Raw genomic sequence first — 245,391 nt, 5'->3', positions numbered from 1 at the left:
TGAACATGATGGTGAGGTCTAATTGGTCATATGAGATTTTGATGATGGAGATCTACAATTAATAAGCTTTAATCATTGAGATTTGTTGAAATAAAATCTTTACTTGATAGTGAATCAAATGAGAAAATCTTGGGATGAAATTTGGTGGGTGGGCATTTTTTACTATCTTGAATCTTGAATCTGATGAAAGAGATAGATATTTAATCAAAAATGTAGATTGAAATACTTGGTTAAGATTAAGGTTTTAGCTTATGGATTATCAATTAATGAGAAGGCTTGCAATAGAACTTTGCTTTTTTTTAGGGGTGCGGGAGGGGGAGAAAATTATGAAATTTAAGACTAAAATTGGACAGCTGGGTTATTTTGAAAATTTTGGAGTTAATGAGAGGGGTTTGGTCGCTTGGGTTATAATTTCTTTTGTTATTTAATCATAAACATCAAATTAGAATCTTTGTTGATTGGGTGGTTAAACAAAGAAAAATTAAGTTGAAATTTGGTTTGTATAGTGATTGTGCACGATCTGTAAGCTCCTAGCTGGAAGATGACCTGGACCTTAGTCGTGTAGCGAGCTGGACTAAGCTGCAAGACAGAGGATCAAAGAACTCGGGGTAGCTAACCCAGCGAGGTCACTCCGATGCTTAAGTCAGTTCTCGTTGTGCGAGCTAAAAGTTTGTATGCTAGTAAGCTAGTGAGCAAATAATCGCGCATAGTCGAGTCTTGGGGGTTGGTGGCCTTATATAGTTGGGATGTCGTAGGCCTCTTGAAATGTCCTCAGAATCTTCAGCCCATGATGTTGGGATCCGTTCCGCTTTGGTAGGAGAGTAATGCATCAATTAATGAGATTTATCGTTTCCCTCCGATTCGAGCGAGGAGAAGATAAGGCCTACGGTTACGCGACGTGATCCCAAGTAGTTCAGAGTCCGCTGAGAAGCTTCTAGAATCGATTACGTGGCACCTCGGTGTATGCGGGTACCAAAGTGATTTTGGCTCCAAGGTGACCGAGCACCCGAGCTCCCTGATCTGTCGACATGGCACTTTACGCTGAGTTGTCATCCTGGTCGCAGGTCGCGCCCACGTGTCCTTCACTTACTAGGTCGGGCCATATCACCCCTCATCAATTGCCCTCCACACCCTGTGCCGGGGGTCCTGACCCAGTGCGGGGAGTTCATGACGAACGTAGGTGAATTTGGCACGATTTCCAGATGGTACGGAGGGTGACTCTTTGGTCGGACCTGTGCGGTTGCATGGCTCAACCAGGAAATGACCCAGATCGCGTACCGGGTACGCGTAGACGTCACGCCCTTTATAAACTCTGTGGACGTCAAAATGCGCACTCAATTGGTTTCGACCTTGGGTGGCGTGCAGCTGATTTTAATGGGAGTCGTTGGATCATGCAGATCTCAACCGTTGAACCCCGGTTGCGGTGGCTATAAATAGGGGCCAAAGGGGCCCATTTTTCTCATCGTAAACTGTGTGCTCGAGTTTGTTGAGGTCGCGCTCAAGTCTCCCAAACCGGTGTTAATTGTTCTTGCGTTTGGGGTCGTCTCGCTTCCTTCGATCTTCTTGGTGTGTTCGTCTTTCTCTGCTTTTGTTTCCTGATGTCTATTTTTTTTCTCTAGTTCGGTATGTCTAGCTTTAGTGTAGAAAGCCTTCTTGATGGGAAGAGTCCACCGAGGCCGAGGTGGGCACCTCAGCCTATGTTGAGGAGTTCGGTCTTGCCGGGGCAAATGCTTTGGTTGAGGGTCCGAACTTTACTTCGGATAGGGCGGACGCGTAGCCGGAAGCCAGATCATTTCGACCCTTCCACTGTGATGCTGAACGACTGCAGTCTTTAGCTTCCTACTATTGGTTCCCCGATAACCATGTGTATAGCATCCCCTTGGGTCAATACCCCTAGGATCACGAACCAGATGAGATCGCTGTTTACGAGGAGCAGCTCATAGCAGGACTCCATTTTCCAGTTCACCCTTTTATTGTTGACGTCCTTCAATTTTTCAATGTTACCATAGGCCATCTTCACCCAAACTCCATTCGGTCCATCGTCGGCATCATCTCTCTGTTCCACGTGTACAATAAGCCCTTAACTCTTGAGGTGTTTAACTCGCTGTGTGCCATTAAGAAGAACTCGGCATGCGTCTTTAAAGATGAGAAGCGCAGCTATTATATTTATCCCCGACTTGGGTACAAAGTCTTGCATGGCTTCCCCAATAAAGTATCGGCCTGGAAAAAGTGGTACTTCATAGCCGGGGCGGGGGTGGCCGTTCTCGACGAAGTGGAGGACGATCATTACTGACCCCGGAGTCCAACTAAATAGTGAAACTTCGGCGATGATCGGATCTTGGGTCGATCTCAACTTGCAACTGAAGGATTTCTTGTCCGAAGAGAAGCTTGTAAAAGTCGGGTTGAGTCCTCCGAGTAGGTCGTCACCTCGGTACACACACATATTTTCTTCTTTGTAGTTCGTCTTTAAATTTGCGGCTAACTTGTTCGTTACCTGTTGTAGGAGTCATGGTTGACATCCTTGCTATGGAGCTCTTCGGTAGCATGAAGAGGGGGAAGAAGAGGAAGGCCTCCAAGAAGGCCCGTCTTCATGAGGTCACCACCACCTCTAGCATCGACAATGCCGCCCCCGAGCATCCTCTGGTTGTCGAGCACCCTCCGGTTATCAACTTGGTCAAGGAAGACCAAGGTAGGGCTTCTCTGTCTCACCTACCCAAGGAGGCCCCAGTGTCCGAGCCCCAACCCACTTAGGCGGCCCCCCCTTCGAGAGATGACACTTCCCAGGCAGCTCGGAGCATTTTGACTCTGAAGTTCAATCTCCTCAAGAGCAAGGATGCAGTCTTCACCGAGGAGGTCGGGCATTGGGTCGATCTGTCGGTGGCTCAACTCAGGGCCAAACCTGTGACTCACTGCATGGTGGTACATACCTAATCTTTGGATTGTACTCTCTATTGCTCTTTCTCGGTACTTAGATTTTGTTTCTTCCTTGACAGGTGAACTCCGCAATCCATGCTCTTGCTTATCAATCTAAGGTGTAGTTGAAGCGGGCTCTCCAGGATGAAGAAACCTCCCAAAGTGTTCAACGCGAGTTGGACTTAGCTCGCGGCGAGATTCATAAGTTGGAGAAGGATGTGCGAGCTCAAAAGGAGCGGATCATACTATTGAGGGAGGAGAAGGAAAAGCTCAAGAAGGAAAGGGAGGCTCTCCAGAGGGAAAAGGAGAACCTCGAGGAGCTCGTGAAGGAGCGCACGGGGATCTTCGATGATGCAATCAAGGACACTAAGGTTTAGGCCATCGAGGAGTACAAATCTTTGGAGGAGCAGTGCAAACGGCTGATTGAGACCAACACAGCTGCCTATCGCAAGGGCTTCAAGCTCAGCAGGTGGTGGATGCGGCGTGAGTTCCCCAAGCTCAACCTCAACGCTAGCACCACGTCTAGAGTCACCGAGGAGATGGCCGGGGATGCTGCCATGGACCCAGTCTCCGAGGAGGAGAGTGACGACGACCTCCTCAGAGAGGAGACAGTGGAGGAGGGAGATGGAGATGGTGCTGCCGAGGACCACATAGAGACCGACCCACCTTCCAGAGCTACTATTGGGGACGAGGAGCCCCATGTCGACTGATGTCTATCTGCCTCTTTTCTCTGACCCCCAGTACATACTTAATGTCCCGAGCCTCCTAGCTCGGTTGAGTAGTTGTAGTCTCTTTTTTTTTATGTACTTCGAACTTTCTTTTATTAATACAATGCAGTAGTTTCAAAATTCCTTGTTGTGCAAAATTTTCTAAGTATAGATTACTCCCGAAGTGCCGAGTTGACGAGCTAGGCCCCAGTAGGAATAACCCGATCTCACTGTACGCCGAAGTGAACAAACACTGTAGGGTATACGCCCGACCTGTTTGCGCATGGGCTACTTTATTTACCCATGCCGAAGCGACTGGATTTTTTGTTGCCCATGCCGAAGAGGCAACTAGGTCATAGCACACCTATGCCAAAGAGGCGACTTGGACTTATCTGCCTATGCCGAAGAGGTGACTGGGTCTTATAATGTGTCGATGTCTTTTGTTAGCTCGACACCGTATCCCTTAGGCTCTGGGAGTGACTTACGGTCCTCTCTCCAGCTCGACGTTCTTTTGACCAGCTCGGTGGTCTTGTGAACTTCGTAAATTTTTTGGTTACGTTGGAGTTGGAGTCGCGAGGTCATAGATAATATCTCCTTATCGACTACCTTCCACTACTCCGAGGCGAAGTTGCGTTTTCTTTGTCTAACTCGCCTGACTAAAGTATCCACATTTAACTTGTGAATAATTACACTAGAGTCGATGCCGGGCATTTCTGTCGCGGACCAGGCAAAAACATCTAAATTATTAAGTAGGAAACTTAGTAGTTGTGTTCGAAGCGGTTCACTTATCAGGGCACTGATCTGGGAGTCTTCGTCGGCTCGGTCTTGGAAACCAGTATGTGAATTGTCTCCTTCGTCAGGGCAACTCACTCCTTGGTGTAGTCTGCTGGTTGTTCTAGCTCAACATCTTTCGCTAGTTCTGCCTTTCCTTTTAGTGCAGCCACGTAGCAATTGCGAGACTCGAGCTGATCGCCTCGTACAACCCCTACTCCATAATCTATCGGGAACTTCATCGCTGGGTAGTATGTTGATACTATTGCATGCAAGACGTGTTGGATGGGCCGACCCACGATCGCGTTGTAGGGGGACAGAGTTGCGACCACTAGAAAGGTATGCTCGAATCGCACTATGTTCAGCCACGTTTCTGACTCTACTGGTACCGTGACCAGACCAAGGGGTCAAACTTCTTCGCTGCTGAATCCCACCAAGGGTGTGTCTGCAGGCTCCAAGTCGCTTTGCTTTAGCTACAACCTGTCGAAAGTTCCTTTAAATAGGATGTCAGCCGAACTACTTGAGTCCACCAGAATCTGTTTCACTTCAAAGTCATTAATGACGAGCTTCACCACAAGAGCATCATCATGAGGGTACTGTATCCCACGCGTGTCATCCTTGGTAAAATAGATAGGCTCCTTTATCTGAGGTCGTTTCAGTGGGTTTTCTGCTTCGTGCTTCAGTTCTCTGACTGAGGTCTTCCCTACAGATGTAGTACACCCTGCTATAATGGATCCGCCGGGGATCATGTTGATCACCCCATAGAACGGTCTTTCTTCTGGTAGCTGCCAAGGTGTCTGCTCGTTCTATCTGCTTGACTCTGGAGCGTCTCCCCTCCAGTCTTCCTGTCGGTCTCCTTGTCCTTTCTCTTTGCGTAAGATGTAGTTCTTCAGGTATCCACGGTGAATGAGTTCTTTGATCTTGTCACGGAGGTTCCGACAGTTCTCTGTGTTGTGACCATGGTCCCGATGAAAGTGATAGTAGATGTTCGGGTTCCTGGTTGTTGGGTTTCTCCGTAGCCTGGGTGGCCATTTGATGAAGGAGTTCTTTATTGCCATCAGGATCTCTCCACGCTTTGCGTTGAGGGGAGTATAGTTGGTTCTCTCTACAGGGGGGTCCTGGATCGCCGACCCGACCTGTAGCTTCGGGAGGGGGACTTACTCCTTGAGCGAGGTGACTTGCTCTTCTTCCTTTTGTGTTTGCCGACCTGTAGCTTGTACCTTCTTCTTCTCTCTTCCTCTTCTTGCCTTGTTGGCTTTCCGGTTTCTGGTTGAGCTCTTCTTCGATGCTTATGAGTTTCTCGGTTAACGCGAGAAACTTTGTAATAGTCTTCGGCCGATTCACTCTGACGTACCACCTAAACTCCTTTCCGAGCTGCGGTGAGGTATACTATCTAGTCGAGCTCCAATATCTGTAAGCATGTTTCATTGAAACGCTTGATGTAGCCCTGGATCGAATCGCCTTTCCTCTGCACTAGATTTAGAAGGCTCTCTTGTGACTTCGGGCACTTCTTACTACTGATGAAGTGGGCTGTGAACATATCCACAAACTGTCCCCAACTTTTGATGGATCCCAGTGCGAGGTTCTTGTACCATGCTCGGGCTAGTCCCTTGAAAGTGGTGGAGAAATCCACACACGTACATGCTTCGTCTACCCCGACGAGATGCATTTGAGACTAGAATGCGTCTACATGGTCGCTGGGGTCGTAGGACCCATCATACTTATCCAATGAAGGTTCCTTGAAGTCTTTCGGTATTGGGACAACTAGTAGCTCAGGTGACAAGGAAGATGGCCGGCTCAACAAAGCTAGAGCTGCTCGTGTAGCCACCGAGCTTACCTCTTCCCTTTCCTTGCTCTGCTCCAACGGTTGGCTATTCTTCGCTAGCGGGTCATTCCTGGCCGAGGAACGACGAGTCTTGCGACGCCGCCGCCGCTGCTTCTTTATTGGCTCGGCATTGGTGCTGCTAACTTCTATATGGTTAAGCACTTTCATTCTGGTTTGCTCTCGCTCCGGAACACTGTTGCGAGGTGGATCAGGGTTCCTTGTTGTTGTTTCTTCTTGGTCTTGAGACCAGCGTTGGATGTTGTGGGGTGCCGAAGGGTCTTGTCTTGAGCCTGCAACTCGGGCCCCAAGCTAGTGATCATCGCGTCGTGATCCGTTGTTCTTCGACTGTGAAAGTTGCTGCTGACTATTCCTCTCGGGCTGGCTGACTTTGGGCCTATCCTTCGAGTTCCCCCTTTGAGAGACTGTGGGAGTGTGCTGCCCGTCTGTCCTGCCCCGAGGTGGGGTCTAACCCTTGGGAGGGACCGATACCTGCGAGGTTTTCTCACCCCGATGGGGAGACCGGCGGACATTCTAGTGGGCCCTGTGCTGATTTTGGTTCTGGTTCTGTGCTTGATACTGACCTATTCGCTGTGGTGGAAACTGTTGCTGGTATTGCTGGTAGAAATAGTACTGTTGGAATTTCTGGAGTTGATGAATCTGTTGCATCTGGATCTGCATAGTCCTAACACTCTAAACGAGATCATCGAACTGAGAATGCCCGACCCCAGGAGGGATCACAGAAGGCTCCAAAAAGGTGGTGCTCACCTAGTGTAACGGGACATTTATCTGTTGAGTTGTCAGTGGAACTAATGGAGAGGGGATCCTCGAAGCAGTCAGGGGGATGGTGAACTACCCGATGGTCACTAAGAGGCCTTGAGGGAGTGACATTTGGTGATCTTACCCTTCAGTGATGTTCATGCCAATGCCCTTACCGGTGTTGCTAGAAGATGCCATTGAGAAAGAATGCAGTGGTTGATGAGATGTAGTACTTGACCTTTCAATTATTTCCCACAGACGACACCAATTGATTGTGCATGATCTGTAAGCTCCTAGCTGGAAGATGACCTGGTCCGTAGTCGTGTAGCGAGCTGGACCAAGCTGCAAGACAGAGTATTAGAGAACCCGGGGTAGCTAACCCGACGAGGTCGCTCCGATGCTTAAGTCAGTTCTGGTTGTGTGAGCTAAAAGTTTGTATGCTAGTGAGCGAATAATTGCGCATACCTGTCTTGGGGGTTGGTGCCCTTATATACCTGGCATGGATTAAGATGAAGAGTCGCATGGAATGTTCAAATTTGAGAAAGAATGTGTTGATCTTATTTGTCTAGTTTTATTCATCCAAGATTATCAAAATGGAATCTTGGCATTTTTATGGTTAATCGTCGTAGATTTAAGGTGCAATTTGGGGGTTTATTTTATTTTAGTATCCTTGAGGCAATGGATGTGTCAAATTTGGTTTTGTGAAGTCAAGGTTCGAACATTACATAGATCGGGACCTTGAAAAGAAAATTGGTATGATGAGCGATGGATCTTTGGAATTTGGTTATGAAATTCAATGAATGTGCAACTAATTTTTAATTTCCTAAGTTTAAGCACTGTGTTTGATCAAGCTACTAAAACCTATGTAGTGTTAGATGTTGATCTCAATGTTATTGTTAATTAGAGGTTAAGTTTATTGGTGTAGTTTAGTCAGGTGTTCAACATGTGAGTTGTATCGAAAAGAGGGAAATTTAGGCTTTGGTAAGTCTTAGGTTGATCTGGTTATGTTTTCAAGTTTTAGGGTCTCAAAATAAGGTATAAAGAGATAGGGTGAAGGAACTGAGAAAAAATTGGGTGCTTATGTTAACGATAGGGCAATTTTATGATTCATGTTCACTAATGTTGCATATTACATGAATAGTCTAAAGTATATGTCAAAATCATGTATTCCTAAGTGTGCTGAGAATTTAAGATATGTTGATCTTGGTACAAGATATTTAAACAGTTCTTGGTTAGAGGGTCATCAATAAGGCTTAATGATTCAAATAGACTAGCACATATTATATTTGCCTTTGAGGTAATGAATCTCAAGTCACTTGTGTGAAGATACTAAAACAAATAATTACAAGTTTATTGAACATGGCCTATTAATAGGACAATTACATGGAGTTTTGCCAATAATTGATTCTATCATCACATTTGTATAGATAACCTTTTGACTTAAGGCATCATAGATACCTTGTGTATAAGCCTCAATAGTTTGGTAGCATGGAACATGAGGTTACATGGAGTTTTGCCAAAAATTGATTCTATCATCACAGTTGTGTAGATAACCCTTAGACCTAAGGCATCATATATAGATACCTTGTGCATGAGCCTCTATAGTTTGACAACATGGGATATTGATGCTTATATATGTTGGCTATGATGACTTATACATGAAAGTTTGTGAATGCACAACATGGGATTTATTACTCTCCACGAGGGGAGAAAATGTCCTATATTGGATTTAATGTAACCCGGAAGTCCTTAGCTAAGGCAACATGGTTTATGGAAAGAGTTACAAGTGTCACAATATGAGTCATCATCAATCCAATGGCATATATGATTAAGCTATATAGGGTTTGACATGATAGTCACCATGACCCTTTACTCTTTCAAGACAAGGTATGCTAGAAGGAGTCTAGTACATGGTAACTATAGATCAAAAAGTTCAAATTTATCGAATTCATGCTATTAGGTTAGTCATGGCATACTACTAGCTGTCACTCATGACTTGTGGAACCTTGTGAATGACAACCTATTATTCACATTCAAGAGAGAACTAAAAGGGTTTTTAATTCAATTTAGTTGGAAGGATTTCCATCTAGGGTGTTGAAGTAGTTTGGCATCATTTGCTACTACCTAATAGTGTTGAACCTAAGAAGTTATACACATTAAGGGGAAAAATGCAAAGAAAGTATGGAGGGTGAGATCACTAAGAAAAGTCTTAAAGCAAGGACCAAATTATATGAATACCCTTTATATGTGCAAGGGTATTATGACCTGATGGGCCAGGTCAACTAAACCTGCACCCTACTAAGTCTGACTCTAACCTGACCATGTAAGCGTGAATCAAATTGAATCTACCATTTAATTTGATCCATTACCATCCCTATGTGAGATTAACCACTCTCACTAGGGTTTCAATTTGGATTTTGGCTAGGCCTCAATCAAAAATGTCATGAGGCTATTTCACTTCAATTTTGCCCCATTAGTACCCTACAAATTAAAGAAAATGCAGACCTTCTCATTCTCCTGCAACGTGTACTATTTTATGTCATTCCCTTGTACAATCTTGTACTTTTCTCCATTATGGCCATTTTTGGTTTATTTATTGCCGACAACAAATTTTGGCCACAAAATGCAAAAACCCATACATCTAACAATGAGCTCAGCTTTGTATACTTTGCTTACCTATTGCTGGCGTAATATATATGTATGACCCATCCCTATGTGGACTGATGTAATATACTAGGATTTACTCTTTGATGTGTTCATACTTCGTAATAACTAAGTTGGACAAGAAAACCCTACCCAAGCTGGTTCTCCCTTTTATTTTTTTGTCTCCTTCGCCACCACCCTATCCTCAAACCGACGTACAAGTGCACAAATACCTGTCAAAGAAAAAAGAATGATCAAATAAAAACGAGAAAATTACTTAACCCCCTCCCCCCATGTTTGTTGACAAATACTTGAACCTCTCCTGTACTTTCATCACTGTAAAGAACTTTTCTTCACGTTTCAAACGAGGATAAATCTCTTAAATTGTTCTTATTGTTTACGAAATTGATAAACTGTATTCTTACTATTTATATATTGTTTTAAGTTACTCTTAAGTTTTTTGACAATTGTCAAAATCCTCCCCTACCTTAGTTGATTGTTGGGCCCCATTTACAACGTGACACCACGTGATTGATAATATTGTAAATAATTCCTAAAACACCCTTTTAATTTCAGTTTGGGCTCGTTAGCTCGGTGAGCACTGGACGGTTTCTTATAGTAGGGCTCGTCACTGACGTCCTCTTACAGTATCTGGTCTGGCTACTCGGAGTTTGCAGCAACAAGATGACTGGTTCCTTCTCTGCTCAAACGATGACAGTGCCTCTTAGAACAGCTTCCAGGCAAGTGAATAATAAGATCGATTTGTGCCTTTAATCGATCTCTCATTAAGGGAAGCATAAGAAGGAAATTTGAACAATAAGAGCGATTTGTGTGAGACTTAACAGAAGGGTAAAAATGTAAAATCATCATTTCCGTCCCGATTTAACGACGATGACAATTGTTAAAAAACTTAAAGGTAGTTTAAGACAATATGTAAATAGTAAGGATACAATTTGTTAATTTCGTGAACAGTAAGAGTAGTTTAAGAGATTATGCAAATGCACTCTTCTATTAGTCATCTGGATCCAGAAACTGTGAAACATCTGAAATTGCAAAGCCCATAACATCTTTAGTCCAGTTTCAAGCTTTTGCGGTGTGGTGTTGGAGGCTATTAATCTGACTCACAGAGATTGCATCTTTCAAAGATGGAAATTGAGAATGATTATAGTCAGTAATCTCCTGATTGTCTAAGCCTGGGAACATTGTCCTATGGAGATTTTCTTCTGTGTTCAAGACGCTCTCCACCTTACTAAAAACCTGGAGAGATCACTTTCAGTAAAGTTAGCAGAGATTTTAATAGAATAGCTCGCAGCGCAGCAAGGTCTATGGGAGAAAATGCTGTTTTGTTGGGTGAAGCTCCAGCTTGGTTAGGTGAATTATTGAGAGAAGATATTCTAGGATTGGCAGATTTTATCTCCTGATCTGTTACTCTGTTGTGTCTCTGCGTTTAGTAGTTTGTTCTGGTTTTCTTTGTTTGGGTATTCTGTGTCCAATTGTTCTTTATCTAATTGTTCCGGTGTCTTCTCTGCTTGGTTTCCTTGGTGGATGTTTGCTTGTTATTGTTGTTTGTTTTCTTTCTGTCGTTAGCCTTGCTTGTTTCTGCTGTTTGTAAAGGTATCCCTACTTTTCCCTTCCTTTTCCTACCTATTCCTTCTGACCAAACATAAGATTAATGAAATACTTAAAAGAAAAAAAAAATCAACTTGGCCTTTGTTGTTCACTTAATGAAGTGAACAATGAAACGTTAACCCATTATTAACAAAGGATGTACTTGGATGTTTACTTAAAAATGTGAAGGGAGGTTTTTGTAGAATTGGGATTTGCTCCTCACACCGACCTAACAGCCACATCCCATCGTGTATTGGGAACATTTCCTATGAATAATAACATACAAGCATAGGGGATGTTCCTGATGTGTGGCTGGGACATGCTGTGAGGTCGGTATGAGGAGCGCTCTATAAGGAGAAGATCTGGACTTGTTTTTGTGGGGTCAAAGCATCGGGGAGGATAAGTTTTTGTCAGGAAACACAAGGGAGGTTCAAATAGACCTGTTCAGGGGCTGGGCCGGGTTAGGCTTTGCCTCTATATTAACAGATTATATTCAGGCCCAAGCCCGAGCCCGGCCCTCAAATAAAGCCCAAATCCCAGGCCCAAACCCGAGCCCGGTTTGAAATTTGGAAAAAAAAAATTTTTTTCCTTTTTAATTCAATTAAAAGCTGTTTTATTTATATTAAAAGACCTCATCACCTCAAAACCTAAAAAATAATGAAAAATCTCATTATTACTTGAAAAAAAGAAGAAAAATAAAGAAAAATATTATATATATATATATATGCTTTTTTATTATATCAAATATATTTTTATTAATATAATACATTATGAAGTTGGGCTCGGGCTTGGGCTGAGCTTTTTTGAAAAAGCCCGAGCCCGGCCCGAAAAAAAGTCAGGTCCAATATTTTAAGCCCAAGCCCATGGGCCTGAAATCTTGTCCAAGCCTAACAAAACAAGGGAAAAGCAAAACAAAACAAAACAAGTTACTGGAAAGTTAAGACAAAAAGCCTTGGTTTTAGAAAAACTATTCTCGATAGAATTCAGCTTCGGTTAGGGCAAAGCCCGTTCAAACAGCCTTTACAGCCTTGCATTGAGAATATCTCCCTGCTTATGTGCTTTATTTCATGAGAAGAAATTCCCAATGTAAGGTTGCAAAAGGTGGTTGGAACGGTGTTGACACAGGCTTGCCTTGACCGAAACAATCTTTCTCGAAACTGCTTGAAATTAATTTCACTTCCTTGTCTATTGATGGTTTTCTCATCCAAGGTTCCAAAAACAAAATACTTGTCTATTTATTGATAAGCCTGTATTGTTTCCCCTCTCCAAGAGAAAAAAATAGAGATGGGAACTACAACTAGAGCTTGGGTTGTTGTTGCAAGCGACCGAGCGGTTCAGGTGTTGAAAGATCAAAGCAAAGAATTATAGATCGAAGGAGGAGAGGGAGTTTAAGATGGGAAAGAGAAACAAAGCCGAAGTCCTCCCTACATAGAAGGGTGATGGTATGGTAGAGAATGGAAAGAGAAGAAGTGGTTTTGGGCCTTTTGATTGTTTCACTAGATTGGGGGAAAGATATGTTCACGGGCCGGGTCTGGTGGGCTTGCCTTGCCCAGCCCAGTTTCGGCCCTTTCTGAGGCCTCTACGCTCCCGTTGTAGGTATTTAACCTAGTTATGTTTTGGTTGGGCTTAGGCTTTTTAAATAAGCCCAGTCCAACCCCAAATGCAGACCAAATATATTATAAATAATAACAAATATACATTAGTAACGGGTATTAGATAATAACTTGTATTTTGTGTGTGTGTTTTGTTTGAACTTTGGTGTACAATTTAACTTGGGTATGTGTAAAATGTGTGGTTGGGTAGGAATAAATTAAAAATGTATATATATATATATATATATATATATATATATATATATATATATATAGAATTAGAAGATAGAACTAAAATATTGAATTATGTATACTGGGCTTTGGGCTTTATATTAGGCCAGGCTCAAGCTCAAGAATAGGTCCAATAACTGGATCGAACTCAGACTCGGGCCTAGACGATTTGTATTAGTAATAAGTAGTAAAGCTTGGATCAAGCCCAACCTGTGTGAACAAGACTATTGGGGAATAAAGAAAAAGAAGAGGATCTCCCCGATTTATTTTAGGATAAATTATAAACAACCACCCTATAAAGGGGTGCTAACACTTGACCCTCGAACTTTGTTTTGTGACAAAAAGCTCCCAAACTTCTAGATTTCAGCATCTTACCTCTAATCCACTAATGGGGTTGACGGTTGTAGAAACCCCAACCTCATTTTTACACACTTTTCTTAAATCCAGGCCTCCATCAATCAACTTGTGGTGTTTTAGCGACGTCAACTTTCAATGGCATTTTAGTCATTAATTTATTCTCAATCTTTATGTCTTCCACACCTCCTTGAGGAAAACCCAGTCATTCCAGACCCCTGAACTGGATCTTGGTTCAATGACTTGATCCAGAAAAAAACTCCCTATTGGACGAGAAAAACCCACCCATCCTTTTGAAAGGAAGCCAAGTTGGAAGAAACCCTAAGATTATGTTTGGTTTGAAGGGAAAGGTAAGAAAAACCTATACAAAATTTGTAAAAGTTTCCTATTTTTCCCCTTTTTTTCCTACGAACCAAATACAGCATAAAAGATTTGAAATAGAAGGGCTGTATACATAGTCGGCCTAGGCTATGGCAAGATATTCCTAAGCTCCATTTTCTTTTGAGGGCTGTGTACATACTTGTTTTCAATTAATATTCCAGGTTTTCCTAACCTCCATTTTCTAAAGGGTTAGCCGCTTAGGAATTTTCATTACGTATCATATTTCGTTTATGCCAAACATATATCTTTTGGGATTTGACCCATTTTGGGGTAGACAGGCCTAAGACCTTTGAAAAAATAAATAAAAAGAGTGTGGTAACACCACTCTCTTCTTAGTGGCGATACTTTAAACCTTGGGCTTAGGTGGCAACTCTAACATCATATATTTTAAGATAAAAAAAAAGAGAGCAAATGGAGGATAACACCCATTATCTCTCTTTTGGGAGGTTTCTGGAAGGGTGCATGTAAAGCCCACAAGCCATACCACAGAGAACCTACAGCTTCACAAGTTTGATCTTAATTGAATCTCCCAATTGGAAGGGTGCCATGCCAACATCTTGACTACTGGATCATTGGCTATTTTGTTTATTGGCTGATGTGAAAAGATGGATGCTATCTTTATCTTCGTACCGGTGGAGAGGAAAAAGGCCTGAACAGGTTAAGCGTTTAGGACCCAAAGGGGACCATAAAAATTAAAGTTTTGTTCGCTTTTCGGTAAGTTATTTATCTAGGTAAATGTATTTATCTGGGTAAGTGCTTTTCAGGAAAAGCTTACCCGGTTAATTGCATTTACCCATGTTCTTTTATTTTCCATGTAAATAAGGCAATGACCATTTTAACCATAAAAATCTATTACTAAAAGGGGCATTTTTGTCCCATTCAAGTATTGGCAATTTTCCCCCCCAGGTGGAAAGTTATTTATCTACCTAGGAGATACCCAGAAAAATAAACTTTCCCTGGTCCCCACATAAATCTGAAAAAAAAGAACATAGGATTCTTTGTCATTGGGAATCAAAATCCTATTGACCAACTTTCCCCCCTCTCAAAATCCAGAAAAAAGAACGCCCCCTAAAAGCCATCATATGAGTGGGTATGATACACCATGGAGAGAATCTTCCTCTCTAGTAGGTTTGGAGTTTTTTTTTTTTTTTTTACACAAAAAGGTTCAGGTTATTACATATCAATAGGAGAAAATCTTCCTTTCTTTGAGGTTTGGAATTTTCGAGGGGTCAGCCTGGCACAGCCCATGTAGGCCCATGTTGTGCCGTGGGCTGGGCTAGTCCTCAAGCGGAGCCTTGGGCCACATACTGGATCAATCCATGAGAGGTATATTTAAAAAAACAACATTGAAAAAAATAATCAAAATTTAAAGTAAAATAACAAAATAGACAAAATACCCCTCCTCTTGAATTTAGAATCTCCATTGAAATGGCAGAAAGTGGAATTAAAAGAATACCATTAAGTACATTCAATTACCTCTCATTAAGTCTCACATTTAAGTCATTGAATAAATCATATTCTCTCTCATTCAGTCCAACATTTATACTTTCATTTATCATCATTAAATTCCACTAATAAATCCATACACAATAATTATTAATAGAATGAAATTTTATATTTTTAAAATAAACATAAAAATGAAATCATATTTTTCATCTAGGTGGTGGGTAAGTAGTTCAACTATTTGGGTTAAACGGAGAATTTTATGATGTTATAAATAAATAATACAAATTTAGAAATATAAAAAATACTTTTGTTTATCATCATTAAGTTCCGCTAATAAATCCACACACAATAATTATTAATAGAATAAAATTTTATATTTTTAAAATAAACCTAGAAATGAAATCATTTAGGTCGTGGGTAAGTATGTCAACCATTTAGATCAAATGGATAATCTCATGATATCATAAATAAATAATAAAAATTTAGAAATATAAAAAACACAAAAACTATAGAAAAAAAATGAAGTTTCGAAAAAAAATGGACACATTTCTATTATTATATATTTGTCACATTAAAAAATAACTATGATAAAATAGAATAGTACAAAAAATATTTTTTTGTAACTTGGACCATTTAGTTCAAATAGGTTAACCCATGATTTATAATTAAAAATATTTTTTTAAAATAGAATAGTACAAAAATATATGAAATAATTTTGGGCACATCTATAATATTATATAATAATAATATAAACAAAAATAAGTATGGCAAATAATAATTATTTTACCAATGATATAAATGAAATGCAAAATTTAAAACCAGTTTGAAAATGAAAGCATTTACATACATAGATGGTAAGTAGGTCAATGATCTAACATTCTGGGTCAAATAGGTCAATCTATGATGTCATAACTAAGTAATGAATTTTAAATACATACATACATAAACTCAAAGAAAAATATAAGCTTTGTATAAATTATATTGATACAGTCCTATTGTTATATATTCACCATATTAAACAAATATAAATGTGAAAATAAGAATTAATTTTGTCGATGATGAAAATGGAATACATGATTTAAAATCAACCGAAAAAGCAAAATTGTTTTTTCATCCAAGTGATGGGTTAGCGGTTAAACTATCCATGTCAAATGGATGTTATTATTAAATAATAAAATACATAAAATTCTAGAAATTGTATAAATTTATTGATAATTTTGGGTACATTCTACAATATCATATATTCATCATATAAAAAATTGTGATTAGTGCAAATTATTTTCATTAATGATAGAAATGAGATAAAACTTAAGATAAAAAATAAAGAGCATTAATGTTTAACACATGACCCAAAATGTTCAATTGTCCAAGTGTCCATCCATGTAATTAATCAATCAAACACCCATGAAATTTAAAGTGTCTATTTGAACCTACAATTTTGCAGATTTGATCCTACATAGGGGTAGCAATTGGGCAGGTTGGGTTGGGTTTGGGTTAAGCTTCAACTCAACCCATCTGACACACTAATCCGATAATGACCCAGTTAAGAAATTTTAATGGGTTGGGTTCAACCCAGAAACCACCTTAACCCAACCCAACCCATCCAAGCCATTAATCCTACATACATAAATTATATAAAAATATAATATAATTATAGAAAATATAACAAAAATTATAAAAATAAAATAAAAACAAAAATTACAAGAAAATATAATGAAAGTTATAAATAAGCATAGAAAATAAAAAGTAACAAAAATTATAAAAAATATAGCAAAGATTATAAACAAATGTAGAAAATAAAAATAACAAAAATTACAAGAAAATATTATAAAAATTATAAACAAACATATAAAATAAAAAACAAAAATTGCAAAACTGTAAAATGATGAAGTTGAAGAAGAGCATGAGCAAGAAATGAATCTATAGGGGTTATTATTCTTGGCCAGCCCGAAAACCCAGTCTAGCCCAACCACAAATTTCAAGGCTCGGGCCCAAGTTTTTGTGTGCAAGCCTGACCTAGGCTTGAGCCTACAGTCCAAAAAAATAGGTCGGGTTTGGCCCCAATTCGTAAGCTTATCTTGTAATATAAAATAATATATGTTTTTAAATATACAATATATATGATATGCATATTTTGATATATTATAATATATGTATTAGATTTTATATGCCATATATACACAAGTATATTTTATTTTATATTAAATTTTTATTATTTTATATAAAAGTTTTAAGTTTTATTTAACATATAAATACGCATTTATGGATTAACATGGCCCTGTTTCAATAAGTACTTAAAAGAAGTATTGGGACCACACAATAAGTAGAAAATAAGCCCTTATTCCTATTTGGCAAATAAGTCAGAAATAAATGCTTATTTCGAAAAGAAGCACTTAAAAAAGTAACTTGGGAGTGGCTTTTTTAAGCACTTGTTCAACACATTTTTATTCACAATTTTTGGGACGGTCCAGAGCCTAAACTATTTTGATAATACCTAAACTACCCCCACAATGGAGAAAACCCTTCTTATTCTCCATTTGCACAAACCGAGTAAAGCAGTTGTGACATCTAGCAGAGGGGTGACTGGTGATCACTGAAACGGAAAAAAACTGACCGGTGATCAGGTCATTTTCGGCTTTCAAACCTCTTTCATCCTAAACTCCATTCTTTGTTTTTTTAAAGAATTTAACACCTGGAACATCCTGTTCATTTTTTTCTCAGATCTGATTTTTAGGACCAAAAACCCACCAGAGACTCATCAGCGACCACTGGTAAGGCATCCTAACCCTATCACTTCGATTGTTTTGGGGTTATTTACCTTTTTTTGAATATTTTGCTGAAAATCGATTTTTTTTTTATTTGAAAAGATAAAAAAACAAAAATGATGCAATGGTTGTATGTGTGCTTGGTTGTGTAATTGTTTGTATGAATAACTACTATTTTTTTATCGTTTTTGTTGAATATTATACAAATAATCGGTACTTGCTGAATTTTTGTTGTTATTTATTTGCATATTCCGAATTTTGCTTCATTTTTTAAAATCAATACCAATAATTAGTGATATCCTATTTTTATATAATTCTTATTGAATATTTGTGATGCTCTTTTTTTTTTTTTTTGCTTTTTGCATAATGCATATATGTAATTTGGAATAATCATTATTATTATCATCATCATTGTTGTTGCTATTGTTATTATTATTAATTTTTGTATCAATGCCATGTATGAGCCCATGTGGCACTCCACGTGTGTTGTACAATGTATAAATCTATTTTTGTTTTGTTATTTACTAGAAAATTTTCAATAATTATTGGAGTTTAAACTATTGTTATTTAGCTTTTTAAATTTAATTTATTGTATATTTTTGCTATAAATTATTAATAATTGTTGGAGATTAAACTATTGTTCACGGGTTGGTTTGGTTCAGTTGTAGGTTGTTTGGCCAACCAAATTGACCTGGTCAGGTTGGGGGTTGGTCACTCAAGTTATATTGATTTTGGTCAATTTTCAGTTTGGTTGATTGGTTCAAAATATTTAAGCTTAAAAAATTACAATAGCATTATTAAAAAAATAAATTTATGATATAAACTATTTTAGCCCAAGAAATATTGGAATTTTCTCACTTTTTTGTATTAAAAAAGTATGTTTAAAATATAAAATATTAATATATATCTATGGGCGGGTTGTTCAATTTTAGTCAGTTTACAAATGACTAAAGCGAAACTAATCCAATCTAATCAGATTGAGAAATTGTTGAACCAAAGCAGACTGGAAATACTAGAAATTGGATTGGTTAGTTTCATTAGTTTGATTCTGAATTGGAATAGGGCAAGGCGAGAACGAGGAGCCTTTTCCCATCCCCGTCCCCATGGAAATCCCCATCCCCATCCCTATCCCCATCCCCGCTAATAGGGACAAAGTTATCCCCACCCCCGTCTCCACCAAGATCTCCACTCCTCGTGTTATAAGGTCAAGCATTATGTTTTTGTCTTTTATTTTATTTAAAAAATAAAGATAAAATAATTAGAATTTACAATCCTATTAGAAAAGATTCAATCATATTTTTAAAAATATTAATGTATAGATGTATGTGTACATATATACATATATAAATGTATGCATATATATACATATATATTAGTGGTGATCCCATGGGGTGGGGATCGGGATCCACGCTGGATAGGGAGTGTTCTCCCTGTCCCCGCACCATCCCCACCAATGGGGATGAAAATTTCCCCATCTCCGTCCCCATGGGGGAAAACCATCCCCATCCCTGCCCCATTTGGAGCAGATCACTTGAACTTGGTACACATATTGTTGCGATTTATAATGCTTTGGCTTTGTTTGTTTGGAATGCAAATCTGAACCAGATACAAATTTTGCATTGGGCTCAGCATTCTGTCCATTTCTTTGTGACTATGATGCCATATCTGTCTATTGCAAAATTTGTACTTTTTGTCTTATTTCTACATATTTTTGGTGCAATTCTTTGCATCTTAGGCTCAGTTTGGAAGGAGTACAAATGCAAATATGTAGAGTGCAAAACCTTATATTTTGTATTATTTTATATATATTTTGCTGTATATATTTGTATTTGTACTCTTTCCAAACTGAGCCTTGAAAATTAATGTAGAATTTGCATTACTTTCGTCCTACCTAAATTCTGTCATATAAAATGGGGATAACATAGTTTTGCTATTCATCCCAAACAAATAACCTTCTTAACTTCATTCCTAGCTTCATTTTTTTTTCCTAGCTTCATTTTTTTTCACATACAAAAGGAACAACATTTTATTTCTCCCAAACAAACAAGACAATGTTAAGTAGAAGCAAAAGTAAACCAAAATTTGCATTTTCCCACATTTACACTAGTGCAAATGAAATTCAAATTGCAAATAAACCGAGCCTTGGGGAATTGAAAGGGATGAATACAATTTGTTTTGACTTTTCAAAATGTGTATCCTAGTTCACAAAACTTGTCCATTTGAGGTGGCATTTTATGTATGAATCCTCATCGTCTTAATGGTGAGACATTTTCTGTCTTAGTTATATGGGCTTAAGTACGTAGTCTTACATAATTTTTTTTTATGGAAATTCCTAATGTAATAAAAAGTTTCACATGTAATTTTATAATATTAAAATTGAAAAAAGAGTGTTCAGATCTTCTACCCATGGGTGATGGGACACTACAGCTGTATATTGGGAATCTTGAACCACTTTAGACATAGTTTGGGAAGAGTACAAATACAAATATGTACAGTACAAATACATTTAAAATAATACATAATGTAAGGTTTTGCATTCTACAAATTTGTATTTGTACTATTTCCAAACAGAGCTTTAATGACACTCTTGATTTGGCATTGATGAAAGTGCCAAACATCCACAAAAATTGTATTGTTCTTTGCATCATTCAAAACAAATGAGCTGAGTGCAAATTGGGCATGGAAATCTTGAACCACTTTGCACTCACATGAACCGGACATTAATGTTTTGTAGCATACATTTTTTTTTTGTATTTGTACTCCTTCCAAACGTAGCCTTAGGAATTTTCATAAAAAAGTATGTAAGATAGAGTACATCCTTAAGCCCATTTAGTTAAGACAGACATACAACCAGCCCCTAGGAGAAGTGAAGCATTGGCCAATATTTGAAGCTTTCCATTGCTTTGCATCCTAGGGTTCATGAAATCTGCTGCAAGTAGATCAACAAGTGCCATGTAAATCAGGATCCCAGCTGCGGCAGAGTCAAATATCCCTTCAACAATGAGAGCAGTGGTGCTGTTCTCGTTATAAACATTTGTTATTCCTATATCATTTGCAATCCCAACTGGGGTGGTGATGAGGGAGAAAAGAAGTTATCATGATCGCAGTGGCTCGATTCTTAAATTTTGCCTGTATCAGTTCAGTCATAGAACAAGAAAAGTTTTATTAGTGTCTCACAATAATTTAGTAATATATACCCCAGAATCATTCTATATAAATCTATACATTGAATTCATTAATTCAAAGCCTGACCCACCCCCGATTCTCCAAATGCTAATTGAAAGACTAACTGAGGATTTAATACTCAAACTGATGCATCTACCAAGGGAAAGACTAACTGAAGTAATCAACTTCCGTTAATTTGATACCTGAGTAATGCATCCACCAAGCCCCATGCCCTCAAAGAACTGATGGAAAGTCAGAGCTGCAACCAAAGGTCTTATTGTTGAAAGGTCTTCCGAAGTCCCCAAGGAAATCCCAATGATCACAGAGTGTACCACAATTCCCAACTCCAAAACCTATCCATAACCAAGAAAATGGAGAACCCATGTTACAAAAAGTAAGTTGACAGGGAGAAAATGAAACAAAGGAACATCTCAGACGAAAGGAACAGAAAGAAAGAAGAAGAAAAGAATATGATAAAAACAAATCAAAACTCAAGCTTACCTGTGAGATGGGTCGATGTTTCAGAAACTCTGAGGAGGTAGAATCTGAGCCATGGGCATGACCATGTGTGGCATGGGTGTGAACATGGACGTGACCCCACATGCTCACCTGTCCTTTCTTCATATCCATTCAAGGGGTGAGACTTGTTAAAGTGAGACCTCTTATAATAACCAGTGGCTGAAGTGTCTATCATCTTTGCAACAAAGCCAGTGAATGGAAGCTCCCATGCCTTGCCTTCAAGCCACGGCGAGGTTAACAGGTCAAAGGCATCAAGATGTAAATGAGTAAACCCAGTTGCTAGAATAACGTCTGCTGCAAATGCCTTGATCATAAAGAAGATATTCCTCTCTGGATGCAAAACCGGAATGGCTTTCCCCAGTACTGGAATAGACACTCCAATTGTACTAGCAGCCAGAATGGGTTCTACTGCTGCGATTTTGTACCGGAATGCCTTGCCTTCAAGCCACGGCGAGGTTAACAGCTCAAAGGCATCAGGATGTAAATGAGTAAACCCAGTTTCTAGAACAACGCCTACTGCAAACGCCTTGATCATAAAGAAGATATTCCTCTCTGGATGCAAAACCGGAATGGTTTTCCCCAGTACTGGAATACACACCCCAATTGCACTAGCAGTCAGAATGGATGCTACTGCTGCAATTTTGTACTGTGCGTATTTGGATTTGTACTCTTTTCAAACTGAGCCTAATAAGGGCTTTACCTTTTGTCATGTCCGGTGTCTTCTTCAGGGTCGCATGTACACTCACTACTGAAGGCTAAGATAAGATGGGAAGGAGGAACAGTAGGAGTAGGGTGAAGACTGAAAAACTTGGATGAAAAGGGTCGCCGGAGCTTATTCAGGGTGAGATGAGAAAAGAGAGATAAGAAGATGCTGGTGGCTAGTGGCACCAATCTGAGAAGTGACCCACTTATATAGAGAGAGAGGGCGAATTAGTTTCTCTGGTGTGAAAAAATGAAAATGTTTGGAAGGAGTGCAAATACAAATTTGTAGAGTAGAGCCTAATGGATTAGCCGGTTAGGAATTGATGAGTAGAGTTAGCCAAATATTGTAGAAACATGAGTATGGTGTGGGTTAGGGTTATTACTTGTAGCTGTTTCTGTTTGGCTGTTTCTGTTTTGGGAGCATCTACACATGACACCTTAGCTAATTTCCGTTTTCATTTGTATTTTCAACTAAAAATATTGAGTATAAATACTATTTTAGCCACACTTCTTATGAGATTTCATTCATAGCAGGCTCTTAATCTCTTTTTCTTTTCTTACAAACAGCCAAAGTGTTTCTGTTGGACTTTTTACTACTTTCCTTTTTCTTTTGGATAAATTTCCAAAACCTCCCCTAAAATTTTGGACCGCTGCTGAAACTTCCCCTGAAATTTGTTAATGGCAATTACCTCTCCTGAATTTTCTGACACAGTTACTATTGAGGTTAGTTTCTATAAAAAATAATATCAATTTTATGAAAAATAAAAAAAAAAGTTTAAAGTTGTAATTTTACCTTCGAGTGATTGATACTAACGCTGGTTGGGGTACAATTTTATTTGCATTAGTATAAATGCCAGGGAGTACAAATGAAAAAAAATGCAAATTCTAGTTTAATTTTGTTTTGGGTTTACTATAATCAAATAAAATAAGGTAAATTTAAAATAAAAATAAATCAAAATTTGCACCCAAATCATTTACACTACTATAGGTTTTCATTGCAACCAAACACAGCTTAAGGGAAATTTTGGAAAATAAATCAATTTTGAAAAAAAAATGGATATAAAGAGAAAAAATGGAAATAAATGTGCTGTTCAAAAATAATTGTATGATTGATTATTTTTATACCTCTTTTTAGAGGATTATAAGAGAGGGGATTTACTTGGAATGTGTCAAAGGTTACAACAATTTTCCCTTTTCCCTTTTATTCGGTGATGATGCATCGCATGACATAATGTCGACATTTTGTGATTATTGTTGGGGTAGGCCCTACCCCTTGATATGCATATCTTTGACATAATTGGCCTAAGTTTTAAAGGGAACCCAAAGGGGTAAAGCTAATTTCAATCTGAAATCAAAATGCAGACCTAAAACCCACCTAACCAATGACCTCATAGTTGAATTGTAGTCGGCTGGTATCTGCAAGTACTATATGGTATGATCCGTCAAAGAACTTTTGCTCCTATTATATCATTAGAAAAGAAAAAGGAAATGGTCTGATTCATGGTGTGGTGGATGACAAGTGGTGAATTAGACCCTTTCCACTTTTATATTAGAAGCAAAACTCAGCTCATGGCTGGAGCCTCGTGATCCTCATCTGTACCTTGAGAGTTTTAAAATACAAAGTTGCATCTATATATATATATATATAAGAAGCTCAAAGGTTGATTCCATAATCCAAAAGCACTAAATGATTCTCCTTCCATTTTTTTCCATTATGACCATTTTCTGTTTTATGCATTGGCCACAACATAAAGTGCAATTTTGGCTTTAAAAGTTAAAACACAGAGTTGCATCTCTTTCCCCAAAAAAGGGTAAATTGATAAAACTTCCCATGAAGTTTTTGATTATTGTTGAAATTTCTCTTGAAGTTTGGTCATTGCAATTATCTCCTTTAAACCTTTTAATACAATTGTAATTAGATCCCCATTTGTTAGAATCATCTAAAAAGAGGCACAAAAGTGTCCAATATACCCATGCAATTATCAATGTAGTTGTTGATAAATTTTTCAGTATTTCGTGTTCTTTAGGTCAGGCCTCCCAACAATGTAGTTGGATTTTGATTTTTACTTTTGAGAAATTTAAAAAATTCTTACTTTTGTTTGCCAGAATACTTCTCAGCATTCTAAGGATTTTCCATTTATTCGGGGTAATTTGTAACCTTGTTTTTTTCTCATATATCTTGTTAGGTTTATGTATTATAAATAGGTTTCCAAATTAAACAAAATTTTCTGTTTTGGTTTGTCAACAATGTAGTTGGGTTTTGATTTTTAATTTTTAGCAACAAGTGAGAAAATTAAATAATTCTTACTTTTTGTTTGCCGGAATACTTCTTAACAGTCTCAAGATTTTCCCCATGGCAGTGGTAATTTCTAACATTCTTTTTTTCTCATATATCTTTTTAGGTTTAGGTTTTATAAATAGGTTTCTAAATTAAATAAAATTTTCTGTTTTGGTATATCAACAATGTAGTTGCAGATAAATTTTTCAATATTTCGGGTTTTTTAGCTCAGGTCTCCGAACAATGCAATTGGGTTTTGATTTTTACTTTTTAGCAGCAAGCGAGAAATTTCATAAATTCTTACTTTTTGTTTTGATTTTTCTCCTCTATAACTTGGGTTTCTTATGTTTCTTTTTATTTTTTTCTCTTGTGAAAATCTAAAAATTTTGAGATTTCAGAAACTTTTCTAGAACATGGGAGTGATTGGCCTCCCATGCAGAAAACCACTCCATAACCCACTGCAAGGCCTATTTAGGCATGCTTGGGGGGTAGAAATACGTAGAACCATTCCCTTATATAACAATACGTAGAACCTTCCCTTACAGAAAGGGAAGGTGTTAGGCACTCCTCTCCCTTAAACAATACGTAGAACCATTCCCTTATATAACAAAATCATTAATCAATTAAGACATAAAATTGCAGAAATTTAATCCCCACTTGCTAGAACATTCTACACTGTGAAGATGTCAAGTTTTGGGGACGTTTACCCCATTAACCCTTTTCAATCTCATTACTTTCATCAAGACGTTGCATAAATATCCTATTGGCGCCCTGCCATTACTGTCATTGACTATCCATAATGCAATGTCCTAGATCACATCATGCATCTTTACACACTCATCATCCCTATCGGCCCACTCTAACAAACAAGCCCGTTTTAGATATTGAATGATATCATATCCTTCATTAATTGCATCTCTCATTTCTGTAAATCCAGTTCTTATAAATTCTTCCCCAATCCAATATTCTATGACTTGTTTGGTGGGAATAGAAAAATCTTTGAGAAACAATATAGGAAGCAAATTCTAACATTGTCATTTGGCAAGGCATCATGGCTGAACTTCAAAATTGAAAACACTTCATCCTCCATACCTATAATTTTTTCCAGAGAGCTCCTCAACATTGTAATCACATGTTCCCATTCTTGCAGAGTTTTCTTCATAGTCATTGCCCAGCCAAGGGCAAGCCCCGACACTCCTTGACAACAACCTCAGCTCGCCGAGCTATGTGTGGATGACTCTTCAGGGTCTCCTCTCCCACCTTCTCTATAAATAGATTCCATGATCCACCAAAAAGCAAACATTCAACTCTGAATTTTTTTCTTGGCCTTCATGAGTCTACATACTCTTTCAGATCTAGTTGTGAATATCACCTTCGATGACCTATCTGTTGATCCTATGGGGTCAAGAATTCCAATGCGAACCAATTCGACTTTTTTCCATATATCATTAAAGAGGAGCAAGAACTTTTTCCCAATAAAAATCTTGTGGATATCAGCAGCTCTTGCAACCTGATTTGCGTTTTCTTTTTGTGTCAACCCCATAACATCACCGACTTCCTTATGAATCCTTTCCTCATTCACCGCCTTGGACACGGTAACCCAAACCACAACATCAAAATCATTGTGTTGAAATTCATTATTTATTTTTCTCAAAATAGTTGTCTTTCCAACTCCCCTTGTGCCATATAGCCCAATAATTCCAGCTTCATCATTTTCTCTAATGCAATCACAAATCATCCCAAATATCATGTCCAAGCCCACAGCCTTATCGCACTTGAGTCCCTCTCCCTTGGGAAGATCTAGAACATAAGCGACTTCACTGAAATTGTAGCCCCTATCTTTTAATCCAACCACGTCTTTTAGCATTAGATCTAGTGCTTGCTGATCCTGTAGTTGGCGGAGAAGTTCTTGGGACCATAATCTCCAAGGCAATTACAATCATTTTCTATCCATTCGGTACATTCTTTTAAAGCACTTTCCACTGGGCCTTCCAATGTTTCAACAGGTTTGCCGAAATACCGATTTATACCGAGACGAGGTGCACTCCCATTCAAATTTTAACACGTCATTCATGTATGAATCCCGATATTACATGTATGAATGCACTAAATGGCATAATTGTGTTCTTTTTCTTCATTTTGAAATAAGATAAAACCAAAATTAAAAAATAAATAAGACTTAACCGCTCAATTCGATGGTGTGGAGAAATAAAATAGGAAAAATCATGCAAGTAAAAATCCTTACCCTTTCTAAGTAGTGTTCACGGTTAGGTTACCGTGGGGCTTTTTTTTAACCGAACCGGTACCATTAGTTTTTGGAAAACTAGTAACCGAAACCGAACTGAAGCTAGTCGGTTGACCGGTTTGGTTAACCATTGATTCGTTTTGTCGATTTTTTTCAGCTTTTTAATTTTTACAATATACATTATAAAAATATATATAAATAAATAATAAAAATTTATAAATATATAAAAGACTATATTTTAAATAATACACAATATATCATATATTATAAATATATAATGCATAATTATTAATTTATAGTATATAAAATATATAGAAATATATGTATACCTATCGGTTCGGTTAACCACCAATTTTCTATATTGGTTAACCGATACCTTTCATTTTTTTAAAAACACCGAACCGACCGATTTGGTTAACCAATTTTTCGGTTCATTTTCGAACGGTTCTATGGTCGGTTCGGTATTTCAATTTTTTTGCTCACCCCCAAGGTTCAAAGTATCAAAAACGTAAGGCGTATTAGAAAGACATTTTTAAGAGACATGTCGTGCAAGTTTCAAAATATCGCAAAATATTGGTCCATATCGGCCAATAGGTATCGTTCCGACAATATCCTAATACGCAGAACATGTACAAATCATTTGTTCCAAAGTGTATCCCGATACGTCTCTTAATATTGTCTTTCTGATACACATTACATTTCCAAAACTTTGAACCTTTGTATAGGGATACACTTTGGATATGTATGGATGCGGACGAAAAATCAAGATATGCAAAAATATGGTAGAAAATTCAAATAAATCCTAAAAAATATATTACTAACTATATTTACAAATTTTATACGATTGTAAATAAGTCATTTAAATGTAAAAAACCATAATTTAATGGTTTATATAATGTGTGACATATCGAGACACAATTCGTAACTGTTGAAAAATGATGGAATAACTAAAATGTAAAATCTTACCATAAAAAAGAGAAATGGACGAATCGTCCATCGCCCAAATACCCTGACTTTATAGTTCAAATCCTACCCCTCCCTAATATTTTAATTCCAATTCTATCCCCTCTCCCCTCTTAAAATGACTGAAGTGAATGAATCGTCCATCGTCCAAATACCCTGATTTTATAGTTCAAATCCTACCCCTCCCTGATTTTTTATTTCCAATTCTTTCCCCTCTCCCCTCTTAAAATGACTAAAGCAAATGGGACTAATAGATTTTGGGCATCCTACCCCTCCTTGATTTCTTATTTCCAATCATATCCTCTATTATAATGACTGAAGCGAAGGGGACAAGTAGATTTTGGGGACAAGCGAAGGTGACTAAAGCATATGTTTCTCCCCTTCTCACCCCTGCAACAATGCAAATACCAGGTGTCCTCTTTGGCAGACACGCTCTAATTGGCATTTGAAAACAGAAAGTTTCTCTTCTGCATTTCACGAATCATTTTTGTCCTAAAAGGCAAACATGAGAAAGGTAGCAGAGCATGTTTCGGCATTGACAGTTGTCACGTATGGAACTCTTGGTGTTTATTTTCTTCGATTTCGAAGTTAATCAGACTTATTGTGCTAAGGCGAAGAAGATTGAACCGGAATGCATGTTGGAATACTTCTCAGCGGTGTCAATATTTTCCCCATCTCAGTGGTAATTTCTAACCTTTGTTTTTTCTCATATATCTTTTTAGGTTTAGGTTTTATAAATAGGTTTCCAAATTCAATAAAATTTTCTGTTTTGGTTTATCAACACTATAGTTGTTGATAAATTTTTCAGTATTTCGGGTTTTTTAGCTCAGGCCTTCCAACAATGTAGTTGGGTTTTGATTTTTTACTTTTGAGAATTTTAAAAAATTCTTACTTTTTGTTTGCTAGAATACTTAGCAGTCTCAGGATTTTCCCCATGTCAGGGGTAATTTCTAACCTTGTTTTTTCTCATATATCCTTTTAGGTTTAGGTTTTATAAATAAGTTTCCAAATAAAATAAAATTTTATGCTTTGGTTTATCAATATTGTAGTTGGGTTTTGATTTTTACTTTTTAGCAACAAGTGAGAAATTTAAAAAATTCTTACTTTTTGTTTGTTGGAATACTTCTCAGTAGTCTTAGGATTTTCCCCATCTAAGTGGTAATTTCTAACCTTTGTTTTTTCTCATATATCTTTTTAGGTTTTGGTTTTAAAAATGGGTTTCTAAATTAAATAAAATTTTCTGTTTTGGTTTATCAACAATGTAGTTGCTAATAAAATTTTCAGTATTTCGGGTTTTTTAGCTCATGTCTCCCAACAATGTAGTTGGGTTTTGATTTTTACTTTTTAGCAGCAAGTGAGAAATTTCAAAAATTCTTACTTTTTGTTTTGATTTTTCTCCTCTATAACTTCGGTTTCTTATGTTTATTTTTCTTTTTCTCTTGTGAAAATCTGAAAATTTTGAGATTTCATAAACTTTTCCTGAACATCAAGACACTTTGTAGAACTTTGACTGAAATAACAAGTATAGTTATAAGTCATTCTCATATATCTTTTATGTTTTTAACGAATGTAATTGCATTATTCAATCGATTTCAATTAGGTTTTATAAATAAATTTCTCGTTTTTGTGTTTTTTGTTCCTATTTTATGTGATCAAATTAAAGAAATTTTTCTGTTTTGGTTTATGAGCAATAGATTACTGAATCATGAACCATGAATGAAATTTTTATTGTTTTGGTTTAACAATAGATTTTTATTGATCAGGTATAGGTTTTTTAGTTCATCAACCCCAAAGCATATTCAAAGAGGGTTAATATCAATATCGGTTTGTGTTCTATTTCTTGATTTTGTATTGTTTCTTTCATAAGTTGCATTATAACTAGCATTATTAATGATATGCCAACCAAATGGCAAATTATAGAAATGCTTCAACTCATAATGTATGCCAAGTCAATATGATGTTCCTAATTTTTATTTAAATTAAATAATTAGTTTAAATGGAAATTATATTATAATGTTTTTAAATCTAAACAAATTCTCTCAAAAAGAAAATTGAACAAAAAAAATCTATAAAAGAGAAAGAATATGTAATTGCTTACTCATTATTGAAGTATATCCCGCATGCATTTTATATGTAAATTTATTTCAAATTTTTGTAACTTTTAAGCATTTTTTACATGAAATTAATAATAAGAAATTTAAAACTAATTATTTCAGTATTAAACTACCAAGACGAGCATCTCAGTTTATTTTCACAAACAAGCTGATTACCACTCTTTCTAGACCTAACAAAAACAAATAATCAAAGATTGCTTACACCATTATCAACACACCTTGAAATAACCAAGAAATTAAGTCCAATCCCAAGCTATTCAGTTCTGCATAGTTCCATCTGCACATCCTAAACCAGAAGTGACACCATTATAACTATCAGCTCAGCTCAGCTTAGAGAGAGAGAGAGAGACTTGTATTTGGAGAAATGGATGAAGCTGTGGAGAGAAAGAAGGGCAGATCCAATACCCAATACTCAAAATCCAGTCCCTATGACCCAATTCCATAAAAAAAGGCTGAATTCAAAAATCACTCTTCCCCCCGTCTTTTGCAAATATATAAGCTTTTCCTAACATAAGGCTGATATACATTATATATACCCAACTTGCACCTGAAACATATCTTGTTTATATATCCCTTTGCTTAGCCAATGCATCTGTCATTGAATTGGCTATTCTTGCTAACCAATTAAAATTGCAATGCAAATTCCTTTATAGCCTTTATCTCCCTGATGATGCTTCAATATTGTGATTTCACTAAGCTATCACTTCTAGACTTGTTCATAGGCCGGGTAGCCTGATGGCCCGACCCGCATCCCGGTCGGGCTTGGTCATGTAATTAGGCCTGCGGGCCTGACCTCGGGCCTAACACAGTAAGCTCGACTGTGTTTCGAGCCGGGCTTGGGATTTGTCAAAAAAGCCTGGCCCGAATCAACATTATATATTTTATAAATTATATAATATGTATTTTATATATTATATAAAATATATAAATAGTATAATATTTATTAAAATATATATTTATAATTTAATATATACTTTTTTTATTATTTTCTTTATAATCTATCTATCTATCTATCTATCTATCACTTCAGTAGTAGTAATAGTATGGGCTAAATTTCAGGCTCGAGCCCAGGCCTAGGCTTTGGGCTTTTTATGAGGATCAGGCTCAGGCCCAAGTTGTAGGCCCAATGGTCGGGCCGGGCTTGGGCTCGAGCCTTAGAAAAATTTGTTAATACAAAGTGAAAGCCCAGCCTGGCCAGCCCATGAACAGATCTAATCACATCCTAGCCAGCCCAAGCAGCAAGACAACATCAGTTCAACTAATAGATGATAGATCTATGAACAAATTGAAACAAAAAATGACACAAAATAACTTATAACAACTGGAGTGTTTAATGATTTTATCACTTTTTACCAGTTAATGATGAAATCAATTTAAAATGCCATGTAATTGAGAAAACAATCCATGTGGATACAGTGATGAATATAGAAACAATAAATCTTTAAACTTGTTTTCTCTCAGGGGAGAGGAACTTGCAAGAAAAACTTTTAAGGAGTTGGAAGAAAAATTGCAGGCCTTTGAAGAAAAAGTAGAATAATTTGTATCCTTACATAGCTTGGTGTATTGTAAGCAGCGTTGATGCTCAAAAGAGACTAAGGTCATCTTAAGGTGAAAGGAATGGACTTGAAGAGGGTGGTTAGGTGGTCTTTGAGAAGAATGGAGTCTTGGGGTTAGAAAGTATCAATGCTAACTCATTGAATCCAAAGGTGCAGAACATCCCTAATGCAGTAAGATGTTTCATAAGTCAGATAAACCACTGAACTGCTAAGGTGTCAAAAGCAATGACCATAATTATAATTTTGGGACCCCTCTTTTTTAATAAAAAAATATACTTAAAGACATCCCCAAAAACCAATTTTTGAAAAAAAAACTAAAAAAATAAACACGGATGGTTTTTACTACTGATATGCCTTTGCCAATACATAAGGGCATATTGATACTTTGAACCATGGTCAAAAGCTTTTGCTAGATTGAAAGTGGGATTACTTGGAACTGGGCCCATTAAGATGATTTAGAAAACAAAGAAAGTTCAAGAATCAAAGAGGTTTGTGTTCAAAACTCCACAAAAGTTGAATAAACGGGTAATCTGTTGAGAGGTTGATAGTCATGTTGTTGGTTTGTGTATGTTATTTAGTATAAGTTGGAGGGCTGACTTTTAAGTATGTTGTCTTCATAGGTTATTTCTGTGTTCTATTTTGGGTGTTTCGTTCTTTGTTGAGGATTTGGAAAGCTTTTTTTAGAGAAGAAAACATGGTTTTGAGGTTTTTTCTTTTCTTTTGCATGTAGGTGATATCTCATCAATGTTTTGGTTGGTCTTGATGATGGGCCCTAAGACATGATGCAAAAGTTTGATGACCATATTCCTTCTCAAACATTTGACAGTATTCAGATTATCAATCTAAATGGTTAAGATTATGTTTGTTTTTTGCAGTTTGTGAATTTTACAGAGATCGTGTCAAAAAAATCCCCTATGGTATGAAACAAATTTGGAGCTTGGTCTCCAAGGGTAATTTTATCAGCATTCATCTTTTAACTTAGTAATTATGGATTCCACTTAGAGCAAATACCTAGAGCAACTTGGATGCCTTCAAAATTGTAAAATTATTTCACACCTAGCACTACCTAGCTTGGTTGGAATGTAATAATTTCATATTGCTAGGAATACTTCAAACTTTCTATCAAATAAATCAACTTGAAGATTTTAGCATGGTGCTAACTATATAGATCATATTAGCTTGATTATAATTAAGGAAATTACTCAATAGTGGTCCCAACTATTTGTGGTCTCGAGAGGAGACCACACCAAACAATGACCTCTAATTAGTTTCCTTGATTTCATATTCCTTTTGGAAAATTTAAACTCTTATTTCAGATTTGGGGACTTGATGCGAAACCTGAATCCATAATTTAGTTTCATAATTTGACTTATCTTTATGAGATTTTAGCTTGTATTCAAATGGTTTAGTGGTTGAAAAAATTAAAATAAGGAAGACAATACAAACAATAAATTACCATAGCTTCTTTCAAGTCTATATATTCAATTTGCATCCATTTAGAACCAGCGATGATATTATTTGCTTAAAAGATAATATAAAGTCAATAAAAAAGGAGCAGATTCAAGGGATTAGGATTTATATACTGAGTCTAGTATTGAACTTGGTATTTTTATTCTTGGATAATTTGATAGTAGCATACATAATCATCTCTTTAGGCTAGAAGATCCAATTTGACTCACCTTACATACTATATAAAATTCGATGTTGGAATTGTTGTACTTTCAATTTAAAGTTGTGCATGTATATACCCAAAATTGAATTCAATTAAAGGTTATAAGAGTGAGCAAACCACACTCACTATGTTTCTCCTCAGTGTAGACATTTTCTGACTTCATTCTTTTTCTTGCAAATTGTATATAATTTTGGAATTATATAGTCTTGTTTCTTTTAAGTTTCATGGGACAGGTTTTTAAAAACTTTTCTAATACAAATTAACATATTTCTATGCGACTTACTATGAGAAATATCATTTCTATGCCTAATTTTATTATGTGTTTTCTTGTTATTTCATTTATGAGATCAATGCTCATTTTCAATTTACAAGTTTAGTTTTTTTGTTTCAGCAAACTCTAATACCTTTTCAAATGTTAGTATTTCTATTATAATTGTTTATTCTATTTGATTTATGATTTTATTTATACTTGATTATAGTGCTAAGAAAGGGCATAGACAATATAAACTCAAAAAAGGGGGAACAAAAATGGAAAAAAGGTCTCTTTTTTTTTGTGTAAATACTATACCATTTGACTATTGTTTTTTCTAATAATTTATATAAATCTATAAATATAGATGAAAAAACAGCGAAACACCGTGAACAATAATGTAAATATTATGTCAATCTAAGTGTGGAAAGGAAACGGGAAATATATCTAAGAAAGAGAGAAGCAAAGAGAAAGAAAGACTTGGCAATTGAACAATCAACAACGGTATTTTATAAAACATATAGTGACAAATGCAAATATCCATCAATAAAAACCATCTATTGCAACGGATTGTGACCATCAATAAAGATATTTGTCGGTATATGTACTTTCTTTTGTAATGACTATCAAGTTACATGCTTTATTAAAGTTAGGAACAAACACGACTAGCACATTTAAGATGGTTTTTGTTTGTTTAGGAGGGACTAAGCGAGGCTTCTTAGAAAGATGTTAAAAGATTATTGGGTTTGATGGATGCCACATGAAGATTGGTGCAATTGAAGGCATTATTTTATCAAATGTTGTGCTAGATGGAAATAATGAATTATTCCCCCTTTCTTATGGAATAGTGGAGGGTGAAAGAAAAGAAAATTGGATTTAGTTTTTAACAAAATTGAAAAAATCTATGGATATCGATGACCCTCAAAGGTGGACATTCATGTCAGATAGACAAAAATTATGTATCATATCCTAGTGCATTGCATGGTCATTCAATCACTTGTGCATTGTTTAGTTCAACAATTTTAATCTTAATGATTTACAAACTTATTGGTGACTCTTGATAGGGCATGGTAGATGTGCTTCTATTTTCATGCCAAGGGCAAACATAGATTTCTCTATGGAACCTTTACAACAATTTCAAGAAAGTCATTAAAAGAAAAGCTTTGGAAGTCTTTCCTACTTAAATGAGAAGATGGGCTGATTAAATTTATCATAAACTGTTTATGGACACAAAGGTATCCATAACAATCATAAGTTGTAGTGTAAAAGTTGTGGTAGAAACCTATTCAAGGACCTCACCTAACAACTTAAGCTTTAATTCCAATTCGTTTTTGAGGTGATGTTGTTATTGTCATGTTTCTAATTAGGAATATGTTTTTCATGTATTCTTGGGTGTAAAACACCATACGGTCTTTTCATTCTTGAGTGGGAGTTATTTCATGTTCCTTTGAGAGTTTTTTGGTGTACTTGTTTTGTTCACATACTTGGTCCTCACTATACTAAATTTAATCTTAAAATCAAGTGTATCTTCCTTGGGTATGCTCCAAACTAGAAGGGAAATTGTCACTATAATCCAATGTCAAGAAGTTGGTATGTTACCATGGATGTTGCCTTTCTTGAATCCACTCATTTTTCTCTAATATTCTTTTTTATGAGTGGTGTTTTGGGGATGAGTGTCTTGTTCTTATGCATCTTCTTCCTACTTCATCTTCTCCACTATCAATTCTAGAGACTCTAACCCCTATTTCCTTGCCTAAATTTCATTTGATGCCCTACATTTTTTTTTTCAAATGTCAGTGCAAAATGGTTGATTTTAATGCTCTTCATGCACCAATAGGAAAACCCATGCTGCTTCCAGTCGATCCATCTGAAGCTTTAGATTCATCAGACATAGACCTAGTTTTGCCTCCTATTATTAATACTTTATATTCCTAGTGTTGATCCTGTCTCTATTGATGTTGATGATCTTTCCATTGCACTTTGCATAGGGAAGAGGAAGTTTATTACCTTTATAGCTCATTATATCTCACATTATCTCTCATATAATGTGTTTATACCCAAGAATGTTAGTGAGGCTTAAACTTGAGAGATAGTTAACTACTTGTTGATAAGGATACCATTGATTGTAAATGGGTTATTATAGTAAAATACAAGGCTAATATATAGCAGTATAGAAAAAGGTACAAGGTGATTCTAGTTGCAAAGAGGTATAAACCTATGGAGTTTATTATTTAGAAACTTTTGCCCTTGTGGCAAAGATGACATTAGTTCAGGTTCTTCTCTCTCTAATTGCTACTTACTCTTGGCCTCTATTTCAATTTGATGTGGGGAATGCTTTCTTAAATGAAGAATTACATGCAGAGGTGTATATTGACTTTCTAACCAAATTCTATAGTGGTGTTGATGCAAACAAAGTGAGTAAGCTGAAGAAATCTTTGTATGGATTGAAATAATCACTAAACACATGATTTGTTAGATCTAAGGGCCTTGATTTGTTTTGGATATATGCAAAGTCAAATCATACATTGTTTGTGAAAAGGAGAGGGACTATAGTGAAAGTTTTAATAGTATATGTTGATGATATTGTTGTCATAGTTAATGATCTAGAGGAGATGATGTGCTCAATAAGTCCTTGCTAGAAGAATTTGAAATCAAGGATAGGAAAATTAAGATACTTTTTGGGAATATGTGGCAAGGTCTAGACATGGTATCTTTGTCTAGGTGAAATATGTTTTAGATCCATTTCAAGAAATAGGAAAACTTGGGGTGAAACTTGTAGTGCACCCATTGACTTGAATCATAGAATTAACACATCAAATGGTGGACTAGTTAAGGATGTATGGCGGTATTAGAAATTTTTGGGTCGATTGTTATACCTCTGCATAATTCACCCAAATATTTCCTATAGTGTGGTTAGTAAGTATATACATGCACCACAAACTACTCAAGGGGAAGCTATTGACAGGATCTTTACTTGCCAATTTCTACTAAATTAAAATAACAAATGTCAAACACTCACAAAACCAAATATGGGTGTATAAACTCATCAACTATGTATTTTTACCACAAAAGAAAACCTTACAACACAAACAAGATAAAATCAAAATTAAGAATTTACTTTCAACCTATTTGCACTTATATGCATTTACACCTGTGCAAATGAAATTCACACTTAACTTTTTAAAGTTTAGATATCCATAGAAGGTGCCAATAATGTCCTAACTGACCATTGCATCTGTACATCAAGAACCTCCCCATGAATGAATGGCATGGGAGATGTTCCCAATGTGTGGCTGTAGTGGATTAGGAAGGAGTTGGGAGCATTTGTTGTTAGCATATCCCTACCCCATTTTAAAACCTTGGGTTACTCCCCAAATAGTGAAATTTTGGAGAGGCATGTCGAACTGGACTAGGTTGAGAAATAATCCAATGTTTTCATTAAGTTTTGATCTCTTACAATTGTCTTGGGTGCGCTTCCATTCAATTCATTAAATGTCAGCTACATACAACTTCCACATTTGAGGTATTAAACAGTTGGTTGCTCCTACTATTATGCTCCATTTTTCATTCTTTTCAAATGTAATAAAACATAGTTGAAAAAAATGTTCGACTACCCAGTTCGACAAAGAGGAGAAATGAAAAGGGACATCCATTGAAAAATAAAACCCTAGTCATTTCTTCTTTAACTAGGAGAGGGAATGATTTATAACGTCTATTTCTTCTTCATTTGCATAGAAATATGCAAAGCCATATCACATTCCTCAATTGCAGAGAAACATTCAAAGCCCTATCCCATTCTTCAGTTGCAGAAAAGTCATTTTCAATGAAAGGTAGGAATATGCATTGATGTTTAGGTTATTTACTAAATATGAGGTCAAGTCATTCTAGAGGCAATAATCAGAGAATGCAGTAAAAGAACTCCCATTTGGTTCTTTTAATTTTGAGACCATAAGATCCTTGGGTGTTTTGAAAGGTGAATCCATAAGGACTAATGTTACAAAAAGGGTCGAAAGAGACTCAACCATCAAAATAGCCTAGGAAGGATACTGCAATTACGATTGTTAAAACATCAAATGATAATTTGCAAGTAGCACTAAAAAGTTGAAAAAATCGAAGTATTTAGAATTCATCTAATTGCTCCCCGTAATAACGTGGTAAAAGAATTTGAAAGAGGTTAATGTAAGAGTTCAATTCATTATGTCTCACAATGTTGATTACATTAATTAAACTTAAGTAGTTTTGTATCTCTAGAGGCTTAAAAAAGCATTGCTTTCATCATCGATGCATGGCATTTATGTTTATTCTAGACCATATCATATAGAAGGGATGTTGTAGAAAAATAGCTTATTATCTTGTTCTTCTTCCTCCTTATGGTTAGAGTAGAATTTTTTGCATTTGCTATAGATCTTGATCTAAGCGTTTTTCTTGACTTCTTAGATGGTTGCAGCAAAGATGCAAGCTCCACTAACCACTTTGTTGTGGAGAAAAGGTTATTGGATGTGTAATGTCATGATTGTCGTCTACAAAACTACGTGTGGTTTTCTTCCTCTCCAATTCAATAAAATATCAAATTGAGAGAGCAATCAGTTTCTCTACAGCTGAAGAAGTGACTCGTTCCCTCCCTTATCTGAAGAAGAAATGGTTAGGTATTCTTCGGATTCTCCCTATTTCATTTTTCCTCTATGTCCAACATGGAATTGGGTAGTCAAATATTTTATAATTATTTTTTTTTTTTACATTTGAAAAAATGAGAAAAGGGCGGGGCAACCGACTTTAATTACCTTGCACATGTGAGATGTGGGGGTAGTGTGTGGTTGAGTGGAAGTAAGGATGCAAATAGATTGGATCAGATTTAAATTAGGGTATATTGAAATATGTTCTTATACTATAAAACCGTAGATTTGAAGATTTGATCAAACCCACCATCATTGATCCAAATCCGAATACATTAAGGATTTCGAATATCCGAATATGATTTTATTTAATTTTTAAAAATGGTGAGAGAGGGAGACCTATTCGAATTAGGGGTGCAACTTGGGCGGGCCATGATTGAACCCAAACCGACCCAACCTAGAATTTTACATGGGCTAGGCTTGGATTTTTGGTCCTCGGGCTGGGCTTGGGCCTAAGAAGTTGGGCTTTTTTATTTTTTGGGCCGAGGTCGGGCATAACGCTTAGGTAGCTTGAACCCGACCCAATTATACATATATGTGTATATATGTAGATGTTGATATTTACATATATATATACATACATATTTGTATAAATATTTTGTACATATATTTATATATATACATATATTTATGTATATATATTTGCATAAATACATTTAAATATGTATAATTTAAGAGTGGGTTCATTGACCAACCTGAATGCATCAAATTACAGGGCGGATTGGGAAAATCGGGCTTAACCTCGGGCTCAGGCCTTAAGTCCAAATTTTAGGGGCGGGCCTGGGTTGACCATAAACCCGGTCCCAACCCGCCCGACTTGTACCCCTAATCCGAATTCGATCTGATTTTCCACAAAATAGGGTCGGATTTCTAATCGGATCATGACCCGATCCATTTGCACATATGCACCCCTAAATGGACGAGCACCCCGTCTCACACCAAGACAAGTGCGGGAGGTCCGAGTTCGTTTTCATCGTAGGGATTCGTTTTCTCCCAAAACTTCAGTCATTGTTGCTCGCTACTCTCAGTGGCGAAGCAAAACCCGGGAAGACGAAGTCATCACCACCCTCATTTGCTTGACGATTCAAACCATGCAAGTCGTCTCAAATGCTCGCAGGATTTCCAGGGTTTTGAAAGCTCCCGTTTTTCTCCACTTGGAGCGATTTCTCATCTCTGATATTGAGAAGCTAGAAGATTGCTACGGTTCCTTTCAATGGCAGAAGCAGAGAAGCTTTTCAATTCAAACCTCCACGTTTTCAGGTTTTTTTAAATATCTTTGGATTTCTATTCTTTGTTTCGTTCTTTAAGTACTCATTTCAGTTGAACTAATTAGATCCTAATTTAAATAGAAATATATCTGAATGACTGAATCATGTTTATTTAATTATTTTAGTTCTTAATTATTATTTTTTATTGCCTTCTGTTTAATGAAATCTCGATGCATCAATACGTTTTCTGAGTACATTGAACCACAGGGACCATTCATGGCGTCCGCTTGCCGGTGGCCACCGATGTTCAACACCTAGGGCGGCACCCAATATGTTCTGTGATGGCAAGGGCTTCTTTTGCATCTGAAGCCGGTACCACAGATGGAGGGCCTTCAGGTTCTTCTTTCATTATTAGTGTTACTTCAAGCTCGTTATGGTGGTTTTTGACATTTAGACGTGTAAAATGCTAGTTAAGTGTGTTAAATTTTCAGAAGATATTGGTTTGCAGAGACTGTGAAGGAGATATATGATAAAATGCTTAAGTCTGTTGAAGCTGAAACGATGCCTCCGAATGCTTGGATGTGGTCACTAATTGAAAACTGTGCAAATAGGGAGGACATTAAACTTCTATTTCAGATGTTGGAGAATCTCCGAAGATTTGTAATGCTCGATTTTTGCTTTGTTTTCATTGATAAAATTGTTCTTTCCTTTTTGGGCCATTGGTTTCTTTATTTACTAGTTTTTATTATGCTTCACCATACCATGATTAATTCATGAATCATAGTACTTAAATACTTGTTTTTTTGGTTGCAGAGATTGTCAAACCTTCGCATCCATGCAAACTTTAATTGCAATCTTTGCTTAAGAGTTGCAGAGGCATGTGCTCGTGTAGGTTCCTTGGACTTTGGTATGACTTCGAAAACGCTTCTTCTGTTCAGAACTTTTAGTAGTTTGAAAATGCTTATTGGATTTGGAAATGAGAGTGTTATTGTTAGCATTTATTGACAATAATTTCCTCGGTTCCCAATTTGAATGTAGAAGATTCTGAAGCTGAGGATTATATAGGTCTTTGCTGGTAGATGCTAATGAGTTGTTTTGTTTAGATAATAATAAAGAAATCTTAATTACAATGATAACTCTGTTTATCAATGACATTGATAAAAAAAACTCAGTTTATCAATGACTTTATCATCTCAGAGTTAGAAGATTTTAATGTGTTCATTTCATTAATTTCAATAGAAGCATAAATACATAGATTGCTGTTACAAGTGAATTCAGCTCCCTTAACAAGTTGAAAGGGATCCCAATTACAAATCTGTCCAAAAGAGTTGTTCCCTATGCACCCGTTGTTTAGCCAGCATTTCAGCCATCTTATTTGCTTTTCTCTTTATCCATTTTAACATCGTCTCCAAACCCTTTGCTATGTTCTTAATCTCTCTTATAGTATGCTTGTGAATCCACACACCTGGGTTATTGTCATTCATCCGAGTTATTACCAGCTTTGAATCCCCCTCTACCTCCACATATTGATGTCCCCATTGTTTTGTAATCTTCATACCTTGAAGTAGGGCCAAAATTTGGGCTCTTAGAGAGCCCTCGTTCCCATTGATCCAGATAAGAGTGTCACCACCTTCCCCTTTGTATTCCTAAAGACACCTTCTATCCCTGACAATCCCAAGATACCCATGGAGCTTCTGTTGAAGTTTAGCTTCATTCCATTAATTGAAGGCGGCTTTGATTCCATCACTATATCTTTCACTGAGGAGGAATTTGCTACTTATTTCCAAGCTCTTAAATATCATCTAATGTAACCACTTGGAATGCTTCCATGGTTTTTGCCCAATGCGCAGCCTTTATGTTTATCTTTGTTTCTTCCACAATATCTTCCATGGATCTGCACCTTTCCTTGAAAGTTCTTACATTTCTTTCTTCCCAAATTATCCAAACTGTTGGTGCCCTAGCTGCCTTCCATAATATTTTCCCTCTCTTTTTTGATTGTCTCATAAACTCGGGATTAAACAGGTAGAAATGTCCTGTGGAGGATTTCAACTGCATCCAAGGAGAGCAGAAATGCACACCCAAACACAATTGACAAAAGGGCAAAAGTTTAGTAAGTGAGGAATGTTCTCACATTTGCCTTGCATAAAATGCACATGTGAGGATAGAGACACCTATTTGGCCTTCTTCGTTGGAGTACATTATAGGTGTTTATCTTTCCAAGGAAGATTTCCCAACAGAAGGCTTGAATTTCGGGTGGGATAATAGGTTTATTCAAATCTCTTTCACTGGAAAGCTTTCACCCGTAGAGTTAGAAAGGACAAGAGTATCGAAGAAAGAAAGTAAAAAACACAAGGAAAGGAGCCAATAGGAGAGGGAGTCCAAATTCTATTATCCTCCATCCTTGGGTCCAAGAAGACTCTCCCTAATTTGTTGAATAGGTCAATCAAGGATTCACACTCCCTATCTCTTAGACCCCTTCTGAAGTCAAACCCCAATTTATCCTAGAGTTTGAGGCACTCCAAAAGGACACAATAGGTTTCTTTTGAAAAATGGATAGAGAGTAAAGCAAAAGGAACTAGGTTTTCAAATGGGAGTTACCCAACCAAGTTTCTTCCTAGAAAAGAACTGTATTGTTGCATCCTACATCAAACCTGGTGTAATTTAAGAAAGTAGGACGTACCTCATGGATAGCTTTGCAAGGTGAGATTGAAGAAGCAAGATTTGAGACTTAGCATCCCAACCATTGTCCAATGAAAAGATTTGGCAGGACTGAGTGGGTTTCTGAGAATTTCATTCAACAGTCAGCACCAATTGTAATGGTTCACTTAAGATTGCAACCGGAGTCGCTGATGAATTTCAATCTGTCACAGAAGACTGCTGAAACTCATGAAGGTTCTTCCGTTGTTGAAGTTGTAACTTGTGATTTGGTTAGATTTTGGTTTGGGTGTGTTGAAATCACCAAATTTGATGAATGTTATTGCTTGTGAATTCTGCTTCTTGGTGAAAATCAAGTGCTGATTGGTTTGAGAACTGAACTCTCTTTTTTGGATCTTTCTGATAAACCCATTTGACTAAATCAGAACAGAACCAAGGCACACTGGCCAGAAGGCCCAAAACTAAAATTGGAATTGTGTATTTCCGGAAATTCAGTTGAGTTTCCAATTGTTTTCATGTTATAAACCAATTGCTCACAAAACTGCATCGTAGTTTGCATCATTAAATGCCAAATGAAAAGAGCACAAAAAAAAAAAATCAAAATCCGGTTCCATTTTGTATTCACTTGAACTGGACAAGACATCATTTACAGTGTGCAAAATTGTATTTGCACCGCAACCAAACACAGTCTAAATGTTAAAAGCCTACTGGATCAAATTAAAATACATAAGCATAACATATAAAACATATTTAAAGTGACAATGTATAAATAAAGTCAAACATGACATATAAAACATATTCAAGCATGTGGAACTTTCAATTTGTTTATTTCTCTTCCAATTGCATTACTTCAGGTGGCTAATGTAATGTTGAACATCTTGCATTCCTAATTCTATGAGCTGCCTTTGTACCAAGCCCCATGAGACAAGCCTAAACAAGTTGATTCTGGGGTCCTGAATTCTTGGCCCGTATATAACGAAATTGGTTTTGTAATTTTAGTTGTAGTTTGTTATCTTTTGGAATTAGGAATAAAATGCTGTTTGTTGAAGTGTGTCTTGTATTAAGAAGGATGAGAGAACGATATAAGCAAAGGTGTGGGGGGGGGGAGAGGTTCACTCACTTGCCTCGTGCACCTGAGGTGTATGCCTTAGAATCATAAATTCTTCCAGCATGCGCCTCAAGCTATTTTGAGGTGAGGTATGCCTCTAAGTGTACACATTCCACACCTTTTAAAGCACTGCTTTGTATATCACCCTTGTTTTTAAATATAGACACCATAGTGCTCTTTCTCTATTCATCTGTTTTTTTTAGATTTATGGTTTTATCTACATAAAATTAACATGTATCTATTGGTAAAGTTAGTTTCAAAGTCATAGGATCAAGTGTCATAATGTCTTCCTGGGAAATAGCTTTGGATATTCATACGGGACTTTAATGCAATAAGATTTACAACTGAGTCAAATAATCCTAGATAGGTCATCACAACTAGTACGAAAGCTTCCTTTACTACAAGTTATCTTCACTTGATCCAACTTCCAGGAAAACCCAACTTGCTCGAAGCTAGATAGATTTCTTTTCAATGAAGGCTGGGAGAATCATTGGAGAGGATTGGTGGATAAGGCTCTACCTAGGCTTACTTCCAACCACTGCTCTATAGAAGTAGTACAAGAAGAACCATTCAGATTTGAGAATATGTGGTTAACACATCCGAATTTCGTGAATAAGGTTAAGGAAAGGTGGAGTGAAGAGATGAGGGGGGTGAAATGGAAAGGGGGCAGATTTCACAAAAAAGTTAAAAAGATTGAGATCCAAAATAAAAGAGTGGAATAGGGATCAATTTGGAAGAGTGGAGGAAACAAAAGCTACCTTATTGACTCAGATTGAGATCCTAGATGCAAAATAGTCTCAAAGATTGATTAGTGGGCAGGACCGAGAAGCGAGATGGAAACTCAAATAGGAACTAGAAGAGGTCCTGTTGAGGGGAGGATATTTCGTGGAGACAAAAATCTAGGCATAAGTGGATGAAGGAAGGGGATGGAAACACCAAAGTTTTTCATGCTATGGCTAATGGGAGAAGAAAGAAAAGTTTGATAGTAAATCTCGAGGTCAATGGAGTTGACATAACCTCTCAAGAGGAGATTGCTAGTTGCTTTATGGCTCACTTCAAATCAATCTTTCAAAGACCTTCGAAGGTTCAAGCGAGAGTGGAGGATGAGGATTAGCCAATTTTGAATGAGATGGATAGGAGATGCTTAGTAAGAACTATTGAGGAAGAGGAGATTAGACAGACTGTCTTCTCTATGGATAAAGCTAAGGCTCCAAGACCAGATGGTTTTACAATGGCATTTTATCAAGACTGTTGGGATATACTCAAAGAAGATTTAATAGGGGTCATTAGAGAATTTGAGAACAAACATGTGGTGAGTCTTGGAGTCAATGCTACATTCCTAGCTCTTGTTCCCAAAAAGACTAATGCTAAACATCCCAAAGATTTTAGGTTGATTAGCCTGGTGACTAGTATCTATAAGATCTTGGCAAAAGTGCTCTCCAGGAGGATCAAAGAAGTTTTGTCTACTCTCATTAGTTAAGCACAAGGAGGTTTTGTGTAGGATAGACAAATTGTAGATCAAATCTTCATAGGAAATGAAAGTGTGGAGTAAATGCAAAGATCAGATAGAAAAGGCTTATGATCTATTGGACTGGATTTTTTGTTGGAGGTGTTAAGAAGGTAGGGATCTGGGGACAAATGGTGTAATTGGATAAGTGGTTGCCTAACTTCCTATCATTACTTAGTCTTAGTGAATGGAGTGGTCAAGGATTTCTTCCCAACCCAATAGAGGCCTAAGACAAGGTGATCCACTTTTTCCCTTCCTCTTCACGCTTGTTGCTGATGATATTATTATCTTTTGTGGCGGGAGTGACTTAAGAAAGGTGGAAAATCTTAAGAATCTAATAAGGGTCATTGAGTATGCATCTAATTTGAAGATAAGAAATCGGAAAAGGTAATGAGGGATTTCTTGGGGGAACTAGGAGAGGTGAAGAAGGATCATCTAATCAGATGGAAGATAGTCAATAAAAGTAAGCCCATTCCTCCTCGGGTTGGTAGTTTTTGCTGGGAAACTTTCTTGGAAAGGATCAACACAAGTGACCTAATTCTTGTTTATCCCCAAATCGGTGTTCTCTCTGTAAGGTTGATGGGGAAACTGGCTACCACCTTATGGTTACTTGCTTGTTTGCTAAATTTATTTGAGAGTGGGCTTTATCTCTTTTTGGGTGTAATTGGACTCCCCCCTTGAATGTGCAAAGTCTTTTCTCTTCGTCCTTCTTCAGTTGGGCCTAAGAAAAGAGGGAGGATTATGTGGAGATGCATTAGGGCTGCAGTTTGTTGGTCCTTATGGGAAGAAAGGAATTATTCTTAATATAAAAGATTTTTATTAAAAATAAAGAAAAAATGAGTTCCCCCCTTCCTCTTCATCATCCTCCTAAACCCCCCTTCTCTTAAGGAGGCTTATGCCTCTTGCGTTCTGAACTACGCCTCACGCCTCTAGGTAGTGGAACGCGTCGCGTCACGCCTCCACGTTTTAAAACATTGGAAAGGAACTACCGAGCTGAAAGACTTTAGTCCAATCAACTTGGTTGGAGGTGTTTACAAGATCCTAAACAAAATTATGGCCACCAAATTAAGAAAGGTGATGGATTCATTAATCTCTAAGTACCAAGGGGCATTTGTCCACAATAAGCACATTCATGATGTAGTTCTCATAGCTAATGAATTAATGGACTCAAGATTAAGAAATGGAGAAAGTGGGCTAATTTGCAAAGTTGACTTAGTGAAGGCTTATGACCATGTTAACTGGTCCTTCTGGGATTATTTATTGAAAAGAATGCAATTTGGCTCTAAATGGAGAAGTTGGATGAAGTTTGCTTTTCGACCCCAAGATTCTCGGTGCTTGTAAATGGGTAGGGATTCAAATGGATTGGATCGGATTCGAATCCGATTCGACACTGTTCATGTCGGATCCGATTGGATCTGATAGGACTTGATCTGAATTCGAATCCTATCGAATCTGATTTGATCTGACTTGTTTTCTTTAAAAATTAATAAATTATGAAAGGAAAAAATAAAATATACCAATTTAAATAAAGAAAAACAAAAAATACAAGTGTTTTTTAATTATTTTCATCATATATATACATGTTTTTTATTAGAGTTCGGCCTGCCTATTAGACTGGTAACAACCAAGGAAAAGAGAGAAGAGAGAAAGAGAGAAAGAAAGAAAGTCGAAGAGTAGAAGAGAGGACAAGGAGGAAAAGGTCTGGTTCGAATGAGAGAAAAGTCAACCCTCCCATTCGGCCAGATCTGTTTTATATTACTAAAAATATTGTGGAAAAGTCACATGTGCCCCTACTTAAGTTAGGGACATTAGATCTAACATAAACTTACACATCAGCACCTAACCATAAGCACAAAGACAGAAATACTCCTACATACTCGACACAAACACTCCCCCTCAAGCTAGAGAGTATATATCATATAATCTCAGCTTGTTACATATGTAGTCCACTCTACTCCGACTCAATCCTTTAGTAAACAAATCTGCCCACTGGTTCCCTGTGTTGACATATGCAGTGTCTATCACTCCACTCAGCACCTTCTCTCTAACAAAGTGACAGTCAACCTCTATGTGCTTGGTTCTCTCATGAAACACCGGATTAGAGGAAATATGAACTGCAACCTGATTGTCGTAGTAGAGCTTCATCGGAGTATCAACAGTGTATCCCATCTCCTGTAGAAGGTTTCTTAGCCACACTAATTCACAAGTAGTATGTGCCACAACTCTATATTCTGCCTCTGCATTGTTTCTTGTCACAATTGTTTGCTTCTTGCTTTTTCATGTCACCAGATTACCCCCAAGAAAAGTGCAATAGCTTGTGGTAGATCTCCTATCAGATACAGAACCGACCCAATCAGAATCAGTATATCCTTCTATTTCAAGTTTTCCACCAATTCTGTATATCAAAGCACGACCAGGAGCCCCCTTTAAATACCTCACAATCCTTAGAATTGCATCCCAATGTGAAACTAGAGGTTTCTGCATGAACTGACTTACCACACTAACTGCGAATGAAATGTCTGGCCGAGTGATGGTTAGGTAGTTCAGTTTACCTACCAGTCGCTGGTATCTACCAGGGTCTTCAAACACTTCACCCTTATCACTGCTCAGCTTAATGTTTGTTTCCATAGGTTTTTCAGCTGGTTTAGCACCTAACAAACCTATTTCTTCAAGCAAATCAAGAACATATTTCCTCTGACACAAGTTAATACCATGCTTAGACCTTGCTACTTCTATCCCCAAGAAATACTTCAATTTACCAAGGTCCTTTGTTTGAAAATGTTCCTGCAAAAAAGTCTTCAACCTGTCAATGCCCATTTTATCATTTTCGGTAATGGCAATAGCATCTACATACACCACCAATAGGATCTTCCCTATATGAGAGTCATGACTGAAGACTGAATGGTTAACTTGGCACTGTTTCATACCAAACTTCTTTACCACCTCACTAAATCTGCCAAACCATGCTCGAAGAGACTGTTTAATCCCATAAATGGCCTTCAGTAGTTGGCATACCTTGCCATCCTCCCCTTGAGCAACAAACCCCAGTGGTTGCTCCATATAGACCTCCTCGAGCAGATCACCATGCAATAAGGCATTCTTGATATCAAGCTGATAGAGGGGCCAATCATACATCGCAGCAAGAGAAACCACAACATGGACTGAACCAACCTTAGCAACCGGGGAGAAAGTCTCTGTGTACCATAGGTTTGGGAATACCCTTTGGCAACCAGTCTAGCTTTCAGTTGCTCTACACTACCATCAGGTAAATATTTAACTGTATAAACCCACTTACAACCAACAACCTGCTTACTAGGAGGAAGAGTGGTGAGTTCCCATGTATGATTATGGGCCAGAGCTGAGAGTTCATCTTCCATTGCACGACACCATCCTGGAGAGGCAAGGGCTTCCTGGACATCCTTAGGGATAACAACAAAGGATAACAAAGAGATAAACTGGCGATGGAAAGCGGAAAGGTGAGTCAGTGAAACATAATTAGAAATAGGATGAAGGGTACAACTGCGTTTACCTTTCCGCAAGGCAATGGGAAGATCAAGATCAGATACTGGGGTTGGGGCTGGTGTGGGAACAACTGCCGGATCTGTTGACGATGATGGAGCTGGAGGATGAGCCGGTACATGTGGGCGATGTGTATACATGTGATGGATAGGGGGTCGTTCAACAGGTGGTGGCACTAGAGGCAAGGACTTGGTCACAACTGGAACAAGAGGAACAAAATCCACAACTGGAAGAGGAAGGGGAGGAGGTGATGAAGAGGAAGAAACATCACTGGACCCCAAGAAAAATGGACTAGACTCAAAGAAGGTAACATTGACACACACAAAGGAACGTCAAGAGTTGGGATGGTAACGCTTATACCCCTTCTAAGTCCGGGAATAGCCAAGGAAGATGCACTTAATAGATCGTGCATCTAACTTGTCCTTTCTTGGCCCCAGATTATGAATGAAGCAAAAACACCCAAAAACCCGAGGAGAAAGAGGAAACGGAGACAAGGTAGGAAACAATGTGGTGAATGGTGAATGACCATCAAGGATAGACGTGGGCATCCGGTTAATCAAGAAGCAAGAAGTAAGCACTGCATCACTCCAAAAAGATTTGGGGACATTCATGTGATGCATGAGGGATCAAGCTGTTTTCAAAAGATGACGGTTCTTTCTCTCAGCTACCCTGTTATGTTGTGGGGTGTAGGTACATGAAGTCTAATGGATAATGCCATGTTGGTCTAGGTATTCTTGAAATGATGAAGAGAAATATTCATGGCCACTATCGGAACGAAAAATTTTAATGTGAACACCAAATTGGTTACGAATCTTAGTATAAAATTTTTGGAAAATGATAAACAATTCACTCATTTCTTTCATTAAATAGAGCCACGTCATCATTGAATAATCATCAACAAAAATGACAAAATATTTATATCCATTGTATGGCATTACTTTATAAGGACCCCAAACATCTGAATGAACCAAAGAAAAAGGACCTTTGGAGAAATTGGTCAGCAGTAGCGAGGTGTTCATCTCTAAAGGACAAATCAATTACAAGCTGATCTCCTCCATTCGAAGGCTCACTGAAGTTGAACTTTGATGGAAGTAGCATGAGTAATCCAGGATTATCCGGAATGGGGGGTGCTTTGAGAAATGAGAAGGGAAAGATTTTGTTGCTCTACTCAAGTCCCTTGAGAATTGGGGACTCCATCAGGGTAGAACTTTTAGCTGCTGTACAAGGGGTGCAATTTGCAAACCAGCTGGGGGTACAACACCCAACAATCGAGGGGGATTCCAAAGTGGTGGTGGATTGGTTGAAAAATCCTGAAGAGGCTATGTGGCGTTGCAAGAATGAAATGAAGAAATTTAATTGGTTGACAAGGAATATGTTGGTCACTGTATAGTGGGTGGGGAGATCATCAAATACTTTGTCAGATGTGTTAGTTAAGCAAGGGGTAAATAGGGAAGAATTGTTTTGGGCTCAGTTGTGATTCTTGCTTTTCTTTCCTAGTTTACTCGTAAGATTCAAGGAGGGGCTGCAGCTCGCGCCTCTCCCTGGGATGTTGTATGAACTCACTCTAAATCTGCTTTTGAATTAATAAATTTATTATCATTCATAAAAAAAAACCAAAGAAAAATGACTTGACATACGGTTATCAACTCTAGGACTAAAGGGAACACGATGATGTTTCCCCAACTGGCACGACTTACAATCCAAAACAGACAGATGACTCAATGAAGGAACCAAAGACTTCAAAACTTTCAGTGGAGGATGACCAAATCTACAGTGCCATTGGAGAGGAGAAGGAGACGATTGGAGTTCTATTGCCATACTTCTACCACCATCAAGATAATACAACCCACTTGCTTCATGCCCTCCACCAATCTTCATCCCTGTCTTGAGATCCTGAAAAACACACGAAGAGGGGTAAAAGGTAATGGAGCAATTAAGAGACTTGGTCAACTTACTAATTGACATAAGATTAAAAGGAAATTTAGGGACATTCAAAACTGAGGATAAGGATACAGGGTTCATGTTAACATTACCAACACCACAAATAGAAGATGTGGAACCATTAGCAAGGGTAACAGATTGTGATGTTGGGCAATGAGAGAGGGAAGAAAACACATATGGAGTTCCACTCATGTGATCAGAGGCTCCAGAATCAATAATCCAGGGATTGGGTGTGGATGCCAGACAAGCCATACCTGAGCGTGCAAGAGCGGCCTTGTTTTGCTGAGATGTGGCTTGAACAAACCTTTCATACTCATCACGGGGAACACTCATCATCTCCTTCCCAGTAACATCTGTGGATGTAGAAGGTATCTGATAAGCTGATTGACTCTCTTGTCTGAAGCTACTATCACTAGTCATGGCATGATTGGCCCAAGTTGAGGGTGGACCATGCAAGTCATAGCAATAATTAATGGTATGTCCATCCATACCACAGTGTGTACACCACCTCGGACCCGAACTACGTCATCTGCCACGGGCTCCCCCTGAATCTTGACCTCCAGTACGACCACCACCACGGTTATATGTAGGTCTACTACCACCACTCCGGCCATATGCTGGTCCACTGCTGCCACTACGGCCAGACTGAGCTTCCCGAGCTCCACCTCTAACACCACGGCCTCTGGATACTGCAAAGGCTGATCTATCGGAAACATTAGGGTTCTCGGTAGATCCAATGGAAATCTTTCCCTAATCGATGAAGAGAAGAGGGCTGATTCGTGTGGTGCAGTGGGTGCTTTGTGTGGTCTGATTTTTGGGTGATCAGGTAAGAGGTTCTATGCATTCTCTTGGTGTGAATTAAATGATAAGTCTGTTTCAGACGGTATGGTGGGATTTTATAAGAAAAGTAATAATATAACAAATTTATAAAAATACAACATAAACAATATATTTATAAATAAATAAATAACATATATATATATTTATAAATATATAACGCATCAGATCAGATCTTCTCGGATCGGATGGGGGGTGATCTGAATTCAATCCGAAGATCCGACCAGGGGTGATCCGAATTCGACTAAATAGGATTGGATCTCGGATCGGATCGGGTCATGGTCCAATCCATTTGCACCCCTATAAATGGGACAACTAGAGGAAATTTTAGCAGTTCTAGAGGTTTGAGGCAAGGGGACCATTTGTCTCCTCTTCTCTTTCTAATAGTCTTGGAATGTTTAAGCAAGTTGGTAGATAGAGATGTGGAGAGGGAGCTGCTCTTCCAATTCTGCAATATGCTGATGACATACTCTTCTTCTGTTGGGCTTCAGAGGAGCAAGTTCTGAATCTGAAGTACATTCTTTTCTGGTTTGACATTATATCAGGATTGAAAGTAAATCTAGCAAAACGTGAGATGATAGCAGTGGGAGAAGTCTCTAACACCCAAGGTCTGGCAGATTTGTAATTTTTTGGGTTGCAAGGTTGGTTAGCTGCCAGCAAATTATTTGTGGTTGCCATTGGGAGCCAAATGCAATTCTAAAACCATTTGGAACCTAATTATAGAAAGAATGGATCAGAAATTGGTCACTTGGAAAGCAAGGTATCTCTCCAAAGGTGGAAAGGTAACACTTGTCAAGAGTGCCCTAGCAAGTTTGCCAATGTACTTCATGACCCTTTTTCCTATCCCCTCGGAAGTGGTAGAGGTTTTAGAAAAAAAGATGAGAGATTTTTTGTGGGTGGGCTTGAAGGATTCACATAAATATCATCTTGTAAACTGGGGTCAGATTTGTAAACCCCTATGTCAAGTGGGGTTTGTGTTAAGGAGCTTAAAATCTTTCAACCTAGCTTTGCTTGGAAGTTGGCTTTGGAGGTTTGCTGCTGAACCTGACAACCTCTGGAGGAAAGTAATAGAAGAAAAATATGGGTTGGAGGAAAGTTGTTGGGGTAGTGGTCCACCCATGCCGACCTATGGATGCAGTCTGTGGAAAGGAACATGCAGAGCTTCAAACCTTTTTTCAGAAAGGGAGTTGGATTCAAAGTAGGGAATGGGAGAAGGATCAGGTTCTGGTTGGACTCCTGGACTGGGGAGAATTCCTTTAAGGAACTGTTTCCTACCCTGTTCAGTTTGGCAGAAAATAAAGAAGCCTAGGTAGCAGATACATTTGTGATAAGGGATAATGTTATTTGCTGGGCTCCAGCCTTAGAAGGGACTTCAATGTCTGGGAGATTGAGCAGGTGGGAAATCTCCTAGTTTTGCTTCAGACTCAGGTTTTGAATCTGCAATCCGAGGATTCTCTAGTGTGGAAGTGGAACATATGTGGGGAGTTTTCAGTTAAATCCTTCTACAGTGCCATAAGGGGTGATTTTGAAGCCCTGTTCCCAATCCGGGCCATTTGGGGGACAATGGCACCCTCAAAAGTGTCTCACCAAAGAGATGTTGGTGAGGAAAGGTTTTAACTGCAGTTATCTGAGGTGCAGCTTCTGAGGTGTAGACACAAAATCAGTCAACCATCTGTTTTTACATCGCAACTTTGCCTCAAAGATCTGGAACCACTTCTTAAGTAATCTGAGGTTAAGCTGGTGTATGCCAGCCTCAGTTAAAGCCTACATGGAGGCTTGGCAGATCCGAGGGATGACTAAGAAAGGAAAGATTTGCTGGTCTTCTATTCCATTGGCAATTATGTGGGCGGTATGGACAGAAAGGAACAGCAGGTTCTTTGATCTTAAAACCTCTACTGAAGCTGAAGTCATCAATACGACTTTAGGTTGTGTTAGAAGTTGGTTGTCTATACTTACCGACTTTAAAGAGGTTACTTCTGATTGTTATTTTTTGAGGATGACCTTTTTTTGAGGTCCTTCTTATTTGGTGTGCTACAACTTCTCTTTGTACAAAGGACCTTTTACATCAATACAATTTTACTTTGCCTTTGCTCAAAAAAAAATTGAAGGAGATTCTCAGGTGGTAGTAGGGTAGCTGTCAAACATGGAACCTGCCATTTGGGGCTATAGAGGCCTCAAAAAAGTGAAGTGGCTAACCAGTAATTTGAGAGTTGATGTTAAATGGGTAAGCAGGTCGGCAAATATTGTGGCTGATTCCTTGGCCAAGCAAGGGGTATCCAGGGAAGGTCTTTTTTGGGCTGCTTTGTAACTTGTTCTAGTAAGTCTGGAAAGCTGTATCTAACTATTCTGGAGAGGTTGTATCTCATGCTTTTCCTTGGGATGCTTGTACTCCTTATTCTTTGGTACTTGATAAAATTCATTCAATTATAAAAGAAAGTAATATTTCTTCATGGGAACCCCTTAAAAATTTTCTCCTCTTCCCTCCCCCCCCCCTTCAAATGACATTTGTAACCACCGTCTTGTTAACTATTTTGAAGGACCATTCTTGGGGATATTCCTTTTAGTATTGCTTTTCCTTGCATTTTCAGGCTCTTTGATAGTTTGATTCAAATGGGATTAGCTCAAGTGTCACTACAGGTTTCTGGTTTCCTCCACTTTCCTCACTATGGTTGGCGGCCCCTCTTGGATCTTTAATTTTGCTAGGCCTGACTCTGTTTCCTTGAGATATCCATTGTTGAGAAGTTTTTTTACATATTAACACTTTTTTGGGTCTGGGACAGAGGACCTGTTGTTGCAACTTGGGGCCCTTATAACTTGCCACATATTGGATATTACTGTGGATTGCTACACCCAAAAGTCAGCATGGTCTGATGGCTTTCATGTGTTGCATGGACTCTCCTAAGTGGATAAAGAGTGTCCATGTTGGACATGTGTTGGATTCAGACCCTTATGCATTCTTGATGGACACTTAAAGACAATATCTTCTTTTATGTACTTGCTAATACACAAGGATAAAATTCTGAACTTTCTTTATAAAGGTGCAACTTGGGAAGTGTCAGGTTGAGCATTTGCTATAAAAGTTGGAGCCTAGGCCCAATTTAGTATAAATTTTTCAAATTGGGTATCTTGCTTGCACCCCTATTTGTAGGTATATGATGTTGGGATTCAAAAAAGGGGCTATTTTAGTAGTTTATACTTTTACATAAATGTTTCTGCAAGTCCTTTCTTTTGTTTCTTGCCAAATAAGATTCTTGAAGATTTGTTGGGTTCTGAATCTTATGTCCATGTTGGTACTGCTTTCAACCATCTGATTTGTGCATGATTGTCAGAGAATTCTAAGAGTTTTAATAATGTTGTTCTCCACCATCCAAATATCTGTTAATCTTCTTAATTCTGGTAAGTTATTGGGACCTAGACTTTCTCCAGACTAAATCTTTTTTATCAGTAACAATGATAAAAATATCTTTATTTTTTCTTTTTTTTGAGAAAAAGCTACATATTCGTCGATATAAACAAAAATGTTACACTCTTACCAATTAATAAAATTTTAACAGTACCAAAAGTTATACATAACAATATGCAAAAGATGCTCAGAAAATTCAAAGAGTTCCATTGTCAAATGAAAATTAGGGAGGGCTAGAGCTATGGCTACAAAAGAAACTCTTCCCAAACCCCTCCTTATTTAGCCACTGAATTTTGATCCTTGGAAATCCACCTTAAGGAAGATGAGAAAGACGCAAGATTATCACAAACCTCATGAAGTGTGCCAATTTCCATAAAATTTTTCTTGTTGTTGATCAAAGAAAAAATGTGCTAGTTTCCATTGGCCAGAACTGGTTCTTTATGCCCATCTGATGTATCAACTGAATCTCCAAGAACTAAAAGTGAAGGAAGTTGCATGGTATTGATAATTCTTGACTCAATTAGCAAAGCGATAAACTTAGCTTTGACAGCATATGCTTGGTCAGTTAGACCACTGAAATACTATATGGTGATACCTTTGGTTTGGAGAAAACTACCAGAATTCCATCTGGAACTTGGTTCCTCATAGGACTTCAAAGAATAGAATAATCTAGCCATTTAGAATAGGCACATGTGGCAGCTTCATTGCTAATCACGCAGTCTGGAGTCCAAATATGTATGCCATTTGTATGGAATTTAACCGAATATGCATGTAAATCACCCATATAGTTGGGACATGGCTTAGATGATGATGATTTTCATGGTTAAGTTTGACTAGAAAATTATTCGAAGGTAACTAATCTTCAATATATATTTTTAGGTAAGAAGACGCTGTGGACACATAATGTCTATGGGTTGACTCCAAGTATTGGCTCTGCACATTATTTACTGGTAACTGTGATTTTCAGTTTTCATGTGTTGAATTTTTCTCTCTTTTCTACTGTTGCTTACAATGAGTGGTGTTATGAGACTGCAGCTGTATGCCAAGGAGCACAACAATGCTAAGCTCATGATGGATATCATGAAAAATCTTAAAAGGAACTCTTTGCCATTGCAACCTGGTACAGCAGACATTGTTTTTAGGTACCATGTCTACAATAGCTACTTAATGCTTTTCTTCTATCCTTCAAAAGCCTAGAATCATTTATTTTAGCAGATGGTAATAGCTATTTGATCTCAATATATCTTGCTATGCTGATTGTAGTGCATCTAGTAAACTTGTATTTAATGGGATATCTCCTCTCCCTGACAATAATATGGGCTTGACCCTTGTTTTGCAGCTTGTTGGCCAAAATGGTTTGGCACACTTCCTGAGAAAGGGATTTGTGCAGCACCTATAAGAAATTTTAAGAAATTGGAAGAAACCAAGGTTTGAAATATCGATATGATATGTATCGTATTAGTATCGACCATAACTGGCTCGGGATACAGTCATAGCTTTCAAGGCGTCTAGGCGATTCTAGGCGACACTGGGGCGCCTAATCGCCTAGGCAATAAAAGTTTTATAATAAAAAACTGAGTTTTGGCTAGTTTTCCTAGTTTTATATACCATTCAGCATGTATGTTAACTGAAAAAATAACAATTCTTTTTGTTAAGAACATTAAAGTTCCTCTAAAAATGTGACAAATCATCACAACTAAAAGATAAAAATCTTTTACATATATTAATTTCATTATTTTCAAAAATAATACTACCTATAATAAGTATTTAATAGAGCAAATTCATATTAAGTAGCAGCTAAAGAAGGTTATTAACTTTATATGATAAATATTCAAGATGGAAAGTAAAATAGAAAAAAAACAAGGATGGAGTTTCTGTTTTATTTAATTAGAGAGAGAATAAAAAAAAAGAACTTTATTATTCTATTCTTTCTTTCCTCTTTCTTTTCTTTTCTTTTCTTTGTTTGTTTGTTTGTTTTTCTCTCCTCAAAACCCTTTGATCTTTTAAATTTCAATAGTAAAACATTAAAACAAAGTATAATTGATATATATAGCATATAATAAAATGTATTAGCGCATACATTAATAAGATACAACAATATAAATGATTTTATGGAAGTCGTTTGCCTTGCCATTTTTGTCGCCTAGGCAGGCGCCTAGTTGCTAAAAGTCAAGGCATTTGGGCGAGGTGCCCAGTTAAGGGTGCCTAGTCGCTTAGGCGATGCCTTGACAACTATGGGATACAAGGGGCGTGGTACAAATCGATACATAGTGATACAAGGGGCGTGGTACAAATCGATACATAGTGATACAAGGGGCATGGTACAAAGGCGACTCATAGAATCAAGAATGCAATATATTTTACATCACATTAGCTACTTGAAGCAATGCAATTAAGGAAAAAAAAGAGATTGTGGGTTTTACACGCTTGAAAATGCTTTATATGTTTGCTTTTATTTTTAAATTTTCATTTGAATATGCTTTACATGTTATGTTTATGTATTTTAATTTTAGATAATAGGTTTTTTAAAACATTTATTTTAAAACTTAAGTTTATATTTTTTTATTAACATTATGTTTAATATTTTTTATTTTTTTTGCATTTTTTTAAATGTTTTGGCATTTTTTTGAATTTTCTGAATTTTTTGATTTTTTTAGTTTTTTTTTTGTAGTTTTGTGCTTTGCGCTTTTAAAGCACTGTACGACGTGCCCTTCTACTAAAAAATGAGGATAGAGTGATCGGAACCTAGGTTGCCTAGCGTCCAACACGCCCAAGTCCTAAATACACCCTTAAGCCACTAAGCTATCTTGCCATCTTGCTTCTTTTGATAATAAGTAAAATAAAATTACCTTTATTAACTTTAGTATCTACTTGCAATTCAAATAAACAATACATATTTATGTTTAACAGCTCCAAGTAAAAATTAAAAAGAATAATATTCAAAATTAGTATTTTATAAACTAATGGAATAAGTAATCTATCAAATCCACATTAGTATAAAAGATGATTTTAATCTCAAGAAATTTATACAATTAAATATTAATAATAGAATAATTATGTTAGTACTTCAAATTTATAAATTTGCACATGATATGTCTCGTAAAATTTATATATGTTAAATTATTAATTAATATTTTATTTTACATTAAATAACAAGATATTTGTTACTTGCAAAAATAAAAAATGTTTACAAAACATTCGAGAATGTAATATTAGATTGGGTCAATCAACTCTACTAATCTACATTTATATGAAAAATGATTTTTAATTTCAGAAAAATATAGAATAAAAATATTAATAATTGAATAATTATTTTTTGTAATTAAAAATTACGAATTTTCATATGATATCTATCTTAGAAGTTTTAATATATTTTATATATTTCAATTTGAGATTATATATTTTTTATAAATTATTAATTGATATTTTAATTTATATTTGAGAATTTAATATTTGGTTGACTTTTTTGTTTATGTAAAAAAGTAAAATAGAAAATAATTGATATAATAATTAAAATATAATAGGTGCATATGTTTTGTGTTTTGGATTCTTGATTGATGCATTATCAATAAAATTGTTTGATATCTATGCATCCTACTATATTAGTTGTAATATATTTGTTCATATACACAATTATAATATATATTTTTTATGTATTTATACATTATTTGTGGCTTTATTACCTTAAGTTTAGTGTTATTACTGTATTTATGGAATTTGTATGCATTTCCCTAGCGTATCCAAGTGTTTCCATATTTTTCATTTGTATCCATGCATTTCCATAGTGTATCCGTATCCATATCTGTATCTGAGTTGTTCAATATGATACCCAATATTGATACTTGGGTCCTTGGAAGAAACTACTAGAGAAATGGGAGAAGGGAAGAAGCAAGAAGATTGACTTTTATATATTGTTTTTCCAGAAATTATTAATGTTTGCCGTGAAAGAAAAAATGGAAGCAAGAAGATTGACTATGCATTTTTTTACAGATTAGTAACTGTTACCCATGAGCATGAGAGAGGTCCAAGGTTTGATCTGATTCAAGGCTGGATTTATAACAGTTTTTGAGGGAAATTGAAAAGTAAATGGCGGTATTAAGGGGTTAGGTCCAAGGTTTGGGTTTGAGGGGCTGGGGGGAGTGGGATAAGGGTTTGTTTGTAACAGTTTTGAGGGACACTGATAAGTAAATGACAGTAGTAAGGCATTGGGTCCCTAGGGGCAAGGTCTAGGGAAGCAGGATAAGGGTTTGTTTAGGGCTATATAGCTGTATGATGTGATTTGAAGGCTAGTCTATGCTAAAACTCATGCAATAGACAAATTTTTAGCAAGAGAAAAAAATTCAAAATGTCAACATTGGAAGGAAATTTCTTCAGATTGTTTTGGGGGAAGGTTTAAGTAAGCCAATCAAAATAGGGCATTGAATTTGGAGGTTTTGGTAAGGTTTGATAACAAAAGACAAGAATTCTTAGAATTAGAGACTTTCGAGAACTAGGGTTTTTAGTGGGAATTTTTGAGACTGTTTTAATTGGATGCAAAGGAACCTTAGATATGGGGAATGGCTGAATTATACAGTTTCACCAACTTTCAGTGGGAATATAGAGAAAGAAGTTTCTCCCTCTAGAAAAAGGTGTGTGAATGTTGAGAATTGACAGGAATTGAGAGGAGGCATACCTGGGGTCAAATCCAATCCTTAGTTCATGTTGAATAATGGTTTCTAATTGTCTTGTCCCAGTTCTTTGATGGAGAGAGGGGAGGGAGGGAGGGATGGGGAGACCCTTGGTGTGGGTTCTGCCAGGGCTGAGAGTTGATTTGTAATACTTATCGTTTTTGTTTCTAGTATTGTGGAGCCACTTTATTGCTTTGTATTCCTCTCCTGCTATCTAGTATTTGGGTAGCATTGACTCCAATCAGGTCTCTTTTAGATCCTCTCTCACAGCCCTTAGAAAGGTATCTCTTTCCTCTTTGATCTTTTCTCCCCCTTTTATTTTTACATTTTAGATTGGGCAATGGCTCTCGGATTAAGTTCTGGACTGATCTGTGGTTGGGTCAGCAACCCCTTTTGTTTTTCCTACCCTCTCTTCTTTAGACTTACCTGGGATAAACAAGCATCTGTCTCTTCTGTTATTCCCAGAGGAGATAATGGTCTCTCTTTCAATTTTAACTTCTATAGAGCCTTGACAGATTCCGAAACTCAAGATATCTTCTCTCTGCTGTCCTCCCTTTCTATTGTCTTCCCTTCCCCTTTGGTTCAGGATAAAAGAATATGGTGGCCTTCTGTGTATGGTCAGTTTTCCACCAAATCCTTCCACAGCGTACTGGTTTCCGGGGCAACTAACTCCGCTTCCCCCTATAGAATATGCTTCTTTGTATGGGAGGCTTTTTGTGGCAATATTGATACCTGTGATATTATCTTAAGAAAGAGAAAGGCTTTATGTTGCTTCTCATATCTGTGTTTTGTGCATGGAAGATGGGGAGTCATGTGGTCACCTTCTTATAAATTGTGAAGTAGCCAGAAGTCTGTGGCAATTCTTCTTGGACATCTTCTACAGAGGCAGTTTCCATTGGGCTCCTCCCAACTCAGTGTCTGACATTCTTTTGCAATGGCCTGGGTGTACCTTGAGTAAAAGTAGTGCTCTTTATGGGAAGGCTATTTTCCATGCGGTTTTCTGGTGCATTTGGGAGGAGTGCAACAAGCCCATTGGGGAGGCTGAAGCTGTTGAAGCCGAGATGCAGGCCTTGCTGGTGGGGATGAGGTGCATAAAATCCCTGAATATTTCTTCAGTGGTGGTGGAAGGAGACTCTGTTTTCGGTTAGGAGAAGAAGAGAAGAAGAAGATGAAGAAGGAGAAGAAGAGACGAAGGATGTGAGAGTCGAAGACAATCTTAGCTGGCTGCGCCAGTTCTATTATATTAAATAGTAGGGCGACTAAACAAAATAAAATAAAAGGAAAAGGACAAGAATGCCCCTCTGCGGCATATAATACAAATTACATTACTCCCCCGCAAGTTGGGGTGTAGATGTCAATCATCCCCAACTTGTCACAAAGATCATAATGTCGTAATGATCATAATCCTTTAGTAATAACATCTGCAAGTTGTTCATCAGAACTAATGTAGGGGGTGCACACTTGCCCCTTCTCAATTTTCTCTTTGATGAAATGCTTGTCAACCTCAATATGCTTGGTTCTATCATGGAGAACTGGGTTGGCTGCAATGTTGATGGCAGCTTTGTTGTCATAGTAGAGTGACATAGGATCATCAAAAGGAAATCCTAATTCACTCAATAGGTTCTTGATCCACAGTAATTCTGCAATTCCATGAGACATAGCCATGTATTCTGCCTCTGCACTTGACCTGGCCACCACATTCTGTTTTTTGCTTCTCCAAGTCACAAGGTTTCCACCAACAAAGGCACAATATCCACTAGTGGATCTTCTGTCATCCGCTGAGCTGACCCAGTCTGCATCTGTGTACACCTCTACTCTCATGTACCCATGCTTCTTAAAGAGTAAACCTATTCCTGGGAACTTCTTCAAGTACCTAAGAACTCTGTCTGCTGCCTCTAGGTGTGCCTCCTTGGGTGCATGTGTGAATTGACTGAGGACACCCACAACATATGCAATGTCAGGCCTGGTCATGGATAAGTAAAGAAGCTTTTCCACAAGTCTTTGGTATTGCCTTGGATCTTTCAAGGGCTCACCACTGCAATCACCAAGCTTATGATTTACATCTATAGGTGTGTCAGTAGGTTTAGCTCCTAACTTCCCTGTATCCTTTAGGAGATCTAAGGTGTACTTCCTTTGGGAATTGAAGATACATTGTTGAGAGCGAGGAACTTCAATACCAAGGAAGTAGCATAAATGCCCTAGATCCTTTACTTCAAACTTTGTAGCAAGGAATTTTTTTAATCTCTGAATCTCTGAGACCCAGTCTCCAGTCATGACAATATCATCTACGTAGATAATCAGGGTTGCTGTTTTCTCTTGTTCCCTCTTCACAAAAAGTGTGTGATCAGATTGGCACTACTTAAAGCTCATCTATTGAACTGCCTGGTGAAACCTGCTAAACCAAGCCCTTGGAGATTGCTTTTGATTTGAGTCGAACTCGAGCTCAAGGTTCTGGCTCGAACCGAGCTCGAGCTCAAGCCTAGTACTATTCGGCTCGGCTCGGCTCGGCTCGGCTCGAATCCACCCCTAGCAGATAGAAAAGCACGAAAAGAAGATGAGACATTCTCATAGGACAAGAAGTGAGATATAGGGTGGTGTGTGGTGCATGATCTGACACCCTTCATTTTTGCAATAGGAAAGTTCAAATCACAACCTGAAGTGTCAATATCAATAGGTTCAGGAATATCAATTGGAACAATAATACTTGGGTGAGGTGAAGGATCCAACCCCTGAGATTCTGATGGCATTGGTGGCATAGTTCATGATGGCTCTGTGGCAATTGAACACTATTGGCCTTGATTTTTGTAGTGCAATCTCTAGAAGACACGAAATGGAGGAGGATCGGGAATAGAAGACAACAAAACTTGAGTTTGACTCTGTTTCTCCTCAACTCCACTCTCCCTCTGAGGAGAAACGGGAAAATAGGGGAAATCTTCAAAGAAAGAGACATCCATAGAAACAAAGTATTTTTTTGACATAGGGTCAAAGCAACGATAGCCTTTCTCAAAAAGGGGATAACCAAGAAAAATACACAAAATAGCTTTGGGGTCAAGCTTACCACAAGTAGGAGAAAGATCATGAACAAAAAATTTACATCCAAAGACCCGCATAGGGATAGGAAACAGAGGAGCTTTAGGGAAGAGTAGCTGATGAGGGGACCCATATTCCAATACCCGAGATGGTGTTCTATTGATGACATGGGCAGCAGTCAGGACATCATCCACCCAAAATCTTTTGGGAACATTCATCTGTAACATTAATCCTCGAGCAACTTCAAGGAGATGTTGATTTTTCTCTTTGCGACCCTATTTTGTTGTGGGGTTTTGGCACATGAGCTCTTGTGTTGAGAGCCATAGGATGCAAAGAACTCTGTGATGTCTCCATGGAAGTATTCCTTAGCATTATCTGATTGAAATATTCGAATCTTGGATTGAAATTGAGTGTAAACCATACGCTGAAAGTCTTTTACAATTTTAGGTACTTCCTCCTGTGAATGCATAGGATAAACCCAAGTGTAGTGAGAGAAGTCATCAACAAGGGAAATAAAATACTTGTAACCATTCTCAGTTGGGATATTAACCGGTCCCCACACATCTGAATACAGAATGTGAAAAGGAAATTCTAATCTTTTTTTACGTAAAGGAATGAGGTTCTACAATGTTTACTCAGTTGACACACTTGACACTGGAAATCACTAATAGACACAGACTTAAACAAATATGGAAACAAAAACTTCAACGACTCAAAAGACACATGGCCCAAACGGTGGTGCCACAAAACAATCAGACTCTTACTCGACAGACTCAAAGACTCTGAAGCTATAAGACCAACTTTCTTCTCCAGCATGTAGAGACCATCCACCATGTTCCCTCTACCAATCATCCTCCCGGTAGCCAAATCCTAAAAAACACAAGAGTGTGGAAGAAAGGTTACTAAGCAATTCAAAGCATGAGTAGTATTATTGATGGATAACAAATTAATAGGTAACTTTGGAACATGTAGGACATTAGATAAGGGGAGGACAAAAGGCAAAGATATAGATCCTTGACCAGCAATGGAGGGGAAGAATCCATCTGCTAGCCTCACTTTATCTCTACCAGAGAGAAGAGAATATGTTTGAAATAAGGTTGACTTTACTAGTCATATGGTTGGATGCACCAGAATCAATAATCCATGGGGATTTCGGGTTATCAGTAGACACATGGAAAGCTGAGGCAGAATTACCTGAAGAGGAGGCAAAGGAAGTAGAAGGTGTGGGTCTAGAATCAGCATTGCGGAGAGCCCTACCATATTGCTCTAAGTGGTCACGGAAGGAATTGATAATATCTTCCTTTGGGTCAGAACAAGGGGGACAACTCTGAGAAGTACTTTGATGTTCATGAGATGCAAGGTTAGCCGAAGTAAACTTCTTCTGGTATGGCTTCTTGCTTGGTTCTTGTGCTGATTTCTTACCCAATTCCTGTGCCCGTTTTGGTTTCCCATTCAATTCCCAACAGGTTTCATGGGTGAGCCTAGATTTTTGACGATTGCACCATAGTTTGTCTTTATCATCTGTCTTTTTCTGATTTTCCCCTTTTCTTGGTGCCCCAGTGTTACCCCTTACAGCATGAGCAATAGTCTCCCCCTCAGGAGGGTTAATGGCAGATTTCCTACTCTCTTCAGACTGAACACGTGCATAAACCTCTTGGACAGATGGAAGGTCTTGCTGCCCAAAATCTGAACATGAATAGGTTCATACATTGGATTCAAACCCAGAAGGAAAGCGAACACCCTTTGTTGTGACACTAACTTTTTGTATGCTTTAGCATCCTTTTCACGTTCCCAATCAATGTTCTGATAATAGTCTAGTTCTTTCGAAACTGAAGTGAGAGCAGAATAATAGGTCGATAAGTTCCTTTCTCCCTGCTTACATGTCGAAGATTCTGCTTGTAGCTGGTAAATTCTAGCATAATGCCTCTGCTTTGAATAAGTTGCTTGCGCTTGATCCCATATTTCTTTTGCTGTCTCGGCCCACATAAAATTCTGTTTGACGGATGGTAACATGGATGTCAAAAGCCAGGACATAATCATGCAATTTTCTTGGTCCCACTTATCGTATTTGGCAGTACCAGCCCTAGGTTCCTTTATTTTCCCATTAATATATCCTGCCTTACCCCTGGCTGTGATATACAGCCGCATCTCCTTGGGGGTAATAGTCATTGGGAAATTCATGGAGTCATGACTACTACTCATTCCACCTTGATTCATGGTGGTTCCCGAAGTTACAAAATCTTCAGAATTCATAATTTCAGTCAATACACACCCACAAAGAGAAATTCACAGCCCTCACTCTAAGTGCAATCAGAACCCAATTTCAGCTTATGTAGAAATACACTTTGACAGAGCAAATAGGTCTCCAAGGTTAACAACTGCTGTACCAGTCAACCACAACAAGCTAATACACACCAGTGTAAAGGTCTGTCAAACATTCAGACCTCTTCCAGGCAATACCATCCACATAAAAAAGCATCAATGGAAGCTACTGCAGTACCCTGTCAATTTAACCAGGTCACTCATGACCTACAAGGTTTCAAACCTTACAGTTTTGGATCTACATATCCACAGAGAAGGGTCAAACACCCCTTACACCATTCGGTCAATGCAGAACTTAGCCTGTCCTTGGACTTACTGCCAAGAACCGAAGATACAAAGAAAAATATTCTTGCCCCTGTTCAGTACGAGCAACCTTTTTGAAGATTGCAACCCAGAAGTAATAAAAGGAAAGAAAAGAAAGCCACAGACCTCTAGAAGAAACTTCAATCAACCATCCACAGATTTCTGGAATTGCCTTCTTTTAGATTTCAGGCAAGTTCTGAGAGAAGAGGGGCCGAAGTGTTCTCAGGGCTGAGACGAGTTCGTTCCTGGTACTGTTCCTTCTCAGGGCTGAGACGAGTTCGTTCCTGGTACTGTTCCTTCTCAGGGCTGGGCCGAAATGTTCTCAGATGTGCTACGACCAGAGAGTGGATTTAGAGAGTATCTTCCTGCTCTGATACCATGTTTTCGGCTAGGAGAAGAAGAGAAGAAGATGAAGAAGGAGAAGAAGAAGAAGAGACGAAGGATGTGAGAGTCGAAGACAATCTTAGCTGGCTGCACCAGTTCTATTATATTAAATAGTAGGGCGACTAAACAAAATAAAATAAAAGGAAAAGGACAAGAATGCCCCTCTGCGGCATATAATACAAATTACATCAGACTCAAAGGTGGTAATTAGCTGGTTGCTAAACCAGCAGGAGGGGCCTTGGAGATTCTCTTATCAGCTCAATGAAATCAGGGTTATCCAATCACAGTTGGCCTATGTTTTCAGGTGGATTCCAAGAGATTTGAACTCAGTGGCAGATTCTCTAGCTAAATCTGGGGTGGATAGGGACTTTTTGTACAAGCAATATAGAGCTTCCTCTTTAATGGGTTGGGAAGATTTTTTTGGTTTTTGTTTTTTTCATCAATGCTGGATTAATGTATCTCTTATATATCCTTCCCTCCTTTTGTTAATGAAAGTTACCCTTTCTCAAAAACAATGAAATTTATACTTTTAACAAAAAGTAAATGTGATTACAATTTGTATATAATGATGATTTTCTTTAGGCTTTTACCCAACAAAATGGTCTGAACCTAAAGTAGTCTATAATTAAAAAGGCGCTCAGCCTACTTTTGTTTTACTTGGTGGTAATTACACTTAATCACAAGACAATTGAGCCCTACTGATAGTGAAATAAAATGCTTAAAGGTACATCAAGCACCATTGTTAGTTTAGTACTTGCGACCATTTTGTGTACCACATCCTCATATGGAAATTGTCCTAATATATTGTGTCATTAACTACCTATAGGCTTAGTTCATTAGAATTTCTGGAGATGATTGTCCATATTAGAGTGCAAAATTTCCAAAAGAGCTGCTATACACTTGCATTTATGAAACATGGCATTATGGCAAACTTTTTATTCAGTTGTAAAAAGATTGTAATCTTTTTCTTTCTTTTTTTTTTTTGAGATAAGGTAAGGTATTCATTCTTTCATTCAACTTGATTCACTGTGTACAAGTATAATCCTGTACATGAGACACTATACAAGCAATCTATTATCATTTGTTGCTCACCTACTAACAATTACAAAAACAACGTAGTAGGGTAGTAGGTTCAAAAAACTATGATGGGAAATGTTACTGAAATGATCTGTAGCTGTCAGCCATGAGTATATGCTTTTTTTTTTTATCAATAACAGAACCGTTTTTGATCAATAACAAGTACAACAGTAGGGAGAGGTAGACACTCTTAACTCTCCCCACAAGGAATAACAACATTACAAGATAGCCCAAAACATTTGATTCCTTCCCACCCTTTGTTTGGTAAGTTCAAGGCACATCTTTTAACCTACTGCAGTCTCACTTCCATTCCTTGAATAATCCACCTAAATTTCCTTTTTTCATTAATGAAGCTCCACAAGACATCATCCTCATTCTCTAGCCAGCCTATTGCCAATTTTGAATCTCCTTCAATGATCAACCTGCACATGTTCAGTTCCTTAGTCTGTTTGCATCCTCCATAGCAGCCAAAATCTCTGCTTGAAGTGAATCCCCCACACCAATTGGGCCTGAAAACAAGGCAATAACTTTGCCATCCTAATTCGTGAGGACTCCTCCAACACCTGAAGGGCCGGGGTTTTCTTCACTGCTACCATCAAAGTTCAACTCGATGAATCCAAGAGCTGGAGGTCTCCACAGTGGAAGGGAAACAACTTTGCTAGGAGCTGAAGCTTCCACTTCCTTCCAATTATTTATCAATGCCATTGTAGAAACATCAGTAAAAGGCTCCATAGATTTCACCCACTGCACCACTCGTGTAAACCATATTCAAGCATGTAAACCCTCAATCTCTTTTTTCCTCAATTGCATTGCTTCAAATAGCTAACGTGATATAAAACATTTTGCATTCTTGATTCTATGAGCTGCCTTTGTAGCAAGCCCCTGGAGGCAAATCCAAACAAGTCTATGTTAGTCTTAAATTCTTAATCCCTATTCTAAAAAAAGGATTTTATAATTTTAATTTCCTTTTAAGAAAATATTTTATTAGGATGAATGGATGAACAACATTAGCAAATAGGGGGTTCTTGAAGCTTTGGTCAGCAAGCGAAGTGAGCAAAAAAGAACAAAAAATGCACTTTGCCTATGCACTTAGTAGCAAGCCCCCTTTTTTGATGAGTAAAAGAAATTTTGTTAATTCAGAAACTGATTTAGAATTGTAAATTCATACAGCATACCATGTAGATGCACGAACTGCAGCCTCTCTAAATAGCTCACAAGTAAACTAGCAATAAATTACATAAATCACAGGTGAGCCCAAAACAATTCTTCCCTATTTACCCCTCGTGCCTGTTCGTTTCCTCTTAACTCTTATCTCTTAAGAGGAATTCTTTTAACTTTAAGAGAAAAATGGCTGTTCATTTCCTCTTATCTCTTATCTCTTAAAGTGCAATCATACAATTTTTTGTTTTCCAATGGTACTCCCCAAAAGACACACAAAAACTCTAATATATGGGGTCAAACTAGATATTTGATAATTTTCAGAATTCAGAATTCAGAGTTCAGAACAACATTTTCTGTATTCAGAGTTCAGTGGAAAGAAAAGTTCACCAATACCAATATACCTCTTAATGTAATTATTGCGCTTTCAGATATCAGACTTCAGAGCAAACGAACAGGCCCTTATGGCTAACACATTAGCCAAAGCATTTGTTGGTCTCCCCACCCACTGTATGGAAACCGACATATTCCTTGTCAGCCATTAAATTTCTTAGTTTCATTCTTGTAGCACCATATAGTATCCTCGGGTTTTTCAGCTGGCCCACCACCACCTTGGGATCCCCTTCAATGATTAAACACTCTACCCCCAATTGGTTTGCAAATTGCACCCCTTGTACAACAGCTAATAGCTCTTCCCTAACAGAATCTCCAACTTTTATTGGTCTGAGTAGAGCAGTACCACCTGTCCAATCTCATTCCTCAGAACATCCCCCATTCTGATAACCCTGGATTGCCCAAGTTACTTCCATCAAAGTTATGCTTCAATGGGCCTTCAGGCGGAAAGGGACCACCTTGTAACTATCTTATTCTATGGAAGAACACCTCACTACTGCTGTCCAGTTTCTCCAAAGGTCATCATATGAGAATTTATGAAAAATTTCCAAAGTCTTCAGCCATGGTATTTGCCCTATTCAACACATAGTTCTTTAGTTTCTGCCTACTCCCTTTCCTTCCTTGAAATATTCTAGCATTCCTCAAGGGTCTTAGTAGCAAGCCCCTTGAGGCAAGCCCAAACAAGTCCATGTTAGTGTCTTAAATTCTTAATCCCTACATGAAAAATATAATAATTTTAATTTCCTTTTAAGAAGATATTTTATTAGGATGAATGAATGAACAACATTAGCAAATAGGGGGTTCTTGAAGCTTTGATGAGCGAGTGAAGTGGGCAAAAAAGAACAAAAAATGTACCTCACCTGTGCACTTAGATGCGCTTTAAACCACTGGGGATTCTACAAATACAATCGAGTGGCTGGAGAGAAAGATGGCAGACATTGGAGGCTGGCTCATTACCTGATTGAGGCTAGAGACATCTTAGCTCTAAGGATAGCAAATCTGTTGTGGATTCCTAGGGAAGTGAATGTAATAGCAGAATTGCAGATAGCCTTACAGAATCTTCTGCTCATTTAAACCATTTGTATAGTGATCAGCACCTACCAGTGTAATTTCTGAGGCAGTTTCTCTGTTCTTTATTTCTTCTGTACATTTCCTCATGTACTCGTTTTTTTTTCTTTTGTTCTTAGAAGGCAATTAAAATTATAAAATCCTTCTTTTTTTGTATAGGGATTAAGAATTTAAGACACTTACATGGAATTGTTTGGTTTTGCCTCAAGGGGCTTGGTTGGGGTTCTGGGGCAGACGGGCAGTGCCCCTGGCCCAGTCACTAGGTTCAAAAAAAGTGCAAACAATAAAAAGTCGCATGCCTGGGCTGAAGCGCAAGGCACACCAGGCGACACCTGGGTGCACTAGGTGTGTGCCTTTTGAAAGTGCTGCACTTGGGGCCTAGGTGAGGCGTATACTTTATGCACCTTGCTTGTGCGCCTAGGCATGCCTTTTAAATCACTGGTCAGACATCTGTCAAGTGCTACTGACCACATCAAAAAAGCCACCTTGTATGGTATATGAGCGCCAGACTTCCTTTTTATGGGAAATTTATATTTTTTTTTGATGAATTTTATGGGAAATTTATATTTGAACTATCAGTTAGCTTCACACACAAAGATTTGTAGAGAATATATCTGACCCGATCTGGATGTGGGGCAGTTCTATTTATAAGACTGCAATCTATAGTTTTCAAGGTGCCAAGATGAACCTAGGCGACAAGGGAGCGCCTAGTTGCCTAGGTGCCCCACCTAGACATCACTTAGTGTCTAAAAAGGATAGAAAAACAAGGGGCTGATCCCCTGTTTCTCTTGTAGGAAAAGAAGTAAAACGGCCAAAAGTAACATGGAAAATATGGGGTGAAGCCCCTATTCTTGTCTTTCAAAAATGAAACCACAAAAGGGAAGACTCAAAAATGGTGAAGGGGTGGAGCTCCTGTTTTAGTTCTAGAAATAGGAGAAAGAAGAAGGGAGGACCCCCTGTTTTAGTTGCAGAAATAGGAAGAATAAGAAGGGCTGGAGCCCTTGTTTTTGTTCCAAAAGAAGAAAAAGAAGGGCTGGAGCCCCTGTTTTTGTTCCAGAAAAAGGAAGAAGGGGCGGGGCCCCTGTTTTTTTTCCAGAAGAAAAATACCTTCTGCGCATAGTTTTCAAGGCGTCTAGGCAATTCTGGGCGACACTGGGGCGCCTAGGCGACAAAAATTTTATAATATAAAAAACTGACTTTTGGCTAGTTTCCTAGTTTCATATACCATTCAGCATGTATGTTAATTGGAAAAATAGCAATTCTCAGCAATGTGAGGAGGAAATTTAAGTGGCTGGTGCAAGAGATGGAAGTTAAGATTAGTTGGGTTAAAAGATCGGCTAATTCTTTTGCTGATGGATTAGCTAAACAAGGGGTGGAGAGGGAATCAATGTTTTGGGCTCAGATGTAATTTTATTGCTTCTCTTTTTTTTTTTCTTTTCTTTTCTTGAGGGCTCATGTTGTAATTGGAAGAGAAGAAAGTTTGTCTTCCTCTTTGTAATTATTCTTATGCTGAATTAATGAATTTGTTATTGATAAAAAAAAGCAATTCTCTTTATTAAGAACATTAAATTTCCTCTAGATACGTGGCTAATGATCACATCTAAAAGATAAAAATCTTTTACATATATTAATTTCATTATTTTCAAAAATAATACTACTATAATATGTATTTAATAGAGCAAATTCATATTAATTAGCAGCTAAAGAAGGTTATTAACTTTATATGATAATCATTCAAGATGGAAAGTAAAATAGAAAAAAAAACAAGGATGGAGTTTCTGTTTTATTTAATTAGAGAGAGAGAACAGAAAAAAAGAACTTTATTATTCTATTCTTTCTTTCCTCTTTCTTTCTTTCTTTTTCTCTTCTCAAAATCCTTTGATCTTTTAAATTTCAATAGTAAAACATTAAAACAAAGTATAATCGATATATATAGAGCATATAATAAAATGTATTAACACATACATTAATAAGATACAGCAATATAAATGATACTATAAAAGGCGCCCGCCTTGTCATTTTTGTCACCTAGGCGGGTGCCTAGTTGCCTAGAAGGACACCTAGTTGCTAAAAGTCAAGGTGTTTGGGCGAGGTGCCCAGCCAAAGCCGCCTAGTCACCTAGGCGATTGGTTGGTGTTCCTTGCTTAAGACTTCGAACTCTGTATCACTCAAACCCTGTTAGTCTTCTTCGGTTCTCAACTTTTGAATATCTCACTCAGAACCCTAATAAAATAAGCAGCTTGAAATAAAAGATGTTATTTTGTGAACAAAATAATAGAATGATACAGTGCATCATGCCTATATTAATATTATATACTAAAGTATAAAAACACATGAAAACATTATAAACTTTGTATAAGTGGTATATAAGCCACTTGGTGTTTGGTCGAGGCGAGCCCTAAAAAGTGACTAGACACCTAGGCGTCACCTTGACAACTATGCTGTAATCTATTACTATATGTTATTGTTGTAATTGATCTGCATTATGATTTCATATTTCACTTGCCCCGATTTCAGCATTTGTTACAATACGAACAATTGGGAGTTGATCTCAAAGTACTCAAAAAAGTTTATCAAGGCTGGGGTGAAACTGCGCCGAACCACGTTTGACACTTGGATGGAATTTGCTGCCAAAAGAGGTTCTCTATAACATCTCTCTTTTTACCTATTCGTATTTAAAGGAAAGAAATCTTTTTTTTTTTTTTTTTGATAAGTTAAAGGAAAGGAAAGGAATCATTGAAACAAACTCCTAATAGAAATACTGATTTAACATTTCATTGTGCACGGAACAGTATATTTTGTTGTTATTTATTGTATTATGTAACCTGCAGTCAATCTTAAGTGCAACGGAACAAGAATAAAATAAACAAGAAAAGAAAAGAGAAGAGAAGAAAAAATAGGAGAGGAGAAGAGAACAGAGAGAACGATGGGGCTCAGAGTCAGTTTCCTTATCTATGCTCAGGTTGTATCTATAAAAGGAAACTGTCTACAAGTCTAATGACCAGAATACCCCTACTTAAGTAATCTGTAGTAAATGGACAAAACTACCCTTTATTCTTTATACATTTATATTTCTAAGACTCCAAATCATTCTGGAGCGTAGATATCATATAACTCCATCTTGTTACATATGTAATCCATTCTGACTTAAGCTCTTAGTAAACAGGTTGGCCAACTGGTCTTTGAACTTGACAAAAGGAGTGGATATATCACCAATAGATAGAATGGATTTTATTAATCAAAGTAGTATCTAGTACAAGCATCCCTAGGACAGGTGCGAGATGTGACCTCTCCTCTCATAAATATAGCAATATCAGCTTACAAATGAGCCCAATACAACATATCCCTATTCACCCCTTGCTTGGCTAGAATATCCAAAAAAAACATTAGCAGTCCTCTCCTAATACACTCAGAGTTGTATTTCTTGTTAGGCATTTGAATTTCCTATTCCATTGCTGTAACTGCAAATAACAGATTCTGGATCTTTCAACCGCCCCACTTTGATCATAGAGTCACCTTTGATCTTTCAACCACTCCACTTCAATATGCTTTTCTCATAAAACACAGGATTGGATGCAGTATGTGCAGCAGGCATAGTTGTCAAGGCAATGCCTAGGCGACTAGGTGCCCTTGGAGGCTTGCCTCGCTTAACCGCCAAGCAGTTTTGTACATTGTGTTATAAAATACTTTTATATTCTTAATTTCTTGAGATTATAATTATAAAGTAGACATTATTAAACTAAAATATTCATTTTGTGTTCTTATGTACTAATTTTTTTTTATTATTTTCTTATTTGTTAGGGTTTAATCAACACAAGCATTGCTAAATGCTGTATTTTTCTTCTTATACTTTTACTATAACAAAATAGGGGTTCAGCCCCCTTATTTTTTGAATTTTCTTTTCTTTTTTCTTTTTCTTATGATTATGTTGATTTTCTATACTTTAACATGAATTTTGTACTTATGAAAATTATGGATAATTATTAAGGGCATATGGTTATGGAACCTAGGGAACTACCCTAGGATATATATTTTTTTACTTAAAAAAATGCATCGCCTAGGCAACAAGGCGCTCCCTTGTCGCCTAGCCTCGCCTTGGTGCCTTGAAAACTATGGCAGCAGCCTGATTATCAAATGATTATTAATAGGTACAATAATTGGTACCCCAATCTCACAAAGAAGATGCTTTAGCCATATTATCTCACAAGTAGTATGTTTCATGGCTCTGTATTCTTCTTTGTATTAGTCCTTGCTACACATTATATTTCTGGCTTTTCCAAGTGACAAGGTTTTCCAAGGAATGTGCAATATCTTGTGATAAATCTTCTATCAAGTGGTGGTCCAGCCCATTTGCATCTGTTTATCCTTCAAACTACAAGCTACTCTTCTTCTTATATAATGATCTGCATCATGGAGCAACTTTTAAATAGCACAAAATTCTGAACTGCCTCAACTAACATCACATTCAATTGCTGATCGGTACTTTTAGATTCTCTTTCCAGATGACCTCATCAAACTGAAAGAAAGAAGAGAAAATGAAGGGAAAATGCTGCTTGGTTCTTATTCCAAGGTTTATATAAGGAAGAAAGCTTATTGAACAAGACTTGGCAGGTGAAGGAGTTGGAAAAATCTAGGACCAGTCTCTTACAAGAAAACGGACAGTTGATGAAAAGAATACATTTGTAACAGTTATGGAGGGAAGGTTCGTGGAGGCAGGTCGTTGGAGAACAAATCTGAAGGTTGAAGCTAAGGACTTCCTGTTTGAGAAAGCGGAAGTTAGAGGAAAGCTGAGCTTGAAGATAAGGGTAGGAAGGAGGGCTACGGTTGTGTTGAGTGGGTTAGAAGCTGTAGAATGGCTTCAGATCTTTGTGGAAGGAACGAGTTCAAAAGGCTAACAAATTAACTGGCAAGAGTTTGGAACTGAAGAAGGTAAGAAATATGTAGTTGAAAGTAAGAATGCCAAGGAAGGAATCTTATTCAGCTTTGGTTGAGTTTTTTGGTAGAGGAAAGGAATAGTTTGCGTGCTTCCCAGAAGGAAGACATGGTCAAGGCTGGAGGGATATTAGCAGTTTGCCTAAGGAGTTAGTGAACCTTGGAGTGACAGCTACAATGAAGAGTCCAACAAGGGAGGAAGGGGTTAATCAGAGGTTTAGTATGTCTATAACCCTAGAACAGGAGCCCATGGTCTTGGTGAAGTCTAATGGATAGTGTAGGTTGATGGGTCTTTTGCAGAAGGAAGAGTGGGATAGCAAGTTTTTAATTCAGGCAGAGGAACATATTACCGATAGGAGGGTAGTTGCCTAGTTGCCTTAGTTGCCTAGGCGATGGATTTTTTTAAGTAAAACCATATATCCTAGGGTAGTTCCCTAGGTTCCATAACCATCTTTCCTTAATAATTATCCATAATTTTCATAAGAGAAGTATAAATTTCATGTTTTTAAGTTTAGAAAATCAACATTTTATGAGAAGAAAAGGAACAAAGGAAAGAAATTCAAAAAATATAGGGGCTGAGCCCCTACTTTTGTTATAGGAAAAGAAGAAAAGAAAAGGTGGAAAAAGAAGAAGATCTGTAAAAAGAAAATGTGTTGATTAGACAAAATTTTAAGTTCTTCCCTTGCTTATTGGTTCAGGTTCTGAAATCTTTGAGGATTCAATCTAGGATCAAACTTGGATCAAACTTTGATACAATAGGCTCCGTTAGGGTGTATTGTATTGTATCTTTGGCGCCCCAATACACATGTTTACAGGTGTTTTCAGGAACCCATTTTTTGGAATAATATATATATATATATATATATATATATATATATATTTAAAAATGAAATTGGAAACCAAAGAAATAAAAAAAAATAGGGGGAGTATCGTTATAAGTACTGATACACCTCCACCGATACACAGAGGTGTATCGATACTTTGAACCATGGGTTCAATACAGCAGTTAGCAATGTTTGTGTTGATTAAACCCTAACAAATAAGAAAATAATAAAAAGAAATTAGTACATAAACACATAAAATGAGTATTCTAGTTTAATAATGCCTTTTTTTATAATTATAATGTCAAAAAATAAAAAATATAAAAGTATTTTATAACATAGTGCACAAAACTACTTGGCGACTGGGCGAGGCGAGCCTCCAAGGGCACCTGCCTAGGCGTCACCTTGACAACTATGATTGTAACCCCCTTTGACAAATACAAAGCCTTGGTAGATTTTGGGGAGAACAAAGTAGACATCTTAACTATTAATTTTCAGACTGTTTTAGGATTTGTTACAATCTTCAGATGAAATCCTCTCTCTAACTCTTAAGGAGTTCTTTGTTGAAAGATGGGGTACTGATGCATATAATAGTCTTGCCTTTTCATCTTTGGAGGCAAGAAGTAGGAGAATCCATAGCATTGATGTGTGGAGGGTGATTGGATGGAGCCTATTGGGGAGATATCCACTCTGCAGCTCTTCTTGTAAGCAGAGCGAAGCCTGGAGATAAAACTGGAGGGTTGTTTTTGTCAGTGTTTTGAACATTGGACCGGACAGGCCAGTCGGACCGGTTGAACCATGACCCGGGCACTTGACTGGTTCAGCTATACCCCAATAACCGCACTTAATCAAAAACCGGTGAAAGCTGGCTAATCGGCCAGTTTAACTAGAAAACCGGTGAACCGGTCCTGATTTTATGAAACTGCCCGGGTCCTTAACAATTGAAATTTTAAAATTTGTTTAGTAAGATTTGAACCCATGCCCTCTAATTTCTACAGATTGCTTACTTACCATTAGTCCACCTCTTTACTTTGCATTAATTAATGACTCTTTATTGTACATATTACATTATTATACATGTATTTTAAAGAAAATGTAAATTAAGAGGCTTGAACCCTAGTCATTTGCTTTAAATAAGAAACTTGCCATCTATCTACCATATTTAAATATATTAAAACTTAAAAGTTATAAAATATATTATATATAATATTTATATGACCCATAGTATATATCCATATGCCACATCATCATGGTTTGACCTCCAATTTGACCCCGGTTGAACCTCTGACCTTTTTGGGCAGTGCATAATGATTATTCTCAGATCTTGTAAAATAAACTTCAGAAGTACTCCTGCTTTTGCTTTTTCTTTGAATTTACTTGTACACATGAGTCATTGACAGGTCTATGGCTATAATGATGAGAACCTACTAATGATTATATTTAATTATAGTCAGTCACTTATTTCTCCATTATGAAATTTCTCTTCTCAAGGTGATGCTGAGTCAATATGGAAGATTGAGGAGCTAAGATCAAATTTGATGAAGCAGCACACAGTTGTCAGTGGATTTTCTTGTGCTAAGGTAATATTCTCTTTTAGGTGAGGCATGATAAGGAATGCAGACATTGATGCAAATAACTAGGATAGAAATCTTGAATTCAGGTGACATACTGGTGTCCTGTCCATTTTATGGACACCATGTATCAAATTATAGTTTTTTTACAAAGTACTAATCTTATAAAATTCAATCTTTGATTGCTTGGTTGAAAGTCTTGTTGGATGTAATAATGACAACTACCTTCTTGGTGACCTGTGGGAATAAATTCCTTATTTTGTTCCATAATTTCCTTTTACTTGTTCGGTATTGATAGATATGCTCTTAGTATTTTCTACTATCTAAACAAGTCGGTTGAATTTAACTTTTCTTGGAATGGTGTATAACCACTAATAGAAGTGTTTCAGTAGAAAATTAATTGTTAGTGACTTTTTATTGGGAGCAAGTAGAAGTGGATTTATTTTAAGCATACCTTTATCTCTGTTGGATGATGAACAGTGGTTCATGCTATGGGTGTTTTCTCATGTGTTTGGGATAAGTGATGCATGAATAAGGTATTTGCTATTAGTTATTTTGATTACATTGGTGGATGGTGCCCTTATTTATTTGCACTGGTCATAGATGAATTGACTAACTAAACATATTCAGGACTGGAGGAGGTCCCATCGTGCAGGTTGTTTGCTGATAACATTGTTTTAAGGGTTAATTACTTAAATATACCCTGTGGTTTCCAAAACTACTTAAGTCTATCTTCTAGAGTGGCCCCACTTGAAAGAAATAGGCTCTCTGTTAGTGAAACGTTTTGGGATGTTTGCACGTCATACCACTTGTATATTATATTTATTAAATTTCCAATTTTACCCTCATTTTCTTTTTTTCCTGCTCCTAGCTGACCAGTAGAGCTGTTTTCTTTGTATCAATATCTAGTTTCTGAAAATCCTTAACATAGAAAAAAGTGGGGCAGAAGCTGCAGAACTATCGAAAAAAACCTGTAGATGTCGATTGTGCCTATCTGCTGCTGCTGCAACAAGTTGCTTAAGATGTCAATCTTGACCAGTTAGTGACGTACAACAGAATTGATATATTTCTGTACATGTGTGCCTATTTTACAGTGACAACATATAATTTGAAACTTAAATCTATCTAATACAATGAATAGAGGTTAGCTTGAACATGTATCTGTTGTAGTTGATGCGTGAATAGCTTGAGAGTCTTTTGGTGGCTTATCAGTGTCATGGTGGTGTTCTGTTCAGTGATTGAGCAGAACTCAGTTTCTGCTGTGTTCGCTGGCTGCAGTGGAGCAGGAGAAAGAGAGGAAGAGGGGAATGGGAGGAGCGGAGACCGAAGAAGGAGAATGAGGGCCGGAGGGGTAGAAGAGAAGGGAGGAGGAAAACAAAGGGAACTGGTGTTTCTCTGCTCAGTGGTTGAGCAGAGCTCAGTTTCTGCTGTGCTTGTGAGCTGCAGTGGAGGAGGAGAGAGAGAGGGGAAGAGGGGAAGGGAGGAGGCAGAAGGCAGGGAAAGAGAGGGAGATACCTTTTTTTGTGCTTTTTTCAGGGAGTGGGCAATTGAAACCAGTAGCAGAGCCTATATGTTTTTGAAAATTTGAAAAATAATTAAGGGCATGCTTGTCCTTTAATTAATTCCGTCAATCTTAACAGAAGAATGCTATGACCTGGTATATTGAAGTAGTTTAGTGAAACCCTTGTTTTAACTTTTAACTGATGAAACTAATGAATGATTAAATGAAACATTAGGGGAAATGCCTTAGAAACAAGAGGTTTTAAAATAAGTAGGACTAAAACAAAATATATGATATTAAATTTAATAATAATAATAGGAGTGTAAATCAGGGTGTACTTATGATTGGAGACCAATGATAACTTACTGTGACCTTTTCTGGTACCTTGGTTCAATAATCATAACAGGGGGGGGGATTGAGGAGGATGTTGCACATGGAATTAGAGCAGGATGGGCAAAATAAAGAGGTGTGTCCAGAGTTTTATGTGATAGGAAAATGCCATTTAGATTAAAAAGGAAATTCTATGAAACAATTGTAAGGTGAGCTATGTTGTATGGAGCTGTATTGGGCAGTCAAGAAATAACAGTCCAAAACATGAGTACAGCAGAAATGCGTATACAGAGATGGATGAGTGGAAAAAAATAGAAAGGATAGGATCGGAAATGAAATCATTTGAAGGAACCTAGGAATAACTCCAATTGGTGATAAAACTGGCCATTGCCTGGCCAGTTTCTAGGCCGAATGTTTTGACTGTCTGGGTCACTGACGACTTTGAAACATTGCTCCAAAGTTTGGCAATAAATTTCATATTAAAGTATAGAAAATCAACATATTCATGAGAAGAAAAGGAAGAAGGAAAATAAAATTCAAAAAAATTGGGGCTGAACCCTTATTTTTGTTATAGGAAAAGAAGAAAATAAAAAAGTATTGGTAGTAGTAGTAGAAGAAGAATATATGGAAGAGGAAAATGTGCTGATTAGATAAAATTTTAAGTTTTTCCTTATTGGTTTAGGTTTTTAAGTCTTTGAGGGTTCAATACAGCATTTAGCAATGTTTGTGTTGATTAAACCCTAATAAACAAGAAAATAATAAAAAGAAATTAGTATATAAACACAAAAAATGATTATTTTAGTTTAATAATGCCTATTTTATAATTATAATCTCAAAAAAGAATAAATAAAAAAGTATTTTATAGTAGGAAGTAGAAAACTGCTTGGCGTTTAGGCTAGGTGAGCCTCAAAGGGCGCCTTGTCGCCTTGACAACTATGCAAAGAGGTGCCTATCTAGTTTCAAGCACAAGGGTTTAATTTGAAAATTTGACCATGTAAAATTCAATTATAAAAAAAAAGACCATGTAAAACTTGCTTGTCGAAGAGAACTCTTTTAAGACCACATTCATTAACAAAAAGATTGAAATTTCTCGTAGCAGTTGTAATTGTTAATGGGGGTTATTTGTTTCTCGAGAATCTGATGACATTCAAGTCACCTCCTATATGCCATGGCCCCTTCTATAAACCCTTAATAGCATAAACTCTTCCCAAAAGGCTATTTTCTCCCTCTTAGTGTTAGGCTTATACACACAAGTCAAGACCAACTGAAATCAATCCTCAATATTTCTCAACATTACTGATACTAAATATCTTCCAATCAATTCCTCATTCTGCATTTCTTCATTATTCTACAATGTGCTGATAACTTCTTGATGCTGATCCCCAGGTGGTGCAAAGGCCCATCTTACTTGTTTTGTAGTCCAAAAGCTTCTCACCCACCTTTTCTCCAGGTCTTCCAACTTTGACTCTAGTATTAATGCAATCCATGGCCTCTCCATAGGACATCTTTCATTGCTTTCCTTCTAGCATTCCCTAATCCTCTAACAACATTCCAGTTTATAATCCTGATGTTAACTCTTTTGTTGTTACCTCACTCAAGAATGACTTCCCCCTCCTCTCTGCCTCCCTTTCTCCCACTGCAATCCTTATTCATCACATTTGAGCTTCTCCACTTTACTCTTCTTCTGTTTCTTAGTCTGCTTTTTTCCTATACCTATTTGTGCCTATCCTTTGGTTCCCTCTCCCTTCTTTTGTCATTCGACTTTACCTCCAGGATATGTACCTCTGGTATTGGAGCCTTGCCCTCCTCTCCGTTGGCCCTATACACCCCTGTCTCCGCCTTGATCAACTTACTAAAATTTTCTTTTATTAGCTTCTAATTAACTTCTCCTCCCCTTTCATTTTCAAATCACCTGCTTGTTCCTCTGTGTAGCATTCAAACTCTTCAAAGACTGGCACAAACTGGTGTCCTGGCATCCTGTTTATCTGGGCAGATATCAATGAAAGCAGTAGGGTTTAGAATCAAAACAAGTATCTTTGGTAACAGTTATTATCTTGACAAACTGAAGGAGAGTGAGTGGCCAAGAGATGATTTGAATGGTTTCATTAGGACTGTTATTAACTACATCCTTATCCAGCTTTTCTGCTCTATCATAGATCTGTTTGCTCCTGGGTCACGTCTATTGGTTAATTTCTCATAATAATCCGTACACTGTTGACTGATGACAGGTGTTGAAATCTGTCCTGCTTGCCTTTTGGGGCACTGAGAAGGGGCTTGCCTCCAAATTACGTAGACCCTGTTGAGGTTCCTTATGATTTGAATTGACTTTTGTCTCCCTTTAGTGCCAATGAAGCCCCCACCCGCTTTGAAATAGGGTTTTTTATTGTTCAGTCCACCCCAGAAATCTGAGCCCCACCGTACAGGTGGGATGAATCCTGACCGTGGGTTGATGCCAAATCCACAGGCAGGGTGCGGTTTATAGGGGGGCTACTAGTAGACTAGGAGGGGGCTGTAATTTCAGATTTCTGAGGTGGAGTACTGTCTACTTATCCCTTTGAAATAATCTATGTTCATGATTATGATTCTGGATCCTTAGGTAACAATATTAAATGCCCTAGACTCCATTGTTGTCATTGTTAAGAAAATGTGTTCTAGACACAAGGTGAAGAGGAGAATTTTGTTTCTAAGAGGAGAAGAAAAGGTTCTTGGTACAGTATTGACATAAAATTGACCATTACCCAATGCTAGTCCTGGTTATTGGGGATCTTGTGAAGAGTGGAATGGGTTTGAACCTAACGCCTGTTATTTATTTATTTATTTTTTTATTTTGAGTGTGTTACAGCCACGACTTTGAGTAAAATAATAACATACAGAATGTGGAAGTTAGAAGGAACTTATTTCCTTATTTCCTTTTTCTTCCTCCCCACCCCCACCCCCTCTGTTTTTAGTTCTCCTTTTGGGATAACTATATTCTTTTGCAGAAGTGTATAAGTTTTGTTTACTTCGTGCAGGGCTTTCTTCTTGAGCATAAACCAGAGTGTGCTGCTGCCATCATCCATACCCTCAGTCAGGTGACTATTATTTTTCATATGATTTAAACTATAAGACCTAAATTGTTAGGGGGCATAGTGTGTATGAACTAGTTCATTGATATATAGTTTGAAAGTTGGTTTGCTTAGGATTGAGATACATGGCAATTAAAGGGTTGCTGGAATTTAGAGCTGTAAATAAAAATTCTACTATTGGTGAGAATTTTCTTTCCTATTGTCCTCTCACATATGTGAAGAATGAACATTCCAAGTGAGATCAGGTAGGATTCTCTCTCTTATCTCTATTGGTTAAGGCTCATTTTTGAGCTGAATAACTAAAGACCATAGAATGCCATAGATTGATCTAACTTGAATAGCCTTCTATATGAACTTGAATAATTTTGTAGATTGACCCAAAAAAAGAAAAGAATATGAAATATGATTTATTATATCATTTGTAATGAAAGAAAATAAAAATATATCAAGTTAGAAGCCTACTACTTGTGAAGAAGTTTTTTCCCCCTCTCAAATTTCACAAACTATGTACTGTAAATCCAGATTTGAACTAGGTAGTCATGATTGGTATTGTTGGAAATAGAATTGTACTGCCCTCTTCCAAATAAATAAATAAAAAGACGGGCTGAACCATGCAACTGTGTATTGATTTAAGTTTTGGTTTTACACTTGAGCTCCTATTTTGGGTGCACAAGCCATTCTGGGTGGGGGGAGTTGAAGGCAGGATTTGTTTCCAGGTCATTGGAAATTACTTCTGTTGACATTACCAGATGAGCTAGCTGGCACTTTTAGCTTTTAGTGCCTTGTGCATATACCTTTTTTCTGCCCAATTGGCAATTTTAATATAAGCCTTTTAGTTGGAGAAAGACCAGTGCCTCCAATAAGGTGTCATTAAATATGGTACTTATGAATCACAAAAGGATAAATGTTAAGGAACTCTAACCCCCTACATGTTATCACAAAAGTCTTGTTTACCTTTTGCTCTTAAATGATTTGGAGGTTCTGTAGCTTTCTTTTTTTTGTTTTTTGTTTTAATTGATTGATATATAGAGGTTCCATATCATAACTATCAAAAAAAAAAAAAGAGGTTCCATATCTTATAGCACCACACCTCCACAGAAACAGTCTTTGGTTGCACTGTGATGCACCTATAAGTAGCAGATTTCAAGTTAAAACATCGAACTCCACACACATGAATTTAATTGATGTACTAAGAATTTTGAGAATTTGTTTTTTGGTTGTTTGGCTTACATATGATATGATTTGGAGAGAAATAAGGAAGATAGTGCTGAAAACATTTAACTTATATCCTTTCACAGTTTCACTACCAGTATCATTTCTTCTGTTGCAAAAACTTGGATGCATTGCTAATTTGTACTGCCTACAGAATTTTCCTGACAAAAAGAAACCTGATGTTGCTAATGAACTTGAGAAGTTGGTAAGCAAGTGGCCTTTGGAGGTTATCAAGCATCAAAAGAAGGAAGAAAGGAAGGTATGGTTTTTGACAGATTATATTGCAGTTTTAGGCTGAGAAGGGGTATGTTTACATAAGATCTCAATGTGAAACCCATGTATAACAAGCAGTGCTTTGAAAGGTATTATGCTTATGCCTTGAGGTGAGACTCAACTACAACTAAAATGCCTTTAGGTTCAACCTTGAGGTTCGATCATATGGAACATGCTTATGCATCTAGATGCCTTGTGTGAACAACATGTTCTTCATACATCAAAGTAGGGGTTTAATCAAAAGGCTGGATTAAAGAATAAAGATCAATTCCAACTTCCAAGTTCCGTGCGTGCTTGTGATTTGTTTAAATGTTTTAGTTTTTCTAAAACCCTTTTGATTTACATTCAGAGTTCTCTAATGGATGCATTTATTTTTTATTTTTGAAGATATTAAGATTTTGTAGCCTTTGTTTATATGATGATTAATCCATTTATACATTCTTCTTTATCAAGGATTTAATCCTTTTTGGTACACTTGCATCATGTTTTTTTCCCCCTTGAAAGAATGATATCTCATGGGGCTTCTCAAGGCTTGCACCTCATACATAAGAAGATCCTAGTACCCCATTTCAATGCCATATCTGTTAAACCTGTACTTTAAGCTCAGTTTGGAAAGAGTACAAATACAAATATGTACAGTACAAATAGATACAAAATAATACTAAATACCAGGTTATGCACTCTACATATTCGAATTTGTACTCTTTCCAAACTGAGCCTTAAGGTAAAATTCTTCTGGTCTAAGTCTTGACATTTTAACTTATGATTGGCTTATGGGATAGCAGGGGAATTGTCAGGTTCAAGGGCGTGGAGGGATTTCCCTGAAATTTTGGCTCCATCCCTTGGTTATTGTATTCCTTGAGAAATGTGCTGTGTTGAAACAACTCTATTACAGAGTCTTCTCAACTCATCGGTTAACTCCCTTGTTTTCCTTTAAGTCGGCCAATTTTCCATTATGATATCAACAATAAGACACCCTAAGGTCATGGTTATGTTTGGTTTCCCTCTATCGTTTCTTTCAACTCTTTTTGTTTTTCATTTGACCTGATGTCTTCCCACTTTGGATCAGCCAACTGTACTCAATAAAATGCCTTGAGAGTTTCATAAACTCCAAGTTCTCCATTCTATTATGTGTAGGATATCGTGTTTTATATTTCCCCCCTTCACTCATATCATATAACATGCTTTTTTCCTCATGTTTTCCAGGCATTAGCAAGTTCCTTGAGAAGTGATATCTCCATAATGGTTAATGGCCTATTGAAGATGGGTTTAGAGGTGGGGATAAATTTGGAAGACCTAAACAAGAAAGAAGCCATTCCATGCTGACTTGTTGAAGCTGGTGGGCATTGGAGACCACATCCAGCAGAAACTGAGAAAATATGTTTTGTATTTAGCCATAACTAGATGCGAATGAGCAGTCCAATAGTGGTCTATTATCTTGGGACCTTATTCCCTAGGCCTTGGTATCATCCTCTGATCACTACCGAATTTTGTTTACCTTCTAGATTGCCTTTTATTTCTTGGAACCAGTACATTTTATTTAGTGTTAGCCATTCTTATCTTCATAATTTTGCAATTGGTAATTTGGTGTCTTGGCGGAGAGAGCAACTTTCAGTTAGACAGACAAGGCAAGAATAACATTTTCGGAACGCCGATTTAATGCGGCGCTAAAAGTGGTTTAGACAGCAGAGCATTTGATTGATGCAATGCCTTGAAACGATCTCAGAAACGTAAGCTACTTTGTCTCAGTAGGATTTGGCTCCGAAAGAGCGATTGTATATGGTTATAATCCTGTAACATTGGTTTGATAATGGTTAATTATTGAAGCAGTTTTAGAACTTTGTTCAATTTCTCTTTTCATCATCATCGTCAGACCAGAACTTTGCAATCTCTACGCTTATGTCCAACACTTTTCTTCATTTTAATTTTATGCTTTGCCTGCATTTTCTACAACTTTTGGGAAAAAATTGTAGAAACCATTTTGGGGTATGTGGCGGTTTTGGGTATTGTCTGGTTCCTATGATCAAATCTACAATAGTTGAGTATGACGTTAAATATTGGTTTAAGATGGACATGGATTCGGTTTGTTATGGCCGAATTAAGAATGCCATAAGACTCGTGCCTTAATTTTGCTAAATAAAGTGAACCGACCCAATAAACCGGTTAGTTCGAATTGGGACTTTAACCAAGCCAAAACTTTAGCAAGTGAACCGGTCAATAAAATGACTCAGCCCTGTAAAGCGGTTAGTACGGACCATTCATTGGTATTTTACACTTGATTGTAATGCAATATATTTGGATAATTGAACTGATCGTTAACTCAGCCCAGACCCAGTTAATCGGTTAGTTCGAATGGTCATTGGGACTTTCAAATTGTAAGTAGATCTGGCTTAGTTGAACCAAGTTGAAAGAGGAGAGTTGATTAAGCTGAAATCTGTGACAACCTAACTCAAACCAACCTCTTAGCAAAATGTTACATGATAATTTCCCCCTCTAATTTGCTCCTAACCGGCTATCCCGATACCTACATATATACACTATCTATGTTTTCTTCATTACACCATCTGTGCTTCTTCACTACACTGTCTGTGTTTCAGTAATCCGTTGTCCACTTGATTCAACTCTGTTTACACCTTCTTCAATACCTCCATTCCTAGCTAGTTGTGTCACCATGACTAGGCTTCTTTCTAGCTTGTTCATTCAACTTCTTGAAGACATAAAATGTAAAGTAGCTGGGATTGCTTCAATTCTACTGGGTTCGTACACATACTACCCGATGCATATGAGCAGTTAATTCCCTGTCTCAAAGGGCAGGTGTGGCCGTGTGGGAGAATTTTCCCTTCACTCTGTTTGTGGTTATGATGTCTGCCATGGGATCGTTGATGGCAGAAACTCTGGTCACTGCTTACTTCAAGAGGTTGCATTTCACACTTATGCCACCCCTGGGCCTTTGCATGGCTCCGATGATTCTACTGCTCCTGATCTTCTCCGGCATTTTGTCACGTGACTCACGTCTCAGGTCAGTTAGTTTGTTGTAGAAGTTATTCAAACTGAAACTGTTATATCTGTTTTCTTTGGGTGTTGTGTTTTACCATGTGTTCTGCTATTTTGGGTTCTGGAATTGGGAATATTGGTACACTCAGTAATTATAGGTATTTCATCAAAATTTTTGAGGGTATGGGGCTTGGTGGATGTATTACCCAGGTATCAATTTTAGTGACAATTGTTTAACTTAATTGTTAATTGTTCTTCCACCCATGATTAATACATTCTTTGCAAAAACTCAAATGGGTCATATTTAAAACCCATTTTTATTTTATACACGGTTTCTCTCCCTCTCCCTCCCCCCCCCCCCTCTTTCTCTCTCCCATTTTTTTTTTTAATATTTAGAAGCATTTCTGCAGGACTGCACCTTTCCAAACTAAATAAAATTTTAACCAAAATAATCTTCCGATCAAAAAAGAAAGAGGGGAAGAAAATTTGCCCTCTTTTCAGAGCATGTAGCCCCATTTGCATCATTGATGGGTCCAGCCATTTCTGCAGTATTGTCATCTTTATTTGATGAAAGCAGCAATATTTCTCTTCTTAATAAAGAAAGACATAATTAATACTTCTTTATTCCCAACTGGCATTTGCTAGTGCATTTCATTTCGAATTCTTCACACTAATTTTTTTTTGTCAGTCACTCTACAAGTTCATGCCTCACTAATTATTACAATACAATAATAAATGATAATGAACTTTTAATCCATTACCAGGTTAGACACTAAACTCACTCTTTATCATGGATGTTGATTGGCAAACTTCAAAACTCAAGCTGTCGTGGTTACTATTTTTCTCCCATACTACCCTAGTTGGAATTGCAGTGGGCAAGGTTAAAAATCAGACTGGACACGGAATCGTTCTAGCCAGGTTCCTGGATTGAACGGTCTGACCATCCGGTTCGAACGGATAACTTGTTCTGATTTAAAAAATAAATAAAATAAAAACGGCCAAAAACTGTTGTCCGCGTCAACAATCAATGGTTTGACCATCTGGGTTAGCAGGTCGTTGATCAAATCAATAGTTTTTATCCGGTGAAATGAAACTGGTTACTTGACCGATTCTCAGGTCAATCGGTCTGACTGTCCGGTCCAATCTGGTTTTCAAAACCACAGCAGTGGGCATAGGAATAATCAATGTTTACGATGAGAACAACCCAACTGCTCTCATTGTTGAAGGGATTTTCAACTCTGTTAGAGTAGGGATTCTGATTTATATGGCTCTTGTTGATTTGCTTGCATCAGATTTCCTGAACCTAGAATGCAAAGCAATGGGAAGTTTTAGTTATGGGCAAATATTTGTCTTCTCCTATGAGTTGGTTGTATGTCTATCCTAGCCAAATGGGCTTAATTTTTGTTCCATACGTGCTAGAATTGTAGGAATTATCCTCATTTGATGTTCTATTTTTTTGAATCACAAAAAAAAAAAAAAGAATTCATAAAAGCTTTTATCATGTTAAATTATAGGTGCTTAAATTATTCTTATTACTTCCATCCAAATCATTTTCGGTTCGTCTAGTAAAAACTTTTATTTACAGTTCATCTAGTAAAAATGGAACACAACTTTCATCAGATTTCTATAATTGAAAGTTGTGTTCCATTCTTTCTTCTAGGCTTCTAACTTTCAAACAGGGAAACAACCAAAAACTCTTTCCTGATTGTTGTGGCACCTTCCTATCAATGCAAAACTTTTTCAAATTCCCAGGTTACCCTTGTCAAGACAAAATTCTATGGAGAGCTAAACCAATGGGGAAATTCTCCATAGAATTTCATCTTGACTAGGGTAGGTTAGGAAGCTGTAAAAGCTTTGCATTGAGAGGAAGGTGCCACAACCACCATGAAAGAGTCTTTGGCTGTTTCCCTATTTAAAAGTTATAAGCCTAGAAGAAAGAATGGAACACAACTTTGATTTATAGAAATATATGTTAGTGTAAATAAAAGTTTTGAGTGGACAGACCGAAAATGATTTGTGTGGAAGTAATAAGAATAATTTAAGCACCTATAATTTAACATGGTAAAAGTTTTCATGATTTCCCTTTTTATTTCTGTAATTCAAGATGATAGAACATCAAATGAGTTTCTACAATTCTAGCAAGTATGGAATAAAAAGTTGAGCCCATTTGACTAGGAGAGACATACAATTGGCTCCTAGGAGAAGACAAATATTTGCTCATAATTGAAGCTTCTCATTGCTTTGCATTTTGGGTACATGAAATCTGATGCAAGCAAATCCACAAGTGCCATATAAATCAGAATCCCTGCTGCAGCCGAGTCAAAAATCCCTTCAACGATGAGAGCAGTTGGGCTGTTCTCATAAAAAACATTTGTTATTCCTATGCCCACTGCAATTCCAGCTGGGGTAGTAAGGGAGAAAAAGAGCATCATTACTACCACAGCTAGAGTTCTAAAGTTTGCCTGTCAACACCCATGAAAAAGAATGAGTTGAGTGTCTAACCTGGTAATGGATTAAAAATTCACTAACATTAATTTATTATTGTATTGTAATAATTAGTGAGGCATGAACTTGCTGAGTAAATGACAAAAAAAAAAAATGGTGTGGTGAATTCAAAATGAAATGCGCTAACAAATGCCAGTTGGGTATAAAGTAGTGGTTTTAATTATGTGTTTTCTTTATTAAGTAAAGAAATAATTTTACATTCATCAAATAAAGATGGCAATATTGCATAAATGATTGGACCCATCAATGATGCAAATGGGACAACATTCTCTGAAAGAGGGCAACTTTTCTTCCCCTCTTTCTTTTCTGATCGGAAGATTATTTTGGTTAAAATTTTATTTAGTTTGGAAAGGTGCAATCCTACAGAAATGCTTCTAATTAAAATAAGGAGAGAGAGAGAGAAATCATGTATAAAATGAAAATGGCTTTTAAATTAGACCCATTTGATCTTTTGTAGAGAATGTGGAAATCAAAAAATTGGGTGGAAGAACAATTAAAAATAAGTTAAACAATTGTCACTAAAATTGGTACTTGCGTAATATATCAACTAAGCCCCATACCCTCAAAAAAAAATTGATGAAAGCTACAACTAGAGTCTTTACTGTTGAAGATTCTTGAGAAGCACCTAATGAAATACCCTATAATCATTGAGAAGCACCTCTGTATTTCTTAGAATCTCAACATGTAGGTAACTTGGTCATTGAACTATAACTTAAGTTAGAGTTATACTTGTAATGGGAAAGAGATTTTTTTTCTTATTCCTTTTTTTTTGGTTGCAAGTGTTTCTTATTCTCTCTCCCCTCCCTCCCTTCCTCTCTTTGCCCCATCTAGACCAGGTTTTGTCTGGAACAATTTAAGGCAAATCAGGGAGGAATGACCTTAACCCTAATGACTCAAACATCATGTCAAGCCCAATTATATTTTTAGCTATATATGATGCTTAGATATGAATACCCACATAAACATGGATATAAGAAACTGAGACCTAACTCTCCACTTTCTAAGATCTCCAAGTCAAAGGTTGATTGGCACAATCCAACCATCACACATATAGAGAGGCTGTTTCCAAGATCTAAACTCTGGTCACCCAAGTCTCAATTGAGCAACCCATCCGTTGTGTCAAGGCCCACCCTCAATTGCCTTTTATAATAATTGGAGGGATATTTTTAATCCTTAGTTGGGGTTGAGTTTCTTTGGAATGAAAGCTTAGAGCCCATTGTGTGATTCTTTTGTATGTGGGTACTAGTGTACCCTCCTTTTTCTAGATTTCTTTATTTATCAAATAAAAGAAAGAAAAAATTTCCTAACATGAATACGGGTATGGAATCTCATTTAAATATGCTTATATCATACTATACCCAAATTTTAAGCAAAGTGTAATTTGTAAATACTGGTTGCCATACTGGCCAAATTTAAATTATTTGTTAAAAATACATACAGTTTCTGTTATAGTATAATTTGTTAAAATATACCATTTCACATATTTTAAAAAGCCATAATGCTATAAAGTATACTAGAAGTTTGAATGTAGTATTATGTGTTGCAGTGAGTATGTATTTTTTATCAATTACCATAAATTTTCATTAATTAATGAAAAAGATAGAAAGGGTATGGTCTTAAAGTATAGACATCCAGTATAAACAATTAAAATATTTGTTGTTGACCATTTTTTTACAGAGTTCTCAAAACATGGGAAGGTTTGATCATTTACACAATTGCCATCAAATAACAGGAAAATTGGGGAGATTCTCATTTGTCCAACAAGTTTTGCTCGTGAAGAAAAAAATATTTCTAATAAAATATGTATCTTTATGGTTTTCCTGTTATTTTTCCACAGATTAGAACCCATTCAACTTTGGTAGCTGCACACCCTAGAATTATATGAAACCAACACTAAATTCAACCTGTTCCAAATTTGAGACAAAATATAATTTACTTGAGAAATCTGCAGCAACTCTCCAAAATATGTCACTCTCACTTAGGTTATGTTTGGTTTGAAGGAAAAAAGTAGAGAAATTTATACAAGGTTTGTAAAGGTTTTTTTACTTTTCCTTTCTTTCTCTACCTTTCCCTTCAAACCAAATACAGCCTTAGGGATAGCAATTTTTCCCATTTCCCCAATCCCCGTGGGGATCCGCCCCAAATGGGGCGAGGATGGGGATGGTTTTCTCCTCGCGGGGACAACGATGGGAACATTTTCATCCCCATTAGTGGGGATTGGGCGGGGATGGGGAGAGCACTCCCCACCCCGCGGGGACCCTGATCCCTACCCCGTGGGACCCCCACTAATATACATGTATGCATATTTTATATATGTACATATGTATATATACATCTATATATTAATATTTTTAAAAATATGGTTGAATATGTTTGAATCTTTTCTAATAGGATTGTAAATTTTAATTATTTTATTTTTATTTTTTAAATAAAATAATAAAAAAAAAACAAAATAGTTAACATTATAAAAAATCACGGGGAATGAGAATCCCCGCGGAAATGGGGATGGGGATAATCTTGTCCCGGTTAGCGGGGACGGAGATTTTCACGGGGATGTCCCCATCCCCTTCCCGTCCCATTGCTATTCTTAGTCTCACTCCCTATATTTTCTATCCTAATATTCCAAGGGAAACCAAACAAAACTTCCCTAGCAAAATGGCATTCGAAAAATATATGTATAAGAGATTCCCACAATTATCACACTAAGAAGGGGCTTAACACCTATAAAATTACAAATAGCTCTCCATAAAAAATAATCTGAATCTTGGGGGAACAGATAAATTCCTAACTTTTTGATTAAAGTCAACCTATCAGTAGAAAAAGAAAGACCAAATGAAAAGATTTTACAAAAAACTACCAGACTTTTAACACCCCAATATCCAGCCCTTTCTCACTATATTTTCAGATAAATGAGTATTCAAGATATCCCTCACAACTTACTCCTCAAAAGTCGAGTAAACTTTTCCCCTATCCTAATGCCCAAATTGAAATCCACCAAATCCTTGATCCTCATATTAGCATGTTCCTTCCTGGAAGGTTCAACAGGAGCCATAAAAGATTTTATCCTTAAGGCACATTTCAAACATTAAAATCAGTGAGAAGAAACATTAAAATCAAATTCATAGACATAATCTAGTTATTGAAATCCAACAATTTTTTTTTTCTTATTGATTTATATGGTTCATGATGCATAAAGCACAAGAACCAATGGTAATTAAGGGGATCAAAATTTGACATATATAAAAGAATGTGCCTTTATGAGAAAGCACATACTACCCCACATGGTTTTCAAAACAGGACCAGACTAGATGGTTGGACCGGAAAAATCGGGAACCAGTCAGGTGATCGTTTTCATTTTATCCCAGAACTGTTATTTTGCCAAAAAATTGTTGATTTGGTCAGTAAACCACTGACCTGGGCATTCAAACCGTCCAACGGTTTTATCCGTTTTTTATTTTTTATTTTTTTGTCAAAACGAGTCATCCATTCGGTTTGAACGATCAAACTGTTCGACCCTGAAACCGGACCCCTGACCAATTCGTTGTCCGGTTCGATTTTAAAAACCTTACTACCACGTGAAAACCATGCTTCCAAAAAAAATGAGAATTCTACTAGCTAAGCCTTTTGGAGAGAGTGAAAATGCTAGGGTATTTTAATTGTTGACTTAACTCAGATATAGATATAGCCTTGTGATCGGGGAAACAGAAAGTAGACTCCCGTGAGACAAACGCAAAATTAGAAGTCCAACTAATCGGACAATGTAGGATGGAATATATGCTTTATGTCCTCGTTCTTTGGTCTCCATGCTATTACTTCCGTTTTTGTGATTTCCCAATTTTAAATTATAAGCTGAATTTTATTGTAAATTTCCCCATTGATCCGGGTCTCCATAGAATTTCGTCGTCTTGACTAGGGTAGGTTGGGAAGCCGTAAAAGCTTTGCATTGAGAAGAAGGTGCCACATCCGCCATGAAAGATTCTTTGGTTCTTTCCCTATTTGAAAGCTAGAAGCCTAGAAGAACGAATGGAGTGGAATAGTACAACTTTCCATTTCAATTATAGAAATGTTAGTGTAAATAAAAGTTTTGAGTGGACAGAAAGATTTGGATGGAAGTAATAAGAATAATTAATTTAAGCACCTATAATTTAACATTATAAAGAAGACATCTATGAATTCATTTTTTTCTGTGGTTCAAGAAAATCTAACAATAACAATTCTAGCAAGTATGTATTGGAACAAATATTATTAAGCCCATATGGCCAGTAGTGACATACAACCAGCTCCTAAGAGAAGACAAATATTTGCCCATAACTGAAGTTTCCCATTGCTTTGCATTCTAGGGTTCATGAAATCTGATGCAAGCAAATCAACAAGCGCCATATAAATCAGAATCCCTGCTGCAGCAGAGTCAAAAATCCCTTCAACGATGAGAGCAGTTGGGCTGTTTTCATCATAAACATTTGTTATTCCTATGCCCACTGCAATTCCAGCTGGGGTAGTAAGGGAGAAAAAGAGCGTCATTACTACCACAGCTCGAGTTCTGAAGTTTGCCTGTCAACAACAACCCATGAAAAAGAATGAGTTTAGTGTCTAACCTGGTAAGGGAGAAAAATCATGCATTTTTCTTTTTAGTAAGAAAAGAAACAATTCTGCATTCATCAAATAAAGATGACAATATTGCTTGCTTAAATGGTTGGACCCATTAATGATGCAATTGGGGCAATAACATTCTCTGAAAGAGGGCAAATTTTCTTCCCATCTTTCTTTTTTGATCGGAAGATTGACTGACTGTGTATAAAATGAAAATGGCTTTTATATAAAACCCATTTGAACATTTGCAGAGGATGTGGAAATCAGAAGAATGGGTGGAAGAACAATTAAAAATTAATTCAAACAATTGCCACTAAAATTGATACCTGGGTAATACATCCACCAAGCCCCATGCCCTCAAAAAATTGATGAAAGCTGAGAGCTGCAACTAGGGGCTTTATCGTTGAAGGTTCTTGAGAAGCACCCAATGAAATACCTATGATCACGGAGTGTACCAATATTCCCAATTCCAAAACCTGTCGTCCATAACCCAAAATTGTAGAATCCATGTTAAAACACAATACCCAATGAAAACAAGGATAGAAAAGTTTCAATTTGAATAAGTCTGCAACAAATTGAGTGACTGACCTGAGACGTGACACGATGCCGGAGAAGATCAGGAGCAGTTGAATCACCGGAGCCATGGGAATGCCCATGGGTGGCATGAGTGTGAACGTGCAGATGACCCACATGGTCACCCTGCATTTCCTCGTCGACGTTGGTCGGTAGAGACTTACTGAAATGCAACCTCTTGTAGTAACCAGTGGCCAGAGTTTCCACCATGAACGTTCCCATGGCAGACATCATAGCCACAAACCCAGTGAAGGGAAAATTCTCCCACACCTTCCCTTTGAGACAAGGCGAAGTTAACTGCTCAAATGCATCGGGTAGTATGTGTATGAATCCAGTTGCCAGAATCACACCTGCAGCAAATGCCTTGATCAGAAAGAAGACATTCCTATCCGGATGTAACGCCGGAATCGTTCTACCCAGTACCGGAATGCAAACTCCGATGGCACTAGCCAACAGAATCGAAACAAAAGCAGCTATTTTGTACTTGAGCGCCAAGCTTCTGTCTTGTTTCTCATCCTGAACATCAACATCACACGTACACTCCCCAAAGACAAAGATGGGGAGAAGAAGAACAAAAAGAGTGAACGCTGTGAAGAGCTTGGATGAAATACATGAAGGTCCTTTCATGGTGAGGAGATAGAAAGAAAGTAGGTAAGGAAAAAATTCGAAACACATATGGTTTTGACTTTTGGGTAAATATAGGTAACCATCAGGAGAAATAGTGGGTGGGGCAGGAGCAGATTAATGAGTCATGAGTCAATTATGAGGTCATCTTTAGTGAAGAGGTTGAGTTGTGTTACCAGAAGGAGTTGGGATGTTGTCATTCTTCTCTAAGTGGTTACAGAGGATTGGACGAAAATGCAGAGAGTGATAAGACTGTTGACACTACGTTGTCATCTGTGCGTCGTGAGTGTGCAATCCAAATATCAGATACGTAAGGATTTGGAACATCCAGACCGTCCAATTGATCAGTGACTCTTGGACTTTTAATGATTTCTATAACTAACCGTTGAAAATTCAGCAAAATTCATGCGGTGGTTTGGATGGGTCAATCTCTAAAATTGACATATTCAAGCGGTGGCAACTCAATCTGCGTGAAACCGCCGCGGAACTACTGCGAAACCGCTGCTCTCTGAGTTTCCAGGGAGGCTCTCTCTCGAGAACTCTCGAGGTTTTTGTTTTCTCTTTCTTTCTGTTTAATTTCTTTTGTTGCTATGTTCGTTTGCTTTGTGTTTCGTTTGTTCTCTGTTGAGTTTCTCTTTTCGTTTTGTTCGTTTGCTTTTTGTTTAATTTTTTTTTTTTTTTTTCTGTTTTTCTCTTCGTTTTCTTCGTTTGTCTTCTGTTTGTTTCGTTTGCCTTCTGTTCGTTCTGTTTTTTGTTTGTTCTCCCCTATTCCTTTCTTTTTCTCCCTATGTTCCCATCTGTCAGTCTGTTCGATCTTTCTACGGGCGTTTTAATTGGGAGTTTCTTCTCTAGAATCCTTTCTGTATTATCCACCGGTGGAAGCTGCCACTTGCATTGCCGTTCTCAGCATTTTGGAAGGTAGCTTTAGTTCTCTGTTGGGTGTGCTGATTGTTCTGACTTCTTTGCGGATTGGTTCGGAGTAGGGGGAAATTACAGATCTTGGTTTATAGATTTGAAAACCTGTCCTATCAGTTATTCTCGCCAGCTATGGTGGTTTGGAGCATTTCTATGGCTGATTTTAAGTCATCTTGTTTCGATTGCAAGTTGCAGAAGTTCTTTCGATTTTCCTACATCCATCTTTTTATTTTGTTCTTCTTGAGATTTGTGTTTGCACTTGTTGACATCTCTTTCTATCAATCTGTTTAATGAATGAAATATTTTAAGACTTCAAAAAAAATAAAAAACGACATATCCCACTTTCACATTTCAAAGCTTGACCAATCAAAATCACCCCTAGCAATTCTGATTATTCTTATTTAGACTTTATTTCTGCAAATCGGATCAATTCCGGTTTACGAATACCGCCAATATGCTTTTGACTTAGAAAAAAATAAAATAATACAAAAAACCATCCAAAACCTCCAACATTTTGGATGTCTCTAAAGAATCATAGTTCTTGTTTTTTACTAAATTAGCTTTGATGTATGATCTCATATCACAACTATAGTAGTGCACGTGGTGGTTAGAAAGTCGTGATCCCTTTTAACATTTTTCTTTTTTTAATTTAAAAAAAAATAATTTCAATTTGATAAATGTCTAACAATGGTATTTTGGATGTATATAAAAGTCGGAAGTTTCAGACAATATTAATAAAATGTCAGCATGGATAACCCAATTCTTTATTTAGATTTTGGCATACTAATGATCAAATGATCAATGTGCTTCCTTGCTTTATTAAAGGGATTCGGGTTTTGTTAAGCAAAAGCTAAAGAATATAAATACATAAAAGTATACAATTGTTTTATATTTTAATTTTTTTTAAAAATTAATAATAATTTATATTTTATATATTACTTTTAATAATTTTTATAATACAAAAATAATAATAATTAATTTCAATTAGGGTTGTTTATCTAACCAATAAAACCAATCAACCCAACTTAACTCGACCCAATTGGCTTTGATTCAACAATTTTCTAACCCAACCAGGTTGGATCAGTTTTGTTTTGTCCATTTATAAACCACCAAAACCAAATATATATATACATATATATATATATATATATATATATATTTTAAATATAATTTTTTAATACATAAAAGTGTAAAACTTCCCATATTCCTTGGTTTAACATATTTTATATTATAAATTCAAGATTTTAATTTGTTTTTAAAATTACCATTGTAATTTTTAAATTTAAATCTTTTGAACCAACTAACTAAATTGAAAATCAACCCCAAAAGGATACAACCCAACTTGGCCAATTTTCACTAATGGTCAGTTAGTTATGGGTGACCTACTCCTAAACTTGATCGGGTTGATTTGGTTAGCCAAACAAGCTACAACTAAACCAAGGGTTCGACTATGATATTGGAAAGATATAATATCTAATTTTTTTTTTGATAAATCAACTGGTATCATAAACGTGGTAGCCAATCAGTTGTTATTTATCAAAATTCATGGGTGGGTTTTGATTGGTCAAAACTCTTCCAGTACCATATCTTTCCCGCATCATAGATTTTCCCTAAACCAAACCAACCTATGAATTCTCCTAATTTCAGCTAAATTAATAGTCTAATCTCTAATAAATAACAATAGTTTAATCTCCAATATTTATTGAAAGATTATAGTGAAAGTACACAATTATTGAAGATAAATTTATAATGAGAATACAATAAAGAACAAATAAAAATACAATAAATATAATAATTAAAAAACTACAATAAATACTGAAAATATATTAAATTAGTCAATAAATAGTGTAACCTCAAATAATAGTTTAATCTCTAATAAATATTAATCAAGAAATTATAACAAAAATACATAATTACTAAATATCAATTCATAACAAAAATACAATAAATACAATAAATTAAATTGAAAAAGTTCAATAGTAGTAGTCTAATCTCCAAAAATTATGGAAAATTATCTATTGAATAACAAAACAAAAATAGATTTATACATAATTATTGAAAATATTTTATCACAAAAAATAAATAATTACTGAAAATAAAAAATATTAAATTTAGTATACATAAATGTATAATAAATATAGATTAAGATTTTAAAACTATTATTTTTTAAATTTATTTTCTAAAATTATTAATTGATATAAGTGAAATTAGTTTACAATATTATTTAGTTATTTAAATTATAAATTTATTTAAAATTTTAAAATATTAACTATTTATTGAATTTAATAATCTATAAAACTATATTTTATACTATTATTACATAATTTCGTTTTTAATTTTCTAAAATATTAAATTATTAATAAATTTGAATGTTATGAAATCTATTATAATTATTTTCTACTTTTAATAAATTTTCTAAATTTATTACATAATTTCATTATTTTAACTATTTAAAATTTAGTTATGTTAAATATTTCGTTATTTAATATATTTAGTTATTTAAATATTTAAATAATATGTAAAATACTTAAATTTTTTCGTTATTTGAATTTCATTTATTTTAAATTTATTACATAATGTTAAATATTTTTTTATATAATTATTTATCTATTTTAATATTTTTTAAGCTATTTAGTTATTGAAATATTTACATAACATTTTATCTTTTTAATGTGAAATTTTTATCATTTGAATAACATTTAAATTGAACAATCCATAAAAATATAATTTATATTGTTAGTACATAATTTCATGATGAATTTTATAAGAATATAAAATTATTTATAATATGAATAGAAAAATGTTATTTAATTATTTAACTATTTTTAATATTTTTTTATTTAAGATATTTAGTTATGTAAATATTTAAATAATAATTTATCTTTTGAATGTTAATTTTTTATTATTTGACTAACATTTTAATTGAATAATTTGTAAAATTACAATTTAAATCGTTAGTATATAATTTCGTTATAATTATCTATCTACACTATATTATAAAGCAATTAGGTCCCACGCCAGCACCCCACTCCTCCAATTCCCCTTTTTCTCTTTTCTCCTTAAACCTCTCTCCTTCTCCAATCCCTAGTGGACCCGAACCGAATGGACCAATTATAACAGTTCTGGTTCTACGATTTTGTCCTGATTAATAATTGGTTCAATTTTGGTTCTTGCCTATCCCAAACCAATTTTTTTATTACACATATGGTTTTCTTAATTTTATTATATTTTTTATGTTTGAAACGATAAATTTGATAGAAAATATTAGTTAAAATGTTTAATTTATTAACATATAAATAATTTAGTATTTTCCTATCATTTTTATATATTAAGGTTATATTAACAAAATTTAAATTTTAAGTTATTATTTAAATTGACATATAATTTTTTGTACAATTGGGTCTATCTGGTCTAGGCACAGACCCAATAGACCTGACTATTAACCGAGACGATTCTGGGTCTATGATTTTGTCACGATTAATAATCAGTTGGGGACTAGGACCATCTAGACCCAACCCATTAACAACCTTAATGGAAACACAACCTTAGCGCTGCCTAGGCTTAGCTTGAGCTGCACCATAGGATATATATATCGAATTTCAATTTAGTAGTCAATCAATTTTCATCTCTCCTCATTAACTTACTATTAACTCTTTCTTGTCTTGCTCATTAACTCCTTTGATTATGTTTCTTCATTAATCATTCCATTAACCTTCTCTCCTCCAATAACTCACTCCAATAATTCTCTCCTCTCAATTACTCCATTAAATTGCTTAAATGTATTTACTCTTTTCATTTTTATTTTTATTTTTTCTTTTCCTTTTTTATTTCACTCTCTCTCCTCTCATCATTAATCTAATAAACCAAAAGCCATTTTATTTCATTCTATCTCCTATACTCATTAATCACATCAGGCCTACAAATTTCAAGGTCGACATGGGCCCAACCTAGCCCATAAACAAATAACAATTTAAAAATTAGTTAATAAAAAAATCATAAATAGTTAAATCACTACAAAATAATGAGAGAGAATTCTAGGAAATAGGTCTCACGGCTTCCATTTATCTATTTTGTGGTTTTCATGAATTTTTATATTTAAAATTGAATAAAAATACTCAAAGTAGCCAATCAATTTTCATCTCTCATTAACTCCTTTTATTATTTCTCCTCATTAATCATTCTATTATCTCTCTTTCCTCCAATAACTCACTCCACTAATTCTCTCTCCTCTCAATTACTCCATTAAATGCTTAAAATGTTACTCTTTTTCCTTTTTCCTTTTTATTTTTTCTCTTTTCTCTTTTCCCTTTTTTTTTATTTTATTCTTTCTCCTCTCCTCATTAATCTAATAAACCAAAAGCAATTTACTTAGGGCCAACCGTTTCAATCTGGCCCCACCCTGGGTCCACATCAGGCCTACAAATTTCAAGGCCGGCATGGGCCCAACTTAGGCCATAAACAAAGAACAGTTTAAGAATTAGTTAATAAAAATATCATACATAGTTAAATCACCAAAAAATAATGAAAGATAGAACTCTAAAACATAGGTCTCATTAACCTATTTTAGCATATTTCTATAGACATCTTCCATTATTAGCCTATTGTATTCCAAAAAGAGAAAATTTTACTCTCACCCAATTTCCATTTTTTTTTTCATATTCAAATTCTATCTAATTGATTAATTGTCAAAAGATTATACTTTAAAACCTAATAATTAAAATTAATAAAAAATTATCAAAGCTAATACAAATATTAAATTTTCTGATTGTCATTTGAATTCAATACAACGTCAAACAGTGGTCTTAGTTGGAGGTATTAAAAGTGGGAAAGTTTGGAACATCCCATCATCATCATCATCTAAGCCTTAATCCCAATTATATTAATTTGGTCCGATATTTTTTTAGAGAAATTGATTTGGTCAGATACATGAGTCCTGATTCACCCTCTAATTATATGGGAAATTTTCGAACAATTAATCCTTTCAAGAAAGAGTATACACTCTTAGAGCAATTTTACTGGACATGAATTCCTCCACTCTCAAAAGAGGTAATGATAGTTATCTCTGCTCTCAATAAAAGATACCGACTTCAATTTAAAGGGGATGGATTGAATATTTATTTATGTTTAATAAAACAAACTTTTGAAAAAAAACCCTACAAACAATACAGGCCGATATATTCAGAATTTTGATCCTTGGTAGAACCCATGCTATTAAAAAAAAAACCCATTCTAATTTGATGTTGATAGGTAAATCTTTACAATTGAATGGATGGAATAGTTCTATATTTGGGTTTTGGCATACTAATGGGAAGCTAGATAAACGTGCTTCCGTGTTTCATGGTACTGTAACTTACCACTTTGGGTCTGTTCGCTTTTCGGTAAGTTATTTATCCAGGTAAATGCAATTATCTGGGTAAGTATAGGGAAATACTTACCTAGATAAGTGTATTTATTTATGTTCTTTTATTTCCAAGTAAAAAAGGAAATGACCATTTTAACTATAAAAATTCATTATTAAAAGGGACATTTTTTTCCCATTCAAGTGTTTGAAACTTTCCTCCCATATGGAAAAATTATTTATCCACCTTGGAAATAGGTATATCCACGAAAATAAACTTTCCCTGGTCCGCACATTAATCTGAAAAAAAAACATGGGATTCTTGGTCAATAGGAACCAAAATCCCATTGACCAACTTTCCCCCTCTCAAAATCCAAAAAAAGAATGCCCCCTTTAAATGAATTAATTATCAAAAATAAAAAAATCAAATGGTACTTGCACATAATTTACCACTTTCTTCATGCGGTCAAATTTCTAATTTGCATGGAATTAAGAAATTGTCTATAGTTTGGTTGATGAGGAATATTACCTTTTAAGGAATTAAGAAATTATCAATTAAGGAATCTTGGAAATTTCTATTAACTTCCTTGAACATTTTGTTCATTGGGTTATGGGTTGAATATGTAAGGAAACCCCATAACTCAATGACGGGTTGAGCACTTCTTAGACTTTGAATGGGCCCGGCCCAAGGGCCCAACCCTGATGTTGTGTGAATTTTTCAAGTTAGATACCCGACTGGCACCCTTATTCAATTTATTAAGCATAAACAAATAGATGGTTCAGTCCCAACTCTCAAATGCCTTCTCCAGTTAGATACTCGACTGTCAGGTAGGACGTTTCTTGGAGTAATAGCAACAGTTTCTGTTTGGTATCAGTGTTCCAGGAAATGTTTTCAGCACCAGTACCCATTACCAAGTGCCACTTTACTGCCACCTCATATCCCTGTTGGCAGCAACGAACTGCAGCTCCAGGAAACATCAAATTCGGTGTTGTTCTAAGCCACACCTTTCCTATTTTTAAGACATGGCTTGGAGTGCCATTTTTTATGGAAAAATGATTTCAAACAAACAGCGTTTCCTGAAGCACCGTTTTTTCCGATATAGCACTGATGTGTCACCGTTTTCTGGAACAACGGCATCAATGCCAAACAGACGCTATATGGACATTCCTTTTAATCAGTATTTCCTAGAAGCCCTTGCTTTTCGAGAAAGTCTCCTGGCTTGCCTCCCAGCTGAATTTACCCTCTGTGAACATATTGAAGGAGATACTTTGGCTCTCATCCATTAATGTCTTTTGATGGAATCAGCTGATCCACCTTGGCGATCAAGTTGGTTCAACAGTTGCTAATTGCAGGATACCTCCTTCAAGCTGTTGCTTCATTCTCAGTGGCTTTTGTAAATTGTAAGTGCAAAGAAGACACAAGATTTAGTATGGCTCAGTGCTTACGTTCATGGATGAACCCCCAGGAAATTTCACTCAATTTTGCTCAATTAACAATCATGTTTGTTTGTGGAAAGTAAAACAGGAAGTAAATTGGTGTGGTCATATGCAAGAGAATGAAGGTAAGAGAAGGTTTATTTGTTTGAGAGTAAGGTACATAAGAGTAAAATTTTATGATCCTCACTTATCAGGAGAGAGAATTGAGGCAGGAAGAAGGTGGTGCAAATCAATTTTGGATATGTAAAATTTACACTGCTAGTGAGCACAAATGAGAAAAAATAAATAAAAATTTTATATCAGAAAAATCTATATATGACACCGGAAAGGATTTGACCAATCAAACTCCCCGTAAATTTTGATGAAAACCCACTTAATTGGTTACCACTTTTATGATGCCCGTTGATTAATTATAAGCTTTTCTGTTACATTTCTTTCTAGTACAACTCTTCTATATCAAATAGAAGTATAAATCATAATTATAAACAAACAGATGCAAAATTGAACTGGGTACAATGTTTTTATCTGGCCCAGATTTGCACCGCCACCAAACGCAACACAGCCTTGTATTTGTATAGATTATGAAAACAGAGATTTTAAGTTAAAAATCCTTGAAGTACTTTTAAATTATAATTCTTGGTAACTCTTGTATTTCTTTAATCATGAAGCCAAGATGGGAGTGGGATCCATGAAATGAAAAGACATTTGCAAGTTGGCTCATGACCCACCATGTACAGTTTTGCAAAATTCCTATTGATAAATTATTCAGATCCTTGCCAATTACATAATTTATTTTTTTTTTTTTGGTTTTAACCACTAAAGAATTCTGAGGTACTAGAACAAAAGGAAGGTTCATATATTTGCCCTAACTGCTTGGAACAAAGTACACTTTGGGCCTAATTGATCACTTGACTAGATGTCTAGATGCATGGATGATGATGGATCCTTGGAAAGGTAAGGTTTTCTCCAACTTGATGTTTCAAATCAAAGTAAGTGCACTTTGTTGTCATTTAGAAAAGTGAGAGACGTCACGAAAGGTTTTTGGTAGGAGGTGTTTTATAAGTTTTGTTGGAAAGCTAGATAGCATTTCAAGAAAAAACAAAGGGAGAACAGTTTGAGCCATTAAAAGGTTCTGTTTAGATACTATATTCTACTCTTGGGAATAAATTTTGAAAAAAATAAAATAAAGAAAAACCTCCAGAGACTAAACACATAAATAATCAATGAAAAAAGCTAGCACTCTCATTAATCTAATATTGATACTTGATGGGAAAAAAGAAAAAAAGAAAAAAACGTGATACCTTGATAGGGGCTGCAAATGAATCAGAATTAATCCAATTCAAATTCAAATACGATTCATTCAAGTTGAATTTGAACATCCATTTAGTCATAATCACCAGATATGAAAATGTGACCCTTTTGATAATCAGATCGAATTCCTATATTGCTTGATCCAAACAATTAAGACCAAGTCCAATAGCGATTAAGTCCACCTCAGAAACTCTCTTCTTCTCTCATTCTTCTTTATTCTATCTCTCTTAAACTTCGCTTCAAGTTCAAATCAGTCCCCCACAACGTCTCACAGCACATCCCCGTCATGTATTAGGAACATCTCTCGATGATATACCAGAAATGATGATGATGTTATCATCGGGAGATGTTCCCAATATACGGCGGGAATGTACTGTGAGACGTTGTGGGGGGCTAATACATTACCTTTTTCCTCCATCTACGTAAACCCTAAACCCTCTGCCCAACGTCCCTGTTTCAAGAAGAGTGGTTCGTTGCCCATGCGGTTAAGTTCAATACAGGCATCCCTTTGTCACCGCCCATTGCTCAGTTTGATCTCTGTCCATTGACTGTATTTCACCACCGTTCATTGTTCGCCGCTCAACTGTACTTACCAGCAACCCAGCTTCCCAAACCAAGAGTTCCTTCCCATTCGAATGACCTCCATTTCTCCTCTCTCTTAGAGTGTTAATCAGTACAAATACAAATTTGTAGAGTGCAAAATCTTATATTTTATATTATTTTGTATGTATTTATATTATGCATATTTGCATTTGTACTCCTTCTAAATTGAACCTTAGACTCAGTTTGAAAGGAGTATAAACACAAATATGTATAGTGTAAAACCTTATATTTTGTATGTATTTACACTGTATATATTTGTATTTATAATCCTTTCAAAAATAAAAAATAAAGACCCACTGTTATAAACATTTCTCGTCTTGTACCGGTTTATGGGCTTCTCTTGTATAAAAATCCCTTAGCATCTCTTGTTCCTTTTCAATGTGGGATTCGCTTTCAACTTTACTCAAACGTGAATTCCAACAACTTTAATTTTGGGTTGATACATGTTAATACAAGATAAAATATCACAATTCAAGCAAAGATAGAAACCAAATTCACTCTATACATTTTTGTTGACTTCTTTGGTATGATGGTTCGACGACTGTTTAGGTAATAGTTGAGACTTGACCATTGGACATTGTACACTCCTAATTTTTTGAATATGGTATATTTATAAGTTGGGCGGGAATAGGACCATAGCCTATTATTCTTAAATATGGCTAAAATATAGATTTCTCACAATCATATAAACATTTTCTAAAGTCTCATTTTAATGAAAAAAATTTTGAAAAAATTATGCTACTACCTCCCTAGGTGTGTAAACCGGGCCGTGGTGCACGTGGCCTAGCACGATTTTGAGTCAACTTGACATGACGGACTACAAGCTGTTGGGTACGGCATGATCGTATTGATCATGTCGAACCTATGGTTTAAGGTCCATGGGCCAGTACATCACAGCACGACCGAGCATGCCGTGCCGCCTGTGGCTCGCATGCCGGAATGACCTATATATATAATAATTATATAATATATTAATATATATAATAATAATTATATAATATTTTAATATATATAATTTTATTATATTATTACATACATAAACAAGTGTATACATCAAAATTCATATAAAATAAAATTTTAAGATCTTTTTTTATTTTTAATTTATATTAAACTTTTCATTTTCTTTTTAATTTTTAAAAACCATGGCTTGACCCGGCCTAGGCTGCCTGGCCCAAGGCTCAATCTACAGCACGGCACAGGCCCGTGCGGGTTCAGGAAGGGAACATTGACATTTTGAATTATGTAGAAAGATGCCTAGATGAGTAGTAAGTAGGCCTATGATACCCGAAAATCTGCAGTTCAATCTGATTATATAATCAGGTTGGATTCAAATTTTGTAATTTACATTTGATTAATAATCGGATCCAATTTGGATTTAACTCCATCTGAATCCACTTATATTATAATATTTATTGATTTTAATATATAAATTTTATATAATTATATTTAAAATTATAAAAAAAAAATATTTTTATATATGTTATATGAATTTATATATACAATAAATTCAAAGTATTAATTTGCATTAATTTATTATATATAAAAACTGAAAAGTAATTAACTTTTGAATTTTTTGTAATTTAAAAATTAAATTAGAGTTGGATTAAATCTGAATCTGATCTAAGTTCATTATGATTCAAATTTGATATGAGATCATCATCAAATCTGATCAAATTTGGGTGCAAGTTTTCAATAATCAGATCAAATTCAAATTTTTCCAAATCCAATCCAATTACAACCTTAGTGGTAAAGACAATTTCCTAAATTACAAGTCTCCATTACTAAGACAAAGATGAAAAGGAGATAACTACAAGTTTTTTTTCAAAACTATGGCGAGGTTTTTGTTAAAGTAAAAAAGCTCAAAAGAGGATTTTGCAGGGACCCGTGCAACGCACCAGCTATGTTAAGTGAAAGCTAAACAATAGAAACACAGTATACAATTGTTTTATATTTTAACTTTTTAAATCATTAATTATTTATATTTTATACACTACTTTTAATATTTTTTACAATATAAAAATAACAGTAGTTAATTTCAACTAGGGTTGTTCATCAAACCGATGAAACCAACCAACCCAACCCAACTCAACTTGAATTGGTTGGTTTTCTAATATTTCTTATTGGCTTTGGTTCAGCAATTCCCCAACACGACCAAGTTGGGTCAATTTCGGTTTGGCCATTTGTAAATCAACCAAAACCAAACTGACCCAACCATAGATATATATTAATATTTTATATTTTAAATATAATTTTTTAATACATAAAAGTGAAAAAAATCTCATATTTCTTAGTCTAAAATATTTTATATCGTAAATTTCTTTTTTGAATTTATATTTTTAATAATACCATAGTAATTTTTTGAATTTAAATTTAATTTTTAAGTTTACATTTTTTTGAACTGACCAACCAAACCGATACAACCCGAGTTGGCGGGTTTTCACTAATGGTAAGTTAGTTTTGGCTGACCAACTCTCCAATTGGCAACATCACGAAACCAAACTGAATCGACCCGTGAAAACTCTTAATTTCAGCTAAATTAATAGTCTAATCACTAACAAATAACAATAGTTTAATCTACGATAACATTTGAAACTGCTTAGTGAAAATACACAATTATAGAAAATAAATTTATAATGAAAATACAATAAATAACTAATTAATAAAAATATAATAATTACAATAATTGCAAAAATACAATAAATACTAAAAATATATTAAATTAGTAATAAATAGTGTAATATCAAATAAAAGTTTAATCTATAACAAATATTAATCAATAAATTAGAACAAAAATACATAATTACTAAAAGTAAATTTATTACAAAAATACAATAATACAATAAGTACAATAAATTGAATTTAAAAAGTTAAAAAAAGTAGTTTAATCTCCAATAATTATTGAAATAACTATGTTTAAAAGAAAAAACAAAATATATTTATACGTAACTATTGAAAATATATTTATCACAAAACTATAATAAATAATTACGGAAAATACAATAAATATTAATTATATATATATAAATATATAATAAATGTAGATTAAGAGATAAAAATTTTTATTAACAAATATTAATTGATTTGAAAGTTATTTTCTAGAATTATTAATTGTTACAAGTGAAATTAGTTATTTATGACATTATTTAGTTATTCAAACGATATCATTATTTAAATTTTAAAATTATTAATTAATTGTTTAATTTAATAATCCATAAAATTATAATTTATAATATTATTACATAATTTTGTTAATGATTTTGTAAAATATTAAATTATTATTAATTTGAATTATATGAAATTAATTACAATTATTTTCTACTTTTGGGGAAATTTTTTAATTTATTACATAATTTTGTTATTTTAAATTTAGTTATTTTAAATATTTTGTTATTCAGAATATTTGGTTATTTAAATATTTAAATAATATGTAAAATATTTAAAACTTTTTGTTATTTTAATTTTATTTATTTTAAAGTTATTACATAATATTAAATATTTTGTTATATAATTGTTTAAATTATATTTTACTTCTTCATGTTAAATTTTTATTACTTGAATAACATTTAAAGTAAATAATCCATAAAATTATAATTTAAATTGTTAGTACATAATTTCGTGATGAATTTTGTAAAAACATAAAATTATTAATTTATATGAATATTATTAAATCTATTATAATTGTTTTTTGTGTTTTTAACAAATATTTTAAAGTTATTATGTAATTTCATTATAATATTTAAGTAATTCTTAAAAATTTTAATTCAAACTTTTTTAAATAGATATAGATAAAAAGTGGGGGAGTGGATAAGTAGGAATTAGAGATAATTTAGGAAATAAATAGGAATTAAAGAAAATTTAGGAGAACATGGACGACAGTAGTTCCACTAGGCTAGACATTACAAAAGCAAATCCCTCTTTCTTTATCTATTGGTTGTTAAAGAAAATTTAACTTATGTTTTCTTATTGGTTTAATGGGCAATTACATGGAATTGAAAAAATAAAAAATTCAAAAAAAAAGGAAATTAAGAAAGAGGGTTTAGAGCAAAGAGAAACATGATGATGTGGACCACCTTGCTTTACCGAATCGAAAACAATTTTTTTGAAAAATGACCAAACCGGTCAATTTGATTATCCACATTTTTTTTCGGTTTGGTTTTTCAATTTCTATCAGTTTTCTCGGATTTTTGGTTTTTCATGAGCACGGAGCACTACACTGTGTGAGCACCTTGTATTCGGCTCAATCATATTTTTCCCTTTTTTAATTACTTTGGATCCTATCTCAAAGCTCTATTAAAACATACTTTCAGATAGACCGATGCATAAGTGAATGATAATCCTATTTGAGTTTTTATTTTCTTTGTTTCAAGAATATTTTCACCATATTTTTTATCTCATATGCACATGCGTTTGTGCGTGTCCCTCTCAAGTAACACATGGCAATACTAGGTTGAGACACAAGCTCTGTAGCTTGGCTGAAAGGTTCTACCTAACCTGGCCTAACTAAGAGCACCCACTGGCACCGCAAGTTATTTATCTAAGTAAATGCAGTTATCTTGGTAAGTTTTTCCTAGGAAACATTTGTCCAAATAAGTGCATTTATTCATGTTCTTTTATTTCTCATGTAAATAAGGTAATGACCATTTTAGCTATAAAAATCCATTATTAAAAGGGGCACTTTTGTCCCATTCAAGTATTGGCAACTTTCCCCCTAAGTGGAAAAGTTATTTATCCACCTAGGAGATGGATATTAAGTGATACCCAGGAAAATAAACTTTCCCTGATCCCCACATAAATCTGAAAAAAAGAACATGAAATTCTTGGTTAATGGGAACCAAAATCCTATTGACCAACTTTTCCCCCTCTCAAAATCTGAAAAAAGAACACCCCTAAGTGGCACGCATCAATACTATATATATAAAGCAAGGTGGTCCATCAGATGGCCTCTCCTTGCTCCAAACCCCCCATATTGTTCTCTCTCGTTCCCCTTTCCCACAACTCCTGAATTGTTGAGTCATCAATCTCCCTCATTCCACCTCACACTTCGTTATGGAAAGCTGTATATCAGGTAATTGACATGAATCCCAATTTTTGGATGAACGTATATAGGAATAGAGTTTTCGATAACGTGGGTAGCTAGGATTCTAAGAGGTTATAGGATTTTTCTCTTTTTTCCATTCCAGCACCATCTTTCTCTCTGTTCTTTGATTAATTCCAACCGTTTACCTTATACTTTGGGTAGTTAAATTAATTTGTGAAACCAGACTTGTTTCAATAATTATGATATTATTGAATATTATTCAGTACATATCAACATCTAAACTATACTTTTCTGTAATTTTGGTAAATTAGAATTTTAATTACTAAAAATTACTTGTTGAAAAGTAGATTTTAATAATTTGATTTCAGAAATTTTTAAAAATGAATTATTGAAGTCAATAATTACTTAAAATATTAATAAATAAAAATTATTAGTAAATTTTTATTAGAAAATTTATTTCAATAAATATAAATTTATTTTTTTACATTTTCCGTAACTTTGATATTATCAGTAATTTTTATCAGGCCGAGGTCATTGACTTAGTGGACTCGGTCTTATGTTGGTTAAGGTCTTCGGCTTTGTGGCCTTGGTCTTATGCTGGCCGAGGTGCTTTCAAGCTCTCAACATTGTCGAGGAGCTCAGTGGCACCTAGTCTTGGAGAGCTTCATGCTCTTTGATTGGGCTAGCTGTGGTCCTCGGTTAGCTTTGCTCCGGCTACAAGTTGGGAGGGTGCACGAAGTTCAATGGTCGTCCTCTTGCCATAATGTGGCGGGGATGCTGTTCCCATGGTTCTAGTCGGGGGCTTGTTATGGCCTCAACCGTTTGTAGTCGATCGGGTCTTTCGTGTGGTTGTCACGTTGCGATTGTTGGTCAACGCGGAGTTCGGCCACTAGAGTTCAGCCAAGTTATTTGCGGGCACTTGATCGTTTGTGCTTGAAGAAAATTCTTTATTTATTGAATTTGTATAGCCTAGTCGTCGTTAGTGCTCAACACCGATTGTCGTGTGTACATCTTAGTCTTGACACTTTGGCTCCTGTGCCTAGTTTCCCCTTTTAAGGTTCATCCCACCTAAGATGACGATGATGACCCCAACCGTGGGAGCTCAGGCTAGGGGCTCGTCGGTGCAGTTCAGTTCTTCTCTGGGTTTATGCTCTTGCCCACAAAGGTATCTGCGTCAGACGAAGTCTTCTTGGTGGTGGCGAAGGTCTTGGCAACTTTCTGTGTTGTGGCCATGGTATCGGTGGAAATTGCAATACTTGTCTCGATTTCTCTTGTTTCCTTGGGTTTTCATCTTCTCTGTCCACTTGACGAAGTTGTGGTCGCGAATTTGCATCAATATGTCGGCCCGTGGAGCGTTGAGTGGAGTGAAGTTATGATATGTTCAATGGCAAGGTCCCCAATCTGCGATTAGGTCAGTGATCTTGCCTCTTGGCATCTCGGTCCGATCTTTAGCCATCGTGGCCTCAGCACTTTCGGTTATGCTGGCCTTCATTCTCCCTACGTAGTGCTTGGACTTCTTCGACATCCATATACTTTTGTAGGTTTTTCATGAGCATGGTCAGGTTGGGTGAAGGGTTCTTTTGCAAAAAGAAGTTGAACATCGAGAAACACAACCCACTCATGATGGTGATCACGACCACCAACTAGTCTAAAGTTCGGACTTGGAGGGCCTCAGCATTGAACTTCGCCAAGTATTCCCTCAAGGTTTCTCCTTTCTTCTGTCGTACTTGCATGAGGCTGGCCAATGTCTTCAAGTGCCTTTGGTTGGTAGTGAACTATGCCAGGAACTGTGTCTCCAGCTGTTCTCAGGAAGATATGGACCGGATGGAAGGGAAGCATACCAGGATCTAGTGACTCCGTGGAGGGTGGCGACAAAGGCCTTGCACATGAGGCCCTCGAAGGAGCTGTGTAGCATCATAATCGCCTTGAACCCTTCAATATAGTCATTTGGGTCCGAGGCCCCATCATACTTCTCAAACTGAGGAGGTCGTCATCTGGCTGGAAGAAGCTCGTCGACGATTTCTTGGACGAAGACGGGCTCTTTTGTAGGCTACTGACTGTGACATTGCTCTATTGGTTGGGCCACCATAGGAGCCGTACTGCGATCCGTTTGGTTGTGTTCAAGCTTGGCCAATCATTTTCATAGGTTCCTGATTTTGGCGTCCCTTTCCACTGGAACCACATTGATGGACTTCTCTTCTTTTGGAGCCGCTTGCCAATCTTGGACTAATCTGGATTCGGCTATCAAGATTGGAAGTTGTTGCATGCACTAGCCAAGTCGTTCTCACACTAGAACCCTTGTGTCAGAGCGATGTGATTTATTGCAGGTGTCACGCACATGAGGCCGAGTTGGGGGGTCAGACCTCCAAGATGGCTGTGGACACTTGTGGTCAGACTGGGCCCCGTGCCAACCTATGTGGCACCTTTTGGAATCCTCGATGCGAGGATCGATCGTGGCAAGCACCTGCGCGGCAAGGCAACTAACTGGCTTAGGTTGCGTGCGCTAGTGCGCTAGTTTCCCATCGTCTCCATCATGATGAGGATACGGTCAACTTTCTACTGTATGGTGAGGAACTGTGTGGGGTCGACCATTGTCTGATGATGGGGCTCTCGAGGAGAAGAGCTGCGAAGTGGGAAGGATCCCCTAGATGGGGAATGGGCTTCAAATTGGTTGGATGTATTCTTAGGCATGGTTGTTTTTAGTGCACGGAGAGGGGTTTGGGAAATGACTTTTTGTTTGTTTCCCACAGACGGCACCAATCTGATGCTACCTGATTCGAGATGTTTCGATCCGAGGACACAATCAAATAGTCTTGCCAATTGGACGAAGCCAAGGTGGAAGGACAAAGCCGTGCACCGAGATCTACAACCAAGAGAAAGGTTAAAGGCCCAAGGAATTGTTCCCCAGGTAGGTACTCCGACGGTCAAGTCAGTTGGGTAGAGAAAGATGTGGTCGGGCCGAGCAGGTTGAGATAATGCTAGTCCAGGCCAAGAAGATAGTACAGAGAGGTATTTAAAGAATGTTCTTCCAAAAAGTCCCTTACCTAGAGGAGGGAATACCTATTTATAGTTGGGTGTCCATGTCCCAGATGGATAGTGCTTTCGGGGTTGTTAGGATGAGGGCGTCCGCCGAGGTCTTCGAGAGGTTTCCTCTTCCCTAGTGGAGTCCGCTTCCTTGTCTATACATGACACTCCTTCTTAGTCAAGCCCTACCATTACGCGTGGTATCGACGTGGCTTGAGAGAGGGGACAACCACAAAGATTGCTAGATGGCATCCTTGGCCAACCCAACCATCACCCAAACATGACTGATGCATAAGTGATATTTGAGTTTTTTCACCATATTTTTTATCTCATATGCACGTGTTTGTGCTAGGGTTGTTCACAAACAATGTCAAACCGACCAAACCGGCTCGACCCAACCCAATTTGGTCAGTTTTTCATCACCATAGGTCGGATTTGGGTTGTGAAGAGGAATAAACCGATAATTCAGTTCGATTTAGGTTTTCATGTGTGAAAACCAAAACCGAAGTGAACTGAACCGAGTTAGTTAGCTTCTGATTTCCTAGTCTTTCCCTAACTAGGTAATCCCTATCCTGTAGCCGAACCATTCAGCCCATCACAAGCCCATTGGTCTTTTGAGTATCTATGAATGCCAAATGGCAAATGCAGCCTTAATCATGGTGTGTAATGAGTCAAAAATCAAACTTGAATTGAATCTTCTAGTTTTGGTATGCATTGGACCAAGTCGCATTGAATCCAATGATAAACCAATCAATTAAACCGGTAAACCGACCCTTCATGTTTGGGTCGATTTTACTTAATGGCAGATCAGTTTTGGTTTGCTCTTTAAGTAACCTGACCAGGTCAGATCAATTGAAAAGAAAAATCTATTAAACCAGCCCAACCCGACCCATGAACAGCTCTAATTTGCACGTATCCCTCAAGTAACACAAGGCAACACTAGGTTGATACACAAGCTATCTAGCTTGGCTGAAAGGTTTCTACCTAACCTGACCTAATTAAGTGCACCCACTGCACTGTAAATTTACCTAACAATAGTTGAAACTTGGAGGTTTAATGGGCATTAGGATAGACACCATTTTTTTTCTGGTTTTTTTTTTTTGGCAAATAAGATCATAAGATATGGGAATGAATTGATTACCACATCAGGTCACATGAAACTAGAGGCTCAGGTTACAAGGGTATAGAGCACCTAAGGTCCCCACCCTTTCATGTCATGGGAGATAAGATCATAAAGAGAGATCCAAGGTCATTAAGTGACACGCATTTATCCTATATATAAAACAAGGTGGTCCATCAGACGGCCTCTCCTTTCTCCAAACCCCCCATACTCCCATTCCCCTTTCCCACAACTCCTGAACTGTCGAGTCATCAGGTATAATCCCATTTTTTGGATGAATGAATGTATCTAGGAATAGAGTTTCCGAGAACGTGATTACTGAGTAGCTAGGATTTTAAGAGGTTTTAGGATTTTTCTCTTTTTTTTTTCATTCCAGCACCATCTTTCTCTCTGTTCTTTGATTAATTCCAACCGTTTACCTTATACTTTGGGTAGTTAAATTAATTTGTGAAACCAGATCAGTTTCAATAATTATTGATATTATTGAATATTATTCAGTAAATATTAATACCTAAACTATATTTTTCTGTAATTTTGCTAAATTGGAATTTTAATTACTAAAAATTACATGTTGAAAAGTAGATTTTAGTAATTTGATTTCAGAAATTTTTGAAAATGAATTATTGAAATCAATAATTACTTAAAATATTAATAAATAAAAATTTAATAATTAAAATTATCAGTATTTCAATAAATACAAATTTATTTTTTACATTTTCCATAACTGATATTATCAGTAATTTTTTAGCAATAATTAGTTATTTATTTTTTTAAGTAATTTTAGTCAATTTATTAATATTTAATGATATTAGTAGATAATAACTAAAATTCTTTGATAGTTTTCAATGGAAAACTAATTTTAATAAGTATAAATTTATTTTTTACATTTTTAGTAATTTTGATATTTACCACAATTTTTGAGCAATAATTAGTAATTTTGGTAATTTAATTAATAAAAATTACTGACTATGGCAATTTAATTTAGTGAAACTTAAATTATAAGACTTTTAATTATTCAAATTAATAATTGAAAATTTTGTTATTTGGGTTAGCCAGGTTAGCCAAACCTACACCTTATTTGGGTTAAATAATCAAAATTCTAACGTGACGATACACCCTAATAAGCTTGACCCTAACCTGATCATGTAGGGGTGAGTCAAGTCCCATTGGCATTCCTATGCGAAATTAGTCGCTCTCACTAGGGTTTCAATTTGGATTGTTGTTAAAACAATTAAGCATAACTTAAAAATATAATACTTGAATTGGCTTAGATTGATTTAGATCAATTAAAAATGTCATAAAGGCCCTTTCTACTTCAATTTTGCGTTATAAAGACCGTGCCACATGGGTTCCCACTAGTATTATATATAATACAGAAGAAATAATCTATATATTTTAAAATAGTAACATGAATTAATGGAAGTAGTATAGTTATATATTGGGTTGAAAGGAACAATCAAGCCCAATAGGCCAGGATAGACATACAAGCAGCCCCAAAAAGAAGTGAGATGTTAGCAATTATCTGAAGCCTTCCATTGCTTTGCATCTTGGGGTCCATGAAATCAGCTGCAAGCAAATCAACAAGAGCCATATAAATCAGGATCCCAGATGATGCAGAGTCAAAGACCCCTTCAACACTGAGAGAGGTTGAGCTATTTGCATCATACACATTTGTTATTCCTATACCCACAGCGATCCCAACTGGGGTGGTGAGAGAGAAAAAGACTGCCATAATTGCCACCGCACTACTCTTGATTCTCGCCTGCAGACAGCATTTGCAAAAAAAGAATGTTTCTTTATCTTATAACTGCAATTCAAAATTAATACTAAATTATTTAGCCTTCAGCTTCATCACTGATGTAAACAACATAACCACTTGCCCCTTTTTTCTCTTCTATTGTCAACTAGTAAGCTGGTCTATTTCTTTAATAGTATAAAAATATACAATTAGAGATGCTTGTTTCAGAATATATATATATATATATATATATATATATTAACCGTCATATCAATAATAATAGAAAGAGAATGAATGAACCAGTGGTAGTTGAGCCAAACAACTTCTTTTACAAGTAATCTAAGGGCTCATTTCATAGGCTGTCTGCCTGTTTCAACTCTCAATTTAAGAAGCTGAGTGTTTTTCACTTTTTTGTGATTGGGGCATGGTTTTCAAAATCGGACCGGACCGGACCAGATGGTCGGATCGGAAAAAGGGGAATCGGTCAAGTGATCGATTCCGATTTTTCTCAAAACTAGATTTTTGCTAAAAACGTTGATTTGGTCAGTAAATCGCTGATCTGGACAGCTGAATCGTTCAACGATTTTGACTGTTTTTTATTTTTTTTTGTCAGAATGGGTCGTCCATTCGGTTCGAACAGTCGAACCGTTCAACCCAGGAACCGGACCCCTGACCAGTTCGTTGTCTGAATCGGTTTTAAAAACCTTGGATTGGGGTATATAGTCCATTGTACACGTCTTGTTTTTAACAAATTTAGAGTTAGCATATGGAAAGAGTCAAGCAATTGATTTTGTTATTAAGAGCCTATTTGGGAGGGCTTCTGCATTGATTGAGCTGTTTCGGAGAAGCTAAGTGAGATAGTTTCATCAGAATGTCCATTTTGCGGCTTCTAAAAGCTTAGATTGGGGTATATATATGTATGTATGTTTGTATATCAGACAATACAATACATATTAGTTTTTGGGAAATATATATCGATATAGGGCAGGGCTGGAAATTTAGGAGTGCAACTTGGGTGAGTTGGGTTTGATAGGTTTTAGATTTTACCAAAATTTGAATGGACCCAGCTCAAAACCCGAATCTGACATAGTGTAAAATATTAATTTAGGTCAACCCGAATTGTACCCCTAGCCAGAATGGCCAATTTTTTATGCCATTCCATCATGCTATACCAACAAAATTGGCCAACAGGGCCTAGACTCCCTCCATTCTTCAAATATATTATCTATATATTAAAGGAAGGTGGTAGTTAGGCTGAAGCCTCCTATTCAAACACGTGGCACTTTAATTTTCATAAAACAATATTTTAAAAGTGGTTAATTAATTATATTTTTCAAATAAAATTTAAAATTCAAATTACTCTTTCAAAATATTTAAATTAATAAATGCATCCTCAACCGAAGAAGAAGCATATAATAAGACCCATTAAAACTACCACAAATAGATGGTTCAAAATTTCTAATATAGAATATTTAAAAAAAATGAAATAATAATTCAGATCATGGGTCCGTACTTAGGACGGGGTCATGCATAGTTTCTAAACAATGGAATCTCTCTCACTAGAAAAGTGACCTGTAAACTTTCTAATCCCACCAGAAAACATTTCCCAAATGTTTCTTTATACTCTTTATCCCATGCTCTGTTGATAGGTTTCTTTCTACTTGTAGTTATCATATTTGACTAAGATAAAAGATCAAACACTAGGCTTTATTTTGTTTACTCTATTGAAAATTGTTTTCATTCCTAGATCATCCCATTCATACCTCACCCATCATGGTTTCAACGTCCATCAGAAATAATTAGAAGCAACGATATTCAATTCTTCTTTGATATTCCTTTCTTGCTTGCTAAAGGGACCATGGAGAGGTAAAATTGGAAACTGAAAAAATTTCAGCCACATTTAATATACGTCATATGCAAATTGATCTCCACAGATTGCTAATGGAGGAGTAGGTATTTGTTCAATGGCATCACCTAATAAGGGAGGTTTCAGTCCTTTCTGAAAAGATAGGAAGGATTTTAATATTTGTATGAAAAAGTTCAAGAAAACCACATAAAATTGAAAAAAAAAAAAATCATAGACTTTGGGCTATGTGAGTGAACCGTGACGATACAACCCTCCTTATATTGGCATATCTTATGACCCCAGGTCCTACTACTTGATGACGGATGACCCTGGACTCTCACAAGCTACTACAACCCTTTGTTAAGAAGCAACAAAGAAACCCTTATAACAAGATTTAATTACATAGCAATCATATCACACATATGTTCTGAATTTTGACTTCCAGAATTTTCTCTTGTTAATGTCTGTGTCAAAAAATTTTTATTTTGATAAATTATCAAAATCTTTATTTTTTTAGTATTAATAATAATTGTATTATATTGGTTTTCTAAGAGAAACTTCACATAAACCATCAAAGCATATGGTTCTTATGTGTATATACTACCTTGTTTATAGCCATCTACAACTTAGAGTTAAGTCTTATTGATGTATTTTATTTTGGGATTTCTTTGACTCCCTAATGTATTTATGTTGTATCTTAATTTTTCCAACATACCCATGCATAAAGCATAACATAATACATCTCTTAAAACTGATTTTCAGATTGCTTTGTGTATACAATGCTTTTTTGAAGTAAAAAAAAAAAAACCGAAAATTAAGCAAAGCTACAAAAAAGGTGGTTGAGGTGAACAATTTAAGTGATTGAATAACCACCTCTGACTCCATAGTTTTTCAAACCAAACATTGCTTTATGGCTTTCTTATGTCTTGAAGATTAAAATTCACCAAAGCTAAGAAGTGGCCAAAGGATATCCCTCCAAACAGTGTTGAAGAAGCCGACACTGAATTTCCCTTTCTCACCAAACGTGCATGATTGGCTTCTTCATGCTTTGGCATTTATTTAAAAACGTCAAAGAAGCAACTGCATAAGCCTCCAAAACAGGTCCCAGAGCCCCTGTGCTATTCTATTAAGTATTAACATAATCGTAGGCTACTGCCCCACTTGTCCCTCCATGCATATATGCACCAGAACCACTGTCTTTTCAAAGTAGAAATTATGGGGAAGGGCTGACCCAATCCAGTCCGTGTTTTCCCACTTGAATTGACACGTGGCATACATCGAAGTAGGGAAGATGGGTTTTCTAACAGGATCGTGCTCACAGGGGATCAGGTGTCAAGTAAACCCTGCTCCATGCATGCATGTATCCCCAAAAAGTTTCAAACTCATCTACTAACATAGTTTTGAGTTATTAACTAACTACTGGAACCATATTTCTCACACTGAAAGAGATGCCTAAAAGGCTAAAAGGAAAAGCTTTAAACCGTAAAGAGGACCCTGCAGATGAAACCATGTGCTAGTGTGTCCTTTTTCATCTTCAGTCAGTTGCTTTGAAAAAGCTTTCACTGTAATGGTTTTTGTTTTTAGCTGAGCAGAATGATTGAGGATTTAAGAACAGTTACAAGGAACTAAACTGTCCTTTTTCATCTTCAGTTAGTTCTATTGTTAGATTTTTATAGTTTTTTACCCAAGATGTTTGTCTTCCATATACTTTACTTTTTGGAAAGGAACTAAACCAAGTTGTTACAGTGTTCAAGAATGATTCTGTGCAACTGATGTAACAGCTTAATTATAAGATAAGATACTTTCCCAACTCCCCCATAGGAAGGAACTGGTGGTTCTGAAGAAGAGTTAAAAGGATACATTGAAACTGATCAGAGAAGATCAACAGAATAAAGTAAGTGCTATTAGAATTGATACCTGAGTGATACAACCACCAAGTCCTATTCCCTCAAAAAACTGATGGAAGGACAAAGCAGCAATAAGAGGCTTTATTGTAGAAGAGCTTTCAGAAGTGCCCAATGAAATCCCAATAATCACAGAGTGTACCACGATCCCCAACTCCAAAACCTGTTACCACAACTATTGATCTATCAATAATGAAGCTCTTTAGGATAAAATTCAAAACCACTGGAACAAGAACTCAAGGATGAAAAAGAAAAAGTAGGAGGAGCTCTGAAATCTGAATCTATTATATTCAAGAAAAAGAGGGAACCATTTAAATCTGAATAGAAATACTGAAAAATATAACAAAGAAGAAAATAGAGCAAGAATACTGAAAATTATTCACTGCAAACCATGATTTATGAAGAAAAAAATATAGAAACAATACCAACAATTAAAAACCCAGATAAAACACAGGATTTTCCAACAACCCATTGGAATGAAATAGGAATAAAATCACGAGAGAAAAGAAGAATACCTGTGATATGATACGATGCCGGAGAAGATCTGAAGAAGTTGAATTCGACCCATGTGCATGACCATGTGTGGCATGTGTATGAACATGAACATGATCCACAGGCTCACCAGCTCTCTCCACATCTCCATTCAGTGGCTGAGCCTTACTGAAGTTTGATCTCTTATAGTAACCAGTGACCAAAGTGTCCACCATCAACGTCCCAATTCCAGACATCATTGCAATGAACCCTGTGAAGGGAAAATTCTGCCATGCCTTCCCTTTGAGGCATGGTGATGTTAATTTCTCAAACGCATTGGGTAGTATATGTATGAACCCAGTTGCTAGGATCACACCTGCTGCAAAGGCCTTGATGATAAAGAAAATATCATTCTCAGGATGTAAAGCTGGGATTGCCTTCCCTAAGACTGGAATACAGACCCCAATTGCACCTGAAATTAGAATTGAAGCAATACCAGCTACTTTATATTTAATGGTCTCCCCTGTGCCACGGTTATTTTCTTTGGCATCACATGTACACTCTCCAGATACCGAGGAAGGAAGAAGAACAAGGAAGAGGAGGAGGAGCAGAGTTGAGATTTTCAAGAAGTTGAATGAACAAGTTGGAAGCCTACTCATGGTGACAACCAGAATGGGTATTGAAGAAGGTGAAGAGTTGAATCAAATACTGCGAAGGTGCATGATGAAACGCAAAGGGCTTTGCTGTTATATAAGCAAAGGAACGAGGAAGGTAAAAAATAGAATAGGAATATAGTTGTTTGAATTCAGTTGTCAACAGAAAAAGGTGGAAATTAGCGTTGGGTTAAGTGAGTGAATATTAAGATAATAAAAGAATTTAAACTGAGACGAAGATTATTAAATGCTTGTGGACTGGACACAAAATGACGATGTTGTCATACAAGCAATTGAAAATAGAGTATTTAGGATTTCAGTGCATAGGTTTTCATTATATTAACTGGCAAAGTCAACTCCGTAATTGTCCTTGTAGTGATAAATTGATAATATGTTATTGATTTATTGCATTACTGGCGCTCTATTTTATAAATATCGTTGGAATAGGCCTTATTATCCAGATAGAGTGTTGGCCTTGTGGGTTTCTCCCTGTAAGGAAAAGCATTCATCAATCAACCCAGATTGATTTATCAGATGCCACAGGATAATCCCTTGGATTTACTTCAAAAACACAGGTCGAACAGTTTGCATAACCCAGTTTTCTCTGGTAAGAGGAACGGGTTGAGGGTATTCTCAGCTCAGTGGGCATTGACGCATGGAGCATTTTCTTTTTATTTTCAACCTTTTATTTTTCTTCCTCCTTTCTTGAGTTAAGTACACTGCAACCCAATGTAGAATTCTGAATGACAGCCTCCATGGTCAGGATTCATCCCCCGTACAGTGTACAGTGGGGATAGAAAATTCTGACCTGGACTGATCAGTCATTCTCCCTTCTTTCTTTCTTTCCTCTTAGGCCCCATTCGTTTACATGTAAATATAAATGGGAAAGTTGGTCAATGAGTAGTTTTTTCCCATTAACCAACTTTCCTACGTTCTTTTTGCATTAAGTAATGGGCCCCTTTACCCATTTTAATAGTTACTTTTTGTGAATAAAAATATCATTTTATTAGTGTACTTACCCAAGTAAGTTGCATTGTTACGAACAAGGCCTTATATGTTTATAGATGACCCATAGCTTCTGATGACTTTATAGCACTAAACCTAAATAAATCAATTTATCAATGAATGTTGACCATATCATTAAACCTCTTTCCTACCAACAAAGAAAAAAAAAAAAACAAGGTAACCTTCCCTTCCTATGGTTAAAATAAAGTCATTAGTTACAACAATAAATACAAAAAACCTTGCCTTGGAAACCTTGTAAGAAAGTTCTGTCAACATTTATATTTTCTTATAATACACATTAAATCTGAATGTCCTCAAAATCAAACAAGAAAAAATAGAATGCATTGAATTCAAAAAAAGTTTAAAAGAAAATACAATTTTCATAGAATACTTAATATACCAATAATTAATTTGGATTCTAGATATGATAGGTTCTTAAAGTAAAAATATGTATTTTTATATTAATATAAATCTATACTATACACGGTGGATGTTTGCCTTGGGTTTCATGTAGGTCATAAAAATTAAATATCCAAATACCATATGTCATATATGGTTAACACTTACTCGTACATATGTACATAGCACATGCTCTTACACTAGTATTAATAATATATACATATATGTGCAAGATATGTATAATTACATACAAACACTCATACAATTCCATATAAAACATGACAACAAGTGTTTTTCAAAAATATACTAGTACGTGCTTTGCATGTGACAATTTTTTATAATAATTATAATGATAGTAAATAAGATGCTTTCAAAATTTTTTACAATTATTTTTTATATTTTTTATGTATAAAAATTATTCTTTGTTGTCACACTTAATATGATGAATATATGATATTAAAGAAATGTTCAAATATTTTTTATAATTTTTTTGTATTTTTTACTTTTGTGTATTTTCATCGTTTTTTAATTTTTATTATTGCTTAACTGTGACATCAAGAGTTGACACATTTTAACCCAAAAGATTGAATTATTGATTGACCACCAAATAGGAAAACAATTCCATTTTTTGGGTTGATTTTTAATTTGTATTTTGTTCTATCATCAATAAAGACAATTATTAATGGTTAATTAATATAGGATTGAACAAAAGAATGAAAGTTAATATTCTAAACATAATACTTAATAAGAGTGAATTGAATGAGGAGAAATGTAATAATTCAAATTATATTATGTTCCCTTACAATTAAAGAGGGACCAATTTCAAAAATAGGGGTATTCTAATCAAGAATAGGATTCAATGAATGTATGAGAGTTAATACCTTAAATATAAGACTTAATGATGGTGATTTGAATGAGAAGAAAAGTAATTGTTCAAAATTTTGAATTACACCTTACAATTAAAAAATGACCAAATTCAAAAATTGGGACATTTTGTTCAAACAAAAGTTTCACTCTCATTGACACTTTTAATAGTAGTATAGATATATACTAAAATGAAATCTTGAACCAATCTCTTACTGTATTTTGTTTGTTAAACTGAAATTTTTATGGTGTTTCTTTTTCTTGGAAACCAAGCAACTAATGCAGACATTTTTTTTGGTAAACAACAATACAAACATTGTTCAATGACATGCCTTAGCCTTAACCCAGATGATTAACCTTGAATACACACAGACAGAGTCACGAGGGAGAGAGGATGATTGGCATTTGAATAAAGGCAAGCTAAATGTCTATGATCTATCGCCATATAGTAAAAAATGGTTGACCCGAAGCCATGCACAAAAATAAATTGGTGTTTCCTCCAATAAACCCAATTTAAGAGAGGAAGTAAAGGCACTAGTAGAACCCATCAACATTTGTATTGTAGGCTTGTCGCACTTTTGCCACTTGATCCCACCAAAACGTTGGAGATATACGTGAACAAAAAACTGAGGCACTAGGAACAGTTAAATCTTTGATAAGCTTTGATGGAACCGATCGACAGAAAACAGTAAGTCCATTTATTTTTAAGGCCTCCACGTATTTAGATAAGAAATTTTGAGGTCCACAACTAGTACTTGTCAGTCGAGAGTCGAGAGGGCAGGACCGAAGGCTAGGCGTCCACATATTCTACTACCTCGTCATATTTACATTAATAGATAGATTTTTTACTGGTTTGGGGCCTTTGTGTCCAATTCAAAGCTTCTTCTCGCTATCATAGCCTTAGGAAAGAAAGGAAGCTGATGAAGCTTGTTACATGCATGTTACAAGAAAGCCCTTATGGCCTTTCCTGATCATTTTCTGTTCACTGTTTTCATAGCATTTTGGCCTTTTTTCTTATTATTCTGAATTGACAAGGCATTATCCATGACAAAGATCATCCTTGCCTAAAGGTATGGACAATAGTGTCAAAGATAACAGAGGAACAAACACATTAGAATATTAGATAAGACGGGTGACCTCCATTCATGTTAAGATAATATCTTGTCTAATGGAAAAGGAAAGGCCAAGAGCAAGCATACTGAGCACCACTTAGCACATCGTGGCCACTCAACGGTACTCCACTCAGCAAGGCCTTTCTCCTCCGTAGACTCGAGACATGGAAGGTCCAAATCTTTTCTCTTATTCGTCTCCTTTTGTCCACCAATCTCTCTCTCTCTCTCTCTCTCTCTCTCTTACTGACCATCAAGAGAGGAAAAGGATTAAAAAAATAAAGATTAAGAGTTGATAATTAAAGGTTATACATTCTCTTTAGAGGGCATTTTGGTCATCAAAGTGGAACGTGTTAGACTAATAATTCATAAGATTAAATTACCCATAAATGATTACATTTCTTTAAGCAATAAAGTGTTCTTGTTCCATGTGATATGATCCCAATCTTCTATCATTCTGTAATTCTTTAATCTATGAGAGACAGTACAGTAGCAGAGAATCTTGAGAATAAAGAAACACTAAATAAAATCAGAAAGGAAGTATTAACAGATTAAGATGGCAAAAGTCTAAAACTGGCAACATTTGAAATGTAATTCAATACTTTTCTTGGCCACACCGTAATGGGCTTTTAAGAAAAATGAGCAAACTAACTAGTTGAGGTTTCGGGTTCCCATTGTATGATTGTGATCCAATCCTTTTTGCTTTTCATATTGACTTTCAACTTTTCACCACCACTCAGATACACACTATACCAACACACACGAGTATACAAAGCTGACCCAAGATTCCATATTAAGTCTCCCTTCTTGTGCTTCTCTCTCCCCTAATGAGTACCAAGACCGCCCATCTAAGTTTGCCTAGTAAAAATAAAGAAAAAAAGTTCCTGGACAATTCAAACAACGAACTACCATTCCTTGATTTCTGAACCCGCAAAACTACCTTGAACAGATGCGATCATAAATAATCAATTATGTACAATCGTTTGATGCTAATGGCTCATTGTTTAAAAATATCATCATTTAAACCTTGTCCCAACTATATAGAGCCACTTACACAAACCTGTTTTACCATTCCATCATCAAATTATGAGCAATTGAATCATTTCTTACTAATTCCAGCAAGTCCTTTTTTGTCTTCCCACAATTCTTCTAACCCCTTCAACTTGTAACAGATTACTTCTAATTGCAGATAGTCTTCTATGCACATGACCAAACCACCTCAGTCCACTCTCTCATTTTATCACCTATTGGAGCTATTCCTAGGTTTCTTTGTATGATTTCATTTCTGATCATATACTTTCTAGTTTTACTACTCATCCATCTAAAGATTATACAGTTCTGTCAATCATTTTTTGGACATGCTATTTCTTAACTGCCCAACACCCTACTCCATACAACATAGTTGGACTGGCAACTATTTTATAGAATTTTCCTTCAAGCTGGAATGGTATTCGCCTATTACATGACTCCAAATGCACCCCCTCCATTTTGCCCATTTTGCTCTAATTCTATAAGCAACATCCTCCCCAATTTCCCCTTTGTCATGAGAACCAAAGTAATGGAAGATATCACACATTATATTAATTTTTGGTCTTCAATCCTAAGTGTATCCTAATTTGCCCTCCTATTATTATTAAATTTACATTGCATACATTCTGTTCTAGTCCTACTTATTTTAAACCCCTTGCTTTTAATGTACTTGTCCATAAATCTAATTTTGCATTCGATCCTTCATAAGTTTAATTTTGCATTTGATCCTTCATAAGTTTCATCGATTAATATGCTATCAACAAACATCAGGCATCACAAGGCTTCCTCTTAAATATGTTTTGCTCAATTCATCTATGACTCGTATAAATGAATAAGAATTAAGTGTTGACCCTTGGTGAAGACCCATTGTAATTGCAAAATCTAACGTCTTCTCCCAGAAGTGTTCTAACATTGGTTTTTGCACCCTCATATGTATCCTTATTTAACTTCACATACCTATTTGGAACTCCTGTCTTTTCAAAACCCACTATATTACTTCATCATGTGCTTTCTCTAAAAGAAATGAAAACTATATGAAAATCTCTCTTCTCTCTTAAACTTTTCTATCAATCATTTTAATAGAAAAAAGCTTACATTGTTGATCTCCCTAGCATAAACCCAAATTGATTTTCTGGTATACTTGTTACATGTCAAAACCTTTGCTCGATTATTCTCCCCAAAAGTTTCATAGTGGTGGTTCATGAGTTTAATTCCATTGTAATTATTTTATTAAAGAAAATTTCCACAATAATTGTTACAGCTTTGTATATCACCCTTATTTTTAAATATGAACGCAACAGTAACAAAAGTCCCAGTAGTATCAAAAGGCCATCAAGGGTGCATTTCCTACTTTCACAAAATGAAAAGATTGTGAAACACCAAGATAAATATTGTAACGCAGCTGAGCTCATAGCTCTAACATCACTTCGCAGAATAATAATGGAGCAGCATAGTATCATTTATTGAATTGTGACAAGCAAAGCAAAGCTATAATTTAAGCAGTAGCATATGAAGAGTTGAAGATGTTTTTCCCTGTTGGTACTGTACTACTATTCTATGTATGTGGCAAACATTGAAATGGAGAAAGTTTTCTTGGAGGCCCAGTAAATAAACAGGCAAGTGCTCCACAAAAGACACCATGGATAATGCACAACCACGTATGTCAGTAACTGATAAGCTAATATCAAGAAACCCATACAACATATTATCTATAATATTAAATTATCCAGAGCCTTTCTACAACTTGATATCCAAAAGCCGGCACTGAATGAGCAGATCTAGGATGCTAGAGAAACAGAAAAAAAAAATCATTGTATAATTTGATAGTTGTTCTCTTGTTTATCCAAGGTATCTTCTTCATGTTCAATGTGGCACAGTATATGTTAGAATTTTCCAATCTATAAAAGCAGTGATTATGGCAAAAGATCAAGAGGGGTGAGAGAGAGAGAGAGAGAGAACTCAGATGGCGCACTTCCCCCCCCCCCCCAAATAAAAATCCTTGGCTACGGGGAACAAGATTACCATATTTCATGTTTGATACAACTACACTGAATCACTCGTCTTCCATCAATGCCAACACGATCTTGCCATGGTTTATGGGCTTGATCCTTCTGTCTACATCCAAACCCCAAATATATTTCAAGAAGGGCCTACTACCACACATCATACAGGTTTCCCTATCATGAAGATGACACATGGAAAAGCTTTACATAAAGTTTGGTGCAATAAACTCAGCTATATGCCAAAACCCTTGCAGCAATGTCCCCTTTGATGCACTGCAATTTCTTTGACACAAATTCCCCATATTAAACAAGGAATTGAACTTTTTGACACAGCACTACACGAACAAGGGTAATATAAGGCAGGTTCTATGGATGAAACTAGGGCTGCAATCAAATCGAGCTCCAATCGAATAGTTCGGGCTTGAATTCGATTAGGCTCAATTCGAGTTCGATTCTAATCGAGCTCGAGTCGAGTTCAAACCTTGGGGTAAGCTCAATTAGTTATTCAAACTCAACCAATAAAAAGCTTGGCCCAATTAATACATGCATATATAAAAACTATATACTATATATTATAAAACTGTCATATATATTATAGAAGAAAAACAGCCTTTTGAAATGAAAGGATTGTTTAAAATATTGCAGAGAATCGATTTAGAGTAGCAGAAATCAGGTTTCAAGAAGAGAGAAAAGGAAGAAGAAGGTGGCGGCAATAAGGGTTCAGAGAGAGATTTCGAACATAATCTCCTCTTACACCCCTAATCCTATTTCATTAACTTAAACTTTAGTAATTTACAGAGAGGTCCCTAGTTGGGTAGATAATTAAAAACATAACATAAGAAAAATAAAGGCCCAAATTGAGGCCCATTACAGCAAAGAACATAAAAAGATAAAATAAGACAAACAGCCTATAGGCCATTTGGCCCATCTTCTCTACACTCCCCCTCAAACTGAGCATAGATGTCAATCATGCCAAGCTTGCCAGTATCATGCTGAAGTTTAGCCTTGGGAATGCCCTTGGTGAGGAAATCAGCTAACTGTCCTTCAAAAGTGATGAAAGGTAGACGAACTTCTCCATAAACCACTCTTTCTCGAATGAAGTGTCTGTCAACTTCAATATGTTCGGTTCTATCATGTTGCACTGAATTGTGAGCAATGTTGATGGCAGCCTAATTATCACAGTATAACATCAATGGCTTATCATGCTCAATACCCAGTTCCTCCATCAAGGATCAAAGCCACAGCAGTTCAGAAACTCCATGAGCCATGGCTCTGCGTTCAGCTTCGGTTGAAGATCTGGCAACAATTGATTGTTTCTTGCTTCTCCAAGAAACAATATTACCTGCCACCAAGCTACAGCTACAGTCATCAATATTTCTGGCCCATTCAGCATCTGTTTAGGCTTCAAGTTTCATATGACCATGCTTAGCAAATAGAATTCCCTTTCCAGGAGAACCCTTCAAATAACACAGAATTCGTTCTGCTACTACCATGTGAGTGTCCCTGGGAGCATGCATGAACTAACTAATGCAACTAACAGCATATGCAATGTCTGGCCGAGCCATGCATAGATAGAGTAGTTTCCCAAGTAGCCTCTGGAAGACTCCCTTATCTTTCAACAATACTCCATCTAAGGCAGAGAATTTATGACTCATATCAATAGGACTCCGGATCTCCTGCCCACGCCTACTCATAATACACCACCCTCCGTGAATTGGGAGCATCTCCCCCTTACATAATACTATGCAGAGGATGAGATGTTCTCCATGTGTGACTGCAATAAACATGGCCAGGGTTCTCGTGAGCAGTATCAATAGGAGTAGCAACTCGTCTAGCACCCATCTTCCCTATTTCAAAGAGCAAGTCAAGTACATACTTTCGCTGAGAGATAAGGATCTCATCCTTAGATCGAGCAACTTTTATGCCAAGAAAGTATCTCAATTCCCCTAGATCTTTGATCTCAAACTCTGTATGAAGGAAAGATTTAAGATCATTAATCCCTAATACATCATTACCAGTCACAATAATATCAACATACACAATCAGATATACAGCCAAAGATCCTCTCCTCTTCACAAAGAGGGTATGATCAGACTGAGTCTATACATAGCCAAAGTTAACAAGGACAACCCTAGACCTTTCAAACCATGCTCTAGGGGACTGTTTAAGTCCATAAAGTGACTTCTTAAGCTTGCAGACTTTCCTTTTCATATCTGTTTCATACATCCCTGGAGGAAGAGACATATAGACCTCCTCATGTAACTCTCCGTTCAGAAATGCATTCTTTACATCCAGGTAGTAAAGTGGCCAGTTTGAGTGTGCAGCCAAAGATAGCAAAACTCTCATAGAAGTCATCTTTGCAATAGGAGCAAAGGTCTCCAGATAGTCAATCCCATATGTCTGTGTATAACCTTTTGCAACCAGCCTAGCCTTGTACCTTTCAATGGTGCCATCAGCATGATATGTGATGGTAAAAAACCCACTTACAACCTACTAGTTCCTTCCCTTCAGGTAAATCAACCACTTTCCAAGTGTAATTCTTGTGTAGGGCATCAATTTTTGTTCTCATAGCATCCCTTCATTCTGGAATAGTAAGAGCTTCTGATACAGACTTGGGTATTGGGTTAGAAGCAACAAAAGAAAGATAGCCAAAATATGAAGGAGAGAGCAAACTATAAGAAAGGTGTTTGGAAATGCAATGTGTAGTACATTTCCTTTTTCCTTTCCTAATAGCAATAGGGATATCAAGGTCTGGGAAGGATGGCTCCAAAGGGGCTATATCAGTACATGTTGTCTCTTCTATGACTAGAAGTGCAGGAGGCTCATGTTGTGTAGGGGAAACAACCTGCTCACTTCTAGTTCTCTGTCGTTGGTACAACCTAGGATTAAAAAGAGGACGAGGAGGTAATGGATGAGGGATAGGAACAATGGAATGAGAATGAAATGGCTGATCCTCCCTTGACTCATTTGAAGGAGGAAGAGGCTCAAAGGAAGGCTCAACTGGGACACGAAGGGGAAGAGCAAACAACTGTGACAAATTCTCCCCCTTTGAACAATGCCTCTCCTAGGAAGAATCATAAAAAGGAGAAAGCTCATCAAAGGTGACATCCATTGAGACATACCGAGTTCCAGCCTTCAGATCAAAACAACCCTTTTGTGTGGGGGAATAACCAAGGAAAATACACTTGTGGGCTTTTGGTTCAAATTTATGTCTCTCGACACTTGGAATATGTACATAAAAAAGCTCCTGTGAGGTGAAGAAATATGGGAAGAAAGAAACTTTAGGATATTCTCAGCGGCTGAGAGAGGGGTGGAAGAACTAAAGGCTATCATTCATTTTAGGGCTGTACAGTGGCTGAAATCTTTGGAACTATTCACAGGTTACACAGTGGATGACATGTTGAGGAAGTGGGGTGAAATAGCAAAGTGCACACAGACCAAGTCAGAGTGTGTCTTGGACACCTCCACCTGCTGGGTTCATGAAATTAAATATTGATGGGAGTGGTAGGGGGAACCCTGGACAATCAAGAACTGGGGGGTGTCTTTAGGGATGAGAATGGGGTCATTTTTGCCTTGTTCTCAGGCCCAATTGGAGTGAGTGACTCCCTTAGAACTGAGATCTTTGCAGTTATGGAAGGAGTCCAGAAAGCCAAGGTCAGAAAACTCTTAATTGAAGGGGATTCGGAGGTGGTGATAAGAGTGGCTGAATGCAGACAGCAATGGTTTATGGAGGTACAGTAATCAGAGGAGGAAATTTGAGTGGCTGGTGCGGGAGATGGAAGTTAAAATATGCTGGGTCAAATGATCAGCCAATTCTCTAGCTGATGGTTTAGCTAAACAAGGGGCAGAAAGGGATTCAATGTTTTGGGCTAAGTTGTAATTTTTTGTCTCTACCTATTCTTTTGTTTTCTTGATTGTACTTGGAAGATAAGTGTGTTTGTCTTCCTTATGTAACCTCTTTGGTGAATTAATGAAATTAGTATTGATCAAAATAAATATATATATATATGTACATAACAAGTGCCGCCAAAGACACGGAGTGGAATAGGAAAAAGGTCCTTGCCCAGATGAAGAAAACTGAAGGGAGACTTAAACTCCAATACCCTGGATGGCATATGGTTGATTAGGTAGGTTGCAGTGAGAACAGCATCACCCCAAAATTTTGTAAGGACATGTGAGGCAAACAGGATACTTCTTGCAACTTCAACAATATGCCAATTTTTTTCTTTCAGCAATTCCATTCTGTTCTGGGGTCCTAACACAGAAGCTTTGGTGAATAACCCCCAAACAGTGAGATAACAGGTTAGGTTTTTCTCAATATATTCTTTTGCATTGTCGGATCTGAAAATTTTAATTCTGGTATCAAATTGGGTTAGAACAAATTCATGGAATTGCCTCACAAGTCTGGGAACTTCATCATGGGACTTTATCAAAAAAATCCAAGTGAATCGTGAAAAATCATCAATGAACAAGATAAAATATTTGTAGCCACCCATAGAAGGTAAGTGGTAAGGCCTCCACACATCAAAGTGGTAAGGCCTCACAAATCTGGGAACTTCATCACGGGACTTTATCAAAAAAATCCAAGTGAATCGTGAAAAATCATCAATGAACAAAATAAAATATTTGTAGCCACCCATAGAAGGTAAGTGGTAAGGCCTCCATACATCAGAGTGCACAATATGGAATGGAGAAGATCTTTTATTACTTGAAGGATAACTGCTTCTACAATGTTTTGACAACTCACAAGACTCACAATGAAGACTAGACAAATTAATTCCCTTGAATAGTTCTAGGAATAAATGACTCAATGCAGAAAAAGAAAAATGACCCAAACGAAAATGACATAACATGACAACTAATAAACTCTGAAGATGTAGATCCAAAAGCAACTTTTCCAGGTTGTCCATGGCCCTGAACAGGAGTGTCCAACAGATATATTCCGTTCACCTCATGGCCACTCCCAATCACTTTCTGAGACTCCAGATCCTGAAAAATACAGTAGGAAGGAAAAAAGGTTACACAACAGTTCAAAGACGTAGTTAGGTTGCTTACAGATAACAAATTTGTATTTAGTTTGGGTACATGAAAAGCAGAAAGAAGTACTAAAGAGTCTGTAGCCTTGATGGTTCCCTTGCCAGAGATAGGAGCAAGACATCCATCGGCTAGGGTGATTTTGTCATAGCCAAGGAGTAAATCATAAGAAACAAACAAAGTGGGAAAGGCTGGTCATATGATCAGAAGCACCAGAATCAATAATCCAAAGGATCCTACGATTACCTGAGATAGTTGCATGATTGGCAGAAGCCTGTATACCTGAATGAGCAAATGAAGAAGAGGTTGAATTTCCTGGAGGGTTGGAAGTAGAGGCCACACCCTCTAGGTGACTGATCATTCTTCCAAACTTCTCATACTCTGCCTTCATAGCTGCTAACTGCTCACTAGCAATCTTCTCTTCAGTTAGACATCTGTCACTATCTGGACCAGCAACAATATTGGCACTCCCTGCCTTCATATTATCAGACTTCTTTTGAAAACGAAGGGGAAAAAGCTCCGGATGCAATTTCCAACACTTGTCTTTTGTGTGTTTTGGTTTCTTATAGTACTCACAAATAATTTCTTTATTCCTTGAGCCAACTAGATTTCCTGTAACTCCCTTAGGTTTCACTCCCATATTAGCAAAGTGATCATTTAGACCAGCCCCTTGAACCTGGACTAGTCTCCTGCTTTCTTCACTACTTACCAATGCATAGGCTTGAGACGGTGAAACACTATCCTTGGATAAGATATTCTGCTTTGTGATATCATATACTGGATTCAGCCCTACCAAAAACTCAAACACCCTATTTCTCTCAAAAAGTTTCCTATAGGTCTCAGCATCATTAGTGCTTTCCCAGGCTATAGTTTCCATCAAATCAATTTCTTGCCATAGAGATTTCAGTATTGAGAAATAAACAACTAAAGGTTTCTCCCCCTGTCTCAAATTCTTCACATCACTTCTCAACTTGTATGCTCTAGCTACATTTAATTTTTGGGAATAGGTTTCAACAACACTATCCCATATTTCCTTTGCTGAATTCATCCACAAATAGTGTTGACTAATCTGAGGTTGCATTGAGTTCATAAGTCATCCAATTACAGTATAATTTTCTTGCATCCATTTTTCATAAGATGGATCATCTTCCGGGGGAGCCTTTTTGCTCCCGGAGATATAACACCATTTGCCTCTACTACAGATATGAATTTTTACTAATTGTAACCAAGCCAGATAATTAGTTCCAGCTAGCTTGACTGTGGTTGCAGCCAGTAAAGAGTCAACAAAGGCTCCCGAAACCTGTCTGGATTTAGCAACACGTTTGTTTTCAACTTCTGAAGGGTCCATCTTCTTAGAATACTTCAAAAGTAACTTCTAATGACTTTGAATAACAATCAATGAAGATAGAAGAAAAACTGGGTTGTGAATCAACCTCTATGCAGCCACACCTGCTAACTGCGTCAAACCCAGAAGTCGGGAGAAACAGAGAAAACTCAGCCACACCTTGTAGACTTCATAGAACACCAAGCAACTTGAATTGATATTCAAGATGAAGAATAAGAAGTCTTTCAGTCACTGAGCGCCCAGGTCAAACTCCTTGTGGGGGTCCGCAATCAAATTTCTCTAGAAAATTAGGGTTTCGAGCAACACGCTTGAAGCTTTCAGGAGGACAACAAAAACAGTCTCCTCTCTAGAAACCACTAACAACTGGGCTGAAATAGGTTTCTTTAACTATTCATCCGATTCAATTCTCCATACACACTGTGTATGGGAAAAAAGAGGTGAAAAAGAGAAGAGCCCGCTCTGATACCAAGAAGAAAAACGGCGTTTTGAAATGAAAGGATTGTTCAAAATATTGCAGAGAATCGATTTAGAGTAGCAGAAATCAGGTTTCAAGAAGAAGGTGGCAGCAATAAGGGTTCAGAGAGAGATTTTGAACATAATCTCCTCTTACACCCCGAATCCTATTTCATTAACTTAAACTTTAGTAATTTACAGAGAGGCCCTTGGTTGGGCAGATAATTAAAAACATAATATAAGAGAAATAAGGTCCAAATTGAGGCCCATTACAGCAAAGAACTTAAAAAGATAAAATAAGACAAACAGCCTATGGGCCATTCAGCCCATCTTCTCTACAATTATATTATAAAGAATATTATAAAATATGTTTTATATTCTATATATAAGAATATTTTTTTATATTCTATATAATAGAAGAATATACTATATATTATAAACAAATATCCTATATATATAATATACAAATATATTTATTTTTGAGCTCTCGAGCCAAACTTGAGTTCATGGAATATTTAATCGAATTGAGCTTGAACCAGAAAATATAATTTGAGTCGAACTCGAGCTCAAACTCGAACCTAGTAGTATCTTAGCGAGCCAAGCTAAGACATGCCAAAGTTCGGCTCAGCTCGACTCGATTGCAGCCATAGATGGTTTCCTATGACACCCAGCATGGCTAGTATACTAGTGTCAAATATTGTTGGATATGATACTATCTTCTAGATGTACTCTATATACCATAAATGATTATAGAATATGTAAAATGGTATGTTTTCACAAATTATACCATAAAGAAAATGTTGGGGCTGTGTCTTATTTTTCAACCATTGGATTATTTTCAATCTAATGGTTGGTGTGGTCCCTCCTTGGGTTAAAGAGGGCTGTACATATAAAAGGTTTCTTTTGTGTGTAGGGTTGAGAGAGAAAGGGTACTCTTGGTGTAAGAGTGGAGTTTTTCTTTTGTTTTTGTTTTTTGGGTTGAGAGAGGAAAAGGAGAATGGGTGTACAAGGGTTAAGGGTTGGTTTGGGTTGCAAGCCACAAGGTACCTGTATTGTTTTTCATTTCTTTCATAGTGAAGGACAGCTTTCGTCTTTCTTGTGGACATAGGTGGTAAGGCCAAACCACATAAATCCTTTGTATTCTTGGTGGTGCTTGTTTTATTTGCCTTTGCTTGGTTGCCTTGATATTTTCTATTATTTCTAACTTATTCTTGCTACTACTTCGAGTTTTGTTAAGGTAGTAGTTGACTACTAGGAAATCTCTGTGTAGAAGTCAACTACTAGGAACAAGATACTAATGGTAGTTGACTACTACAAAATCTCTTCATGAAGTAGTCAACTACTAGAAATAGGGTATTGTTTTCGGGACCAACATAAAATCTTCACATGCTAGAAATTCCATTAAATTTGGCAAGACACGAGTCTTGAGAAATGAAATTTAGCTTCAAATACTAAATAGATACAAATGCAGGATACAAGCATATTAAATGGGAGACCCATACATGTATCCATGCCCATGATTTTAGGAAATGGATGATAGAAGTCATCACCGACTTCTTTAATCGGTTCCAAAACTGACTTATTAACACCGGCTGCACTATGGAGGGCCTACATGGTCCACTTTATACCATATGCTAATGACACCAGGGTTCAGGGTTGGAATTGAAGATTTAATCATCTCTCACTTGCAAAATGCTGATGACACCTTAATTTTAAGAACCCAGATTTCCTACTCACTCTCTACCTGCCGTGAATTGCAACCACACATCTCTCAATTCATAATAGAGATGTGTGGCTGCAATTCACGGCGGGTAGAGAGTGGGTAGGAAAAGTGAGTAGGAAATCTCATTTGTAATTTTCATTGGTGCATCAGTTGAGCATGCCTATTCTCTAAAAAGTACCCTCAAGTGCTTCCAATTGTTGTCAGGTCTTAAGATTAATCTAAGTAAGAGAATAATGATAGGGGTGGAAGATATCCAGCAGTCAGTGCCTGAAGATTGTGCTATGGCCATGGGGTGTCTTGATTGGGGAATTTCCTTTTTCTTATCTTGAACTTCCAATTGGGGCTAGAGCTGCTTCTGCATCTACTTGGCAACCTGTTTTAGACAAAATTGATCAAAGGCAGGCGGGCTGGAAGGGGAAATTCCTATCCTTCACGGGGAAAATAACCTTGACAAAAAGTGTTCTTTCAAATCTGTCGGTTTACCATCTATCTTTACCAAAGGCTCCAGCTGCTATGGTGGGAGAGATTGAGAGAATTCAGAGAGAACTTTTGTGGAATGTAAGGGCTGAGAGAAAGAAGTTTGACTTGGTTAAATGGGAGGTGGTGTACAGATCTAAAAAAGATGGGGGTTAAGGGTGAGAAGGATTGGAATCTTCAATAGAGCTTTATTGGTTTGGGGAGAAAGGGAGGCCCTTTGGAGGAGAGTGGTGGCTTGCAAGAATAGGGTGGTGAACTTTTGGTGGGATTCAAAGGAAGTGAACTTCTATGGAATTAGTGTATGGAAAGGGATCATGAGATTTAACTCTTTGATGATTCCTTTTTATACATGGAAAGTGGGGAGTGGTTCGAGTACAAGGTTTTGGGAAGATGATTGGTCGGGGGTTGGGGAATTCTGTGAAATCTGCCCAAGGTTACACAATCTAGGCAAGAAGGAAGTGCCTATTTCAGAATGCTATGAAGTAATTAATGGTGCTGTGGTTTGGAATCCAAATTTCAGAAGACCTCTTCTCGATTGGGAGGTGGAGTGTTTGGAGCTGTTGACAGTTCAAATTATAGAAAGAGTGTAAGGAAGTGAAGTTCACAGTCAAGTCATGCATACGGCTCTAATCAGAAATCAGGTGGAGGCTGTTCCAGTTAGGGGTGTTTGGGGGCCATCAGTGCCACCAAGGGCTGAAGCCCTTGCTTAGTTGATTGCTAGAGGTTGCATATTAACTCATGAGAAACTAAAATTCAGAGGTTTTCAGTTCCCAAGTAGGTGTACGGCTTTAGGTTGTGTGAGAAGTTGGTTGTCTATACTTACTGACTTTAAAGAGGTTACTTCTGATTGTAATTTTTTGAGGATGACCTTTTTCTGAGGTCCTTCTGATTTGGTGTGTACAGCTTCTCTTTGTACAAAGGGTCTTTTACATCAATACAATTATACTTCACCTTTGCTCAAAAAAAAAAAAAAAAGGAAGATGTTCTTCACCTAATGCTTCAATGCTGCTTTACAACTCCAGTTTGGTCCTATTTTTTCAAGCTGTTCAAGGTGGACAGATGCTCTATGTCAGATCCAGATGAAATCTTTAGTTGTTGGCCAAGAACCCAAGGTGGTGTTAAAACTAAGATTTTATGGACCTGCATTCCCTTTGTTGTTTGCTGGGAAATCTGGAAGGAAAGAAACAGAAGAATCTTTTAGGAGACAAAGAAAAGAATGGAAGAGGTGGTGGCTGTCATCAGTTCGACAGTTATTGGTTGGGTGCTGCTGCTTCCAGAGTTTCAAGGGCTGAAGAAAGAAGACTTTGGTGTTAATTTCTGAACTTCTCTGAATTCATAAAAGGATTGTGGATGTTTGTTTTGATACTGAAAGTTTTGTTTTTTTTTGGGTTTTTGTATTGTCTCACTTGTATTCTGGTGGGGGTGACATCTTGTCACCTAGTTATATTGTACTTTTTTTTCTTTTTAGTAATAAAATTTTTTCTTTATTTATCTTCAAAAATATGTAATTCCTCTTCCACAAGGCTAATTTCCTAGCAAAACTTTCCACCACTGGTTTCCAAAACTCGTTACTTGTAGGATTTCCTCCCAACAGCAAACCCAAGTAAACTATTGGCCAATCTCTAATCTCGCAACCTAGAACCTCAACAAAAATCTGCACTTCCCTATCGTCCATGTTGATTCCTGAAATCCCACTTTTGCCTCAGTTGATTTCAAGCCTGTCAGTCCCACAAATTCATCAATCAACAGCTTCAGATTTCTCACTGTTTCCAAATCTGCACCCTCATAGAACAAAATTGTATCGTCAATAAATTGGAGGTGGGAGACTACCACTTGATTTCTTCCAATTCTCCACCCCTAATCAAACCCTGTAGATCTACTTTATCACCAACTGACTTAGAGCCTCTGCCAGTATAGTGAAAAGAAAATGAGACAGTGGATCTCCTTGTCTTAAACCACGTTTGGCTGGGAAGAAATCTTTTGCCACTCCATTAATAAGAATTGAATAATGAACTGACCTAACACACCCCTTGATCCACTTCCTCCACTTTGGCCCAAACCTGAATTTATGTAGGGCTTCCAACAACACTTGCCAAACTACTAGGTCATAGGCTTTCTCTAAGTCCACCTTGCAAACTAGACTTTTCACTCTACTTTTCCTCTTTTCTACCATGCATGCATTAGCCACCAGAATTTGATCCACAATCTGTCTTCCTTCCACAAAAGCCCCTTGAAAAGGAGAGATCACCAAGGGAAGGACCATCTTCAACCTCTCAAACAAGACCTTTGAGATGATTTTATAAAGATTCCCGATTAGGTTTATTGGTCTATAGTCTTTTGGGGTTTTTGCCCCATTCTTTTTTGGGATCAAGGCAATAAAAGCGGAATTTACCCAGGGAGATCTCCCCTTTGTGAAAAAAAATTATTAAAGACTTCCAAGAGGTCTGTTTTCAAAAAATCCCAACATTTCTGGTACAAAGCCATTGAAAAACCATGTGGTCCTAGGGCTTTTGATTGTTGGGAGAGATAGTATTTTGATTGCTCACTTGCAGTTTGCAGATGATATCCTAATTTTCTGTGATGAGGTGGAAATTTTGAAATTAGTGATGAAACTCTTTGAGAGGTTGTCCAACTTGAGGATTACTGGTTGAAGAGCTTAATTGTTGGAATCAACATAGAAGAAGATGATTTGAGGGCAATAGAAAGTTCTCTACAATGTGAGAGGGGAGAATAGCCTACAAGATACTTGGGGTTACCCTTGGGTGACAACCCTAGATCCACTAGCTTTTGGATCCCAATGGTGGAGAGGGTTGAGAAGCTCTTAGTTGGGTGGAAAAGGAACTATATTTCGATGGGGGGGGGATTAACTCTTAATAAGTCCACCCTTGCAAACCTTCCAGTGAGGAAAATTGAAAAAGACACAAGGTATTTTATTTGGAAGCAGTTGGGGGAGAAAAGAACGATCATCTGATTAGATGGGAGAAGGTGGTGAAATTAAAGACAAAAGGGGGATAGGGAATTGGTAATGTCAAGTTGAAGAATCTAACTTTCCTTAGCAAATGGATGTGGAGGTTCCCTAATTTGAATGAGAAATTATGGCACAAAGTTGTTGCAAGTATTCATGGCATTCCAAGCAATGGATGGGATGTTGCTTGTCTCCGTAGAGCTACTATCACAGCTCCTTGGAAGGCCATCCATGAGATTCTTCCTACTTTTCTAAATCATGTTAGGTATTATTTGGCTTTGAGTCAGAAAATTAGGTTTTGGGAGGATGTTTGGATTGGGGATATCCCTCTGGGTGAGAGGTTTCCTTCTCTTTCTACTCTTTCCAGTTTAAGGGTAGACCTATTTCTGACTTCTTAGGCCAGCACCCTCATCCTTCAGGGCTGAACTAAAACCTTGGCTTTAACAAAAACTTCATTGAATCTAAAATTCTTAGTGTGTCTAAGTTGTTAAACTTGTTGAATTCAGTGTTTCTGGGAGAAGGTGGTTTGGATTCTAGGGTTTGGGGCCTAAATCCTAATGGCTTGTTTTTCTTGTAAAATCTTTCTTTAATTCCTTGGTAGCCACCTCCCCTTCTCCTTCTTTCCCAGTCAAGGAAGCTTGGTGCTTTCCCATCCCCAAAAAAATCAGTGCTTTCTATTAGGAAGTTTTTCATGGTTGTATTAATACCTTTGACTTGCTTCAAAGAAAAAGACCAGCTTGGTGTTTGTCCCCTAGCTGGTGCGTCCTGTGCAAGTTAAATGGTAAGACTGTCTTTCATCTCCTAATCTCTTGTCCTTTTGTTAGCTTTATTTGGAATTGGTTTTCTTCCCTCTTTGGATGCAGATGGTATTCTCCTAACAGGTTGGAAGGGTTGTTTAGTCCTACTGTTTTTAGTTGTACTAAAAGGAGGAGCAAGGTCTTGGGGAGATGTACTAATGCAACAACGCTTTGGACAATTTGGGGGGAAAGAAACTCAAGAATATTTGAAGAAAGAGAAAGAAGCGAGGAAGCCTTGGTAGAAATCATAACTCTAAGAGTGGAACACAAGGAAAAAAGTCTGAAACTTTTTTCAGATTTTAAGGTTGAAGATTTTTTTAGGGCATGGGGTGTTATTGCTTCCTTATCATCTAGAAGATAGAAATCTGTTGTGAAGTGGTCATCCTCAATATGTGGCTGGAAGAAATTGAATTTTGATGGGAGTTGTGTGGGTAATCCGGGTCCTCAAGCATGGGGGTCATTAGGGATGAGGAAGGAAATATCATAGATTTATACTTAGGACCTGTTGAACAAGGTGATGTGGCAAGATCAGAAGTTCAGAACTATTGGTTGCAGTATATGGGGTTGAGAAGGCTAAAGAGTTGGGTATTGATAGACTGATCATCGAGGGTGACTCAAGAATTGTTGTGAACTGGTTGAAAAAGGGAGAGGGGTTTATTCATCAAAAAAAGGGAGAGGGGTGACATGGCATCTAAGGAATGAATTCAGGCAATTTAAATGGTTCTCAAAGGACATGAAAATCCGAGTTAAATGGGTGAGGAGAACAACCAACAGATTGGCATATGGTCTAGCTAAGCAAGGGGTACAAAGAACTCATCTGTATTGGGCTCAATTGTAATTCTTGGGTTGGGTCAGCTTTTCTAAAGCTGTGCTTTTTCTTTTTTTCACAACCTTTTGTTGTAACCATGCTTTCTTTTTATTAATGAAATCATTTCTATGTTGCTCCTTTAGACAAGTTCATTTCTGACCCTACCTTTTCTAGTTTTCCCACTCATCCATTTCAACATCCGTAATTTTGCCACACTCATCTTTGGAGATTTGGTTTCCTAACTATCGAATGCTCTGCTCCAAACAACATTTTATAAAATTTTATAACTTGCAACCATTATAAAACTTTCCCTTTACCCTAATTGGTATTTGCTTATTATATAAATCTCTGGATTCACCCCTCCATTTTGCTTATCCTGCTCCAATTCTATGGGAGAAATCCTCCTCAACCTCTCCTTAGTGTACCCTGATTTGCTCTCCTATTAAATATTAAATTTACATTGCATATATTCTGTTTTATTCCTATTTATTTCGAAACCTCTTGTTTCCAAAGTATTTGACTATAAATGTAGTCTTACATTTAAACCTTCCTCATTGATTTCATCAATTAATAATGTCATCAGGATACAACCATCACCAATGGGACATCCTCCTGAATATGTTTAGTCAATTCATCTATAACTAGTGCAAATAAATAAGCACTAAGTGCTAAGCCTTGGTGAAGTCCCATCATGACTATAAATTCTGATGTCTCTCCCATGTTCTAACATTGATTGTTGCACCCTCTTGCATGCCTTTAATGTAATGATAGATGATGATCTATAGAACATGTGATGTAGGCAATGATTGAGATAAAGACATCCCAAGTTTCTATTTCCCACATATTGCTCTTTTTGGTATATAAAAAAGTGGAAATGCATGCATTGAAATTGTAGAGAAGATGGGCCGAATGGCCTATAGGTTGTTTATTCTTTCTTGTTATTTATGTTTCTTTTCTGTAATGGGCCTTATTCTGGGCCCATCCTGTCTATATTAAGTTCTTTGTAAATTCTTGCCCACCTAAGGGCCTCCTTGTAATTATTCAAATATATCTTAATAAAAGAATGTTAGGGTGCTGAGAGAGAGTAGGTTCGAAACTCTCATTCTCAGACCCTCATTGCTGAACTCTCAAGCTCTCCTCTCTTTAGTTTTCTTCATGGTATCAGAGCATATATGAACCTGAATATCATAGGGCTGGAAGCTTAGTCACATACTGCCTGATTCTTGGAGGTCAGTGGACAAGCCCAAGACTAGAAAATCTTGGGGAAGGGGTTCAGTGGCCAAGAAGAATCAGAGAAAAAAAAAAGGGGGAAGGAGAAGGGGAACAGCTCGGTTCTGTTTTTGAAGCTCGACTGTGTTTGGACTGTTGAAGCTCGAACTGTAAGTTGTGCTCAGTTTTCTGCTCTGAAGTTCGACTGTGTTTGGACTATTGAAGCTCGACTGTGTTTGGACTGGTTGTTCTGTTTTTGAAGCTCGATTGTGTTTGGACTGTTGAAACTCGAACTGTAAGTTGTGCTCGGTTTCTGGTTGTTCTGTATTATCTTTGACTGTGTTTGGACTGTTGAAGTGTCCGAAAACCCTAGCTGTTCTGTACTACCTTCGACTACATTAAATCTGGTTTAACCCAGAAATTTCTGGGCTGTCTTTCTCTTCTTCTTGGACTGTTAAAACCTGCCGAAACATCCTTATAACAAGGCTGTGTATTGTTACTCATATTTTGGCTATTTTAAGGGGTTGTACGAACTGTTTTTTGGGGTCTTTTCTCTTCCTTGACAGTGGAGCTGTCTCTATTGCCCACACTATGTTTGTGAAAAGGCCTGTTCAGCAATACCGATTGGTATTTACTCTTCTTGGCTGAGTGCACAACTTTGAAAAGGTACTTCGGCTGATTGCACAGTGCCTAGGAGTTTCTGATTACTTCTTGAAGGCTGAACTCAGTATATTGTCTTCTTGTGGTCGGCTGAACTCTGTTTAGAGTGTTTACATGATGTACTCCTCAGAGTTTGAAAACAAAAGTGGTGCCGAATATGGACTGGTTCAGGGAACTCCAAATGATTCCTTATTGACTGTGACCACAGTTAAACTAGATGGAACTAATTATTTGGCATGGTCACAATCAATAAAAATTCATGTTTGTAGTAGAGGAAATGGGGATTCATTTCCGGGAGTAAGAAGGCTCCCCCAGAAGATGATCCATCCTACGAGAAGTGGATGCTAGAAAATTACACTGTCATTGGGTGGCTTGTGAACTCAATGCAGCCGCAAATCAGCCAACACTACCTATGGATGAATTCAGCAAAAGAAATTTGAGACAGTGTTGCGGAAACCTATTCACAAAAACTCAGTGTGGCCCGGGCATATAAATTGAGAAGTGATGTAAAGAATTTAAGACAAGGGGAGAAACCTCTTGCTATATACTTCTCAACCCTGAAGTCCTTATGGCAAGAGATTGACCTAATAGAAGCTGTACCTTGGGACACCACCAATGATGCAGAGACCTATAGAAAATTGGTTGAAAGGAACAAGGTATTTGAGTTCTTAACTGGACTAAACCCAGAATATGATATCACAAAACAGAATATTCTTTCCAAGGAGTTTATGCATTGGTGAGTAGTGAAGAGAGCAGAAGGGCTGTTCAGGTTCAAGGGGTTGATATGAATGATCACTTTGCCAATATGGGGATTAAACCCAAAGGGAATGCTGGAACTTCTGGTGGCATAGGAAAGAAAGAAGTTATATGTGAGTACTGCAAGAAGTCAAAGCACACCAAAGATAAGTGCTGGAAATTACATCCTAATCTTGTTCCCAGTCGGTTTCAGAAAAAGTATGATAGTAAAAGATCAGGAAGTGCAAATGTAGCTGCCGGGCCAGATAGTGAAGAAATGTCTGCTTCTGCACAGTTGGCAGCCATGAGAGCAGAATATGAAAAGTTTGGGAAGATGATCAGTCAGCTGAGTGATGTGACCTCTTCTTCCAACCCTTCAAGCAATTCTTCTGCTGCTTCAGCATTTGCTCATTCAGGTATAAGGGCTTCTGCCAATCATGCTACCACTTCAGGTAATCTCAAGATCCCTTGGATTATTGACTCAGGTGCTTCTGACCATATGACCAATCTTTCTACCCTATTTGTTTCATATGACTTGCTCCCTAGACGTGATAAAATCATTTTAGCTGATGGTTCACTTGCCCCCATCTCTGGTAAGGGAACCATCAAGGCTACGGATTCCTTGTTCCTACCTTCTGCCCTTCATGTACCTAAACTAAATACAAATTTGTTGTCTGTAAGCAGTTTAACCAAGTCACTAAACTGTTGTGTAACATTCTTTCCTTCCTACTGTGTTTTTCAAAATCTGGAGTCTCAGAAGGTGATTGGGAGTGGCCATGAGGCGAACGGAATATACCTGCTTGATACCCCGGAACAATGCACTGATCATCTTGGGAATGCTGCTCTTGGATCTGTTTCTTCAGAGTCTGTTAGTCGGATTATGTTGTGTCATCGTCGTTTTGGTCATCTGTCTTTTTCTGCCTTGAGTCATCTTTTCCCTGAACTGTTTAAGGGAATTAGTTTGTCTAGTCTTCATTGTGAGTCTTGTGAATTATCAAAGCATTGTAGAAACAATTATCCTTTGAGTAATAAAAGATCTTCTTTTCCTTTTAATATTGTGCACTCTGATGTGTGAGGGCCTTACCACTTACCTTCCATGGGTGGCTATAAATATTTTATTTTATTTATTGATGATTTTTCTCGGTTCACTTGGATATTCGTGATGAAGTTCCAAGACTTGTAAGACAATTCCATGAATTTGTTTTAACCCAATTTGATACCAGGATTAAAATCTTCAGATCTGACAATGCAAAGGAATACTTTGAGAAAAAACTATCCTGCTATCTCTCTGACATGGGGGTTATTCATCAAAGCTCATGTGCTAGGACCCCAGAACAGAATGGAGTTGCTGAGAGGAAAAATAGGCATATTGTTGAAGTTGCAAGAAGTATCTTATTTGCCTCACATGTTCCAACCAGGTTTTGGGGTGATGTTGTTCTTACTGCCACCTATCTTATAAACCGTATGCCATCCAGGGTTTTGGGGTTTAAGTCTCCCTTCAATCTTCTTCATCCAGACAATGACCTTTTTCCTGTTCCTATTCGTGTCTTTGGTTGCACCTGTCATGTACATGTTCCAAGTGTCCAAAGGCATAAATTTGAACCCAAAGCTCAAAAGTGTATCTTCCTTGGTTATTCCCCCACACATAAGGGTTATTGTTGTTTTGATCCAAAGTCTGGCAATCAGTATGTCTCAATGGATGTCACCTTTGATGAGCTTTCCCCCTTTTATGGTTCCTCTCCAGAAGGACATTGTCCACAGGGGGAGGATTTGTCACAGGTGTTTGCTCTTCCTCTTCCTGTCCCTGTTGAGTCTCTTGATGTGTCTGCTTCTCCTTCAAATGCATCAAGGGTGGATCAGTCGTTCCTTTCCCCTTGTCCCAGTACTCTACCTCCTCGTCCTATCCTCAATCCCAAGGTGTATCAAAGGCAAAGATCCAGAAATGTGCAGGTTGTTTCTCCTACAACACATGGGCCTCATACACTTCTAGTCACAGAAGAGACAACAGGTACTGTTTCAGCATCTTTGGATTCATCCTTCCCTGACCTTGATATTCCCAATGCTGTTAGGAAAGGAAAACGGAAGTGCACTGCACACTGCATTTCCAAGCACCTTTCTTACAATTTGCTTTCACCTCCATACTTTGCCTATCTCTCTTCTGTTGCTTCTCATCCTATTCCCAGGTCTGTGTCAGAAGCTCTTAAGATTCCAGAGTGGAGGGATGCTATGAGATCTGAAATCGATGCCCTACAAGAATGACACATGAGAAGTGGTGGATTTGCCTGAAGGGAAGGATCCAGTCGGTTGCAAGTGGGTCTTTACTATCAAATACCAAGCTGATGGCACTATTGAAAGGTACAAGGCCAGGCTGGTTGCAAAAAGCTATACACAGACATATGGGATTGATTATTTAGAGACCTTTGCACCTGTTGCCAAGATGACATCTGTGAGGGTTCTTCTATCTTTAGCTGCTCACTTTGACTGGCCCATTTATCAATTGGATGTGAAGAATGCATTTCTGAATGGTGAATTACATGAGGAGGTTTATATGTCTCTTCCTCCAGGGATGTATGGAACTGATATGAAAGGGAAGGTATGCAGGCTGAAGAAATCTCTTTATGGACTAAAACAGTCCCCTAGAGCATGGTTTGAGAGATTTAGAACAGCACTTGTTAACTTTGGTTATGTGCAGACACAGTCCGATCATACTCTTTTTGTGAAGAGGAGTGGACCTCTGGCAGTATACCTCATTGTGTATGTAGATGATATTGTAGTGACTGGTAATGATGTTTCAAGAATTCATGATCTAAAAAATTTCTCCATACAGAGTTTGAGATTAAAGATTTGGGGGATTTGAGATACTTTCTTGGTATAGAAGTGGCTCGATCCAAGGATGAGATTCTTATCTCCCAAATGAAGTATGTTCTTGACTTGCTCTCCGAGACTGGAAAGATGGGTGCTAGACCAGTTGCTACTCCTATTGATATGAGTCATAAACTCTCAGCTTCAGAAGGGACATTGTTAGAAGACAAAGGAATCTTTCAGAGACTTCTTGGGAAACTTTTGTATCTATGCATGACTCGGCCAGATATTGCATATGCAGTCAGTTGCATTAGCCAATTCATGCATGCTCCCCGAGACACTCATCTGGCAACAGCAGAGAGAATCCTATGTTATTTGAAGGGCTCCCCAGGAAAAGGTATTCTGTTTGCCAAGCATGGTCATATGAAACTTGAAGCCTACACCGATGCTGACTGGGCCGGAAACATTGATGACAGAAGATCTACTTCTAGGTATTGCAGCTTGGTGACTGGTAATGTTGTTTCTTGGAGAAGCAAGAAACAATCGGTTGTTGCTCGGTCCTCTGCTGAAGCAGAATACAGGGCCATGGCACATGGAGTTTCTGAATTATTATGGCTAAAATCATTGATGGAAGAACTTGGAGTTGAATATGACAAGCCAATGATGTTGTACTGTGATAATCAAGCTGCCATCAACATTGCTCACAACCCAGTGCAACATGATAGAACCATGCATATTGAAGTTGATCGACACTTCATTAGGGAAAGGATCTCTTCGGGTGAAGTGTGTCTTCCTTTCATCACATCTGAAGGACAGTTGGCAGATTTTCTCACCAAAGGCATTCCCAAGGTAAAACTTCAGCATGATACCAGCAAGCTTGGCATGATTGACATCTATGCTCAGCTTGAGGGGGAGTGTAGAGAAGATGGGCCGAATGGCCCATAGGTTGTTTATTCTTTCTTGTTATTTATGTTTCTTTTCTGTAATGGGCCTTATTCTGGGCCCATCCTGTCTATATTAAGTTCTTTGTAAATTCTTGCCCACCTAAGGGCCTCCTTGTAATTATTCAAATATATCTTAATAAAAGAATGTTAGGGTGCTGAGAGAGAGTAGGTTCGAAACTCTCATTCTCAAACCCTCATTGCTGAACTCTCAAGCTCTCCTCTCTTCAATTTTCTTCAGAAATCAATGCAGTTTCCCACCAAACCAAAAACATGATTCTAAAATAGTGATAAGTAATCCATAAAACAAGTAACAGACAAGGATTGAGCAAATGACATCCTAGGTTTCTAAAGAAGTTCATTACCTAATGCTTGTCCTAACAACCCAAGGTCTTGGGAGGGGTGGACTGGATACAGACTGAGGTTCAGCATTTTTAGCACAAAGAGGCCATTCTTGAGTTTCTATTCTATATAATGTGATTCCCTAGCATAAAATACTGATACAAAAATTTCTTCTGACATATCAAATGTAAATGGCCGGTATCCTTGTAAAAAAAATGTACATGTATATAAAATTGTTGAAAACAGATAGGTCATTACCCAATGCAAGTCCTATCTACATGAATGTCAAGCACAAACCTGAATTCTCACACTTGTCATACTGAGGTATTACCATTGCACCAAGCATTGGTATGCTTATGATGCATGGAATCAAGATTCCCATGTGAAGCTAGGCAACTAAGGAGCACCTTGTCACCGTAGGTGCCTAGGTGATGGATTTTTTTAAAAGAATAAACCTAAACCCTAGGGTAATTCCCTAAGTTTCATAGAAAATCATCTTTCAATAAGGTTCAATTTGTTTGCAGTGTGAATTTCATTTGCACTGGTGTAAATGCATGGGACTGAAAATAGGCTGTACAAATTAAATTCTGGTTTACTTATGCTTCTTTTTTTTTAAGAAAGGTAAGGTATATTGCCTCAGATTTAACTGTCTTATTTGTTTGTGAGAGATAAAGTACAAAGTAAAATGAACTAATGAAGTAGTCCCCATTTTATAGGAAAAAGAATGGAGGTAGGAGGGTTATTTGTTTGGGAGTGAGGTAGGAAGCAAGATGATAGGTCACTACTTTATATGAGAGTAAATTGAGGTAAGGGGAAGGTGGTGCAAATTTTGCATCAGTTTTTGGGGTGCAAAATTTGCATTGCCAATGAGTGCAAATACAAATATGTACAGTACAAAGCCTTGTGTTTTGTATTTCTAAACCAGTATTTGCACTGTACATATTTGTATTTGCACTCCTTCCAAACTGAGCAAAAAGTACAAATTTTGATCCAAACAGATATAAAACTGAACCGGGTGCAAATTTTGTGTTTGGCTCAGATTTGTACTGCAAGCAAACAGGGCCTGATAATCATCAATAACCTTCACCAAATAGGACCAAATAAGTATAAACTCCATAGAAAACATAGAAGATTAACATGTTCATAAGAAGAAAAACAAGAAAAAAGAAAAAACATACAATAAAGGGGCTGAGCCTTTTATGTCTTAAAAAAAGAAAACAGAAAGGGAGGAGAGGTGGAAACCCTGTTTACCAGGAAAAGAAGAAAAGAAAGGGGTGGAAGAAGGAAACATACTTTGGTTGCTCTTGTGTCTTGATCTAACTCTAAATAATAAAATAGTAAAAAGAAACTGGTATATGAATTATAAAAATGAATAATTTAGTGTAATAATGTATATTGTAATATTATAATATCACTACATATAGCTTCGACTATGATACCAGAAAGACATGATATCCAAAAAATTTGTAACCAATCAACCAGTATCATAAATGTGCTAACCAATCGAGTGGAATTTATCAAAATTCACAGGTGGGTTTTTTATTGGTCAAAACTCTTCCGGTACCATCTCTTTCCAGCATCATAGATTTTCCCGTACAAAAGTGTACAAAAGCAACTAGAAACTAGGCACTTGGGCAAGGTGACCCTCCATGGGAACCTTGTTGCCTAGACCACCCGCCTAGACATCCTTGACAACTATGGCTGTTGTACATTTGGGGTCTGAGGTTGGACGATGAAAACATTATGACACCATTAAGGTTTTGAACATGTATCACAATCTAAGTAACTAAGCCATTCCCTCAAGTGGGGTTGAGCTTTTCTCTTTCCATTACTGGTTGGATGTATCTCCTGGCCTTTAAATTGAAGTCCATAGTTAGATTGGGCCCAATCACACACCACTAGGCCCAACTGACGGAGCCAATGAATTCCAAGAACCACATCTACACCAGTGAAGTCCAGGGGATGGAGGTCCACTGAAACTTGATTCTTTTGAATCTTTAGGCCCACCCTACATATTCCATCATACGAGATATAGTTTCCATCAATGACATGGACTGAGAAGGGAGAAATGGGCTCTACAGATAGAACCAACTGCTTAGTAAGTATAGTGGTGATAAAATTCAAGGAACTCCCACTAGTGAGAATTGATACCTCGTATTGATCAAAAAAATAAAGAATTGATACCTCGCAGCCCAAGATCAGGTACAACACTCTCATAGTCTGTGGGGAGCTTAGCCCAATGAAGTGAGATCTCACGGTATCGCTTCCCATACCATCTTTATCAGATCTAGTGTGATTCTCCACTTCACATCCATCTGATTCTTCAGTCATCTCATCTACTTGTAAAAGATAAATATGTTGGGCCCTACAGCAGTGTCCCAGCATGAGTATTTCATCATAGTTATAGCAAAGGCCTTTCTCAGGTCAGGTATACATTTCAGTCCATGAGAGCTTCTTAAATGGTAAATAAGTGGAACCAACAGGCTTCCCATGCCCTGTTCTGACTTCAAGGGAGGAGTCTTAATGGCCTATTGTAGTTTTGCAAGCCCAACCACAGTCATCACTGAGGTTGGCTGCATGACCTTCACCTCTAAGCGAATGTACTCCCTTGATCCCCCCCGACAAAACAGCTTGCGAGAGATTTTTCTGGCCAACCATGAACCCTGGTTGCCAACCTGTCAAATTCGATTTGATTCTTTAATAGATCTAGTCTGTTTAAGATTAGACAACATTTCAACAAAGTGCTCAAATCCTGAGGGGCCAAATCTAACACATAAGGCCTTGGTGGATGTGATCTGTGGTACCACTGGTACTACATGATAGCCTCACCATCCAAGTGGGTCAAGGCAATAAAGACTCACTGTGAAGCTAGAGTCTCATGAAATACATAGTATCATTTGGCAAGATATATCCACGAAATTGGATCCTCACCTGAATATACTAGAAAACCAAGTTTGACAATCTGTCTAGCAACATTTCCTCCTCTTTGAACGCTTACACAACTCGATCCTTCAGTATCACTCTCCTTACTGGGCCACTGGCTGAAGTTGTCATCCTCTCGGATTGAGTGACTACTGCTAAGAGAGTTTCTTTGATATCCTTCATATCTCCAGCCATCTTGTGGAGATCCACCTTGATCCGATCAACTCTCTCCTCTGACATGGATCTGGTGTGAGTCATCCTGGATTGAAGCTCTGATACCAGTTGATATGTTTGCTCTGAGTTCAGCTGCTTTGAGGGAGATGTGCATCCTAAAATGGAAGATGAGAACAAGAGAGAGAGAGAGAGAGAGATATTTGGAAGGAAAAAAAAATAATTCAGATATGGTTTATTCTTCAATTCAATTAGCTATTTATAGCCTTTTACAACCGAGGGAACTCATCTACACACTCTAATTGGGGTGACATTCTTGAGTAAACAAATTTGAGAGGTGGTGTGCTTTGCATGACTCTCCCTTGGTTGACATCATCTGCTGATCAAGCTACTGGAGCCTGGGCCTGGGACTGGGCTGAAGTGTTATGGGTTGTCTCTTGGGTTCCAACAGACATCCCATGTCTTTCTTGAGTGTCAACACTTGAACATGCACCCATGTAAAATAGTTGGTCACTAATTATTATTTGAAGGTTAGCTTTTGCTCGGGGATGGATAAAACTTATTTCATGGGATAGATATCATGCAAAATTTTTAAATTGATGATGTAAATAAGGAGTCTTAAACAACGGATGACTGTTGCGAAGTAGTTTGAGAAGATGAAATGTGTCTGCAACCTAAACAGTGTAATAAATCCACAGCAAGTTTCCACTTACAAACTCATGTTTAGAAACACCAACCTCAGAAGGATCATCTCATGTTAAGCATCACCATCCAGCCATATAATAGAGGAATAAACCTTGTGTAAGGTAATCAAAATAGTTGAAAAGAGGACCATGTTATGTGCTCCAAATGAAGGTAGATGGTACCATCAAATTCCACTTTACAGTGGGTCAATAGAAGAAATTGGTTAAATGATCAAGCATACGTTATCGGTTCAGATTTATATAAATATTCACCATGATGTTGTGTAAAATGGATGTGATAGAGTTGTCAATGGATCTAATATTCATGTTGGTCTAATTCAAATCCTATTAAATTAAGCAGAATTAAAATCCAAGTTCAGATCCATCAAATATTCAAATCACTTGATTGAAATCCGACCACAATTCAATCCAATAAATATGCAATTAGATTGTTTTTGTATATAACGTATGTTTAACCAATAAATGCAGAGGATATGCTTATATTTCACAAAATGAAATGCAAATTACCTAGATCTGCTCTGAGCGCAGCTTGTTGGCGAAGCTAATATTACATCATTCAGAAAGTGATTCAACAATATGTGCTTGGTCAGATCAGTTCAGCCTCTTTGGAATCTAAGAAAGAAGCTAATGAATCTAAAAGGAAGAAAGAGACCAAAAGTATAACCAAGCACATGTTGCTGTAAGAAAAAGCTAAAAAATAGATCTGCCAATATGTTCTAAGCGGGAAAGTTCTCCAATCTCCATTAGTTTGAAACTGTGATAATGCATGTTTGCAGAGAAAGATCCACTAAAATATGATAAAAGGAAAATCTAGTGGATTCACCAGTAACTTCATCTTGGTCCATTAGCACATATGCAGCACCATCCACTAGGATTATTTGATAATGAAATTCCAATATGTGTTCCATCAATCTTACATTTGGTCCGGAAAGACCTACTGTACATGCTATATAAACAACTATGCAGATCAGAAGCACATTGTTTTACTTACAAGTGCATTTCAAGAAAAGCCAAAAGTGCTAAACCTGCAGCCCAAACATCATCATCCAAAACATGCTCTGCAGGGGAGTGACTAATTCCTCCACGACAACGAACAAACAGCATGCCAACCTGATCAAATAGCAGTGCAGACATCACTAACACTACCAGAATCATGCTTAACTCATCCCATATGAGGAACAAGGAAACCAACCTTAGTTAAATGGGACATAGCCATTGCATCATGTCCTGCTCCACTCATCAGCACCGGAGCTTCATCTTGAATCTCGCTCACCATTATTTTCATTGCAGAATAAGCTGCTGATTTCAGCTGCAAACTGAGTCCAGGATCACATATAACTGCTTCTGCATCATGCTGAAATGACCCAAGCTAGATGAAGTCAGTGACTGCAAACTGTAAAGATATACAACATGAGTGGAACTCCCAGACCTTACGTTCAATGACACAAGAAACTGAGCGCCGGTCACATGTTTGATAAATCTGGTTTGCTAATTCAAACAGAACAGACTCTCGTGCCATGTCATCTATTGCACGTAAATCTACAGTAAAGTTTACCTGCAACCATAAAATTCATGTACCATTCTTCATTTTAGAGAAACATATCAAACAAAAAGATGGCAATAAGAGCAACCAGAGATCTGGGTAATTACCTCGCCTGGAATTACATTACTTGCACTTGGCCAGGTAGATATTTCTCCAACTGTACAAACAAGAGATTCTGCTGTAAATCCATTGCAATGGCCATCGTATGAGATAAAATTCTCAGGATGTTTACAGAGGCTTTCCAACAATACAATCAGTTCAGCAGAAGCAGCCATTGGATCTTGACGCATAGACATTGGAACAGTTCCAGCATGCCCTTGTGAGCCTCTTACTGTAACCTGAAAATGTTTGCAAGTAAAGCTACTCGATCAATTTTGAGTGGCATCTGATTAGAAAAAAAAATGTTTAACTATTCTGCTAGGATTTTGTTTTATTTAGTTAGTCTAATTTCTAACTTTGTTCCACAACGAAGTTAGTGAGTTCTTGCTATATAGGTTTAGGGAAGTGCCCCGATTGGCTCAGAAAACATGTAATTTTATTCTTTAAAGAAATTAACCCATTTCATAGAGGAAAATCTTTCCACAATTTCATTTACTTGTAATCCCCATTATATTCTAGATTCAGTAGAATCTTGTCAAGATATTAGTTACTTGTCCAAAATATCTTAGATTAGGAAATCTTTTTTCTTCAATCTATGAATAGATGGATGAACTGAGTTTAAAAAGAGATTTTGGTAGTTTTATCTGGATGAAAATTGAGAACTTCTATTAGATAAATATTAAATACTGTACGAGTAAAGACCTTGAATAATAATATTCCTTGATTATTACCCATTTCTTTGAGTTACAGTTGCAGAAGAATGTCATGGAGATTTGAGGCCTAATAATTAAGATTTGGAATCCCTTCTCTGAGCCCACTGCCCATAGTTACAGCTACAAACCTAGTCACTTTATTGAGCCCACTACCCATGGGATCACTTCAAAGAACTGTCCTACATCAGCAACTTCCAATAGAAAGTAGCGATAACCTTGTTATAAAAAACATCCTGCAATCCACACAACTTTCCATGTGATTTACAATCTTTAATGACCCAAAAGCATCATTGATCCAGAAAAATCTCTAAAGAACCATAATTTCCGGCGTCATCAACCAAATTTTAAGTTCAGAAAGAAAATGGAATTGCCCTTCAATAGTGAAAGTCAACATGTATTTGTCTATCTTTAATAGATCATAAACTAGAGATAATGTTAGATAGAAGGGTGGAATTGATGTCATTTTTATGAGAGAAGGTGGTAGGAAATATACCTAGTGATACTATAAACAGTGAAGAAACATGTGTTAATGATACTGATGAGGGAACAGTGGTCAAGGAAGGAAAGAAAGCATCAAATGGAGTGCCTTTTTCTCAAAAAAGAAAAGAAAAGAAAAAAGAATGAGATTCTACTGGAAAGGGCTATTTTGATATGAATTTCAACATACTATATGTGTTTTAAAACAATAGACACTGTCAAATTGTAAATATGCCAGGTATTTACTGCAATAACCTGGATACAAGATCTATCTTTGGTTCCTCACACCTTATCTACCAAGCACTGACATAGTTATAGAATTAGAAAAAATGAATGACCAAAATCATAACCCAACTGTAAAGTTAATTACCATAATCCTAACTCTGTTACACAATTCAATTATCTTCTGAAAGACTATACCTAACAAAAACAGGACTCACTATAAATAGTAAGCCTAGGATTTACTGCAACTTGTAAAGCAAATTATAATATCAAACTAGTGAACTCTTTCTTGAAGCTAACTGAAACATTCTTCTTTGTAAAGCAGATATGGCCTAATTTCTATCTCATAATTCTTCTTTTTAGTTCAACTGCATGTTTCAGTCAGATAACACCCTATCCCAGTCTAAATTTACAGTTTCAGCTGCCCAACTTTAATTCCATCAACAGGATTTCCTCAATTTCTTACTCTTTACAAATAACCAAATGAAGATAAAGAAAATATGCGCTTTTAGATGTATCCTACCCAGTAATCTTAACTAGCACCTTGTCTCCATGATTATATAAGACATTATGACCTATTACCAGATATCAGTTACACTTCATATTTATTAGAATTTAATTTGTTTGATAAATATATACCTTGTTTCACAAAATGGTTTAACTCTCTAAAATTTTTTCTGGCAATAGCATAATTCCTACTTCCACGTCCACTTCACATTTAATTTGAATGGTTGAAACAAAAATGTGATGTATATATGAACGAAATGTGACAGATACCTTTAAACGTGTCTGTCCAGCTATACCTTTTACCACCCCAAGAGGAAGGCCAAGTGACTCTAGTACAGGGCCTTGCTCAATGTGAACCTGTGGCATCCATGAGACAAAAAGGAAGTAAATTTTGAACAATTCACGTTTTAATATGACAGTAAAATAACCCAGTGGGATAAACACAACTAGCAGAAGTACCTCAATATAACCCCAGACTGATTGTGGGTCATACTTGATCTGAAGAAGGCTTTCCTTTGTAGCTTCAAAAGAGTTCTCCTTAAGAACATTTTGCACTGTCACACCACTGAATAGAGCTTCATATCAAATTTAGTACTTGAGAGCATTGTTAGAGAGAAGTATGTGTTTTCAGATAATTAAATTACCTCCTGTCAGATATCTGCAATGCTGTGATTGGTAAAATACCAGATATAGCAGCACTCCCTAAAAACGTTGATTGAAACCTAACGCCCTCCTCATCACTAAATGCAATCACCTGCAATTTACAGTAAATAATACAAAAATAAGGTTGAACTTCAAAAAAAAAATGATCATGCAGCCAAGGTTCCAACTGATTTAAATTATCAATTCATATGAGAGGTAATACTAGTACAAGAAAAGTAAGTTCTTTTCAGGACCTCATATGTTTCGAAGTTTAGAAGAATAGCATGTGAACTAGGAAAGCATGCCAGCTAAATCAAGTATCACTTGGATCACTTCTTTAATATAAATAAACGCTTCTATTCTTCCTTACTTGTTCATGAGATTTTTTAATGCTCAAAGGTTATTGCATCTTTAGATATCTAAGGGACCATTTGATAACAGCTGAAATTTCTGAACAGGATGATTTTTTATTTTATCTTTTAGAAGATAAAATAATTGAATAATAAAATATTCAAAGGTATAGTAATCTACCCAATTTCAGATTCATGCACTAAGGAGCACACAAGCTCCTTAAAAACTTGTCTCTAAAAGACAAAGCTATAAGCTTTTCAGTTCAGCCACTTCAACTATTATCAAACGGCCCCTAAGTCTGTAATCATACAAAAATCCATTCTTTCACCATTTAATGGGAGGTCATGCCCAGTCTGTAAATGTGTACAAACATAGAAATCTTATTGCCCTCAAGAGTCCAGAAAGCCTCCACATGTAATGCTGCTAATATCATCAAGTGCCAAAGCCAAACCCATCAAAAGATTACTTGCAACAACAAAAGAATGCTTCTGAGGTCTCCACAAACCTTCAAAAATTCTCACTTACTGAATTACTGTTACTAAACTCAATAAACAAAACCACTAGTAATTCATAATTAAGAAGAAAAGATCAATCTGGAAAAGAGTAACCAAATCCATATGACAGCACATAATATAAGGGACAACTCAATCAAGTTTTCAGCATCAGATAACATGATAAAAGTAGAAGAATCCAACTACACCACTAACCTCCACTGGTCTACTTAATTTTCCCAACTTCCCAGTGGACTTCAAAACCTTCAATGCAGACACTGCACAAATTATACCTAATGCCCCATCATATATTCCAGCATCAATCACAGTATCCTGTTTGAATATAAAGTAACTATAAGCCAGAAGGATGTAGAAAGCATACTTCATATAACACATTCTTAAAGAAAAGGATGAAGAAAGAGATCAGATGTATCACCAAATGAGAACCAATTAACAAAGCTTCAGCACTTGCATTCATTCCTTCAACTCGACCATGTATGTTGCCTATCTGGTCCACCCACCTAAAATCAACATGGATATCAGTAATTGCTAAAACACTGTAGGAACAAAGTGAGATATGAAACTAACGTTCTCAAGCCGGCCTCCTCCATCCAACTCCGAATAAGATCCCCAGCTCTTGCAGAAGCTGGGCTCAAGAATGTTCGCTCAAGATATCCTTCGGCATCAGTTACCTGTTAAAAGGAATAAAAAGTAGTGGGCATATGGTTTGATGCATATAGTGAATCCTTGAAATATCATCAGAAAAATGACTATTGCCATTTCAATTGTTATATACGGTACCTATATTTTAGTTAAGAAAAGAACCAGAGGAATTTGGATATAGCAAAGTTGCAGTTTAGCATCAGGTCATTTGAAATATTAACTAATTTGGATATGCATCATGGATACAACAATGCAATTATCAAACTTCATCATGGATATCCATCCAGAGGAAAATGAATTTCATGGTGTTAGCAATTTGATTACAAATAAAGCAATTATCAAACTTCATCATGATCTGTTCCAGAATTAGAGTTATTCAGCTATAGAATTATAATATCTTAATGTAATTGAACAGTATAACCAGTAGCAACGTGGAGTAAGAAATTGGACAACTTACAAGCTCATCCTTCTATGTGGCACTGGGAACGAGAAACATATGTCAATTTCAGTAACTTTCTTATCTAAACTATCGCTCTAGATTATATACTCTCTAACCCACTAAAGGTTGTACTATAGTGTATCCCTTTCTAACCATACAGTGAAGGCTGACACTTTATTATTACCTACTTACCTTCATGAATTTATATCCATTTCATGCAACTTATGTGTTTTAGTTTGTCTGAATACAAAGCTGAAGCACCAGCATGATGACACAAGCTTCATTTTGATTAGGGCTGCAAACAGATCAGGTTGGATTCAAATAAAGGTAAATCTAAATCCAATCTATAAGCATCCAGAATATCCAAATTCTATTGATATTTAACAGATATATGAAACAAGATTCAACTTTGATCCATTTATTTATTCAGATATCTGATTTGATTTGAAACTCAATAAACCTGTACAAAACAAATATAGGTTTATCTAAATCCCAAGTCCCAATTAATCATAAGTAACTTTAAAGTAAATTTCAAAATGGTTTAATAGTCAATATGCATGTATACATATTATATAATTATATATAATTGAATAACGTCCTAGCAAATGTTACATGGACTCTCCAAAGTGGATGAAGTGTCTGTGTTGGATATGTGTTGGACTCCAAAACTGCATAGTCCTTGAAGGAAATTCTATGTGACATTTTTATTTATTTTTCTCCTTGTTTATTCAACATAAATTAACAGATTATATTTCTTATAAAATGTTATTGACAAAAATGTTCTTTTAGATTTTTTTCTATAGGTTTACAATGTTAAATTCATCAAAATATGAACTGTTTTAATAGTTTATACTTTTCTATAAATGTGTCCGCATGTCCTTGTTTCTTTGTCTTGATAAGTCAGACTCCTGGACATGTGTTGGATCAGTGTCCATGTAAAACTGGTCCTAATAGATCAGATCAAGCAAAACCCAAATTCCTGATTAATAAATGGATCATTTTTTTCAAATCTGATTATGGTTAATTAAATGGATATCCAAATATGACTTAGACGAACCAGATTCAGATTTACAGATTAAATCCTATCTATGAGAAGCCCCAATTTTCTTTAATCAACGTTGGATGAAATTTAGCATGTCTATTTTTACTTTAGTGGCATTAAGTGTACAATTTTACAATTCAGATGATTCCATTACTTTAAGTTCAGTTTATGCACTACTGTAAGATTGCTGTTTATAAAATATATGTGGCACACAAACAGAAGTGCTCAGTATCCAGACGGTAAATGCAAGTTCCCCTTTACCACTTAACCATATTCCAGGAATCACATAAGCTATAAAATAGTCTTCCCAATTACCGGTCACAAGCAACTAATATAAGCATCTTGAATAACACTTAGTAATGCAAAGATTGATGCTCGGCAAATTATACACAGATAGAAGAATATATCTCAACTGTCCAACAAATTAAGAGAAAACTCTATACGATTCCACGTTAGTAATGCAAAGATTCTCTCTCTGTGACTACTCTTATGGCCTTATCCATCTCACAAGTAATAGAATATTGAGGCAAAAACTTTAACAGAGTGAAGCTTGTTCTAATACCTTTCCGAGTTCTTTGAGCCTAGCAACTGCCTCATCTCTTAAAATTTCTGGAAACAAACCATTTTTCCTGGTCTTTGCATCATCCAGCGCAATGCCCCCTTATTAAACAGAAATTGTCAGAAAAATAAATAAAGAACTATTGCCCTGAACTTCAAAGTACTAGGTAGATATAACGTTGATAATGATAACATTGACGTTATTTTCGGTGTTGTTTTCACTTTTCAGCAATCATAACAGTGCCAATAGAAGGCATGAAATGGAAAACTATTCACCAAAATAAAAAGTATTAGTATTAAATTATTAATCAAATGGAACGAAAATGCAGAGCTAGAACTCATTATTCACAGACTCAATATCTCAAGTCCAGCAACAGAAACAAGAAATATGTAAGACATTTACATAGATTTCAAGTTGCATTTTGCCCAAAATATGGTAAACAATATTCCCTGGAAAAACCAGCCTAAGAACATTGAAAACATTTAAAAACAATATCCACGATACTATACTGGAAGAAAAAAAAAATCGTTACTGGGCGGGGAAATAAAGAAAATCTGTTAAAATTCGAATCGGATTCCACAAAGACTATCCAAAAACAACATTCCCGGAACCAAGGACCACCTTTCTCCCGTTTTACCTGTAAAATGAGACGCAGAGGCAATGGATGAAACAATAAAGAGAACAAGAAACCGAGACAGAAGTGAAGTAGTTGTCAAGTTTACGTTTACAGAAACGTTATCCTTTCTCGTACAAGACGCCATGGCTGCTGCTGCTGCTGCTGGTAAGAGCAGGGAACAGCAGCCAGAGGAGGAGGAGAAGGAGGAGGAGGAGGAGGAGGAACGATTGGTTTCAGACGTCGCCGCTGATTGCAACCGATTCTGTGATTCTAGAATCTTGTTCGCCTTTTATATATGGTGCGTATCTTAGTCACGGATCATGAATAAGACCGCAACAAAACAGAGCTAATGCAACTTTCTTTTGTTTTTTTTGGGTGGTTAACGTACGCTGCAGTGCGAGCTCCACCACCATTTCTATTAAATCACAGCATGTGGAGACGCCTGTTGGTGTTGGAGCTAAAGGCAAAGGGAAAGGTCAGTGAATCTCGTCATTTCATTTTGTTTTGTTTTCTAACAAAGTGGCCGAGGAGTCGGTGCGACAGTTTGTATGTATGGCCACCACTCACCGCACCAGAGATGGAAGTCTCGAGCTTCAACACGTCTCTTCCTCTCTCTCTCTCATTAATGAAGAAGAGGGCAATTTGGGTATTTTATATTGATTACGTGGACACAAAAGGTGGCTAATACCAAAGATTCCATTTGATGTTTGTTTTGTTTGTATGTGGGCATTTCGGCATTTCCTTCTTGATTGATCCCACTACTTGCGTTGCGTGGTCCACTGAGCCTGTAATTCTGCGTTTCTGCAAAGCAGTGACGATTGAAGTGGAGAGGAGAATAATAAAATAATGGTGGTGTGGACCTGAGGCCCGGCCCGGTTGGCCGGAAAATTTTTGAGCATTCGGGCTTAGGCTTTGTGCGTTGGCCCAGGTTCGCATTAGGCCCAAAAGTTTGTGGTTCCATAAGAATTAAGTGGGTGTTTGGTATCGGAGCATTTCACAAGCATTCCACCATTTCACAAGTAGGCCTCAATTCACAGTGTTTCATTTTGCCTGTTTTTTTTTGAAAAACACAAAAAAAAAATCGAGATATAGGTTGATGGGGCTTTTAAAGTGATTTAACTTATTATTATAATATATAAAATGATAATTGTATGAGATCTCAAAAAGAAATCAGCTTTTTATATTTATAATATATTCAAGATCACTAAGACGAATCGTCTATTTGACATCTCAATAAAACCCTCCCTTCCCGAATACATATCAGCAAAAAGTCTTAGCACGATAGCTTGCATTTCTTTGATAATCCGGAGACCCCTCAACAAATTTCACACATTTGCAATAAATTCAAAGCACTCGTCTAATTGCTTTTCATTAGGGTTGCAAGACAATTATGGTGCATTAATAAATATTTAGTTAAATTAAAATTATCACATTAGAGATTTAACATCATCTATTTATTTTTGGGATTTTTGGATTGTAATCCCCATATTCTTTCAGAAATCTTTTTTGCAGCCCCCTCCTAATCTACTAGTAGCCCCTTATAAATCACATCCTATTCGTGAATTTGGCATCAATCCACGGGTAGATTCAGTCCACCTCTAGGAAATCCTAGCTCCACCTAGGGGTGGACTGAATCATAAAAACCCCTTTATTTTTTTATTGGGTCACATTTTATAAGATAAAATGTGCAAATATCAAGACTTTAACAATGTTGAAGATGTTAATCATGATTCAGCAATTATGACATGTTTTATCACGAGTTTACAGTATGGCGATGGGGCGGGCTTGGGGTAGGGCACCCCCTCCCCATCCTCGCCCCATAGTCAAGATACTTTGCCCCGTCCCTGATTGCGGGGCGGGTTCGGGGCAGGGCATTCACTCCTTGTCGGGGATGGGTAATCCTCGAAATATCCCTACTCCAAGGCAACTTCTTAAAAATTATTTATTTTGTGGACAATTTTCACATACAATATAGGAATTTAGGGGTATTTAGGAATTGAATTATAATAATTTGGGGATACTTCAAAAATGAAATTATGGGATTCTATGATTTTAAGAATTTAGGGAAAATTTAGAGATATTTTAAATATCAATTTTAAACCTAGAGATATTTTACTAATTTTACCTTCGGATTCGAGGCAAGTTCAGGGAATTATAAACAGAACTCGTCCCCACCCCATCCCCGGTTCGGGGAAAAAATATTTTCCCCGTCCCCGTTTAGGGTCGGGAAAAACCTGCCCCGTTCGGGACGGGGCCCCGGTTTTGCGAGGGAAATTGCCATCCCTAGTTTACACTTCTTTGATTCACAATGTGGTTCATGCATCATAGATTTTGCTTTAAAACAATACAAGAAGTAATGATCCATTAAATGGGCCAAGTGGGTTACTAGAGTGATGAATCATTGACCAAGTCAATTTTCTTTGTAATATAGTGGATTATTGGATTAATTATGTTGACCCAAACTATAACTAGGACTGAGCCACCGGTCCAACCGAATAGGTCAACAATAGATTGAAACAATGACGAAGCATAGAGTTGTCAATGGGTCAGACCTATGATGGGTCAAGTTAGGCTTGGTCCCAACTCAAGGTCGAATCGTTTTTGCCTCTACGTCACAGGTCACCAATTCAAATAGCCTAGTCGAGCAGTTCAAACTTTGCCACATCACTGCATATATACATATATATATATAATGTATGTATGTATGTATATGTATATGTGTATAAAAAATATTTTAGCAATAAATAATGTATAAATATGTTTTAGATATGTTCTATGTATTATTTTATATTTAATTTATGTTTTTAATTTAATTTTTAATTTTTTTATTATAAAATATTAAAAATTGCAATTTTAAGCCAAAAAAGGGTTTTTTCATGAAAATAGCGGGATAGGTATGGCACCTTGGGATGCATAAATCCCGAAAAGTTACCTAAAATAAAAAAAAATCACCACAATCAGACAGCGAAGTGCAAAGTTAGCCTTCAAAAATTTTGCATGCATTGAATGTGCAACCCACGACCTAGTCATCGGGTCAAACGGGTTAATGGTTGAACCGATAGAGTTAAACTATTCTTGACCAAATGAACGATTTTTTATCATCTGATGAGTCTTGACTAAACCAGACCTTAAGTCCTAACCGGGTGATAGTTCAAACGGATCAACTGGTAAGATCAATGGCGAGTTGAAAACATTCATAATAATATAGATCAAGTCCTAAACCATGTTTATAAATACCAGACTCAAAACCAACAACCATGTTAATAATTGGGCTTATTTGATTTTATAAGCTTAGATGTAAGTTATTCACAAGCCCCATCAATCATTTTCTTGTAAATACTTCTCAAAATAAAAAATAACTAGGAGAGGGGGCCCTGCATTGCATTACTCAATGGCCCGAATAAAAAAGAAGTCAGAAATTTGTTTTTTTTTTATTAATTCACTTTACCACACAAGGTAACTAGTACATTTGAAGAAAGACCTTACCTAGACGGTTAGGCTAAGCATAAGAGAAGCAATCTCTATTTTTTGTCATGGTTTTTAAAACTGGACCAGACCGGATGATTGGACTGGAAAAACCGATAACTGATCAGCCCCCAGGTCTGGTTATATTATAAATCAGAAATTCCTTAAAAACATTGAAAAAGTCAAAAAACCGTTGACTCAGGCAGTCGAACCACTAAATAGTTCGACCCGGGCAGCGGTTTGTGGGTTATATTTTTTATTTTTGCCGATTTAAATAAAATAGAAAAAACAAAAAAAATATAATGATTTTCATGTCCCCACCCCAAATCTTACTAATGATTAGGGTTAGAACGACCCCCATTTTCGTTCTAACCCTTCCCTCCTCTCAGCCTTTACACCCAACCGACCACCTATGACGGCTACGATCTACGGCGTCCAACAGAGACACACAGCAACTGACGGCGATTTACAACGATCGACGATGGCGGTGAGCTTCATCTATGGCGGCCAACATTGATTTTGTAGCAGGTCCAGCTGTCTAGTAGTAAAAACTTCGGCGATCGACTTGCAGCGATGGTCGGCGATTTTGCAGCGGCGGGTGGGGTTTCTAGCGGCAATAACAATTGCAGGCTTGTAGCAGCACTTGCAGCGGCAATCACTTGCGACCAAGCCCGAGCCAACCGGCAATGAACCCACCGTCACACCATCGCCGGTCCAATCCATCGGCAATCGTTTGACCCGGACAGTTCGTTCAAAAGCTGGGGCAGGCGAGGCGGTCTCAGGGCTCTCCAGAGACTTCAGCTCAGCCGCATCTTTCCTTCTTTTGAACCGATGCCATGCTGCTTGAATGAAGCATGCAACCCATGTGCGCCATTGGTGTGAGTAGAACCGAAACTTTTGTCTAAGTTGCTTGCTATGAAGCATACGGAATTGCAACGCCACAAACTTCAAGTCATCGGCAATGAGTGCGAACGCCTCAACTTCGGAAATGGCCTTGACGGAGCGTGTGGAAGACGAAAGGATGACACTTGGGCGTGGATCAAGCGCCCATGTCAGCAGTTCCTCGCCACAAAAGTCTTTGGGACCAATGCGACATGAATTAAAGAACCCCGTACGACCACCATTGGTAGTATTAGATTCTAAGGAGCCTCGGATGATGAAGAGCATCTCATTCATTGGGTTACCCTCCCGCGTTAGGCACGCCCCTTCAGTCCAAGCAGAGGTGGCGCTTGATGTCTCTACGGAGATCCATGGGTAGGCCTTTGAGAAGAACTTCTTCATCAACTCCCCAGTTCGTTCAAAAATATAAACTGTTTTTTGTATTTAGATAATTTTATTTTTTGTATTTTTTCTTATTTTAGTTAATTTTATACTATTTTTTATTATTTATAAATATTTTTTATTTTTTATTTATTTATGATGTCACGGGTCGAACAATTTAACCTAGATGGTTGAACCGCTTAACCGAAAACTGGTCAGTCGGTTGAATCCGAACAACCATCTACTACTTCCAAATTGGACGCGTCTTCAGTCTCTTTTGGAGTGAAGGTTTTTGGCTTTTTCTTTTTTGTTGTGGAAGGGATTAAAAAAATCTCCAACTAGTCAAAGAATCTTCTTACAACTAGGGCATAGGATATGTAACTTGGATTGAATTGCTAATTTGTTAATTAAATCTTTAGTGGACCAAAACCCTAACCCGAGCGTAATGTAGTTGAGATTCTTGAAATTAGAAAACCCGACTTGTAGTCAAGTCCCTGTTGCAATACACAATAGTAATGTGCACAATACAAACATTAATGTGTGGAAACCAACGAGGCAGAGAATGGGTCTATGTGTGTCTCCATGTTACTTTGTTTCCATGTGCCTATTTTTAACCAACATGCCTTTTGCCATATAACAATTGTTTTCATCGTGGATTTCTACAGTTGGTCAATTCTCCAAAAGTTCGGAGATGGTAATGGGAAAGAAAGAGGACATGAGAAAGAGTGAAGGAGAGAGGAGAGAAGGGAATCTCCTGTGAGAAATCATAGGTCAAAGTTGCATATCGTGTTGTCCCTGGGGAAAAATTGCTTCCCCTCTTTTATAGAGAAAAAGTTAAGGTTATCCAAGAAGAAGTTCTTTCCAGTTAAGAAAGAGGATATTTTCTGTTAAAGAATGAGATATTTCCTTTTATTTGACTATTAAGGGATCATTATCGAAGAATCTTATCCCTTTCGGATTCTCTCCATATACGTTCATTGCAAACCCGCATGCATAATTAAAAGATGTACGTGTAACTGACATTTATTCTCGATCTATTGTGATTCCGCGATTCTGTAATGGTGTCAGGTTCATTGCAACTCTACGCGTGTTCGAGTTCATCGCAAATCCGTTTATGTCTGGGGTTCATCACAAACCAGCGTGTGTCTTACCTTTATCGCAGATTCGTGCTAGCAAAGTTCATTGCGACCTGTCCCAGATGAGTTTATCACAATCGTGGATCTACAATGAACTCATTGCAAACGTGCGATGGATTCTGAATTCATTGCAGGCGTCCATGTAGCGTTGGTTTGACACCCTCTGTACTTTGTTGGTCTAAGCAACCACTATGTACCTACATTAGCCCCTACTTATCGGTAAGTGGGGACTTACTGATAAGCATTTTTTGTCATCGTGTTTGCTTTGGGGTTTTGCAATGGGGCATTGAGGAACAATTTTGTTGATGTTGTGGCAATCTAATCTTTTTGCATTAGGTTTGGTGATCGTTCATGTTCTTGATGAGATGCTCTGCAAGTTTTTGCATGCGAAAAAAAATTTATTTGGAGGAGCATTTTATAAGGCATAGCTCAATACTTTCTGTACTTTAGCCCCCTTGTTTCTTGATAGAAGTCATTGTATCAAGAGACAAGTGAAATGAATAGTTAGCTACTTTAATGTTCACCCCCCTGTATCTTGATAGAATGTCTTCTATCGAGAAACACTTAAGTTAGGTGGTGGCCAAATACGAAGTGAAGGCAAAGGATTTGATGGACTTCAAGGTGCGTGGGCAAGGTTTTAGAAAATATAGTTGATATGAAAAAGGATTGGGCTTATGTGGACACTCATAGTCACAAATTATGTAAATCACATTTGTGGAAAGAATATATGAAACTTTTGTCTTATGCCAGTGTTTAAGTGCTTTAATTTATTTTGTGCTAGTGCCTTTATCGCAGTATCGGTGAGCTATTGGCCTTGGCGTATTACGTTCAGGTTCTCACGCATAGAGAACTTTAAATGTAGAGGAAAGTTTTCCCATTATATTAGAGCTCCATATAAAAGAGCCTTCGCAATGACTTCCAAGACAACTTTGTCACTCATCAAGAATTTTTCGATTTTGTAATGAAAATTTTATCGCGTGTTAGTTTGTAGAAAAGAGTCTGAATCAAAGTTGTGTGTGTTGTAGCTTGGAAGTTGCATGGTCTGTGAGCTTTTATTGTAACTTGTATCAATGCAAATGTCGAATGGTTAATCAAATCATTTACAATTGGTCGTTTTGTGCATCCCGTCACAAATAAGTACTTTTCGTAAGTATTCTGGAAGTTAATCACAATCGAGTACCATCGCAAGTGTAATCGGCCTTTAATTGAGAACTACAATAGAAAGAGAAATCGTGTGCCCCTTAGTTTGGAAGCTCAACACAAGTGTTAAACGTCGTTGAGAAAAAAGAATGTTTACAAGTGTCAACTGACATTGGAAGGGACTTCGCAGGTTTTTTTTTTAGGTAACATAAAAAAAAATAGAATTCAAGTATTTTAGACTCGAGCGCCCGTTGGACTCTATCGCAATGAAGCACAGGCATAGTAAACTTTATCGCAGACCGTTAGAGAAATCGAACAGTGTTATTTCGTCGTTCTGAGATACTATCAGATGTGAGTGAGCTAACTCAAATAATGTAAATAAGTGACTAGCATATTCATAGAAGGGGGTTGTCCAATACCTACATGAACTGCGAAGTGAGCGTTAAGGTCCGTTTTTGTAGAAAATGGAAGTTGAGCTAATTTGTAAGGGGATTGCATTTCGCCGCCCATATAAGGGTCGAGGATTGCCGTGCCTTAAGAAGGCAAGGTCCTTCATGTGTGGTGATTTGAATTTAGTTCTTAGACAATCGCATTTGTAGATAATAAAGCATCTGTATTCATGGATTGGTGAGAGATCATACCTGATGTTGCCAGGGGATGTGAGTGCAAGCCTGAGGTTGCCAGGTGATATCAGCGTGCTTGGGGTTGCCATGGAATGAGAGTGTGTCTAGGGTTGCTAGGGAATGAGAGCGCCTGGGGTTGCCAGGGATTGAGAGCGCCTGGGGTTGTCAGGGCCTTCGCATGGAGCATGCGGCATGGTGGAACCGGCCACGCCATCGTGGAACCGGCCACGCCATCGCGGAACCGACAATGTCATCCTGGAACCGACCAGGGAATGAGTGTGCGCCTGGGGTTGCCAGGGCCTGCGCATGAAGCATGCGGCATCATTGAACCGGCCACGGCATCACGGAACCGGCCGTAAAATCCTAGAAGAAATTAACCACATAATTTAATTAGAAAAGCATAATTAAGATAACATGCGTTTAAGTAAATGATAACAATTGTAAAGAAGGCTGAAATGCAAACCGCTAATTTACACCATGAATTAGATGTTCACAAAAACAGTGAAAATGCTAAGTAGGGATAATTGATAATAATGGATATTATTTAATGACCCGGGGTGAAGGCCTAAATGTGAATAATCCTAGCAACGTAAATAATCCTAGAAATTACTAATAATCACAGTCAATGAACATAATAGAGATACTGTACATATTTAGAAAGATATTGTGCTTATAGAGAATATTTGCTCCTCCATTTATTAGGATGTTGCTAATTTTAGTCTTGCTAATTTTGGTCTTGCTATTTTTAGTCTTGATGTAATTGTATATATATTGGTTGTCCCCTCCGTTGATTAATACAAGAGTGACCATTCTTTTGGGTAATCGACCTTTGCAATTATTCTTTATGGTATCAGAGCCATACGTACACCATGGCTGACAAAAATAAAGGAGAAGGAGCGGCTGGCCATGGTGCGAAACTACCAACCCTTGATCCAAAATTCCCTTATTATTTTGGTTCGCATGACAACCTCGGCTTGGTCGTGACCCTGATCGTCTTGAAAGGCGATAATTATGACGAATGAGCCAAAGCCATGAAGAACGCATTCCGGGCGAAGAAGAAACTGGCTTTTCTTGAATGAACTATGATGAAACCTAGTGACGATCCCAACGAATTAGAAGATTGGTATAGTGTGAATTCCATGTTGGTAGCATGGATATTCAATACCATAGAACCAGGGCTACGATCTACAATCTCCTATATGGAGACAACAAAGGAACTTTGGGAGGATCTTCGGGAACGGTTTTCTATTGGGAATGATCCGCGGATTCACCAATTAAAGAGTGACTTGGCCAATTGCAAACAAGAGGGCATGACCGTATCCGCATATTATGGGAAGATGAAGACCATGTGGGAGGAGTTGGCTAGGTATGTGAAGAGCCCACAATGTACGTGTGGTGGATGCAAGTGTGGAGCGGCGATCGAACTGGCGTTGGAGCGGGAAAAGGAGAAAATTCATCAATTCCTCATGGGTCTTGACAGTGCAGTTTATGGCACTGTTAGATCAAATATTCTGAGTACAAATCCTTTACCTTCATTGAACCGAATACATGCAATAATTGTGCAAAAAGAACGGCACAAAACGGTGGCTCAAGCACGTGAAGAACGAGGAGAGGCTATGGGATTTGCTGTGCAAACTGGAAATAGAGCCAAAGTACCGAACAAGGATGAGAAGATGTGCTCCCACTGTGGAAAAACTGGACATGAGGTGCTCGAATGCTTTCAACTTGTGGGCTACCCAGATTGGTGGTTTGCAGGCAAAGGAGGTCGTTCTAGTGGTTGTGGGGGATGAGGAGGTCGAGGCACAGGAACAAGAAGGGGTCGAGGAGGGTCTGGTACAGCGACTGCCAATGTTGTCCAGACACCAGGAAGCTGCGACGCCAGCACCACTGCTACTGTTGCCCGGACTAGCGATAAAACTGGCTTTCCCGAGCTTAATGATGAACAGTGGGCAACGCTAATGGCGGTGATCAATTCACACAAGGAATCCGCTTTAGAGAAATTGACGGGTAAGAAAATATGGTTGATAGATTCGGGATGTTCTCACAATATGACCGAGAATTTGGAGTTATTGAAGAATGTGCGTGAAATCCCTCCTTGTGCCGTTGAACTTCCTGACGGAAAGAATATAATGGCGTTACAAGAAGGAGAAGTGCAGCTTGGGAAATGATTAATCTTAAAACATGTTTTATATGTTCCCAACTTGAATTGCAATTTGATATCTGCGTCTCAATTTATCGATGAATTAAAATGTACAGTCACGTTTTCTAACGAAATGTGTGTAATGTAGGACCCCACTTCGAGGACAATGATTGGTGTGGGTGAGAAGCGTGATGGGGTCTATCTTTGGCGCTGTGTGGCAATGACTAGTGCATACAGATTGGCGAAGGTGGACTCATATGAGTTGTGGCACAGGCGAATGAGACACCCCTCAAAACGAGTTCTTAGTTACTTCATACTATTAAAAATAAAATTGCTAGTCAAGAAAAACACAATGAGTTATGTGATGTTTGTTTAAGAGCTAAACAAACTCGTGATGTGTTTCCTCTAAGCAATAATAAAGCTTTTGCACCTTTTGCCTTGATTCATTGCAATGTTTGGGGACCATATCATACTCCTGCTTCATGTGGTGCTATATATTTTTTGACCGTTGTTGATGATTACTCACGGGCAGTGTGGATTTATTTGATGGCGGAAAAGAGTGAAGTTAGTGCTAACATTGTGAAATTTTGTGCCATGGTAATTACCCAATTTGACAGTAAGGTACGGGTGATAAGGAGTGATAATGGGTCAGAATTCGTAGCCTTGTGCAATTATTGTGATACTCATGGCATCATTCACCAAACATCATGTGTTGGGACACCTCAGCAAAATGGTAGGGCGGAACGCAAGCATCGCCATATTCTGAATATTGTGCATGCTCTGCGTTTTCAAGCAAATTTACCTGTAAGTTTTTGGGGTGAATGTGTGTTGACTACAGGATATCTAATTAATCGTACTCCAAGTCCTCTACTTGATGGAAAGAGTCGATATGAATTGTTGTTTGGGAAGGAACCAACTTACAAACATATTCATATTTTTGGGTGTTTATGTCATGTTCATTATCAAGGGCGTGACAAAGATAAGTTTGGTTCATGAAGTCGAAGGTGCGTTTTTGTTGGGTACCCTTTCGGTAAGAAATGATGGAGACTATGACTTGGATAAAATGAGTTCTTTGTATCCCGTGATGTTGTATTCTCTGAACATATTTTTCCTTATAAGGTTGTTGTCTCTGAATCTCTTAACACCGGTGTGATCGAGTAGCCACCTGTCTGTAATGATGATATACATTTTCGTGAGCTGGATAGTGCAAATACTTCGAATGGTGAACCAACTCCTAGAGAAGATTTGACTCCGGAAGCAAGGGGGAGTAGTGAGGCTCTTAATGAACAGAGAGGGGACGACATAAATTTGGAAAGGAACAGTGAAGGTGAAAACCTTGGTTGATGATGTAGGGAAAGACGTCCTCCTAAGAAGCTGAAGGACTATGTATGCCACACAGCGCAACACATCAACGACCCCCTCGCTGATCATGCCACATCGTGTCACTCCTCAGGTGTGTCTTATCCTATTGCATGCTACGTGACTTGTACTAATTTTTTCTTGAGACATAGACAATTCTTAACAGCTATAACTATAGGGAAAGATCCCACATATTTTTCAGAAGCGATTCGTAAGCCACATTAGAGACAAGCCATGAAGGAGGAGATTGAAGATCTTGAGCGTAATGGCACCTGGACCCCTGAAACGTTGCCTCCCGGAAAGCAAGCGATCGGGTGCAAATGGGTGTACAAGACCAAGTATAACTCGAATGGAACGATCGAAAGACACAAGGCTAGATTAGTGATTTTAGGGAATAATCAGAAGGCTGGGATAGATTATAATGAGACTTTCGCTCCAGTAGCAAAGATGGTGACTGTTCGGTTGTTTTTTGTTGTACCGGCAGCACGAAAGTGGGAGTTTTATCAGATGGATGTGCAAAATGCCTTTTTGCATGGTGACCTGGCAAAAGAGGTGTACATGCGATTGCCGCCTGGTTTTCATCTACACATCCAGGAAATGTATCTCGCTTGCGAAAATCTTTGTACGGATTACGACAAGCACCCAGAAATTGGTTTGCCAAATTGGGCACGACCTTGAAGATGTATGGATTTACTCAATCAGACTCAAATTGTTCTTTATTCACTTACCATAAGGAAGGAGCTACACTCTGTGTTTTGGTATATGTGGATGATCTTATTGTAGGAGGAAATCATGGGGAGATGATACATCGATTCAAGCAGTATCTGAGTCAGTGCTTTCACATGAAAGATCTTGGGTTGTTGAAGTATTTTCTTGGCATTGAAGTCGCTAGAGGAGATGAGGGCATCTATCTCTGTCAACGAAAGTATGCATTAGATATTATTTCTGAAACAGGATTGCTAGGAGCTAAACCGGCTCATCTGCCCATAGAACAAAATCATCGGCTCGTATTGGCCGACGGGAAGTTGCTTGATGACCCAAAAAAATACCGACGTCTTACTATAACACGACCTGAGCTTTGCTATTCTGTGCACATATTGGCTCAATTTATGCAACAACCATGACAAGAACATTGGGGTGCAGCTCTACGGGTGGTCCGACACCTCAAAGGGAATCCAGGACAAGGAATCATCTTGAGCGCCAACAGTGATCTCCGACTGTATACTTATTGTGACTCCGATTGGACTAGTTGTCATTTGACACGGCGCTCTTTGACTGCGTACTTTGTGATGCTTGGACGGTCTCATGTTTCCTGGAAAACCAAAAAGCAACATACCGTTTCATGTTCATCTGCAGAAGCAGAGTACAGGTCCCTAACTGCCGCGACGTATGAACTGAAGTGGTTGAAGAGTGTCCTACGTGACCTTGGCGTAGAACATCCCAGACCTATGAAATTGCATTGAGATAGTCGTGCCGCTATTTATATTGCAGCTAACCCAGTGTTTCATGAGCGCACCAAACATATAGAGGTTGATTGTCACTTTGTTCGTGATGCCGTGCAAGCCCGGACTATTGAAATTGTTCATGTGCGAACTTACAATCAGTTGGCAGACATTTTGACAAAGGCACTTGTCCAACGTCAGTTCGATTTTCTTCTTCGCAAGTTGGGCATACGTGCTCCAACTTGAGAGGGAGTAATAGAAATACTGTACATATTTAAAAAGATATTGTGCTTATAGAGAATATTTGCTCCTCCATTGATTAGGATGTTGCTAATTTTAGTCTTGCTAATTTTGGTCATGCTATTTTTAGTCTTGCTAATTTTAGTCCTGCTATTTTTAGTCTTGATGTAATTGTATATATATTGACTGTCCCCTCCATTGATTAATACAAGAGTGACCATTCTTTTGAATAATCAATCTTTGCAATTATTCTTTAGAACATAAAGAGAAAACTGAATATTGGCCATTTAATAATTTTTTTATGGGAACTAATAAATCAGTAGTTAAACGTAAAGGACAAACCGTTACTTAATTTTGGGTGCATGAAGTTGTGAGGATACTTTTATTTATTTATTTATTATTTTTTTAATTTTACTTTTATTTTTATTATTACTATTTTTTTGTGGACTCATCAGTCAGCATGATGAAATAAACCAAACTTTGGACTAGTCAAAGTGGGTTTAAGATGCATGCACGTATTATTTTGCTAAGGTTAACGAATATAAGCTTTATATGAAATATTGAATTAGTGGTAAAGCAATACTCATCTAGGATTCGGATAACTCTATGGGGGATACTTTTCTTCTGTTTATTTACTTATTTACTTTTATTATTATTTATATATATATATATATATATATATAAATTTTGATGTTGCTCTCTAATAATTAACGCCCCCCCCTTTTTTTCTTTTTGGATGCTAATGTTGCCAAATTCATCCTTACTAATTTACAGAAGTTGCTATATTCTGTCTATTCTTTCTATTCGTGTTATTTTATCACTAACATATTAGTTTTCAAAAAGAAGAAGAGAAAAAAGGGTATTTGAATAAGTAATAGCTTTCTAAATAACACTAGTCCTCTGAGAATGGTAATGCCTTTAAATACAGCATTTTTTTAGTATTTATTGGAAATAATTCTTAAAAGATAAGATGTACAGAGATTTTTGACATTAATTTTGCGAATTATGACTCAAGTATTTTCCTGTTGAGGTCGTAAGATAATTAATGTTTGCATTACCTAATTTAATGGGATTTAATTTAAAATAATTGTTTAAGATCATTCACCGTTCAGACCTATTTAAAATCTCATAATTATATTGTTGTTAATCAAAATATTATTTAATTCACATGGCTTAATAAATCTAGCTCAAGGGATTCGGGTTAAAAGAAAAGAAAGCAGACTAGAGGGGAGAGAATCTATTGTTATAACAGATATTGGAACTAAACACCCAAATAGACGGTACCTCAAACGAACAGACATGGATTAATAATAAGAAAAAAAAAAACAAAATAAAATCTGCCCTAAGCAAATCAACCACCGATATGAGCAGATGGACCATAAAAGAAGACAATTCGTTCTGAATAATCAACGATAACAAAAGAGCAATTAACAATAGAGAGAGTGAAAACAAAATAAAAATATAAAATACGACGTAGTTGGGAAGGGGAGGGAATGTGATAGGAACGGGTGAACCCATTCCTTCGACCCTCCTCTCCCTCACCCCCCGGTTAAATCAGAAAAAAAAAAAAAACAGAAATAAATAAAGCAAATACGAACTAAACAAGAGACTAGGAATTACCTGATTCGGATTTAGCCTGAAATCGGAATGTTTGCTGCAACTGGGATCCATTTCTCACAAGGGGAACGAGTAGATTTGACACTATCGCAGACAGCCTTCGTGGAATGGTTGACAAAAATGGAATGGTGGAAATCGCCGATCACCACCACGATTAGATTTGTTGTTTGTTACGCTCGAAGACCCCGCTGCAACTACTTGCTGTAGTGGGAGAGAAGCCTTGGATGATCGTTGCAAGAACGGGGAGAGACGCCTTGGATGATTGGCGATGAACTGTAGAAATATGGAGTGAGAAAATAGAGGAACAGAGTGGGTGTGAGAGAGTTGCCACCGCTTTGTTGCTGGTTTAGGTAGAGAAGATGATGGTGAGCAGTCGATTGGCTGCCGCCACTTTTGCCTCTATTTGGTTCAAGCAGGGAAAACGATGATGAACAGTTTTTTTTGGACTCAAAATAAAAATAAAAATAATAAAAAAAAGGAAAAAGCATGCGGAAAAAGAGAGAAAGGGAATAAGAGAGGGAGAGGAATCTGGCTAAGGGAGCGGAAATCGCCCGCTTCTCTCCCATTCTAGTTTCGTTCAAAGGCGCAGAGATGAATGTTGAATGGTGCCGAATGAGGGTCGTTCGCTGCCGCTGGATTCGCCGCTTCAGGAAGAGGTGAACAGTTCTGTAATGGTGCCGGGTTTATCGTAGCTCTACACATGTTCGGGTTCATCGCAAATTCATATGTCTGGGGTTCATCGCAAATTCGCACTAGCCGAAGTTCATCGCAACTTGTCCTGCGTATGAGTTCATCGTAATTGCGGATCTGCAAAGAAATCGCAAACATGTGATGGGTTCTGGATTCATCATAGGCGTCCATGTAGCGTTGGTTTGACACTCTCTATACTTTGATGGTCTTAGCGACCCTTATGTACCTACAACAATAAAGCTTTATATTTTTTCATACCAAATTTTTGTAAAAGTGAAAGATTAAAAGGAAGGATAAATTACAAAGACCCACGTGTATTATGGGGTCAGTGACAAATACTTCCTGAATTTTCATTTGTGACAAGACCCCCTAACCTTTCGCTTTGCAACAAATCCCCCAAACTTCGAAAAAGATTCTCATTCAATTGTTTAAAATTTTTCAGATTCCTAAATTACTCTCTTCTTATTTAGTTGAACAATTTATGATTCAATTAGTTTTTAAAACATAAAATTGATGTCCTCTCGGTTGCTCCAATATATCCTTATAGATTTCTGGTTGGGTTCAATATTGAAATGAAATGGCAAAGGTCTCTTTCTTATATATATATATATATATATAATTTTGTGGTTTCTTGATTTCTTGGATAAAGGAGTGGGTTATTTTTATATTTTAAGATGAAGAGAGGCATTCATGTTAGTGAAATGAAAGAATAATTTAAAAGAAAAAAACTTTTTTCTATGCTAGTGAAATGATTGTTATTTTAGCTAGTTTCCTTTGGAGAAAATAGAGGTATTTTTGGTTAATTAGGGTTTAAGAGAAAAGGGTGACTAAAAGTAAATAAGGAAAGTTCAGGTGGGTATTTTGGTAATTTAATGTATTCCATCATTTTAACTTAATGGCCCGTGGATATTTGTCACAAAGTGAAAGTTCAAAGGGTATTTGTCACTAACCCCATAGTACTAGGGGTGTCTTTGTAATTTACCATAAAAGGAATGCAAAAGCACAATCTTACCTATTGGTCTTTCTTTGATTGCAAAGAAATTGGGTATAGGAAAATGACAATCCTTTTGAAAACTTGTTGCATTTGGTTTAGTTGTAGTGCAATTTAAATTGTTAGACAGTATATGCCTTTAGTTCCAATCAGAGTGATGTACAGATACATTTATTGTAAATGAATAAAAGTACATTATTGTTTCATGTTGACTATAGTATGTTTTTGTATAATTACCCCTTAAATTGAACACTTATGAGACTCGTGTTAGTTTAGAATGTTCTCAATCGTTAGATAAACTTTATGACTTTATCCTGCCAAGGCTAACACTAATATGTTGTCAAAGAAGTTGGGGCAACTTGTATCAACTGCTAGGGTTAAACCCGAAACACATGTAGTGTGTGTTTGTTTGAAGCACTGAACCCGGACCTTTTTCCAATTATGCCCTAGACCTTAGAGACTGATGGGCCAAACTGGAAAGTTACACATAACCCCTAGACTTGATTATGGTACTGCACTGGGTGTTGGATCGAACTATCTTTGATATGCCAATCAGTGAGATCCTTTGGGGTAAAAACCAGGGTATGCTGGGGCAATCTGAGAATTCACTTGAGTGGGTGATCATAGTAATAGGATCAACCCCTTTGTCGGACAAAGTGAATGATCAGAACTACATTCTCTCTGATGGAAACCTAAACTGTCGGCGGTAGATTTCGACCGTATTCGTGTTTTGATTCCCGGGACCCATCCGAGTAGATAGTGCAACACTACATCTTTCAGTCAGGGGAGAGGTCCTTCCCTGTCGGGCAGTGTTTGATCATTGTGGGCTGAGAGGTTAAGTATAAGAGACCATTAAGGGTTGTTTAGGCTATATCTTACTTAATGATGGTTGTACTCAATGATCATTTAACTGTAAATATTGGGCCCATTTTGAGCCCATAATGATGGACTCAGGGGTTTACTGCATTTGGCAGTAAATTCGGCTAGGCCTTTCACAAAGGCTGGGTCGAACCCATGTTGGCTTTTGTGAGGTCATTGTTGGGGTCCCACGCCACACAAATCAAACCTAAATGGGCCAGGAATTCTCTTGAGACGTGAGCCACTTACTTAATGGGCCTAAGGCCCATGATTAATATGATTAATCAAGATGTCACATGACAGTTTAAGCAATCATGTGATATGGGCGAATATGGGTTTGAGGCACCCATTCTCATAAGAGGATTAGACTTATCCATTGATAGAGTCAATATCCAAATAAATATTTGGATTAGAAACCTCCTAATTCGATTAGGAGTGGTGTTGCTTAAGGATTAAGAAAAGAGAGATTGAATTGCTTCAATACACTCTGCTTTCAGCTCTCTCTCTGCTCTTGCTGCCCCATAAACCCTAGTTCAATCTCCAATTCTTGGGACTGATCTTGATTAGTCCTACCTCTGATTTTTGAAAGAAAAATACAGAGAAAAACTGTGCTCACCTCCCTTGTTCGATCCAAAGAGTTGGATTGCAGTTTTGCTAAAAACTTCGTTCCTGAACCGCTGTCACTTCAAGCTGCACCATCTTCAGTGGAAGTTGGTTTTGGGATTTGATTTGGGCGTAAGCTACCACTTTGGGAGCTATGTTTGTGAAATTCGTATCAGGTATACATCTCCCTCTTGTTTGGTTTCAAATCTGATCCGATTTAGGTGCAAGATCGATCCTAAAAAAATGTAGTTTTTCTAAAACTGTAATGCGATTCCCAGAAGGTTGAAAGGAAATTTTTGAAATTTCACCCAACCATCCAGCATGGTTTGGCCATCCATATGATGGATTTCCCCTTCCTTCATAAATTTGCATGGGAATCGTGCAAATGAAAAGAATGCAAATTCTGCTTTAACTTTTGTTTTGGGATTTATTTTGTTATGCTTCTAATCTTATTTTATTTCATTTGCTAATCAATCAAAATAAGGTGAAATTTGAAGCTAAAATATATAAGAATCTGCATCGATTTCTCATATGTAGGATCAGTCTCTTTTGTCATCACCTTACTACCCATGAGAAACCCTAGTTTACCTCTATTATGGACATGAATCTTAATAGATTGTGCCCAAGCAAGGTAATTTGTTCCGTTAAGTTTAATTGTAGTCACTCCTTTCAGAATAGAATCTACAAGACCAACCACGACACCGGGATCTGCTTTAGCTCACTTTTTAGATTGCTCCATCAATCAAACGAAAATAAAAAAATAATGTTTTCAACCTTTATAGACCTAACTAAGGTCGGTCAAACACTCAAAAGTCCCAAAACTAGGGTTTCACCATACCTGTCCTCTAGGGAGAAAGAGAGAAGAGGTAGCCACTCAAACCAAAGCAATCCAAACCACTTCCAACTACAGCCACCCACTTTTGGAGATAAAAAGAAACCCTACAAGCCTTGAGCACCACACCCAAACTCTCTAGTCGGCTAGGGTTTTGGGAAAAATTCTGCAGTTCCACTTTCTTGGCAATCTTCGGCCAACTTCTAACTCTCCAAATCCTCTACCAACTAGGCAAACAAGATCTCTGATTGATCAACAATTTATTACTCCATACACCTTTTGATTATAAAAAAAAAGTGTATGGGAAAAAAAAGAAAAAAGGGAAAACGAAGAAAAACCTGCTCTGATACCAAGATGTGATTCAGACCAATAAGGTTAGCAGAAAATTTAGATTTGAGCAGAAAGAAGGAAGGAAGAAGAGGAAAACAACAAGAAAAAGGGAGAATGGAGAAGAAAGGAGAAAGAAAGTAGGAGTTCGATAATCTCCTATTTCCCCTACTCTAATCTTTTATTGAACTTATTTAAGTTACATAATTTACAAGGAGGCCCTTAAGTAGGCATCCACATCAACAATACACTTAAAAAATGAAACAAAAACTAAAGGCCCATAAATAACAAAGGCCCAATAAGAAAACATAATAAGAAGAAACTAATAAGAATGACACTAAAGGACTAGGGCCCATTCGGCCCAGTCTCTCTACAATTTGCACTACCATAATTTTACATCATTGCAAATAAATTTGCATTTCAACCAAATGCAAATGTGATTTCTTTAATTTGATGCAAAATGTCATTCTTTTTACAACGTAATCATCCATTTTCCTTTGTTTTACATAGATGTAAGATTTTATTAGGATACAACTAACTTTCATAAATAATGGGAAAAAATAAAACAAGGAGATACACCTCTTTTCCTAGGTCAATCATGAAGTATTTAATTTAATACAACGACAATATTTGAAGTGGTTAGTCTAGAGAAGAAAAACTTTTGGACATCAAACCTAAAGAAATTTATTTCAATTCTCCATAAATATTATGGACCTTATATAAACCTCTTTTTTTGACAAACTTCATTATGCCATGTACTTTGTCTATAATTGCGAATATTTCCTATACTTTATGATAAACTTCATTATGTCTCGAGAATGTGTTTACTTACATTGATGACACAATCTTTAATATCTTCTGCTACTCTTCTCACACTACACAACTATCAAACAACATTTGGAGCCATTTGCAAGCAACCAAGCACTACTTCCAAATAGGGGTGAGCATAATTCACTAAAAACCAAAATACCAAACCGGAATTTTGGTTTTGGTCTAATTGGTTCGATTTATTCGATTTTTTGATTGGGTTCAATTTTGAAATTCAGTTATTAGATATTTCATTTTTTGGTTTCGGTTCTCATAGTTGATAAATCGGTTAACTGAAAAAATTAATTTATTTTTAATATTATATATTTTATAATTTATAAATATACAAATTGCGAACCTTGCGGTCCCTGTTATATATCAATATATCATGTTTGCCATGTTTCCAAAACAGGTAAGACTCAAAAGGCAAATAAAATAAAAGAGCCATCTCATTTACTCTATTAGTGTTAGTGTGGAGTGGAGTCAGTGGACTGTAGAGTGTGGAATATGAATAGTCGAACGAATAGGTTAAGGCGTTGGGCCATTGACTGTTGTCCTCTACAAGCTACAACTCTACTGCATGCATTCCTTTTTCATAAAAGACTAGAACTCTACCGTCGTCTTGGGCTCTTGGCTTCTTCCTCTCCTAGTCTCCTCCTATTTTGAGTCAAGAAGACTCGAAACTCAAAAGGCTTTCAGTTTTAGTCTTTTAGAGATATAGTAATACAAAGACCCAAAGGCCAAGGGCCAAGACTAAAGTCAAGACTCAATACTTATCGTTCTCTTTAGGGCTCAGGCGTAAGGTATTCACATTCATCTACAACTTTACAAGTAAACAAATCATCATCATCATCATCATCTTCTTCTTCTTCTTCTTCTTCTTCCTCTATGTTTTTGATAGAACCCAAAAGCCAGAACTCAGTTTACATCATACATGTTTTTTATCAGTCCTTATGCTCTGTGTTTTGTGTACATTATCTTGTTGTTTGTCATCCCCACCCCATGACTCGCGAGTATAGGGTGTGAATCTAGAATTTAAAACCCCCTACTAACTATCCTACCCTGTAGGCTGTGGCCAGAAGTTTAATTTATTATTAACCAACAATGGCGTCAGATTGCCAATTTGACACAAGCTTTTTCTACTAAAGATTTTATTGATAACCATCAATGAAAATGGCTTTACAATATGAGGATTTTATTCTTCCTCTTTATCTTTTATTTCTTTAGAAACAAGAATTCATCTTAGAACTTGCTTGCTCCGTGTTCGGTTTTAATAGAAGTATCTAAAATAACCAAAAAAAAAAAATTGGTTCATTTTGATCGGTTTTGGTGCATTTCGGTTTACCACTTGATTAAATTGGTTTTTAAAAATTTTAGTTTTTTCGGTTTGGTTTTAAATTAAAAAAAAAAAAAGAAGAATGCTCACCCCTACTTCCAAATTGGTAATGCCAATGATGGATTATTCTCTAAAACTATATGGGGTTGTTGCCTCCTCTTTTGCTAAAGCTAGCATTGGAATGGTTGTAAGGTACCATCAAGGTAGATTCATGAAGGCCACAACCAAGACAATCCGACATTGTTTTGTAATTGAAATCAGAAGCAACAACCTTTTGGGAAGGATTAAACTATTGGAGGATAATTCTTCTATCGATTGTAGGGGTTTACTAAATCCCAATAGGGGTGATCATGAAAAACCAAACTGAATTAAACAAATTGATCAAAAAAAAATGGCTAATTGAACTAATTGATTCGATTTCAGTTTGGTATTTTTCAAAAATTGAAAGTACCAGTTTGGTTTTTAATTAACCTAGAAAAAAGCTAGAAAACTAAACCAGTCAATCAATTGACTAATTATTAATCGATTGATTTGATTTGGTTTTGGTTTGACACTTTGCAAAAACTGAAGGGACCGGTTCAGTTTAAAAATGTGTGTACCCCTAAAGCTCACAAACTCTTGAGTAATCAAATTCACTCCCAGATCTTGCAACATGGTTGCTCATCATGTCGCCTAAATTGCTTCATCCAATATTGGTTCTTATGTATGGGATCTTACGCCCTTTTTTTGCTTACTCAGATGGCATTTAACAAAATTGAAGTTTGACATCTGAAAAAGAAAAAAAGCTCTTTACAGATCGGATATCTAAAAATGGCAAATTTGCTTTTTTTTTTTTTTTACTTTTGTAGAGCCTATAATATTAAAAAAGAAGGGCACAGGCTTATTACTAGATCAGACCAAAAATGTTCCATACACGAGCCACGTCTTACTTTTCAGAAGTATGGTTCAAAAAACTATTTATACTTACCAAATCAAACCTATTGCAACAACTCAAAAACTAGTTTTGAGTTGTTGAATAAAACCAATCTAAGGTGTAGGAAAAAATTATTTATACTTATAACCTATAAATTGAAGTTCAATGTATTAACTCTCATTTTCTCACATTGAATCCTATGTTTTAAGGTATTTTTGTTTCTCACCATTAAATTCTATTAATTAAATATCTATAAGGTAAATTGTAAATTAGTGCCCTACACTTTGGGGATAGTCTCATTTTAATACCTGAACTTCAAAACATGACATTGCATTACCTGAACTCTTAAGAACTGCCAATTTAGTCATCTTTGTTGTTACTTGTTAGCATTTTGTCCATTATCTATATCGCATGACAACATGTGTGACTTAAAACTTTTAAAAATTGCCATAACTACACTTCTCATAAATTTTAAACCATTTTCCCTTTTCTTTAAATCCATTAAAACTTAAAGTTCTTCCTTATTTTCATTCAAGGTTGAATGAGCAATTGCAAAACAGAGAAAACATTTTTGAATAAAAAGGCTTTAACTTCCAATGCTCACCATTTTTGTGGAATTCAAAAAGACGATCATGGGGTTGAGCGTTTGGGTAGTGTCAATGTGTCATTGATTCCTAAAGGTTCAGGGTTTATGGTGATCACTTCATCTGATTTCACTACCTATGGTGTTTGGGAAGTTGATCTCATTCTAGACTACTAGAGGGTTCAAGCCCTTTAGGGCATCACAACCAGTTATAGTGCACCATTGTAGTTGTGCAGTTCAGGACTTTGTATGATTGGTCCATGTGGTGAGGGGAAGTTTGCCTTCAATGCCAACATGCTCAATGTGCTAGATTTTTCATTCTTGTGCATTCAAAAAGAGCTGAAGATTTGCTCACCTTGTGGGTTGAATTGTTCAAAAGGCTTCTTTCCATCTAGTATATGAATCGAGAATATTGACAAAGTCTGTACGATTTGTTTCTTTTCTAGAATAAGATGTCTATGGGTTTTCTTCTTCTTGAAGTACTGACAACACCAAATCATGATATTGGGTGTCATAATTGGATCTATTGTGTTGGGTTTCGCCTTTCTCTTGATTAGGTGATTCCTTGTTCAATGTGTAATTGCAACTAGAAATTAAGGAAAAAATGAGGGGAAATCCAATGTACATCTTGTATAGCTAAAGGTGAAAGCTAATATCAACATTGATCCATAAGCTCCCTCAGAGCATGGCTCCATGCATAGGGAAACCCAATTGTTTCACCTCTTAGAACTAAAGTATGCTACTAACCAATTTAAGGATTCAATGAACTAAACAAGGGAAGCTATCGTTTTGTTTACAAAGTGGTGCTCTTAGATGGTTTGCGAGTAGCAATCAAGAGGGTCAATGTTGCCACCATAATTCTCGCCTATTCAAAAATCAAAGGGTATAATGTTTAAACTAAATTGGAAGTTATTTGGAGTTTAGGTACTGCAATGACATGTTTTGAAGTTCAGCTACTAAAGTGAGATTACACCGAAATATAGGGTACTAATATGCAATTTACTCGTATGTATACCATATATAAAGTCAATACTTGCCTCTATGTGCAAGTCATAAAAGTTAAATCCAAATACCATGTATGATATATGGTTAATACCTTAATGCACACATGCATTACACATGCTCTTATACTAGTATATTTTAAGAAAATTTTCATTAATTATACACCTAATATTTTTAATGGTATAAAAACCTAAGTTTTAAAATAATCAAAAAAAATGAAGTTTTCCTAATCAGGGTTGCAAGTAAACCATTCAACCACCTGAGTCAAATAGGTTAACCCATGATGCCAAAATTAAATGATAAATTTTTAAAAATTATATAAATGGTTAAAAAATAAATAATTTCATAAAAAATTGACATATCTATAATATTATATATTCATCATTTTAGATATAAATAAGTGTGGCAAATAAGAAGTACTTGATGACGGAAATGAAATATAAAATTTAAAACCAGCCCAAAACACATGTGTTTTTCTAATTTGAGTGGTAGGTTAGTGATTCAATTACTCAAGTCAAATGGGTCAAACCATCCATGATGTCATAGATAATAAAATTTTGCAAAATAAAATAAATACAAAAAATATAAAAATAGAGAACATCTTTACTATTATATATTAATCACGTTAAATAAAAATGTGTTTTAAATAAGGTATTTTTTTGTTAATGATGGAAATGGAATACAAAACTTAAAACCAACCCATAAGCAAAATTGTTTTTTTTTTTTTTGGTCTGAGTAGCAAGCCAATGGTTCAACATTTTGAATCAAATGGGTCAACACATGATGTTACAAATGAATAAGAAAAATCTTAAAAAGTAAGATCGAAACACAAAAAAGAAAAAAAAAATGGAACTTATAGAAAATATTTGGCCACATCTCTAATATAAATTTGTCATATTAAATACAAATAAGTGAGAAAAAAAGAATTATTTTATTAATGATGGAAATATATACAAAATTTAGATATGGATTGAACACAAAACTATTTCTCCACCCTACTAGTGGATTATCATTTTAATTGCCTTTTCCTAGTCAAATGGGCCAACCCATATGTCATAATTAAAAAAATAAAATGTTAAAATAGATAACAATAAAAAGTATAGAAATATATAAATATTGTAAAAAAAATGGACACATCCATAATATTATAAATTAAAATAAGTGTCATAAGTAATTTTTTTAGTAATGATGAAAGTAAAATACTATAAATCAAGTAAAAAAGGAACTATCAACTAGCCAAGTCAAATGGGCAAGCAATGTGTTGGTAAAATTGATTAAAATTGGCTACAAATACAAAAAGAAAAGAAAAGAAAAGAAGAATTGATGTCCTAATCAATAGTTCAACTAATCATGTCATCTTGTTTATGACCAATGATTTTCTTGCAAAATAGTGATTTGGGTTTAAACAACTTAGAAATTTGTCGAGGTAATAGGGTAAATTTGACTAATTGGTTTAGTTGCAAGTTGAGAACATTAATATAAACTATAATTGATTATCAAAAAATATATAAACTATAATTAAGTAGGAAAATTTGTATCTAACAGTTAAAGTATTTTAACTAAAACATCCTTTAGAATATTTGATAAATTCAAAGAAGTAAATTCAAAAACTTCAATATTGATGATTATTTCAACGGTCCAACCATGGTGCGTTTTGAATTTTTATTGCACATTAGATCAAAACTTCAAGTCTTCAACTGATCATATTAAAGACATTTTGGTTTCAGCCATGTGTACGGAGGAAAAACCAGACTGGTCCCTTATTGGTTGGATGCCATTTTGGTGGGGACAGAGTAGAGATAATCCAACGGATGATTTTGGTCTATTCAACAAATTTGCTATAATCCTCTGGCACTATTGGAAAAATAGATGCAAGATGGTAATAGAGAATAAAGATTTCAACTAAGTTAAAACTATTTCATCGGCTCATGCACATATTGAGGAGTTGACTTCACTTAAAAGGAGGGAGGGCATTCTTGCCTCTCAAAACAACCAAATTATCAGCACCCATTCTTAAAGATTAATGCCGATGGTGCAAATACAGATTCTTTTTCTAGGATTGACATTACCTTGAGAGATCACACCGGAAGTTTTGTATTTAGTAGAGCCATTTGCATGGAAAGGATAGATCCTAACATTACTAAAGTGCGAGTTTTCAGAGTTGGACTCCAATTGACGAAGGAACTCTACTTCTCTCATATTCACATTGAAGGAGATGCGCAAAAGATAACAGATATCCTGTTGGATGCCTCTCAAGGTGTCCCTTGGCGACTTTACACAGTTATTGCTGATTGTAGGAATCTTTTGCAAGAATTTCATTATGTTTTAATCTCCTTTGTCCCTCGTACAGGTAATAGGGCCGCCCATGTAATTGCAAAATTTGCTTGTCATGTGTGTAGGATCACTACTTGGTCCTTACCTCTTGACTTTTTTATTCCTGTACAGGAAGAGGATTTGGTGCAATGAATTTAGCCAAAGGGCTGCTTCAAAAAAAAAAAAGGGTTTTGACTCAAAGCCTTAAAAACCATATATTAATACTGTGCCGATATGATATGATATGATATGCTCCATATCCAACATATGATGACGAAATTTGAAATCTTAAGTCTATTTACCTTCTATTGGTTTCGTTTTATAAAATGTATTTAATATAAATATTAATAACATTAAATATTCAACTCTCATATTATTGATTAAAGTTTTGGGTTTTTTATTGTTTAGTCAACGTCCATAAATCTTAGTTCTACGGTACAGTTGGGGTAGGTGTTAGCTTAGAATTGATGCCAATATACGGGTGAGTATTGATGTTTAGGTGAAAGTATTTGAAATTTTGAATTGTTGTAGATATATAGTGGAATTCAAAACTCTGAGATGGAGTGCAGTCTATTTATCCCTATAGTTTTTAGTTTCACGTGAAATTCATGCACCATACATTTTGCACAATCAAACTAAAATAAAATAAATTAATAGACTGTTAGAATTCATTCTTTTTTTGCTGTAATAGCATAATTTTCATAGGTATTAATAGGATTGTAATGACTAAGACTCGTTATTAGGGGTGTTCACCAAACCGTGGGGCTTTTTTTAGGACTGAACCGACACTATCGGTTTTTGGAAAATCGATAACCGAAACCATTCGGTTAACCGTCGGTTTTTTGGTTTTTCAATTTTTATAATATATATTACAAAAAATATATAAATATATAATAAAAAATTATAAATATATATTTATATATATAATGCATATTTATTAATTTATAATATAATATATATATAAATATAATATACATAAATATGTATAAAATATATAGAATATATGTATACCGGTCGGTTTGGTTAACCGTCGGTTTTTATATTGGTTAACCGAAACCAAATTGATACCTTCGGTTTTTCAAAAACATCGAACCGAAACCAAACCAATTGGTTCAGTTAATCGATTTTTCGGTTCGGTTTTTCTATTTTTTTTGCTCACCCCTATTGCTACTTGTGATGCTTCTATGCTGCAACCATAAACCAACAATATCCCCTACTTATGGATTGTGCAGCATTCAACTTTTCAACTTTTAGCTTTGCCAAGAGGTGTAAAACAAGATCTGCAAAGTGCGGGTTGTGTCGTACTAGTCCGCAGGCCATGCCACCCTTCATTGGGATAATTTGGGGGGTTGGCCCAGCACGGCCCAAGTCTATGCGGACCCGTACTATGCCTTGCCCTACCACGGGCGAGGGTTGTCCGTGGGTCAAGCCTTGGGCCAGGCCGGGCCAAAACTATTTATTTAAAAAAATTGAAAAAACTTAAAATTTTAATTTTATATGAATTTTGATGTATACAATTGCTTACATATACAATAATTAAATAAATTAATATAATAAAATTGAAAATAATTATTTATTTTATTATACATTATATACTATATATTATTATATATAAATATATAAAATATATAAATATTATATATATATATATATATAATATAAATAATATATATGGACCATGCCGTAAATAAAACAACTCGCTCGGTCATGTCATATTGGCCTAACACATGGACATAAAACCCCAGGCCTAACACGGCTTACACGATAGTACTAGGCCATACTGGGCCACAGGTGGCACGACTGGATTTACGCCTCTAACTTTGCTTTTGGACAGCCTTCCAATTCTATCAGCTTCAACTAAAAGAAAGTTGAATCCAAGGTTTGATTGGAACTTCCAAATTAGGGGGATCGGTGTCATGTATCTGGGTATACAAAAAGGATAATAGGACCATCTATAAACCTCATTAAGTGGGAATCTTATACCCAAGCTACATCTTGAACCTATATTGTCAACACAGAATATCATTCCCTAGTTGTGCAAAACTCAATCAAACGGTTTTAGCTTAAAGAGGACGCTATCAACCGAAGGTGAATCTATCACGATCCACCTTTATGGTATGGAGACCGACACGTGGCCATATACTAACCATTCCATATGTTTTCTTCTTTTCTTTTATGGAGTGGGGCCGTGCGGAAACTTACTGACGTCAGTTTAGAATCTTAGTTAAAACCATACACCACAGTCCCACCTTACTTCGTTCATATACAAAATACAACATATGTCAACACGCAAGGCATACCTCCAAGGATTTGTTCCTCACAAATAAATATACAAATATAAAGGTGTTCGTAATGTGCAGCTGAAAAGAACCGTGAGAAACGATGTAATCATAATTTGTGAGGGTTGAATCTGTCCTCTCCAATTCTTTTGATGGATATGGGAGTTGGGATCTACTCCCAACAAAGTCCATCCGAATTCCCAAAACGTTTCCAACATGAACGATGGACATCTCACCATGAACCTGTAGGTACTAGGGCGGTCAAGGTTTGATTCTTCTCGACAGCCCGAGAGGAGGTGATGGGATCTGCTCCTGACATGGGCGCTTCACAAGTACATCCATCATGTATTTGGGCACATCTTCCTAAATGATAACTTATAAGTACGGGAAATATTCTCAATGCATAGTAGGACGTGTGTGTGAAATCGATGTTAGGCGCTTTACGTAAGGAACAGGTCCAGTCTCCGAAAAGAACAGAGCCAAGAATTGATGGGTGGGGTGGGGGGAATTCGGCTTTGGCCACTGCAAGCACATGTCACATTGTTCACACATAGTGAGGACGTGCCACGCATCCTTTGGGTCTACAATGTCTTAACCTGTGCAGGGGGTATTTAGTTAAAATGTTTAATTTATTAATATATAAATAATTTAGTATTTTATTATAAGTTTTATTAAATTTATATTATCAAAATAAAGGTTTAAATTAGGGTTAAGTATTCTGCAGAATTCTGAATGACAGCCTATATAAACTGCATCTTGTCCGTAAATTTGACATCAATTCACAGTTACGATTCATCCCCTTATACGGTGAGTTTACAAAATTCTGACCTAGACTGATCAGTTATTTTCCCTTTAATTTATTATTTAAATAAATAAATAAAATTTTCAGTATAAGTGAATCTATCGGGTGAGGAACCAACTATTAATAGATCCGGTTTTGGGAATGTGATTGCCCCGATTAAGAGTCTGGGACTGAGACCACCTAGACCCGATTTAGATCCGATCCATTGATAGCCCTAACTCGTTCCATCCTAGATGGGCGGTGTCTGATAAGGTTGGGACCTTGTTGGGACATATTTAGCTGGAGCAGATACAGAACTGGAAATGGAGATCTGTATGCTGATGTGGCCGAATCTAACGACTGCGTGCAATCTACGTGGAAAGTTGAAACTTGGGGAGTTCACGGCTAGTGTGGATTCTAAAGCACCGAACTCGCCAGTCGTCTTGAGAAGTTTGGTACCTCTCAAGGACAAGACAGAGGCGACTCCGGAGGCTGATGAGCTGAGTCGCAGATGGAGGCGAAGATGGAGACTCGCTAAACTCTGCTATTCGCCGGCGTGGTTCACGTGAATTATATCTCCCCACCAACTCCGTCTGTGATTTGATTTCTGAGGTTGGTTTCGCCCTCTTGCCGTAGTTCCCAATCGGAGGTTTTCAAGATTTCTTTGTGGCTTCTGCCAGAGCTTTGTTCCGTTTGGTTTGAACCTATTTTATGGGTTGCCGTCGTTCACCCCGAACTTCTGGTTTTGTTTATCTTATACTCTGGAATTTCGTGGCTATGCCATCGAGGAATGGTCGATCAGGAAGACTATAATCTGTTTAATGCCAGAGAAGATTTAGCTTCACGATGTAAGATGTCTTGATTTCTGATTTTTCCCTTTTCTACTCTGAGTAGCTTGATTTCTGATTTTTGATCGATATGGATTTGATGCCAGAGCTTTGCATATGTTGAATGTTCATTGACCATATGAACCATTCTAATAATGATTTTCTTTGTGTTAGAAGTAAACGTTTCTAGCTATATGATTAATATTGCGCCTTTTTTCCACTACGAATTATGTTTGAACAGCATTAGAGAATTGATTTCTTTAACTGGTTCTGAATTACCAATTTCCTTTACCTTGGCAAGTTGACATTATGATGTTTGAGCCAACATTTGATTATTTTGCCGGTTGAACATCTATTATACCACTTACTTTTCAGATATATGGTTAAAAATTTCTTAAGAACTGGGTGCAAAAGATTCCAAGTTAACTTGGTATTTAAAGCTTTTCGCTTGGATATTCATTTTGTTCGAAGCTACAGATATTGTTGCATTTTATGTTCTACTGCCCTGGTCTTCTCATTTTTTTTTTCCGAAAAAGGTAAGATAACTTTTATTGAAAAGACAAAACAAAATACAACAGTCCCCCAAGGGAAACTACCCTGGCCGGGCAAAAACAAGAGCAGAATTACAAAATTACATCTCCCAAATGCTTCTAGACCCCAAAAGAGCCACCATACTATACTGCTGAATACCGTTATCAATAAGCAGCTGAGATCCAAGACACCAGCTTTCCAAAAGAGATGGAGATCAACTCCTCCGCCCCCCTAGAAACCTGTTGGAAAGTTCTTCTATTTCTTTCAGCCCAAATAGTGCTCCAAACACATTTGGCAAACTTTGAGAGCCCATGAACCTCTCAGCTCCAAAGGAGATCCAGAACAGTTTTTGGCAAGACCCAAACCCAAACTGAAAGCAGAAATAAAGTGCCACTAGACTCGGGAAGTCACAGGGCAGTGGATGAAGAGGCGATTTGTGTCTTCTACATTTTTTTTGATCAATAACTGTGGATTGAATTAATATTAAAAATATGAGAAAATTACAGGGCAAGGGGGCTAAACAATCTTAGCTCCCAAGAACAACCATTAAGCATCAAAAGAACAAAAATTACAACACAGCCCAAAAAATAGAATGTCTATTCACCCCTTGTCTAGCTAGACGATCTGCCAAAGAGTTCGCACTTCTTTTTACCCATTTGTATTGGATTTCCATGTCCTTAGTCAGCCACTTGAATTTCCTCTTTTCATTACTGTCATTCCAAAGTCTAAGACTATCTTTTTCAGCCAGTTTACCACCACTTCAGAATCTCCTTCTATGATCAACTTGTTAATATGCATATCTTTGATTCTTTGTACCCCTTCAAGAGCTGCAAGAATCTCAGCTCTCAAAGAATCTCCCACCCCAACTGGTCCAGAATACATAGCTAACAACTTCCCTTGTTCATCTCTTATTACTCCTCCTATTCCGGATGGCCCTGGATTGCCCAAGCTGCTTCCATCAAAGTTCAGTTTAACAAAGTCATGGGGTGGGGGGATCCAACAAACATTTGAGGCCTTCCTCATTGGAACAAGTTCTGCTATCACCTTCCACTTTCTTTGCAGTTCATCAACTGAGAATTCTTCGAACAGAGCCAAACTTTTCAGCCAGTGTATAACCCTAATGTGGATGACCTCCAACATTGCTTCCAAACTTCTCTCCTTATTTGTAAATATTCGTGAATTTCTCTCCTCCCAAATAGTCCAACAGACTGCAGCCCTCATACACCACATAAACTTGGCCCTTTTTGTTGGCCGAAACGGCATACATGTGAATAGGCTTTGCACATTCGAAGGGGGGGAGGTCCACCTGCACCCAAACAAAGAAGTACACCACTCCCAAATGATGTTAGTGAACTGATAGGAGATTAGTAAGTGATATCCAGACTCACCATCAGCTTTACAGAGGACACACTAGTGAGGACAAAAACAACTATTGGGTCTTTTTCTTTGAAGTAAATTTGCTGTGTTAACTCTTTCCAGAAAGGCTTCCCAACAGAAACCTCCAACCTTAGGAGGTATAGGATAACACCACACCTCTTTAACAGGGAAAGACAAGCCCGTAGAAGAAGAATGTGTGAGAGCGCTAAAGAAAGAGGCACAATTGAAAGAATCAGAGGGGGTGAGAGTCCAAATTCTACTATCTGCCTTTGTTGGCTCTAGGAACACCCCTTCAAGAATGGATTACAGTGATGAGATACCATCAAGCTTTGTGTTCCTGATATCTCTTCGCAGGCCCAAGTTCCAGTCGACCCCAGAAATAGAATTAGAAGGAACAATGAATGAAGACACCAGTTCATTTTTAAAAGTGGAAAGGGCAAAAAGGCTTGGGAATTGGTCTTTTAGGGAGGAGTCCCCAATCCAAACATGTTCCAAAAAATTAATGAGATTGCCTGAGTGCAAGTCATACCTGATCCATGGAGAGAACAAAGGTAGAATAGCTTGAATAGCTTTCCAAAGAGATGCTCTTGTACTCCTTGCCAGAATCCCAGAGTCCCATCCATTTGTTGCAACCCCATGAATACTTTCCACTATCTTCACCCAAAGTTTGTCCTTCTCCAATGAGAACCTCCAAAGCCATTTCCCCAGAAGAGCCAAGTTCCTATTCCTTAAATTCCCGATACCCAAACCTCCCTCCCTCTTACTCCTACAAACCATCTCCCACCCCACCCTATGGTCCTTCTTCTCCTCCCCCGGCTTTCAGAGAAAGTCTTTCATTAGTTTCTCTAATCTACTAGCCAACTTTGTCGGAATCTTGAAGATTGACAAAAAGTAAACAAGAAGGTTAGCTAAAGTAAACCTAATTAGAGTGGTTCTCCCTCCAAGAGACAAATAGTTTTTCTTCCAAGTTGCTAATTTCTTTTCAAACCTCTCCACAACCGGAACCCAAAACTCACCTTTCTGAGGGTCACCCAATGGCAAACCAAGGTAATTAAGGGACCAGTTTGCTATTGCACATTCTAAGATGTCTGCAGCCTCAGAGATCTCCCCCTCGCCCATATTTACCCCAACTATACAATTCTTATCAAAATTCACCTTAAGGTTTGACATTTTCTCAAAAAGTCGTATAGTGAGCTTCAAATTTCTAACCCTGTTAGGGTCCCCTGCTTCACAAAAGAGTATGATGTCATCTGCAAATTGCATATGTGTGAGTGGCACAAGCTCCCTCACAACTCTCCAACCTCTGATTAAGCCCTTGGAATCTGCTCTATAAATTAGTCTCCCCAGAACTTCAGCTACCAAAGTAAATAAGAAGGGAGAGAGGGGGTCTCCTTGCCTAATCCCTCTCAAGGCTGGTAAGAAATCGACCACTGTCTCATTTACCAGTATGGAGTAATGGCAGTTCCTGATACAACCCAAGACCCATCTGCACCAATTATCCCCAAAACCAAAATTGGTTATCACCTCCATCAAGAAAGACCAATCCACAAAATCATAAGCCTTTTCCAAATCCAGTTTACAAATCAACCCTTTTTTCTTGGATCTCTTAAACTCCTCTAAGCTCTCATTTGCTATCAGAATCTGATCTGTTATCTGTCTCCCCTTCACAAAGGCTCCTTGATTATCTGCTATAATTGTTGGGAGCACTTTCCTTATTCTGATGGATAGTACCTTGGTGATAATCTTATAAAGGCTGTTAACTAGGCTGATCGGCCTGAAATCCTTTGGGTGACATCATTCCTCTTCTTAGGAACCAGTGCAATAAAAGTGGAGTTCAGCCCTGGGTTGATCACCCCTCTAGAGTGGAATTCATCAAACACGTCCATAGATCTTCCTTTGTGTCTTCTACATTCTGCCCACATAAAGTACAACTCTGGTCAGGGATCTGCACCCCGCTTCTGATCAGAATAGTCTTGGTTAAGCATCTATCCAGATCAGCAGCCCACACCAAGGCATTTACTTTTGAAGATGGTATTAGATTCCAGATTATTGGGGCTGGGACTGTACCCCTGTTACAATCCACCAGCTTAAGGGCAAAAGATTTGACTGAAAACAGCCCATTGCAATCCAGCTCCAACTCCAACTATCCTCTTGACTTGGATCTGCCTCCTGGCCTGAAAGAAGATCTAACAACTCCACTAAACTGCAATCTCCCAGTCTTGAAAACTCCTTTGAAAAGAAGGGCTCTAGACAATGACATTTCCACTATACTCATAACACTCTGCAACCATAGCATTTTGTTCTTCAGCTAACTGAAACAGCTGTGGGAAGATCTCTGAGAGGGGGCAGCTACTGAACCAATTCTCTTTCTAGAAAACCAACCTTTCATCCTTACCCAGCTTTGGGCTCAGCCCCCTACAAAAAACGTTAGCGGAGAGTCTTTCTTCCAAATTGAGCAGCTTAAGGAGGGCAGAGATGAGGAAGTCATCCAGTCCCATCTGTCTGAACCATACTTGGCTGCAATTAAAGCTCTCCACCCCAAATCTCCAAATCCACATGCCAAGGAGAGCACTATTGAAAATCTTTAACCTCCTAACCCCCAACCCTCCCTGATCCACTGGAGAGTAAATCTGATCCCAATTCACTAGGTGGATCTTTTTTTCCTCTTCCCAACCCTTCCAAAGGAAGTCTCTTTGCAATTTTTCAATTTTTTGGGCCACCTATCCTGGCATACGGAAGAGGGACATAAAGAATGAGGGCAGATTTTCTAGAAAGCTCTTTAGAAGAGTGATTCTACTTCCATCTGTGGGACCTACCTTGCTACAGATGGAAGTTGAAACAGGGTGGGAGGATCTCTTCCTGGATCTGAAACAGGTAGCTCTTCCTCAACCTATTTCAGACCATACTTCCGTTCAGCTCTCTTGTGGGGCTCAGGTAGCCAAGAAAGCTCCTTTTAAAATGGAGAATGCCTGGTTTGAGGAGGAAGATCTTATTCCATTGTTAAGAGAAAAATGGTTTGAAGTGCAATTAGAAGGGTCAAGCCCCTTTATTCTTATAAAAAAGATGGGAGCGATTAAACAAGTCTTGAAAGTTCGGAGGGTTGACAAGTTGGGTTGCTTGGAATCAGAAAAAAGAAAATGTTTAGAGACTGTTATGGAAGTGGATAACAGGAATGTACTATTGAAACTGGATGCTTTCATTGTATTTCAAGATGGTCTGAAATGCATAAATAGATTAGACAGCAAGAAGATAGATGGTTGCACAAGCTTGACTTAAACCTAGATTGTTGAAGTATAGGAAGAGATAGAAACCCTTGACTTGGAAGTGGCACACTGACTACCAGACTTGCAAAAGAAAAGCATGGAAGTGGCCGGGAGATGAAAAGAAAGATCATCTGGTAAAATGGGAACATGTGTGTAAAACTGTAAATCTAAAGATCAAGGAGGAATAAGGTGGTGTGCAGTAAATCTGAAGTCTGAAGTCTGAAGTCTGAAAAGCAAAAATACCTCTGGAAAATCTCTGAAAGCATTCAGTGGAAAATTTGCTTTTCCACTTTTGCAAACATCTGAATATAGTGGAGTTATTCAGTAATCTGAATGTTGTAATGTTTGAAAACTGTGTATTTTACAAATTTACCCCTCAAAATTGTTATTTAAATTAAAAAAATAAATGAAAATGACTAAAGTACACATTAAAAGAATGATAAAAAAGATTAATATTATAAAAATAATATATATTTTTTAAAAAGTAAAAATAATAAATAATATTATTAAAAATACTATAAAATATAATAATACTAATAAAAAACAATGTAAGATATAAAATTTGCCTTTATTATTTAAAAAGCATAAAATATAAAAAATTTCTTAACCAATAAATAAAAATAAATATACTATTAAGGATAATTAAAATATTACGAATATTTTAATAAAATAATTAAACACCATAAAATAAATACAAAATATTAAAAAACAGTAAACCAATAAATGAAAATGATAAAAAAATTAAAAAAACAGTAAATTAAATTAATAAAAAATCATCTTAGTTTCTTTATAGAAAAGATTAGAATTATAAAGAAAGAGAAAAGAGAAAAAATGTAAATAAACAAATTAAAATGGGGCTTAATGGCGTGCAAAAGGAAAACAGGGGTTGGGGGATCAATCATTTTTTATTAATTTTTGAAAGGGGTGTGTACATAAGTTAAGAGAGAACTTTTTTCTCTCAAAAAATGTTTTGCTTTCGTTTTCAAAGGTGGCACACCTGCTATGCTTCACAAGCAGCGATGGTAAGAACAACGTCGCTGATCCTCCTCCCCATCTTCCCATCTCTCCAAGTCTTCATTTGTTTTATCTCTTTCTCATTCTCCCTCCTTTTCTTTCATTATTGTTTTTTCTTTTTTTTTTTCTGTCTCAATCACTGTTATAGAGAACAAAGACAATCAGCGATCCTGGTTCGTCGCATAGAAGAATAGTTGTCAATCCTTGTTAGGCTGTTACAGAGGACAATGGGCTATCTTGGTTCATCACTCTTTTGTTCACTAGAATCACCGCGTCGGTGATCTCTGTTAGGTTGTTTCGGTGTTCAGAGGTTGATTCAACCCTATTCATAGGGAATCTGGTTAAGAGGAATACAACTCTCCAATGAAAATGGCTTTGGAAATTTCCCCTAGAAGGAGAAAGGTTGTGGCATAAGGTCATTGGAAGCATCCATGGTGTAGTGAACAATGGCTGGGATGCAAAACTAGTGCCTCATGCAGCTTCAAACTCCCCTTGGAAAGTAATTCTTGAGGTACTTCCAACTTTTCTTAATTTTATCTATTGAGATGTGGGTTGTGGAAAGAAAGTCCTTTTTTGGGAAGACCTTTAGTTGGGGGAATTACCCCTTAAACTGCAATTCCTTGTACTCTATGCTTTGTCAGACTATAAGGCTAAGGCTATTGCTAGGTTTGGCTTATCCTTAGAGCTTGTTTTAAACTGGGACTTTGATTTTAGAAAGGGTTTGAGGGATAATGAATGTGAATACCTAGTTCTCCTACTTTCAAAATTGGAAGAGGTCTTCTTGGAGCAAAATTCCTTGGACAACAGAGTTTGGTCTTCCTCCCTTGTGGTCGATTTTGTGCTTCCTTTTTCAAGCTTCTTACCCACTTAGAACCTGTGGAAGAGAATTTCTCAGTAAAAGAAATTCGGTGTAAACCAATCCTTCCTAAAGTGCAAATTCTTTGTTGGGAAGTGTTCCTTGGAAAGGTTAACACTTGTGGCATGCTACGGAAAAGAAGGCTAGTTAAGTGCCTCGCTCCTCACTTTTGTTTCCTCTGTTTGGCACTTTGGCTTGTGGTGAGACCTTTCTTCATTTACTAATCTCCTCTTTTGTGTCTTGCATTTGGGAATACTGCTCTTCACTCCTTGGTTGCAGATGGGATCCCCCACACATAGTTTTCAAGGCGCCAAGGCTAGGCTGGGCGTCAGGGGGCGCCTTGTTGCCTAGTTCCCTAGGCGATGGATTTTTTTATATAGAAAACGTAAATCCTAGGGTAGTTCCTTAGGTACCATAGCCATATTTCCTTAATAATTATTCATAATTTTCATAAGAAAAAGTATAGAGTTCATGTTAAAGTAGTAGAAAATGTGTTGATTAGAGTATTAGACAAAATTTTAAGTTCTTCCTTACTTATTGGTTCAGGTTTTAAAGTCTGTGAGGGTTCAGTACAGCATTTAGCAATGTTTGTATTGATTAAATCCTAACGAATAAGAAAATAATAAAAAGAAATTAGTATATAAACACACAAAATGAACATTTTAGTTTAATGCTGCCTATTTTATAATTATAATGTCAAAAAATAAAGAATAAAAAAGTATTTTACGATACATAGTACAAAACTGCTTAGCGATTTGGTGAGGCGAGCCTCAAAGGGCGCCTTGTCGCCTAGGCGTCGCCTTGACAACTATGCCCCCACAAGATGTTGTCAGCTTATTCAGCTCCAACTTCTTGTGGCAACAGAAGAAAAGGGGAAAATGCTTATGGAGGGTAACAAGAGCATCTATGGTATGGACCATTTGGGAATAAAGAATTCAAAGGATTTTCAATGAGAAGAGCAGACCTAAGGAGGAAGTAATTGATACCATAAAAATCAGATCCGCACACTAGGTAAAAACTGTAGAAATCTTCAAAGATGTCTCAACAAATGAAATAATAAGGAAATGGAAGGAAGTGGCACAAATGGATACACAAAGAAATTATCAAGATGGATTGGAAACCTCTAAAGCCAAATAAGTTGAAGCTGAACTTTGGTTGTAGCTCTTTTGGTAACCCTGAGAGCATAGTTTTCAAGGCACCAAGGTGAGGCTAGGCGACAGGGGGGCGCCTTGTCGCCTAGGCGATGGATTTTTTTAAGTGAAAAATACATATCCTAGGTAGTTCTCTAGGTTCCATAACCATCTTTCCTTAATAACTATCCATAATTTTCATAAGAAAATTATAAACTTCATTTTTATGTCTAGAAAATCGACATATTTGTGAGAAGAAAAAGAAGAAAGAAAAGGAATTTGAAAAAACATGGGGACTGAACCTCTATTTTTGTTATAGGAAAAGAAGAAAAGAAAAGGTGGAAGAAGAAATGTGTTGATTAGACAAAACTTTAAGTTTTCCCCTTACTTATTGGTTCAAATTCTGAAGTCTTTGAGGGTTCAATACAGCAGTTAGCAATGTTTGTGTTGATTAAACCCTAAAAAATAAGAAAATAATAAAAATGAATTAGTTTATATACACAAAAAATGAATATTTTGTTTAATAATGTCTATTTTATAATTATAATCTCAAAAAAGTAACAATATAAAAGTATTTTATAAGACAGTATACAAAACTGCTAGGCGAACCTCCAAGGGCGCCTTGTCGCCTAGGCGTCGCCTTGACAACTATGCCTGAGAGGGCGGGTATAGGGGGAGTCTTTAGAAATCATCATGGAGAAGTTGAACTTGGCTTCAGTCAGTGCAAGGCCCGTTCAAGCAGCCTTTATGACCTTGCATTGGGAATATCTCCCCATGAGATAAGGTACATAGGTATGGAGATACTCCCAGTGGAAGGTTGAAAAGGCTGTTCGAGCGGTGTTTGAACGGACCTTGCACTGACTGAAGCCGATCTTGGAGAAGTTGTGGCTTTGTTCACAGGACCAATTGGGTATGGAGACTCAGTTTAGGCAGAAATAATGGCACTCTTACAAGGCTTGAAACTAGCAGTGCAATTAGAAGCTAGAGAGCTGGAAGTAGAAGGGGACTCACTATTGGTCATCTCTTGGGCTAAGCAATTAAACTCAGCACCCTGGAAGTATAGATTTGCATTCAAGGAGATTGACCATCTAGCAAAGAGTTTTAACTCTAAATTTGGTTGAGTTAAAAGAACAACAAATGGATTGGCAGATACTCTAGCAAGACAGGGAGTTGATAGGCCTACTCTATTTTGGGCCAAATTGTATCTGGTTGTATCAAAATAGAGAGATGATGATCCTTGTAATCTGGGACAAATTGTACATTGCTGTACTATGGGCTGCAAAGTCACTAAAGCACTTGTAACCTGTTTTTAAATTAATAAATAAAATCTCTTTGCTGATCAAAAGAAAAAAAGCATAAAAGTGAGTCTATTTATGTGTTATGTTGCTGGGTTCGGAGTGGGATCAGAGGCAGTCAGATGGGAGGATGAAGTTTATATATTCACCACTAACTGATTAAATAATAAAGAAAATGGTGAGGGTTGCTGAAACCCTGTTTAGCCATTCTCTGATCATAGGGCAGACCTTGGTGTTTGTTGCTTTTTTGCCAATTTGGGTTTTAATGAAAGATTTATCGCTTGAAGTATTTTTCCTCAAATCTTTGAAGATAGTGAGAAGAGGATTTTGTTATAGAGGCAGTGAGAAGAGGGAATACAAATGGTCTTATGGGTGGGTTTTTCAATCAAGGGCAAATTGGTCAGAAACATTTAAGTTTTTGTCTCACTCACCATATCTGCAATTATTTTCTAAACATAAATGGGTTTGCCATTACACCAAACTTTATCATTTAATATGCAAAATGCCGTATAATTTATGTAATAAACATAATCCATAAAAAATTATGTAATAAACATATGCATTACAAACATTCATTTGAATGCATATATTGTACTCATTTTCATATGACCAGCAGAAGGAATGGCTGAACAAATAAGGAGATGAAGAGCGATCAACCCATGGCTTGCACCAAAAACAAGCCCTCCACATGTGAAGAATACATGAACAAGGCTCTAATCCAATCAGGGAGAACCCAAGACCAAGTATATACAGAAAAGAAAAACAAGAACCAGAAGATCCCCTCAAAACCCATCTGACAGACAAAGAGCCAGCCAACCAAGATGGCCACAATTGTGACAGCCACCTAAAATGGAAGGGGTGATCCTTGCTTTTCCTAGTTAGGAGAAGTAGAAAACCTAGCAGAAATATTCTAGGAGGCTGAGCTTCAGGAATTATAGGCATCGTTATCTGAACTTATGATGGGTTGATCACTCTCATCTCATTGTAGTCATGAAGCAAAATATTTATTTATCTCAAATTTCTTCATTTTAGGTATTTTAAATAGCACTTACCTTCCTAAATTCATTTTGTATTGCCATCACTTCTTATAGGCTAGGTTGTGAACAATTGCACATTGTACATATGGTTTCCATATTCACCTCCACCATTTTTACATACGGAGTGAAGAGTCCAAGGGTTTTCTTTTCACTTTTACTGTTTCTCTTTTCTTTTTCTAGTTTCATACTTTAAGTCTATTTAGCACAATACAAGGTCTGAACTAACCAACACCCTCACCACAAAAAAAATCAATACGGGTGATTAGGATGATTTTTATCAACATGGTGATGTGGCAAGATCAGAGTTTTTGACTGCAGTTTATGGGGTTGAGAAGGCAAAAGAACTGGGTATTAGTAGGCTGATTGTTGAGGGAGACTCGAAAACTGTGGCTAAGTGGCTGTTTAAGGGGGAGTGGCATGGCATTTGAGGAATGATTTCAGAAGATTCAAATGGCTGTCACAGGACATGTCAATCCGAGTGAGATGGGTGTGGAGAACTGCAATAGTTTGGCAGATAGCTTAGCCAAGCAAGGGGTGCATAGAACACATATTTTGGGCTCAAATGTAATACTGAATTGGGATTGCTTCTAAAGCTGGTTTCTTTCCCACTTCTTATTGTAATCCTGTTTTCTTCTAATTAATGAAATCTTTTTTTTCTCTGTTACTGATAAAAAAAAGATTTTTAACAAGTTGATGGTAGAACAGAGGCCCCCAACCTGTTCAGTTTGATCCTTGGATTAAATGTAACAACCAATAGCGCTGGGCATAAACAAGGAGGTTTAACATTGAAATAGTAACAGCAAGCAACTATAAGCAAATCTATTCAAAACAAGGACAAAAATGTGATTAGAATGAAAAAGAAACAAGGGCTAATTTTGGATCAAGTATGGTTAAAAATGGACTGCTACATGAACAGAAAAAGTGCTGTCACCACATTCTGAAGGTCCAAGCTGAAATCTATATGAAATGGAAGCAAGAAAGGGGGTTAAGTATGAAATAGAGTGAAACCAGATGAAAGACTAGGAAAGAAAATGAACAGAATTCCATTACATAACTGATGATAACTTATCATAAATCTACCGATGAAACTAACACTACCTAAATAATTAGAAGACTATATTATCCTTAGAGGATTTAGCTAGTGCCTTGAGTGTTGATGTAGTTCCTCTATTTTGCGGGATGGACCTGCAAAATGAGAACAAGAATAAATAACCTAGGAATTAGCACCTATTGCTCTGTTTACATCAAATACTCTTCTCTCTTTCCAACTCAGCATCCCTAACTTCCTGCTGAACATCCTCTTTCTATTCCACCAAACTATCTATAAAATATCTCTGCTTCCATCTAAGGATTTTGTTTGACAAGAAGCCACCTATGGGTACTCTAGGACGTCAATTGTATTCTCGATCTTCAATTAACATTACAAGAAATTGCTTTGAAGGGATAATGACCTCACCTTCAGTAGAGATTCAGAATTCTGAACTCGTATGATTTACCTGCATGTCATGTGAATTGCCATCAGTGATATCATCAACACCATGATACTTCAGTCAAATCATTGCCATTTCTGATTCTGACAGTCAAACAAAACAAGTTTTCTACATGTATTACCTATGGCAATAATGTAAATCCCACAAGCAGAGAGGGGTCCCTGACTCCCTGTGATTCTCATCCACTCTTGCCTTTTTTTTTTCAAAATGCCTTCAGAAATTCAACCAAACGACTCCATTTTTTGATATGGAAGTGCAAAACCTATCCATATGAAACTTTCATCTCAAATTTCTTCTTTATGTGCAATATAAATAAAGAAAAAAGTTTCCATGCAGTGGTTAAACTTCAACAGTTCTTGCCTTCTGCCTATTCCTCCCAAATTCATTCAGATTTTTTTTTTTCAGTAGGGTTTGAACCTACATATCTTCTGAACTAACATGTTTCCAACAAATCTAATCATTTGCTATCATTTCTATCACATCGAACTATAATTTTATATTATCTAAGCGCCAAACTTCTTGTTTCTCCATTTTCAGCTTATACTAAAACTGCTGAGATACATATTGGTTGGTAGTTGATTAACCATCAATCTCAGATTCTAGTGTATCCATTAGAAATTGTCTGTGAAGTTTTGTTCCATTTACGTCCTTCTATCTGAACTGAATTAGAGGTCAATATCTCCATAACCTCTAACCTCATTAAGGTAATACACCAATCATCAAGGGCCACTTACACAAATGAGTTACAGACACTGAAACTCCTTCGATAAGAAGTGAGAACAATGACTTATTGGCAACTTGAGCCCCCCATATGTAGATATATAAGTTCCACTAATGGAATTAGTATCCCTCATGGGCCTTTTGATGATCCAGAAAATGGTCCAATCAGCTTAGAGGGAAACCCCTCCTATTGCCAGCTCAACCAGGTTCTTTCACCCATCAAATTATGGAGGTGGGAAGAAGATCAACTCTCCTAGGAGGTCTGCTAGTAGAAAATTGGAAGATCTCCAGGAGGCTTTATTTATTTGTTTAGTTTGTTTTTCTATCTATAAATAAGAAAAGAAAATATCTATAAAAAAATAAAATAAAATAAAATAGATAGAAGATACAAATCAGCTTGCAGGATCTTCTCATGTTTGTCATATGAAATCCCTTTGATTCTTCTCTATCCATTACCCTAGAGCTAAGAAGGAATAGCTTCTCATTTGTCAATTCACTCGTACTCTTAAATTTAAAAACATGGAAGTTTCATTATTGATATTTGATCAGCACACTGGTAGATGATGGAATTTATATGATTGACTGAAAGAAACAACCTTTTCTAAGAAATTTTATGTTATGTGGTTTAAATTTAGTTATTTATAATCCACTATTGTAAAACATGCCTGGGGATATGTGAGTTATTTGGTATGTCCAAGAAAGCGAAAGTTTGCTGATCAACTATACCATTTGCGATTATGTGGGCCATTTGAAAGTTGTATTGGCAGATCTAAAAAGGCCAAAGAAATGTGGTACAGCAAGTTAATGGTAGAAGGTGACTTCAAGGTCATAACAGGCTTGTTGGGAAGTAACGAGGAGGAACCGTGGAAGCACAGATATGAAATCAGATTGGGGGCAGTTATCCAATGGGCACTAAGGTTTACAAATAGCGTAGCTGATGGGCCGGAAAAAATATGGGGTAAGAAGGAATTCAATGTATTGGGGAATAGTACACCAAGGGAGCAGGGAGGAATTGTACCTGATACTAATCTTATAAGGATGGTTACTGAGGCTGACCTTTGATCTACTCTTTCTTACTCTACAATTTACTGATTAATAAAATTTTCACAGTTATAAAAAAAGTGAGCCATTTGGTACAATAGAATTTTTGATAAAAAAATCAACATCTGAAGCAGGGGTGTTAATCTGGTATTAGAGGAACTTAGGAATTGGATGTCTATACACAATGTATTTAAATATGCCATTTTTTCTTCTTCTTCTTTGAGGTTGGACTTTTTGGAGGTCCCTAAATAGATTATACATGTACAACATCTCATTGTATAGAGGACCATTTTCTTTTTGATACCAATGTATGTACTTCACCTTATAAAAAACTGCATGGTGGATGTCTGACAAATTGTTGAAATGCAGGTCCTTGACATTTAACATTAGGAGAGTTGCAAACCTCCTTCTGAGCCAGAGAAGCAGCTATTCAGAAATAAATAACCATGGGGCACTTTTTAGACATCAACCACCTTCCTATTCATGCAGACCATACTCACAGTATAAATCTTCTAGTAGAGGATATGCTTCATTTACATTGTACAAGGCCAAAGGGAACTTATACCACAATGGTTGTACCAGAAGACACTTTGTCTCCTCAGCAAGTACTGCTATGACACATCATGCCCAAGATGCTTGGAGAAGACTTTCACAAATATGTTCTTATAGAGGTCCAGCTTTCCCACCAATTAGTAGGATTGCTTGTGCTGTGAGCTTGGCATTGAGCAGATCACACGTTTTAGCACCTAGTGTCTTTGCCTTTATTATTGGAGAGGTAGCTTGGGCACAGAAAACTTGGGCAGATGTTGAACACTTGTCCCACAGAAATGCATTCTATGCTAATGCACAAGATGGACATATTTACTTGACCTCACTCATGTTCTCTCTCCTAGAGGGTTTTATTGTGTTTCTGAGATCGTTTTATTTGGCGATTTTATTCTTGCCCACCATGACAATGGCACCATTTGCTGATTGTTTTGGAACCCAATTTCGGAAGGTTTGGCTTCAGGTTGTGCGTTTTACACTAGAAAAAGCGGGCCCAGCATTCATAAAATGGGGCCAGTGGGCGGCCACACGACCAGATCTCTTCCCCAGAGATCTATGCATTGAACTTTCCAAGCTTCACAGCAAAGCACCAGCACACAGCTTTGCCTTCACAAAGAGAACTATTGAGTCGGCATTTGGTCGCAAGCTTCCTGAAATTTTTGAAGATTTTGAAGAGGAGCCTGTAGCATCTGGAAGTATTGCTCAAGTGCATAAAGCTTCTTTGAGATTTCGGTACCCTGGTCAACAAGTCAAGCCCATTGTTGTTGCTGTAAAAGTTAGGCATCCTGGTGTTGGTGAAGCAATTAGAAGGGATTTTATGATAATTAATTTGGTTGCCAAAATCTCGAATTTCATCCCTACTTTAAAGTGGTTGAGACTGGATGAAAGTGTGCAACAATTTGCTGTATTTATGATGTCTCAAGTTGATCTTGCAAGGGAAGCTGCTCAATTAAACAGATTTATATATAACTTCCGAAGATGGAAGGATGTATCCTTTCCAAGGCCACTATATCCACTTGTGCACCCTGCAGTCTTAGTAGAGACTTACGAGCAAGGGGAAAATGTTTCCCACTATGTTGATGAGACAGAGGGAAATAATCGAGTTAAAAGTGCTCTTGCTCACATAGGGACTCATGCACTTCTTAAGATGCTTCTGGTAAAATTTCATTATACTCTGGCTGTATAAATAATAATTGAGGAATGTGGTTAATGTGGTTTTAGTATGCTTCATTGTAGTAGGGGTAATCCTGTCATTGTACTGGTCCTTGTTCCTTGCATAATAAATAAATAGAAGACTTAGCAGTGCTAGGGAGGGATTTGCACCTCTACGTTCTTCAAAATTTCTATTATTTTTTCTCTTCTTTGTTTTCTCCTTCCCATCTGTAAATTACAGAACCAGATCATAACCAGGAACATTATTTTATCTCATTTAAGCTGAACATTATTTTATCTCATTTGTTTCCATAAATTATGTTCTTATACCTCTATGTAGTTTTTCTATCTTCTTTTGTGTAGCCTTTGAATATTTCCTCCTCCCTCCCTTCACCCATCCAGGTGCATACCTGCACACAGATAACTTTTGGTAGCATACTAGAAACTTGGATTCTATTATCAATTTTATGGTGCTTGATTCCTTTCTATTGTGGTTCTGAAATTCAGATGTTGATAATGAACCTCTCAATGTGAACTTTACTAGTCTCTATAACAGAAGATTGTATAGTTTGAGCTATTGAATTGTGATAATATTCTGACATTTCATATTCCTTTTACAGGTGGACAATTTTATCCATGCAGATATGCATCCTGGAAATATCCTTGTCCGAGTAGCTGAAAACAAATCTACACCTAAACGGATTTTTAAATCCAAGCCTCATGTCATCTTCCTTGATGTAGGCATGACGACTGAGCTCTCTAAGAATGATCGGGTGAATTTGCTTGAGTTCTTTAAGGCTGTTGCCCTTCGAGATGGCCGTACTGCTGCAGAATGCACTCTGAGATTGTCAAAACAACAGAGCTGCCCAAATCCAGAGGCCTTCATTGAGGTAATTCATAATAAAGTAATATTTCTTCTAGGGGGCAACATGTTGGTTTTCATTACCAAATGGAACATATTCTTCTTATACCATACAGTCATACACTTCTTTCACAAATCTGTCTTTTTTCCATAGAACAATATGCTTTTTATTGACACAACTCTAATGTAGCTTAATGTATATCATTTCAATTGATATTTAAGGGGATTACATACAAGAGGGACAGACAACATGAAGTTTGACAAAGAATTGCCAAAGAATGAAAAAGATGAAAAATAGCAACCAAAGATTACCACTCTCAACTGATGCAATGGTTATACTTTCTGTAAAAATCCTGTGACTCCACTAGAATGAGTTTATTCTGGCTTCTAATTAGACTCCTAGATACTCTTAAGAATAAGAACTGGGAAAATAGTACTGCACTTAAAATAACAGTTTCCTAAACAAGATAGGAAACTTTTTAGTATAGACCTTCTGAAAAGAGAAAACTCCCTAAAGAACTGTTTTTTCATTCTTAAAAAAAAAATAGAAACTACGATTTTAAAAACTGCTTTCAACTTCCAAGTATGGGTGCAGTCATTTATTCCTCCTTTCATATTTTTTACTAACTTTTTATGCTCATGACTCTCCAGAAATTGATTTGCTGTATCCTCTATTTCTGTAGAAGGCTGAACTAAATCAGGAAGAAAGATCTCTGTATTCTTTGGTACAATGGAGAGATTCATGACTGCTGCTCAACCCATAGAACTGCTACTCAGATCAAAAACCTTTTTTTTTTTTTTGAAAAGATAAGGTAACAATTTTATCAAAAGAGAGAGAATGGAGTACAACCATTTTCTGGCAGAGAGAGTTCTAACCACGAAAAAAAGAAACAGCTTAAAAACTCCACAAAAGACTGAGAATTGAGCAGCTGGGGTACATAGCACTCCAGGTTAAATCCTCTGTACTTTTTCAAGTGTTATAAAAGACTCGACTATTTCTTTCAGCCCAGATTGATGCTAAAACAGCCACAGGAATGGTAAACACACTTGATCCCATTTAACTAAGTGTATTTTCTTTTCTTCGTCCCATCCTCTCCAAAGGAAGTTTCTCTGCAAACTCTCCAACTTTGTTTGCCACTTTGAGAGGGATTGGAAGAGGGAGAGATTGGATAAAGTACTTTTGATTAGAGTCACTCTACCCCCAAAAGAAAGATGTTTAGCCTTCCAGGACGACAGTTTCTTTTCCATTCACTCAATTATTGGTTCCCAAATAGAGGAAGAAGTACATTTAGCCCCTAGAGGAAGCCCAAGGTATTTCCTGGGAGATGGTCAACCTGACAAGTTCACACACCAGTCAGCTCCTCCAAATTTTCAACCTGCCCCACTGGGATTATTTAAACTTTTGTCCAAATTCACTTCGAGACCCGACAACACCTCAAACCAGTAGAGGATACCTAATATTAGCTCCAACTGCTCAGGGGAAGCATCAATAAAGCACAATGAATCATCAGCAAACTGAAGTGGACTTTCCCCCTCCAGGAGAAATTTCAAAACCTTCCACAACCCAGCCGAGGAAGTCAACTTGCTGGACTGAAAAAACATTTCCATGAGACAAATGAATAGCAGGGGGAAGAGGGGATCTCCCTGCTTAATTCCTCTGGAGCTCTCAAAAAAACTTGTGACTTGCCCATTAATAAGTACAAAGAACTTTGGAGAAGTAATGCAAACCTTAACCTAGTTCCTCCATTTTTACCTTAACTTCATCTTCTCAAGCACAAAATCAAGGCATCTCTAGGTCACATGGCTGTAGGCTTTTTCAATGTCCAACTTGCAAATCAAGCCAGGTTTACCTTCCCTCCCTATAGAGTCAATAAGCTCATTTTCTATTAGAACACTGGCATTTGCCTGCTTGGAACAAACGCAGATTGGTTTTCAGAAATCACACTACTCAAAAGCCCTTTCATTCTTTCAGCTAACACTTTCTCCAGACGAGGAAGAATCTTAAAAAGGAAGTGTTGTTCATTATGAGCTATGAAGTACAGAGTCAAGACCTTTATCTGAGTCTCTGTCTCATCACTTTTATCATCAGTTTTCCACATCAAAATATCTCCCCCCCGACAGAAAAAACAAAAATAAAGAACTTGTATTGGATCTTGAGGCATTTCACTTCATTTCATGGCCACACTGTCACACATTTTTTTATTGGTAACTTTTGCTCAATTTTATTAATATGTGAAGAAGAGTAAATATATAAAAAGCAGTTACAATGAATGCCCACAACTCCCTAATAACTGTTAATAGCTTACCCCTATGATGGTCCCTTACATTACATGTATCATTCCATATCTCTATCCGAGATCCCCCAAAACAGTTGGTCTCTACTGGTGCCCTGTCTAGCTAGACCATCAACCTTTACATTACTGATCTTCATGTCCAAACAAAGGTGTTCTTCATCTCCCTAGCCATATTCCTAGCTTCTCTTATTATATGTCTGTGTGTCTTTTTTTTTTTGATAAATGAGTAAGATTTTATTAAACCAGAAAATAAGAGTTACATGCATCCCATGGAAAGGCATGAGGTGCGACCTTTCCTTTAAGACTAGTTACAGAATTGTAAGTACAAAAGACATTACACAGAAGCCCAAAATAAAGTAGCTCGAAGAACCCCCTGTTTTGCAAGTGAATCAGCCATTGAATTTGTTGATCTGCCTACCCACTGAACTCTAATTGCCATATTCCTTGTTAGCCATTTAACCTTTTTAAGAAGATCTCTAAAACCCCATATCACAGAGTCCGGATCCTTCAACCAACCCACTATCACCTGGGAGTCCCCTTCAATTATCAGATGCTCTATGCCTAGCTGATTTGCGAGCTGGATTCCTTGTACAACAGCAAGTAATTCGGCCCTTTAAGAGTCTCCCACACCCTCAGGACCTAAGTACAAAGATATAATGCTACTCTCTTTATTTCTCAGCACTCCTCCTATGCCTGAAGGTCCTGGATTACCTCAGATACTTCCATCAAAGTCCAGCTTGATAAACTCCTCCCCTGGCGTCTTCCATTCAACCACATGTCTGTCCTTCCTAGTAGAAGTATTAGCCACTGTTAACTAGCTTCTCCATAGGTCATCAAAAGAGTATGCATCAAAGAGATTTATAGTTTTCAACCACTAAATTTCCCTTGTCAGAATACATTTTTTAACTTCCGAAAAGCTCATTTCTTTTTCACAAAAAACTATGGTGTTCCTTTCTTCCCAAACCGTCCACAAAAAACTATGGTGTTTCACCTACACTTAAACATAAAACTCCAACTCCATAAAGCTGTAGCAAAGGAGCAAGAGATCAGTAAGTGGTGACAGTCCTCATTCTGAGATTTACAAATAACACACCAATTAGGGGATAAGCACTATTTTGGTCTCCTCTTTTGCAGGTTTTCAAAGGTATTAATCTTACCATAATAAACTTCCCAACAAAAAACAGCAATCTTTGGGGGAATGGGTCTAGTCAAGAATTCTTTAACTGGGAAGTTCTGGGGTGTAGAAGTGGAGCAAAGGAACTTGAAGAAAGAGGAGTACACCCAGATTTTTTTGTCTACAGCCAAGCGAAGAACTTGTAATAGCGTAAAAAGGACCGTAACAAAGGGTGGGTAGCAATAGCTGACCCAAAACTTAAGGAATTCCCGAGGAAACCAACAATCCCAGACAAAGAGTGACAACCAGCATGAGAAATTTCAATCAATTTGTGGATACTTTTGAGCTTAAGGAATTCCCGATCCAAAGCAATATCTACACTTGGTTCAACCTTCAATCTAACCCAATCTACTCTAAGTTAGACAGATTCTTGTTCTCAACAGATTGGGAGGAGCATTGGGGGGAACCTAAATTCTAGAGCACTCCCTAGACTCACTTCAGACCATTGGCCTATAGTGTTGTGTAAGGAGGACTTAAGAGGAGGTGGACATGCTCCCTTTAGGTTTGAGAATATGTGGTTGATCCATCCGGGATTCATAGAGAAGATCAGAGAATGGTGGGAACGACACAATCTGTCAGTTGAATGGGAGGGGATGGGATTCAACAAAAAGATTCAATTCCTAAAATCTCAAATAAAGGAGTGGAACCGTCTGGAATTTGGAAGAGTGGAGGAAAGAAAGAAGATTTTAATGGAACAGATTGAGGAACTGGACTTGAAGGAGGAAAGAGGTTCTTTTGGAGAATAAGACAGAGAATTGAGATGGAGGGTTAGAAAACGGTTGGAGGATCTCTTATTGCAGGAAGAGATAAGTTGGAGACAAAAGTCTAGATGTAAATGGTTAAAGGAGGGAGACAGAAACACAGGGTTTTTTCACTCTGTGGCAAACACTAGAAGAAGGAAGAATATCATTTCTAAGCTAGAAGTTGATGGAGCTGTTCTTTCCCAACCAACAGAAATAGCAGAGGCTTTTGCAACCTATTTTAAATCAATTTTTGGAAGGCCTCTAAATGAGAGGATTTGGGTGGAGGGGCTGGAATGGCCAACTCTTAGAGCGGGGTTAGAGAAAAACTTTGACTTAGAGGAGATAAAGGAAGCGGTATTTTCAATGGATAGAATGGAAGCTCTAGGCCCAGATGGATTTACAATGTTATTTTATCAGGATTGTTGGGATATTGTGAAGGACCTAGTGTTGGTTTTTGAGGAGTTTCACAGGAGGGGAGTCATTAATCCGGGTTTAAACTCCACATTCATTGCATTGGTCCCTAAGAAGAAAGAGGCATCACAACCAAGGGATTTTAGGCCGATTAGTTTGGTGAATAGTCTGTACAAGATAATTACAAAAGTCTTGTCTCTAAGAATTAAGAAAGTTCTTCCAACCATTATCACACCCAATCAAGGAGCTTTTGTGAAGGGAAGGCAGATCATTGATCAAATTTTTATTGCAAATGAGAGCTCAGAGAATTTTAGGAAATCCAAGAAAAAGGGAGTGGTTTGCAAACTAGACTTAGAGAAGGCTTATGACCTAGTTGACTGGTCCTTTTTGATGGAGGTAATGAAAAGTTTTGGCTTTGGAGATAGATGGTGTAGATGGATCTGGGGTTGTATCAAGAGTTGCCATTACTCGATATTGGTGAATGGAACTGCGGTGGATTTCTTTCCAGCCATGAGAGGAATAAGACAAGGTGATCCACTCTCCCCCTTTCTCTTTACTCTGATTGTAGATGTCCTGGGGAGACTAATACATAGAGCCGATTCTAGAGACTTAATAAGAGGATGGAGAGTCGGAAGGGGGGAAGTACCACTTACACACTTGCAGTTTGCAGATGACACAATCCTATTTTGTGAGGGTGGGGATATAAGATGGATCAAAAACCTAAAACTGACAATACAATTCTTTGAGCAAATGTCTAATCTTAAAGTGAACTTCGATAAGAGTTGTGTGGTGGGAGTGAATTTGGAGGAAAGGGGAGTAAGTGATTGTGCAGGTGCGTTAGGGTGTGCTATCTTGGAGTGGCCTATCACTTATTTGGGCCTCCCCCTAGGAGATAACCCCAAGAATGAAAGCTTTTGGAACCCGGTAGTAGAGAGATTTGAGAAAAGGTTTGCTTCTTGGAGGAAAAATTATCTTTCTCTTGGGGGGAGAATCACCTTGATTAGGTCTACCTTTTCCAACCTTCCTGTTTACTTCATGTCAGTGTTCAAGATTCCTACAAAGGTCTCCAACAGGGTGGAAAAATTAATGAGGGATTTTTTATGGGAACCAGGAGTGGAGAAGAAAGACCATAGGGTGAGGTGGGAAGTGGTAAATAGGAGCAAGAAGCTAGGGGGGCTTGGGATTGGGAATATCAGGAAAAGGAACATGGCATTATTGGGGAAATGGTTGTGGAGATTCCCGTTGGAAAGGGACAAATTGTGGATGAAGGTTGTGGCTAGCATACATGGGTTGGATGAGCCGCATCCTTGTGGAAAGCCATTCATGATCTGCTTCCAGTTTTCTCCCCTTGGATCAAGTACGATTTGAACTCCGGTAATCAAATAAAATTCTAGGAGCAAATTTGGGTTGGGGACCTACCCCCGAAAGATCAATTTCCATCATTGTTTGCTTTGTCAGATTTGAAAAATGAACGCATTTCCTCCTTAGTTCCTTTTGATTCTTCTTCTAGGTTTGGGTGGAATCTGGGGTTGAGAAGGGCAATAAGGGATACAGATTTGGGGTGTATGTCATCTTTGCTAACCATCCTTGAAAATGTTTTCTTGAACCCCAATAAGGGAGACACCAGAATCTGGACCCTTTCTTCATCTGGCTCTTTCTCTTGTGCTTCGTTTTTTGAGACATTAGTCCAACCTACTACTCCGCTTGGGCTGTCATTTCTTGTTAAAGAGATTTGGAGCAAACCCATTCCTCCTCGAGTTGGTAGTTTTTGTTGGGAAATTTTCCTAGAAAGAGTTAACATAAACAACTTGCTTCAAAGAAAGAGGCCCAATTGCTGTTTACTTCCCAATAGGTGTATTCTTTGCAAAGTTGATGGGGAAACGGGTTATCATATTATGGTTACTTGTCCAGTTACTAAGACTGTTTGGGAGTGGGTGTTTTCCCTTTTTGGGTATTACTTGGAACCCCCCGTGAGTGTGCAATGCTTGTTCTCTCATTTCTTTAGATGGCCTAAGAAAAGGGGGAAGATTATGTGGAGAAGCATTAGGGCTGCAGTGTGCTGGTCAATATAGGAAGAAATAAATTCACGAATTTTTCAGATAAGGAAAGAACAGAAAACCTAATAGATTTGATACTTTCAATGGTTGCTCATTTGCTGAAATCAATGGAGATATTCTCTGAATTCTCTATGGCAGACTTGCTGAGAAAGTGGAAAGAGGTTGCTACTGCTGCTATGTATAAAAGGAACTGTAGTCCCACTTGGACCCCCCCTCCCGCCGGATTCATAAAACTGAATTTTGATGGATGTAGCTTAAGGAATTCGGGGCCTTCTGGGATAGGGGGTGTTTTCAGGAATGAGGAGGGGTATATTACTGCCATGTTCTCTGGGCCAATTGGAGAGGGTGACTCTCTTAGGGCCGAAATTCTAGCAGTTCTTGAAGGAATTCAAAGAGCAAGAGAGTTAGGCATCAGATGCTTAGTGATTGAGGGGGACTTGAAGGTGGTGATTAGGTGGCTGAAAGGAGATATCAGTGGCTTGTGGAGCTACAGCAATGAGAAGAAAAAATTTAATTGGCTGTGTAAGAGGTGCAATACAGCTGGGTGAAGAGAAGTGCTAACTCAATGGCTGATGGGTTAGCTAAGCAAGGGGTGGCTAAGGATTCTTTGTTTTGGGCACATTTTTAGTATTTTGTTGTCATTTTGATGTTGGGGAGTTAAGATACTTTACCTCCCCATTTTCTATAATTAATTTTCACAAGTATTATTCATTAATAAAGATTTCTGTTATCGATCCAAAAAAAAAGCTGACCCAAAACTTAGGATACTTTTGTGCACATGTATGTACAGATTTTTTTGTAATACTTATACTGACTATTACCATTAAAAACACCATTTGAATTATAGGGCTGCAACTTGGGTGGGGCTAACCCTAGTCCTACCTGACCCAATCCAAGTCTTTCCACAGGTTGGACCTGAATTTTTGGGCTTCAGGCTGGGGGCCAGAAAACTCGGGCCTGACCTAAACTCAGGTTGGGCTTGAGTTGAGGCCTCAGGTTGCCCAAGCCCAACCTGAGCCTACCTGAACAAATGCATACATATACATTTGTTAACGAAATTTGTACAATTTTCAATTTCTTCTACTCTTAAATTGGGCTGTAAAGTGTGTACAAAAATGTAATCATGAATACTTTTAAACTTGACCAACCCACCAAGGCCTGACCAAGCCTGGCCCAATCCAGCCCAAGCCCAAGTTGTGTTCGGTTAGGCCTAGGTTGGTAAAACTGGGCTTGACCTTGGGTTGGGCCAGGATCGAGCATGATGTTTGCATCTTAGCCTCTTATGGCTGGGCCTAGGTTGACCCTCAACCTGACCTAACCCTCTCAAGTTGCACCCCTATTGAATTTATTTATTTATTTTCTGATCAGCAACCCCTATTGAATTTATTAATGATTGGGAAGATGCAACCCAAAAAAAAAAGTTGAAGGCCCTACTAGATAAGGAAATGAATAGACCCCAAAATTTGAATTACTAGCCTGATGTAGATGTATATGAGTTTTACATAGCTCTTTGCAGTCCAAACTATGCTTCCATGATTCCATCTGAGTGTGCTTTTTGACCTTGATGCAAAAAAGCCAGATGTCATTCACTCTAGAGTGAACTAGATGTTCATTAAAGCCAAATCTCTTACCTTCTTATTGGAATGTTTCATGTTCATTGTGCCTAACCCTCTTTCTCTTCTCACATTCTCCCCTCTACGTTGTTAGCACACTAACCCTTGTGTTGGGATGCATTCATGAATCATCAATAAGATAGGACCTCCTTCATTCTCTTTCATGTCTTTCTTTTTTTGGTAGAAACCCTACTTTCTTTCTTTTCTCCCATGAAATGCTTTTTGTTGTGCTTCAGTTAGAATTGTTGGGCCATGCCTTGCTGGTGAGTGAACAAAAGGTGGCACTTGTGTTTTCTTGCTTGTAGATCCATTGTATTCTTTGTTGTATTGAGTGGGATCTTTGTTAGTGGGCCTATTTGCCTTATTTATGTTTCATCTCTCTTCATTGTTATGGGCCTTTGGTTATTGGGCCTAAACTGTTTTTATTGTTCAAGTCTCTAGTTGTCCCATCACTAATCAGGGGCATTCTAGTCCATTTTCTGTATTATTCAAATCTTAATATAAATAATCTTCTAGGGCTGGCTAAGAACACTTCTTCCGCCCGTACACTCTTCTCTTCTTTTCTCTTCTCCTCTCTTCTTGTTCTTCTCTAGTAAACCAGTAAACATTCTTCAATTTTAAAGTTTAAACACCACATCTATGTAGATGTTCTAGTTGCTAATTGATGAAGATCAAAAGTGAAATCTCGATCCCTGCTGGAACTAGTGACCTCGAACTCAAGCGCGGGCTCTGGTGGTAAAAGCTGCAAAAGACAACAAGTCCAAGGGCCTGGGTGGATGTCCCGGGCTATGGACTCCAACGATCAAGTCAGTGAATGCCAAGCTGTCTGAGGTGGTAAAAGATGCAAGAGTAGGAATCAAAATGCAATAGATGGTCTCAGATGGTGACAACTTACCTTTATATAGGCCTTGTGGCTCAGCCAAACGTGGCCATGAAGGGCGATGCGTCCGATCTTAGTGGGCATGTCCAGGCGGTTGATGGCAGCACATCCACCATTTTTGGGGTATGTTTGAGCGGCACGTCCGTGATCCACGGGCATCACCCACTTCCATGCAAAGTGGAGAGGTGGAATACCAGCATCTCCAGGTGGCTTTGTGCTTTTATAAGGCACATGTCGGCCCTTCTGTGTTGATGTTAGAGGTAAGAATGAGCTTGTCTCGCAGGTTGGAGACAGACTAAGGTTGGAAGAGTCTCTCTCAGGTTGGAGGTAGCTTGGGTTGAATGGATCAGGTCAGAAGCGAGCTTTGGGCGACTGGGTCGGAAGTATATTTCTGGACCCATAACCCATTCTAGGTCAGAGGTCAACTGTTATCCGGACACCCAAAATTGGGTTGCCACTAGTGGTCCGAACTGCTATTTATGTGCTGTCTTGCGGTCTTGCCACATGTTGTGACGAAGTGCCATAAAGCGTCATTCATGTCGCCACGTGTTAAATGGTTGGAGGGTAGATCTACCCCCATCACTAATGTAGTTATCAGAACATCTTTAACCTAGGAAATTACACATTGGCTAATTAATTATTTACGGTATCCTACTGTATTAGTAGAAGCTCCAAAGAGAGATCTTTTCCTCCATTTACTTGTATATCCTTCATATTAACAAACTGTGAAACAATTAGAAAATGATATTACAGAAGACTTGTTACTTATTGGAGATTAGGGATTTATTTTCACACTACTTTTGCTACATTTTCATGAGACCCTATCCATAACTTGAACATGCCCATTCTTGCAATATTCACAATTTCACATTTGAATTGTGGTTCATGATGTAATCTGTTTATGATAAAATTTATGTACCTTGAATACCATGTCATATTAATTGCCTGTTTGTGCATTATTCTTGCTACTTTTCTTCTAGCTGGATATGTATATATCTAAAAATCTTGCATTGTTTTAATAGGAAGTAAAGAAGTCATTTGATTTCTGGGGTACTCCAGAAGGTGATGCTGTCCATCCTGCTGAGTGCATGCAGCACTTGCTTGAGCAAGTCCGGCATCATAAAGTCAATATTGATGGCAATGTGTGCACTGTGATGGTGACCACTTTAGTTCTTGAGGTGCTTTCCTTTTCTTGGGATTTTGCATTAATAGAGGCACAAGGCACATATGTTCATATCCATGAAATTGAATAAATCAAACTGATAATAAAAATTGTGAGTAAATCAAAACCAAGTCTTGATTAAAAAGAATATGCCAAGACCGAACTTCCCCCATTCTCTTTTTGGCTCTTTACAAATCAATCAGCTCACCTCACCAGAAGGCCAATAACCGATGTCAGCATATATTGATGTTTTCAACCCACAATTGAACTTGTTGGTTAGACTGGTCAACCTGTTACCAAACCAGGTTTCTGCGTCCATTTAGCCCCCAAACTGTTTACTTGGTTAACTCTCTTTTTCTGTTTTTTTATTTGCATTTTTATCCATTAGCATCATCATCATCATCATCTAAACCTTATCCCAACTTATGGTTTTGGCTACATGAATTCTGTTTCTCCATTCCTTTCTGTTCTGTGCTATACCCATTGATAAATTGTGAGCACTTTGCCCTTTCCATCATTAATAACAGTAGCTCTCATTTATCACATTTATTTTTGCTTAATATGATGAATATATAATATTTAAAGATGTCCAATTTTTTCTGCAAAATTTCTGTATTTTATGCAGTTTTATCTTTTTTTTTTATGTTTTTATTATTTCATTTATGACACCGTGAGTTGACCTGTTTGAGATGGACGGTTGAACTGTTGACCTGCCACCTGGAAGGAGAAGCAGTTTCATTTCTGAGTAATTTTTCAAAACATTGGTGTTTATTTGGTTAAATCCAAGTTGAAAGTCCACAAAAGCCTTGTCTTCTGGTCCACGTGTGGGAGAAGCTCAAACAAAGAAGAGTCTGGTCTGGTCTGAATTCAGCCCCGGCCTGCCATCTGCTGCTAGATCTGGGAATGGTGCCCAAGGGTGCCACTATGCCCCACTGCTCTTTGGCAGCCAGCCTCTGGATTATACAAAAGAATTGAGGCTGGGGGTCTTGTCCTTAGTGGTTGGCTGCACGTTTGGTATTGACCGAACGAATAGGCCTTGATCTATGCCCCTTAATGAATTTAATGGTCCTTCAACCTTTGTTTGTTCCAACAGCTGGCATAGATCTCTATATGGAAAAAAGCATGGTCTGATGTATCTTTGAATTGATCCTGTGTTGCCAGCTAGGAATATGTAAAGATCCTAAATCTTCTAATCAACTCTTCAGTGGACCTCCTCTTTGTCTTCAAAATTCTGAGATTTATTTCCTTCCACATGCACCAAGTCACAGCCACTATTATTGTTCTCCATAGTAATCTTCCTCTTTGAGCAAGACCTATCAGTTCTATTTTTATATTTTTCATGGGCATTTTATTTTGTGAAACCATTTCCTTCATATGAAGTCCACAAAAGCCTTTCTATTTTTATGTTTTTGTGGATAGTTTTTATATTTTTTTAAACTATTACTTTCTGCATTTGTTGACATGTCATAAACATTCACTAATTCTAATGGGTATCTGGAAGGTTTTATTTGGGAACACATTCACATGTACTTTCTGGATATTACCCATCCATAATCTACAACCAAATAAGTAATAAAATAAATGACTAGTCAGTAGAAAGAAATCCTATCGATCTGCTTAAGGTGCGATGCTTGTCTGGATTATGCAATAATTGCAGAATCTCTATCAACAGAATACTATATTTTTCATTTTAAAGTATCAAGGAAAAATGTAAAAGAAGTGGCTTCCAATGTATTAAAGTTTGAAGATTATTGTTATCTTTTTGTTGTGTATGTAGGGCTGGCAGAGGAAACTTGATCCAGGATATAATATGATGCAAACATTACAAACATTGCTATTCAAAGCTGACTGGGCAGAATCTCTCGTCTACACAATCGAAGGACTTATGGCCCCATAAAATGGCACGTGTCAGCATTTCTTCTCAAACAATTTTGTCGATGAGTGAAAATAACATAAAAGAGAATATACATACTGTTTACGGAAGTCTCTTTCCCATCTTTCTACACCTTTTTATCTGGTCCATGTTTTCTTTGCACAAATTTTCCAGTAGGCAAACCATGCCTTTCTGTATTATTTTGTTTTCAATTGTCATAGCATCACTATACTTCACCTTATCTCACAAGCATTTACAGTGAATAAGGAGTAACAGAGAGACGAAATAGAGCAGTGCCATTCTTTTCATTTCCAGTTCATACTATCTAGAATTGTCTTTGAGGTGTCAATTTATTTTCTGCGGTTTTTGTTGTGACCCTTTCAGTTCTTATTCCTAAAATAAGATCTTCCATGTGGTACTGGGGTCATCTGAGCTGAACTGAACCTTTACCTAAATCTCAGTATAGTATAGTTGAATTTGCACTAGAAAACTAACTGACACAGGAATTTGTACAGACGCAACTTCAAGTTCTCTATAGTTGGGAGAAGCGCAGGCTTAGTGGAAACTGTTTCCATCACAGATCCTCCACCGGTTCACCCTTCAACCCCCAAAGGAAATAAAGATAAGAAAAAAAGGAGAGGGGGTTGGATTGGTTTGCTAATTGCTACCCAACTAGTCTACTTGCATTGGTTTTGGCTTTGACAGAGTTGTTAAATATCTTTGCTTTGCAACCAATTAGCATACAGGCTGCATTTATTACAACGTAAAATTGATAGAAAAATTTTCAGGCTAAAATAGCTTTACTTTTTCCCCCTTTACAATGTTGACCTTTTTATCTGTCATTTCACAAACAGATACGGTGAAAAGAGGAAAAATATGCAGTGATGCATGTTGGTCATGCTTTAACTTGATAATAGAATGTTGGTGATTTCATTTTGGTTTCTCACCACATTTGAAGGCATAAATTCATCATTTGTGATTAAGGCTCTATTTGTAACAAGGTTCAAACTATTGGTGCACAAAGATTGTTCTAATTGAAACACTTGTTTTCTTGCTTTTTTTTATATGATAACCTGACAAAGGATAGGTCGCATCAACTATTAATGATCAAAACAATTAAAATCGTTTTACTTCACCTATTTAGAGTATTGGTGACCCTGAAAGCCCATGAGTATTGGTTGGTAAGCAGTTAAGCACTGACACATTGTGGTACAATTTAGTTTTCTCTATGTGTTTGATTGTGGTAGTGTGGTTTACTTCTATCTGTCACAAAATTTGCATTAGTTTCATTTGTACTCATTGGCAAGCAAATTTTACGTTTAAAAACTATGCAAAGTTTACACCTTCCTTCTACCCTAATTCTCTATCTGTCTATCATATGAAGTGTGGATCACATCATTTTGTGTTACTCCCAACAGAAAACCTTCCCCTTGCTTATACTTCTCACAGGCATTCAAGACAAAGTCGAATATGAAGCAAAAGTAAACCAATCTTGCACTCAGACCATTTGCACTTACATTTACACTAGTGCAACTGATATTTGCACTGAAAACCATGAGATAAATAGTACTACTGATGATCTTGTGCTTTCAAGTGTTATCAACTACCGTCTGTGGTTTAACCTGGTCAAACAAAACCCATGAAGCAACCGACCCACCCGACTTCCTCTGTATTTGTTTTCTGTTTTTTTTCCCATGCATTATCGCAATAGATTAGATTAGGGCTGAAAGAGATTAGCCGGATCCGCAATTGGGTTGGGCTCCTATTGCTGCCTTGGTTAAAATGATCTAACCACAGCACCTCAGCCCAATTCATCAAGGATTCAATAGTGGTCCATCTGATTCGGGTCAGTAATCGGGCCCATTGAAAATTAATAAATTCCCACTCCAACCCGACCCAAGTTGCACTCCACTTAACCCGAACCCGGGACATGTTCCCATCTTGGTAAGGCTATAGCTCACTGAAGCAATATTTACTTGAGAGATGTCATGTTTCAAAAACGGTAGATCCAAAACAACGGTATTTCAGCTTATATGTTCTATTAACACATGGAATACAAATTTTCTTGAAGATACAGGGCATGTTCTACTAACACATGGGTCAAACACCTTATGGGCCCACATGGCAACTCCATGTCAGCATGATTAGTTAGAAAGTAAAAAATGCTAACCAAAAATGGATTTTTTTCCCCTTTAGAAATATGAACTGCAGATCAGGTTCATACTAGCTCATTCCATTTTATATACACAGATCCAGAACAACTTGTTTCTAATATCTCTCTATCCATGCATCAGATCATAGTCATCAGATTAGAAGATTCTGTAGTTCTTTCACGAGCTATCACAGAAACACACCTGTACAACAATAGACCACCTCCTCTCATCAGAACTAGCAAGCAAAAACGAAATAATATACAAACTTGAAATTAAAAGCATACTTGAAGCAAGCTGTTATATACATGATCATTTTGAAGGATATAGACATATATATTTGGGGTTGAGGAGAGGAAGGCTTAAAGACCAAAATTTATCTTCCAAAAGATCAACGAAAACTAAGGAAATACTGTTATACAGTAGAAGCTTCATATTCACATCATGACGCTCCTCACAATCTACAGGGTCAATCATCAAGCCTTACCCAGATTGTGGTTGATGTTTTACAAAATTTGATTTTGAAAAATGAAGATTATGACCTTTACTAATGATCAGGTGAGAACTGATGTACAGCCAAATAACTCCTTATCCTTTTTCATTTTCTAATTGAAAAGACACTCAACAAAGATCCAGCTGACTAAGCTAGAAAATAAAAAAGAAATGTGCTCCACTTGTAATATCTAAAGATGTTGGCTGGATGAGCTGTTGGACAACCAAATATTTAAATATTTAGCATCTTTCTGAGACGAACTTGATATTAAAGATAACAGTAGTACAAATAGAATATATATAGCAGAACAGTTTCTTTTCTGCTGCATTAGTTGCCCCTTCATTTGAACTGTTTTTGTTGTTTTCTTGTTTGCATTGAGTTGGGAAAAAGAAAATAGGAGTCGCCCGATCTTTTTTGGAGAAAAGCTGCAATAAGAAAAGGAGGAAAAACAGTAAGAGAAGCAGAATGAGTTGGATTTTGATCCATTCAAAGACAGTTGCAACTTTGAAGAGATTCTACATTTGTCGCCTTAATTGGATAGAAATGATGCTTAAACACATACCCGTGGTTTACAGTCTGCCTAAAGGGTGTGGGAGCCCCAGGAGTGATCTTCATCCATCTTCTATAACGTGAAATGTGGTGACAAAATTCAAAAAAAAAAAAAAAAGAGATTAGGAAGAATCAAAGTAATAACAAGAATGGGGAATAGAAGCTCCATGAGCATTCATCATCTATCATTCTAACGCAAATAAAATCAGTTACTACCTAAGTCAAAGAACATGTTTTGCCTTCCCATCAAGTTGAAGTTTTTAAACAATATCAGTTCCTTGTTCCTGCAAGCTGCAACCAGGGCATTGACCAAACTTAAAGATTAAAAAACTGCAACCAGAAATTATGAGCATTAATGAAATTGGCGGCAAAGCCTAAATAATAATTGAGAGTTTCATTACCTGGCTAGTCAAAGAGCTGATGGGAATACAAGTAATTTTTCCCAAGGTTCAAAGTATATACACCCCAATATGGTGCAAGGGGTGTATCAGTACTTTGAACCTTGCGCCAATCCTTTTTTTAGTTTTTTAATAGACCAGGGGTAGGTCTTAGGCCTGTCTACCCCCTGAAATAGGCCAAACCCCCAAAGCTTTATTGTGTCTGTGACCACATACAGGCCAATACATGTTGAAATTTTGAACCTTTATTTTTCCAATATAGGAAACACGTACATATCTAAGTTCTTTTATAGTAAAATAAAATTATTAATAGAAAAAAGGAAAATACAAGAAAGTTGACCAGAAGTCACCTAAGAGAAGGAAGAAAAAAAACTTCCACCCACCAAAAATCACAGCTCCAATCTCAACAACACAAACAAAACTGCTGATCAAAAAAAGAAACAAAAACAACACAAACAAAACTGCAGACAACCATCCAATGCCAAACAAGAGAACAAACAGACCAAACAAAAATAAGAACTCTGCCCACCCATTATGAACCAGACTCCACACCCCCAACAAACAACAAAAACACATACATATCTAAGTTAACTTTATATATTTAATACCCCTTCTAAGTTATGATTACCTGTATCAATTGAGATGTACCAAAATTGGGAAGGTTACTTTGAGATGTAGGTTGTCCAAACATTGAAACATCTGATGGCTGAAACAACAGAGCATAAATAAATATAATAACTAGTATACCTTAAAAGGCCAAAATGCATATCATATGAAATTTATATGTGCATTACTACCTGAATTAACAAAGGTCTAGTATGAATAGCAGGTTGAACACTAATATGTGTAGGTTGCTGATACATGGATTCTACATCATATGAACACGTGACTTGCGAGGGCCGAGCAAAAGATATGGATGTTGAACATAAATATGTTCAATGGAAATACTACTTCAAATGAGTTATCAAAACCAATGTTTTACAAGTATCATTGAGTTATTTAAAAATACAGAAACAAAACTAAACCATTCAAAATTAATACCTGTGAAGATTGGCCATAAGAGACAAATGGAGAACATGGTCTTTGAGTTTCAAGATGTTCACTCAAATTACCCATAACTTCATATTCTTATGGTTGCATGATTTCATTATGAGGAGCACCAAGTTATCCAAATTAAAATAGATATGTTAGACTAGCATATAAATTCGAGTTATAAAAATACCTGAGGAGATTGGTTATGACAACTAACTGGTGGATGCACTTCCGGGTGGGTGACTTGGTAAAGGCATTTCACTAGAACAGCTGTTTTCATTCTGTACCTTTGATATCTGCAACAACTGCAGATTCCTAAGTTTTAAAATGTTATTTAATAAAATCATTATGGATATGTGGACATTTTATGTAAAAAAAAAAACAAAGGAAATATCTGCATTGGAACAAAATCCCCTTCTGGATATTGTTTATTCTTACACCTTTTTTGACAATTTTGAATGGTTTTCTCAATGGCCTTAATCTTTGACTTCTTGGAAGTGCATACAATGCTTTCCTTTCTTTTATCTCCTTTAGATATTACCTTCTCCTGCTCACCCTCCATTGCTTCTGTTTCCTCATCTATTTCTCCACTAACAAGACTTTCACTTATGCTACCAACTTCATTGTATGAGTCGTCAATGCATATGGATTCATTTCCTTGTGATGCAACAGATGAACGCTCATCCAATGTTCTACTATTCTTTAGAATTGTTCTGACATGTTTCATTATCTTCTCCATGGAGCTTGCAACAAATTGATAAGCTGCCTCAGTTTCTGCAGCCCTTACTGATACTAACTTCATCACATGGCACAGTCCCTTGTAGTGTCTTCCTATTTCTTCTTTTGGATCAAATAGTCTTGTGAAAGATTCATGAAAATGCTCCATTGTACTTTTTGCCTCAAGAGTCCACCTTTTCAAGATGTATTTTGGAGGAATAGTCACCACATTTTTAAACTTGAGTATTGTTAATGCATGACAACATAAAAATGCCCATAAATTCAAACTTCTTACAACTACAATGGACTGAACCATCTGTTGAGTCATATGTAACCACATGTTCACAGATTCTCGATGTACGGATTTTATAATCAACCTTTGTTCCAGGGTCAACAGGATTTAGAATGTAACAACTCAAAGTTTCTAGTACTTCTTGAAACATGTTAAAGATAGTTGGAGTATATATATGAACAGCATGCCATAGTATATCTGCTTCCCTTGTTAACATTGGGGTGGAATGAGTAGCTTTGTATTCTGTCTTTAGCTCTTCATTACACTTATGATCAACCATCCAACCAAAGTAGGTAAAGAAACGTGACAAATCATGCTTTAAATTGAGGCAATTCTTCAGAGAACTTTTGATGTTCTCATTACGCATTGTAGTGATTATATTGGGACAAAAAGTACCATGCCATACACTAATGCCCATTTCTCTTTTTTGCTAAACAATTTCTGCAACCATGCATTTTCTTGGAGATTGTACTTATTGACCATACTATCCCATGCCTCCAAGAATTCTTCCTTCTCTTCATATTCATATATGCACTTGCTAAAATCTTTAGCAAAAGTTTTCAGATGTTAAAAATCATTACCAAGGTGTTTCACAGCACTCAAAAAAAGGAGGGGTCTTTTACTTGCATATCTTCGAAAGAATGTAATAAACAACCTGCATCTCCCCGGGTCATTTTTCCAGTCCGATAAGAACGCAAATAATTTTTTAAATCCACATCAATAACCCCACCATTCTCACGTCCGCTATACATTTTCCTCTGTGATCTTAACATGACTGCTTCCTTAGGAGTAACAACAAAATGATTATGATCTGGGTTGAACAATACAATACAAAATTTATTACTTGTCTCTTGAAAAGATATCTTCATTAATGCCCCACAATTGCACCTTGTCTCCGGATGATGCAGCTTTACATTAACATCACGCTTGTCTGCATGACGTCTACCCTCTCTACAACAAACAAATGTTCTATGCTGCAATTGACCTGTAACTTTGGAACATACAAAACTACTCTTTCAGATACTGAATCCATACCTTCCAGCATATCTGTTGTAAAAGTTATATGCATCATCTTCTGTTTCAAATTCCATTCCAACTTTTGAGATCCATTCCTCAGGCATTTGAGAATGCTTGTACTGAGTGCACCTATTTACTGAAGCATTAGATTTGGTATTAGCTGGACCACTTGGTTGGGTATCAGTTGGACCATCAAGCTGGATATCAATTGGATTGTCAAGCTTAGATAAGTTATCACCAATTTATGCATCTTCATCCTCAAATATACCATCAGATTTATGCATTTTATCAGTTTTAGGCAAGCCAGCACTGGCAATATTAGTTTGAGTTTGAGATCTGTAATCTTCCAGCTCAAGCACCCATGTACGGAAAGATGAATGCCCAGCTAGACCATCACTAAACTGAACTTTGATGGCAGCAGCATAAGGAACCCAGGGCCTTCCGGAATTGGGGGTGTGATAAGGGATGAAACAGGGAACTTATTAGCCATGTACTCTAGGCTGATTGGGGTGGGTGACTCTTTAAGGGCTGAGATTTTAGCAGCTATTGAAGGGATTCAAAGGGTCAAGGAAATGAATATAAGAAAGGTGGTTATAGAAGGTGATTCTGAAATGGTGGTGAAATGGCCAAAAGAGGACAGTGCTATGATGTGGAAATACAGCAATGAAAAGATGAAGTATAGGTGGTTAACCAAGGACATGGAAATTCAATGTACATGGATAAAGAGAAGCGCAAATGCACTGGCCAATGGTCTAGCTAGGCAAGGAGTAAATATAGATACATTATTCTGGGCTGTTTTGTAATCACTGCATGGTCAAAAAGTCACTTGGGTAGCTGGAGTAAAGATGAATGCCCAGCCTCCATGTGTTCCTTAATTATGCTGTTGAAGATAACATAAACCAAATATTACTTTTAGATAATAAAAATAAAAACAAATAATAGACACAATTATAAAGAAAAGAAATAGGAAAAATGATAAAAATAGCAACTTTTCATTTCTCATGATTCAACTGAACCCAAGCCATAGATAACAAAGAAGTTGGCTCTTTACGGTACATAGAAGCTGCGAAATTCAACTGAATTCAAGGGTTCTTTTGATTTTATGGATGTGTATGACTCTTTTACTATGTTTTGCTAAAGAGTTTCTTTTTTGGTCATGGTAATCATGGATAAGAAATCAAAAGAACGGCAAGGTCACTGCATTCCATTATGGTGCCAAAGGTGGAGTTTTGGACTCTGTTAAAGGTTTTACATTTAAGAGTTTCCACATTTCATTCCAATCATGAGTAATTTTGAAATTTTTTTCATGTCAAAATTTTCAGTATTATATCAGTATTTGGATTTCAACTTGCTCTATTTTAAAATTTTTAGTATCTTAGCAAAACTTCAAGGAATTTTTTAAATATTTATTATGTTTCCATTTTTGCTGATACAAAAAATATATTATGATTCCATTTTGGTTAAAATCCAGATTCTTATGCCAAGCTACAAGTAAGCTGAAATACAATTCACATTTTTACCTTCCCAAGCAGGTAGTTAGTTGGAAACAATTAACAAATGAACAGGGAATCCAGAATTCCAGATATGCAATTCTAATTGTTTGCACTGTCTTCACAAGTAAACTGGTCCTATATGTTATAAGATTCTAGGAATCGGTTAGACCTTTGGTTTTCAAAAGAAATTGGCCACAGCAGTTTAGGGCACTTAAGCCAACTCAATGAAGCTCAATTGTTTCAACAACGAAACTCCACTTACTCTCAGTCAAAAATCAACAAAAGTTACATCATACATTATCCAATCCCTTACCTAATTAAAACTCTTATGTAATACTACTACTTTCAATTGCAATTCAGAACTATGGAAGTTATTTTGCTGAGTTGGTCTCTGGAATGCACCAAACTTAAGATTAAGATTGAGATTTTGCAATGAAACCAAAGGTACAACCTGAATACATGTCAAATTGTCAATATATAAAAAGATAGAGCTGAACAGAGAATAATGCTGATTTTATCTTTATTACCAAATTACTAATTGTCACAAGCAAAAAAAAACCATACTTGATGTCTTTACTCCAATCAAGTATTTCAGACGCCTTGATTTCTTCAATGCGTGGTCCCTATTTTCCAAAAAAAAAAATCATGACTCTAGGAGCAGCAAAGAAGAAATTCTTATGATACCTGGAACGATCCAAGCTCGAAATAAGGAACGAAGAATCCGTCGATGGAGCCCTAGCAGGCAATCGGCGTAAACAGAGCAGGTTTCAAGGAAAGAGAGAGGGGTATAAAAGCGTCATCTACTCTTTCTGGGAAGGAGGGAAGGAGGAGGAGAGATAACGCCGGCGTCGATATGGATTTCGGGGAAAAGGGGGTTTCGGCGGGAGAGAGTGGGAGAGAAGGAAACCGCCTTCCCTACACAAAAACTAAACCATTTTTTTTTCTCGAACAACAGATCGGAGTCTCAGTCTCAGTCCGTCTTGTCTGCACGTAGGAAAGGACGCACGTGTTAGAGGACAGGTGTCCCTCCTTCATTGAACGTTGGAGTTTCATGTACTTCTTTCTGAACAGTTCTTAATCGTTTCAGCGGACTCTGGTCTCCGTGTCGTTGGCCGGCGATTGTTGAATCGGAGTATTCCGTTCTCTTCCGAGTCTAATTGAACCCATTCTTCAGTTCGTGTTCGTGAGTTCCAATCTCGGTTCAAGCTAACGACCCGTAAAAGCCTCACCTTTTCCTCGAGTGGGTGCTGGAGTCATGAATCGCTTCTCATCTACTTCAGTTTAACGTTTTCTGCTGCTGCCTTTCTCACTGGTCCTCTGTACATCTACTAGGAGTTCATGTTCAAATCTTAAATCTTATTTCGTGGATAAAGTTTCAATTGTAAGAGTTGCAGAAACTTCTTCTAATATAGCTCAATCTACTCTAAGTGCTCTGTTGGTCCTTTACGAGACAAGGAGAGCCGATAATGCAGGAAGGTTCTTTGTTAAAAGGTCGGTAAGAGAGCAACGGTTGAATGATTCATTGATGCCCAGAAGATTAATAACATCCCCAACAGGCGTTCCTGGAAAGGAAGGTTCTCCAATAGGTTGCATATTAGAGAATGTTCCAAAGACATTTGATTCTTGATGTGGAAACTTCAAGATTTCCAGAATTTAGATAGGCCTCCTTTATGGGAGTTCTAACGAATTGGTGCTTTAGTTATAGTGTTGGTTTCGGCAAATTTGTCACTCCCTGCTTCTATGCTTCACCATTATTCTTTCCTTCTCTTGGTACAAATTCTCAAATCCAACAAGTAATCTCTTTTTCTCTCAGGAGAAGCATTTTTTATGCACTTCTTCACTACACCCATTTTGACCAGATTCGTCCAGTGTACTCTACTTTACAGAGAGACCATCCCATACAGAGTCCAAAGTCCATTAAGTTTTACCTTTCAAAAGAAGTTTGCTCATGGGTTCTTTCTTTCTCCAACTCAAGGTCTTTGAAAGAGGGTATGTGCGTCCACAGCCCCATAATCAAGTTGGGTCTTCAGGATGACTTGCTCCTGAACAACAATCTGTTGTCGCTCTATGGGAAATGTTTTGGAGTGGAACAAGCATGGAAGATGTTCGATGGGATGTCTGACAAGGATGTTGTTTCCTGGACTGGGATGATATCTGCTTATGTCAGGAGCGGAAAGCATGAAGAGGCACTTGAATTATTTAATTGGATGATAGTTTCTGGTTTGGTCCCTAATGAGTTTACATTCTCAAGTGTCTTAAGGTCATGTTCCTCTTTGGGGGAATTTGAGTTGGGAACTTGCATACAAGCACGGATAATAAAGCATGGATTTGAGTCAAATCCAGTTTTGGGAAGTACTCTGATAAATCTCTACTCTAAATGCAACAAGTTTTTGGAAGTTTCTGACATATTTGCATCTATGGAAAATGGTGACACGGTTTCTTGGACTGCAACGATCTCTTCTTTTGTCCGAGCTCGGGATTGGACTCAGTCTCTAAGATTGTATTCACGCATGATTAGGATGGGAGTTCCTCCAAATGAATTTACCTTTGTGGAACTTTTAGCCGCATCTGTTTTTCTTGGTTTGGACCATGGGAAATTAGTTCATGCCCACGTGATACTGTGGGGAATCAAGCTGAATAAGATTTTAAAGACAGCCCTTGTAGATATGTATTCAAAATGCCAAAGGATGGGAGATGCTGAGAAGGTTTCAGTCCAAACGCCTGAAGCTGATGTTTTACTATGGACAGCCCTGATTTCTGGTTATACTAGAGTTCTGGATGTTGCTGGGGCAATTGCAATATTCCGCAAGATGATTACTCGTGGATTCATGCCAAATAATTTCACTTATGCTGGAGTTTTGAATGCTTGCTCCTCTATCCTTGACCTGAGGCTGGGGCAACAGATCCATCTAAAAGTAATTCAGGCTGGATTGGAGCATGATGTCTCGGTAGGAAATGCCCTTGTGGATATGTACATGAAATGCTCCTCATTGATGGGTTTTGCCTTGAAAGCGTTTGAAGAGATACTGTCACCTAATATTATCTCTTGGACATCTCTAATTGCTGGCTTCACTCAACATGGGTTTGAAGGTCAGGCATTTCAGGCATTTTTTGAGATGCGAATTGTTGGGGAGGAACCCAATTCCTTCACCCTCTCAAGCATCCTTAAGGCTTGTCATAAAGTTGGATCTCTAAATCAAGTGCAGAGCCTTCATGCTTATATACTTAAAACTAAATTGGATACTGATACAACTGTTGCAAATGCTCTGATTGATGTCTATGCTAGACTGCAGGTGTTGGATTATGCATGGCGTGTCTTCAACATGATGAACCACAGAGATGCCATAACATATACTAGCTTGGCCACAATGATAAATCACATGGGTAATCATGAAATGACAGTAAATATCCTTACAAACATGCATAACAATGGTGTTAAAATGGATGACTTTAGCTTAGCCAGCTTCTTATGTGCTTATGCAAGCTTAGCTGCAATAGAGCCTGGGAAGCAGCTTCACTGTTATGCAGTGAAATCAAGCTTATGCAGATGGATTTCAGTTTCAAATGGTCTGGTTGATTTTTATGGAAAATGTGGTAGCATGCATGATGCTTGCAGAATTTTTATGGAAATCACTGAGCCAAATATTGTGTCATGGAATGGCCTGATATCTGGGTTGGCATTGAATGGGCATTTCTTTTCTGCTCTCTCAAGATTTGAAGATATGAAATTGGCAGGGATAGAACCCGATAATATTACATTCTTATTAGTGCTTTATGCTTGTAGCCATGGTGGTTTAGTTGATCAGGGCCTTGAGTATTTTCACTCTATGAGCAAAAGTTATAACATGATTCCTCAGCTTGATCATTATGTTTGCCTAGTTGATCTCCTTGGCCGAGCTGGTAGGCTAGAGGAAGCTGTAAATGTGATAGAAACCATGCCTTTTACAGCAGATGCTTTGATCTACAAGACCATGCTGGCTTCTTGTAGATTACATGGTAATATAGCTCTGGGCGAAGATATGGCAAGGCGAGTTCTTGAGCTTGACCAATCAGATCCAGCAATTTATGTGCTGCTTGCAAACATGTATGACGATGCTGGCAGGTCAGATTTAGGCAATCAAACACGCCAGTTAATGAGGCAGAGGGGTTTGAGGAAGAATCCAGGCCAGAGTTGGATAGAGATAAGGAACAAGGTCCATGTCTTCAAAGCAGGAGATAGATCACATCCACAGATAAATGAGATTCATGAAAAGTTAGAATCATTGGGTGCAAGACTAGATAGTTTAGGGTATTCATATGAGGACAATGCCAGTTCTTCTTATCATAGTGAGAAGCTGGCAGTTGGTTTTGGCCTTCTTGGTACAACATCAAGGGCCCCGATACGCATAATTAAGAATTTACGCATTTGCAAAGATTGTCATACCTTTATAAGGCTTGTGACCGAGGTGGTTGACAGGGAAATTATTATGAGGGATGGAAACCGCTACCATATGTTCAAGAAAGGTGATTGTTCATGCAGAGGCTATTGGTAAATGTAAATGGTTAGGAAAAAGATTCCCCTCCCCCCCACCTTTTGTTTGTTTTTTTCCCTTCTTTCTCACTGTGGAAGAATGATCATTAAATCACCAGTTTGGACTTCTAGTTCTATTAAAATATGTTTACTATTTATTTATAAACCAGCCCAACTTATTAGTTCTTAAATTTGTTCTGAGGTCAGTTAGTGCCTTGTCATCTATACTTTCAGATTATACCAGCTCCTTATATTATTTTCTAATGGCATAGGAGAACATCCTTATTTTGCACTTCAAATAAAATATTTTTGTGGGTTAAAGATAGGCTAGAAATTTCTCCTTTTTTCTTATTAAACAGAAATTAAACAAGAAAGGTAAGAATAGTACTTTGTCATCAAGAATGTTAACTCTTTGTGTTTTTTGTTTTTTTTTTTTGTCCTTTTTTCTGTTGTTTTAGCATTCAAGTGACAAAAGTTTACTTCATCACTTATTTCTAGTTGGTATAAGAGAATTTAAGGTCTATTCAAACACTAAGTTCATGCCGAGGAATCCCTTGGTGATGATGCTGCATATGTTTGCTCCAATTAGTCTCTTCCCCCAGAAATATTGGAAGAAAACCAGCAATGCTAACAAGGTTTATGTGGTTTGTAGAATTTAAACCGAAAATTGATATTTCATCCCGGAGAAATCATGTTATTTGAACCTTTTGTGCCTTAGACATAAAATTGTTTTGCTTTGTGTTTAATATTTTGCCTCTGGTGTGGTCAAAAAGTGAGATCAAGGATTTATTGGATCAGTTATTGAAATGACCTGAATGGCTTCAGTTTGGTGCTTAAGCATGGAAACTGATGTCATGATGTTTAAACAATTTTTTATTGTTTCATCAGTTTAATATGTATTGTGGTACTAGGTTTTCAAATATATGTTTGAGGATTTATAAAGCAGTAGAAGTTACTAACTTGATGCTCAAAGTTAGCTCAAACATTCATGTTGTTTGGATCTACAAAATTTTGTTGCATTAGGTTCTATTGAAAATTGTTTTGGAGCATTGATCAAAAAAGGAAAAGTGTTGTTTGGAGCTATAAATATTCACATTTTATGTTCTAATCGACTTTTCAATTGTTATGTCTTCATTACTATGAATAAACCCTAGTTGTTTCTAGGTCAAAGTAGAGAAGAAGAAAGAAGAAAGAAAAGAGAAAGAAGAAGAAGGAGAGGAGAAGAGTGTTCGGCCAGACTAGAAGAGAGGATGTACAAAAAGTACCTCTCCTAGCCGACCCACTTGACTTTTATTCATGAAAAACTTGAGTTACAAGAAAGACAATTTTGTCCCTCATAGAAGATGGGACACATAACTTAAACTCAAATACAATAGACATTTCACTTTCAATAAGACACACCAGAATGACCAAAATACCCTTGACTCGAGCATTCTAATACTCCCCCTCAAGCTGGAGAGTATATATCATATAGTCCCAGCTTGTTACAGATGTAATCTATTCTTCCCCGAGACAATCCTTTTGTGAAGATATCTACCCACTGATTTTCTGAGCTCACATGAGATGTAGTTATTACCCCACTTATCACTTTCTCTCTCACAAAGTGACAATCCACCTCAATATGTTTAGTTCTTTCATGGAAGACAGGATTGGGTGAAATGTGAACAGCAGCTTGGTTATCACAGTATAGTTTCATGGGTTTGTCAATTGAGAAACCCGTCTCCTGTAGTAGGTTCTTCAGCCATAGTAGTTCACATGTGGTATGGGCCATAGCCCTGTACTCTGCTTCCGCACTACTTCTTGCCACCACTGTTTGCTTCTTGCTCTTCCAAGTTACAAGATTGCCACCCAAGAAGGTACAATACCCTGTGGTTGACCTCCTGTCCGATATAGAGCCAGCCCAATCAGCATCTATGTACCCTACTATCTCAAGAGGTCCTCCTTTTTGGTATAACAAACTACGACCTGGAGCACCCTTTAGGTATCTAACAATTCTCAGAACAGCTTCCTAGTGAGGAACTCGGGGATGTTGCATAAACTGACTCACCACACTCACAGCAAAAGATATATCTGGTCGGGTAATGGCCAGGTAGTTCAACTTTCCCACCAACCTTCTGTATCTTCCAAGATCATCAAACTCTTCACCTGCATCCACACTTAACTTGGCATTGAGTTCCATAGGAGTCTCTGTTGGTTTAGCACCTAACAACCTTGTTTCTTCAAGTAAATCAAGAACATATTTCCTCTGACATAGGTTGATCCCCTGTTTTGACCTCGCAACTTCTATTCCTAAAAAATACTTTAGCTTCCCCAGATCTTTCGTATTGAAGTGGTCCTGTAAGAATTTTTTTAGCCTGTCAATTCCATTGTTGTCACTTCCAGTTATGACAATATCATCCACATACATGACTAGCAAGATGTTTCCATCTTTTGAGTTATAGCTAAACACGGAATGATCAACCTGACACTGTTTCATCCCAAAAGCCTTCACCACTTCACTGAACCTGCCGAACCATGCACGAGGAGATTGTTTCAATCCATAGATTGCCTTTTTGAGCCTGCACACCTTACCAGCCTCCCCCTGAGCAACAAACCCTGGTGGTTGCTCCATATACACCTCAACAAGATCACCATGTAGGAAGGCATTTTTTATGTCAAGTTGTAGGAGAGGCCAATCATACATAGTATCCATTGAGATCAACACCCGAACTGAACCAATTTTAGCCACAGGAGAGAATGTCTCCATATAGTCCACACCATATAACTGAGAATAGCCCTTGGCCACTAACTGTGCCTTCAATCGTTCCACACTGCCATCAGGAAGATGCTTCACTGTATAGACCCATTTACACCCAACAGTGTGCTTACCAGGAGGAAGGGTGGTGAGTTCCCACGTATGATTATGTTGTAGAGCAGAGAGTTCTTCTTCCATGGCTTGCCGCCACCCTGGAGAGGCAAGGGCTTCCTGTACAGTCTTGCGAATGGGGACCAATGAGAGTAATGATATAAACTTGCAATGGGAAGCAGAAAGGTGAGCAGTGGAAACATAGTCTGAAATGGGATGAGAAGTACAAGTACGTTTACCTTTCCGCAAAGCTATAGGGAGATGAAGATCTGAGGGAGAAGGGGTAGTAGCAGGATCTGTCGACGGGTGCTGAAGTGGAGGAGGAGCCGAAGCACTTCTGCGAGTATACACTTGAGTAATTGGCGGCCTCTCTGTAGTAACCGGCATATGATGTGCATCTGCAGTAGGAGTGGAAACTACGGGAAGGGGGTCCACAACTGGAACAGGAAGAGGAACCACAGAGGGAGAAGAAGAGACCCGGGCATTGGAGAAAAAATGAATTGATTCAAAGAAGGTGACATCAGGGCACACAAACGATTTATGAAACTTAGGGTTATAACACTTGTACCCTTTCTGAGTCCTTGAATAGCCAAGAAAAATACACTTGGTAGCCCGAGAATCTAGTTTGTCTACTCCAGGCCCCAAGTGCTGAACAAAACAAACACAGCCAAAGACTCTTGGGGTGAGAGGAAAGGGAGACAAAGTGGGGAACAACACGGAGAAAGGGGATTGACTTCCAAGGATTGACATGGGCATCCGATTTATCAAAAAACAGGATGTAAGAACAGCATCACTCCAAAAGTGCTTTGGGACATGCATATTGATCATCAATGACCGAGCAGTTTCAAGAAGATGTCTATTTTTCCGTTCAGCTACACCGTTTTGTTGTGGGGTGTAGGCACAAAAGTTTGATGAATTATTCCATGATGTTCTAGGTATTGTTGAAATGATGAGGAGATGTATTCTTTGGCATTATCGGAGCGAAGTATTTTCATATGAACACCAAACTGAGTGCATATTTCAGCATGAAATTTCTAAAAAATAGAGAACAATTCACTACGGTCTTTCATAAGATAGATGCATGTCATCCTTGAAAAGTCATCAACAAATATTACAAAATACTTAAACCCATTGTATGACACCACTTTAACTGGACCCCATACATCAGAATGAACTAAAACAAAAGGACTTGAGACACGACTATCAGTTCTTGGACTAAATGAGACTCGATGATGTTTTCCCAACTGACATGACTCACAATCTAATGATGAAAGATGACTCAATGAAAGAACTAGCAGCTTCAAATCCTTGAGAGATGGATGACCAAGTCTGCAGTGCCATTGGAGAGGAGTAAGAGTCGACTAAAAAGCCACTGGAGGGCCACCACCATCAAGGTAATACAAACCACCGGCTTCATGCCCTCCACCAATCTTCGTCCCCGTCTTGAGATCCTGAAACACACAAGAAGAAGGATAGAAGGTTACAGAACAATTAAGGGACTTAGTTAATCTACTAACAAACATAAGGTTAAAAGGGAACTTAGGAACATATAAAACAGATGCTAAAGACAATGAGGAGAGATCAACATCACCAACACCACAAATAGGAGATGTAGAACCATTAGCAAGTGTAACTGTCTGAGATGTGGAGGTGCGAGAAAGGGAAAAAAATACATCAAGAGTCCCAGACATATGGTCCGAGGCGCCAGAATCAATGATCCAGGGTGAGGCTTTGGAAGCTAAACAAGTCATACCTGAATGGGCAAGTGTAGTTGTGTCTGCTGAGTTGTTTGAAAGAACTGCTCATATATTGCCCGTGGTACACTCACCATTTCCTACCCGGAAGCACAAGTGGGTGTGGAGGGGGTTGGTGTAGTTTGCTGGCTTTTAGTAATTGTGCTACTACTCTTAGATGTAACATGGTTAGCCCAAGTGTTGGGTGGACCACACAAATCATAGCAGAAATTAACTCTGTGCCCCTCTAAGCCACAATGTGTACATTTTCTCTGAGCATTACCCGTTCCTTTTCCACGGCCTCCCCCTGACTCACGGCCTCCAGTCCGGCCACTGGCCCGGTTAAACATGTGCCCACCACGGTTGCTTGGAGGGCCACTGCTGCCACCACCACTTCTACTTCCACGACTACTCCCTTTAGTCACTACCAAACCAGATCTATCAGAGAAGGAAGAATGTTCCACTGGCTCAATGGATGTCCTCTTAAGACAGGCAAAAACTTCTTCAAGTGAGGGGAGAGCTGATACCCCCAATATCTGTGCTCTGACAGGCTCATACTCAGCCTTCAAGCCCACAAGAAACTTAGTCACATCAAGTTGTTCATGCTGCTGTTGTTGGACCTGGACATCTGATGTGAGAGGGTGATACACATTTAGCTCATTGCGGATGTTTCTCAAACTTGCATAATACTCTTCTAAGCTTTGACTTCCTTGCTTCAAATTGAAGTACTCTTGGTATAACTGATATACCCTAGTTGTATTGTCTTGTCTAGAGTACAACTTTTTAGCATGATCCTAGATCTCTTTGACTGTATCTAGGAACATGAAGTTCACACTAATCTTTGGTTCCATGCTGTTCCAAAGCCATGTCATTATTTGTGCATCATCTTGTTCCCAATCACTGAACCCAGGAAAATCAGATGAAGGTTTCTCCTCCCTCACATGTTTTACTTTCCTCTTGGCCTTCAAGAACACCTCCACAGATTTTGCCCATAGTACATAGTTCTCACCATTCAACTTGATGGATGTCATTTGAACACTTAGATAATCTGAAGAGAGCATGATGCCTGTTTTGTTGTCATTCCCAACTACAGTTGAAGCCATCTCAATTATGTCTCCTCTGAATATACACTACAATCTCACACTTGTCACAAGACTTATCTCACTTACAATACCACCAACCCACTTTCTTCAACTGCACATTTCACACTACACTCTAAAGCTGAAATCATTCAGTCAACACATCAAACACTTGGACTGCACACTGCAGGACCATTTACCACCAACACACCACTACTGAAATTACTCAGTCATTTCATCGAACACTTGTTCTGCAAACTGCAGAACTGATTACGCACAAGGTCTAGGGGTTCACTTTTAAGCATTTAAAAACATAGATATATCAGCCACCACAACACAATCAACACCACACCACTGCTGTCGTGGACATCAGCAGTTTACCACTCTTCTTTCAACACACATGTGAGCAAGAAAACACACAAAAAAAATGACTGATATGTGTATCAGTTTCACCCAGCACCACAACAACTAACTTTCGAAGCACACAAAAAAAAAATCAGCATTCACAGTCCATTTCTGAACACACGACAACAATGTCCATACCTGTATACGACCAACCCTCTTCGTACACTGAATAGAGGGTCTAGTATACCACTTCAATGACCACCACAGCACCGGCCAGAGGCATTCTCACCTCTGGGCTCTCAAAACGACAACTCCTTTTCAGCCCTTTATCGAGTCTTCAATCAGATCAACTGTAGGATGATGAAACCTACTATGAAGCTGGTGGCGAACCCAGGAAGAAGACAGCAGCAAGAAAACGATCACCAGACCTTAATGCTCTGATACCATGTGAATAAACCCTAGTTGTTTCTATGTCAAAGTAGAGAAGAAGAAAGAAGAAAGAAAAGAGAAAGAAGAAGAAGGAGAGGAGAAGAGTGTTCGGCCAGACTAGAAGAGAGGATGTACAAAAAGTACCTCTCCTAGCCGACCCACTTGACTTTTATTCATGAAAAACTTGAGTTACAAGAAAGACAATTTTGTCCCTCATAGAAGATGGGACACATAACTTAAACTCAGATACAATAGACATTTTACTTTCAATAAGATACACCAGAATGACCAAAATATCCCTGACTCGAGCATTCTAACAATTACCATTAGATGTGATCATCTATAGTGGGTGCTCCATGTTCCACCAGGATTAAGAAATCTGCCACCTAGCAGATATTAAAATTTATGTAATCATCATCTAAGCTTTAACCCAACTATACAGGGTCAATTACATGAATCCTCTTCTGCCATCCCATTCTATTGAATGCCAAATCCATTGTTAAATTATGAGCCCTTAAACTATTTTTAACTACTTCAACCATGTCCTTTTTGGTTTGCCCCTAACTCTTCTAGCCACTTCAACTTGTAATAGATCACTTCTTACAAGTGTTGTAGATGGTCCTCTCCGTACATGATCAAACCATCTTATTCAATTTTCTCTCATTTTCCTTCGTACAAGTTCATTTTTAACCCTATCCTTTCTAGTTTCCCCACTCATCTATCTCAACACTCACATTACCATTACACTCATTTTTTGGACATGTTTCTTGATTGCCCAATACTCTACTGCAAACAACATCAATAACTTTACAACCATTATTATAAAATTTTCCTCTTAGTCTTAATGATATTCTTTTGTTACAGAAGTCTCCATATTTACTCCATTGTTTTGCCCATTCTTCAACTTTATTTTTATAGGCAACGTCCTCTTTAATCTCTCCTTGTTCTAGATTATAGAACCAAGGTAATGAAAGAGGCCACACTGAGTCATCTCTTGGTCTTCAATTTTAAATGAACCATAATAGGTATCCCTATTATTATTAAAATTTCATTACATATATTCTTACTTATTTTAAAACCTCTTATTTCTAAGGTCTTTGTCCATAAATCTAATTTTGCATTTTAACTGGTTTCATCAATCAATATAATGTCATCAGCAAACAACACGCACCATGACTTCTCGTAATTGTGTTTAGTTAATTCATCCATGACTAATAAATAAAATAAGGACCAGGTGTTGGAGCCTTGGTGAAGTTCCCTTTGAAAATTTTGATGTCTCTCCCACAGTTGTACTCTCATAGACGTCCTTAATTATATTTGTCTCTTGGTTTGAAAAGAGACTTGCCAACTAGAAGAAAAATTATCTGTCTCTTGGAGGGAGAATCACTTTGATTAGGTCTACTCTTGCTAACCTTCCTGTCTATTTTCTGTTAATCTTTAAGATTCCGGCTAAGGTGGCTAGAAGGTTGGAAAAATTAATGAGAGACTTTCTTTGGGTGTCAGGGGAGGAGAAGAATGATCATAGGGTTAGGTGGGAGAGTGTATGTAGGAGCAAGAAGGAGGGAGGCTTGGGAATTGGGAACATAAGGTTTAGAAACTTAGCATTGCTAGGGAAATGGTTGTGGAGATTTACCTTGGAGAAAGAAAGATTGTGGGTTAAGATAGTGGGAAGTATTCATGGGTTGGCAGACAATGGATGGAACTCTGGGATCTTAGCACGGACTACAAGAACATCTCCATGGAAAGCTATTCAAACCATATTGCCCTTGTTCACCCCATGGATCAGGTATGATTTGCACTCAGGTAATCTTATTAAATTTTGGGAATATGTTTGGGTTGGGGATTCCTCTTTGAAAGACCAATTTCCAGGCATCTTTTCTATCTCTACCCTTAAAAATGAACCAGTTTCCTCTTTCCTTGTACCTTCTAACTCACCTTCCGGCTTCAGCTGGAATCTAGGTTTGAGAAAGGATGTCAAGGATACAAAGTTAGATAGTATCTCAGCTTTATTATCCTCCCTTGAAGGGGTTTTCTTGGAGCCATCATAGACAGACAATAAAATTTGAACACTCACTCCATCGGGTGCTTACACTTGTGCCTCTTTCTTTAATGCCCTTTTACGTTCTTCTCCTGTTGGACTATGTTAAAAAAGTGTGGTGTCAACCTATACCTCCAAAGGTTGGGAGTTTCTGTTGGAAATCCTTTTTGGAAAAAATTAATACAGGAGATCTATTTCAAAGAAAAATACCCAATAGTTGTTTGTCCCCTCACTGGTGTATTCTTTGCAAATCTGATGGTGAATCTAGATACCATTACTAATTTCTTGTCAGTTTGTTAAAGTTATTTGGGAATGGTTTACTTCTTTGTTTTGGTGCAGGTGGACTCCCCCTCTAAATGTGCAAAGCTTATTCACTTCCATGCCCAATAGGCAAACCAAAAGGGCCAAGATCATGTGGAGACATGTAAGGGCTGCAATATGTTGGAGGAGAGAAATTCAAGGACATTCTCAAATAATGAGAGAAGCTTGGAAGTAATCCTAGAGACTATACAAATAAGGGTGATACATTGGCTGAAAACTTTGGACTTGTTTACAATGTTCTCAGTTGATGAGATGAAAAGACATTGGAAGGAAATTGCGGATTCAATTCTAGCCAAGAAGACTTCAAGTTCTTGCTAGACACCTCCACCTCATGGGTTTATCAAACTGATTTTTTTATGGCAGCAGCATGGGCAATCCAAGGCCCTTTGGAATAGGGGGAGTGCTAAGAAGTGAAAAAGGGAATCTATTAGCTATGTTTTTTGGTCCAATTGGGGTGGGTGATTCCCTGAGGGTTGAGATCTTAGGAGCTCTTGAAGGGATACAAAGGGTCAAGGAAATGCATATTAAAAAATTGATCATAGAAGGCGATTCTGAAATAGTGGTGAATTGGCTAAAAGAGGACAGTTCTATGCTCTGGAAATACAACAATGAAATATTATGTCCAAATTTGGGTTAGGGCGTAGATGGTGTAAATGGATCATGGGATGCGTTCAGAACTGTCATTATTTTGTGCTAGTGAATAGGATAGTGGTGGGCTTCTTTCCAACTGTAAGGGAAATAAGATAGGGGAACCCACTATCTCCTTTCCTTTTCACTTTGGTTGCTGATGTTCTAGGGAGATTGATTCATAGAGCAGATTCGAGGGGCTTGTTAAGAGACTGGAGAATCGGGAGGGAGGAAACCCCTTAGCCACTTACAGTTTGCAGATGACACAATTTGTTCTGTGAATGTGGGAATCTGGGGTACATCAGGAGCATGAAGTTGGCAATACAACTTTTTGAACAAATGTCCAACCTAAAGGTGAATCTTGAGAAAAGTTGTATAGTGGGTGTGAATTTGGAGGAGGATGAGATCAAAGAAAGCGCGGAATTATTGGGTTGTGAAGTTTCAGAATGGCCATTGACCTACTTAGGGATGCCTTTGGGTGATAACCCAAAGAAAGAGAGTTTATGGAATCTAGTGGTGGAAAGATTTGAAAAGAGACTTGCCTCTTGGAAGAAGAATTACCTTTCCCTTGGTAGAAGGATACACTAATCAAGGCTACCTTAGCTAACTTACCCATAAATTTCCTTTCAGTGTTCAAAATCCCAGCAAAGGTATCCAATAGATTGGAGAAAATGATGATAGATTTTCTTTGGGAACCGAGGGAGGAGAAGAGGGATCATAGGGTGAGCTGGGAGGTGGTATGCAAAAGCAAAAATCTGGGTGGCTTAGGGATTGGGAACATCAGGAAAAGGAACATGGCTCTTTTGGGAAAATGGCTGTGGAGACTCCCAATAGAAAAGGAGAGACTATGGGCTAAAATAGTGGTAAGCATACATGGCATGGAGCAAAATGGATGGGATGCCGGAATTCGAGCCAGGACCATAAGTGCGTCACTTTGGAAAGCCATTCACGATTTACTTCCAACTTTCTCTCCTCTCATTAGGTATGATTTGAACACGAGCAATTCCATAAAATTCTGGGAACAAATCTGGGTGGGGATTGCCCCTCCTATGGATTTGTTTCCTTCCTTGTATGCCCTTTCTAATTTTAAGAATGAGCCAGTTTCTTCTTTCATTACCCCTTCTTCCTCATCTTCTAGGTTTGGGTGGAATCTGGGCTTGAGAAGGGCTGTGAGAGATACAGACTTGAATAGTATCTCGAGCCTCCTTGGTCTCCTTGATAATGTTTTCTTGGACCCTACTAAGCTGGATTCTAGAATATGGACCCCCACCCCCTCTGGCTCCTTTTCTTGTGCCTCTTTTTTCAAAGTTCTAAGTCAGCCCCCTAGCCCTATTCCCCCTCCCTTCCTCGTCACTGAGGTTTGGTGTAGACCAATCCCCCCTAGAGTTGGTGGTTTTTGCTAGGAAGCTTTTCTGGAAAGAATCAATACCGGTGACTTACTCCAAAAGAAAAAGGCCCAAGACTTGTTTATCCCCTAATTGGTGTGTTCTATGTAAAGCGGATGGTGAAACTGGTTTCATCTATTGGTAAATTGCCAGTTTGCTAAGTCCATTTGGGTGTGGGCATTATCCCTCTTTGGGGGTAGTTGGAATCCTCCAACAAATTTGCAAAGCCTTTTTTCCCCTTCCTTCTTCAGGTGTCGATTGAAAAGGGGAAGAACCATGTGGAGATGTTTGAGGGCTGCTGTATGTTGGGCTTTGTGGGAGGAAAGAAGTTCTAAGATCTTCTCTGAAGAAGAGAGGGACAGTGAAGAATTGAGATATTTGATCCATATAAGGGCAATACAATGGCTGAAATCTTCAGAGCTGTTTGATGATTTATTGAGGAAGTGGAGTGAGATTGCTAACTGCACCCAGCCCAAAACAATAATGAGTGTGTATTGGACCCCCCCCCCCCCCACCAACTGGTTTTTTAAAACTTAACTTTGATGGGAGTAGTCGAGGGAATCCAGGACAATCGGGGATTGGAGGTGTGTTTAGGGATGAGAATGGGCTGGTTTTAGCCTTGTTTTCAGGCCCAATTGGAGTGGGTGATTCTCTCAGGGCTGAGATTTTTGTAGTTCTGGAAGGAGTCCAAAGAGCTAAGGAGATGAATATTAGAAAACTCATCACTGAAGGGGACTCGGAGGTGGTGGTAGGGTGGCTGAACAAAGAAAATAGCAATTTATGGATGTATAGTAATGAGAGGAGGAAATTTAGATGGCTTGTTCAAGATATGGAAATTAAGATCTGCTGGGTGAAAAGGTCAACTAACTCCTTTGCTTATGGGTTAGCTAAGCAAGGAGTTGAGAGGGAGTTAATGTTTTGTGCACAAGTGTAATTTTTTCCGTTTTTGTTCTTGGGAGCTCAAGCTCTAGCTAGAAGATAAGAAAGTTTATCTTCATCATTGTAATATTTTTATGATTAATTAATGAAATGTGGTTATTGATAAAATACAACAATGCAAAGATGTTGTTCAAGTGGCTCACTAAGGACATGGAAATTCAGTGTACATGGATAAAAAGAAGTGCAAATGCATCGGCAGATGGGCTAGCTAGGCAAGGGGTGAATAGAAACACTATCTTTTGGGCTATTTTATAATTGTTTCATGATCTAGGTGTACTTTGGATAGTAGGGAGTTAAGAAATTTTAGCTCCCTCCCTTGTAATTCTGAACTTCTCAGTCATGAATAAAATTCATTGTTATTGATAAGAAAAAAAGACGTCCTTAATTATATCCACAAATCTATTTGTCACTCCTTTCTTTTCCAAAACCCACCGTACTATCTTTTCTTTCTAGAAATTCGATCAGTGCTTTCTCTAGATTGATGATGAATACCATATGAGATCTCTTCTTTTCTCTAAACTTCTCTATCAATTTTGATAGAAAGAAAGCTTCCATGGTTGATCTCCCTTGTGAGTTTTATTTTGTTTATGAGAGTAGAAATCTGCTAAATTAAAAAATATGAAAGAAAGTAGTTTCTTGAAGAGAGAAGGAGAAGAAGATAAGAAGAGAAATTGAAAGAAAAGAGAGCAATAATCTGGCCACCCCTTTCACTTATTATTTATACTAAAGTAATAGAACCATACAAAGACAATTATGCCCATATAGGGCGGCAAAACATAAAACAGCATATATAACACTCAAAAAACATAATAAAATTTGTACTCACATAACTACTATGGTCCCCACCTCCTATCTAACAACTAACATAAAACATCTACTCAAAAAAACATCATAAAACTAGTTAATCTTCAACACTCCCCCTCAAGTTGGGAGTAAATATCACACATTCCCAACTTGCGTAGATCATGTTCAAGATTGTTCCTTGCCACCCCTTTAGTGAGAACATCAGCCAGTTGCAACTCTGAAGAGACATAAGGCAAACAAACTTCTCTGGTTGTTACCTTTTCTCTTATAAAGTGTTTATCAACTTCAATGTGTTTTGTCCTATCATGCTGAATTAGATTGTGGGCAATATTGATTGCAGCCTGATTGTCACAGTATAACATCATAGGTTCCTTTGCTTTCACCCCAATCTCACTCAAAAGAGATCTAACCCAAAGAAGTTCTAAGACACCATGAGCCATGGATCTATACTTAGCCTCTGCAGTTGATTTTGCCACAACCGCTTGCTTCTTACTCTTCTAGGAGATCAAGTTTCCACCTACAAAGGTACACACTCCTGATGTAGACCTCCTGTCATCTAAGCATCCTGCCCAGTCTGCATCTGTATAGGATTCTAGCTTTTGATTCTCATGATTTGAGAGAAGAATGCCTCTACTAGGGTGCTTTTTCAAATATGCAAGTATTCTCTCAATAGCTTCCCAGTGTTGAACCCGAGGTGCATGCATGTACTGACTCACAACATTGACAGCATAAGAAATATTTGATCGTGTCATACACAAATACAGCAGTCGGCCCACCATTCTTTGATATCTCCCCACATCCTTTACCAATTCACCATCCACACCATTAATTCTGTGATTTGGATCAATAGGAGTGTTTGTTGGTTTGGTCCCCAACTTCCCAGTCTCTCGCAATAGGTCAAATACATACTTTCTCTGTGAAATGAAGATCCCATGCTTGGATCTTGCAACTTCAATCCCTAAGAAGTATCCCTATTCATATTAAAATCTTATTAATTGGTTAATTGTTAGAAAAAATATAATTTGAAACCTATTAATTAAAATTAATAAATGCCCAACCTGAAGTCTTAAACCTTGAGCTCAGACTTATATTAATTTAATTATGACTAAAAAAGCTAATCTATAGATTAATTTAATTATGGCTATAACTTAATTTTGTATTTTTTATTTATATTTAAGTAACATTAACAAAAAATTAAAAACATTTAATCATTAGCAATAATTTATTATTTTTGATAAAAAATTAATATAATTAATCAAAATTACTAAATTATAGCATTAATAAAATAAAGATTAATTATTTTAAAAAACATAGCACTCATTCCTTATAATAGTTATTAGTTTCCATTATTTCACTTTTAGTTGACATAATCTAAGTCCACTAGAAGGAGTCCATCCAAAACTTCAAAACAATAATGGAGGAAAAAAGAGAAAAACCATTTAAGAAAATGGGCTATACAGAGCTTAGAAATGAACACTTCGCTAAAAAAAATCAAAATCCACATCCATGACTCTGAACGACTAAAATCCGAAAAGGAACAAGCAGAAGAATCTCGAGTTCACTCAATGTTTCTCTTGTTTCAACTTGATCACTGCATGTTTCAATGGTTGAATCGTGATCTCTAAGTAAACCCAGAATGAATTATTGAATTCATCTTTTTATTCTTTCTGCTGTTAATTTATACAGTCTGAAACGTACTGGTTGATTCAAAACTTGAATGATGGGAAAAAGGTTTCTATTATCCTCCTCCAAACTCCAAAGCTGCTTACCGATTCAAATACCAACACGCATATAAATTGGGGAAAATGTTTCTATTAGATGACAATCTACGACTGTAAAACATATCGAGATCAAGCAGAGAACTCGTAGGAGTCAAGACTCAAGACAGCCTGCCAAACTATCCGTCTTTTTTCCATGAACTAACAATTATTTCTACCGGAGAACAACACCACCGGCATCCCCTTCATTCATCAACTGCATCATTGATGCCGAACCCAAGTTCTGAATATCCCCCATTACTGGAGAGTACCCTTTCCTGAGTTCAAATCTGCGCCCACCGGCTCTCGCCCCACACGCCGAACGTCCGCCATCTGTCCCTTCGCACGCAGTTGACTTGTCCCGCGTGCGGGGCTAACGGGACGGCCGTTACCCCAAAACCGATTTCAAATATCAAAACTCTCATTTGACCCCTCGTTCTTCTCCCCTCACCCGAGTTCTCTTCTTCTTCTCCGGCACCGGCGACCTACAACGACAACCGGCGATCATCTGGATGTACTCTCCATCTCTCATATTTGAACTCTTTCACACATTTTCTTTTTTTCTGATATTTTGGTTTTTCAGAAATCAGAGAAACCACCGGCAACAGTGCTTTTTCCTCCGGCACCGGCGACCATCAGGCCATTTCACTCTCACATGTACTCTCCAACTCTCATAGAAACCACTCTTCCACAAGACATCCCGATTGATTCCTCTGTGCCATTCTTTCTCTTAAGTCTTATCTATATTGGATTCGCCCCGTCATCTGTGGACAAGAACTTGGGTTTAGACGTACAAAGCCGAAACTTCTCCATCTTTACCAAGCGTAGGGCCCTTACTCACCTTGATATTCAAGGGTATTGGAGTGTGAAGTTAGAGGGAGATCTTGAGGATAAGTGTAACCAGCTTGTGGTCTTTAATGGCCCTTGGGATGATGATTATGATGATGCACGTTCTTCAGAAAATGAGGGTGATTGTGCGGATGTTGCAGAATCATCTTCCTCAGACTCTGACTAGCTAGCAACTTGATTTTAGCGTAGCTTAGCATATCATACATTCACTTTTTTTTTGGAATTTTGGGTAATTGTCGATACATCTCTGATCTGATTGTTGTAGGTTTTGTTCCTCTCCCGAAGGGAACTTCATACTTGTTAATATGGGAGAATTTAATGCTTCTGTACATTCCCTTTCATACTGTTGTTGACATTGGGAAATCACTGAACTTAAATTCATTTGTTGAAAAATGATGCTGTTGTGGTTCTTTATCCTCTAAATTATTTGATGTAATTCTTTTGATTTATGTACTGCTTTTCGAAAAACAAAGTGTAGGAAGTATACAACCTAGATGATGATCTTAGTTGAATTAGATTTTGGGAATAGCATTTCCATTTATCATTTTGCTGTCGCATTGGTGTTCCTTGATAATTTTCTTATTCTTATTCTTATTTTCTGGGGAGCCAAACACCACATGAAGGAAATTCACTTACTTATTGAACTGCATTCAACTTTTTTATTATTTCATGACTATGAAAAATTCACTTAAAATGTTTTTTGGTTTACAGGTTTTTTTGGCTATGGCTATGAATTCTATCCACAGCAAAAAGGAAAAAGTAGTGTAGTGGTTGAATAATATTGTAAACTTTATTATTATTTTGTTTTATGTTGTATGCTTTGGTACAGATACACAAAGATGAATTTTCGCTCTTTTCATTGGAAAATATTGAATATGAATGCTTTATGTTGTAAGAGAGACACCTCCTCATGCTATTGCTTCATTTGATCTCCATGTCATGGGATGTCTACACCTAGGCTGATATGTTGTCAGACCCACTTATCATAGCCTACTTGTAAGTTGTTTAAATGCAAGCATCAAGAATCAGAATTATGTCTCAAATACAATTTTGGTAGCTGGTATCACCTATTGAGGTGTAATATCTAATTATCTGTATAGGTAACCAAGAATAGAGAGTATGGATAGCAGTTGTTTGGAGTTTTCTCAGTAAATAATGTATTCTGTTTATGCAACACAGAAGAGGAATCACATTTCGATGCATTATTCTTATGTGTATGATATTTGGCTACACTTCATTCAGTTACCCAACGGACGGATTCTGGCTAGTCTTGGATCTCAGCAGCGGAGGCAATATCCTGTGGAAGTTGATGTTCATTGCCATTTTCTAGAGCCTTTGGATTGAGAGAAAGCGGTATTTGATAGAAAAATCAAACCCAAGGAGAAGATAATTGCTAAAACAAAAATTTCAGGGATCATCAGGCGCAAATTAATTTTGATATCAGTGATCCGTATTTGTTTTCAGCACTGGTATCCATTATAGGAAATCTACATCACTGCTACATTATGTCTTTGTTGGTAACAATGAGCTCCAAATTGAGAAAAC

General features: G+C 37.2%; 8 protein-coding genes, 1 long non-coding RNA gene and 1 pseudogene across 33 annotated transcripts; 3 read left to right on the top strand and 7 right to left on the bottom strand.

Moving 5' to 3' along the window:
- Nucleotides 1-20,566: 20,566 nt before the first annotated feature.
- Nucleotides 20,567-22,358, bottom strand: LOC104599731 (zinc transporter 4-like; annotated as a pseudogene). Its single transcript, XR_016078337.1, has 3 exons — nt 21,659-22,358; nt 21,361-21,510; nt 20,567-21,121 (listed from the first exon to the last, which is right to left on the bottom strand). The product of XR_016078337.1 is annotated as a zinc transporter 4-like (transcript).
- A 3,601-nt stretch (nt 22,359-25,959) lies between these two features.
- LOC104599842 (putative disease resistance protein At3g15700) lies at nt 25,960-26,523 on the bottom strand. The gene has a single exon (XM_010262580.1). It carries the CDS (start codon nt 26,521-26,523, stop codon nt 25,960-25,962), a length of 564 nt encoding a protein of 187 aa, XP_010260882.1.
- A 1,687-nt stretch (nt 26,524-28,210) lies between these two features.
- Nucleotides 28,211-84,262, top strand: LOC104599730 (adenylyl cyclase). Of its 8 annotated transcripts, none has more exons than XM_088891379.1 (15): nt 28,211-28,546; nt 32,265-32,324; nt 32,410-32,451; nt 37,894-38,102; nt 39,247-39,389; nt 39,605-39,733; nt 39,846-39,997; nt 40,151-40,244; nt 55,187-55,257; nt 55,343-55,449; nt 71,227-71,348; nt 75,954-76,042; nt 80,876-80,935; nt 82,296-82,400; nt 83,621-84,262. In XM_088891379.1, the coding sequence occupies exons 4-15, from the start codon at nt 38,095-38,097 to the stop codon at nt 83,738-83,740; spliced, it is 1,200 nt and encodes a 399-aa protein (XP_088747505.1). In that variant the 5' UTR covers nt 28,211-28,546; nt 32,265-32,324; nt 32,410-32,451; nt 37,894-38,094; the 3' UTR covers nt 83,741-84,262. The 8 variants fall into 8 exon arrangements, with proteins under 8 accessions (XP_088747505.1, XP_019053705.1, XP_088747504.1 ...); XM_019198160.2 differs by having other exon boundaries at nt 32,410-32,484; XM_088891378.1 differs by adding an exon at nt 29,628-29,688 and having other exon boundaries at nt 32,265-32,451.
- Nucleotides 84,263-91,936: 7,674 nt separating this feature from the next.
- LOC104599728 (zinc transporter 1-like) lies at nt 91,937-93,818 on the bottom strand. The gene is made up of 3 exons (XM_019198143.2): nt 93,092-93,818; nt 92,830-92,979; nt 91,937-92,464 (listed from the first exon to the last, which is right to left on the bottom strand). The coding sequence occupies exons 1-3, from the start codon at nt 93,749-93,751 to the stop codon at nt 92,159-92,161; spliced, it is 1,116 nt and encodes a 371-aa protein (XP_019053688.2). The 5' UTR covers nt 93,752-93,818; the 3' UTR covers nt 91,937-92,158.
- Nucleotides 93,819-113,848: 20,030 nt separating this feature from the next.
- On the bottom strand, nt 113,849-119,683 carry LOC109114849 (zinc transporter 5-like). Of its 2 annotated transcripts, XM_019198142.2 has the most exons (4): nt 118,490-119,676; nt 117,988-118,137; nt 114,154-114,248; nt 113,849-114,052 (listed from the first exon to the last, which is right to left on the bottom strand). In XM_019198142.2, exons 1-4 carry the CDS (start codon nt 119,102-119,104, stop codon nt 114,049-114,051), a joined length of 864 nt encoding a protein of 287 aa, XP_019053687.1. In that variant the 5' UTR covers nt 119,105-119,676; the 3' UTR covers nt 113,849-114,048. The 2 variants fall into 2 exon arrangements, with proteins under 2 accessions (XP_019053687.1, XP_019053686.1); XM_019198141.2 differs by having other exon boundaries at nt 113,849-114,248; nt 118,490-119,683.
- Nucleotides 119,684-122,853: 3,170 nt separating this feature from the next.
- AAH (allantoate amidohydrolase) lies at nt 122,854-158,550 on the bottom strand. Of its 13 annotated transcripts, none has more exons than XR_016078579.1 (15): nt 157,981-158,550; nt 157,347-157,444; nt 155,229-155,332; nt 155,077-155,161; nt 154,857-154,973; nt 153,801-153,910; nt 153,616-153,721; nt 153,427-153,513; nt 151,246-151,476; nt 151,025-151,150; nt 150,788-150,949; nt 150,587-150,705; nt 148,730-149,049; nt 147,983-148,473; nt 130,193-130,496 (listed from the first exon to the last, which is right to left on the bottom strand). XR_016078579.1 is itself a non-coding variant. In XM_088891373.1 (13 exons), exons 1-13 carry the CDS (start codon nt 158,102-158,104, stop codon nt 122,869-122,871), a joined length of 1,533 nt encoding a protein of 510 aa, XP_088747499.1. In that variant the 5' UTR covers nt 158,105-158,550; the 3' UTR covers nt 122,854-122,868. The 13 variants fall into 13 exon arrangements, 5 of the variants coding, with proteins under 5 accessions (XP_088747499.1, XP_088747500.1, XP_088747501.1 ...); XR_016078581.1 differs by having other exon boundaries at nt 147,983-148,163; XR_016078583.1 differs by having other exon boundaries at nt 157,347-157,980; nt 158,066-158,523.
- A 2,821-nt stretch (nt 158,551-161,371) lies between these two features.
- Nucleotides 161,372-173,077, bottom strand: LOC148790521 (uncharacterized). Its single transcript, XR_016078383.1, has 3 exons — nt 172,385-173,077; nt 165,602-165,946; nt 161,372-165,510 (listed from the first exon to the last, which is right to left on the bottom strand). It is a non-coding gene; the product is annotated as an uncharacterized LOC148790521 (long non-coding RNA).
- A 14,043-nt stretch (nt 173,078-187,120) lies between these two features.
- Nucleotides 187,121-216,352, top strand: LOC104599724 (uncharacterized). Of its 2 annotated transcripts, XM_010262389.3 has the most exons (5): nt 187,121-187,544; nt 201,647-202,979; nt 203,596-203,865; nt 214,032-214,187; nt 215,949-216,352. In XM_010262389.3, coding segments are annotated over exons 1-5 (1,881 nt in total). In that variant the 5' UTR covers nt 187,121-187,542; the 3' UTR covers nt 216,069-216,352. The 2 variants fall into 2 exon arrangements, with proteins under 2 accessions (XP_010260691.1, XP_010260692.1); XM_010262390.3 differs by lacking the exon at nt 214,032-214,187 and having other exon boundaries at nt 187,131-187,544.
- A 2,361-nt stretch (nt 216,353-218,713) lies between these two features.
- LOC104599722 (uncharacterized) lies at nt 218,714-225,141 on the bottom strand. Of its 3 annotated transcripts, none has more exons than XM_019198193.2 (7): nt 224,870-225,141; nt 221,107-223,572; nt 220,857-220,971; nt 220,263-220,340; nt 219,453-219,527; nt 219,250-219,306; nt 218,714-219,112 (listed from the first exon to the last, which is right to left on the bottom strand). In XM_019198193.2, the coding sequence occupies exons 2-5, from the start codon at nt 221,721-221,723 to the stop codon at nt 219,507-219,509; spliced, it is 831 nt and encodes a 276-aa protein (XP_019053738.1). In that variant the 5' UTR covers nt 221,724-223,572; nt 224,870-225,141; the 3' UTR covers nt 218,714-219,112; nt 219,250-219,306; nt 219,453-219,506. The 3 variants fall into 3 exon arrangements, with proteins under 3 accessions (XP_019053738.1, XP_088748544.1, XP_010260689.1); XM_088892418.1 differs by having other exon boundaries at nt 219,250-219,309; nt 220,857-220,962; XM_010262387.3 differs by having other exon boundaries at nt 219,250-219,309; nt 224,870-225,138.
- A 184-nt stretch (nt 225,142-225,325) lies between these two features.
- On the top strand, nt 225,326-229,016 carry LOC104599723 (Pentatricopeptide repeat (PPR) superfamily protein). Its single transcript, XM_010262388.3, has one exon. It carries the CDS (start codon nt 225,856-225,858, stop codon nt 228,715-228,717), a length of 2,862 nt encoding a protein of 953 aa, XP_010260690.1. The 5' UTR covers nt 225,326-225,855; the 3' UTR covers nt 228,718-229,016.
- The last annotated feature ends 16,375 nt before the right edge of the window (nt 229,017-245,391 follow it).

This window comes from Nelumbo nucifera, chromosome 7 (assembly GCF_055504915.1).
Source record: "Nelumbo nucifera cultivar China Antique chromosome 7, China Antique-T2T, whole genome shotgun sequence".
Taxonomy (NCBI): Eukaryota; Viridiplantae; Streptophyta; class Magnoliopsida; order Proteales; family Nelumbonaceae; genus Nelumbo; species Nelumbo nucifera.
Note: the sequence above shows the minus strand (reverse complement) of the source record. Positions and strands in the feature narration are given on the sequence as shown.

Bases quoted from the DNA above. Each gene is read 5' to 3' on its own strand.
- LOC109114849 (XM_019198141.2), bottom strand. From the start codon at position 119,104: ATGAGTAGGCTTCCAACTTGTTCATTCAACTTCTTGAAAATCTCAACT. The intron at 118,138-118,489 runs GTATTCTTCTTT...TTGTGGTAACAG, and splicing joins GGCATCGTATCATATCACAG to GTTTTGGAGTTGGGGATCGT. The intron at 114,249-117,987 runs GTATCAATTCTA...TGCTGTCTGCAG, and splicing joins TTGGTGGTTGTATCACTCAG to GCGAGAATCAAGAGTAGTGC.
- LOC104599722 (XM_019198193.2), bottom strand. From the start codon at position 221,723: ATGTGGTTACATATGACTCAACAGATGGTTCAGTCCATTGTAGTTGTA. The intron at 220,972-221,106 runs GTGTAAGAATAA...AGGAATCTGCAG, and splicing joins ATTCAAAATTGTCAAAAAAG to TTGTTGCAGATATCAAAGGT. The intron at 220,341-220,856 runs GTATTTTTATAA...CTGTTGTTTCAG, and splicing joins GTCATAACCAATCTCCTCAG to CCATCAGATGTTTCAATGTT.
- LOC104599842 (XM_010262580.1), bottom strand. From the start codon at position 26,523: ATGCTAAAAGACGTGGTTGGATTAAAAGATAGGGGCTACAATTTCAGT.
- LOC104599723 (XM_010262388.3), top strand. From the start codon at position 225,856: ATGGGAGTTCTAACGAATTGGTGCTTTAGTTATAGTGTTGGTTTCGGC.
- LOC104599728 (XM_019198143.2), bottom strand. From the start codon at position 93,751: ATGTGTTTCGAATTTTTTCCTTACCTACTTTCTTTCTATCTCCTCACC. The intron at 92,980-93,091 runs GTCAGTCACTCA...TATGGACGACAG, and splicing joins GGCATCGTGTCACGTCTCAG to GTTTTGGAATTGGGAATATT. The intron at 92,465-92,829 runs GTATCAATTTTA...TGTTGTTGACAG, and splicing joins TTGGTGGATGTATTACCCAG to GCAAACTTCAGAACTCGAGC.
- AAH (XM_088891373.1), bottom strand. From the start codon at position 158,104: ATGGCGTCTTGTACGAGAAAGGATAACGTTTCTGTAAACGTAAACTTG. The intron at 157,445-157,980 runs GTAAAACGGGAG...CTGTTTAATAAG, and splicing joins CTCTGCGTCTCATTTTACAG to GGGGCATTGCGCTGGATGAT. The intron at 151,477-153,426 runs GTATCTGTCACA...AAACATTTTCAG, and splicing joins CTGGACAGACACGTTTAAAG to GTTACAGTAAGAGGCTCACA.
- LOC104599724 (XM_010262389.3), top strand. The intron at 202,980-203,595 runs GTAAAATTTCAT...TTCCTTTTACAG, and splicing joins CACTTCTTAAGATGCTTCTG to GTGGACAATTTTATCCATGC. The intron at 214,188-215,948 runs GTGCTTTCCTTT...TTGTGTATGTAG, and splicing joins TGACCACTTTAGTTCTTGAG to GGCTGGCAGAGGAAACTTGA.
- LOC104599730 (XM_010262398.3), top strand. From the start codon at position 39,221: ATGCAAGTCGTCTCAAATGCTCGCAGGATTTCCAGGGTTTTGAAAGCT. The intron at 39,734-39,845 runs GTTCTTCTTTCA...ATTGGTTTGCAG, and splicing joins CACAGATGGAGGGCCTTCAG to AGACTGTGAAGGAGATATAT. The intron at 40,245-55,186 runs GTATGACTTCGA...ATATATTTTTAG, and splicing joins TGTAGGTTCCTTGGACTTTG to GTAAGAAGACGCTGTGGACA.